We start from the raw sequence: 208556 nt of genomic DNA on the forward strand, positions 1-208556 counted from the left end.
CTGAAATCTAATAAAACAAAATTTATACTGTATATTACACATGCGATAGATTGATGCATACCTATCTAAAGATATTATCACTTCTGACCTTTGTAATAAGTGATAGGAAACTATAGGAGGGTAGGTAATTTGGGTTCCTCTGTAACTTGAAGTGTTTTAAACACTGAAAACAATAATAATTCTTGTTAAGTAATATGTAATGTATACTTATTATTTTAAAGTTTTAAGATAGATTTGATAATTATTGTAACTAACTTGGTTTTCTAATTTTACTAGAATTATTTTAGTCTATTTATAGCAATAGCAGTATATTATATCAAGTAATAACTAGGTAATTATTAAAAATTATACTTATTATTACGCACTTATGCATAGGTACCTATGATAAATTATTATTTAATACATTTAAATGGGGGTAGATAGGTAATTTTTAGTTCTTTTCTTTGTGTTAATTAAATATAGATATTAGCTAATAGCTATAACTAATAACTATACGTAAATACCTAAAGATACAGGAAAAAATTACTGCCTAAATTTTAATTTTAATAATTATTATAGTAAAATCGCAAATAAAAAAATAAGTGATAGGTTTATGATTTAATGCTTGTTTACTCGTATCGTAGATTATATGAAATGGATTTAATCCAATGGCACAACAAGCGAGGGTATTCAAAATTCAATCATTGGATGGTACTTACACTAGGGCACCAAAGTACCTGGCATTATGAAGGGGGCACCATTTGATACGTTTGTGTTACCGGTAGGTATTTATTTTATTATAACATAAATTGACTACATTAAATATCGTTCTAAATTTGCTATTAAAAATTTGATGAAGTTGACGGTAGTAGGAACTTTAAAGTTAGGTACAGAAGAGAACAAGTTTTTACCAGTAATTAGTACTGTTATTTTTCAACTTTCTTATAAATTTCATACCTTATCAAAAATTACTTAAAAAAGTCAATGAGTCAAGTTCAAAAATAACATTACCATTTTAAACTGTATGATTTACATTACTTTTATTTTATTATTATTTATTATTTGCTATGTATGGCTGTGGGACGCTATTTTAGTATTTGGTAATCGTCGCGGGCTTATTGCACCGACGACCGAGCGATCCCACATCCACTTTTATATATATATCTTGTATGTACGGCGTGTGTGCGTAAGGTGATCCGACGTATTATTATACTATAAATATTTTATTTGTCAATAATTATTATATATCTTTACTGTCGTGGTTAGTTAGTTATTTCTCCGCCGCACTGCGAACATGTTGTCTTTTAGTGTTAAAATAAAATAAAGAGACGCATATTAATATGTTATTATATTTTGTATCAACCTTTTTTTTTACTCCGTCGGCCATTCAAGAGTTTTGACTCCTACAAAATATTGAAAAAAATAAAACTGAAAAATTAAGTATCTATAAATAAAATAATAGACATTTTTCCTACTTAAAGATTAGAAAAGTAAAGTTTTATTAACATGTAGGTAGGTACATATTAATTATGTATGAATTAAAGAATCTATCAGGCTACATATAGCAGTGTTTTCTCAACCCGAGAGTCGCGACCCCCTTAGGGATTGCCAACTTATTATTTATTCACTAACGTATGATTTAAAATTTAAATCAATACAAAAATTAAAAAGCTCAAATAATAAAATAAAATCAATAAATATTACAAATTTGAAATTATATTATAGATCAGTGTTTCAGTGTTTATATAATACGAGTAGGTGTATATTATTATATATTAAAACGGAAAACACTTTATTATTAATAATAATCTATGCGAGTATATACATAAAAAAAAAATACCTATATGTAAGGGGTCGCTAAAAACTTGAAATTGAAAAGGGGGGGGGGGGTCGCCACTCGCCACAGTAATAAAAAGGCTGAGAAACACTGATCTATAATATAATTTCAAATTTGTATTATTTATTGTTTTTAATAAGTGGCAGATAGCAATAATTATTCTGTAAATTGTTATAATTATTTATAAACTACTCTATTCATGTTATCTATTGGCTTTTATACTTATATTTAATTACACATTATATAAATAGTTGAAGTATTTTAATATAGGTATATATTATATTATTATAATATGCATTATGCATAAAATCTGTACCACAAATGCATAATGAAAATAATATATTATGGGGCACCATAAGTCGTAGTTGCACCACTTATTTAATCTATGTTGTGGTTGTATATGCTTATTTACTTATACACATAAATTAAACTATGCACTAGATAAAAAAAATGTATCATTTATAGGTAATAAAAATTATAAATAGGTAATTGCTAGATATTTTATGAATTTATATTAAAATACTTTAATGTACCTACATAATTGTATTAACATCATTAGGTAATAATATAATATACCTATTACCTAATCATATAATCTTATTATAGTACGGTTTTAAATTAATTTTATGTACGATGTAGTATAATGTTGATATTAAATGTTTGAATGGACATATACTCGTATGAACATATATCTTCTTAATAAAGAATTATGTTGAGATAACTTATAGGTAAGAGTCAAGAGGTAAGAGGTACCTAACTAGATAATAGTATCTCCTTTTATTGGGTTGCAGAGCTGCTAGTAATATTATTAATATTCTTGTATAGCTCGTATATCTTATTCAGTATTCTAAGACGTAATATATAGGTTTACCCTCTACCGTTTTACTTGGTAATTTATAAGTACTTACCTAAAAAATTGGAGGTGTGAACGCTTCAGATTAAATAAGAATAAAAGACATAAGTTTATCACACTTTCACTAAAACCACCTAATTACATAACTAGTTAAATAAGCAAATAATTAGTTAATCTAATACTATAACAGTATAACGTAATTTCGTAGAGAAAAAATTCTAATGGGTGATAATATAGTAGGTATTAGGTAATAATAATAGAAAGAAAATTTATCAATACATATTATAAAACGGTTAATTTTAGATTCTAAGTAAAGCGATGAATGTTTTACGTTGATGTGTTTTTTTGTATTTAAAGACAATACTGTTGAAAAATTCTCCACCAGAAAGAAATTTTTAATAGCAAATTAGATCTATTTTGGATTTTTATTTGGGGAATCTATATAATAGGTAATGAAACATTTTACATTGGAAGATTTACTCAAAACTAGTCTTCTATAAAATCAATTTTGTGTTTTCGTTGTACCCAATTCAAAAATGAATAATAATACCGTATAGATAAGACTAAAATTGTTTACCAAATATTTTCATTTACATTTTATAGACATGACAAAATGTCAAATATTTTTAGGCTTTATTCTTCGAACTATGTAATATTTTTGTTTGTGAGTAAGAATATTTAACAATGTAATAAAAGATTTTCATTATCATAAGTTTTTATTACAGAAATTAAAAACTATCGAAAATTCAAAAATAAAAATACATTAGATATTACAATTTTGTTTGCATACGTTTGAATATTAAATTTCAAAATTACGAATTATTTTGTAGACATCTATAGGATGACTTATCGTATCCATCAGAATCCATTTTAAGAGCTGCTGCAAAGACTTCTCCGGTTTTTAAGCATATCATGTAGGAGTTTGCTACAACCCCTTCAGTCACCCTCCTCTAAATACGCCTTCGTTTTATTATACACACAAGGTTGTCAATAAGTGCCAAGTTTAGTAAAAGTTGGCCAGTTGGTAAACACAAAATAATTCTATTAATATTATGTAACAGAAAGAATACGTATTTAAAAGTGTACATCAGTTTAATATATTATATAGATTTTTTATTTAATTTAAAATTTAAAACCTTTGAAATGATTTGAAAAGCTTAAAATATCTGTGCAAATATATATTCATTATTCATTAATCATTTATGAAACATCTAATTATTAGATGAACCTACCGAATAGAGGCTATACGGCTACATTTATTTCGCCGTTATTTTTATATAATATACTAATGTGTATACCTACTGTATAAATAATATTAATATATAAAATATATGTACCTACTATAAAAATTGCTCAGAAATGAAATATAAAAGTTATGCGTTTTATAATAAAAAAAATAACTATGTTTTATCATTTTCGTTGTCTTTATCGTTGAACTTTAATGAACTGATCAAGTAACGGGCGGGTATATTAAATTTTAAGCTACAATCAGCAATCAAAAATGAAATAAATTATAACGTTTACCTCGCCGGGTGCACCATAACAATAACACCATCTATACGGCTTTACGGCTGGGCTCAACGGCTGATGCCATACAGTATTAATTCAAGTTCCAACGCAGTTTTCATATAATGTTCTAGTAACTAGCATTTTTGTTGATACATCGGTAATAAATAATGTTTATTAAATTTGCGTTAATGTTGTTGTTATTAAAATCGGTCAAATTTAAGCAATTCATTTTTAAAAACATCAAATTAAAAGTAAGTGATTATTTTTTTTCTGCGCTGGATTTAGCATTTTGGTGTTGATAGTAAATAATAATAAATAAATAATACGAGTATTTATTTAATTATTTTAATTATATATATTATATAAATTCTTGGCCCTTGAGGGTTCACTAAAAATTCAAAAACGTATGCAGAATATATATAACCATTACAATAATCGTGCAAATTTATGTGCATTGGTATGGATAGGTATCACTATTTTATATTATAATTTATAGAGAAAATGTATAAAAGGTCACATATGAAAATTGCACAAATGCCCCATATACCATTCATAGCTGCTTCCTATTATTCATTTGAGACCTGCTGTTCTACTATTTCTACTGTCTACACAATTATTTCACTTATACATTCTTTCTCAGACACCCCAGAAAGAAAAGTATAATTTATTATGGTGTAAAAATAATAGATATTTAAACAATATAAAATAATTTAATTTACCTGCAAGTAAAGTAATGGACAGTATTTTTTAAAACTTACATATAATTTTTTTAAATAAAATTTGTAAAAAAATAAATAATAATGCGTAGTTGGGTTTTGGGACTATCAATAGTTAGTGCCCATATTGGTCATTGGGATAAGTGATAACCCCAGATATTTATATTCATTCCCAAACACATAGAATATAGATATTAGATGGTATAAAATGGAATTATGGTACATAATTGCAATATAACCTAAAATCCAATAAATTTATTTACAACTCAAAAACAAACGTTAATCTATATAGGTACTAAGGTACTTATTAGCAGGGCTCGGGACTTATATAACATTTACAATTTTTAAAGTAAACGCTTAAAAAAGCACTTAAAAACATTATTATAAGCACTCAAAAAAGCCTTAAAAAAATTTGAGCAAAAATATTTAATAAAAAAAAAAACTTTCTTTATACATGATAAAGTAGGTACTAACTATTAGACCTTATTTGTAACTGTGCTAAAAATAATATAATTAAAGACTACAAAATATATTGAAACAAAAGTATTAGGAAAAGTTTCTAACTAAAAAATCAAAAAAAAAATCTTTATATTATAAAGAAATCAAACTTCACTTTCGAGACATTTTGCCTTATTGTTTATAGAATTTCGAAGGATTTTCTGAAAAAACCATAAAAACTAGAAAAACTAGTCAAAAAAGCAAAAATAATCAGAAAAACTGAAAATAAACATACTTTTTAAAAGTCTGAAGTATTTAATGTTTGCAACTTAATATATATAATATATATCTAGGTAAAATATTGAAAATAATATTTTGGTTTTTGAATAATTTTTATAAAAGTAAATTCGATTTTAACACTTGTTAAATTAAAAATCAAAAAACATTTTTCTGTTTTTATTTATTAAATTAATTGTTTCAACGAATTTGTTTTTTCTTACAATCATTTTAACAATCACAAAATATTTTTTTTTTTTTTTATTGAATGATAAAAATAAGTTAAAATAAAGAGCAACAGAGAAAATTAAGTTTTATAAAAGGATTGAATTACATATTTAAGTTTTTTTGGGAATATATGATATTTATGTTTTAACGATGAGTCATGAGTGATTACAAAAAATAATATTCAAATGATGGTTGTAGTGATAAAAGGACATTTTGTGAGTTGTATAGAAGACGTGATTTCAGTCTGCAGTTTCTATAGTTTTTTTTCCGATTTTACCATAAGCGAAAATTTGGTGAAATTACTGGGGGCTAAGTAATATATGCTCATTACACCTATATAATACTAAAGCTTGTACTTTAAACTTATGGGGGGGCTTAATTCCCTCAATTCTCAAGCCTCCCTATTTCCGCACGCCTATGGATTTTACTCCTATAAATTATAATGAAGGGCTCTTCAATTGAGCCGAGTCTTCTTTGGAATCTTTATTTTAATTAGTTTTTAAAAATTTTTGATTTAAAAATCCACACAATCCATGTGGCTAGATAATAGATATGGTATTTCGGTACTGACGGTACTATTTATCGTTATAAAGTGTTGCTTTTTGTTTATATACGATGTATGAGGATAGTATATGCTATACTCGTATGCGTTGTTTCCATTTTCCAGTTATGATTTTTTCCAACCATTTTACGTACATATAAATTTAAAAAATTCAAAATATATACAAAATATTTTTTAAAATCGCTCAAATATGCACTTTTCCAAAAATATGACGAAATATGCAAACATATGCAAATTTAAACTTGGTATATAGTTTCACTATTTCATAAAACAAATTTATAACTCACTTAGAATAATCTACGACCACTAAAAAAAAAACAAGAGAATGCAAGAAGTAGTCCTGAACTCTAGTTATTATTAAAGTTAACTACATACAAATATAAAATTGATTCCGCTGAACAAAAATTTGGTAAGTTGAAAAAAAGGTAAAAAATACTCGCTGAAATTTCATTCAACAGCAAATATATTGCGATAAAAACATCCATTAATCATTTTATCATTAATTCTTATAGATAATTCTGTCTTCTAATAATTATAATAAAAATGTAAAAAATAGGATAGGTATTGGTTTTACTTTAAAATTTTTAATTTTATTTGATATCATTGATTATAGATTAGAATGATTGGATATATTATCAATGATATTATTATATTATATAATAATAAAATATTATTTATTTTATATTACATTCTTAGTATTTACTATAGATACAATTGTTATATTATTATTTATTATAGTCCATAAAAAAATGTCTATAGATAAATTATAGCTATTTTTAGTGCAATATATAACAATCAAAGATTATATATAATTTTTAGATCTTATTTCTTATTGACTTTTTGTTATGATATTTGAGCTCTAGTCTAGGAATTATTATAATAATATTTCCTCAAATATAAATGTATCATTTACGTTTGAAATGGCACTCATTAATTAACCTATTGGACATCAGACACCAGTTATTGTATAGGTATTGATTATTGTTATTAGTAATATTAATCATTAAGATTTATTAGAATATTATATTAATTAGAACGTGTATGGGTGTATGTATGCTCTGATTAATTTGTCATTTTAATTGAAGTGTATTAGGTAATAAAAGTAATAATAAAATATTATTTATGTTTCAAAGCATATATTTATTAAACAATGTTAAGATTGTACTATCGTGCCTATAATATACGTATAACAAATTGGAACAACAATTACACTTAAAACGTAAAAAAAACAAATAGGTAGGTTTTAGATAATCAAGATACCTTTAATAATTCATTAAGATGACTAATGAATTAGGTATTGGCGTATTGAGTCATTTAAACTTTTAAACTGGAATTTTAGGTTCCTAAAATTTCCTGAACAATTATAGGGTGCACCTACTAGGTATCGATACTAATCACTATAAAGCATTAATTTTATTTTGAAAAACAATATACATATCCACTAATAAAACATACATTTTGATAAAGTATTTATTTAGGTACATCGTACATACATAATATGTTACTTTCCACAGTCTTGTACAGAACAAATACAATATTTTTTATACTAATAGTAATAAAAAATATACCTATCTCTATAATTTTATTACCCTTGAAGTATAATTACGTCAAAAACTAAAATCAGGGACGACTTCAAACCATTTTTTTTTTTGAGAGAACGGGGGCGGGGCGATAGCCCCGATCGCCCCCCTGGATCCGCCACTGGAAAATACGATAAATTGTCAATAGATTTTAGTCAATTTTAAAGTATCATCAAAGAATTAAGAAATATGATATTGTATAATAACAATCAATAGAAGGTATACCTATAGGTACTCGAAAAACATATGTGAAAAAATATTGTTAATTATCTGTGACATAATATTTAGTATTTTTGATTTTATTGATCTATTGTTATAATAATTGTGATCATTTTTTTTTTCGAAATACAAAAATTTACTATCTGTATAATATACAATAAAATGCGTAAAATAACTAATAAGTAAATTTGAGGGAAGTAGGAAAGTTGCCAGTGGCAGCACCTAAGAGTATAAGTATAACACCTATATAGTATCTATTATACAAACAATTTATAAACAAATGGATAATTACCTATATCACAATACTTAAATTTATTTAACCATTTAAATTATTTTTTTATTTTAGAAAAAGGTTCAATCTAAACATAAATAAGTACTTACACATTGTACATAGGTATAATATTTAATTTTTGATTCATATCAATTCGTTATATTATATATGTTTAGGTATAGTTATGTACGCAATATAATTATATAAAAATATAAAATATAAATAAATAAATATTGTTCATTTTTTTTTTTTTTTTAGAAGATTTTGGTGGTTTGGAAGTTTCCGCACGAGGGACCAAAACTAGGTGCAACGTTGGTTTATTATAAATGGTATCCGTTGGCGGTTCAGATATTTATTAAGACTTCTCAGATATCAATTAAAAGCAAAATTACCATGATCCAGTTAAGTATTTTGTTATAAGTAATAACTCGCCTATTATTGATAAGAAAGTTCCTATCTACAGAAGTTGCGAAGTGCAAAGTGCAGAACTGCATGGATATACCTATAATACCTGGTACACTTACTATTATACCTGTATCTATACTTATACCTGTTATATATATAATACATGATGTCATGATATATCTATCTACATAATTTAACAATCTATGTTTAAGTCATAATAGCTATATTGTATAAGATTAACATTTAACTGTTTGTTTGAACGAATAACATACCTAGGTATCACAGTGAAACTTCTATATAGTGGGCAGTCATGGGAAATGTCCTTTTTAAGGAGTTGAAAACTATTGAGGAAATATTTATATAGTGGACATTTGTGAGGAATGACCAAATGTCCACTATAGGGAGGTGCAATTAAGGAAAATTATTAAGTACAACAAAATATTGGTATTACATAGGTACCTACACATATTAAAATCGGTATTATTTATTATATTTAATTTATGAAAAAGTTAATTATTAGATATGTATTAATGTATTATAGACTATATAGTATGTTGAGTCTTGAGTGTACTTTAGTATATTATATTTTATTATTTATTATAAATATATGTACATTTATATACTAAAATTGGGTGTTTATATATTATATACCTACTTAATATGTGTAAATCATTTTTTTTTTGTCTTATATAATTAGGTACTTAGTACTTACTAGTTACTACTACGTTATTCTTTGCTACTACTACAGAATAGTAAAGTAAATAACCGTGCCAAGTACCTACTACTTACCTAGTATTTATAATTGTTCTGTGATAATAGTGTATAATATACGAAATGCAATAGGTTAATAGGTACCTATAATATTATGTACATAGGTAGGCATAATAATTAATTTGTCAATAATTCGATTACCTACATATTATAAAATTGATTGTACAAATTACATTTATATTTTTATTACAAATTTATAAGACGTATAATAAAATCAAGTAAAAAAAAAATTATAAATGTTAATTATTTGTTTTAAATCATGGTAATTTACAAATGTGTGATAATATGAATTTGGCGGTTTTCTTTTTCATATCAATATTTAAGCTGATAAAATTAAACTAGTAAACTACCTATATTATACTTATTTAGATAGCCGCGGACCTAACTCATAGAAATCTATAATAGGTTATTATTGTTATAATTTATAACTTGACAGTTAATTAATTAAAAAATTAAAATTAAAATGTATTAAATTCACATACCTACCTTAACGGCTTAATACAACTTTTTGTATTATTATTTTTGTCAGTTCAAGTGCGTATTATTTTTGAATGTGAAGTTAATAGTGTTATAATAAATATTTCATACCTATCTAATATTTAAAATTGTTTGCAATTGTTCGTCATTGAGAGAGTTAGAAACGTAGTAATATTTACAACTTTGAACAACGAAATCTGATTTGCTGAAGATATTGGTTAAAATGTCTACCGATAACACTAATTTAGAAGAGATGGTCGAGAAAACACTGGAATCCACTGGTGTCTTGCCTAAAATGAGAGTTAGTAGATAATAATGATTAGTTAATACTGCATTATAACTTACTTTATCGTTTTATTTTTTTTTTGTTAATTTATTAGGCCGAACTTCGAGCAAACGTTTTTCATGTTCTTGAAAAAGGTTCTTCATTTCAGGTATAAATTTAACACTTAAGTTAAATTATAATATATATATAGTTAAAAAAGGAACAAAAAAAAAACATGACTGAATATTTGAATAATTTACATTTCATATTTAGTGTTGTAGCATAGAGTAATATAGAGAACCGCCATATTATAGTTCTTATTTCAATACTTACTAGTCTGAGCTATAAACTTACTACTCAGTACTTAATATTATATATAAAAACTGGTGTCTTTATCATTTGCCTTAATATTAAAATAGTATAAAACCACTGGTTAGTTATGTTGTAGAGACTACAATATAATATTTATTAGAAATGTAAGTAAATCATTACCACCATAGGCGTAGGGTAGTTAAATTTTTTGGAGGGGCTGTTGTCCTCCTAGGGATAGACATATACCAACTTGTGGGGGGCTTTGTCCTCTTCTACCCCAACTAGTATAAATCTGCAAATATACATCATAAAATACAAAAAACTTTATTATTTTTTATTTTTAGTTCTCCAAACTAAATAGCACTCATACTTTAAATAATAGCAATATTATAGTGTATCTAACTAGGTATTTAATTAAAAATAGGTATCAAGTTATATAATAACTTTGTATCAAAGAGTTGCTTACAATATTTCCTAAAGTGCTGGTTAATTGGATAACAATATTTTGGAAGGCAAGACAATGAGTTTTTTCCATTATTCCTAATATAATGTTCATTATATCGTTTAGAAATAGAGAATATTTCAACATTTTTTATAACCTTATATTATATTAAAATTTTATTGATAGACGAATATAACACACTATTATATAATATTATAAAAAATTTAATGAATAGTGGCATAAAACATAAACAATTATTTTTATCAATATAATTTTGTTGATCAACGACAATAATTATTTATTTTAAATATTGTAAAAATTATTGAAAAAATTAGATGGCTCAACATTTTTGAGGGGGCTATTTTTTAAACTGGGGGGGATAAGCCCCCTATACGTCTATGATTACAACTATGTTACTAAGGTATTTAATTAGCTTAGGATTTCTTAATAATAAGTATGTTTAAGAATTTATTACAATTTATCTTATTGTTTTTAGCCTGTAGTTTATGTTCAGTTAATTATTAATTATTGTTTATTTTCTTCCAGAATAAACTGTATACAGACAAAATTAAAGACTTTGTTTCTAGTAATAATGGATCATTATTGTTATCTTTAGTTAAAGATTTGTTTGAGTATTTAGATTTAACGTTTACAACATCAGTATTTGATTCTGAAACTGGGGCTGCGCATCATTATCAATACAAAGATAAAGATGACATTTTTGAAGAACTTTCTCTTTCAAAGGGTAATAATTATTATATTAGCTAAGTAACATTTATATATTATATAATTTAAGGATAGCCAGCTGTTAAAACGTGCTATACTAAATTAAGTATGTATTATTTAAAAAAAAAAAATGAGCTCAAAATTGTTAATTTGTTTGAATAATCACACAAATTATCAAAATAGATGGCAAATACTGTTTTTGAATTAATTTTAGTATGATTTAGATTTGAAGTTTATTCTGCTATAGTTGTATGTACTAAAATAAAATATGTTTAGTATGCTAATTTCAAATTCTATTTTTATAAGTATTTAATATTATGTTTATAGTCACTTTTGGTAACTTCACAGTTAATTTTAATTTTTTTTGTCAAAATATTCAGGTTTTTTTATAATTGTTTTGATTATATTTCATTATACTATCTTAAATAACTTAAAATTTAATATGTATAATGTATATTGTATTAGGTATTTAATTATTTAAAATCAAAAATAAGTTTTGGTCTTGCTGTAAGCATTTAAAAATAGGAATATTATTGATTTATTACAAATGTATATTTTATAATTTATTTTAGACGATCAAAAGCCATTATTGTTACAAATTCTTGAAAATTATCAGTCACAATATAAATCAACCAATGAAGTCATTAAGGTTTATTATAAAATATAATGGAATTTTCTTTATTTTAATTCAAATAATTTTTCTAGCATAACGAAACACAACATAATAATATAACACACGAGGTATCTTCATTAGCTCAAATATTAAAAAATAATACAGAAATAATAAAATCAAAACTTGAAAATAATAAATCATTAAGCTTATCACCTGTTAAAACAAAATTGTTCGAAGAAAATACACATGACAGTCAAACAGGATTGTTGTCACCATCAAATCATAATTTATCAGATAGTATACAGTTAAAAGATATTGAAAGCTCTGGTAAGTGTATTTTTTTATTAAAAAATTGAAATTATTTTCTATTATTTATTAAACCTATTTGAATTAATTTATTGTTCATTTTCTCTTATGCACATTAATTGAAATACTAACGATGTAGATTGCATATTTTAAAGTTCAATTTTTACAGTTATTATATAAACATTCAGATATATCTATTATATAAACTTTTAAGTAATAGTTAATAATCTTGAAAACAAATTGTTTGTTTTTATAGAGAGTTTAAATAGTTTAAATATAGAACAGTTATCACCAATCAAAAGACCACCTGCTATTGATCAAAATGAAAACACGGATGAAGATATTAAGTCTGATTTGAAAAGTAATAAAAATGAATCTAGCTTGGAAGATATTGAAACTGATGAAAATCTTTCATGTGGTAATGATAGCCTACCGAGCACTGATTTATCTGTAAGTTAAATATATTATAGTCTTATAGCAATATTATAAGTAAAAACAGTAAAAATTTCAATTGGAATGTATAAAAAGTAAATTAAATATTTTTTTCAAAGTAGATTATATGAGCTGTATAAAAATAATTTTTTAATAAATATTTTACAATTATTTTTTTTTATTTCAGACCCAGAATGGCAGTCCTGAAATGATAAGAACACATAACATACATCTTTGAATATTTCTTTGCAAAATAACAAGATTTTATACTTCTGATGTTTATTTTTTACTTTTATACATTCAAAATTTTTGAGGTATTTAAAAATTAATTACAAATGTAAATATACAATTAACCGTATATATGACAGAAAACTATAGTAACTATATAATAACACTCATTTAATGCATTGCTTCAGTTTAATGCATATTTTGGGATTCAGCCATAAGTCGTTCACCAAAGGACTTGGAAACTAAACTAACTGTTTCCATATAACGGTCCATACACATTGAAACACATTTCTAAAAAAAAAAAGTTATTAAAATTGCACTTAATTAAAATGTAATATATTATTATATTGTAAAATATTTACTTGTTCTGTACTATCTAGTGAAGGCCCTGGTTTTATGATGCATTTGTTGAAACATAACCGACTCATTTTCTGGAATCATAAGATTCAATTGTTAAAACATAACATTGTTATTACATATTTATATATTATAATAGGTCTCATCCATGTATTCTAAAAGGCAGTGCAACAATAATTTTATTAACTCAATTGATTTTAGGTAAGTTAGGTTATATTCTATGCTTTTAAATTAAATATCACATGTATTAAAAAATTATATTCATAATGTGCAGGGTTCTATACTATGTAAGACTATTAAATAGGTATTTATTAAATAAAAATTACATTATGGTTTCACGTTACACAAACAACATTATAGTAACAATTATTATTATTATTTTTTTGTCTTAATAAAACCTATAAAAGGTGTCACTTATAGTTCATCAAAATTATCAATGATACAATGATGAGGATAATACATGGTTTATTTTATATGTAACCTTTTTTCAAAATATACCAAAAAATGTCATAGCCACATGAGTAATAACAAAGGCTTTGAACATCATAAGTAATAACTAAAGATATTAGATAATTAATATAAATATACATTTACAAGTTGAAAATAATATACATACCTAGGTTTTTTTTTTATATAAAATATTGTATCTATCAACTATCTTAATAAATTGTACAAAGAGGACTATTTAAATTTATAATTAAAAGACTTCTTTAGATTAAATGTTGGTTTTTAAATGATTTTTGGGTAATTTTGTTTAATAATCAAAATATATAAATAATATTAAAATGGTATGCTCAAAGTAAATTGTTTTCCTAAATTATTCGTTGATTGTTAAATCGTTTTCACTTATAAATCTTAGAACACTATTTACCATTAATAACAATTCTATATTTTCCAATGCCACTTGATGTTTTAATTTTTCCACGAGTTCATCTTGTGACATCTTGGAGCCATCCATGATGATATATTATGTTAGTTAGCTGAAAATAACTAAGATATGATTTGATTTTAGTGGATTTAAAATAATCACGTTTAAAAAAATATTTGAATTTTAGTAATGTTATACTATATAGTATGGTACCTGATTTAAAGAGTTAAGAAACGTATGAAACCTTTATATATTGAAATAAACGAGATATACAATATCAGTAAGTTCAATCAGTGAAGACAAATTTGATAAAATAACATAACCTCAATTGTTAATGTCAAAGACGTTCTATGTACCGCTGAGATTCTAAACTCAGCCGCTGTTTTAACTGTTTTCCAAATTTCCAATTTTCTTTTCATAATGATGAAAATATCCAATACAGTTGAACATCGGTTATAAGACTTTATAGGAAATAAAAAATAAAAACAAATAATAACCATCACAAGTTCAGACAGTGTTTGCACTATTTTACTACTTTCTACAATTATACATATAACAAATTCAATAATCACAGTGAGTATTTTCGTTAGTCAATTTTCTTGATTTTAATAAAAAAAAATAATATAAATATGAGAAACATATTGGACAAAACGCTGTTCACCACAATTTTTAAATATGTTATTGAATTGATGTTCTTTAGTATAATCATTTCTACAGAGAGTAAAAATTAACAGCCAGCAAGGTTTATATTTTCAAAATAATATTATATAGCCTAGCTGTTAGTACAGGACAAAATATTGACAAATGACAATCTTTTATGCACCCGTATTGATTTCTAAGTGAAATAAAAATAGTTCACAATTTGATATCTTATTGAATACCTACATAAATATTTGAATAGTAAACATTATTTGGAACAATTGCAGTTTAGCTACCACGGGATTTTTCGATTTCTTTTTTGGAAACATTTATTTCAACGAGTTAAGAACGATGGGACAGAAATTTATTTGCGCAAATCATTTTTTTGGAAGTTTGCGATTTACGTTTTTATGCATGCACAACGCTGTAGGTATTTTATACTGCCGCCCGCTGCGTCTATAACGAATTTTCAATATTTTTTTTTTAAGATCAGTTATATCAACGTTTTAAAATTTATACTAATAATATAAATCTGAATAAACTATTAGTGTTGAAATTAAATTTAAAATACATATAATTCTTATCGTTTTTTGAAATTTAATTGAACCGATAGGTACTTACCGAAAATATCGGGTACACAAATATAAATTAAATCGTAATTATCGTAATTCTCAACATTCTATGATTTTGTAGGTATATCTCCAGTACTCTCGCCTTCAAATGATTTTATCTAGGTTTTAAAGTAAAAACCTGCGTACAGTTAAATATCAAGTAGGTATCCATGGCGGCTTCCTTCGCCTACCAGCTCCGGTCGTCAGACTTGGTCCTCTAGACTTCAAATTTGATGGGGGCTCGGCCTCCAGTTTACCCTCCCGGGGGCTAAGATAGCCAATCTAGAGGGAGGCGGTAGGCGACCCTTTCGGGGTCTTAGGTGGGAGCATATCTGTAATTATTCCCATTATTATTATTATGCTATTAAATATTGTAATTACCTAACATTAATTTATTTCCTAGAATATGTATCTAATATTTATTTATTATATTATATTATGTAATGATATTATTCTTTATTTTGTTTCATTATATTTTAACTGTTGTTATGATTATACGTTAACATTTGTAATTATTGCGTTTAATGCAATACTGTTAAAGACAAAATAAAGTATAAATCTAATGATATTTTATTACCAACATAATTAATAATCTTAACCTAATTAAAAAAATACCTATATAGTATGCAGATAAATCGATACAATTTTGTTAGATTTTAAAAGCAGTACCTATTTTACAAGTTATAATAATAATATATAAACAATATAGTACCATCTACAATTCAGACCAATCTACCTTCTAGGTACATAATATTGATATCATATTCATACATAAGCAAGTTATAATAGTATATTTATTTTTATAATTTTATTTATGATATCCATTATACTTATATAATTATTGTTGTACAATTATTAAATTAAACCTCCTAAAATGCTACATAAAACAAATTAAGAGGATGCCATCGCCATGTGTTGTTCGTCTTTGCAAGCATAGAACAGAAAATTGTACGTTCACGATTATCAATTTTACATTGTTATATGATCCAAGTTATCTACAGGCTTTTATTGATACTTTGATTACGAAACAAGTTATGATCATTTTAAAACTATAATTTTCAACATTTTTTTTAAATGATTATATAACTTGTTTTAAACTAAAATATCATTTAAAACTTCTATGATATTCTTGATCTTATATTTAAATTTCATAATAAGTTAATTCATTCTAAAAATGGTTATTATGAACGTAACATGTGTTTTGTAAATAATGCGTAGGACATGCAAGATAGAGCAACATGAGCGGATGTGGCGTTCTCTACCATTTAAGAACCAGTCAGTCGATATAATATTATAGATATCTATATTTTAATAAAAGAACTTAATTTTTTCTTTGTATTTTGATAAAAATAGCTTTTTATTAAATACATTTTTGAATTGAATTAAAATATTAAAAAAATTAAATTATAATTTTTAAACTTATACAGAAATGGAAAGTGATTTAAATACGGCATTGGCTGTTACATTAATACGTAACAAACCTGTTGGAATGGATATAGTGGATTATGTTACAAGTGTTCAGTCAAACATCATGAAAGAGGAGACTGATTTGTTTTTTCAGGTACGTAAGTTTGGTGGATATTTGTTATAAAATGTCTATTACTTAGTATAATTAATCTATTTACAACAGTTTTAAATGCTGGGTGGACTAAAACATGTTTTAGTTTTATATTGATGTGTTTCTTTTTTATAAAATCTCTTAAATTGTTTTTTGTCGTCACTTTTTGTAGCAGCAAAAATGATTTAATCTTTAAAGTTTAGGGTAATTTTTTGTAAAAATTCGATCTTGTTGAATATTGATACTAAAGTGTTACTAAGTTGGCAGTAAGAAATTTAAAATTACTTTTTTTAATCACTGTACAGTGTACACGCTGTACCTAATTATAGACAAAATAAATTCGGTTTTTTTATTTCAATTAATGTAGGGAGAATTATAGACTTGATATTTTCATTGAATATTTGTTACATAGGTAACATTTTATAGATATAGTATGGTTTTCATTATTTTAGCTGTTTTTAAGCAATTCAAATGTTCGATTTTTTTTTATTTATGTTGATAACAATAATTATCGGTTCTTATACGAAAATAGTTATAGTTAAATTTGAATTCAATGATAGTTTTTAGTCAATTTAAATGGGTGTGCAGTTCTTTAATTTGGCACAGTGGTTATAATACACGTAAACATGCCAATGTATGTCATACAGCTATAATAATAATACAATATGTGGTGTATTTTGAGTAAATAATAGTTCAATCTACCATATTAATATTAGGAAAATAAATGACTTAAAGATTTTTGAATACTTTATAATACACTAATTATAATTAAAATATATTTTTTTAAAGTTAATGGTTATTGGTTATGATATAGAACGTTTTTAGCCATGTAGTTATTTTACGTTTGTTTATAGTTGATAATGTTTGTACTTATTTTCAAAGGAATTTTTAAATGATTCTGAACCAAATAGACTGTTTAATCAACAAGATATTAAAGAAAATGAGTCTCTGTCTCTGTCATTTATGGATCATAAAAATCTTGAAAAATCATGTATGTATAAAATATAATATAAGAACATATAATAAATATTTTGATAAAGCTAAGTGTAAATTAATCCATTTAAACCTATAAACTATTATGACTGTCAAAAAAGTTGGTATTGTATTATATATTATACTTTGTAATAATGATTAACAGATTTTACAAAATCTAATCTGTTAATATTGTTATGTAAGTAATAAATAAATAATAATTAATCGATTAAAATAATTATGTATTATATTTATATATAGTATGCGAGGGCAACTGGTACATTTTTTAAATGCCGAAAACAGCCTTTGAGGGTAATTGGTCAACACTCAACTGTAATAGTATATTGTAATAAATTATTGTTTTCAATTGCGTAAAAAATAATAATAAAAACAACAGGCGTAAACTATTTTGCTGGTTTTGTATCGATTCTGCCAGCTAGCGCGGTTTATACTAACTACTTAGTACTTACCTATAGCAATTGCTATTGAAATTGATGAATCTCCTAAACCATATTATTTTTCACAAAGAGATATCCACCAACTTTAACAATGCATCTAGTGGGATCGATGAAATCCTGAGCTAAGTTGAGAAAAATGAGACTAGTTTGTAATACCCATTTAATAAATATTGTAGGTTCTAGGGCTTCTTGCGCTCGAATTAATCCATAATTAACGTTATTAACGTAACACCCATAAACTTTCATAATAATGTAAATAATCGAGACCTATATACTTAACTCAAACAATTTATTTTCCAAAATACATGTATTCATCGAAATATGAATTTGTGTTATGCTATTATCCTGTAATCCTCATCATTTTAGAACCTAATCGGGACAAGGAATGTATTAGTTGTACCATTTGTGTTTTTATTTTAAATTCTAAGCGTTCCTTCTCAATATTTTGGGCCTATTAGGTATTTAAATGAAAAATAATGATTTTTATTGCAATTTTACGTTATAAAATAAATTATTACATCCTGTAGTCTACAGTGTAGACAATTAAATTTTTAAAAATGTTTGACTTATAAGCAATCCATATCATGTATATTTATCTACACTGACTACACTCGGTGTAGGTACTATACGTATGATACGTTGGTAATGAACTAATGACATACCTAGTTTAAATAATATTATATGATATAATATTTTAATAATTATTATACAATTAATTCGACTTACTGAATCAATAAAATACTTCTAATAATATAAATATAATATAGTTTACAAGTAAAAAATATACTTAAACTATCTTAAAACAAAGATGCTACTAATATATTACTGATATTACTGATATACACACAAATTACTGTGACCAGCGTAACCCATATATCCACGATGATGAAATACACTTGAAACCAATCCTTTGAGAAGTCAATCCTTTGATTATTTTTTTTATGTGATGAGTTATTTTTATTTGTACATGTTCGTTGTTGTATTTAATTCAAGTATATGGTTTGTTTTTTAATATGTTAATATCCCGCCTACATATAATTCATACGTTGTGCCTGTCCAGCATACTTTTTACATTGCATGGTATAATATGTCTATTCACAGAAAAATGTGATAAATAAAAACAGATTTTTTTTTTAGATAAATATGAATTGAATAACTAAACAAAATATTATAGCCCAGATATTTTTGGTAACATTAAACAATTTATAAGATATGTGATCCATGTCATAGGCGTTGAACGTGTTAAATAACAATAATTATTGACAGACATAGAATATTGTATACTTTTTATGTGAAATATACTACTTTTGGTTTAGAAAATTATTTAAATGGATATTTTGTAATAATATTAATACGTTTTATGAGATTAACTTTATCATGGTGGTTTATTTGACATTTATATTAACTCGAATAATAACGGTTTTAAGCACCTACCTCGTAAATTAATTTTTAAATTTTTTATTCTGGTGTTTGAATATTTAAATAACTAATAAATAAATAATTTGAGTACAAAGCCTAATATTCTGTTCAGTTTGTTTTATTTAAATAATTATAATTGCATAATAAGATATTAATAAGATATTTCAAGAATATAATTTAACAAATAAATGTTTTTTTAAACATTTTACTTGTTCATTATTTTTATATTTATTTTTATTTTTTATACGTGTAATTTAGATTTAAATTAAATTATTAAATGTACTATACTATTTGTACTAATTTTAATACTTTAAGTATAATCTTAGTTTAATTGGTATTAATTTTTAATATATTTATATTTTTATTTATTTAATTGTTAATAACATAAAGGACAAAGTTGAGATAATGACCAATGATCAGTCAATATGGGACAAAACTAGTTTATTACGTCATAATGATCATTTTATTAATTTGATTGCACTATAGTTATTTTTGTTACTAAAAAAGTAAAAACATATGTATTATTTTAGATACTATGCCACAAGACAAGAAAAAAATCAAAACTGACAATGGGATTTCTTCAGTTAGTAACTGTCCATCTAATTCAATTCAAAAATCAAATACATGTTTAATTCAACCTGTTATCACAATGAAAACTTTAAACGAGATGTCAAGAATTACAATTGATTCTGGTTATAACACAAATGATTTAAAAATGAGTTTTCTGGATATCAATCTTAAACCTACTGAAAAAATGTCACAGTCAATACAACAAGCTTTAGATCTTCTCATTTATACATTATTTGATACTTCAAAATTATTAGAAGCAGTTTGTAGTTGGGACGATTATAATAACCTTGTAAGATATTTTGTTGACTTAGTAGCGAGTATTGCAAAAAATGATGAATATTTGTTCACTTGCCGAGATGATGTGATGACATTTGTTCAAAATACGGCATTTACAATTTTAAACAATCATCACTTATATAACGTAAGTCATACTACAAAATATATAAAAGCTTGAATTACTTAAATAACTTAAATAGAAACTAAATATAATATTAGGTTATCACCTTTAATGATCTATCAAATTAAGTGACCAATTTGATTACTCTTATTAGATATACATTAATTTTTAACTGTATGAAATATTATTGCAAAAACAATATATAGGCTTATTAAATTTCGAATTTAGGATACCGGACGAAGTCATGGACTTTGGTGTTTTGGTTTTTTCAGAATTACTAAATAAATATTTTTTTATTTTTGCTGCTTTATTATGATTTATTTTTTTTCCTATTAGAAGTTCATTACCAGAAATATGTCTACTTACTCAATCATATTTTTGTACTTAACAAACATTTTTCAATTTACCTAAATATATTTTTCATTTGTTTTTCGTTAATTTTTAAACTAATAATCAATATAACTTTTCAATATTTTCATTTGTTTAATAACATATTTTTAATCAATTGTCATATGATTAAATATTTACGATCATGGGTGGTTACTCGTTTTATATACACGGTTAAAAATTAAAATAATGTACCTATTGCCTACCAGTAACTGATTAAAGTATCCAATTATATCAATTAGTATTTTTGTTCTTAGTACGTTATTATAATTAATATCTATTATATCGGTTTGCTGTGTATAATTCAGTTTTATAATGGGGTTATTAAATTGTATGAGTTATTTTTGAGATTTTATTGACTCTAAAAATCACGAATTTTCATAATTAAATTTTTTTTTCTTATATTTATTTAGTCTATTCATGTCGAGTACCAATGTAATCTACTCGCTAAGTTTTGCTACGACAAATATATTCGATGGAATATTATAAATTTACTTATAAATCGTCTTAAGATTGATGTTCAGATCGTGCCCAGTTCCTGTTCACTTCGAAGCATATTTTACACTTTTCACTTGATAGATAAGTTGTTACATAAAATTGATTTTCATGTTACTAACGAGACGGCCAATAATAATAATAATTTAATTGATTTGTGGAAAATAAACCATACAAAGCAAAACGGAAACGAAACCGAAACGATTGAACAAATGTTAAAAGAATGGAAAAATTTGTTGGAACATATTTCAATGGAAGCTTTAAAGAAAAATGTATTTTTATTAAGTATAAGAGCGAATCAATGTTTAGAGGCTTTAAGGTTAATACAACCTAAGTAACATAGTTATTTTTGTTTTGATACATTTAAATTTGATTTAATGAAATTGTAGGTATACGATATACACATAATTTTTCATATGTTTTTGTGAATATCTTATAGCTATAACATATAAATACATCAACATAAACATAGAACAATTTTTATTATAATATAATATAGTTATTTATTTGCAATAAAGAAATCGATTGTTTGTTTCACATAAATATATAAAATAAAATGTATGGAATAACAATTTATGTACAATTTTTATTTAGATCTAGTAACTATTCGTTTATGGTATGGTTCAAAAACGTAGATCTGATTTATAGGCAGTTTATTTTGTCTCTTAATAGATTTTGAGATTCAATGGAATCGAAATTGGACATTTTTGAATGGACTCCGACTCGCTGGATGTAACGATGGCGAATCGGAAGGTAAATGTTATTTGTCTTCATGGTCTATGCTGATCGAAGGCCTCGTTAGTTCAACCATAGGAACATTGTCCTAAAACAGATGCAAGATTTAATAGGTACAAAAATAAAAAAAATGTAAATTATATATTTTATTTATATATACTACTATATATATATAACTATTAACTACAATATAGTATGCATTAAATTAATTGTTTAGTGAGAAATCATAAAACGTAGTTATTAACGTAGGGAATTTGTAATTTTAAATTCATTTTAATGTGTGTTGTTATTTTTTTCATTAGTTGTTTTTGGAGGTTTATTTTGTATATATTCACAATTTACGTATTTCGGTGTACAAGTAATAAAAATCATGGATATTCTATTATATTGGTTTTCATGACTTACAATTTGATTGGTAACATGATTTATATGCAGTGGAGCTGGTACGTATGTAGTGATAGGTGAGCAGCCATTACACGTTCGTTTTAACGTTGCTTTGTGTTTGGTACCATCACACCTTATTGCATATCTAAGTTCTTCTGCCATTTCCGTACAAACAGGTAGTTGCTACAATTTATATTTAACAAAATATTACTCATGGAATTAAATAAGGCTATTACGTCAAATGAAGTTTATATTAAATACTTGATCTGTTGACTTTTTCTTGGAATACCAGCAGAATTCTAATATTGCTATGATAACAGCTACAGTTAGCCCACACAAGACAAATACAAACACTCCACCTAATATTAAAAGTTTAATATTATTGATACGAGTAGATAATATGTAAAATTTTTTATTGGAAATTTAATTTTAACTAAATTCTTAAGTTTAAAACAAACAAATATTTTTAATACGAATTTAGCATTAAGATCTTTCCATAATTTTTTCAATTAAACAATATGAGTAAAATTGAATTAAATTTTTATTACTAGGTAGCTAATATATTTATATGAATTAAATTGTATATTGTTTAATTTCTTTATTTAAATATTAATCTAATCATTCTTTATTATGTTATTGTTGTTGTAGGTATTAAAAAAAATGTAAAATGTGTGCAATTTCGAACATATTTTGGTTAAAAATCAATCGTGTAGGAAAAAAATTAAAGTTGTTAGTAGGTTAATTTTTTTATCAATATAATTTATAACCAATAAATTTAATTTATTAAGATAATAAATTGATTTTTATGTGTTTCTATACTTACCTAAATCATTAAGATCTAAAGGCTTTGGTTTGAATTCTTTTACTTTCTCATCTTTGATACATATATCGGCTGCATTTTTCCACCATTTATCATATAACATTTGAATGACTCCTTTTTCTTGGAGTTCTAGAACAGCTAATGATAGTTTGTCTCTCCAGACTGAACCTTTCGGTGTTGCTATTCCGTAACCTTTAGAATCTAGAAGGCCGCTGATTTGCGTTAAATTGCAGTCTCTTTGTACGGCATAATCTATCATAGTTGATTCCATTAAAAATGCATAGTTCCCCCCTAGTACTTTTTTTGTGCCTTCGTCGTAAGTAGATACAAATACCGATTGATGTTTCTCCATAAACTTCCACATTTTTTGATATATTGGTATTTTAGAGTCCTGTAAATATAATTGTATTATGAAAAATGTTTTAAAATTAAAAAGGTATTCGTTATTTTGTTATTCAGAATTTGACAGTAGTGTAAAAAATAGTTCATAACATTAAACTTTAGTAGTAAGCATAGTATTAATTGAAAGTCTATGAAGTAAATGAACAAGCAATTTTATAGAAATTCTGGACTGAGTAATTAATAGTGCCGCGTACTTACATGGGTGAACACATACTTGTACGACAAAGTGGCGTTAAGTATGTTACTAGTAAGAAGTTATTACGAGTGTTACTAGTGTATAAGCTTATGTCATGGTTGTTGGTTAGTCAAATACAATATAGTTGTGTATGCTGCCAAGTTAATGCGTTATGCGTATTTGCATAACAATTTAATGTAGGATAATTAAACAGTTTAACTATTAAAATTATGCAGTTATGCTGAATTATTTTATAAAATATAATATTTTTTGTATATTTACTCTAAAAAATGACATGGTCGATCCTCCTTCTAGTGTTCCGTATGTTATTTTTTCTTGCGACGATAATTCCGCAACATTTTGTATGGGTTTTTGTAGCCGCTCAACTGTTCTTAATGCTGTTAAGTTAGCAGTGTAAGATGGTATTATTATAATTGTGAAAAACCACCAAATGCCTCCTAAAATTCTAGCGGATGTAGCCTATAGTCAGATAAACAAAAATGTAATAAATCCATTGTTGAAAAACAATATAATTTTAATTTACCTTTGGAGTGATGCCTGCATCCTGTTTCAATGATACGCCAGCGACGAACCAAAAACAATTCGAAATAGTAAAGCGGCTCTCGCGGTAATTTTCTTCAGTATGTGGCCGCCATTCGTACGGGGAGAATCTGGCCAGAAAAAACAGCGAAAAACTTACTGCCATATAGGCGAGAAACATAAAGCTCCAAACACTGGTCGCTAAGGGATTTAAGAAAGCGAACAATTTGGATGGTTCATTACTTGGAACCTGCAATAAGAATAAAAAACAAACTGTTGTTTAAAGTTGTGGTTTTGTTGATTCTATTTTTATTTACAGGTCTTTGTTGTATTATTTTTTACCACTCATGTTCGTGTAATAGGAAAAGTAAATTAAGCGTAGTAATAAAACGCTCTAGAGAATCGCAAACTTTTTAGATTTTAAGTGATGATTGTAAAAGTTTGCTGTAGTTTGTTATTATTATTATTTTTTTTTTTACCAAACTTTATGATGTATTCTTTACAAAATAAATTAAATTAATTAAAACAGTCCTTAACGATGTATTAATTAGATTCTGTACATTTTAATTGATTTATCAGTTATTTTTTTCAGAAGTCATATATTTTGTATTTACTTATACTATATTGCTCACCTACCTTGAATAATATGCCTATCCCCATGTTCATAAATGGCTTAGTGAAGTCAACAACACTCTCACGAGCATAGTTAATAGTCATCGAACCCATAGCTAAGTCTGCTTTCTGAAATATAAACAAATTTTTTTATAGTGAATATTGTATAATTTGTTACTTAGTGATGATTAGATACCTTGTCCATTAGTTCTCTAACAATACCATTCCATTGTTTAGTAATGGGATCGTAAGCTCCATATTTATTGTCAGGTACTAATGTAATTGCATAATGAAATCCAACTTGTGATGCTATTCTATGTAGTAAATCAATACAAAATCCTTCGTATTTTGAATTTCCCGTTAGGTTTTTGTCCTCTTTGATCATTACGTAAGGTTTTTCCTATATACGTAAATTGTTTCAACAATTATTAGTTATTAGTTATTAATCAATTGATTCTGAGAATTTGAACTCAGCCCAATTACTAATTAATATAATACCTAATCAGTAAGTCATATTATTGGATTTATTAAATCTTAATAAATTACGTGTAACCCACAGTGAAAGTATTGAAACTTGAAACTTATTTATTTTACGAATGTTTATTTTTACCTCAGTTTAAGCTGTCAATTTGTGTGCGTATTAAAAATTAATTGAAAAACTTTATAAGTATACCAATTAGGGAAAATTATTGATATCTGTAAACAATAACTATTGTACAATTGTATAGTACTTAATAACTAATAATTATAGTATTAATTAATCCAACAAAGCCCAACTAAAAAGTAATGAAAAACCATTCATATTAAACTTTTATATATATTTTTTAGTCTGTCTAATGTATTATTTATAATTTGACAAACTAATCCAATAAATTAAAATGATTTGATAAATTGTTAGTATTGTATCTATACATTCATTAATGAAAATTGTAAGTTTGTCAAAATTTATTTTTTAATTTTATTTCACAATATTACTTAATGATTGAATAAATAGAACCTAAAATTTAGTAAATCTTAAATTTACGAAGAATAGATAAATACTTTTTACCAGCTCATTTGGACTCAGTAATTATTTGCAAAAATAAGAGTTAGAAATAAATTATCAACTGTTGATATACTGTAGATTGAGAATGGAAATATTTCAAAATAATCAGCATAGAAAATGTTGTCACATTAGCTGCACACAAAATATAATATTATGTGGGTACTAAATAAATAAAATACTATGAGTGCAGTCTAAGAATTATTATTTAGGTTGATAGTAATTTACAATTATTGCATTGTTAGTTAAGTACGTATATTACTATAAACAGCAGTACTATTACTACTTATATAGATTAAAATCGATGAAAAAAAAAACGACACGCGTATTTTTAAAATTGTTTTCACGTTGGTGGTATAGTTAGACACCTACTGTGTGTACTACTGTACCCACCTATTGTTTTTATGAGTATAAATATATGATTTAGTAGCATGTAGTATTTTTATTCGAGTTTGATCCAGAATTTTCTGGAATATGGCAATATGGGTTGTATGTTAAAAGTGGCCAATGGCCATGTTTTAATATATATTTATCATTAAAAACTTAAAACTTAAACAATATAATATAACAAAATATTAAACACACTTTTATCAATATGCCATTAAATCATGTGGTTTGTCTCTGATTATTAGATTATTAAATGTGAAAATAGTTTATCGTTAGTTGGAATTTTACTATTATCAAACAAATCAAACGCTGTTTGTAATTTAAATGTATTTTTTATATGTACAGTGTGTTCTTGTTTTTATCAAAGAACACTGTCAAAAAATATCGATCAACATTTACATATTTTGTATAACATTAAAAGAAAAAGGAATATATTTTTTAAGGTTTAAGTTGTTTTAATGACAACTTATATTTGTATACAACTTCATTCATATTTAATAGCAGAATACTATTGGGTGTATTTCGAATGACGTATTAAAAAATCGAATTTCGAATAATTAATTAATAGGTACTTTATAAGTATTTGAAGTTAGGTTACTGGACTAGAGCAGTAGAGTATTCTTAGTAACAAAATGGGGAGTACTCCGCATGATGTTTGTCCACTACTTCGCTTATTTAAACTTTAAACAAGTACTTGCAATGCAATTAATTAACTACTCATTCGAAATTTTATCAATCTTTTAATTTAATTTTGTTTCTCATTATTTTATGTAATGAAATACTTTAAAAAATAATTTATATTTGTATGTTTATAATTATGAGTATGCATATTGTCATGAAAATATTAGCTAGGTTCAATTTATTTAGGTATAATACTCGTAATATGTTCTATTAGGTACATACAATTATTTAATATGTTATAAAATTATAATAATAATAATAATAATAATATATATATATATATATATATATATGTATTATAATTATACGTCGATATAGTAGATAACACTAATTTTTATTTGCTATTTTTAGTGTTTACTACCTCCCACTCTCATTGATTGAAAAGTTGCGGGTAGCCTTTGTAGTTTGTATGCATATCGTCATGTACGTGAACGTTCACGAAATCGTACTGACACGATTGCGTTTTCTTTTTATCCCCATCATTTATGGTTATGAAATGTTTGAGATATTTCAAACCGACTTGAATTTTAAAACGAATTAAAAATATTATATCTTTCTTTGTAATTATTGTTGCAAACCAATATTAGATTATTCGTGTTAAATAAAAAAGTACGCGAAGTACGAACGCATACACTGCAGATTTGTGTGTATTGAATAATAATAATTAAATAAATCAACTAGGTTTTGCATTTGATGGTGTAACATTATACTTAGGTTTTTCTAAAAAAAAAATATGTAATATCTTATTAACGTAATTGCGTATGTGATCAGACAGTGTTTGCAAAAGGTGACTGAAAAATTTTTTCTACGTACGATTACTTATTCAGTTTCAGCGTCTTAAAATCGTTTGTTTGGAAGCCAGATTAAAAATGTCTAAATAATATTTATTTTAAAATTTTTAAATGTTGATGCATTCTAAGTGATATAGACATTGTACTGGAATAAAATAAATAATAACACGATGAATGAAGCTACGTGTAGTTGTATTAATCCGAGGATTAAAACTAGATGTTGGTAATTTTAAACACAAAAATAAACTATTATTTTTCATTAAATAATTTTATTCATTTAAATGTGTTTCAAAAAATATTAACTGTAAAGCTTGAAAAATTGTATTGTTACTTAAATTATTGTTTTCTATATAGTAATTCAATTTTCAAAATATTTAGACACTTTAATTTTTTTTTTTTTCAGTTTTTTTTCTATAAAAAAATTTAAAAATGGTTAGCGAGTGGTTATCACTCTGCTGTACAGTAGCTATTGAGTGTGTTACTGTTTTAAATTTGAATTTAATGATATATCATTGTATACAAAAAATACTTCTATGCGGAAATGATTTGATAGAGCGTCATTCTATATCACTGAGTACCTATATTTCATGATATTTTTTTTGATAAAGTTATTATTAAGTCATTTATTTTTATTTGAGTATTACGAAAGGTTGATAATTGTATTCCGTAATAATTGTATTTATTATGTTATTAGTATTATTATTATAACTAACGTATTTATATCATATTATATCAACTCCAAATTTAATAGATCTCTCTGTAAATGTCATAAGAAACAGTAAAATAGATTCATAGTATAAATAGATAATATCATAAAATAAATTAAAAACGTCATTGCTCATAGTAAAATTCATAATAATATAATAAACGTAAAGTTTTAAGTCCCTACGAATGTTTTTGATTTATAAAAAAATAATTAGCATAGTGTTATTCATTGTTAAAATACGATATCTTATAAAAATTTGAAGTTCTTCAAATGTCTGTAAACAATTATTTTGTTTGTATATTATTTTTATATTTCTTAGTTTCAGTATTAAATATTTATGAGAAACATTTTCAAAACTAAGCTACAAAAATTAAATATTTTTTAAATTCTTTACTTTAAAAATACTCGTAGTTTGTAATTTTCGTGGTTTTGACAAATTTTATAAAAATTTGAAAAATGTATATAAAAAATTGTGCGTAAAGATTTTTAATAATTATATACAGATACAAAAATAACATGTGGTATTTTGTATAAAAATTTAATTTTAAGAATTTTGACTCATCGAAAATTTTTTTATCGCCATTAATAGAAAAAAATCGAAAATTGCTCATGCTTTTAAACAGTTTAAAAAGAGAAAATATTTTAAAGAATTTTAAACTTTCGGAAAATGAACTACTTATTAGAAATCTTGTATTCAATTTTCAACTATTCATACATTTATTGTCTTCGTTTATATATATATAAAAGAAAATTTCAATCGTCTATAAATAGATTTACTCTCTCTCTCACACACACACATACACACACACACACACACACATACAAATCACATATCATTGTAATATTAATATATTTATCGCTTTGCTCAAAATCTAAAATGTAATTTAAGGTTCTTCATAAATTGTTACTAATCAATTAAATAATAGTTTAAACTTCAAAGTTCATACAATTTTAAATAATTAAGTCATAAGTTACTTGTAGAGTAATTTTAAAGTATATATTATTTAGAGTTGTGTGATAAATTCATATTATGTTGACGTAATTTGTTATTTAAATGAAAAAACAAATACACATTTTTCTTCTAATAATATTAGTTATTTAGTTGTTATTTAAAAAATATTAATTACATAGACTTAATATTTACATAAAATATTTATACTATTTACTAAACATGAAATTATTTTCAAAATCTTTTTGGCTATTTATTAGAATGGCATCAGAAAAAATTAAATTTTTTTTATTTATATTGACATAATTTTTGTTTATCGTTTAAAAAGCTTTATTATTTAATACAAAGTTCCTCACAAGTGTTTCTTTCTCGAATTAATAATACCGAAAGCACACAGATTGAATAATTTTTTATAAACGTTTAAAGTTAAAATGTTGAACAAATCGAGCATTTATACGAAAAAACAACAATTTTCATCAAACACTTATTGTTATTATAAAAAATATAGAGATTATATAGAGATATCAGAGATTTGTAATTTTTGATCATCGAGTATTTGATTATTTTTTCTATACATAATCAAATTTTCAAAATATTCAGCTTCATTTTAAGTTTTTTATATACTATATGCACTAATTTACTCCGTTTTACAGCACGTCAATAATGACTTGTAAGCCCATGACAATATTATATGATATAATATTATAATAATTATTATAAAACTAGTTAAATCTATCGTATTATTAGGGGAATAAATTACCTATAGTAGGCACATAAATATATTATAAAATATCATTAGAAACAGAGGCTGCTTGTATCCGTTCAGAACGGTTTTCGTGTGCTGCAATAGTCTGTATCATTCAATTCAAATTTAACACTGCCGTAATGCAATATTGACCTCCTTAAAGCCGAGGTACAATTGAAACTTACAATACAATGTTGAGCTGAACGACCTTCTTGGTTTTTAAATGTTTTAATTATTTTTTTTTTTTTTTTTAGAATTAGGTTTCAGCTGACTTTATCGTGTACGGCCGAGGGTTAATACGTACTTATCGATTATAATGTGCGTGGGTGTGTTTGTGTTAGGTTTTACTACGACGGCTGACTTTGATTTTGAAAGCGCTTTGATTTGTTGCGGCTTCTTTAACCGAATTCCATCGTCCGGTTTGTATATTATGTAACTGCGTCCGTATATACGAGTAATATTACATAAATAGATGTACGGCACATCACACGCGTTGCCCACACGAATACAACACGCACGTTTAAGTACGTTTTGATATCAGCTCGGTAAATTATTATTTTTCTTGTTCATTCGCGGGCTTCTAAAATACCTACATATATTATGATTGTACCACGCAACAACAGCTATATACTCCGCATTATTTATGATTTCTTCGGTTATTTTATTTTTTTTTTTGTTTATAACATATAATGTATATACGTATAATTTACTGAGCGCGTGAGACACGCATTCGACCGCATCCGCGAACGCATTAAATTATTGGCGTTATTATTTTGGAGATATCTAACACGGTTATATTTCTATTTATATATAACATATATATATATATATATATATTATGTGCAATATATAGGTGATGTATATTCCTAACTCGTGTATTGTAAGACCTTTTGAAGGCGTCGGTACTATTTCTTCGGGCAAACTTAGGATTATCTTTGATGTCATATCCCACCTTATTGTTTAAAATAATTATATTTCCATTACGCAGCCGTTATTAAAGAGTTATTTGTCGAAAATAATAATATTCTTCTTCGTTTCGTGCCATGTCAAAACGGGCTAAATTGAAAAGCGTCTAATAATATCCCACGGCCATGGCGAAACGGTTTCTATGAAATTGTTTATAATAAAAACTGTTTTTCAAATAGGAACTCTAATTATTTTTGATAATTTATTTGATCACTGTTAAATCATTTAATGGTGTTAAGTTATCGAATTTTCGTGTGACTTCGAAAATTAAAATCTATGGAACGAGCGATCAAGTTAAACAAACACTCGATTCGTTTACTTTGCAGTAGTATACACTTAACACTGATTTGGTAATAGGTATCATAATTGTGTGTCGATTATTACACTAATGCCGCGTCGCATAAATAAATAACAATCATTAAACATTTAATGATTCAATATTGTAAGTTAATGGTCCATTCAATTTAAATGAATCATTAAATTAATTAATGTAATGTTTATACAGTCTGATATAATAATTATGTTATTTTTTAAATAAAAAATTTTGATTCAAGTCGTAGACTATTTCGCAAAATTATATTATTTAATATCTAATGCCAATAATTTACATCTGATTCAGGACATAATTTATATGATATAAGTACTTGAGTTTAGGCGCACAAATATTAATTATAATTTATATTATATATTATTTATGTTAAAACTATATGTGTCTAGGTCAGGCAAGGTTGCAGAGTGATGTGGGCATATATATATATAAATATTATATAATAATGGTTACTGATTAGTTGTTTGGATACAAATACTTATCAGAAAAATTGGTAAATTAAAGGTGCAATTCTTCCTTGGAGAATCGGATACAGTGTTTAAGTATGTTTGTTTTTTTAGTATTTTTTTTAAAAATTAGATTAATAATGGATTATAACTTTTTAGTTATAATATACGTTTTAAGGACGATTTTCTCAATCAATGCTAGTAGAAATGCTGACACGAAAAGAGGCACGTTGAACGCGCGTCCCTATAGTATATTTAATATAATTTTTAAATTGTTTGTAGTAGAATTACATACGATTATATTTTTTATTCTATAAAAATAAACATATATATCAACGGACGAAGGAAAATTGTATATATATATAAATATTATATACATTACTAAAAACCTCTTAGAGGAGGCTAAAGTCTTCATAGAATTTATTTAAATAGGCATCTATACAATCTATTAGTATAACGTTACACTGTTACACGGTGACAACGTTATCATATTATAATATTATACTTTTGGATGTTTTTTCTATAAATTACAGGTGAGTTGAATGTTTTTGCTTTGATTTTTTTTTTTAATGGGTTTGTAATAATTTTGAGCGTACTAAGTAAAGGGCTATGTATCCTTATTTTTTTTTTTATGATTCAGGTGTTAATGGTTCGTAAACGGAGGAGGTTTATCAGGATAAGTGCAATCATGTAGGTATTTCAAATGCGAACGATATTTTTTTGAAAATATTTGATATATGGCAAATATAAAAACACCTGTTATTTATAAAAGAATATTTTATGCGTACCTACAATTTTCGATTACATGACATGAAAGAACTGCGAAGCAATAATAAAAAAAAGAGAAAACAAAATATACTCGTATTACAATTGTTTAAAATCAACTTTTTCAGTATATACAAATAGAGCTTTTAGTCGTCACATAAAATAATTTATTTTATTGTTAAAAAAAAAAAATCCTTCAAGTGGATAAATCGAAAATTGACAATGCGCGTTTACATTAAATAATATCATATTTGTATTTTTTTATGTGGAATTCAACAACCGTTATTTCACTAAAACCTAATGTAGTACTGTTTTGTCTCATTTACCCGCCGAGCATTATAATACGAGTATTATACACGTCCAAAGAACGAAAATGTGTTTTATCACGTAATTCGAATACGTCACTTTATAGTTTCGATTGTTATTGTGTGGAAAGTAGCGAACTGTAGAAGTCACAGTAATTTAAAGACGGAGTCATCTGCAGCAGTTGTTCCGCGAAGGATGATTTCTCCATAAAACGTATTGGCGACAGCGTAATTGTTGTCAGGCACAAACGGGATTTAATACGCATAGGAATTGTTATTTGTTCCGTGGCGCCAATACTTTTTTCTTTCAAGAACACGCAATTTGGGCAGACGTTTTATCAAGATAATTGATTTTTTGTTACAATCACTAACTATAGATTCCAATAATATAAATTCTACTGTAATAACGCTCATCGATTTTCACGAAGAATATTAAACAATTCCGATGATGGTATTTAATATTCGTTAAAGTATATAATAATTTATCTAATATTACTGTTTTTATGATGTAAACTTACGACTCTTGTGACCACGATCAACGTCACGTTTGAACTCTGATGTCCGTAAAATACGGAATGTTTTGTGATGTTGATGCCATTCGATGGTGTCCAAAAGCCGACTTTTTTTACTTTCTCTTGGTGTAATTTTAGTAAGTCCAGCTTGATATCCGACCGTCTTCCCTCGTCAAAGTGAATTTTGCCGGTCAGGCCTTCGATGCTCACCTGTGTTGTGGTAAAATTAAAAAAAAAAGAGATGAATAATGCAAATAAATGAACAAATGATAAAAAAAAAAACCCACTATGCCGTTATACCGTTTGGTATATCTATGTCACAATTGAATACTAACCGCATTAAGTCGATTGTACAGAAATGTACCGTTCGCCCAACGATCTGACGACTTACACGAAACGTTCGACGACTGCATAGAATTCGACGACCCGTCCAGCGATCCGATACTGTGAGCAAACACATTGACCGCGTCGTACATCAACGCGGGTTCGGCCTGTGGTACAACACAAAACGACCGATTGATTGCATTATTTGCATTTATGAATGGCGTTGAAAACGGATAAAAATACGATATCTGCTGGGTCGTTACAATAATATAACGATTCTCGGGCCAGGGGTGTCGTATTTTAAGTACAAGATTGAATTTCTCGTTAAAAATATATATTAACGACTATATAAAAATAAAAATAATTTAGGATGAACCCATGGTACGTTATATTAAAAAAAAATAAAATAAAATAAAATAAACCTATAGGAACTTAAAATTAAATTAACTGATGTTACTTATACGAGTTTACGAATAACGTTAAAATTATAAAGTGGTATTGAAATTCATAGGACGTATACACAGCTATTGAATTATCCTCGATGAATAGATTATAATTTATGTTTTATAGATAGTTGTTTTGTTTTTAACACGAAAAGCAAAATAAACTTGTACAAAACGGTTTTTAACAAAATCAGTCTATACATATAATTGAAACGAAGTGATATCGTCTAAATTTCAAATCGCGATTTTAAATTAATGTACATTTTTTCATAATCTTCTGCGAGTCTTTCATACTATATAAATACAATTTTTGTATAAAACATAACAACTGACTAAATATAACAAGTGTTCACTGGTAAAAAAAAATATCCATTAAATACATCATTATAAAAAATGTTATCTCGAGTAACAATAATAAAAAAAAAAAAAAAATCGGATGGTAAGTTTCATCGATGATAGTGTAGTAAACGATAATAGTAATTATTAATTACCCTGATGATTCCACTCTTGTGCAACATGTTTTGCCCGACCCTCTGAAATCTTTCCATCTCGCGCAGGACGTTGACCACGCGGTGGTTTTCGTCATCGACTATTCTGAACGATGTTATGTTCACGGAGTTGTATTTAAAATCTTCCAGATCAAATGTCTCGAGGTCCTGAAATAAGACATACATTGGGACATCAGATCGAGCCCATTGTGACGGCAATTTCGGCCGCGTTATTATTGATAATATTTTTTGTTTTATACACTTACGAATGTAGTGAAGAGAAAATGATAGCGGAAGTCGTTCATCTGCAGTTGAAGTATCTGAAAATGAGAAAAAGGACAGTGACTTTAGTACTTTGTTCAGTAAACAGTGCACAATAACACACGAAACATGGATTATTTTCTTATCGTTCGAATCGATTTGCAGGCAACGAGATGATTTCGCGTGTTTTATATATTTTTGGCGTGCGCCATGTCGCGGTCGTAGGAGATTTGTGTCATCACTGTCATCGATAGTGAACTTTTATTACGAATAGTGGTCGTGGGCACTGCAATTTGTTTTATAGATTTTATTATTACGACTGAAATCTGATGACGAAAACTGTATAAAACTTAATTCCGATAAACTATACATATTAGGCTTTTAGTGAAAATAAAACTTTTTTTCGTCAAATATTTTGGTTTATATTTGTAAACAGTTTCGAGACTAGGTTCTTGGCTATTCAATTACTTACATGATTACTTATAAATAAAAAGTTTTGTGAATAACGATTATAAATTATTTTGTTCTATCTTATCTCGTATACATTAATTTATAAAATGTATAATAATTTATTTTATACCTTTTCAATAAATCGTAAATAGTGTGCCTTTTTAAGTTGACCGTAATGTTTATAGAATAATATAAAGGGTTCATTAAAATAATGATTTATTTGTTCATATTTTTAAAGTATATTATATGTTGAATAAAGTAATGAATATTATAAAATATATTAGTACATTAAAATTTATATTTAGAGTTATTTATAGCTCAATAATTGTTGTAAGTTGTACTTGAATATAATTTTTTTTTAATCTTTATTATTAGTGTATGATGTTAATGATGTTACATTTTACAGATCGTGTGTCTATAAATATGTTAAAATATAAATGCATAAATTAATGTATGACAAAAATCTAAAAACGAAAGTAAGTGGGTACCGCTTTGCTGTATATAGTTAGAATGTGTTAAGTTTGAATTCAATGAATTATTGTATACGAAAAAATAAACTGTGCGGCATCGGTCTATCAGTCAATATCATCAAATGATATGTTTATTTGATATTGCTATTAAAATTGTTTATTTTACTTTTAGTATTTTAGTAGAATGATATAATTTTTTCCAAAAGTATTGTATTTATTATAGTATTTCTACTATTTAATTATTATAATTAGGGCTCGGAAGTTGATGCATTTTGCCTTTTTTTTTGGAACTTTTTAGACAATGCTCTCCTAACCACAAATATGTTTCACTAGCATGTGAATCTAAACAACTAATATTTATTTTGTGTTTTTTGGAGTTTATTACTTTTTAAGTCATTTTTTGGTCATTTCCCCACATTTTTAGCCATTTTTACTGATTTCACATTAGTTCACTTCTTATTGTTTCTTGTCGGCCATTATGCCGATAACTTACTTAAGACTTTGAAATTACTACGGACTAAGATTAGTACCTATCCGATTTTATCTCACCGATTATACCGATTATAGTCGTCTTTGTCGTGTTGTAATGAATATTATTGACATTTGTTGTACCTAAATGTTATTATTTTTTCGTAATATTTTCGAAATGAAGAAAATTAAAACGTCGGTTAGTGCTCGTCTACGTTTACTGTATTTATAATTATTTTTATTTAATTTTTAAGTACATTTTTTGTCATTTCGTTTAAATTCTAACTTGCTTATGTATTTTCAATATTTTTTTTTGTGTTTTTAACCCGTTTTCGTATAATGAAAACGATAATATAAACATTTGGTGAAAAATTTCCCAACTATAAAAGTAAGTACTGGGAATTTGTTAGTTTGACCTCTTTAAAGTACAAAACTAAATCCAATTTGATGTTCAAAACCAGCCTTATTTTTGGAAATTAAAGCATTTTATCAATAACTTATTGTGGAATTATACACACAGAATACATACATTCTGATAAAATAAATACATTTATCGTTACGCTTATAATCTAAAATTTCATATTACACCTACACGAATTGGTAAATTAACGCTGTTTAAATTGATAATTATGGATATTTATAGAGGTATTTACAAAGTTAAATATAAATATAATATGTGTATTATAAACTTTGACTTAAATTATTTCTCACCAGTGTCATAGCAATCTGATATTCCCAAACGGATAAAATTATTGGATAGAGAGGGTAAAACCATGCTATGCTAATTGTACCTCTTTTATACGTATAATTGTACCCAGAGGTATAATTTTCTTATTTTAATACTGCTAACATATTACAGGCGTTTTAATATGTGACTTGCCATATACTATATACACGTCATATAATAAATGTTTTAAAAACGATTTATATTTAATAAACATTTTACCAAGCCTTGAAAGCAATTTTAAAATTACAATGTTACATATTATGTATATTGCATTTAACGTTGCCCTAATGAAATGACTTTCAATTTAAAACATTTTTGAGTACTTATAAATATATTATACAACGATCGGTAAAAACGAGTAAACGAAATACGTAGTTCTATTTTATATAGGTATTCCGATAGAGTTGTACAATCAAATATATTATGTATTTATTGTATGGATATCGAATTATAGATTAAAAGACTTAATTTTGATCTAAGTATTTATTTATAATATTTAAGTTTTTCACTCAATTTTCATTTAAAATAATTCTTGTACTATTTAAAAATTATGATTTGAATTGAGATATACGTAATTATTATGCAGATACATTAATGGTAAAATCGATGGATTCCATTTCAATAATACTCTGATTATTTATTAAATTAATATAAAATAATAAATAACTAAACATTAAACAATTAAGGTTTGTACTAAATCATAATTAATTAATCTATTTATGTTTTATAATATAATTATTAATAATTACATTTAAATATTATAAAATTTATAGAATAAATCGTTTTCATTTTATTTATTTAATATTTCAAACAATTTAAAGTAGGTATCTATATCATATACTCATATGAATATTTTGTTAGTGATCCTAGTGTTGTAATAACAATGAAAAATCAACGAAAAATGTTTGTGACTTTTTTTATATTTTCATCATTCCTCTCACAATCCAAAAAAATACTTAAAAAGTGTTTATTAGTACCTAGTTGAATAATATATGTTATACCTATGGGTAATATTATTTCTCAAAATTAGGTACTCTTTTTTAATGCTTAAAATATTAACTGTATTTCATGATGAATAACTATACTTCACTAAAGTGGGATTTTATAATATATTTTGAAATTTTTAAAATATATAAAATAATATATTTATACCCAAGTTTATAAATAATACATAAATCATAAGATGCGTGACTGTCTATTATAACCAAAACAAAACTGATTGAACACTTTTGATAGTTTACGGCATTCCCAGGAATTTATGTTCCTGATATTCTTGGTAATTCCCGGGAAGGAATATTATTGTTTTCTAGAATTTTTGGGGGGTGTCAACTCTATTCGGGAAATTTGAAATGATCCGTGAATATGACAAAACAGTATAGTGGTATATTATTACATTAATCACGTATCACGCCGTGCTTATCCAATTAGAATTTTTTTTTTTTATAATTAATATTCTTGAAACACGATTTATGTACAATTTTAAAAGTTTAATGGTTTGTTTTGATTTAGTTTCATTTTGATAAATAGTTATTATATTTTTTACTTATTATTACTTTAATGTAAGATTTAATGTTAAGCAGAAGGTATATAAAAATTGCAAAGGAATAAAAATGTCGTAAATCAATTGAAAAAGTCTTTGTATTTAAGAATCTAGGTATATAGTGAAGGTAGCTAGTTTGGATTTATTTTTTTTTGGTAAATATTTGATTTTAGATAAGCCTGAAAATCAATTGAATGAAGGTAAAAAAAATTTCTTACGGGATTCTACATCTCAAAGGGCTTAGTTTTTTTTTTCGTCAAAAAACGTGAATTTTCCAAATTACAATCTACATAATCATGATCATTTTATTTAATACTTGACTACTATCCTTATTGTATAATAAAATGTTTTGCAGGTAATTTTACTGTACGCTATTTTTTCTCTTAAATTTTGTTATTTTGTATGTTATATTAATTATTAAGTTTACTAAAGTATTAAATCTAAGCAGTCATCGAGAATATTCATATTAAATAATTAGTAGAAAATATGAATAAATTATTTGCTTTATACTCTCAAATAAATATTAATGTGATGGACTGAAATATTCAAAATGTCGAAAGGGAGTATGAAAAACGATAATTTTAATCATAGCAATCATCAGGTCTTAATTCACTGCAAATCTTTACTAATAAATTCTAAGTCAGTTAAAAGAGAAGAAAAATACTGTATTTGATGACTAAATATTACGGATATTTCGTGGTAATATTAGAGTTATATGATTAAATTATGTAGTTGTTGGAGGAGTGATGGGTATACGGAGACGAACACGGCGAGACATTGAATGTTCGCCGCAATGTATTGCGTCAGTAATATGTCGATGTAGTTTATAATAGACATACTTCTTTTCAAAGTTGCTTTTCAAAAGTATGTTTTCAAACATGGAGCCATCTAATTATTGTATGAAAAAAAAAATAAAGTTCATGTATATATTTTATTTTATCTTTGAAAACGACATATAAGATACGATTATAATGACCAGGTATTTGTTAGATTTTATGTTTCTCTGAAATGTATAATTGAATGATATTTTTTGTCCTATAATTATTAATACGTTTTGCACTAATGGGATTTCGACCGGACGTATTCACCATGCTCTTTCTAATGAATAAATTATTATACATCCATACCAGCTTAAAACCCAACAGGAAGTATTATCACCTGTAATATCGAGAATTATTATTGCATTAGATTATGTTCGAGTTTAATGTTATTATTTCGATAGGAACTGTTCGAAAAATAATGAAATTCTACCGCGGGTGTTTCAACGTTTCATATACCTACGAATAAAACCTTTCTCTCTTTTGTTTTACTGTATCTTTAAGGTTTTCGGTTAATCGACATCACAATTTTCAATTCATCAAACAATAACGGTAGGTTACATTCGGATAGCGAGCGGACTGTCGTGGTTGTCCAATGGAAGAGATTCATGAAACGGACTTGGAGCACGCGTCTGAAAGGTTTGTTGTAACCGGTATGTATATCTATGCATAAAAGTTTTAATCGGTAGTCGTAGAAAAAATAAAAATAAAACGTTTGCGAAACGATGGACAGTGCTGGTCAGCGAGTTGTGCTCTTTTGAAATCAGTCGTGGCCGGAATTAGAACGCAATATTTTCCTGCAATTCAGATCCGGTGGAATAAAAAAACGGACAGTTATCACGCGAACTGATAGTTTGCAACTATTACGCTAGTATACGTGTCACGTGCCTCTACTTCAAATCTATACATAATATAATTTAGCGAATTTGGATTTATTGTGCACTCATAACAAACGATTTTATCAGTAAGTTAAGTGAACGAAAGTTTGTTTACTTTATAGATACTTGCCAGTTTTGTAAACAAACTGTGTTTTTGAGAAGGTAAATATTTTAACAACAATTTGCACAGCATACACACCCACACACACATATACACACGCACACACATATTCGATTTGTATTTTGTGTAAATATATATTGTATATTATGTATAGAATAATAGTTTATAATTGTATTATAATGCTTATAAAACCACTTTTTATGGACCAATTTAAACGCACGCAATAAAGGTCATACTCCTGCCGCAGTAAAGAACCAATAATTAAGTAGCGTTGGAAATTCGTGTGGCTGCTGTGGACGGGAAAAAAAAAACGTCCATTAACAATGTAAATGACGCGAATAATATAACGATACGATCCGTTGAAATTGAACCATAAGGAAGAGTGACGGATATGTCTGTTGTATTTTAATGATAATGCGTGTACTTTATATGCCGCCGAGGAGAGCTAGTGGAATAAACGGAAAAACAAATATAATAATAAACGTCGGTGGTGGGAAAAAAATAACTACTAATAATAAAATAATAATTCATGTGCTTTGTATTCTCTCACGCTCGTTGTATAAGTACGGTTTTTTTGTTTTCCAACACTCGTTATATTTATAATGTATTTTTTGTTGTTGCATCACATGCGGCCATTATGTGTGCGTTCTCGTTTGCACATCGAAAGTGCTCGCTGTTTTCACGGTTGAAACATTAAACATAATACGAGTATGTCGGGGCTGGTTACGTGTCACTTATTCTCGAACGCGGTTCATCACTACACGGGCCGCGGTCTTCGTCTTTCCGAAATGTGTCATACTAATATCGATACGTAATAATCGTGAACATTTATTAAAGTGTCCGTATACTGTATTTTGACCATTGTAAATAGCCGGAGATGGTTACCCAACACCATCATAATATTCATCTTGAAAACACACAACATAATATAATTACCTTGCCTAACCTAACCCGTTGCGTGGGTGTGACGTCGTCGTGTCACGATTGATTCATTTGGTAGTATATATTACATATATATCACGGTTCGTGATGACATGGCTACTTACTGTAATACGTACCCCATATTTTTAGGCAATATAAATAATTACTTAAACATTTTTTAAAACGTAATTTTAATAATAACCTACAAATTATCGATGTTATGTAAACTTTTAAAATAATATTATGGGTAGTATGGATATTTATTTAAATACACAATGGCGATGAGTTTTGATAAAATTTAAAAACTTCTTAAACTACAGTTTAATGTGATAAACTTCTTATTCTAATTAATTACTTATCATAATATGTAATCTATAGTGATATGTGATATATTGTGGTAGTTATGTAAAAATGTCTTGGCAGTTATTCATGTTGCAATAAATAATAATAAAATTTAAAATCATTCTTTTTTTAAATTTGTTGTTTAATATTATTACATTACTTATAAAATTGGTTTTTTCTTTAGTTTGTAGTTGTCTTTGAATAAAACTCTATGTATAAATTTATAAAATTATAACTGTACTAAAACCAAAAATTAAAAATATAATTACTAACTAAGCTCGGTGATAAAAACAAAATTATGTAAAAATCACAGTCATAACAAGATTAAAGGAGTTGAAGGGTTATGCAAATTTATTTGGTCTAATTATTTTTTTATGTATGATATTGTTAAAACTAAAACAGAAGAAATATATAATATTTAAACTAAAATAAATATAATATGTATATATATATATATATATTTAAATTACATAAATAATAACTGTATTAATTAGAAATAATTATTTTTGTTTTATTTGATTATTTGTTTGTATTAAATTGAAAACTGTTATTTAATATTTTTTTTTTAACTATTATGAATGTAAATGTTTTTATTTGTAAATATTTAAAAACAGTAAGTATATAAAAAAAATATATATTTTGGTAATATTATCGAATAAAAACTGCGTAAAAATCAAAATCAAAATCAAATAAAATCATTAGTAACGCTGAAGATAAAAATAAATATTTTTTTACACTCAATTTCCCCAGAAATCGAATTTTATAATTTGCATACCTCATTCAAGGGGTCCTAAATACCGTGCAATCAATCAAATGACGAAAATCTATAATATATTCATGTACCGACTGCCAATTAGTGTTTATTTTTTGAAAAGGAAAAAAAACCGAATAATTTTGTCGTTGATATTCAGTTTTTACATTTATTCATCATTTTATTAATATATATGTTAGCATCGACAACTTAGTTTACATAATAAGAAATTTCAAATCAAATTTTGTTTAATCTTTATCTTCAGATATCCAGACACCTCATAAAGACACGATAAAACAATACCTTCTCTTTAATAAAGAAATTAATTTGTATAATTTTGTTGTGAATACAAAAAATGCAACTGAAATAAAATAATTGTAACACTCAAAGAGCGCTTAGTTGGACTAGTGCCCCAACTTCGAGGCATAGTTTCGATAAAACTAAAAATAAAACATCAATAATAATTTTTTTTTTATTAAATATGCTTCTACTATGAAAGTAGCAAGTAAGAATTTTTTTCAAATAATAAGGGTCTGTTAATCAAAAAGGTTGAAAGTTTTTAAGGTTTTCATAATTATAAACACGTCAGTTGAGTATAAACATACTTTCGTTGTTTCCGTCAATTTTAAATCATTTGGATATTTTTTATGTATAAACGAGAATGAAATATATTCTGTCATCTATTGTCTATTATATATATATATAAATAATTCAGTCGTTAAAGGTTTAATGTATGCACATATGATATTGATGTTGTAAAGTCGACACACGGGACACACGTCCGATAAATTCGATTGCTATTTTGTTTATTTAATGATTTTAATAATACATTTACAAAATACATTATAATACATTGTTTTTTGAAAATCTCGAAACTAGAGCGTAATAATATAAACAAATGTGATGTACTATCATACATGTATATAGCAATGCACGCGAAATGTATGGTTGTTTTAATTAATGTTTGCCTCGAAGACTGAACATACCGCATCGCAAAACTATACAAGTATTTCAAACATTATAATGTAGTTAACGCGAGGAAAGTAAATAAGCATACGCAAAGATCAACACGCATAATCGTACGCACGCGGGCGTGGCATAGATCCCGCCGAGTGGGTAGAACATTTTATAGAGCAGTAACACGGCGTAAAATATAGGCAATATAGTAGCACAAATGCGTTGCGTTTATGTCATGTTATTATTAGGACGTTCGTGGGGAATTCGAATTAGGAGTTAGGTTCATTGCTATTCAGCATTACCACTCATCATACAAACACGCACGCACCCACGTCTAAATGCGCGGCAAGTATTGAATTAATCGGGAAGTACACAATTATTCGGCACCAAACCCACGCCGAACACATAATACTACGGTGGCGTAGTTGTCGTAGAAATGTCTGTACGTCGCTCCCGTCAAATTGGTCGGTCGGCTTCGTTAAAATTGATACACGGACACTATCGACGACCGCGCTATATTGGCACCAACTCATCATCGGCTGTTCGAAAATAGTCCTAAAATCCCGCGTCCCGCGCCCTACGGTAGCCGCGTGCAGAACCGGAAACAAACGAATCGTGCGATTCGGCGGAAGCGTGGTAAAAATACGAACCGCCGGCAGCCAATCGTATTACGAAATAATGTATTTATTACAATCGAATTTTATAAAACGTCGCCGTCAATCGCCCCGAGACTCGGTAAACGAATTGTGGAAAAATTTCGTCACAGCGGGAGTGGGTAGTCCGTTTAATTCGTACCACGGTTGTTTCTTTCTCTTCGGTACGGACGTTCGCCGAATGAAATGCAATCAAACACTGCGTGCGAAAAAAAAAAAATCTTGTACCTTTTTGCTCATATTATTGCGTTACATGGCATCTAGTCGAAAATCATAAAACGATGTTAGACGTAGACTAATATGTTTATCAACCAAGATGGACGACAACAATTCAGACCGGGAAAACTATTTTATCGTCCCTTTAATTTTTTTTTTTTTTTTTGGATGTTTAGTGATTTTTTTATGGCGTAAACGTATGTTCATTTTGAAACTATATCCACTAAGTTTTGTCCTTAAATTAGATATTAATAAGTATTTAACAAAATGACAAAAGTTGTTCACTTAATGAAAACAGAATACAAAATTAAATTTGAAAAAAAAATAATTACATTGTTTTTATTCAATAAATTACTTTATGAATATTCAATATCAACATTATTCATTATTTTCACGACCATAAACAAGAATGTCTTTAATTATTACTTGTATGAACAGTTCGTTCCCCCAATACCAGCCGTACAAAACTAAGAAAATCCCAAATATCTCGTATCGGACAACTATAGTCTGCCACTAAGATGGACTGCGTGTCGGTGTATTAAAATACGTGTTTATTGAACAAGTAAAATGTTATTTTTATCAGATAAAAGTTCATTATAAAAAAATGATTTTAGTATACAGTTTATATTTTTACGAATGTTCGAGTGGATATTGGAATTGAATATGAAAGGCCGTATTAATTGTTTTGTATAAAGTACGAGCCATTTTTATATTTTTATCGAAACAAATACGCGTCTTAGCTTTATATGAATGTGGACGGTTCACAATCGACAGACATAGCGCGATCATTGGTGGTAATGATTTTTCACGCGATGACAACTACGCATGCGAAATCTTTCGGATTTATGGCAGTCACTCGCTCTCTTAGCCAAGTGCAATACAATATACGGATAATGATATCGGCACGACGCCTTTTCGTTTTCTACTCCGCCCGTGTAAAATGGTCGGTTAAGAGGTACATAGTTTAATAGGTTATACGTAAGTTTGTTAGGTTTTGTATACGAAGAGTTGTTTTGATGGGATTTAGGAAGTTGGAGATTAAAGTATGAGCGTTCAGAAAGGTTGTAAATTGTTTTTTAATCCAGTGGCTGAATCTCAATTACAACTTATCCATAGAGCGTATTGCTTTTCAATACATTTTTCGTCCTTATTTCATACATAGGTTAATATTTTTTTTAAAGCCATTTTAGCTTATAAAAATATAATGATATTTTCAAAATATTTTTGTAAAGGACAATTTTTAGCTATTACTACTTTATTAGAAGTAGATAATTTATAAAAAAATTTTAACACATAAATTTATCGAAATTATTATTTATTCGAAAATCTCTGATAACAAGTACAAAAAAAACCACCATTATAACTTATAAGTATTTTTAACTTTTATAGATATAAATTTAAGTACACAAGAATCAGAGTTATTTGATAAAAGAATCACTGTAGGTATACATAGTTGCCCAATTCCGTCAAGGATCACATCATCTCAGGTATATTTTTGATTATAACGATCTTGTATTATTTTTCTTGCTGAACGTCCAGAAACGTTTTGTATCGAAAAATATGTTTTTTTTTTATTGCGATGAGGATATTTAGGATAACTGAACGATGTAAAATTTTCTATAGGTTAGTTTGAGTCATGACCTATTGAAGATGGAAAATAGCTCTATAAGTAGGTCAGGTGTTTATATAATATACGAATAAAGAATTCGGAAAACGTCTTCCAAGACTAGCTCTCTCGTGAGTATTGCCGATTAGAATATCGTTTTCAAATATACACACCACCCACCCACACACACACACACACACACACACACACACACACACACACACACACACACACACACACACACACACACACACACACACACACACACACACACACAAACATACACAACATACACACATGTAGTAGTTTCAAGTTACCTAACTTTAACTCAACGGCTTGGCTGTCACATAACACCCAGACGAAGATAAGTGTTCGTTTTTAATTTTAACGTTTTTGTGGTAGGTACTGCTTGAGTGAGGCGATGGATCGTTATTTCGGGATGACCTAACCGTGTGTGTATTGTTTGAGCGAATAAAAGTACATTTCATCTTATTTTATTTTTCACCAGTAACCTTTCTCGGGACCACAGTGGAAATATTAAAACATATTATGCACGATAAACTGTATAGACTGTAAAACTGTAAAACTGTAGGGAGGACAAAATTGTATGTCGTATATCATGCACGCTGCTGTTCACAGGAAATTGTTTCATTTTCATAGGAATAATAAATTAGAGATTTACGTGAATATTTATTTTTATAATTTTTTTTTTTTTTGTAGGACACTAGAATTGTATACGCCAATATACTAGACAAATAATTTCCTGTAAATTATGCATTTTTAAGTAACAAAGAAAACTCCATAAAATAGATTTTAGCTAATTTTTTTAAAATTTTAATTAAATAATTGATAACCATAGCCTATATAACTGTAATAAATAATTTTAATCAAACTTTTACTACCTAAAAAAATGATTGTAAATTTAAAAAGTAAAAGAATATTATATTATAATAAAATGTGATTTTTTAGTACCTTTTTATGGCCAATTCTGTCAATTGATTTTAAATTTCTAGCTTTGATTAAAATCTATAATTAGTTGGTTCTGTAAATGTATACATGCTTCTTATTCATATACTTTTTTTATTTTAATTATATAATTCACGGTTAATCATGTTTACTTATTGTGGTGCTAAATTACAAATTGTAAGTTTTCTAAAAATAAAACATTTTTATTTTTAATGTACTGAAATTTTTTATTTTTTAAAGTTTTTATTTTAAATTTTTACATAAGTTATTGTTCGGTATTGTAGACTGCCCAGTGTTTTTGCGTAATATTGGTTTTTATGCAGTGTCAGTCAGTACTAGTAACAATTTCTTTTAATATTATACTACGTCTAATCGTAATTTTTTTATACATAGTCCCGTTAAAATTATTCTGTGATATAGTGATGCATTTTTATTTTTATTATTTTTTTTTTTTATAGTAGTTTTAAGTTTAAAAGATTGTTACACGATGTTTACTATTTTTTATTAATACTATTGTTTGTTACATTGATTTATATTATACTGTACTCTCTGCTCTCCCATACATTCTATAAATAAATAAATTTTCATACGAACATATCGATTTTTGGAGGTTTAAGTCCTCCAGCACCCTTGTGAGGTGGCCCCGATTAGTGTAACATAATATAACAATACTTATATATAATATTACAACCGAGTTAGAACAGTCGGTACAATATAATTTAAAATTTTCAAACGACACCACGATATTAGCAATTCATTTGACGTTATGCAGATTATACGTGTTTGTGTTTCAAAAAACACACGCACACAACTGCGACGATATCTTTTTATTTTATAATTCGTCTTGACTACGTGTGCGGTTTTCAAATCGCGTTCTTGTTATCGCTTCGAGACCGAGCAAAGCGCCATAAAGACCCTGCAACCGTCGAAGCGCCAGATCAATATAAATAAATAACGGGAACACATTTATAATACACATCGTTACCGCCCGTTATTCGCTTTATTTTATTGTTAGGCATGCGATAATAAATGTATATGATTTTAATAACATCGGTCCGTTTAAGATTCAAGTGTCGTGCGCGTTTCGTATTAGAAAATATTTCGCACAACGATTACACTCCGCCACCTCGTATTTACACTCCGTACGGTTTTTATTTTTGACCAAGTTAAACGAGGGCAGGGAAGATTATTTATCATATTATATGTTTTTTTTTTATCGTTTCGCGGGATCATATCACTAATAAAATGTTATTTTTGTCTAAAGCTTTTTTTTTTATCGTTTTAATAATAGAAGAATTGACGATAATAATATATCGGATGGATTAAATACTCGTAGGTGCCGTTTGGTATTATTTATTTGATTATATTTTACACGACGTTGAAATAAAAATGTCCGTCTAAAATATAATATTATTGCTTACGCATGAAATATCACGGTATAAAACGTAACGTTATTTTCGTACGGTTAAACAGCGCCCCCGAGTCGTGTGTAAAGCGAATTAAAAAAAAGGGAAACCGTTAAAATCAATTTATTTCTTTTCGAAATGCAAAATAATAGCCATCCATCGTTAATATGACCGATGTCGTTATCGTTCATTATTAGATTTTTTTTTATTTTTAAATTAATTGGTAAACTGTACGCGATTAATGGTGACACGCCAATTACTATGATAATTCTAAATCACACACTATGTGTGTACATTTTTTTTCCAAATGTCCGATACGAAATAAAAAAAATAAATGTATTTCGACCAAAATGTAGTTGAAAGGGATACGTAGAATAACATTACCCCTTAAATTCATGCAAATTATACTCTTTGCGGGTTTGCCATCTAGAGGTTAAATAATGCTATACTATTTAATTCATTATTATATAATTATTACATACAATGGACATAATATATACCCAGATAATACATTCGGAATTGTGTTTCGATTGGTATATCGTATAATCCTAATATACGCGTCGTGCCGTGTATGGTCTATCGGTTTCGTTCTGGGAAACGCATATATAATTCAAATTATAGAAAATAATATTAGGTGAACAAACTATATAAATAATAAATACACAATACACATAGCCAGTAAAGTTATGGGTAGGGCTCGGATTTAAATGCATTTAAAACCATACAAATATGCTCTAAAAAATAGCAAAAATGCCCGTAAAAAATGCATTTTACCACAAAAATGACCTTAAAAATGACCTTAAATTGCCGTATATTTTTTTTATTCAACTTGTAATTTATAAATAAGCTATAATTATTATTTATATATTAAATTTGCAAAATAAATATTTTGTAGAATAGACTATTCTATAATCAATGCTGTAGCATACATATTATAATGACGTTATACAACCGTGGTTGATGTGTAATGAAAAAAAAACCATTTATATAATTATTCGAAATTATTTTTTTCTTTAAATTTTTAGATATTGCATCATCATTTCATCGTGTTTTAGCAGCAACGAAAATAATATCGAAAATAACGAAAATCGAGGAAATGGCACTTACTGTTTATTTGTATTTCAATTAATTGATTAAAAAAACATTGTACTCGTAAAATGAGATAATCAACCATTTCAGATATTTTATTTTTGTTTGATGCTTTTTATCGTATGCAAGAAAAATAAATGTTAATTATTTCTGAGTAAAATACAAATTAAAATATATTAAGTGAACCGTAAAAAATAAATAAATGAAATATCTACCTCCTTTTTTATTAAAATACTTACTCATAATCTAATATAAAACAATAATTCAATGTTACGTTTATCGAGGTACTTAAATACAAAATATTATATTTTAATTAAAAGGAATCGCTAGTTAACATGAAGGGTAATGATTAAGTTATTTTACGAATGATTTTAAATGTATAGCTTTTAATTTAACGTCGCAAAATAATAGATTCGTCAGTTTCATAAGATTTGTTTATACTTTTTTTAGAAGTAATTTAAATTTTTTTTCTAGACAAATCCCAAAGATACTTTTAGTACAAATCTGTATATTATTATACCATTTGTATTAATTTGCATGTTTTATGACAACCAGTGGTCTTAAACATATAGTTTTATTATACATAATAGAAATGCGAACAACCGGTAAGAAATGTTACGGTATTATTTAAAATATAAAACAGACACCAGACCACATCGGCATACGTGATGTCGGATAGAACCTGTTTGGTGAATTAAAAAAAATATGATTTATTTGGTATTTGATTTTAAGATTTTTGACTAAATAATATTGAGTGTTATTGTAATTTAACTCATAAGTTAATAAACTATAATACTTTAAATAATAAGTATATTATAGAAAAAATTACACAGTTAAATTAATAAAAATTTGGTTTAAATTTACAAAATTATGATTGACATAGGGTCAAAATGTAGTCTGTATTTATGAAAATTAAAATGTTGTGATATATAATCGTTCTTGATGATTATGGACTTATAGTGTTTATCGCACACAAGCAAATAATGTATTAAATATAAATATATTTTTCTTTAGCTAACTTTCCGTATGAGTTAGTGAAACCGATTTCCAATCTCCCAAAGAACAATATCGTCAACCGATCGGCAATAATTCGATTTAAAAGTTTTGACGAAGAGAGCCAGGTATTCTATTTAGTTCAACGAGTTTTCACCGTTAATATCTAACATATAATAAATTGTAAACATCACGTGGTCTCGCCGGACGTGAGTGACTACCACAGTGAAGACGTTCACATATTGCAATATAACCATATAATATCATTAATTCATATTTTACGAATACTGTTTCGACAACACAGGTAGGCACTGTATAATTTAATAATAATAATATATCGGTGCTAAAATGGCATGATATACAGGCGCTGCTTATACAACTATGGGCGATAATAGTATACTGGAGCGTATGCGCGACTAGAAGTTTGGGGGATCGAATACGTCGAACTCGAGGAATTATGGAGTAGCGGCGCCGTGTAATCGCCGATAAACACACACGCACACACACACATATACATATATAAGGTCAGGAAAGGACGGACAAAGTACAATAACAATAAAACGTGATATACCGCTTGTACTTTTGTCTCTCTCTCTCACGCACACACACACACACACGCACATACTCTCTCTCTGTGTATATAATATGTATATCTCGTCTCTCACTCTCTCTCACTCTCTCTCTCTTTATCTCTCTCTCTCTCGGGGGTATATCTCTCGACAATCGCTGCGACCGAGACGACGGCGACTAAGAAGACTGTACGCGAAGACCATCGCGGTAGTAACCACTGTATATCGGAGGTGCCGTGTAAAAGGACGACCCCACGCGTGCTCTTCGAAGCAGCGGGAGTTGTACGTTCGCGCGTGCGCGCACACACACGCCGCCCTAACCGGCAGTAATGGTTATTATTATTATTATCAACCAAAGGGCGGGAAGGCCGTGTATTCAGCCAGCGGCGCGGCAGAAAGGTCGTGCGGGGGCATCGCTGTATATATAATATATTGTATAAGCTCACTATATATACGTATATATTAAGTGTATACACCGAGTGTGGAGCTTTTGCTTATCGTTGTCTTTCTGCGCTGGCACTACGCTGTGTATATGTATATGTATGTCATATATATATATGTATATTTCGCGTTGTCGTATAATATGCGCGCACACACGTGTTTACCTACACGGCGAGGACCTTTTGTTTGGACGACATCGCGGCGCTTGCGCGAGCAAAAAAAAAAAATTATCGAAACGTTTGGCACGCGGCGAAACGAAAACCGAAAATAAATCTTTTTTTTTCGCGGCGGCCCGTCGATAAAACACGCGGAACCGACATGACATCGGCGATTTACGGGGCTGTCACGTCGTCCCTTTGATCCTCGGAGATTTCGCGGGCACGCGTGCTCGGTTGCAATCGACGACGACTGTCGCGTATTTTCTTCGCAGCAATAGAGCAACAACAACGGAGCCACGAACCGCATTTAACGGAAACGCGTTTATTGCGATAATTTGCGCCCGAAGGCCGAGGCTGGTCGTCTCGCGACCGAAAAACACCACACGAACTAAAGCAATATTATTACGGTATTGTATATGTACCCGGGCACCGTAGTTGTACACACGCAGTGATACGTATTTTATGCGGTTATGACAATAATAACAATTATTTTTACGTCGTTACTGTTATAGCTCCGGAATTCGTTTTCACACGCCTTTCTATTACAGTGGTTGTATGGTTGACGTGGCTTGGTGATCTGGAATGATGTTGTTGTTTCGCGAAATGAGTACTCAATTTTATGATTCACGGTGCCGTAAATGTAAAATAACATCGAATGCGCACGGATAACTACATATTATTATTACGTATAATGTCTAAACGGTATGTCAGAAATGATCTCATATTCTCATACGTACGAATAAACAAATATTGTTTGTTTTGTATTGATTTTAGAACGAACTAATTGTACACAAAAATACACGTTTTAGCATGCACCCTATTTAAATCGAACATCACATTGTGCCATGTTTTTACGGTTAGATTGAATTCGTAAAAAAAATTTCAGATAAATATTTTTTTCTCCGAAAATTATATAATCATATTTTTAAAGGTATTTTATAAATTATTCGAGACTGTCGAATAAGAAATGTTTTTGTACAGGGTATCGGTAGTGGAGGTTCATAATCAGTTACACTATTCGTGTAGATATTACAAAATGTACCCGACATATGGTTTTCTTAAGAATTGGCACCGTTGTTTATAACTATTAAATTTGGTGTTTCTCGATTATTTGATGTTCAATTGGTAAAAAAGTTGTTTTGTATTTGTTTCGTTTACAATTTTATTTTTTACACACTTTAATATAATGTAGATTAAAAGATAGTATCGGAACTATTTTTTAAAAACGTGTCGAAAAGCGTCCCGTTTCTCACAGTATAATATTTGTCACCTTAGGACGCTTAGGTTAAACTTCTGCCATTTATTGATTAGCTAATTTCACGCCCATATACAAACATTGCATGTAGGTACTCTATAATATTCCAATATTACGGTATATCGTTGATTTATTACACACACTGTAGCATAACATAAATAGGCTTTATCGAGTACGATAAAAACTTCTAATCTGCAGTCGATCATACGTATTAGAACAACAGAGTAATCAGAGCACAGACTGATTTTAATTTACAGGTAATGTCGTTGTGTTGATATCATATTGATCATAGCCTAAGAGCACAAATTGTTCTTGTCTAGACGTTTTTATTACAACCGTTTGTTCATATATAGTTGTTGTACCAAAAACGCTGTACGTATAATTTATATGTATGTACTCGATTAATGGTTAAACATGGTATAACCGATCTACACGAATTATGTGTGGAAACACGGATGTCAATAACATAATTAATTATTTTGAGTCATGTATACTAATGTAGATTGTACATTTTGACAAACAATGTTAAATATTTTTTAAGGATAGATATCGCATTCTGAATAGGTCTAAGGGCGGTGTTATAAATCCTTTCACTTGTGCACATTTAAAACCTAATTTATAATACGTATATTAACAGAAAATATTAATTTTTATTGTTTTGTTTTAATTATGACAGTCTTTTTTTATATGTGGACACAGTTTACCACTTTCGTTTTAGTTTAGAACTTAATTTTCTGCGTTTAGGAATTTGCTTATGAGCAATGGTGAATTTAAGGGAGGGCGATAGGAGACCGGAAATGAATTTTTCCATTTAACGCACATCAAATATAAATCGTTATAGAAGTACCATTAACCAGTTATAATATTTACAAGTGTGAGATATTTTTTCATTAAAAAAAAAAAATTAAATCGTATTTGAGAACAAATATGGAAGAAATCGTTTAATGTAATCGAATTTATTAAATAATAATTGTGAGATTAATGCGTAAAATGCAATTAAACGTAATAAATAATGTAATAAGTTTGTTTGATGAATAATATTCTATAGGTTTACAATTCTGTTAATAATTTATTAATACTCCGTAGTACATTTTTTGTATACAAATACTTATTAAGTACATTAATATTAATAAGTACGTACACTTATTGGAAATTGTAATTAATAATATATACATTTATTGCAATAGAAGTTTTTTTTTTATAAATATTATATAATATTATTAATCCTTTTTTGAAGAATTGTGACTATTTCTCAAAACTTGTAAGTTATAGTTATATTTACTTTTTGTGTTGATACTGATTTTGGATACAAATAAAACAAGTCAAACACGCATTAACAAAAAAATTGTTTCTGTATTATTCATTATTAATTTAATTTACTTAATTAATATTAAAGTACAATCACATAGTCTAAAAACTAATACGAGTAAATATTTTTTGTAGATTTAACATTTTATCACTGTATCTTAAAATTGTAAATACTTAATTAAATTCAAAAAGTTCATCGAATAAGGGTGAATAGAAAATTAATACCATTCCACATCGACATTTAGCGTTCAATGACAGACTAACAAACAGCAAAATGCCGTTCCTATCAAGAACTTCTTTTAGAACTAGAAATTTTTCCAACGTTATAACAGTATTCAATTGTCACAGTTTAAGACATTTTTCATTGACAAAGTTATAAATTCATGAGCTAAATATTTTTTTTTCTTTTACATTGAACTTTGTTTGAACGTGTTTCAAGTAAATGGTTAACGTTATTACATTATTGTATTTGCTCAAATATTTTAATTTATAAAGTATAAAAATTACTTATGGTGTTTTTGTTTGTTTTATTTTACACATATAATTTAAAATAGGTAGTAGAATTTTAGTAAAATCTACATTATAGTTACATCATGAATCTATGTTTTCATTCTATTAAACTGGAAAAAAAATTATATTGTTTAAGTTCTATTAAGGTTAGAGTGTATAGTGCTTTTGATAATTGAACGTGCAACTTTGTTTATTTCTACGTCACTGCAGTAGTGCGCACCATAATACGGAACTATATATCTACTGGAGTCGTCTGACCAATTAATTATTATTTTCTTTAGAGAGAAGTGGTCGGAGTTATGTCTGTTGTTTTGCAGTAGTCGCGTAAAATGTGTCATGGAATAAATCACAAATACTGTGTGTTGACAACCACTGCTCGCTAGAATTCCACCCACATTTAAGTCGTTTGAAATTTATTTGGCAATTACAGAAGATAATTATTTAACTGGGTTAACGAAAATAATGTATGGATATTTAGATCATATGCATGTGATATCAACCCACGTTTGAGCTTCTGATGATTTGTTATACGTAATTGTTTTTGTTAAACTTTTTTATACAGATTATTTTTAATTGTTTACTATTTTAATGATAATTAATATTGTTATACAATTCATTCCCATCAATGCATTGTACGTAATGAAATTTCGATTATTATTTCAAATAAATCAAGTACACTTGTGAGTCGTGGACCTTTTAAAATTAGTATTTTAGTGAATGTACTAACATTTACAATCAATTTATGAGACAAACATTGAAATTTGAGAGTATAAAAAATACGTTTTAAAGGTGGTAGTTCATTATTATTTATTTACATACCTTTATTACGGGTTAAGTATTGTAAAAAATTAAAACGATGAGTGATCGATTAACAACATAACAGCTTATTATTTTTTTTTTTTTTTAGATTTCAGACGAAACTGGTTACACATTACAATTTACATATTATTTATTGTACACGAGTAAATGTTATGAAACGTTTTGAATAAATCTTCCCCGATTAAATACGGAAATAGAATAATATTTAAAGTAAAGTCTTATCTCTGAAATTTTACTGATTATCCTCTTCTTAGTCATGTAATTATGACGTTTTGCGATAATATTTATATAATGTTTCTTATATTGAGATTATTTTAATTGGATCCCTCAAAATACAAAATAAAAGTTTTTCTTTAATATTTTTCTTAATAATATTATCTTAGGTATAATAGTTAGTCGTTATTTTATTACAGAGAATGGACAATCTAAAACTTAGCGTTTTAACATGGTAGTGTGGGTTGTGTCCAAATAATAAAATAACTCAATTTTTGCACACATAATTAATAATTTACGAAAGTTTGTGTTAATACGTAAAAGACGGATAACATGATTTATTTTCCGCCGACTAAAAGCTTGTGGATTAATTAAATCGTTAATTTTGTATTACTTTCAGATTTTATTATTTTTAACACCTGAGACCCAGAGCAAGCATATTTAATAGTGTTGAAAGTAAAATTAATTTGTTTGTTAATAATTAATTTTTACTGTTATATTTATTTCAGGGTATGAAAATATTTTTAATTGGCAGTTCTCGGTAGTTGGTACGACGTTACATTGTAGATACACTGTACTTTACGCTGTCCCTTTGAACAAAATAGTAAATCATGACCATGTTCGACTTGACACTGAATTAGTTAGTCACATATTAATAATTGATTGAACAGAATAAGTAAGTACACGTTCTATTCTAAGTTTTAAAGTATATTTATAAATGTATAATATGGCATTGTACTACAATTTATCGATACAACGATATATCGAATAATTGGATTTTAAACAGTTAATGCGATAAACTGCTCGATTAATGTATTATTATAGAAATGTTTCACGCCGCAACTTAATAATCAGTTTGTTCGCTGTCGGCAACTTTGAGTTTTTAATTAAAAGCCGTCAGTGTATTTAGCAGCGGGGTTACGGTAATTTTTTAGACGTACACCAATTTGGGTGTATTAGAGTTCGGCGATGGGAAAGCGGTTAATATCAAAAGTTAAAAAGGAAACGCAGAAAAACGCCAAAACAAGATTTCGGACAAAGAAAGTTTTATTTTTATTTTTTGTTATAAGCGTACAACATAGATATTATGCCAGAACAAGTTTTCACTCGGCTGATGTGCTTTGTTGGTAAAAAATGTTGGAAAAATATATTTATTTATCAATAACGGATATTATTTCATAAAAGTTTATTCTCGAGTCAATAAGTCGACGTTATAAGTTTCCATAAGCATATTGTTAATAATAAAAAAGCGTAATAAATATTTTCGAACGAGCAGCTAGTTGAAGCGTTTAATGTTAAAAATGGTAGTCAACGTAAGAAATTTACATATGAATTTACTTAATTTTCAAGAGGTTCTTTAACGACCCAAGACCATCCGCATACAACTCGTGAAAATTGCCGTCAACTCATGTATATTATTCAAATGTGAGCAAAAATTATACTTATAGATTTTAGTGTTTTTTAATTCATTCATTTTTCATATCGTGTTTGGTTTTGATAAAAAACACAAACATTTCTAGACCATTAAAATGTTTAGTCAAATTTGTTATTCTCGGTGTATTATATAAACACTATTATAATAGATAACACGTAGAGTATTTTAATGTAAAATATACAAAAACAAGAAAAATGGACAAAACCCTACCGGAATTATTAAGTCATGATGGTAAATTGACAATATATATTGTGATCCCCTAAAAAAATATGCTTTCTGTCAATTCTAATTGGTTTAGTTGGTGATAATTTATTTTAATGAACGAGGTAAACTTATCTCCAAAATATAGAATCGGTTATTAAAATTTTTTTTATATTTTATTGCCATAAGTGTATCTTAATTGCATCTATTCGCAGTTATGTAGATCCACAGAGAGAGAGAGATCCGTTATGACCTATCACAGAGAATAAATAAATGTTCTATTGTCTTTTATGTTTCACAGTGAATATTTTTCATTTTACAACATTTACGTATACGATTTAGGGACACTATTAAAGTGAACATATGGCTTATTCTTTACATTTAGTATATTCAGCTAAAATCCGTCTTCAGATTTAGGATTAATACAAACGCAGTATCTTTATAAATTGTCAAGAACAAAAGGAAATAAACGATGTAAAAATGTTATTCCTACTAGCTAGTTCACGAGGCAGTAAGGCACTTAAGAATTTGTCAAGTACTAATATTCATGTTGTTTAAATTCCATCAAGTGCCTATATATTATTATAAATTTATTCTACAAAGGAAGATTTTTTTTTTTTATGAATGTGAATTGTATTGACGTATTATGCCTTATATTTATTTGACGAATTGTATAGAAACATCATTTTTCACGGTTCGCAGATACCAATAATTATTATAATAAAATCATGAAAACATAATGTGAAAAGAGATCAGATAACCTATCTATTTCGATGGTAGTTAAGTTGTAAAAAATTACTTTTGAATTATTGCCAAAACATTGAGTTAGGTACTATAGGTACTGACTGTAACACAAAAGCGTCAGTACACAGTACGTACGCATAAATTATTTTTGAAACGGATGTAAAATAGCATACAATTATAAGAATGTGTACAGTGTGTACATACAATGTACATGTATATAATTTTATATTTCGGAGAATTAATTCTCTCTGAAGTATTTATATTTTGAACGGGCGATAAGCCTGTAGCTGTTTGCATTATACAGAAGTTGTTTTAAAGAGTATAACGCCTTCAAAATAGTAGATGGACTGTAATATGAGTAATAAAAAACTGATGAAATGACAAGTTCAATTCTCAATTCATTTGTTATAAGCGGTATATAACTTATTCAAGTAAATATGCTATTTACTATAGTAAATTTATTGAAAAAAACGTAAAACTACAATGATATTTGAAATTCTTGATAAAAAAAACAAATTCTTCTTCAACGATTTTTATTCGTTTCACATACATGATTTGTATGTATACTTGGTATATATGAGAACCATTGATATACATCCCGAATAATCGTTAAACAATTTAATTTAAATAAAGGACAACATTTTGCGCTTATTCTGAAATAATATACTCTTTAATTGCTTAATATCAAGATTCAATCTTCTCGTTGGGTCTTGAGCATTTATAATATTTATTTTTTAATATTCAAACTACTTTTAACTATAACAAAATTAAAAATTAAATACACTTATAATATAGTAAATATACTAACGAGTATTTTTAATTTACTTACAATGCATTTTTAGTATGGTAAGTAGATATAAACTAAAGTATAATAAATAATAAATTAATAAAAAAATAATCTCAATAGGCATTTATTCAAAACATTCTGTTTTGAATTAAAGCGGTAGGTAGTGAAAATGTTTGTTATTCATTTCGTCGGATAATAATGGAACAGGAAATATTTCGAATCGTTTTTATTTCATAAACTGTTTTGAATAGTTTTAATCGTATTTCGAAATACACAGACGTAAAGTATTTGTGTTCTACTGTAAGGACCAAACAATGATTACAGTGTCTGAACAATTGATAGATTTATTATAGTTCTTTGTTTCGCATCAGATAAACATGTCTTCTTTTAAACAAAACAGTTTCTGCAAATAACAGACCACTGAATCGTTTTTAAAAATGGTTAAATAAGAAGTATTATTTTGCTGTTATCATGCAACAAGAATAAATCGAGAATGATTAACTAAGCGTTTTTGTATTTTATCATAAAAAGTATACATAAAAATATATTTATAAGTATATATTTTGATTTTTAAATTTATATTTGTGATCTTACGTTTAACCATAAGATATATGGAGGGTAAATAAATTTTCTTAATTTTTATATTATTATTAACATTTTTTTTTTATCTATTATACTGTGTGCATAATAAAAAAATGGCGATTGTAAACTTTCCTGATGCTAAACTCTCCCCGTGGTAAACTCTCACGGGTCTACTTCTGTACTACCTGACGGAAACATATACACTTTCCCGGGTCTTTATTAATTTAATAAAAATCAAAAAATAAATCTAATATAAATTTAAGTTCCATTTAAAAATAGTCAATCATATAATAATAATAATAATAAAATGAATTTCAAGAACTATGGAACCCCATTGAGTTATTTATTTCATTCATGCGAATGCTACGTACAATAATTACTTTTAAAAATAATAATTTGTTGAGTACGTAATGTTTTATGTATATGTAAAAAATATGTATATTGTATTGGTCGATTTTTTGATTTACAGAAAAAATAGTTAACTCGGGATGTTTACTTTTAGCGAGCATTTCAAATATCTACAGTTATTCGTTATTGAAAACACCAACAAACCAAAATTGATTTTGTCAAATATTGGATTTGCGTATAACTTCTTGTTTTCTTATTTTTTTTTTTGTTTTTTTCCGATTATAAAAAAGTAATGTGAATTTTTTACCTCAACCCTCTTTAAAGTATAAAATACATACAATTTTTTATCTAAAATATTTTTCAAAGTTAAAATATAATAATTTTAACGACTACTTATACTACTCATATACATACAAAAAAAACACATTTACACATCATTGTAAAATTAAAACATTTATCACTCCAATCAGAATCTAAAATAGAGTTACATTCGTTTATAAAAATAAAAATATAAGTTAAATTTTGAGTAAAATAGCCGTAGAAACTCGCAATGAACAGTCTTAAATAATATCGTAATGTTATAAATATATTATTTGTACTCACGGATCTGAAAAATCCGTTTATGTTGCGTGGGTGAACGTCGACGATAATGTTGAAAATATGTTTATCTTTAATTTCTCTCATCACTTGCCTATGCGTGTGCTGATCCACTTGTCGAACATAAAAGTCAATTTTTGACATTTTCATTAGATTCTGTACCAGCAGTAAACCTATAAGTAAAACGTATTATTCGACAGCTTAGATTTTAGTTTCGAAAAATAAAACCCCGAAGCGTATCGAACACGGTATAAAAGCGAACCTTTTTGCCAGGTCGTTAATCAAACTGTGTTTTTAATAAAGAACAACAATCGAAACGTAACACCCCTTGCCCACATTGTTTTGACGTGAAATCGCAATAACATCCGTGTAGTCAATTCGCGATCGACGTCCATCACACCCACTCGTTCTGTGTCTACTACTACAGTTTTCATTTTCCTTACCTTCTTCGTCGTCGTACACGATCGCGATTTTCGTCCAGTTCAGGAAATTGATAAGGTCCCTGAAAGCTTGTCCGAGGTGCTCACGTGCAGGAAACATGTCCGTGACGAAGTGCCGTCTGTTCAAGTCCGTGACGCGGTCCGCAATGGTCAGCAGTAGTGGCATGCTGACAGACTCGCAGATGGACACTATGTGACTGGCCAAGTGACTGTCGGATGGCCCGAATATCGCGTGTATGCCACTCTCCAATAGACGGCAAACTGTATCAAAAAAAAAAAAAAAAAATTCACGAAAACGGACATTATATCAATAGGTTACATTATTATCATCGTCGATATAACAATATGTACATGTATTATTTGCAGAGGTTAGTGGGTAGGCACGCGTTTGATTACATAACCCGATAGTTGCAGAATCGTGAACTGAGGGTCTTTCAATTCCCATGGCTATATCTGAGTATTTACCTTTATTACGATACCCACCACAATGATGGATGTAGAAGTGTATACGCACGAGTACGTTATATCGCGTTCGCGGAATATACGCGTGCTTAGGTGTGTCATTTTCAAAAATATGATCATGTCGAGCGCGCGTTTAAAGGATTAATTATATATTAACCCGTACGTGCGGTTTGTAGAGCGCTGATGACTTAATTTCGCATATTTTACGATCCACTAAGGCTGTCAGAGCCGTGGATAAAACAACGAATACCTAAGTTCTTTTTCGATTTGGAGCAGGACCATGGTTTAGAAACTTACTGCCACATTGTATTGCAAGTTTGCGTATAAATGTGAGCTACGTTTTTTTGGCCAAAAGAAAACTTTTAAAAAAAAAAATACACTACCGTTTAAAAAACGGACATTAAAAGTTGGTGAATGACGTTTACGTCTGAGACAGATAAAAGTAAGTAGACGTATCCATGAATGATAATATGTTTTTTATTTAAACGTTAGGATATTGGATTCAACCGAGAGTTTTTAAGTTGAAATGAAACCATGAAATAAATTAAACTAAACTTGATTTAATTTATTTTCTCAAATTTCTAGTATATCTTACGTTACAATTGTTTGGCTATTATCCTAAACGCATTCAATTAAAATAACACGAGTCGTAAATGAGTAAATAAAAAAAAATCGTAAAAATAAAGAATGAGATGACTTTACTAGGTTATGCTGTATAATAGTTATTTCCATGAATTTATTGTGCGATTTTTTTTCAGCTTTTATCTTTTATAGTATTTTAACCTCGAGTTTATTTTAAAACATCAATATAATAAATTTACATACCAACAAGGAATGTTTTTCTGTACTGAATTTTGTCAAAGTGAATTGATTTGAAATTTACTTTTTTTTAAGCTTTAAATACAACATAATATCGACCGTACATAACACGCATACGCGCCGGTTCATCATATTACGTAAATATAGACACCACACTGGCATTTTGAATTTGTAAACCTTTTTTGGGATTTGTCCGGGTCGAAGTTTTAAATCAGTGAAAAACGTGGAGAGCATTGTAATCGCCCAATCGGCCAATTCTTTTTTGCCGACATTATGAAGGTTCAAACTACTGCTGAATTTTTTGAAGAAATTTATGGCAAAGTTCTCTAGACTTATTTGTCCTTTCGACGTGCGTTGTTCTGAAAACTAGATTGCTTTATTTTATTCTTTTAGGGATACAATTCAATTTGTATTTCCTAACTGGATGACATATACAAAAACAAGGGGTACACAATTTATTGATTTTAACTTAAGTATACGTTCTAAATATCCTCATCAGATATCTGTTATTTCTAAACAGTTAAGAATCGCAAATATAAAACAAAAATTTAGTAGGATATTATATTATTATCATTTTGGTATTATTCAATAAATTAATAAAAGTGATTTTATTTAGATTTTACAGTCTTGTATATTTAGTTAATTAAACGTTTACCTATGATGTAAATAAATATTTACATTATACGTGATGTATATTTCTACAAATACTAAAAATCACTTTTATTTATTCAAATAAAAAAAAATGTATATGTAGTACTACTGTTATAGACATTAAAATGAGCTTATTTGAAATACAAATAATAGCTAACACTTAAAATACGAAATATGTTAACTTTTTGTTGTTGTTTATTTTGAAAGTATATTACTATTTTCAACTTATAATTTTTGTTTCAAATGGGAAGTATAAATTTAGATGTCAAATTTGAAATTATTAAGTTATAACTTAATTTTTGGTGTTTTTTGAAAGAAAAAAATGAGTAATGTATGATAATTACGGAAATACCAATTGAAAGTAAAAAAGTAGTTATGAAGTCTTGCACTATCAAAGTTATATTCTCATGTTCTCCACAGCTGAAGTTACTTAATAATTTATTACATGTTTGTACAGTTTTCAACAATACATTTTAAATAAAAAAAGTCATATTTTTTATCTTCTTTATTTTATCACTAGATTTATTGACTTTTCTCTCTTAAATTTGTATGTTTATTTTTATTAACTAAAGAAATGCGTTTTTATATCAGAAAATACTAAGATATATTTAAAGTATAATTTGGCTTTTTTATTCAAAAGATACATTTCGTTGTAAATGATATCATAATTTATTATTAATGAGGTAGATAATATAGATAATTTATTATATATATATATATATTAATAATGTAGCCATGTTATAGGTTCGGGAATAATTTTTTTCGGGATTTATAAACAGTATTAAACACAATAATTTTGTTTCCATCATAATATAATTTTAGTATAGTGAATACCATTTTAACGATTCGTGATAATAATTTAGTAAAAAAATAAAATTAGACGACTTAACAGGTTAAATAAGTGTTTTACTATGCAAAAATAATATTCTATATTCACACTCAACTGCGCAAGATAAAAGTGTTGGAACCGTTTAATGCTGATTTTAATCAGAACTTTTAACCTTAACCTCCACTCTTAATTTATATTTTTAAAAACGGGAACAGAAACCAGAACATTTAATGAAATAATTTATTACTATTACCAGATCCATAAAAACAAATAAAAGATAATACATATTACTTATATTTTTCGTATAGAGTTTCAACAGTTGCAAATGTTGAGTCTTACATATTACAAATTACCTATACTAATAATTTTGTACAAATTGTTCGTGTTTTTTGAGTTGATCGCACACATGCGTTGTTATCACACTCTTGCCGTATTTGATATGCATAACACTAAATCACAAGGACGAAAATATCACAATTCGTTATCTGATTTGATTCGTTGAACTGATATAGACATCATTGAAATCAGTATAGTGATGCCGTAAACAGCACTAGCGACCGAACAAGTAGACAAGTGGTAATAGATTTTCGCAAATAAAAATCGAAAAAAAAAATTAACAAGTAAATAATAATTATTATGTGGGTCCTTGCAGTTGACTATTAGATGTGTGTATATGTGACCGTGTCCAGCGCACTGATACAGAGAGAAATTGGACGGTTTCCAACGACGGGATTATTACTGGCAACAGTCGGGACATTAAACATGGCTTTTAACGGTCGTCCCCGTTCACGGCTTGCGAAAATCGGCCGGAACCATTTTCGCCCGACTTAACAGTTTTTCGCCGTCGTTTTCTCCTTCGAAGTATTAGATTCTATAAGCTGTAATTTTTTTGCGTCAGGCCACTGCCGGTCGCACATAAAACCCGATTGTTTCCGCACGACGGGAGTACGCGCGGGACTATATTAAATGTATATGTCTCACGCACTTTTTCATGAACGTTGTAGTTTTTATAATAATCAGATCGGCTGTAGCATGTTGCAGTATACTCGATATTATGGTCAAAGGAGAAGAAGTCGAAGAAGAAGAAGAAGAAGAAGAAGATGAAGGAGAGAACTTAAGGAAGAGTACGTTATAGCATTTCGGTGTATATATATATATATATAATTATAATAGGTTGACGCGCAATTGAATCTGAGTCGTCTAAATTGATGACGATAGTCGACGTTTTCGGACGTGATCGACGGAATAGATTAATTATTGTTGGAGAATTCACCTGACATACAATATAAATTTTTTTTAAAAATAAAATGGAAATGGAATTTTTCTTCCAATTTCAGGGATTTTGACATCCGTATATAATCCTATACCTTGAGCTTGTAGCATTGTCTAATCAACTTTTTGTGCACGCAGTTGGGTATTATTAATTCCATTTAGTTCAAATAAATAACATATTATTCACCAATTCACCAGTGAAATGTCACTTAGTTTGTAATTATGACCGAATAATATGGGAAATTAGTGCGTTTGAAAAAATTCAAAAAATAAATAAAAAACGGTTTGTGATAAAATTGCACCCGTGAATAAAATCTTAATGACGGCTGACGGACACGCAAATCCAGGTGTCTGAAATTGTTCTTATTTAGTTTTCTGTAAACTGACAAAAAAAACATCTATAAAATAAAATATTTACATAGAACTTTGAGTGTAAAAAGATTTACGGGCATAAAATAAGTGTGTGTGCTTGGAAGAAAGAACTTTCGCTCACAACATTTGTATTGACGACGACGTTGTTGATTGACAGTAACGAGATTTAAAAAAAAGTAAATCATTAAAACAGTTATCAAAGATGTTGCAGTTGTTTTTCATCTTGAAAAATGTTTATTTTGATTACTGTTACGTTTAGTACGGTTATTATTTTTTTCTTTTTGTTCGTTGATATAATAAAATATTAAGTATATTAATGATATTTATACTAATTTATTTTAATTGCACGTAAACAGTATTACGTTTATGAAAAATAAAATAAAAACATTTAAAATCTGTTTAATTAATTAACTTGACGAATAAACAGTTAATAACATTTGTATTTATATTTAACATCATGTCATGGGAGTATTTTAATTCCAAGCGCATGCTTGAGCATTTTTTTTTTTATAAATAAATAGAGAAAAACAAAAATTCATAAACAATAAGTTTCATAATATTGTTTGTGGTTAGTTGAGTTTCAAGGTTTTTATTTCAACAATTTTTAAACACAATACTAATAATAATATTCTGACGATTAGATATACATAAAATAGATATACAATATAATATTAATACTCATAATAAACATATAATAGAAAATTGAAAAATGTTCTTAGAAAAATGTATTGACATATTAATTAGAAAGTTTTTCACGGGCTAAATTATAAATTATTAATAAATATTCCTAGTATTTTGGTAAATGTAACACTTTGATGATGACTAATGAGTAAATTCAAAGTAAATACCCATACCATTTTATTTGTATTTAAAAAAATATAATAAGTTGACAATCGTTTTAAGCTTAGACACGATGATGACTTAAACTCGTTTAAAATGTATTAGTTTATAGAATGTAATTATTAATTATTTTCAAATTAAAAATCTAAAACTATAAATTTTTTAATTTTTAATTTTAGTTAATAATAACATTTTTAAGAACCCACAATAATTTGAATGAGAGTATTGTTTAAAAACAATATTAAAAGTATGATCAAATTCATCTTAAACTTCGAAATGTGTTTTATTTCATAGAGTATTTGTTACCCATAGTCTTGGTCATAGAATTATGACGACGATTTATTATAAACCTTCAAAGTATAAGGTACACTACGGTGACCTATACTAATAGCTCGCACATGGAAATTGTGTATAATGTATGAGACAAGTTGGGTGATTCGAAAATTACCTACCTATTAGACTATGCCACTAAATTTTATAAAGAAATGTATGTGGGTGGGGGGTGTAATGTCAACGGGGTAACTTGTTAATGGGTCTCTACTGTTTGTTTGAATAGTTATTGTCGATCTGCTGCGAATATGTATAAGTTTTTAATAAATATAAGAAATGAACGTTAAGCCCCTGCAGCGGGTGTGATGCTCAAAATCCGCCAAGTAATCAAATTACGGTGCCAAAGTGACAGAGGGATTTTTTCCCTCGACATGCCAACATTTATTATTATTGCCGTCACCCTGGATCATTGTTTTTGTTGGTCCTGAGAGATTTGAGGTTTGAAAGCCAATGTTTGAGTTAACACGTGAAAAAGGGGAAAGGTTAAATAGCAACCGACTCGGAGAGGAAATACATACACGACACACACACACACACACACATATTTATATATATATATATATAAATAGGAACACTGCATACGTTCTTAAGGGAACCACAGCAGTATAAATTAATTTTTCGGTAAAAGTTTTCGAACGACGTGGGTTAGATGAAGTCAAAAATAAGGGCGCAAGAAGACAAAGGCTTATATATGTTTTATATTTGGTACAAAAACGAAAGAAAATACTTATCTCGGTAGAGCGTTTTTATTGTAGTCATTATATTGTTGTACGTTCCTTGAATCCTTAACTATAGTCTAGTTTTTACACGCGTGAAAATAATAATATGTGTTTTTTTCCTTCCGTTTGAATTCCGTAAAATTTATTCTCCGGCCGAATGTGAACTCGTATACCGTTGTATGGGTACAAAATGTGACACTGAGATCGTTATTACAAAATATCGTAAATAACAAAAACACGTATTAATTTCAATATAAAAGTTTAGTTAGTTTTTACGTCTACGCCGAGTGAGTTTTCGTGAATCTGAGACCTTTAATATATATATCAATATCATAAATATAAATTTTAAATTCGTTTCTTTGATATAGTGTTTCGGATAGAAAGATCCGTAGTTCACATTTCGTGAATATTAAGTGACGTTACAAGAACTGGGAGTTTACCGAGTAAAAAATATTGGATCGTCGGATGACTATTATAAGTGTCGATTGGCGGCCTGAAAAACATAATTTAATTGTTATAATTGAAATTTCTGTGTTCATCATAATATTATGTTTAGGGGTAGAACTGCACCTTATATAGATGGTAGATTATTATGCATACGTTGATGATAGTTACAACGCGGCGTATTGAAATTAATTCTAAACCTTAACGGGTACGTGTAAATTTCTTAAAAAGCATTATCGTTTTTATTACGTAAAATAGCGTAGTTTATATCCGAAGACGTTTCATCTTTTCATTATATCTGTTCATCACTCATTGATGATTAGACATACAGTCTGCTAAAGCGCTATGCTTAAAAAAATGGGTTGATGTACCTAAGCCATTGACGCGTTTGATCTGATATAATCGTTATTGCGATAAAGGGTCGTTTGTGTTAATGTCCCAAGCGGCGTTGTTATAATAATGTGAACTAATATTCGTATTTCTATACAGATGATAACCTGTGTAAGCGTTTAGTCACTGATTTCAGCTAGTTATAGCAGTTTAGTAAACCGACCGGGTTCACGAGTTTTTTTTTTTTAACATTTAAACGCAATCGATTTCTCAGTAAAAAATTAAAATAACTTTAACCCATTGTTTGGAACGAATATCGATGTCACTTTGCTATTTTTTCTTAGGTCCGTATCATATTCACCCGTGAAAAGTCGTCTATCTCAAACTCGTATAATGTTTTCTCACCATCCAATTATATTTCGGCGGTTAGGTTGTTGATATAGAGAAATGCCAGTGTAATATCCTGTTAAACATATATTATAAATATTTTTTTTAAATTTGGACCATATATATATTATATGCTTTTGTAACTAAACAGGTAAATGTAGTCAATACCATTGCAGATATTTATTATTTTGATTTTTTGATTCCACGTATCAAAATGATCAGCTATTCATTATTTGTGATCGTTTTAAAATACACTATGGCTGGTTAACGGATGAACAGATTGTTATTTTTATGATGAACATTATGCATGGTTATGAAATACAAACAATACTTTTAAATATAATACATAGAAAAGACTTATTATCATTGTTTTTCATATCAACATACGATTTTTCTATAATTATTTGACGATAGGAAGGGATAAATGATTGAACAAAGTCAATCATTTTCTAAATAATGAATATATATTACTTCAATTGAATTGTAACGTACACGCATATCGGGTTCAATTGTGTTTCGTTATGCATAAATATAAAATTGTTATTTTGTTGACATTTTAACATTCATTATTATTTTTTAATATATGTATGTGTACAATGTACATATGCCAACTGTGAGTATAATTACTACTGCATATTATATATTATTCGTGTTCTAATTCTTTTTCATTAATAATATACATTTTGTCTAGCAAAAAGTTTTTATTGTGTATAAAATTTATATAATTTTCACAATAGTTAATTTGACAGTAGTTATTTTTTATAAATTTGACAGTACATTCATACGATTTACGAAGATTCCATCGGCGTCTCCAGAGGGAGGGGATAAGACAGGGCACTTGTCTCCCTGGAATTTTAAATTTGTTTTCTCAAGTATTATTTATTACGCGTCAATTTAGTAGACACAGAATACTTTAATTGTTGATAAATAGTATACAACTCTCTTTACTAATAATTGGATTATTGCATCTTATCGTAGTTTGAGTACTCTGTTTAATAATAATACCTAATTTTAATAATGCAATGTAATAATGACGAAACATAATAATGTACTAGAAATAAAATGTATAAAAAATATTCATTTATTTTTTAAACAAATATTGCCCCTCCTCACCATAGAAAAATTTCTAAGGACGCCCATGAAGGTTTTTAAGACTTCAAGTGTCACATATCATATACTATCGTTAAAATTATTAAGATGTAAAAATTTAATTATTATAATTATTATTGAAAAGGAAGAATATACTAGTTATTACTTGTGTTCAATAAATAGTTACCTAATTATAATTATTTCTCAATGAAGTAGTAATGGTAAAAATGAAAAGGGTAGAGAGAAGACTGTTAAGGATGTTTTAAAAACCACGAGGGATTTAATACCGTAATTATATTCGTAAATAATGTGTGTTGTAATTAATTTGATGTTAACTAATTTTAGATGAATTTAAAATATACGTAAAATTCATATTGAACAGTTCATAGACTTCTGATTCTAAAGTTTGATTTTCAGATCATGTTACCTTAAGTAATGTATATAGCGTACTTTTAATAATACTGTGAGTTGTGCTTATGTGAAATATATGACACTACTGACCGTAAAAAACGATCCTTGTCTAAATATAGGTACCATGCCAACTACCCACATGGTTAAAATTGAATTCGATACGTTTAATATCGGACAACATTACTCATCCAATAACAGTTTAAAATTGTTTTATAATTACTGTTATTAAAATTTCAAACAGTCATTAATATATTTTATTGCACAACGTTTATACTTATGTTATAAGACTCACGTCCGTATATTGAATAAATACATTTGTATAAACGAAACAATAAAATATTATTTCAAGACATTTTAAATTAAGTTTGAATACACGTTATAATATATTTATATAATGTGTGTATAATACGAATAGTATAGTAACAGTATAGTGAATAAAGTTTTATAAAATTAGTATACATAATAATATTATAAAAGTTTAAATATAATTAACTGTCAAATATTTTTTGGTTTTTTTTTTGATAAGTCCAAAATGTAATATTCACCAATGTATTTCGTTTGACCCGAAGTAAATTTGTTATATTCGACCCCCGTGAAGTAATTCCTTTTCAACAGGGTTACAACGTATTTTCCACAGTGATTTTGTTTTAATTTTCCAACCCTTTTTTTATTGTGTAATAAGAACGAACCATTGAGGTTTTATTGGATAAATTGAAATTATATGTTGTGGACAAAAAGTATTTTGGCCAGGACTCGTGTTTATTAATCAGGGTAGTGATGAAAAACCATTAAAACTTTAATGTTAGACGGGTGTGTGGTAAATGAAAACAATGTAGAATATGTCATTATTAATGACTACCAGACTCAAACACGAGGTTCAGCAGACCCGCTGTGCGTTTGCTAATTGAGGTAGTCGAGCCCCTCTCTGTGCCACCAATAAGAGACGTGAGGTGAAACGCCTTTTTAGATGGCTGACAAAAAAAAAAAATAATTAATCAAATCGGAATAAACATTTACGAATATTAAATATATATTACTATAAACGTACCAAACGTTACGTTTGACGGATAAATTAATAAAATAAATATTGAATTTTAATAATGAGTGTCTGTCATGATATCATAATTAATCTTGTTCTCAAAACAGTTAAATACTAGCAAAAAAAATAAAATAAATAAATAATACAATGTGTATAAATAAAAATCAAATTAGTATAGCAATGACTCTATTAGATGATTCAAAATAGTTCCGAAAGAAAAACATAAAATATCAAATTTTTGACATCAACTCTTTCAAACAGCATAGATCTTTGTAAAAATACGAGAATTTCAATGGTTTCTTGATAAATATGAATAATAATTAAGTAAATAAACGTTTAATGGATGAAGTGTTAATTTTATGAAGTATACAATATCTGTATTCTTTGAGAGTTAAAGATTTTTAACACTAATTTAAAACAGGTTAATTGCATATGTACCATTTTTGGAACATTGATAATTTACCATTAAATGTAACACAAACAAATCAAATATGACCATCACACTAAGTACCTAAAACTTTATAAAAAATTATGATATTTTTATTTTAGTTTAATACGTGATTATAATTTATAATTTTCTAACGAAATTATAAAATAATGGCTACGAAATATTTTCCTGTGTTCAAATCGTATTAACGTGTATTATTTTTGGTAAATATGACATTATTTGACAAAGACTTCAGTGTACCAATTATAGTGCACAAAAACTTATAGGGAAAACAGCAATGTATTAAAAATGGTACACTTATAGCTCACAAGATAATGTACCGAAAAATAATGCAGCGAATAATCTGTTAAGTACCTAAGTATGTAATCTATTCTAATTAAAGGTGTAAAAAACATATGAACCAAAAATCACGTTAAGTGAAAAGTTTCATAAATTTAATTGCTCATGTTGAAAGTATCAAATGACAATAAAAGCAAAATCTATAACACAGACAACCAACAATAAAGTCAATTGTTGCATTATTGTGTATAAATAAATTTTTTTAATAGTAATACCATTATTTTTGAATAACGTTGAATTTCTTAAAATAATAAAATATACTTTCTTCCTAAAAACAAAAAAATTAATATTCAGATTTATATACCTATATATATATATATATATATATATATATATATATATATACATGAGCGAATATAATGAACGTTGAACTACCAGTTGGATTTTTAAAAATGTTTTTAATATTATATGGTCAGTATTGGTCACTGCTAACCTATACTAGTTTAATGCGGGAGCGTTACCATGTTTGTGTTGATTATATGAATATCTAAGTTATAGTTAAACGGGTACACAGTTTTAAATTAAATTTACACATTAATAAAATAAAATGTTCAAAACTGTGTTCAGTAGGTACGTATCGTTTTTAAAGTAATGATATGGTTTACGTGTGTTGTAGGTATCCATAACTCGGCGGCGTGTCTAGTATCTTACATCTCCAAAGAGACCTGTTGTTCATTTAATCGAGTGCACTGCCGGTCGAACGAAAGAAAAAAACAAAATAAATGAAAAAAAAAACATATCTTTATTAACTGATTTGATGTAGGTACCGACTGTTGTATTATAATTATTTCTTTATTTTTACGAAATTTATTTTTATTCGTATGCCCCAAGGAATGTGCGCACTTGTCACACATTATGCAGTGTTTCTTACTCTATTGCGTACAAAAATGCCTGAACACAATATAGTGGCCGCGCGGTACGATGTGATTAACGCACATAATATTAATTTGGTTTTACTGATTTTTACTCAATAGTGTTTTTTATGTTAATTTTAAGTACATTAATGGTGCAATCAAACTATTTATGTTTGAAAAAATTATATATTTAATATTTTTATATCAATTAAATACAAATATGCCAGGGTATTTCCGATAAAAACAAATGAACATGTTTATTTACAAGTTGATTAAAACCATGGGGTGCATAATATATTGCGTATTTATGTGTCATGAAAATAAAATTATTTATAAGAATATTCAAACGAACTCAATAATAGGGTTTTAATTAAGCTTTCGACACAAAGAGATAAGAAGAGATAATAAGGTACCTTTTATGCTTTTAAATTAAATATATTTTCATTTGATCATCTTAGTATCTACAGAAGTAAGTAACATACATTTTATTTTTAATCACACGTGTCAACTACAACTATATCAAACTATTTCATACTAATTCACATCTGTATTATACCATAGTATAAAACACTATTTACCTATAACCTACAGTTTTTCATTATCAATCCTTAGAATAAATATTTCTGATTTTAAATGACATTTTATACAATTCTCAATAGAAATCCTTTATAATATTCTCTTTGTGAATCTGTGTCTTCTTAGAACTATGGTATAGGTAGTAGCAAATACTTGGCGTGTAAATATTTTAGTTTTGTATGTTATCAATTGATCATCAATCATACAAGATTCTCACGAAACTAATATAGTAGTTGTATCAAAACTTTTTTCATGATTATATTAAGGTTTTTATAATAATTACTATTTATATAGAATTATTATTTAAACGTATTAATAAATATTCAACATAAAAAGTACAATGTAAGTAAATATAAAATAATATTGATATAGATACAATTGATATGGCACAATGAATGTTTTCAATTAATAAAACTTTAAAAAATTCAAATTTAATTAATACAAAATTAGTAGTTTTTTGGAACAATTTATAATAATAGTAAATATTCATATGATAAAAACTCTGTCAAGATAATGTTGATTTGAATACTTTTATTTCTTGTGTTTGTCTAGAAAATTCGCATAATGTGATTGCTTTATTTATTCAATACATTTTTTATGCTAGAAAAACAACCTAAAAAACGATAAGCAAGTACATGGTATAAATACAAATTTTAATATTGCTTCAAAATTTAATGATTTATAAAGTATAATGACTATTGATGAATAAAATTATAAAATATTGGTTTAAAATTTAAAAACAGTTCTTGAAATTTGTTTAACAATATAATGTTGTTAATATAATTGTTTAGTTTTAAAATAAAATACTAAAATATTAAAACTTTTTTGTAAAGTTGTAAATCTATTGAAATGTGAAAAAATAATTAATATGTTTAAATAATTGTTAACGTCAAGGCACAAGATCTAGAACACATCATTCATCTTGACTGTTTTCGTCTAAATATTATTGTCATATAATTATAGAACGTATTGTACTATTATTCTAAAGGGTTCTTACCCGTTTATAAATGATTAAATAAATAACTAATTTATATAGTATATTACTACAGCGTGTGATCTACACCTATAGCAAATGATACTGTTATATTTGTAGGTGTTTAAGACTTGATTACATTTATATTACCATTAGACAATAAATAGATATATATATAAATAATATTCATCAGAAATCCTTACGGTTATTTGAACAAAAATAATCTAGCTTTAAAATATAAGACCGATTGCGATCGAAGCGTTGGTCGATTGTAGATTTCTGCACGAGTGCTTTAAGAAGGTCGTAATTTTCAAATTTCTGAATAGATGTGCTTTTGGAATTTATACTAATAATGATTGTCCCAAGATGCAGTTAGTCCGTTGAATACTAACACTTAATATTAGGGTAGCTAAAAAGTGAATTTTGACTTAAAGAAAAACTTTCATTCGCGTACCTTTTTTTTGTTTGTAATTCATGGACTTCATGTATTGATTAACAGTGGGATGCGGAGATAAATGTGGTTGAATATTAGGCGCTCAATAATTCATTGAAGTTGATTATTGTTAGTATTAATGGGCGTACAGTATACCGCTGTCCGTGTAATCATATTGTGTAGTTGTGACTATTTACAATTTTAATTAAAAAAAAAAAGAAAACCCAAAATGTTCAAGTTATTATTATTTTACTTATGATTCATTGAATTATGATGATGAATATGTATTATTTTTTTCTTATAAAATTGATCACTAACCAGTAACAAGTTTGAGTTTCATTAAGTCACGTGACATTTTTTTTTCAAGCTATACGATTGTTTTCTTTATATTATAATTGACGAGTATGACTTTATCACAAATGCAATTGTTTTGCTTATACATTTTTTTTTAGATGATGTGCATATATTTTATTTTGAACGTTTGCCATAAAGGTCATTATTGCCATTATTCGTGTGTTCTCCCTTAGAATAGTATAATCGAACAACATCCGTCTGCTATACATGTGACAATAACCATATTAGTGGTATTTACTGAGGGGCGTAGTACAACTTAGTCACCATTAATTATCCGGAAACTGTTCAGTTCGCGTTTCTCATGATATATAATTAATTTAAAAATAGGTAGGTAATAACCATTCTTAAGATTTTGAGAAAAATTTTATGATGTTTTAAATTATTATTAGGTAATGTGATATTATGTTAATAATAAAATAATAAACCTATACATTATATATTAAATTTGTACTAACATAACACCGTAAAATAATTACATTGAAATTATAATAAGATATACTAATTTAAAATTGCAATGCATTTGGTGTAGCAATGACTAAAAAAAAAATAGTGTTTTTGTAATTGATTAAAAATTATTTTGTTTGATAAAAGAACGTTATTAGCCGTTTAGTGAATCATAAAGTACATTGCTATATTATTATAACATAATAATTATACAGTAGCTTTGACAGTGTGTGGAAATGTCGAGAATCAAGTGACAACTGTAGTGAATTTAATTATAATACATTAATATGTGTATGAACTAAGAGGGTTATTATTTATTACATTACAATAATAGTTAAATGATTACGGTTTAATGGACATCATGACGTGTAAAGTTCCAGCGAAACGTTAATATTATTACATTTTGCTCAAATAATAGAGAATACATAAGTGAACGCATTTTTTTATTTATATAATTACCCAATTTAATATGGTTTATTATTTGTATTGTTCTATACAATAGAAATTAAAAATTATGTCTGGTTTATTTGACCGGTTTAAAATACAATTTTTTGGTTGTTTTTAAATTTATATTTTTTAAGTACCACAATCACATTTAATTTTCGTTATTTAATATATTTTTTATATATATATATATATTATTTTATACAATATATTTATGGCATACATGTTTATATTGTGTATACGATATTTTATAGCTACTAAATATTGAAAAACATTTTTACTGAAAATACATTACTTATAGTGTAAGACGTTTTACGTATTTTTCGATGTATTAAATATTATTTAATCAAAATAATTACAAACACAAGTATACAATGGGTTAAATTAAATTATAATTTAATATTAAATTTGGACCTCTGACAAATATTTTAATCTATAATAATATCTTGCAAAACATGCATATAATTTTATCCTAGTTATGCTATAATATACTTAAATTAAAAAAAAATTATTTTATTATTTATGTTTTTTATTTTAACTCATTAGAAAACATTTTCATGGATAATTAATTTTAAGTTAAATATCATTAAATCTGGAATTCAATTTCATTGGGATTTCTATGTATTTTTATTTATTTTAATTGAGTATACCATGATTACTATGTTATAACATAAAATATATACTATAGGTAATATTGAATAGGTCGATAAGTATAATTTTCAAATCTACGTAGATTATATGTGCATATAGATGGTATATACGATTAAAAGGGTAGAATATATTATTATACTACAGTTGATCATTAAAATTCTTCAAAGGTGAAAGTTTGGCAAAATTCTATTTCAATAACTTAACTTTAACGAAACTTAAATCTATTTAGCGTTAACTTTGAATACGTAAATTGATAGATTTATTCATTGAACAATATTCAAATTAAATTAGTAGACATTTTGTTTGTTTAAAATATAAAAGTGATAAAAAAAATGAATAATTTCTCGTGTATTTATATGTACTTATTTTAAATTGTTTTGTTATTAGCTGGACTACTACAACTAATCATGTAGTTATTTGTTTTACTTGAAAATGTTATTATTTTACAATAAAAAAATAATACGCTGATTTTTACAGGACTTTGAATATTTTAAATTTTTGTTGAAAAAAATAATTTGTTTTTAATAGTTTTATAGATTGGTTGAATATTAATAAAGTAAAGTTGAATGTGTATTCGATTTACTTAAGTTATAGCTTATAATTATGTTGTCTTCGTTTGACGCTGCGGCCAATAACTTAATCAACTATCTATGCATTTCAAGTACTATAGATATTAAGTATTAGATTAAAGTATGAGCGAAGTGATTGAAATTGTTGGTCTTATGATCTTGTTTTTTCCCAGAATATCCATTAGCATTTATTGCGGTAAAAAAGTTATTCAAAAAGATTCTTATAGAGCCTTTTTGTCAGTATTACATTTAATACAGATATTTTAGGTATTTTTTTCAGAAATCATGTAGAAAACTCGGGTTTAATTCCAAGATTCGAGAAAAACTTTGTACATGTATTACGTCTTGTTAAAAATCCGAAGACTTTAATTTTTCTGATTATTTATTTATTTTTTTTTTTTTTTTTTATAAACTACCCTAAGGCATCTTTATTTAAATAACCAGAGGTCTTTATAAATACAATACATAAAGGATGTATAGTATACACGGTATACATAATAGTCAATAAATAATAAATAGTATGATATAACAGTTATACTAAGTAGGTATACAAATTTGTATGTATACATGAACATGTTTGGGTTATACCTCCAATGAGGTAAACCCTATACCTATTATTTATTTTTGTAATATTTAATTATATCGTGTAATCAAAAAACTTATTTCACCATTTTTATGGTCTATACCTAGTTCATTTTAATAATTTGTTTTTTATCGCTAATATTTTTAAATTTTAAATGTTTAAATTTATACAATCTAATTACCTGAAGGCATTATATTTTTAAAACAATTTGTTATAATAATTTAATTTCATAAGTTGTTTTATGTTTATGGAAGAGTTTAATGTTTGAATTATGGCTAAATTTTGTTTTAGAAACTATGATTTTATTATTAATTAATAATAAAAATAAAAATTGTAAATTTGGATTTATGATTATTGAATTAAAAATTGGTATTTACGCAAAAAAAATTATATATTAAACATATTTTTTAAAACGTCATTATAATAGTTTTTAATAGATTATAGGACGAATTTATTTTTTGTTTTAGTTTTGTATTGCGATGTGCGATGTATTTTTAGTTAGATTATTTGTGGATTTATATTAAGAATATTTCAACTATTAAGTTTTGGGAAATTAAAAATAATATTACGATATAATTATTCATAACCATTTTATTTTTAATTTAATTTTTAATTTTTAATTTATTTTAACTGTATTGTATACAAATTTTGAGTTAAAAATGATTGAAAAAAAACATATAAATGTCCATTAATATTAACAATGATGTAACATACACCTATTATTGCTGATAACCACGTAAATCCGTTTACAATAATTGTCATCGCTTGAAAACTGTTTGTAACGCTGCCTTGTGTAGATTTATACGTACTACGTACACAACACCCAGTCACTGTAGTATAATATTGCCTGTATTTAAAAAAAACCTGAGAGGGAAAACCTCTGTTGTACAGTAAGTGTCAACCTCGACATCGATCAGTAAGTCACTGTAGTGTTAGTATTAATTAAAATTCAATGATGTATAATTGGATATGAATAACGATAACGAAGACATTCAGTCTATATTACTTAACATATTTTATAATATATTAATATTACAGTTATAAAGTAATTTATTTTAATGTAAGGTAGGTATAAATGTAGGTCGAATTAATTCCGAAAACATTGCATTTAATAATGTTATTGAGTGTATATTATATAATAATATACAATACAAGTTTCAAGTACCCACGAATAATAATATATTTAAATCATAAAAAATTAACTAGAATCGTTATTTTTGATTTAAATATATAATTATGACCAAATTTAAACTTAAAATGTTTATAAAAAACTGCGAGAAACCTGGAGTTAAATTTTCAATCCTTAGTTATAAAAATTGAACATTTAATGGATTTTTAATAAAAAATATTCGTGATTTTTGCGATTTTAACGAACTTTATCAAAATTTAAATTGTAAATGCTTATAAATAAAAATCACGTTTATGTATTATTAATATTTTTAAATATCTACAGTAAAAAATAAAAACTTATGAGGAACTACCTTATATTGAAATTTCAAGTTTTATGTCTCGGTGAAATATTTTTTATCAAAATGTATAGAAAAAAACTAAAACAATATTGAAAATGCATATAAATGTTCAGAAAGTGTAAAAATATTTAAAAAAGTATACCATATTCAAAAAATACTAATTAAAACATTTTTTTTAAATTTTTAAGTATCTACGGTTTATTAGTTTTTGAGTTAGGTAAAAATAAAACCAATTTTGTTAAATACTAATTTTATAGATATTTGAAGATCAAATATATACAGAATTCTCCAATGTTATAAAAATGTATACACTACGAGTATTTTGCAGTAGAAAGTTTATAAAATATACAATTTCTATAGCTAAGATTTGACAATTTGATAAAATGTTCCATTTAAGTACCTAGTTCATATTTGAACAAAAACAATCTAAACAATTTACAATCACAATTATTTTTTATAAATAGTTCAAGTTTAATTTGAATAAAATTTCACTTTGTTGATAAATAAAGAAGTTAGTTATTTTGTTGTAATTCAAAAACATTACATAAACATGGGTAGTTTAATTCAAAAGTTAATATTTAACAAAATTTAATACGGTATAAATAAATAGTATTATAATAATTAAATATACTTATAATATCATAAATAATAAAAAACGGGCGTAGTGTAGTGTATTGTTTGGCAGCTATCACTAAAAAGTGCCCACTCGACACCTAATGTATAGCTAATCGATACCCTTATGCCTCTCCTTTTTTTATTTTACTTTTAAGTACAAACTAAATCTAATTTGCTATCAGAGACCACCATCGACGTTGAAATCAAAGCACTTTATTGCTCCAAAAAAGTTTTGTGATAATAGACAAAAAAATAAAAAACACATATCATTGTAAAATCAATAAAGTCATCACTCCACTCAGAAACTAAAATATACAAGCATTCAAATAAAAATATTTTTAGTAAGTTAAGCAAATACAATTAAATTATAATTTTAAGTTGTCATTTTATTTTTACCATTTGTTTATATAGTTAATGAAAATAAACTGGAAAGTTAATAAAACACAACAAATTAATTTTCGATGACGTTTTCTGTTTGTGTTATATTAAAATGTAAAACTTTTCATTTTATGATATAAAATATTATAGCATTTTTATTTTGGTTGGCAATGAAGAATAATAATTCTTAAAAGTGCGAAATTTTGGTTTGCCTTAATGTGTTCGGCTAAGTTAATTTTATGGAAAATTTATTAATGTTTTAACTTTAAAACGAAGTTTATGCTATTATTTTTATATTTTTTTTGTCATAAATATTATGACAATCGTAGTTGACCAGAAAAATTATTGGATAATAATAATTATTATTTGCATATGACTAATATTTTTTTAGTCTCCATTCAATAATGTAATTTTATTAAGATCATCAGTTGAATTTATAATTAATTCAGTGTTAGTAGTATTATGCTTTATTAAAGTAATGCGCAGGTCATTCATATTATATAAGAATGGTTCATTTAAACATGCCGGATTGTGTTGGATGAGTAGTAAAAATTATTCTCTTTTAGTATTTTAAATTATTCTTTTATAATTTAAATCAGTTAAAAGGATGATATTTACCAACGTTTATTTAAAAGCGAAACTGTTCTAAAAAGAATATGACAAACAATTCAAATGCAAATTTATAGTATTTTTTTTTTGTTTTTTTTTTTTTAGTAAAACATATTTTGTATTTTATATTAATGAATATTGTATATATATATATATATAAAAAAAAGAAAATAACAAATATCTGCAAAGGCTGTATTTAATATTGAGGCTTGTGTATTTTCTATATTTTAAATCATTTTTCTATACATTTTACACATAATATCTTGCGTTTTAATTTTTGATAGACACTTTATAAATTGATTTTGATTTTTTTTTAATCTGAATGTACAAAAATCAAATTTTTAACGAGCAGCTAATTAGTTACAAATAGCGATGTAGCACGTATTAGGGTATACATTGATATACAGCGTACCTATAATTATTTTTCCAATTTTATAATGTGAACTAAATATATTGTGTATAATTTGCATGTGTATATGGCAGTATGGTTAGGTACATAAATATATACATATATTTTGATTCAAGTAATAGTAGTAATAAATATTAATACGAAACCTTGTGTTAAATTTTTAATGACGTTTTACAATTTCAATTATAACTTATCACAATTTCTGTGTCAAAATATTAAATATTTAGTATCTTCATCGTAGTTTTATGATTAACCTTATTATGTTGTTAAAATATATGGTTTTAAAAAAGATAATTTAGATTTTATTTTTGTGTTTTTTTTTTTTTTGAAAGATAAAATTTCATTGCATAAAAACAATGAGGTACTAAAAAAAATGTTTGTCAGTTTTAAAGTAATATTATTAATTTGTGTACCATTTAGTTATAATTATTTTTTATAAATAAATGTACTATATTGTACCATGCAATTTAGTTATGTATTAATAATTGAATATGATTGCCAAATTATTAGTGAATTAAGGTTATATTTTTTAATTTGTTATTTAATACGAGTTTATTATAATATGTAGGTATAATTTTATACTTTGATAATCAACTCTAATGAATTCAACTATAAGTTATTATAATAATTATAGTCTATATTTTACTCAAATTTAAGGGTTGATTATATTGAGCATGCTATATATTTTATACACTTATATACGTTTTACACTACAGTGTTGCTTGTTAATTGAGTCGAAGTCAATTACAGTTTTATGAAATGCAATTGATAATAATTTAATTGACTATCGTTTTAAAAGTATTTTGGGTTTTTCGAAACTATTTAATCGACTAATATTTAAATTTAGCATCACTTAAGTCTGGGATAGGTATGCATAAAGCGATGACGCATACTGCATTTACTATTACACATACATGGTATAAAATCTACATACCATTACAAGTAAGTAGGTATTCACAATGACTTGTTATAATTTAGTTGGCTTAAATGTAATATAAATATCAATGTTGAAGAAATTAATTATAAACTCGTAATATGGAAAAATATGATTGCAGTTTCTGTCATTACATAATTTTTAAACATTTAACTAGACTATATTATTATATTTCAATCTTTATTGCGATGTTGATTGATTGATATATACGCGGTGGAACCTATTTGGTATCATTGATACATTTTGTCGTAAAATGTATCGCACTAATTAATAATCGAAATTAATTTTCATTTTAACTTGATAACTAAGAAGAAAATTTCACACTGTGATAATAAATATATTAATTAATTTCATTAATATTGTCACTTTTATTTTGCATAAAGATTTCAAATATCGTTATTCGTTGCTCAAATAAAACAAGTACCAATTACTTCCCTTTTCATTTCAACAATAGGGTATAATGCAGTTTGTTTTTGTAATGAATTCATAAGTAAAATTGTTCATTCTTTTTATATGATACCATCTTTAATGGTCTTTTTTTGAATTTTGTTAGCATACTCACTAGTTACTATATGAAACATACAATAATTTAAAAAGTTATAATATGAATACAAAGGATTTTTTTTTCTTATTTAGTTTTTGGATTGTTTTACCATACTATATGTTACCTGTCAAAGCGGTTTGATAGTCATTTTTATTTGAAGAAATCAAAAATATAATATTTACGATATCGAAAAAAAATATTTTTGGGATGGAATATTAATGTTTTTCAAGTGTTTGCACTTCGTATCTAAAATTGAGTGATAGAAATCGATGTTTGAAAATTTTAGTATGACTTGAAAAATAGTGACAACTAAAAATGACTTACGCAGAAAAGTAAGCACTTTTTCAGTCAGTGGAATAGTACTTTAAAGGTCCATATACTTATATTTTGTATTAATATAATATTTGTATTAGCATAATATTAAATCTATACCTATGAATATTATGTTACATAATAGTAGACAAACGAAAATGCCTATAATATTATTGAGATACGCATGTAAATATAAATTGTAAAGGTCGAATCATGGATAACGACTAATCGATCAGAGAGTGTGTGTGTGTATTCTAGGGTTTCTAAGCATGACCACAAGGTCGACGTACTTAAAGAATAAAATATATATGAAAAAAAAAATGAAAGACACAGTTCTTACTACTCAAAACGATCTACATTATATAATTTAATTTATAAAAATTCTGCGTCTTGTGCTGTTTCTACTATCCCATTTTTTTTTAAAACGTATTAGTTATGATTAAATAACAAAAATGTGACCAAATAAATTTACCACAATGTGTGCAGCTCAAAATACCGAAATAATGTATTTGGATAACAGTTTATGTACCGGACATTATTCATATTTAATAAAGGTACATTAAGTTATTAAGAAAAAAAAAGTTTTAAAAAATATAAAACTAAATACAATTTGACATTGATTGAAAAATCAAATATTTAGTTCTTTCGTAAAAGAGATGATATAACTTATTCGTATTACACAATAATGTGTGTGCCTATTTATTTTATTAATATTTTATTGGTTTATCGATAGAGGCTTAGTGCAACGTCCAAAAACCACCTGCACGCCGAAATTGCCTATGGACTGCGCCAATGCAAGTAATTCATTAAATTCTCAATCATTTTTACTTTTTCGCTGGTAAATATATCTTAGATTATAATTGATTGGGGTAAAAATGCACTAGGATATATTAAATACAATAGATCTAAAAAATATAAAATTACAATAATATCGAAAAAAAGGTGAACAAAAATATTGTATTATATGCGAAACACTTTACAACACAGTTTGTTTTAGTACATGTTAGACATATTACTTATATTAGGTTTGAATAGTTATTTTTTATACTATTTGTATGCATCAAAAAATAATGACACAATTGTATAATGATCCAAGAATACCATCTTTCGAGTACACGTTTAAAAGGCGTTTTCACATTTTAGAAATTTAATAAAAGCATATTTTATAAATTATGTAATTTTATATTATTGTATTATTATGGGTTTTTGACGTTTTTTTGTAATGAGTTCAAATTCATTTTAAAATATTTTATCACTCCTATGGTGTTCGTTACATATTTTTAACAGATATCCTACTCTTATGGTTATATCCAGAAGTAGGTGTAATTATATGCAACGTTATGAAAATAAGATTATGCAAAGTGGTTCGCATATTATACATAGGACTTTTATCGTATCATGTTAGGGTTTATAGGGTACAAAGTTGACGAGAGTTTGTGTTTTAAGGAATTTAGTAGTTTAATTTCTAACTAAATTTTACTTATCATTGATCATTAATCAATTTATTTAATTGGTACTTATTGTACGAGTATATTTAGACTAATTTAATTGACATAATATTGTACGTAAATATTCTTTCTGAAATGTATGTTATATTTTAATTCATGAATTAAATTTATACTTATACTCGTATATTACTAAATTCATCTTTTAATTAAAAAAAAAAAATGTAATAAATATATATATATATATGTAAAGTTGAATTCCTAATATTATAACCGTTAGAATAATTAAGCATATAAAAATTTAAAAGTGGAAGAAGAAAAAAAATAATTAAAATACAAGATTGAATTATAAGCATTCAAATAATTAATCACACGCCAATTCGATTACGAAGAATGCTCATAACAACTTACAGTAAATGCTTTGAAAAATGGTTAGAATACACATACAAACTGGTACCATGTAAAAATTAACTTAAATGCTATTTAAAAAAAAAGAAACAAAAAGTTTTTTATGGTATTATTTTTATTAGTAATATGGAGTTTTGATTCATATAATAATACAATGTGTATAGAATATCTGATATTCGTATATGAATAATATTTGATCGTACAAATAAAACTGTATATGAGCGCGTATACTGTCAACTGTGTATGCATATTTTACGATACGATATAAACAAATCCAATAGTTGGTCATAAAAAGTAATCACAAGGAAATATATTTCTTATTTCTTATTATAATATACATATATATTTTATATTTGTTTAATTCTAAAACTTGTGTATTATGTCAAATAAAAATCGCAGTAAAACTTAATTCATTTTAGTACACTTTTTTCATATTCGTCATTTCAATATCTTATTGATTTTGATTGACTTTTTTTTTTTTTTTTGGAAGAATTTTGGTTTTATACTCAATCTAAGTATAACATACATCGAATTATGACTAAAGAAATTAAATAACATCGATAAGGAATTCATTCCTACATACAAATAGAACAATTCAATATTGATTTTGGGTAATATTTTGTACAATTAATTAATTAATTAATTTAAATATCTCCTCAATATATGCCGTACAACTGGCTCGTGGAGAAAACATTTGAGCGGTAATGAATTTTTTTAGAAATGCAATTACATCACATCAAATAAAAATTATGCAGTGAACGAGAACAAAGAAGTTTTATGAAATTAAATTTTCCTAAGCGAAAAACAGCATTAAAATGAGACGTTGGGATTCCACGAATAATGGTTTGTGTAATAATAATGTGTAAACTGTACATTTTATAAATATGAGCGTTATTATTGGTTATCTGTTAGTTGTTATTATTAGATATTGCACGTATAATTCTTCTACTTCACGATATTTATAACAGTTGTAACATAATATATTATTATCCAGATTTATTACGATAAAACTTATTATATCGCTGTACAAAAGCTGGCAGGTACTTGCTGCATACAAATGTCAACAATTCATACGTAACACTCGTAATATCTAATAACACATTTTCGTAAAATATTGGTTATCCGATTTCAGTATCAGTTTGTCGAGATGAATTTCGGTGTAGGTACATTATTTCATTCTCATAATACAGAGACTTTTATTTAAGGAAGTTTGGCCCCTTACAATACTGTTTTCAGTGACCTACACTTATTAACCTATCAAATATATTACAAACGAGATAAGTACGGTCGAGTGATTATGAAGGCAATTTTACAGTACCTACACACGTAAAACTTTTTTTTGTTAGAATTGGGGTTTCGTGTTATTCCTAATAATACGAGCAAGTGGTTCCTACAAGTGATATAAGATATAGGATGTGCTTATACGAATTGAGAAAAAAACAATTTTCCGATCAAAATTTGTGCCACTTATAGGGACTCGTACTTCAAACTTCAACAATACATTACGGCAACAAATATTATTCAAAATCATCTTACTAAATCTGTTACACGGTTATTAAATTTAGCGGGACAGAATGATAAATTATGGTTAATCAAACTAAAAGTATAGACCTTAGGATTGTAAAGGTAGGTAAGTAAGCGAATGGTCACTAAATTTCCAAGGCTATTTATTGTCAGCGGAAAATTTACATTAAACAACTGGCTGAACGGTGGAGTAAATCTCGTATCCGGAAGCCACACCACGTCCGCAGGAAATCTTTTGTATAAGACCACAACCATTCAACATTTTGTATAAATAAATGGAAACTTGTTTATAATATATATTTATATATATTATATATTATAAAAAAGACCATATATACATTAACTATAATAACGTGGGTATTTCGGGAGATTCGAATGATTTATGTGAAGTTCCACCTACTCACCTCCTACCTTTATCGTTTCACATTCATACGGCTTTATTTGTGATCTATTACTACACACACATAAACATTTTCATATCTCAGCTCACTGTCCAGAATACTCGTCTCCGACCAATGCGACCATTCATATCGTGTACTCTGCGTGTTAGTGACTGATAAAAAATAATATTAAGACATACACACGATCTTTCGCTCCAGAAATAAATTGTCTCAACTATGGCCGTGATCACATCGGATTCATTTAGCTAGTTTTTTTTAAATTCCGTTCAATCATAATGTCAGTGACCAATGTAAAATTGTTATCGAATTATAGCTGTCACGAATACAATTTAGTGTATTACGTAGTTATTGAAGTAATTATTCGCAAATAATTATGCTCATTGATATAATATTGTTCTAGGTTTACATCAAAATGTAATTTGAGCTATAAATAAACATTCTTTATAATATATTTCACATCATATTCAAAGTTTCAGACTCGTTTAATGCGTTTCACGTATACATATTTAATTATTTTAATTGATATCAGTATTATTGTGATACAAATTATACCATAATATATTAAATTGTGATGAAATCAAAAGATAACAACTTTCAAATTTCAAAGATATTTACTATGGGTTTTAATTTGTTTTAATAGTTTTAGGATAAGTATAATTGAGTGGAAGACGTATGCAGCTTTGATACTAGCTATAGTATTATAAGTTATAATTTATAACGCATAAAAATACCTTTATTTACTGTATAATACGCAATTTATATGAAACTCAATAATCTAGCACAGCTAGTGTTTCTCAACCAGTGAGTCGCGACACACTGGTGTGTCGCCGGGTAAGTCCAAACGTGTCGCGGGAAGTACTAATATTAAATGCACGAACCTTGTGGACACTATATATACAAAAATTAATATGCATTATTCTTATGTTGTTCTTATTATGTTTAATAGTGTGTCGCCATAATACAAAGGTTGAGAAACACTGAATTCTAGCAAGAAGACATAATTGCGTTCATTCTATCTGAAAACTATCCATAGCAGAATTTCACGATTAACTGTGTAAACTGTTTAATTAGTGTGTCATACAAAATCGAGTGAAATATTTAATTAGTACAACAATCTCTACCTTGATTATTTTATTAAGACTTATTATTAATAATAAATTGTTATGTTTTTTTTTCAGTTTATAAAGTGAATTACGATTTATATTAAAAGTACCTTCGTTATAAACTATAAAACATAGATAATTACAATATTATTTTTTCATTTACAGTCAAAATTAAAACATTATGAATCCAGCCGTACCTTTTTTAGAAGCTTTGAAGCTGTCGTGTGGAGAAACATATTCAATATCGTATACAAGTGTTGTATTTGGCAAGATTGCTTTATCTTTGTTTATCCTGTATACAGCGTATTTGAATGCTACCTCTGTAGTACTGTCTTTGTCTTCTTGAGTGAAAATAGCCCCTGAAAAACAATTATGTCAATAGGGTTATAAAGCGTATGATAATACAATACTATATATAAATATTTATATTTTTTAAACAAGTTAAAGGACTTATGAAACGCATTCCATTGTAACGAGAAATAATCGTAATGTGTAAATAATAATAAGGTTAGGTATTTTCCATGATTGGGTATTTGAATATTTGAATTTTCCGTAAAGTAGCCATTTGACTAGTTATAGGAGATAAAGTGAGGATGTAAATTATTTAAACAGCCGAGAAATCAAATGTAAACCGAATAATTGAAGAGTATTTTCAATTTCAATAGTTATGTTCGGTTTAAGTAAGATTAAAAAAGTTCACAGAAAATAGGGTAATAAATAATTACTTGTGAATTTTTTTTGAATTTTAGTTTTTGCTGCTTGATCTTTATAAATATGATCTATGGTTTTAATGTCCACTATACCCTTAAAGTAGATTCATAGTATACCCTTATAATAACATTGAACCACATAATGAGACTATAATTCAACTGTTGAACGTACAATAAACGTTCAAAAGTCGTAAAATTACCATAATGTGTATTTTTATCTTTTGCCTACACTATTATAGTATTACAAGCTTGATTCAACAAGTTTTTATTCTTTATTTTTTACACGATAATTTTTTTTTTCTTCTTATTATGTATAGGTGATTATTTGAATGATATATTGAATAATTATATATCCTTGTATTTTATTGTTAGTTATTGGATAATTCGACTATAGACGCCTGTAAAGACAAGATAATAATTTATTCATGTTACTTTAAAATGAAAAAAGAATATTCAAATATGAGAATTAATAAATTTGAAAAAAAAATTAAATATTAATACTACTGAAAACTTTAAGATCAGTTATTAATAACAATTAGTAAAATGTTTTTATTTAATTAAAAACGGCCGAGTTAAGTTGCGTGTTTAAAGATGATAATAATCTATAGAGGCTAAAATACTTGTTTTTCAGTGTCAGTTTTGATAAGTTGAATGCATTACAAAGTCAACATGGATGTTTGTTTTGAATTTTCACAGACAGAAATCTGAAAGTTAAGTTAATGCTACAAAACTACATCGATTCATAAATCATAAAGCAGACGCCCAAAATCATAAGACCCTTTTTAGTTCGTGTACATAACGCTTAAAACCATTATTCAACCGTTTACATGGTTGGTAACAAAAGAGACTTTTTTTTTTATATTTTTGAAGAATAATTTAAGTAAGGCTACTACATACGTAGCGTTGTATAATATGTGTATTATAGAGTCGGTCTGATTTAAATATTCTATGAGTGGTTTCATTGGGTTCGATGGTGCACAAGATATTATCGTTAGAACGAAAACAATTAAATTTTTACTAATGTTAACAACATATCATTGATAATGATGATGATAATATATTTTAAATTTAATTAAGAGTTGCACATGTATGTTATAGAACCAATAAATGGCATAAATTATACGTTTATATAGATAACGTGTATTTTAAAAGATTTCTGTGTTGTATTTATTGACTGAAATATTAATTTATTAATATTTTAAAGATGATTTTTGAAGTTAGTATAAATTTATTAATATGTGAAAAAATAGGTAAAGTAATTATAATTACTGATATCATCCAAATTAATTTTGGTTATTTTATTTTTAGAAAAAATATCATTTTCAAAAAAAAAATGGATTCTTGGCTAATTACTAATATAATTTTTATAACTATACTTGCTTCTCTTTATTTCATACATTTTTAACTATGTTATGTTCACAGTAAGAAGTATAAAATAATTTGTCAGTTTCATGAAAAATTGAGATTTTTTCTGTAGTTACTAATATAATATGTTCTAACATGCCTAGTGATTTATTTTTAACAATGTCAGTATGATTGATTGTAACAAATGGTATGTATTTTATTACATTTTCTATGTTTTAAAACGTCATCATTTTTAAACCAATAAATAAAAGTATTATATTACATTGATGTTTACATACACCGTTAGTTAAATTACAGAAACAGAATAGATGAAATGTATCATTTCATATATTTTGTGGCTAAATTATATATTTACACCGCCCACGTATGATCACAACTTATTTTAAAATTCATTATTTTATTATTATATTAGTAATTTATACTAAATTTATTTGTTTATGTTTAGAATTAAAATTTAAGTAAATCTGGATAATTTTTGTTTTTGTATGCCATTTGTGGATTATCCTATACCAATTCAAACTTTTTTTTTTCAATGAGAACTGGTCTATTTTACCATAAACTGTTAACCATATTATGTTTTTTTCTTCTTATATTGATGTATACAAATTTTTATTTTAATGATTAGTTTCTTAGTTACCAATGTATTCAATATTAAGTCTCTGTTAGTCTATTATTTCCCTATAATCTCTATGAAGTTTATACATTTTTAATGAATAAAATCTCAATATTATTCATTGGATTTTTGTATCCGTTTGATTTTGTTCTCTATATATATATACAACTTATCTTCAATGGTATTATTTTTTATAGGACTAAGTTATATAAATTTTCTAAGAAGAAGTACTTAATAAATGCTCAAACATCGCAAATTCACAAAATATACATCTGTATTATATATTTTTAATAACGTTCATTCTTTTTTATATACTATACTAGCTAATAGGGTTTTGTAATCGTATCCACATCTTTGGAAATATTTTTAGTATATATTTTTATAAAATATAAAATATTCATTAAATTTGAAGTACTTTTGCTGTTGATTTATTTACTAAACAGTTATTGTGTATTCGTGTATACACGATAAAGATAATAAATAAAACACAATTTAATTATACGTTTTAGTAACAAATTATTAATTACAGTTTTTATAGGTAATATGTATACAATAACAATTACTGTGTGCATTTAATGAGATAAGTATAGAACCTAACGCTTTACATTATCTAGAGAAACAATCGAGGTCATTTTATCAAGTTAAGTAATCTCAAGTTTAATTAATTTTCATAAATAACTTCCACTAGTCTGCTAAAAAAAAAAAATAAGTAACCAATTTCAATTTAAGGATTGATGTACATATCACTATACTACTGATCATAAAAGCAAACATAAGTGGTGATAAATGATAGTCATAATTAATACGTTTGATTTGACAACAAAAACAATAATCTTATTGTAGCTATCCATTTATCCATATATTAGGTACAGGACTAGGATAGTAAATCCTTAATTTTCTAGTACATTGAGTAAAATCTATTTTTTTTTCTCGAAAATATCAATTATTGTAGATATATGTATTTGAAAATATTAAATTACAAAAATGGACCATGCAATACTCTTTCTGATGAAATACTTATAACAAATTAAATATTTATTTGTTAAAGTTTCAGTAAAAAACATATTTTAATAGTTAAAACCCGAATACAATTAATATAATATAGTAAACATTTTAATATATCGTGAAAAAAATTGAGAAAAAGAATTGACAGAAGAGTTAGTAAACTAAGTTAAAAAACTATAGATATAATAAATAATCCAAATCTACTGAAAAAGCAGAAAGTGGAATTTATCAAATAAAAAGTATTAAATTTGAGTTGGCCGTGACTGCAGTGTAGATGAAAGATTACGTTACTTTTTCAAGACTTGTATATATACTACCAGCGTTGTAAAGCTATATGCTTAATTGTAATTTTGGAGTGATTGAACTTATTTCTATATAAATAATGTACTTGGTGACTAATCAAATTGTCTTTCTGAATACTTTGCCAGCGCTTATAGTTTTTTGTGTGATTTTAATAAGTATGCATTTAGCAAAGTCCTTGTCACATTTTTAGCTGTTGTATAGTTGTTTGTTCAATACGCTACTTAATTAAACTAAAATATAAATAAGGACATCGACCTAACCTAATACAAATTAATAATTATATATTATAATTTATATTTTTCAAAATTAGTCGATGTATTTAATAAATATTAATTATTAGATGTAAAGTATACTAATTTTAATACATTTTTATTTTAAGACAGTGATAAAGGTTGAATTTAATTTATAGATACTTTAAATACTTTAAATAACAGGAAGCTTCAATGTTAAATATTAAATTTTTCATTTGTTATTTAATTAGTTGTATACTATTATATACTCTTACTTGCATCACAGGAATGGTACATTTCGAAGGAAGTAAATTCGACCAGTAACTTAGTTACGTTTTTGAGGGGAAATCCAGGCTTGAATGAGATGAAATTTTCATTCGATTAAAGTGGGATTTTTGAATAATAGATTTAAAAGTAGGCAAAAATCTAGCATTAGGACGTCTATAATCACACTAAATAAATTTATCAGAAAGTATAAATTATATTTTATAAGCAATTTAAAATACGCCTAAATCCATTATACATACACACTACATAAGTTGTATTTTTAGAGGTTTCTCTGGCTCATCTAATATTAAATTGATGAACGCATTACAAATCACATAATTATGATCATCAATCTATGATTAAAATAGTCGATTAATCTGTCATGATTAAAATAGTTAAATGCAGTATCATAAAAAGCTTCCAACGTTCTAACGTAAATGCACGAAGTCTTGTTGTTCGTGATGCAGCATTTAAATGACGCGATGCTATTCTAATGTACCTTTAAATATTGAGGACGTTTTGCATCTAAGGTCTGGTAGATTTGAGATTTCTTCAGGGCTTCTTGGATTAGAGTATCTTTTGTAGTTTGAGCTCTCTTAGAGCTGCATACAAAATTAGAATTACGTTTGTGGGGCATATTGTAAAATGAATAGGTACTATTAATAATACTCGAACGGTTAATACAACTACCCAACTTCAAAAAAAGATGAAAAGGTTGTTATAGAACAAGGAAACAGCTATATTCCAAACAACTACTCAATTTAACAGGAATTTTGTTTAAATATCTTAAGGGTGGAAATTCTAAAAAAAAACCCTTCATAATCGATACCTACAATATAAAACCAATATCCTCTCCATATTTCAAATGTATATCCATGAAGTTAACTTCACATCACATTAGAGTGGTTATTTAGTTTCACCCTTTTATGGATTGATTTTTTTTAAGTACCTTATGTCTTTTTTTAGGGCTCAATCTATGGAGATTTGGTATGTACCAAATTTCATCAAAATCGGTTCAGCGGCTTAGCCATGAAAACGTAAAAGACAGGCAGAATTGCTTTCATAGTTATGATATTAAGTCATTTTAATATATTTTATAATACAACATTTTGTCAATTTTGAGCTATTTTTTAATTTATTATTTTGATTTTGAAGTCATGTTTCATACACTGCAACAATTTTAATTGGAAGGAAATGTTTATAAAATTAGGGAAACAAATAAACAAGTTAGCAATAATTTCACACATGTTATTTTTTTTTTATTTAATTTGAGTTAAAAAGAATTTTTTAGTGTAATTTTATAGCAACATTGCAAAAAATGTTAGTGCCATGATATTCAAATACATATAAATTATACTGATTAATATTTTTTTAAGATGTTTATTGATTTATCTCTGTGAATCATATTTGCTTGTTAATATATTCAAAATATTAATATTCTTTTCCACTTAAAGTCTATTTATTTTACTTATAATTTTCAAAAATATTGATTTATCTATTCTCCTTTTTATAGAGTAATAACATTTTGTCTATTAATTGTTTAAATACCTTCCTAATTTGCCTCATCCTTATTTTTTGTTTTTAAAACACATGATGTTCATTAATAATATACAATTTCATATTGTAATTTTTTTTAGTGTAACTCCGAGACATTTCACACGATGACGGTGCTGTCTAAATTTAAGATTATTTTATAAAAATAAAATATCTTATTTCATCAAGCATTAAACGCAGAATTTAAAAATTTGTGTGAATATGACTACGTCTTGTCATAAATTAATATAACGCCGACTGCGACTAGGATAAGCGCTAATCGATAAGAAAAATATAAAAATACAGACGACAATTTGGGCGATAATTTAAGGTCTATTTTTATTGTGAATACGATTCGGTGTTATTGTAACCAAGACTCTGACACAACGCAAGAAATCATATTGACAAGAAGTAATTCTACGAATCGGTTTCAATATTTCGGACCTACTACGGCTTACATCACTCTATGAACAATCTCAACTATAATACACCATACGATACAAACATGACATTTATAACAATGACCATCATTGTGGTAGTATACGTGTTGTTTGATATATTCGCGCAACTCGGTCAACGAGAAATCCCCATTGTCAGCTGAATATGTGGCGTTCCGAAAACCTGAACGGCAGATTTATATTTTGTTGTGCTTAAAAAAAAAAAAAGAAAAAGTTCCAAAATCAGAAAATTAGTGTTGACGAATTCTGTTCGATTTTTAAAACAAAACTGCAAGTACCTAATAAGTGAATGCTTTATATTGATCGGGTAAAATGAGATAGATTCAACATAAATGTTAACGGGATCCACTACAATCGAGATGCATTTGGTCGATCGGCAGTGTCTAAAGCACGGCACGCATTCAATCATTGTCGATGTAAGTATATCGGTTGTAAATCCATTTTTTGCTAATGTTTAGTGGTGGGTTTCATGTTTTGTATAAGTCGATGAATTCAGGCGTATAATTCAATCTGTCACCGATGAATCGGCACTTGAATTAGTCGTGGTAAGAATCCAACATCACTTTATGTAGTTTTTGTAGAACATTAGGCAATAATAATATACTTAAATCAAGACAAGTGAAAAACGACTAAATATGTGTATAGTTGTATATGTTTATTAAAAATATTGTATTTTATTGGTACTCAGTTCTTAAATATAATTCTATTAATCACAGGGCATGTTTTTATTTAATTTACTCTGTTATAATATAATATCATGATAATAACAAATTGTTTATTCAAACTATTATGGAAGCGGAAGTTCTAGAGTGATTTGTTCTTGAGTTAAGGATACCTACCAATATATTTCAGTATAAAAAAACAGGATTGTTCAAGAACACTGTAATAGGTTTATGTACTTATTAGTTAGTTATTTTTAATCAAATACTGTGGATTATAAGGTTTTAATTTTTTAATTGCATATCTATGTTGTAGAAAGCATAATTACAATGCCTACAGTAAAATCGTTAATTTTTAGTTTCGCGATACTTTAAAAAAAATATATAAATTTCTTTTGGACACCAATGATAACGTTGTCAAGATGTAATAATAATAAAAAAAATATATATATTTGAAAAACAAATAATAACGTACCTAGGTACTTTCAAAACCATTTAATTAAAAACTTATCCCTCTAACGTTTGTCACGTTTTTATTATATTTAAAGATTTCATATGATACTAAAATGTGAGATAAAGCCCAGCTTATTATTAAAGAAAATTAATAAATACATTTTGGTGTTATAACTAAACACTGCATTTTCCATCACAATTTAAAAAAAAATACCTAAGCTAGCTCTGCTTTTCATCATACTTTATCTGTATTTATAAAATATATAATTAATTTTACAATTATCAATATAAATATAAAGAAACAGATTAACTCATCTTAGTCACTAATAAGAACTCAATGTTACATAAACATTAAAAACAACTAATCTCTATTTACAATATGTATGGTTCACTATATACATTATGTATATGCTATAATTAATGTGAGCTATATATAATATATATATATGCATTTTTTTATCATATCAAAGAGATTTTCATCCCGCATTCTATGGACTACAAAAGAATAAATGTGGATGGTCTACCATCATAACCAAACACTCAAAAAATACCGAAAAGCCAAAAATGCCATTCAGCTTTTTAAACACTCTCCGGAATAATTAATGTGTTATAATATTTTATTTATTTTTCATCTCAGACAGATTAAATCTTAGAAATGAAAATTGAAACAAATATTCAGAAATCAAATTGTAAGGAATTGTAAATAATGTAAGAAAAAAAAATTATACTCTTTAACCAACCTTGTTAGTGACTTAAGCTATTCAATTTGTTTTAAAAAAATGTTGTTGTTTGAATTATTTAAAATACACATATTATACTTACAATAAAATCAACTATTTACCTATATTTATACTTATCATCTTAGATATACTTTACCCATAGAACTTTGAGATTAGGTTGAACTCGATTCTAAAATACTACAAGAATTCTAGAATTCCAATAAAGAATTAATCATGTGATCCTATGCTATAAGTTTTATTCATTCAATGCGTGCATACGCAAACAGTATTTTATTATTATTTATAAAAAGTGTCCTACGATAGTCAACAAATATGTAATTTTGATATTTATTATATTATTAATATTTTATTGATTTTTATAAATTTATATAAATTTTTATAAAATAACGGTATACGGTAGTCTATGGCAGAATTTGAATATTAAAATTAAACGAGGCTCACTAATTTGAAATATTTTATTAATATTAGTAGTTTGTAAACTACGTATCAATACGTTAGGGTTCCTTTAACTCACTAAATTACTAAAACAAGTTATCTCAATATCTTGACCTACAGTTTAGGTATTGTATGCATCTCAAAACCGTTGACATAGGTTTGACCTAAAAGACCTATCATTGAAATAAACACCGATAACAAAGCAGTAATCCTTTAAGTTGGAAATAATTAATTATGAAAAAAATAAAAGAATTAAATAAAATATTCATTAAGACTTTGATAAATAGTATATGCATATACTTTTATTGTTTATACCAATAAATATATAAATACATAAACATTCACATTCGTCTATGCTATCTAATAATAAATTGGTCTAGACCTTAATTTTTCGTTTTCTTTTTCCTCTAAAAAAATGGTACTTTTTCATTTTCATTAAGCGTTTTTTCGACTAAAATTGTGTGTATTTTCCTCCAAATATTAAAATGCCTAATATATTTAAACATATGATATTATATGATTATTACATAATATAGTATATGATATTATGTCTATACTGGAACCGACATTATTTACTGTTGTGTATTGTATTCAGCGTGGCACTAACAGTCAATAATCTCGTAACTTTGATTTAAGCTTAATTGAGATGTACACACGTTTATACTATTAATAATATTTGCGTCATAATTTCACATAACAAATAATGATAATACAAAAAGAAAACTGAATACTAATAAAATCATTAATGTCGAAATGTCAAAATATTACCCGACTATAATTTCATTAAAAAAAAATGCATTCCAATAATAATATTCTATTTCTGTGTTATTATAATGATAACAAATAAATACATGTTTAAGGAAAATAAATATTATCTAGCTGTTAATGTTATATACAAATACATCATTACATTGATGTAATACGAAAATCTGACAGATATGGATTGTGTGTTTTTAATTATTTGATTTTCATTATCATATAACTATAAATATATACTTATATGATACAAGTATAAATTTATAATATTCAAAATATTTTATTATTAATACCCACCTATGAATTAAAAAAAATTTGAAAATAATCTGAATTTTGTACATTAATTTGAAGTTGCATAGCTTTAAATTATCATTTATTTTATAATATTAAGATGTTAGTGTATATAAAACAATATTTTTAGTTTAATAATTCTGGATAATTGGTCTGGATATGTTTCTTTCTTTCTTTTTTTTTTTAAAAATAATTGTGGGTGAAAACGATATATTATTTTTGTAGATAATTTACTAAGGCAATTAAATTAAATTAGAAATAATTGTAGAATAAAATAATGTTACCTTGGTTTTCCACTATATAATTGCGCTGTGTAGAAAACCACCACCAGACTCAACGTTGTTTAACAGACTTGGTTGTCAACGTTCGATCTTTCTGTAAGAACTACAGAATACCTCGTCATTCATATCAAAATAATAATTGTAAAATATATTTCAGGTATCAACTATTTTGATAACCATGTTTTCGCTTTATATCATATTTTTATTCTATTTCATGTTGTGTTAATGGTACTACTTTACCACAGTTTATTTCCATATGTCCCATTAACTCAAAAACAATATTTCAGTTTTGGATTCTGAGCGTTAACAAGATCAACTCGTGAGGAATATATTTCCTATTGGCAAATTAAATTTAGATTCTACTTTAAATAGATAAATCTTTAGGCTTTCTTCATTTCTCACTTTTCAGGAAATCCCATACAAAATAATCACTCAAATTTACGATACACATAATTTTCAAAAAGGTAAAATTTAAAATCGTTTACAATTTAAAAAGTACCAATGCTAGTGTTTCTTTAAATTTTTAATTATTATATTCACAATAACAATATACTCATAATATTATAAAATGTTAAGTATTTTTTTGAGGTTCTATTATTTGAATTATTCAGAATATTAAATCTTTTTTCGTGTTATTAATTAAATTTGTAATCAGAATTCAATTAGAAACATTCTTTTTTTTGGTATGTTAATTATAAAAAACTGTGACTGACTGTTAAATTCATGAAATATAATAGTCACGTGTATTCAACACTAATTAAATTCAGTGTTATCAATTCGAAATAAATATATTTCTAGTATAGTAAAATAAAATAGTACTCTAAGCTAAAATGGTTATGCCGAATTATAGTAAAGCTCTCCAAAAATATTGTATCAAACATATTAGTAAAAAAACGTTTGAAAATACTGTTTGACATATTTTGTTTAAGTTGATAAAATAACTAGTACCATTAATAAAACGATTAATACTTCTTTAGAGAGCTTATTTATAATTACATAGTTTGCTGTTCGTTCGGAATTATTTTTAATACCCAGTAATAGTAAATATAACTATAAATATTAACTAGTGAATTTTCATTATTTTTTTAAATGCCTAGGTAGTCTTTAATATATTTCAAAATATAAAAACTAGATTATTAGTAATGCCGGTAACATTTAATAACATATAACATACTAATATATATATATAATATAATCTGTGAATACGTATTAATACGTTTGTTTCATTATTGTTATTAAGATTGAGAGTAAAAGAGAGTGAGTTTATATTGGTTTCAATTATAATTAGTTTGTGTCTAGAAAATATTTTTTGTTGGTTCAATCACTATTCATGTATGTTTTGCAGTATGAATTTACATTTCATCAATAACAAAAAAAGAACACATTGTTATCGATTGGTAAACATTGAAAATTACCGATAGTAAAATTATGAAACAAATATTGTAAAATATAATACATTTCACAGTGATAAGTTTGATTTATCATATTTTAAATATGTCTTAGCAACTATAATTGTTTTATTGAAAAATTTTAAGATTGATTACAGTTGCTTTAGGGTAACTTACAGGCAACGAAAATGCTGTCGAAAAAATTGAAGGTTTATACTCTATAAAAATAAATATTTTTGGCGATACATTTGTAATTATTTTAAGTATTCAGATCTCAAAACTTATTCCATTTTTTTAAGCGTTAAAGTTTGAAAAATTACTTAAATACTGTAGTATCATGAGCTTATTCAATAAACACCCACTTCACCTATTTACAGCATAACATAAACTCCTTTTTTTAGTGTACCTTTAAAATGTTTAATTTATAGTTAAAATTTTCAGTGACTATTTTTCAAAGATACCTGATGTTAAGGTAAACAATTTCAATAATTTATTGACTCTATATACATGATTTGATTACTAAAATCATTGTAACTAAAAAAAAAAAGTTTTGGTCAATCATTTCTAAAATAAAATATAATGAAGTATACTTGAAACATTAACAGAAATTACATTTTTTCTAATTTTTAAAAATATTTTACTTTCTTTTGATTTTTATACTATGCAAGTTTTAAAAGTCAAGTAAAAAAAATTTGATTAATAATGGTTACTTTTTACTTTATATTAAATGACATCATTTTTTTTCATTGTTTTATTTCGTTAATTATAATAATTAAACTATAAATAAATACACATTTTTAAAATCTATTTCCCAAGAATTTATTTATTTAATATTAAATACAGATTTGAACAAGTACTTACTTAAAGTAATTTTATTGAGTTAGTGAATTATTTAAAAATCTCACTAACTTTGAATCTAAAATAAATGTCGTAAAATAAGACATTTAACAAAAACTATGAAATTCGTTTAAAATAAAGGTAAATGCTTATTAAATTTAATAACAATTAGTACTAAATGGCACCAATGTTTAGATTTTAATTTTAAACTTAATGATAAATTTTACATTATAATCATAATCATCATACAAGTGCTAACAACCATACATTTAATATAAAAGATTATGTAGAATTAATTATTAAATGTACTTACAATTATAAATTATTAGTATTATTAGGTTTAGGTAACATTTTAAAACCATTTTAATTGCTAAAAAAATTTTAAAATAGTCAAATAAGTTTAACAAATATTTCTACAAACAAATAGTTTAAGATTTATTTTTTTCGTCTTATATACCTAACATACAATCACTACATATACTAATAAGTATCTATCATAATTTTGATATATAAAACACTTTCATGTCAGTAAGTAAATAAATATAAATAAACAGAACGTTTTAAAGTGGCATCAATAGTATATTTATTATTTACCTGTACAATTGATTAGAAACTAAACATTAATGTAGTAATGAATGCCTACAAATTAAGAAACTAAAATAGAATATCGCTTTCATGATAAAATAAAAATGGTCATATTTTAAAACGACTGGTAAAAACTTATTGAAAAGCGCACCAATACGCAAAGCATTTTTAATTTTATGATGTATTGATAAAAATATCGAATTTCTACAATAGTTACCGTAATCAAATTATCCCGTCGAAGCCCCATAGTGTCGTATACAAACTACAAACACAATGTCGCAGTTTTTAAATGTAGTGTTTGCTGTATTGTTCCACTTTCTATATAATAATATTTTTATAACACTAATATTTTAAATTGTCTTCTTTTTCTTTATAGATATATATAAAAAAAATTACCCTTTGCAAATTAATATATTATTATTACGTATGAGTTATTTTGTTTTTCAATAATCGTATTATTAATATCCAATTTATTTATTTATATTTATTTTACAGTATAAATAATTAGAATTTATTAATACACATAATTTGCCTAAATTTAAATTAATTAAATTTTATTCAAGAATATTCACAATAGATTATATTGTCCAAAATATAATCAAAGTATGTATGAAAAAATTTACGAATATTAACCATATTAAAAATAACATTTCGAGTAAATATATACATTTATAATCATAAAATACATCTAGAACATAAGCCTATAAAATTATAAAATATTTACCTCCAACATATCGCTTGGGTATAATAATATAAAAACAACCGTATACCATTTATTTATTTGACTGCTGGCTTATAATATATTACAATTTAAGAGCAATCTATACTTGTAATCAAAAAGTATTTTGAATTTAATTTATTTATATTATCCTTTTGTCGTTTATTTAAAGACCCCTGGGAAAAATTAACCATTAGAAAATTTCGATTTTTGATCATTTTATAGGTTTACAGTATGAATAATTTTGTCTCTGTGAATATATTGTTAGGTTAACTATTATCTAAACTAATGTAGAATAAATCGTACTTTAGGTATTGTTTTTTTTACAAATTATCAGTGTTTAAAATATTAGATAAATAATGATTAAGTATAAAAAAACTATACAACTTATAAAATGTTAAAAAAAAAAAATGTTTAATAAAAAAATTATGAAATAGTTATCGAATATTTATTTAGAAGTTTCAAAAAATGTCTGAAACTCATCTGATAACTGTATGGTGTTGTTTATAAAAAAAATATGAATATAGAACGATATACAAAATACAATTTATTTACTTTAATACGTTTGAAAATGTCGACATAATGTGGTTGATGTTAAAGTGAAAATAGTGATGAATAAATCATGATGCCATGAAATATAGATTATCTACAGCAAAGCTGTAAGTTGCTTATGGCTCATAAGTTATGAGGTACTTTTTATTGTTTATTTAAACAATATATGGGTACTAGAATGTTAATATATAGGTAAGTAGTGAAGTAGTGTATGTTTAATTCATTTACACGTCATGAGCATATTCATGTATGTAAGCATGTAGCTCAACATGCAATGGTGTGGCAAGAACGTTGTGGAACACTTAGGTAAATTTTTAAAATATTCAGCCACTCTGCACTAAACTGTAAAGGTGTGATTGGATAGTTCTTTTTTAGGAGACCAACTTTACCACTTAACTTTAAAATAATGAAAGAAACAAAAAATGGTCACACGATGTTATTACTACATTTTACTACCACCTAAGGCTGAAGCATTTCCTCACATCAAATTTTCGTTAAAGGTACCGCTATGTGTATCTAAATAATATTATATAATGACGTATAAAATAATGTGAATACTTTTTTGAATTCCTAATTTCGGATAAGGTAAATAAAGTTTATTTTTAATGATATATACGTATATAAACAACAATTTTGAAATTTCGTGAACACAATTTTCAAAATAGTTTATAATATACTTCAGTAGTTAGCCTATCGGTAAGTTATAAAAGCCTGTATTAATTTAAAAATATTATTACCTTATAAGTTAATCTTAATTTTATTTATATAAGTGTCACGTTAATAATTTAATGAACATATATCACAAGCTTATAACGTCAATATGTTTCAGTATTGATCACCGTTATGTATCTAGTTAAGAACCAAGTTGATGTTACATAGAAGATTCATTGGCATTGAGCACGCACTTCGGGTAAGGCGTAGGTAGTTCTATTCACATGTAATATAAGATTTGGATATGGTTAAAAATTAGAGTACTACTGATCATCAATAAATATTACTGTGTATGTGTATATATGTACTGTATATAATAATAAACGAATAAAGAATTATTATTTTGGGAATCATAATTTTGTATATTATTAGTACACTGGTATAATTTTATATATTTGTTTTAATATTTAAAATAACGAAATTTAACTTTGATAATTATTTCTGGCATAAACTGTGTACATATACGGTTATAGTATGTATAACTAAATAAGGGTCATATAAATTCGAAAAATAGTCGTACGTTAATTGTAAGTTCATTATTTACATAGTTTTTGTTTTTAAATATTTAAATGTGGGGTAAGTGATAAGGGAGAGTTGTGCATTGTAACATATGTTTGTTATTAAGTAGATCAGTGTAGTATTCCATAGGAAGTTAAATTTTCGACAATTCTTATCGAAAATGGTATTATATTGGTATGACAGCCAATGTGTCTAAGGATATTTCATAATTTATTTATAATACTAATAGTAATTTGTTTTTATTTTAGTAGTACAAAATGTTCATTTTGTATTACGTAAATAAATCATATACGTATATAATAATAATTATTATCATGTTGTTAATTTATATAGTCTTATATAACTTATATGAAGAGGTTATTAGTAATTTAAAATGTGTTCGTTATATTAGTGTGAATAATGTTAAAATCTAAACTTCAAAAACTAATTAAAAATTAATGTGGCTCTACTCTAAAATTTCTTTTTTTTTTCATTTAAATCATAATAACTAAAGCGGAATCTTGTATTAAATATTCAAGCTTTAGGTATCAAAGTTAAACATTTTATGCATTTTTAACTACAAAATAGTTTCTACAAGTAAATGTTCGTGATTTTGACGACGTTTGTAAAAAATAAAACCACAAATGTTTATAAAAAAATGTGACTAGATATTTTTAATTGCTATAAAGACAACTAATGAGGTACTTTTTATTAGAATTTCAAGCTTTTTGACTAGTAAACAAAAATTGTATAAGTATCATAAACTAACGAAAAAACCCGAAGAAAAGTCGACATTTTTATCCATATTTTGTATGTAAATAGTACATAAAGAAATATGAATATTTTGAAAATTATATTATGTATGGAAATATTATAATATATTTTTTTTGAAAATTTCAATTCGTAATTTAAGTAACAAATAAAACAAAATCGATTTGGTAAAAAACTGGTGTTGCGTATTTATTTTACTTTTTCCGTAATTTTTTTTTTGTTTTCCTCATTACTTTGAAAAGTGTTTGAAATATTTTGATTGTGTTGAGTAGAGACCAGATAAAATTTTCTATCAGACACCAGCAAGTTCTACTGCTATAAAAAGTTTTTTCTGATGCGAAAAATACATATAATAAAATAAAAATATGTTACTTTAAGAGTATAAATCCAATACATTATTAATCGCTTCACTCAGAATCTAAAAAATAATTTTTTGCTTTGACTTTCCATAATCAAGGGCGTACAAGTGTGAAGGGGCCGTACTATGACCTTACACTGTATGTAGCCGCCCACATTTGAATAGTAATTTGATATTAAAATAAAATACAAAATAATCATAAAAAAATTAAATAAATTATTTTTTATATTATTTAGTAATTGTTTTCTATTTAAAATGGTATGCTATGCATGAAAATAAAATAAAGTGTTCAGAGAGTTAGTAAATTGGAACGGGTGGGTGCATTATTAAAGTAATTTTAACTGCAAATTTATACTTTGTCCAGTTCCACAAAGCATAAAATGAAAGTCAATCTATCTAAAAAGATAAATATTTAAATAATAGAAAATAATATTATTAGATCGATGTTTAGATTTTATCTAAGAGTTTGGAAATAAACTAGTAGAAATAAACTATAAAAAAACACATAGTGGAACTAAAAGGCTTATAAAAGGGTATGCATTTTTTTTATTATTGACTAAGTGTATATATTGATTATAAATTAAGGCTTCAACATTGAGGGTTATTAGCCTACTTTTAGCTTAAGCATATAGGTTGTAAGTAAAACAAATATTACATTATATACAATTTTTTTTTTTATTAAGTTTACCTTAAAGTGCCTTATCCCAGTGATTAATGCATATATCCCAAACAATCAATTCATTTTCTGTACCAATCATCAAGTCCACCTTTTAGTCGACAAAATATTATATTTACTGGAAAAAAAATAAACATGCATTGATGCATTTCTAAATATGGCCTAGACGTTTGATAAAGTGTGGCATCGAGGTTTAGGTATAAATAATAGATAAACAAGATTAATAAATTAAAATTCATTCATTGTCATTCACACTTAAATAAAAATAACCTACCTTCTTTTCCATACAAAATATTAAGATATCAACCTAAACAATAAAATACTCCTTTATAAACTTCTCTTGAAACTAATATAGTCATATGGAATATAATTCTAGGGTTCAACCAAGTTGTCAAGTATAATAAAATCTAAAAATTTGCCTCTCACAAATAAGTAAAATTCCCTTGAACGCGTTTAATATTATAATACACTCTATAATGTCTTCTCAACTCTAACAATACAACACATAGCCAAAACTCCCCGTATACGCCTCTGATCAAATATGTCTAACCATCATAATCCTCCTAATCTCAAATTTATCTATTCTTATTATTTCCAGGTGACCCCATAAGATACTTAAAAAGTACATGGTGTCGGAATATTTCAAATGATTAAAAACCATTGTTCGTTGTCGTAAAGTCACATCACTGAATCACCGAATCACTGGATGGATCCTTCCTTCAAGACTACTGCATTATTTTTAATCAATATGAAAAAATATATTTACAGATTCTATAATCAATATTTAAAAAAAAAAGTTTTTATTATTGAAAAATGATAAATTGCCTCGGCGTTTTCTTTATTCAGTACTTGTTGGAATGGGGACTGTGATATTGAAAATTCTTCGTGTTTAGGATATTTTGTCACAATATGATTGATAATCATATTTTTCTTGCACATATCGCATATTGAAGCTGGTTATTTGCTAATGAAGAAAGAGTGAACCAAGTGAGTACATCTTATTTTGGCTCTGATGATTGAAAATGTATTATGAACGTTTTATTTCATAGAATAATTATTACAATAGCATAAAACGAGCAAATAAATAAAAGTATTACACGTGAACACATAAAAGTGTAACTATAAAAAAAATTGATATGTAATTCAATTCAAAAAGGTTTCTAGAGTTTGTACATCTACTCATAACAGCGTGTTTCGATACTAACAATTCATGTTCAATGAACAACATCGCGAACCAATGTGTATATTTTATAGGAAAAAAATTGTACACAATGAAATAAGTTTTGTATTACACTATTTATGACATTCGAAATCAAACGGTAATGTTACAGACATATCGTTAATATCGTCATAGAGATACTTCACTGCAATAATCTTATGGCACGAACGAGCTTGCGGACAATTGGATCACACGGGTCAAAGACATTTCTAGTATTGCTCGACTACCGTGCACGGAGGAACGAATAAAATCGGTAAACATCGTGGATTAACGCACCCGAGCCCAGAACCAGATGTGTGTATTCTATTCTACGGCCTTTAAACTGCGGACCCACATTGGCTCGTCTGTGTTCACTGCGTAAGACGTGTTAAATCGTATTTTGACTGCCCCGCGTGATGGGCACAGGAGAAAACCGCCGTGGTCCGTGCGTAAGGCATGAAGGGCGCAAGCTAGCACTGTTTTGGGAATTTATATTCTCAATTCTTGTGTCTCGATTTGATATTAAAAACTGATACGATACTGTTTAACTTGTACGATCGTTGTTGCGTGGCACCCGGGGGACCTTTTTTTGGTTTTTTTTTTTCTATTTTTTATCATTTGTTTCCGATCACGGAAAGCACACACAGCAATATTGTCGCGGTCGTCCTAAATATTACGCCATTGAACCAAACATACTCGCAAAAAAGGGTCACTTACACACGTATATTCGTATAGAATACAAATAAATACATCAAGGGGGTGACCAATTGATCAACCGTAGATGGTTCTAAAGTAGACGATCCCCAGTAATGTCTTTAAACCGTTGTGCATTTATCTACGAATGTTTAAGAACACAGCTCTTAATACCGAATTAAATTCACAGATTTTACTTTCAGAACATTTTAAGAATAACAGTGCCAAACGTACTACAACACTTATATACGTCATTCATTAGGTATACACTTTGATTGAATTACACGTACGATGTCAGCATATTGACTATTATGTAATATTCGTTAGCCGTTACTTTATTGGTATACATTATGCTATACAATTCGATATCCGAAGAATACATGATATTATATTCTCAGAATAGATCATTATTAAAATGAGTTTGGCCATCTCTAGCATATATTATCTCACGAGGGTTAATGCCACGTATATTCAGTCACCCTAGCTCAACCCGTATTCAGTCGTGTACTATGCGTGTGCATTATTATTCCTACATGAGCAATTCAAACGTCCGAACATTAAATCATCCCGGACGAGACGTTCGAATAATTCTAGCCGGAAATCTTATTATTGTGCGTCCTCGTAAAACATATAGTGTAAATGTATAATATAATAATGTTATGTAGTGTGTGAAATAAATTACGGCGATATTTTTTCCATGTTTAAGATATACACATTCTTAAATTGTGAAATCAACTAATATTCTACTAATTCTCATAATAATATTATACCCATAAACGTGTAAAACATTTTTACTTGCTAATTTTTTATTACTAACGGCATAGGAATAAAATGTATTACAGCTTTCATATCGTAATAGTTCATATTAAATTCATAGTTAATGAAAAAAAAAAAATGATTTTTTTTTTGGGGTAATAGACTGATTTATGACTTGACTGATTTGTCAAATTATGATTGAAAGTTAGTTTTTAAAACGTTAAAAAAACGTTTAGTATCTTTCTGATAACAATAAAGTATATTTTATTATACTATTTTTTTTGTAGTGTTATTTTAGATAATTATTACATAATAGGTACTCATGAAAATATCATCATTTTTTTTCGATTTACAAAAATAGTTTGTTTATTGAATTTAAAAAAAAAATGTGGTAAAAAATTCATTTTTGATCGTATTATTGAATAATTTTTTATTGTATTTATGTTTACAGTACCTATCTACTAAATAAGTTTAAATCAAATAAATTTTTTTTGGTTTTTTTTTTTTGCTTACCATAAATACTTTTAAACGGCTTATTTAGCTCCAAAATGTAAATGCTAGTAATAATAATAATATAGTTTTATATATTTATATTTTTATATAAATATAACTACATTATAGGTAATATAAAATTATCCATAAAAGGACAAATTGGGTTATCATGTATTGATTTAGTGTTATATATAAAAATAACTAAAAATAAAATATAAAGACTTCATTATGTGTATTGGATAAATATTTTTAAATTTTCTTTTTGTACAGCACAAATAGTTTAACATATTTAGTAGTAAATAATTTTTTTATAATTAAATAATTAAAACAATTATTACAGGTTAATCATACATTATATAGTAGACTAAAACATGTTCGAAGACTTTTTTAAATGTTGCCAGATCGGTAGGAATAAGCCTATTATTATACCTAACAAAAATAATAATATTATTTTGTAAAATATTTATTATAATTAATATTTATTTTTTTTTACCAAAAATAGTTTTAAATAAAATTTATTCATTCAATATTTGGAAATTTGAAAAAAATGTTTGATTTAAAATGTGTAATTACATTTACGAAACTATACAAAAAATGAAACTAATAAATCGAAAAGATAAAATATATGAAAACATTAAATAACTCAAGTGAATAGCTATTTAAAACTGTATAGAAACATTATTTCACTGAATCTATTGTCCATTGGTCACTCTGGAGTATTGAAAAAATCTCCTTATTTTTAAAAAACAGTGTATACAATAATAAAAACTGCGACATTGAGGAAATTGCTTTTGAATTGAAACGACAAACTACTTCAAATTTATTATGTCAACACCAGTACATAAATACTAACTTACACTGAAAATGTGTACAGTTGGAAATACAGAATAGATAACAATTATTATTCTATTTTGATTCGTGAACATAAATATATGTACTTTATTACTACGTATAACCATTTTTTTTTTAACGTATTGTTGTTTTAGTTTTAGTATATTCATAATATTTGCATTAATAGACAATAGTATAAATAATATTTATTCAAGAATAATTTGTATTTTTTTTTCAAAAAGTGATCAAATTATTATTTTTACGATTTCCACGTAAATATTACAAACATTTTTGATCGCTCATTAGGTATATTTTGTGTAATGTATAACGTAATTACACTTGTAGTTAGAAGTCAACCTACTTAATTTAATCAACATAACTTTAGATAGTTATGTATGGTCTGAATCGTATGAAAATTATCGGCAGAAATATCTTTATATTTGTTAACAATGAAACTAAATAGACAGGTGCATCAAAAAATAATTAACAAAAATAATAAGATAAAAACGAAAAAATGTAAATACTATTGAACAAAATATATAATTATACATACGTAATAGTATATTTTTTTAAATAAACTAACTCTCAAGTTTATGTTCAATTTCATTGGTTTTTACAATTTTGTAATTATTTTTTGCGTTAAACTTAAAAGGAAAAAATTAAAATAATGTTAAACGGAAAAATCAAATAACGATTGAAAGTATAATAATGTTAAGCATTTGAATTTTATAACTTTTAAATACCCGAAAACGTACAAACGCGATATTAATAATTTAACAACTGAAATAAATACTTCTAACATAATCAAACGTTTAAAGTAGAGAAGTAGATTAATTTTTAATTTTTAATTTAAACTCTTCAGGTCTAAGTAAAATTTTGTGAAAGAAATGAAAAAACAATATTATTATTTTAAATTAAATAAAAACCTCACATCAAGCATGTTGCGATTCCTTTCGATGTCTATGATACTGCAATAATTTGATATTTCCTTCCACAGCATAAACTTGATGAGATTATAAATTCTAAATTCAGTGAACGGCCGTAATGTACGAATATAATAATCAGTTGATTATAATCGAACCATTTTAGCATAAAATAACTAAAATAATAGCTGTATAATATAAATCTAAAACAGTTATTCTAATACTTAACTCAATAATAATACCAATAGTCACGGAATGTCTAATAATTTATTACGTCTTATTCAGATAATCGATTTATTTGATGTCTGCCTCTACAACTGGGGAACTATTGTTTGTTGTTTGTGGAAATTGCTAAAACCAGGGTTAAATATTTCCAATGGTTTATATTTCCTACAAGCCATCGATACAAGTAATAAAATGTAATAATAAACAGTTAATTCTGTAATTTTTTATTTTATTTTATTTTATTTTTTTTGTGGGGAGGCTTCTAAAACTATATTTAGAGATGCTAAATTGTTTAGCCTTCCCGGTTGGCCTAATATTCATACCATATAGTTCTGTCACACTTAAATATATTTATCTATGTCATCTAATACAGATATCTGTAGCTAAAAGATACCAGTGATGTAATTATAATCAACCACAACTCAACATGAAAGCCATTTCAAATGTAAATGTTCTCGATCCATACTGTAATTAGTTAAAACATTTTTAACCTTTGCACACATGGATTAAAATTAAATTATGTCATGTTTATGAGACGAGGAAAACGGTTCGTTTGAATTACAAGTGTGTTAAAATTACAATTACAGATCATGAGGCGGATAGGTAGTTTTAATACTTTGTCAAATTTCAAAACACCTATTAGTATTAGGTTAAATGCATTTTAAGAGACAATATACGTGCTAGAATAAACGAGGCAAGATTGAATTATATGATATTGTACCTTGAAGTTCCGGATGGGAAAACTAAATTTTATAATAATTATGAATTAAATACGTTTTTATGGAAACCGTTTTTATAGTCGTTGGACCTTTGGAATCACGCAGTGTGATATATTTTTCCCCTTTTTATTGACACACATGAAAACCTTTATATGCCGACTAATTGTCATAGTTTTCTATTTAAAACGAATAAGTTTGTACCAATAAAGTTCATAGTGTAAGACTGCAATTTACAGTAAGTTTAACTCTTAAAGCATTGTAATTAATTGAGTTTATAATTTAATTTGCGAAGTGTGTTTTGAGCTGTCTCCGTTTTTGATAGTATTTCGTCGTTTATTAGCACACTGATTTTAATTAAAACTAAAACTACAATATAATAAGTAATAGAGTAATAGAATAACACGATCTCGAAACAATATGCGTGATATTTAAAAAGATTTATAGCATAGACAATATATATATACTACGTCATTTGTGACATTTTGATCACACAACGCATATATTTTCGTATTTAAAATCCAATATTATAGTGAACATTACTTCTTAAATTGGTTGCTTTGAAAAATAAATACAATTTTAGATAGGGTTTGTGTGGGTCGCATAAAAAATATACGTGTTAAAAAATAATAATAAAATAACACCACTATACTACGTATTACGTATATATGTATTTGAATTTCGTGTTCATTAAAATACTAATGTTTGTAAACCATTAAAGCGTTTAAAAGTCTTACCATAAACACGTCATTAGTTTTAAACCGAATCATTTTCTTTGAAAATCTTAAGGACCGATGAGAAACAAACATAAGATGAGTTTGATGTAACCAAATTGAAAATATGAAAACTTCGTGTCGTGTTGCAAAAATATGAATAAAACTAAAATATAAATTATATTCTTTGTTGAAACTTTTTCCAGCACTACAAAATATAATGACTATGCATAATCACACGCTCAGTGACATATTTGAGTTTTGTGGATTAAGGTACACCCGATTGTCATTTAAATGAGAAGAGTTTACTTAAATTCGTTACTGTTATTTCATATAGCATCCTTCCGAAGTTGTAATATATGGACGTGTTTGAAAAAGTATGACCGACGTGCATTAACCTGCATGAACCATTTAAACTTTCAACACTCGTATAATTATAAATACATTCATGGACATACATTTCATACGTAATTTTCGTATAAAATATAATATAATATTGTACTGCGTGAAGAATGATTGATGGAGTGTGGTTTATAATTTAAAACTATTGGGCAAGTACGAGTGAATTGGACACTAGAGATACCTAACTCATTCATTTTTATTTTGATTTTTTTATTCAATGTTTTATATATTTTTACGATATATTTAATAGGTAGCTAATTAATTTATAAACATTAATTCATCCACCAGTTCAGTTGTAATTTCTTGTGTACAATTAAAAATGTATTTGGTACATGCCGCGTCACTATTCAAAACCTAATTAACTCAATGTATAAAGTATTATAGGGCTGTGTGTCACATGATATAGGCAACGCCTATTTTGATATACTTATTGAAAATTGTATTTAAGTTTAAATTATATTTTAGATTAATTTCAAAATTAAATTAAAATTTAAAGAGTATGTTCGAAATTAATATGTAATTATAATACATTAAACATTGTTTATTAATTATTTATTAAACGTACATTAATAATAATTTGTTGTATTAAATTACATTTTAATAACATTTTAGTGAGTATTTTGAAAATTTTAATTAAGCAGCTATATAGTTAAATTATTTCCGATCTTGGAAATCTGTGTAATAAAACTATTAGGTAAGTATAATCATTTTTTACAATGCATTTGGTAGTCTAGATAAATCATTGTATGACCATAGATATTAAATACCAAAGAACTCAAATAAATGCAAGGTATATTGGCTTATAGTTGTATGGCGTTTATACTATGTAATAAGCATTAGAATGATGGACAGTTGTTCAAATAATTACAATTGTTGCTAAAGAGAATACTAAATGGAAAATGTTTCCGGAATTGAAAGCTAGAAAAGAAATGTAGATAGAAGGGCAATGAAAATTGGCCATTAATTAGTTTAAAGCGAAACTTTGATTTACCTTATGCTATATCTTCTATTATGTATGGTGGATATTGCAAACGCAGGTGTTATGGTGTTATAAAATAAAATTAAGGAACACTCCGTGAATCACCGTAATTAATATTTATAACTGTTAGTTGATCAATAAACTTTTTTTGTTGGGTATATACAGTATACACATATATTTATTACGTTCTAAACCATCGATATTCAGATTAATCAAACTAATTACAAATACGAAGTCCGGATGTTTTGGAAAAAAATATAATACAACGATATGATTTAGTCAGTATATAATATAGAGCGCAGTTTAAATCTCATATGCAACTACCCTGTTCGGCTTCATACATTGTACTTATATAATCGCACGGAATGGGAATTTAATAGTGTAAATAATGATAAAAATACAAGTGGGTTACCTAAGCTTGCGGCGGTCGGGGCAATATAAAAGTCATCATGACCCCCTCACTCCTCTTCTTTCCACATTCATAATCACTCTCTCGTACACTCTCTCTAACTCTCTCGTGGCTGCAATAGTAGGGTGTCGACCGACACGGTGGTTGATTTACCCATCGCCACAGATATTTGCATAACAATTGCAGACCAGCCCCCGCACACCTATTTTCCACCATTGTTCTAAGGCTGGCGCTGATGTGCTTTATTTAATACCATATACTTTCTATCTCGCCTCTGTATTGTGTCACAACCGCCGGTGTTATTATTATTACTAACAATAATTATTTTTATTAAAAAATTCCTTGAGTTATGGTGTTATGTTTATATATTATATAAAAAAACAAAATAATACAATTTAGTATAAAATTAAAAATAATATTATTAAAAGCAAGAAACAGCGTTTTCCAATAAAACCAGTACACATCCATTATGTGCAGGACGCAGGAACACTAGAAACCTTACTTTTACATCAGATTTATCAATTTATTGCAATACAAGGAATACAAACCATCCATTTAGACATGTTACTACAATCATATTTAATATTATGATACATTGATAAATTATGATGATAGGCGTGGTATCAAATAGAATAAAAGCTAAATAATGTTTTCAAGAGTTTCTTTTTAACAAACTTTTAGGTCTGACTTCATAAAATGTATTATCATATTACTTATTTTACGAGCACAATACATTCATATGTATGATGATAGTTGTAAACTTAAATATTGACGTGAATCATACAAGAGCAACATAATTTATATATGTACATGTCTAATAACGTTTGGCCGAGTGAATTGATTGTGCGATGATATTATATAGATTACAAAAACTAAATCAATATTGTAACATAAATATTATAATATTTAGATTACTTATTTACAATAAAGCGAACAAAAATGCAAATTATTATTAAATATAATAATATGTTTAATTTTTGGAGGATCTGTTAAATTCATTGTTTATTTATGCAGTATATGAATATACAATTAAATTATAAATTATAATTGTATAAATAAAACGAGAATCGTTTAGGTAAGTACTGTAATAAAATAAAGCAAATTGTAAATAATCAAATACAATTAAATAATATATCTTGTTCAAATAACTGTTCATTGAATATTTAATAATACATAAATATTGATATAAAATGCATAATTTTTATATAATTTCCAATACAATCGTGCCATAGATAAATTGCAGTTTCTAAATGAGTATTGTCATTGATAAATTGATAAATTAATTTTTAATTTTAAATTAAAAAAATTAAAAAAAATTTGAGTAAAATAGGTTTTTACTTAAATTTTTAAATATTTTTTTTTTTTAATTAATTCAATAAACAATATTATCTTTTTAAACATAATTTTATTTTTCACAAAATCTCATCATAATTATGATATTGAAATCAAAATTAAATTATTATTAATTAATTGTTTTTAATTGAGCATATTATTGCAATAATTATTAAATAATTAGAAATATAAAATGTTCTATTACATACATATATATTTTACTAAAATTACTTTTAAAATTTTATTTAACTTTTAAACTCAAATTTAAAATAGCTAATCTCTGATATTATCGTTCAACATTCAACATTTATAAAACTTTATCAAATATGAAATAATATATACATTTATGTACCAGTCATATATAATATTATAACCACTTTGATTTATGGTATAATAATATTAATTTTTTATTTTACACTTATATATATATATATATATATATATATATATATACAAATAGATACAAATCAGCCCATACATTGCTAAGCATACTTCCATGGGTAATATTAGAAAGGTCTACAAGCATGAGTATGTGGTAATGGTTATGGAAATATTTGATTTGGCAACTTGATTAAGTGCCTGAAAAAATATCGGTTTTAAACAGTTAGGCCTTAAGTCAGTCTTTATTCATGATGTTAATGGGAAATTCAAAATATTGTTATAGTTACTGGTTGACCATCATGTTGTAGATAGATATCACTGTTGTACGTTCTGTCAAACACTATTATTTTGGTTCTGCAAGTATACTGGGCATGATCTGTCAAAATCGAGTCAAGAAAAGGTAAGTCACCTTTCCTTTGATCGGTTAGAGCCAGTCACGATATTGTCTTACTCTGATGTTGTTAATGTTACGACATATGGTTAGATCTATTATAGAGATTGACCAATCAATAATTATAATTATTTCTTATAATTTTATCTATAACTACGATTTTTGTGTGCTTCATCCGACTGAAAACGAGTGTTCGGAGTGATAAAAATGTCAGGAAATTATACTAATCACGAATCTATATCTATATAGTTAATAAATAAAATTAAAAATCACATTATCCAATCAAAATATTATTGTTTGGAAAATGTTGATATATACATATCTGTAATAAAACAGCGATTTATTTATTTTTAAGGTATTAAGGTATTTTATAATTATATATAAATTAAAAAGTGTTATTCTATACAACATAATGGTGTTTGTATAAAAGATTAAGTTCCTATTACATTTTTAATGGGGTTCAAGTTTTAATACATTACTAAAATAAACTATTTATTTACTAAAATAAACTATGCGAGAACATAAAACTACCTAAGTTTGACAATGAGTCGATTTGGCGCTTGAAAGTCTTTTGAGTGGTGATTTATCAGTTTTCATTTTTTCTGTGTTACACTGTTAATCGAAGTTAATTATATTCTTAAGTTCTAATAAATATTAAATTATAATTAAAAAAAAAAAAAATTCTAATAGGTACTATAATAAATATTAATGTATATAATATTTTTTTTATACTATTCGAAGAGGTTCATTTAATAGATACTATGAACGGTTTAAATAAAATATTTGGTTTATATTGAAAAAAAAATTATTAATAGTTTCTATTGTTATAAGAAAAAAAAAAGATCTAAGATAAAAACACGAACATTTATTGTTAACAATCAAAAGCTATCGCGTTTTTTTTAACACACTTTAATTTATGTAGGATAAAAACCATTGAAAAACAATTTTTTAATTTTTTTCTTTTTAATCTCATACACAGTCATACTTTACAAAGTCAGCTGTTAAAACAAGTTTAGTAAACCTATTATTTTTATGTTAATATAAAAAATAATTATTAAGATTACTATCATGTTTGTCAAAAAATTAACTTCATGTAGTCGGGTGAAAACTACCTGTATAGAATCTATTACATTCAAACAATTATTTTTAATAGGTATTCTTAAACATTTCTCCAATTTAGTAAATACAAGGAATATAAGAAGAGTCAAACGAAAGTTGAAACAATTGACTATTAAATATTAATAATATATATAATTTTTAACCATTAAATAGTATATAGGTAGATTCATTGATAATAATAAACAATTTTACAAATAATTCATATCGAGAATAATATTTTTTTTTTTTATTTTGTGATTATAACTTAAACAGTTACAAACACACACACACACACACACACACACACACACACACACACACACACACACACACACACACATATTGATAATAATAATCTTGTTTGTTATTAATGAAAATATATAGGTAGGGTATTTAGCGTACCGATAAATTCCCAGACATATTTTCTAAACAAATTAATACTTGTAATGCAGCGTATCAAATTTTGGAATTAAATATTTTTATATCATTTTATTTGTTTAATTGTGGCTTGCAATATCCAGTAGTTGGGTACTTAATTAATTTAATTAATTTTCATTTAGTGAAATCATTGATTCTATTCAATATAAAACGTGTTTCATTTTTATTAATTTGTTGGGTAAAAGTAAAATTCTTTTTGATATTAGAAGCATTTGACATAAATTGGGTTAAATTATTTATAAAACATATAATATATATTATAATGAATTATTGCTTGTACATAAATTACATTACTTATATATTATGTTGTCTTAAATATAATAATTTTCAATGGTTTTATTTTTATATTCTTATAACCCAAAAACCTTAAAATCTGTACCAATAAATTATATTGAAATCGATTATATCATAAAGCAAAAACACTACATCCTAGATGGAGTTGACTGATATAATGCGAAAAATATCCATTATTTAATATTTGGTATCTGAATCAAATTTATACGGTATGGAATAATTTTGAATCGAAATACTCGGATATACATAACCTTTAATAATGATATATATACCATATGTATACATATACTCGAAACAGTATTTACATATGATATGTTATGTAAATAATTAAAATATTAGGCATACGTTATAAACTTTAATATACATATAAATATATACGCATATTAATATATGTTAAGTATATGACTTAACACTTAAAACTAATAAATTGTAACTAATTATACCACCAATAGTTATAAAAACAAATTTGTATTTAAAATGTATAATATGTTCGAGTCTTATTTACGGACAAATGTATCTGTTTTTAAAGCTATAACTCGATCGAATTTATGAACCCCAATAATATGTTGATGACTGGCTAAATTTTGTGTATGGGTTAATGTCGGTGTATAATACATTTAAAGTGTAGCTAAATATTTAATCAAATATTCTTAGTTTATATGATGTATTGCATTGTAATAATTATAATATTCCTTAAATAATATTATTTTTATTATAAATAATAAATAAATAAAATATTATTAAATCATTATGCGTAAAAAAATATAACAAGTTACAACTTACAATATGGTGTTAAAATTATGTTTCATATTATACATGAAACACTATTGTTATGGTCATAAATCGTGTAACAAAGTTTTTTTTTTTTTAAACACGTTGAAACTGTCAATAAATTCTTTTAAAAAAAAAACTCTTTTTTATTTGTGATTAAAAATAAGTTATATTAAACTCAATATTTATTTTAAAATTCTATTTAGTTATAATTTTTAACTTTATATTCGTTCTTTGCTTATAAATTCAACCGTTATTTTTACATATGTATTATAATATAATATAAACATATTATATGTAACAGGTACTCGTTTATTATATCAAGATCAAAGTAAACTTCTTTTTATTAAATAAATTATCAAATTTAATTACATAAATATAAATGTTTATAATAATATTACACGTATGTTTATACCTAAATATTAAATTAAATACTAATTTAGAATAACATTGTAAACTATCAAATATTACCTATATTATTACAATGCTTTGAATTTAATTTCGTAATATTGATTAAATAGTGTACACAATATAAAAATAGTTTATACAGTATATACATAATTCATTATGTATATATTAATTTAATGTACAGTTATGCATATCACATTCAATTAACTTCATAGGAGATAATAATTGATAATTCAATATGTTTAGTTAATAATCTAATTATTATTATAATGTAATAAATTAAGGACAATAATGTGTGTTTTTATTTATTTTTTTATATACATATTTTATTTGTTATATATTATTGTATGGAGTATTATATTATAGTACATTTTTATTTTTCACATTACATCACCATTTAGAGCTGTAAAAGTGTTTTAATTATTCACTTTGATATGTTTTTACTATTTCTGGTAAAAAATTTAATCTTGTTGAATCTACTTTGGTGATTAAAAGTAAAAAACACCAGTAGCTATCAAAATAATTGAAAACAAAATATAATTGGAAATAAATTTGAATTTTTCCATATTAAGTACTTGTTTTTGAAAAAAAATTAATTTTATTTTAAAAACTCTGTAAAGCCACCCACAAACAAAATGAGTAAAAGAAAAAAAACAGTAAAAATAAAATACATAAAACTTATTAAAATATTGACTAAACTTATTTGGATATGACATATTATGAAGGAATGACTTAAACATCTTAATCCTAAAATTAGTTTTTACTGTATAACTTCAGGTCAATGATACACAATAAATTAATACTGTATGTTAATAATATTAATATACTGTATGATGAGTTTAAACTGAAATTTAATAGTTTACTGTATGATAAGTCCACATTATTGGTTGAGTTTATATTATTATATGATAATTTCCTTTTCAGATCCTTGTCTAATTTAATATCAAAATCTTCTCATTTCCTCATGTTTGGTATTAATCTGTCATTGATTAGGTAACTATATTAGATTCATATAGAGATGTTTTTTAGTTAATACCATGTGACATGTAACATAAATAGTAGAGGCAAAATAGGTACGAAAAAAAGTCCAATAATTCGTTTTAATTTTTCATTTAAATAAAAAATAAAAATTAATGAATTCATTGATCTTAAACTTTAGTAAATATTTTTTAGTTTTTGATAAAAATAAATAGTTTGCAAAAATATGTACATTATAACATACATTTTTGTACTATATTTATATTTAAACAAAATATTGAAATAGAAGGTAACTATTCTGCTAACAGTAAGTGTCGTTTGTTTTATAATTATTTTAATAATAATATATCAATATTAACGAATGTTTTTTTTAATTCTTGATTATTTTAAAAATTACTTCAGATTCCCGTCAAAATACAAACCAGGTCTAATTTTTTACTAGAAACCTCCATTAAAGTTGTTGATAAGAGCATTTTTTTAATAGAAAAAAAGACAAATAAAATAAATTATTGTAAAATGAATATAAATATGTATATATATATATAATCTAAACTTTGCTCAGAATATAAAATGAATAAATTAATTGATGGTAATTTGAAATTCTTAAATTATAGTTATCCAAGATTTGTCCTTAATCTTTGTGATTTTAGTAGTTATTTTAGTTTAATTTCGATCTCGTTAGATAACAATATTGAAACGTAATTATGAATAATATTACGATGGTTAACTAAGTTCTTATACGTTTTCATTTTATTAATCGAACATAAATTATCAATATTAGTTTTTAGCTCTGTACGCGTTTTTCAGTAGTTAAAAAACAATTTTTAAACTAAAAATAAAAGGAATGAAATAAAATGTTTCTTTGAACTGATTGAACTCACTATTGATCTTTGTCAAAAACACATTTATAATGTACTTTATAAATAATTTATGAAATAATGTAAACTTGAATTTTAATTTATTTATTAAAATATAATTCATCAATAAGAGTGAAATTATTTTTTCCTTACATTATACTGGTTCTCATCGGGCGTGTTGGTCAACCGGATGGAAATTGTTTATGGCTATCTAGAGTAATTTATAGCCACTTTTTAAAATCGAATACCCTTAAGTCACATTTTTATTCTTATTCTATTTGTAATTTACTCTATGGATACATGGTTGTATAAACATTTTTGTTTAAAGGTAGAAATAAAACATTTTCATTGATTGATATATTTGTATGTATTTTATAAAACTATAATTTAGTACCTAACCGATACCCCCACAGTATTACAATATTATATAGATATGTAATTAATATATTTTGTTATCAATACCAAAACATTTAAAATTTGTGTTACCTATAAGTATTAGTTACTACTCGTATATATTTCATACTATTTCAATTTAAAAATTAAGTTTTGTAAATAGTATTGACATAATATCTTACAATGTAACTATAGTATATAAAATATATAAATATATACACACAACATATTTTAAGTATATCTATTAATAAAATATCTATATAATGTGTAACTTATTGTTTCGAAAATTATCATAAGTAATATATTATGAAATTATTCCTATTTAAATATGGAAAAAATATAAGGTACTTATAAATGTATTGTGACGGCTTACATGAGTTATATTATGATCATATTATATACTTCATGTCCTAAATTTTTATTTAAAAACGATAAATGATAATTAATTACCGTCCTTGTAGTTTCTGTCTTACTTGCATACAACATAACAAATTTTCGTTCAGCAGAATCCATTTTATGTTGTTAGCTTTAATATTGCATTAAATTGACCTATTATTAAACTTTAACTACTTATAGGTAAGAATATTATCTATAAACCATTCTCATGGGCTTTTATTGATATTATCAACTTGAAATTGATTATAAATATGTAAAATATTACAACTTTAAAATGCTCATAGCTCACTTTAAAGTTATAACATTAATAAAATCTTAGGTGATGGCCTAGATAATATTGTTATCTTTAAGTTTGTTAATAGGTAAATTTACTCTAATATAAAAGCTAACAATATAAAATTGATTTTGCTGAACTCAAATTTTCTTTGTTGTATGTGTATAAAATGGAGACATCACATGCGAGTGCGGTGTCCTCTTAATCGACTTAATCATTGATTTAAAATATAATATGTTTTCACCGGTATACAAATAATAACGTAACGTTATTATTATTATCATAAATTATCTGTTAATCTTAAGTTTCATACATTTCAATACATATTTTCTTATTCTTTCCAATATTATTTAATATAATTTTAAGATTTAGTTACATTTATAATATATATTCCTACTTTTACAACAAACAAATTTGATTTAGAATAGACAATAGTTGATTTCTCTGGAAATTTGACTGTTATAATTAATAATACTAGATAAAATAAGTGTAGTGTGGTTTTCCATTGATTTTTTCACTAGAAAATGGGTTTATCTCACTCAACCACACCGTCCATCGATCCATATTCATAAATATATATAAATATCCAAATTAAAAACAATGTTATGGATTTCAACACATAGATATTAATTAAGACCATAATACACTGTTTGTGTTTACTGAGAAGAAGGTTTTTAATTATATAAATAAAAGAGGTGTGTATATGACGGTATATGTATACGACGATAATACGGGTAAGTTACTAATCCGGTTAGGTTACAAAATGATGTGCTACTAGTGCGACATATAATGGTTAAGTTGTTGAATGGTATTAAATTTGTAATTATCGTTTGTGAAAAACGATTTTATTTTCAGCATCATATAGGACGAAAAAGTTAAACCCAAACATGGAATATTTGAAACCTAATAAGTTTTTTTAATTTTACAACTTTTTGGTTTTTAATAGTCTCTAAATACTTATTTTTTCAAGAAAAACTTACATTTTTTAAATTCAATGTTTAGAATTAAGTTTAGTTTTTTTTTTTAGTTATTTAATTTAGTTTTTAAACGCATTTCATATTAACATATTTAGTAATAAACTTTGTTTTTTCAAAAAAAAATCTATGTAGACATTTAATTAAGTAATTGTATTTATTTATTACATATTATAATTTATTATTACATAGGTACATGAAAAAAAGGAAAGTAAATCAAAAATGGAAATTTAAAAGTTACATTTTTTATGACTTTGTTAGTGGATGAAATTTTAAATCCGTGTAAAATCATATTGATTTTATCAGTACATTTAAAGCAGTTTAACTTAAATAATTTACTTTTTATCGATAAATAGATTTTTAATAAACATTTGCTACCTAATTAAATATTTAATCTATTTACTATAGCAAAAAAAAGCTTAGTCATACAAGAATTATTATAAATCGTTTTTATAAAAAAATGTGCTCCACTTTAAAACCAATAGCTTTTATCCATTCACTTTGAACTTTAAAATGTATTTGTACACTTTAGAGCGATCGAAATATACTTATGTCGTTTATTCAAATGGCGTGTTAACAATTTAAAAAATTCTTTGATTTTTGTATATTCTGTTTTCTAATTTTTAGTTTCACTAGTTTCACTGTATAAATAAACTAGATGCCTGTTTCCTTTCGAATCGTTTTTGTGTGTAAAAAGGTCATTGTCAAAGGAGGGTAAACCATTTTGAAAAAGAAAAAACAAGCAGAAAACAAGCGAAAAAAAATTCGTGTATAATAATACACAGAAAACATAAAAAGGAGGACGCGGAGGGAATGTCGCTACATAGACTCCGGGAAAGAGGACTTGGCGCCACATCTAGCGTTGCCGACGACTTATCAAATAAATGTTATACCGAATCACCCGGCGTTATTAGCGGATTCCGCCCTCTAGTCGAACGACGACGTTTTTACGATGCCTGACTATCTTTCATTCATTGGGAACTGTCGCAGAATAATGTTTTTGTGGCTTTCCGTCTGCCCGGACAATAAACACGAGAGAAATATTTCTGAAAAAGCCCATTATTATTATTATTATTAACCTTGGGTAAAAACTACAAAATTACAGTGTTACGTTCTGATCGTTTTAAAAATGAATAGTAATGTAACCGGTGGAATAATATATCCATTTAAATCAAAAATAATAAACGATATTGTTTTTTGTATATCATGATCGCCAGTCTATATCAATATCTTTAAATATACGATTGGACGATATAATAATAATTTAAAAATAACTTAATTTTATTCGCCCGTATCAAACTTGTGTTTAGATAGATAAAAGATAAATTACTATACTCTGCCTTTATTACATAACGTGTAACCTACGAAAGGGTCATCGTGTTTGTGTTAAATGGATAAAGTTCGTTTTTAAATACAATTTTAACATACATTAGCACACGAATCACATAATGACATAGTGTACATTTTAACATCGAACGATAACATTATATTATGTTTTAATACTGCTAAAACAAATTGTGACATGTATTTGGTTTACGTGTTCAATAATTGGATTATAGACTACAGTATAAAATAAAAATTCAATACATAAGATGTAATTTAATTGAATATAAATTATATAATGTTTTTAATGTTAAAAACCGCAATACGTCTTTAAACTTTTAACTGTGTTAAAATCATTTAGTATAGAATTTTTAGTTGTATTTGACGGAAAACTTTACTTTTTAAATTATTAGCAACATATTTATTATTTATTTTTCAATCTGACCATATGGCATACAGTGTTGTTCAAAATTTTAGCCCGTTAATAATAATAACATTATTTAAGTTTTAGGAAGGCATACTTTAATACGTATAGTCTTAGTCTTATAATTGGAACGTGTCAGTACTTTAATATGATTGTTTATAGTGTATATTAATTAATTGAAACTGAAAATATTAATAATCTATCTAATAGATGATGATATCTATGATGCTATGGACCTAATACTATATTCTAAAGTATCTAACGTTTGAAACGTTACGTTTCCATAAATAAAAATAATTAAAAATATATCCATTTTTTGACGAGTGACAAATTGTATTACGAAACCTTAAAACCCGTTTAATAATATAATTTGTATGCAACAATTTTTAAGTAAACATAATATTATTTAACATTTATAACTTGCATTTGTTAAAAAAAAAAGTTTCGTGTTTAGTTTAATTAAACTAAAAGCTTTTTACATTGACAAATATGTGAACTGAAAAATAGAACGGCATATCATTCAATTAATTTATGGTATTATAAATATTTTTTTGGATACCACTTCATAATAACGACTAAGCATATTTAAAATAGATAAACATGATACTTTTACTAAATAAGTATTATACCATTATAATCGTAATTAAAAATTGGGTGAATACATTTATTAAATATGAAATTTCAAAATGATAATGTAGCAAAAAAATTAAAAATATTTTATATGCATTCAGATGGCTAAAGTTTTTATTTTCGAAAAAAATAAGTTGTTACCTACTTTAAATTCAAGTGTAAAAATTATTAAAAACGAGGAAGTTAATAGTTATGAAATGATGAGTTCTTAATTTTTTCATAAATACTTTTTTAATAGTAATATTTCCATAACAACACTTCAAAGTTCAAATAAGTATCAATTCCAGTTTTCCTGAAAAAAACTTCCAAATGGTAAAACTGCTTCAATATACTTTAAAAAAAATGTAGATATTAATGTGTAGTAATGTAGTATTAAATGCTAAATAAAATTACAAAATGTTTATTATAGATAAAAAAAAATACAATAAAAGAATAAATTATTATAGCTGTAAATAATACACCAAGAACTTTTTAATAGAGGTTATTTTTTGGTTATTTCAAATGTATTTAGAAACTGTACATTATTCTAATGATTGGGAAATGAAACCGATTCAAAACTTAAAAACCTACCAGAAATACAAAATAAACAAACTATTATATTCTAAGTTTGAATATGATCATATAAACTGACCTATTATCGTAAACCAAAATAAAAATCAAACATGTATTATTTTTAATCATGTAAATGTAATCCACGATGGTAATGCATTCTTTAACTTTTGAATCGTCCCATAGGTATCCACAGAACTGTTTTAATATGGCATGTTTTAATAGCTTATATTATAATAAGAAAAGGTAATATCTTAATATAGTTAGATAAGTACCTAATATAATGAAAAATTATTCAAAATTTTAAAAATTTGGAATGGTGCAACCATCTCCCATCTTATCATCTTATTTTATCTTTCCATGTCAGGATCCTGTAATATGGTCATCACCAACTATGGCTATGAGCTATTGATTTTTATTTTTTTAATTTTAAATTAGTTTAGTGGAACACGTGTTGTTGCATGTAGGGCATGGCTTCGTCACTATAAGAACCCGGGTAGTCACTGGTCATCCATCCGGGAGCTAGTAACGCCGAACGGTGCTTAACCGCAGCACTAATTAGTGACTGCGGCCAGACAATACGCCACACTATGACCCAGTAATATATTATGTTATATTTGGTCGCATATTAGGTTATCCGCCACCATTACGTATTAGCATCGGTGTGCTCATCGTGTGATAGCGAAAGCTGATATGTTAATAAATATAGTTACCTACTTAAGAAAATAATGGCGAATGTTCATATCAGTACTATACAGTTGTCCCCGGAATTGGTGATAATTATCTAAATTAGATTATGACTGGACATATTAAGATAACAATTATAATACCCCAGTAATTAAAGAAATGTGTTCAATATTCCTTATAATAATAATTATCTTATATTGAAAATGTACTATATTAAATACATTAAAGGTTTAATAATACTGATAAACATCAATTAATACATGTCAAATGTAATTGATAATAAATTATTAATAAAGTACTAGCTATATATTATTGTAATACATACAATTATTTAAATGCAGAATACTTGATAAAATAATATACTCAACATTTGAACTATTTTGATGGTTTTTGTTTTACAAAACAAATGTATTTTATTTTGCCAACAAAACTTAATATTATTCATCTTTGTTTAATATTTAGTTTAGATGAGTTGTAAACTTTGTTATTGGTCTAGGACATCAATCTATATATTGTTTAAAATGTGTGAGTTAAAAATATCTGAAGTATTGCATTTTGTTTTCTGCTGTATAAATCTAAGTTCCTTCCAGTTAAAATATAATGATAGTCTTATTATTAAAAATGCAAACCATACGTCACTGATTTATATATCTCAGTTAACGCAAAATCAGGTTGCAAAAAAACAATAAATATTCAGCTAATTAGTAGCTAAATTGTCACTTAAGATCATACGAATTCATACGATTTATATCCATTTATAATACGTATAACAAGTTTATACCAAAATCATTTGAATTCTAATTTTTTAGGCAAGAAATTAACAATATTTTAATGTATTTTTTTTTATTTTAGTAAGAAACTACTTAAAATAATACAAAATATATTACAAGTTTAAAAGAATAAATTATTATTTATTTATTTTTATTTTAAAAGAATTAAAAATATATTACTAATTAAAGTTTGACTTTTTTATCTACAAAATACAAAACTAGATCTTAATTCAAAATCAAAAAACTATTTTTAAATAACATATTCGAACATTATAGTCATTAATCTTTATCAAACAAATTAAAAATGAACACTGTACAAAAACATTTTTAAAGGTATAAATATTTTTGAATAAAGTGTGGTTAAAATATATATTATAACTATACAACTTGTAATTAACTGTATAGAAAATTCAATGGACTATAATTAATAAAAACATTATTATCTTTTCCTTTTCTATACAGAAATTTGTATATTAACGTATGTACTTAGTGTTTAGGAACAAAATAACGAAAATATGAATGTTTTGAAATAATATGATATAATTCTGTTATACATACATTACTCAAAAGTACATTATTGTATTTGTTATAATTGGTATTATAAAAATCATATAAGTTAATATTTAATTTTAAAAAGTAATTGAAGTACTTTTAGGAAAAATATTCTACACTTATCATTCATCAGAATCTATGAAAATTAACGCAATTTTAAGTAAAAATAAATAAATAATAATAATTGATACTTTTAAACTTGTAATATATTTTGTATTATTTTGAGTAATTTCTTACTAAAATAAAAAATAAACATACTCGTATTTCTAATAATTTTAATTGTATACTAATAGTTCTTAGTGAATTACATTTTTTTATCTCAATAATTAAACGAAAGTATTTGTATAATTTAAATAATTATTACTCCAACTATTTAGAAAAATAATTATTCTATGACGAGATAAAGATTCCAATTTATAATAATGTTTGTTTGCTACAGTAAAATTAAGTTAGGTACCTACATTATTTTAATCATTTTTGATTCATGAATGAATTGGACAAATTGTTTTTAAATTGTTTTTTTTTCACATAAAACAGTTGATAAAAAACTCAACAGCGAGGAAAATTTGTTTTCATAATATTATGATGATTATAACAACTTATAAAAAAAAAAAACTTTTATAATACATTTTTTTTTATCTTAAATTATTATATTATTTTATGTTTGACTATTTTATTACTGAAGTGTTCATTTAATTGCATAATGATCTTGATTGAGTATTTCAATGGACTAGTGAACCATATTAGCTTTTTTCTCCTGATTTAGTACTATAAATACATTTTCAAATTTATATACGATGATTTTTGAATTATTTTACAATTGTTTTGATTTGATATAAATTTCCCTACCCTTCAGTAGGCAATAATAAAGACGTGTTATAGTAATACTAAATTATGTAGCACAGACACGTCAGAGTATGGTGATTATTTAAAATATGATATTGGAGGGTTTTTTTTTTTTTTTACTACGATTCGTGAAAATTATTGTTGAATGAATTACGACGGTTCATCTGTTTAGCTATTGTTCTCTACACGCCTCGCCCAACCCCTTGAATAACTATGCAGCATAACGACCAAAGAATGTTCAGTTACTGGGGGGTGCATACGGTGTTGAGTCGGTGTTGCGGGGGGAAGAAGAGGTGGAAAAAGGTTTTCGCTACTTTGCGAAATAACAGAAATGACACTGTAAATGTATTTGGTTCGGTGTAGTCGTATTATAAATGGTAAAACGATTTGCCGTGGAAGAAATGTGAACAAAAGTTTATACCAAATAACTACCAAACTTGTGCAAATTCTGTGTGTAGTAGTTTTATTCGTCAATTTTGATGGGTATTTCAATATTTTCAAAAACTCCTTATTAGAATAATGAACTTTGATTTTCGTTGCTTTTATTTGATAAACGTGTTTATACCCACTTTACTGGGTGACAATTGATTGTAATACCAACAAATAATGGTATTATATTGTACTTACTATTATTATAATACATTTTGTAGGTATTCAGTATTTTTGTATTTTATTTTGATTTTCATAAATACCATGAACGTGACGGCGTTTTGATAACTTAATACTATGCTATAGATATAATTATATATTTAAATAAACTTAATAATATATACTCAATACAATATAAATAATGAATAATGCTTACGGCTTATACTAAATAGAGTAAATTGAAATCAAAAAGATTTAAGTTGTTGCCGTAATACCCAACACAATACATTTAGATACAAATCAATAATATGTACAATATGATGTATGTATACATGTATAATATGGATCAATTAAATTATAAATTGTGTGTATAAAATTATATTTATATATAGATCGGTAAGAAAATAAGGGGGTATAATAATAAAGGTCTTTCAAATTGTTGTTAAAAATTCATTGTTACACTTGAATATCATCATATCTGAACAAAAATTAATTTAATTTTTAAATTTTGTTAATTTAATTTAGTTGTAAACCACGAAGCAAAGTCCATAAAGTGTACAAACGTTATATAAATTATAATAAACGTGAAAAAAGAAGAAGAAGAAAGTAGAATTGACAGGACACAATATGACTAAAGGATATCCACGATTGCAAATAATAATAAATAGGTAATAACAGTTAATGAATAAAAAATATATGCATATTAACATGTAATTTTAATATACATGATAATATTCGCCGTTGATTCCATACACAAAATAAAAATATCTATATTATTACGCGAAAATATCGTAATTTTCTGGCGTAACCACTCATACGTAATTAATTATTATTTCCCCTTTTTAATTTCATCATATTCGTATTATGCATGCATGTGCGTCTACAGAGTAATAGGTAACACGTATATAGACGATTCCTTTCAAAATGGCTAACAGAATTTTAGCTTTTGGAAGGGTTTTTCTCTTTCTTACTGTTCGAGAATAACGCACTCCCCGCGCTCGATTTCCGTTGCCAGCGCCGGTGAATAAAATAAGGCCGTATTATAATATATAGTATGGACGGACTACTCTGATACGACGATTTTAATCAAGAGGTGGGAAGGAAAAAACATTTTTTTCGTACCAAAAAGCATTATTAGCATTATCTTCGCATAATTTACTTTTATAATTTTCATTTTATAATAAAACATTAAATAATCTAATTAAATATTAACCAGAACGGTAAGTTCTATATTTCTAAATATCTACCTAAAATATAAGATGTATTTACATGAAGAAAACCATTTCACAGCACATTTAATCGATAGTGCCTAGAAACACCCATCTCCGCGACACGTAAATAAAAATCTATCTTAGAAACCCCTAGACCGATTTGACTCCTTTCAGTCCTTTACAGCCGGTACACAGCTATGTATTGGACTGTTATCCTTCATTATGAACTAATATTTAATTGTTTTATCGGTATTATAAAATGTAATATGTCCGATCGACGAAAACCGAGGACGTCATTCAGATTTTTTACGTGTCTAGCTGACGTGTTACTATTGTGTACTATATTCAAAATGATTTGACGACAAGCGTGTATCTTCATTTTTCAGACTTCCGAGTAACAACCTATACATTGTAATATGTTGTATAATATATGAGACTTTTGAATAAAAATATATGCCTATCCTGAGTTCGTAGAATAAGCCACTGTGGATAACTACATATCGTATTAACTATATATATATATTATATAGGTATAATTTTTTACATTAGTGATACTCAGAATCGTATTGAAATGCAGATATCTCATGACTGTCTTTTCTTAATTTTAATTAAATAAATTATTCAACAAGAAACAAAAATAAAAATAATGTAAATAATAATTATGAATTATGAATAAAAAAAACAATAAGTAGGTACAATTGTATTATAATATTAAAATAATTACTTATAGTTATTTTAATTCATGTATTGCAATAAGCATTTTGTTTAATGCTTGCAACACAAACAATAAATATATTATTATCACATACACCAATTACTACTCAAACGCGTATCTGTTTATTTTTTTTCTCATAATGTTTGATATTATCATCTAGTAATGCTAATGTTATAGCTTTTATCGACTAATATATTATGATTTGTAAAATTTTCAAATGATTTATTTCGAGAATTAAAAAAAATAGACAGTTTATTCGTTTATCAACATAAAGAGTGGCTTTCAAAATGTTAATTACAGAAAAAAAACAAAGAAGCGAGAGAAAATAATTTAATAAATGTGAATATTTTGTAACTGTTTTTTTTTTTAATTAGTTAACTTATTAACTGTATAAATAATTATTAATTTAAATTATGAGTTGTTTAAGAAAATAATTGTTTCATTTAGTAGTGCTTTATTAGTTTTTTATTTTTATTTTGACAACACTTTATTGATAAATTATAAGAAATTATAAAGCTTAATTAACATTTAATAAACCACCATATAAGAAAAATCTCATATTTTTATCTTATAACTTGTAATTATTGTTATTTTAATTTTCACAGAGAAAAGAAATAATGTACTGTAATTGATACATTAAAATATATGTTTCTACTTAGTATACCTTATATTTTAAATGTTCATAATATCCGGCATCATTTGTATTTGTCAGTTATGATACACAGCGTTTTTTTCTTTTCTTTTTTTTAAATATGTACGACACTAGTTATTCCGATAAATTGTAGTAATTAAAAAATAATGTCATTCTTTTCAAAATTTAATATAGATACATGAATTAAGTTCTTTTAAACTTTTTATTATTTTTAGTGGCGTTTATTATTATTATTACAATCATTAGATAAACTACACTGATTATACTATACATTAATAAGATTAATCAATGGTTGTTATTAGATTTACAAGTTTTAACTGGACTTCATAATAGTTGTGAAGCTACTGAAATAAGAATAAAATAGAACATTATATTAGGTTTTGGGTCGATATCGCGCATGTGATATGTTGAAGTATTTTTGGCAAAGTATTAACATAAAGTCTACGGTTTTTGAAACCAGTAGGTTATCTCTGTGGTAAACTGCTAAATATACCACTGTTTGGTGCTATTTAAATAGTTAGATTTATTGCTACTTCCTTATAATACTAATAATTCATGAATTTAAGATATTTTGTATCTTATGTTAACACGATAAGACTTTCTTGGATAATTCAAATTTTATGGTTTTGGGTACCTAATTATTAAGAATATCTGAAAAGTAAAATGTTAAATATGTATTTTTAACTTATAACTATAACGTTAAAAGTAAAAAAGTATAGTTTAAACATTTATTTCCTTTATGTATATGTGTATTTCATATCAAACACTTTGAATAACATATTCAGAAATAATTGTTGATTTTTTGAATACAACACCATTTTATGAGAAATATAAATATGTTTACCTACACATTATACTTTCATATTCATAGCCCTTTATATTTTAAAATCATCTGCAGATATTTAAAACTTTAAACGTTTTATACTTTTTACTGATTTTTAAAAATATATTCAGAACATTCTATGTTGTATTTAAATGTAAGGAATTTGTAACGATATTATTTATTAGTTAATACTATTCATAAAATACCTACGAAATATATAGTATATACATAAAGCGAATAATGGATTTAATGTTAAAACAAAATGTTTAAACAGCGTATTATATTAAATTATAGCTTATAATTTAATTTAAATGTTAAAAAAACACACTTCGTTTGATTGTCGGATTTAGAAGAGTCAATCTTTTAAATATTTAAATAAACTATAAAGTTCAGATATGATTAGTAGTAAGTGTTTGTCAAACACAAATAAGTACTAATTATTAAATTTTAAAAACGTGTTAATTATTAAATAATTTATTTTAGTAATGAGATATTGTTTAGTTTCCCCAACTACTAAATTATTTCTATTGGTGTACATTTTAATGATCTGTATTACTTTTTGAAATTCACTCAAAAACTACAGATAAATTACAAAAATAACATCTTTTTAGGACCATCAATATTTATTTTTCGTTGATATAGAGCTATATGAATCATATAATCACTTTCAATATCTCAAAAGAAAGTTTTTCCGAGAAAAAACCTATTATTATTAAATCCACAACTTCCTTTTTTTTTACTTAGAATCGAAAATGTTTTTTTTTTTCAAATTTATATTATATTTATAAAACATACCTATACTATATAAAATTATAAAATATTATAGATATTATATTTATTTTAATGAAATATACAGTCAAATTTTCTAATATTAATAATGCAATTTATTTTTTTGTAAATGGAGTTCTTATAATATTTTTTTTAAATATATATTTTATATAATATTATAATAGATCCAGAAATTGTATGTTTCAAAAATATGTGATAGGTTTCTTTAAAATTACTATTAAATTTAGAAACATGAAGTTTTAATAAACATCATGTATTTATTGTAAATTAAATTTCATTATTATGAGACATTAAAGAAATTGAGTTTATTGATTTTTCTCTAATCAATTATTAATTTAATACGTTGTTTGATTTTGTATTACATTAATTTTTGATATCAGTAACTACAAGTAAATGTGTTGAAGTAATATATTTTATAAATTTTTGAATCGGTACTTTATTATATATATATATATATAATATTATATGAATGTAATTTAAATTCAAATTTTAAGACCACTACTATTATAATAGTAAATAAAATAATAATATATTAATAATAATATGTAATGCTGTTTTCTAATTATTTTTATAATTTTCTTTAGTAATATTTTAATCATTGGTTCTATGCAAAAAAGAATAGGATTATGTATAATTCTAAAATTGTGCATCACGTGATATTATCAGTTAAATATTTTGAAATTTTTGAAGTTAACATTCCATTAAGTAAAACTGAATAAACATAATTTAGTACTATAAGTACTATAAGCTCAATTTTTGTTTTACTTATGAAAAAAAAAATTGAGAAAAACTCGAAAATTGGGTATAACTTTTTATATAATATAATCAATATTTATTTATTTTTAATAACTCTTATAGTTAATTCAACAGAAATAAAATTATTCTCAATAGCAGTTAACGTTTGTGATTCCTCGAATGTATGCTATTTATGTATTATATATATATATATATATATATTGGAAGATTATTTTGATGTACTATATATAATATATAAATGTTGCCTAATAAATGTATGTTATCATGTACATACTGTGTATAGTTATAAATTGTTTTCATAAAACAAAAAATAGAACTGGATATTATCATTAGACCATATAACATTTTGAAGTTATTTCGTTAATGAAAATGACCAAAGAGAGGTCAATATTGATGTGCTTCTTTGAGTACCAGTATTAAATTGACTGAGGCCATTATCGATGGTGGTAATAATTTATATTAAAACGTCAGGAAATTCCAAATAGAAAGAAATTCAATTTTTGGGTAAAAATCACGATTCTCAACGTAAAATATACGTCGATATTGTATACAAAAATATCAAAAAGAAAAAGATATTTGACGAAAATGTAACTTTAAAAAAAAAAAAAAAATAATAATTAGATATATTAACCTACCTGGCATATCTAATAAATAATGTATGCACTTTGGAAAGTTACGCTCGAAAATTAATTAAATAATCATACTTAGGTAGTTAAGCATCTACTGTACATACATATAGTCTATAATAAGCTACTCGTCGCTAAATTATCCACATAAAAACGCTGCGTATAATGCATGGCTGTTAAAATAGATTAGGTACGCTTAAATTGTATTATATCATCGTTATTTGAATCGGTGGATAATTTATAAATTGAATGGCAGCGCTTTTCGAGGATGACATATAACCAGGAGGGAACATTTAGTGCTAGGGACCTACGATAAATATTTGTTAAAAGGATACCATGGCGGTTACATTGAAGAAAGAAGGAATTTAAGGCCCCCCAGAGCAGACCAGATTTATGACGATTTTACCGGCGTAATAAAAACTACAGTTTTTGTTTTTATTCCTTTTCTTGGTAGTTTAACATTTGAGGTTGGTATTATTATTATTATTTTTTTTTTTGTTTTACTTCCGTATCTTTTTTTTTTTGTAATACTAGAAGCAATCATTTTGTTTTCCTTTCACTTTTGGGACTTGATAATAACTAATGTGATTTTGTAGAAGAGCTTATCCTTTTACACTATTTATCAATTAGGCTTTTCCAATAATGTATACCTATTCATACAAATTTGAGTGATTAAAAATACAACTTTAATAGTATTAAATCGAACACACGTTGCATGACCTTTTTTCCGTAACTTAGCATTTCGCAGTTTATAATTAAAAAAAAAAAAAATGTTTTAATATTAAGTAATTTACAACTGAAATAAAAAAAAAATAGTTGTTTTTAAATAATTATGTTTTAACATTAGAATAAATTTAATTTTATCTAATAAAGTAATAACTATAATTATAACACAGAATATTATATAGAGGTTTTACTTTTACGAATAGAGTTGGTTGATATTTAAAAATGTTAACGTGTATTCCACAAAAAAATCTCAAGACTGTTAATCAACATCGTGTAACGGAATAATATTGTGGTTACAAAATAATGAAAATGTTTGCGTACTACGACGAGTTCCGTGAAATATGTAAAAACAAAAACCAAGCGTACCACAATACCAGCTGATTTTAAGTCTAAAAGTTCTGCATTTGAGAAAACTGCAGACTTATTCATAATATATTCTTAATTTATTGCTTATTTTTAAAAATATATTATTATATTTATTTATAACAAGTAATAGCCAGCTTAATATCTTTACATATTCTATATTATAATATATAGGTATATCAACAGTGAAAAAAATATTGTTATTACAAAATTTCGTGTAGAAAAATGGACAATTCGAATTTTATTTTACTTTGACTAAAAAAAAAATGCTAGATATAAACCTCTAAAAAAATCATTTAATACGCACGAGTATAAATTATTATGGTATTTAAGTTTATATTTATTTAAATTGTACGGGATTTGTATATTACGAGTAGTAACGCACATCTTTAAAAATTGTTTTCAGAAAACTTGCAATTCTTAACATTGTATATTCTTTGCACCACAACTGATAATCTAAATCAAATTGTTTACAATTCTTTAATCTTTTTTTATTTATTTTTCATTATTATATTTTAAGTTCTTCCATGTATAGTTAATTATGTAAATATTTTATGTTATTCTGGGTAGTGATGATCATAATATGATACGTTTGAATAAAAAAATTGTGCTTAAAAATATACAATAGGTATTTATATTTTTACTTTTTTTAATAGATGAGTGAAAACACTAGTTTTAGAATATTTATGTTATCTATGGGGCTTTAAAACATCTATAAAATATGTTATTTTACACATATTTGACTTCGTTTGCCAAAAACTATTTTAAAACATTTTTTTTAAGATTTATTATTGTACTAGTAAATTATTATTAAAAATACAAAATTCGTAATAATATACATTACAATTTGATTTTTATTTTAAACGGAAGTATTAAAAAACTGTAAAAAGTGGGTTCATTATAGGAATAAAGATGTAAATGGTAATGTAGAATATTATAATATTATGTAACGATGTAACGTACTTTGTTATCTGTATTTATGCGTTTGTATTCTGTATTTACACATAACACGAGTCACGTTCGTGTATTATAGAGGGATTACAGTTCCATTTAGTAAAACAACCAATCGAACTTTATGAGTTAATCGAAATTACAGAAATATCATCTCTTCATATCATACCACTTAAAATGCGTAATCCCATGAATCCCAAAACACAACAAAAATTATCGTTAGTTTGATGTAGCTAAAAAATATAAGTAGGTATATAATGGGTGATTTTCGTTATTTGTAAAACAGACAAAATCTTATCATGGAATTATATGGTATTTTTAAAATTTTAAGAATATAGTTTTATATTTTCATGGTTAAAATATGTATGACATTAAATATTATAAAGTAATAGCATCATATCTGTCTGAATAACGTATTAGTTTGTTGCGAATAACAATCGTTTTATAATTCATAAATCGTAAAAATAACAATGTAACAAATGAAATAGGCACTCTTACTACATCTAATTAATCACACAATGAGTTTTTTCAAAATCTTTTAATATTTGTATTGCCATGTTATTATTTTTTCTAAGCGAGGTATTTATATTCTATATGTACTTATTGTGTATCGATATTTAGATCAGCACATTAAGAATGAAGTTCAATAAATAATATTTTAAATCTAAACCATACCTAATAATTACTTTAAATGGTAAGTTTAAAACATATAATACTTTTAAAGAAATCATTTAATTTTGACTATAGTTCTGTATTAAACGAAAAGTATTTTTTTTGTTCATATAATTCTGTTTCTAAGTTGTTTTATTGAATTCTGAGTTTAACATAATAATCATATTTTGAAGGAAATAAATACTATAATGTAATTAATATAGTAAACACGAGAATATAACCAATAATCACTTACTTTAAGTTATCCAAGACCTAATTAGGTACTTTACTATACATATTGTTGATAACCGTATAGTATAATTTATTATGTTATAATAAAGTTAGTATAATTTAAAATTCGATAGCCATAAATTCCGAGGATTATTTAAAAGAAACATTGGATAATTATGATACCATGGATCAGTGGCGTGCGTAGCGGTGATGATGGGGGTAATATATTCCCATGGGCTTTTTTTTGTGTTTGGATCACCATAATTCATTTAAATGTATTATTACTTAAAAATGAATAACATATATCTACCCCATTGAAAATTCCTGGAAACGCCACTGTAGATACATATAACTAGGTACAATAACAATATTGAATGAAGATATACCTGCAACCTGGTTACTATTCTTCTGAATGAATTAATGTATAATACACATTTTAATACTTAATGATATAATATACGTATACTCAATAGCAAGCATATTTCAACGACATATGAAACAAATAAGTATAGTTAAAGAGTTATGTATAAATTGGTTGTTGATATCAATGATATCTAATTTTAAGCTACTTTTACATGGTTCACTTTTAGTGATAATTTTAGATGAAGTATTTACAGTGAATAAAAGTTGGATAGTGTTTAACTTTAGTTCATTTCATTCATCGTTCAAAGTAGTTGATAGCTTTTGACGATTTAATGTTTACACTGTTCATTTTTCATTCACAAGTTTATCTTAAATGATCAATAAAAGTGAACTGTGTAAATGTGGCCTAAACTTAAAAGATTGTTACGTGCCGATCGATCAACAAACGAATATGATATTAATTTAATTTCTTTTGAGGTAAATAAAGTTCAGTTTAAATCATTAGTAACTACTCAACTACTTCAGACTTTAGGTTAAACAGTTTTTGTATTAGAATTGTGATTTTAATCGTAATTGTTATTTTGAAATAAATATATTTTTTGTGAAATCTTGGCGAGTTAAGTTACCTTAAATAGTTATTTAACACTGATATTGTATTTGCTCAGACTCAACGAAAGCGATAATATAATGATACTATTTAGAACCTAACCGATTATCATGACGAAAAGCGAATGGTTTTATTGAATTATACTCCATGACACTGCGAAAATACTAGGGAACTGAAAAGTTTACCGCATCGATTTTGCTTTTGCTATTATCATTATTTTCGTGCAATCGTATTTGCAACTTCTACTGTTGACTTTGAAGGCTGAATATGTGTCAGCATATTACCATAGACTGCAAAATCTGTCCAAAAGTCTAACATAATACTAAGGAATCAGTTTTAGAAACAGATTTCTCTGTGTCGATCAATATGGATTATTATGAGTTTATGACTTATGAGTATCGTTAGACCTAACATATAATTTTAAGTTTAAAATTCATCGTATCACGGTTTTTTCCGGTTTCTAACTTTCTTCCGCTGCTCCATTATAATTATTCACACTCATTTAATCGGTACACATATAGTAATATATATATTATATAGTGTGTATATAGTGTGTATAGTATATTATGTGTATATTTATTTTTTATTTTTTTGTTTTACAGTTAAACAAAATGTTTTCAAAAATGGCAAAAAGTGTTATTTAGTTTTTATCATTGCTATAAAATAAACCGAAAAAAAACGTCATTATTTCAAAATGTTTTGAAAATAATAAATAATATCAATTGTTTATCAGACTTTATCCAATTTATCTGTGTAATATTGATGAGATAAATAACGTTTCATCCGAAAGTTCCACATGATTCATAAAAGAAACCGTATACTCCGAACAATTTAAAACGCCGAGTTGCTAACTTTAAAAGTCTAGAATTAAATTCTATGATTGTATGAAATGAAAAAAAGATACTTTAGCCATAACATTGTCATATTATATTTTATGTTGAATATTCTTGAAATATTATCTTACCTATACTATAATAATTAATGCAAAGATGTTTGAACGATAAATCCTCTTCCAATAATTATTATTGACAATAGTTATTGATATGGATTCCATTTACCGGTTAATTTAAAAATAAAATAGTTTTTGAGGGTAATGCGACAATCATACTTATTATACTCACTATGTTTTTTCGTTTTTTTGTGTATTTATACAAATTCTAATTTCAGGAATTTTTAAATTTGCTTTAAAACCATTGTTTAAAATCCTTAGAAGTTCAATTTTCTTATGTCATTTAAAGATTCTTTTTTATCGGTACGTATTTTATTTTTTTAAATGATGACCACTCATTTTAATGGTAAAATGATATTATAATACAAATAATGCATTTATTTTTTTTATTTTAATACCTATAAATCGAAATTTAAATAAATAGTTTTTAGATTATTTAAAATGATGTAAGTAAGTACTGAGGATAATTATTTTGGATTAATATTCCTTGATAATAGGTTCAAAGATTAAAATATGGGATGATTTAAAAATATATTAGCATATTACGATTAGGTATTAAAATGTTCAGAGTATAACGAGTATACTAGAATGAACATAACATGTAATTTATATTTGATGTAAAACAATAAGGATTATTATATTTAGAATATTAAGTTTTATAATTCAGAAACTACTAATTATAATTTCGATTTTAGTAAAAAAAAAAAAAATGATAATTTTAACAAAAGCAATAAAAAAAAAAATATTACTGTATATATCCTGCATACCTATCGCATTTAAGTTAAGAGTATCTAAATAATATAGTTATTACATTTTATAAGAAATTTAATTTTGAGATTATATTTTTATTTTATTTTGAATAAATTTTAGTATTGTTAATTAAAAATCTAATTCACAATTCCGTTTTTTTTTGTCTTTACTTACAGGCAATATTATTACACAAAAAAATAATGTTTTCATTCATTGTCTCTAAATTATTAATACATTATTGATTTATTATGCATTATTAATACAAGTGACTTGCGTAAAATAAAAAAATATATCTAAAACTATGTAATCAAAAATTAGGTAAAAAATTAATTTTTATGTAACATGAAACGTATACTATCCTTTATGTTAAAATCTTCTAACCCTATGTGCATTTTTTCACATGACAATTTCATCAGAAAACGGAAAACAGTTGCATTATAAAATCTCTTTCTTAAATCATAAAATTCTTATTTCTATTCAAGAATAAACATTTTTCAAATAAGAAAACAAACAAATAGTTAAAGAACTTGTCATAATATAAAACTTGACTGTCACTCATTCGTTTATTACTGTGATACTAAAAGCTAATTTTTTATATAAAAAAAATACAAGACGTTCAAAACAAGTTTCTTGCAAAAATGTTTGGGTTGAGTCCAATAAGATTCTCAAATACTAATGTAGATTAATAGTAGATAACTAACTACTGACTACTGTTCTACTGATACAACTTCTAAAAGATTTATTCTATATCAATTTTATTTAAAATTAAAAGAAAATTACATTTCAAAATTATAGACAATATACGTTAATTACAAGTTAAAAAAGTTCATAATGTCGTTCAAGAAAATTATAAATCTACATAAATTGAATAAAACGAAATCAACTTACCTCGGAATTGTGTAATATAAAACAATTTAAAACATAACAGTCTGTGTGTTGTGTCACGTATCACGATAGTTCGTCAAAAAAATGCTTCGATTTTTAAAAATGAAGAGGTTTTTTGAATATTAAGTTGGATCTAGTTTGTACTATAGGGAGGTTAAACTTAGAAATTCCTATACTTATTATTATAATCGGGAAATATAAACAAAAAATTAAGGAAAACGGAAAATTGCATTATATGATAATATTTTTAAATTTTTTTAACTCATTTTAAGTAGTTTAAACTTTAAATGCTAACAAATATCAATTTTTATCAGTTTTTTTTTTTTCTATAAATGTCGATAAAAAATACTTGAAAATTGAATACAAGATCTTTCAAAAGTTATTCTTATATCTATCTTATAAAAATAATAAAAATACACAGACACTATTTTTTTATATGCATTTGAAATTTGAATCTTAACGAAAGTCGTCATAATTGCAAAAAATTAAAAACTATTTTGTAGTTACGAGTTCATATAATTTTTTCTGTTTGTATCAAAGTATTAAAAATTGAAAACAAGATTCTTCTTAAGTAGTTGGTCTATAGATATAAAATTAAATTTAGGTTTGCACAATATTGAGGTCTATATAATCTAACTAGTTAATACCAAACTCTATAGAGTTAAAATATGTTGGTCTATTTAATATTTTACCGATTTCCACGAGGATTGATGAATGTTTGAATAGTAAACGTTTTTCGAATAATTAATAACAAAAAAATGGAATTGTAAAAAAAATACAATCGGTTTTACTAAATTGCTTTTTTAATATTTAATTTTTTTTTAATTTTACAATTTGGATTTTCTATTAAATCAGTGTTTTTTTTTTGTTATTTAATACATGTTTTAACGTTCATTAGTTAGATATGTTTTTTTATAAAATTCTATAATTCTTATGCTAGGTTATACAGACATCCAGTAAACATTTAATAAATGAATAGTGAGTTAATGGTTCCTTAAATATGGTTTAGTGGCTCACGATTGGCAAATTATAGTTTAGTGAACCATACAGTTTTGACACAACTCGTCATTATTATTCGTAATAAAATATTAAATATATTGAATACTTCAGAAGTATTCTACTACGATATGCCATTTTGGTGATTTAAAAAATGTTTTTATTACGTTGAAATCGATGCTTGGTATTGTTACAATTTGCGTAACGTTATTCGATTTGTATATTGGTTTAATGCATGCATTTTTAATATGCTGACGTACCATACCCCAGAAAGTTAATAGAATATTAAAATATATTCTATATCACTCTACCGAGTGTTATGATTGAACTTAGGTAAATTAACACAGCAAATAAGTTTACTAATTCCGATATATTCTATTGTAAACGAATATTGATCTAATCTTAATTGTTTTGTAAAGTTGACTTAATCATTATTATTGGAGAATAGGACTTAACTTTAAATTTTATATATTTCAATACTAAGGTTTTTTGAATCGTCCACGTAGCTCATTACAGACCGATTAAAATTTAAGACCATTTAGGTATTACGAATATTTTTTAAATATCAATACTTTTGACACTTTCGATTAGCAAACTATGGATATATTGAAATTCAAAAGTAACATAATAATTACACCCTAATTATATTATTTAAAAGTGGATCTAAATTGATGATAGTAAATATAAATGGTTCTTTTAATTAATAGAAGAGTACTAAACTAATACTCTAGAATTTAACCTAATTAATTAGCGCTATGGTAAATATATTATTTATGTAATTCAAATTGGTTTAATTAACAAAATTAATACATATAATAAATACAATAATATTATATCTAGTTTATATAATGTGTTAATGAATACTATTATATGGATAGGATAGGTTTAACTGTGAAATAAGACAATAATTATTAATATTATTATGTTTTGTAAGGATTCAAAATAATTGATCTTTTAACCATTTTCGATGTACGAAAAACTCAATTAATTGCGATTTGGACGATTTCTACTAATCGTTCAAATTAAAAAAATAAAATATTGATCAGCACCAGCGTGCAAGATGTGTTGGTTTTAATAAAAATTGACTGACGACTATTATCGTGTATCATCAGTTCTTTTATATAATTGTATAAACAATATCCTCTATACTTTTGGGTTTTGATATATATATATATATATCGATATAACGGAATGTGAATGTTTAGTTTATACGACATGTCCGTATATTAGCGCGTGCATATTAAAAGAGGTTTGGAAGTACAGAATGTTATAGTTATGTAAAGTTTCGTAAAACCTTGTTGCGTCATAATAGAACATACGATCATAAATGCGTATTCGTGCGGAATGTATAATGCGTTATCCAGTATCTCGTATTGTTAGGTCGGAATTAACTAATTCGTCTAATAACTGAAACTTATCAAAATATCTTATATTATTCACGTTTATTAAATTCTGTTTTAATATTATACATAGACTTTAAAGAATTAAGGTATATGTCATATATGACATGTCTGAAATGAGACGTATATTTATTATTTTTTGAATTCACTAGGCTAAAATTGAATGGTCTGAACAGTTAGTGAGCTGAGACCTCCGAATAGCCGAGACTTTGAGAAGCAACTTGTAATAGAATCTCGCATTAGTGTTTAAAACTCTAAACTGTGAATTCTGTTTCATTTTACATTATAAAGCCTTTAATGGTTTCCATTTTATATTATGGTAAATAGTAGACGTGTGAAAATTTGTATCTGTTACACTTAACAACTAATTAACTACGAGAATCATGTCATAAGTTCATGAGTAGTTATTTTCTTCATTTATCGTTGATTAAATATCACGTTTTCACTGCTTATACGTTTTGAAAGTATGGATATTTTCGGTTTCATCTATAATAATAATGTGTATCCTATTCTAATTAAGTTAACCACTAAAATAAATTATAATCTGCAATGTATACAATGTATGCATTAAGAATGTACACAATACATATTATGCATTAAATTTTAAGTGGAGCTATAGAAAATGTACTCATTTTACAATATGATTTATTTTGTATGTATCTAATTTCATATCAAGAAACAATAAAAATTCGTTTGCATTCTTCTACATTAAGGGTGGTTTTAAGTGAAAAATTAATTCCGATGGGTAATTTGGTGGTCAAAAAAATCAGTAAACATCAACAATTAAGTTTTATGAAAAAGGGAAATTTACTCAACATTAGTTACTGTCGCCGACCAACTCAGTTCTGCGATAAACTCGAAACCTACCATTATGCAGTTTGATTTTTATTTATCGTATTTTTTTATCAAATGTATTTCACATAAAATATTTAACAAAAACAAAAAATAAAAATATTAGGTATCGATGATTTTTATAACGTTAATAATTCTACAGTTAGCTCTGAATATAATTTTAACCCTTAAGAATTCAACTAATTTTAGTTTAGCGTGTCTAATATATATATAAGAAAAATATTTTATGTAGGTACACAGAGTTATTCAAAATAATTTGTCTGATTTAAAATCATTATATATTTTTAGTTTTTAGGACAATATCTAATTCCCTGCTTATCCATTGTAATAATTTATTCTGCTGATTTTATTACTCCTCTATGGTTGTTAAATATGTTTGTCTATATCAGTGGTTCTCAACCTTTTTTATTTATGTCATTTTAAACCACTAAAGTCAAATACTGCGTCAACTTAACATCAAAATAACAAACAATTAGAATAAATTATTCTTTTATTAAAAAAAAAAAATATTACAGTAAGTACACAGAAAAATAATAAGTATACACTTTGTTTGAGTTGTTGGGTTTAATTAATAAACGTTGACACTTTAAACTTTAAATTAACAAATATAAAAAATAAAAACCTAAAAAGCCAAATGTGAAGTATCAAATATTTTTTTTTCAATAATCCTGTACGTATTCTATCATATTATTTTATTATTTTTTTCTCGTGGTAGGAATTCCAAACTATCAAATAGACTATTAAAATAATCCAACTATTATACTTATATTATAATTACAAATAGTTGTAGTAAAATTGAGACTTATAATAAATACAATATTCGTGTACAGCTATACTGCACATATCTTATGGAAATAAATCTTGATTTCTGCATATAATATTTGTACGAACAATAACTTTGTGTGAGCCAAACAGTATTTTAACAGAATTTACAAAGCCAAATGGAATTTATAAAATATTGTTCTGATAATCGACCTGTCATATGTCAACATTTATACGTACAACTTTTTTATGTTTTAAAACAAAGTTGACTGATTTTATTTATAGTTATATTTGTATTTTCATAGCAATAATATGACTATTGAATATTTATATTGTTTATAGTTTGTACGCAATGCTAAATTTTAGCATAACACGTAATCAAGTAAACAATAAAATATATTTAAAAGGTTAAATTTAAATAGGTAATAAATAAAAAATTAAAAACTCAATTAAAATAGAATATAAATCAAAAGATGTATTTTCTTAAAAAAAAAAAAACACACGGCAGTTATAATTATCTATTTAAAATACATATTTTTTCCATTACTTTTGTGTCGTATAAACGTTAAATAAATATTTGATTTTTAGACTATAAATACAATATAATATATAATATATATTGCAAAAATATTGTTACAGCTACTTTGTTTACAATTAATTTATTTAGTACTAACATTATATACCAAACTATCTGTTATCCGTTCTTAGTAATGAAAACAAGAGGAATTGAAATTGCATTAATATTAATTTCCATATAAATTATTCATTTATAAGTTCTAATCTTAATAAGTAATAACTAATATAAAATTAATAATTAATTTAATTAATTTTGATAGTATTATTGCATATCATTAAAAATATAATATAATTAGTAGTGCAGTACAATTTTAATAATCGTATAGAGTAAAAATTAAATAGATATTATGTTGAATTAGGTTTCACAATAACAAATTTATCTACATTTAAAATGAGTATTTTTTTAAAATTATATTTGTTTTTATAATTTATAACTATTAAATTTATTATTATAATAAAATGGTAAAACAAGTATGTACTTACACGATGTTAGAGTAGGTATTGACCAAAATTACATATGTTTATACAAATATATAGTAATATATATAAAACAATTTAATATTATTATAAGAATATGCTAATCATTTTTAAAAGTAGCTACATATAATTCAATATATTCTTAAAGTTTAATTGGAGCAGTTATTATGATCTTTAGTCTCAAAACTGAAAACTGTAGTACATTTTTTCTTTGAATAACTCATTTTTAATGAGTAAAAGTAAAGTGATCTATTCGATTTAAGAAGCAACACTATCTACGATTGTATTTTGAATTATTGTATTTATATTAATGAAATTCAAACACATAAATAAAATTTTAATTATATAACTTTTTGATTTACCTGTTCAAATAAAACCCACACTCCTGAGCTACACAAAAACGTTTAAAAGTTATAACGTCAAACTTATTTTTAATACACTCAGTTATCGTTAGTTCTATATTGTGTTGTATTGAATAAAAAAAAAAATAATAAGCTAGTCAAGATATTACAAAATTCCATTGCTAATTTATTTTAGTATGCTTTAGATGTAAAATAGCATTATGAAAACATTGTTAATATTCGGTTAGGACCTATAAAATAATATTTCAAAAATGTTAAAATACAATTTTATATCAAACTGTATTTAATTAAAATATATATACTGAATTTAGAAAATAAAGGGAGGTATAGTTAGATTGGTGAAATTCTAATAAGCCAGGTACGCATCTGTGACGCTGTGATATCGTCACAAAATATGGTTAGAAAAGGTTTAGTTAGATAAAAAAAACTATTATCTTAATTTGTAATATTACACTTAAACAAGGTCCATTGAAAATCATTTTTTAAGTTGATTTTTTTCATGTTTAAATTTAAAACTATAAGCTATGATAAATCACACTATTTATCACTATTTACAACTAAATTAAGCGAGTATAGTTACCCAAAATAATTACTAATAACTTGCCAGTTTAACGATTTATTATTTTTAGATTTTTTTTTTTAATAAAAATATTAAAAAATTTAATATTATAATTTTATAAAATAGAAAAATAGTTCCAATGAAAATATTTTGTTTTTTTATACATGTATACAAATACTAAAAGGTTTTTCATTAGTGTATATAATATTTAGATGAAACTGTATAAATCGAATTTTGACGTAATATATAACTAACATTAATTCAACACACGTGTCATATCTTTGTTTAGGTAATATTATTATAGCTCACATTAATTAACGCTCATACGCATCATATCATAATAATCAAGTGTGGAACCATAATTTTTATTACGATTTATTTTGTAAATTTTGTGTTTTGTGAATTATGTATTTATTATGTAAAACGTTGTTTTAAAAGGAATATGATGGGATATTAATAAAGTGAAGTATGTACATATCATATGTTATGGCTTATATTTTAATAAAGTACTGACATGTCACTATGCGTTTTTATTACTAACAAATAATGAATAGATATTTACAATATTGTACTGCACCAAATAAACGGAGAAAAATAAGTCTTGAGTTATTATACTATAGGTAACAAATTAAATTTGTAAAGTTACTTAAATTAAACTATTATTACGTATAATAAGAATAATAGAAAACATTGGAACAGGTTCAACAAGCACTGGATGGGGGAAAACTATAAATATTAGCAATTTTTCTACAAACATAGGCTTAGCAAAATTATTATAAAATTATAATAATAATAATATATTTCATTAATTCTCTTAACTTTTCAACATAATGTAGGTACTCCCATAATTTTAATACCAATATGTAACTATTACTGGTTAATGAACTCAGATTTTGAAGCCTTTTAACCCAATAAAAAAAAAAAAATAATTTTTATATAACCCAATAAACCTATGTTAACTGAACATACAATTTGTAATTTTTATTTAACTGAAAATCATAATAGTTTTAATTTACAAATTGCAAGTCATACTTTTTTTGTATACACTAATCTATCATCTACATCATCTACAAGAATTAAGAGCATTTAAAATATAACATCGTGATTAATGATTGAAATATGAAAATTGAAAAGATACTTTGGGCTTAATATTTTATCAAAATCAAATAATATGATATTATACCGTTCTACTGTGGTGTAAATAATAATGATGTATGTGTATATGTAGTATAGAGATATATAGGACATAATGAACTTTATCAGATAGTAGAAAGAGTAAAACTTTCTTTCGTAGTCCCTTGCGGTGCGTCTCTAGAATGTGTGTTGCGTTATAGTAGTAATTAGTTTCATTTTGACGAGACACGAGTACAACTTCTGTTTTGGAGGTAATTGATACGAATAGTGATAGCGTTTTTCAAAGCTCGAAGAAAAACTTTAGAATTGAATAAAACCGGATTTACGTTTTGATACAATTATTATTATTATGCTTCACAAAGAGTGTATTTTATATGTCGTACTATCAACGGTGAACGGAACAACAATGAGTGACATAAACTTTACACCGGTGTTATAGTAGGCGCAAGCCTGTTAGATAAAACTTTCTCTAAAGACAAAGATAATTTCACGTGTTATTTTTCCATATTTCATTTATGATCTAAAATAAATCAGAGGTTTTTCGTTTATTTTATTTCAAAGGTGAACAATTCCCCGGCTATTAGAAATATAAACTAATTAAATAAATCACAAAAATATAAATTCAACTAAACCACATAATTATTGAATTACTGAAACGAGATAAAACTTGTTGTAGTCAAACTATTATGAGAAATATATATTTAGGCCTTTAACATAAAAATATATATACATGTACCTACAGGGTGATTCATCGAGTATACTTAAACCCTCCCTTTTTTACTATATTTTAAGATTCTTAAGATTGTATGCACTTCTTAAGGAGTACCGTGTGAAGATACAAAGTTATGTTTTGAATGTAATGAAACCCATAAAAAAAACTATTTAGTGAATAATTTTTCTGAAAATGTTATCGTAACAGAATTAAAATTCAAACAGGTAATTTTTTAAGTCATTAAATGTTGTTTCTTAGGAATATGATTATTTTAAGTATTCATTAAAACTTTTATTTCGGAATTAATTTTTTATATTATATTAGGAGTGGTGATCGTAACACCTTTTTCTCAATAAATTCTCAATAAATCTTTTTTATTATGATTTGTTTGATAACGTGGTTTGTTGAAAATATTGATACATCAAGATCGAAATTCATCAAATTGTTTATCGAAGCCTTACGTATTAAGAGTAATAACACCGATAACGGTTTAGACATTTGGAGGACGAATCTTCGATATTGATATTTAGACATTTTAATAATTAATTTACTATGATTTAATAATTTGTAAAAAATGTCTGAGTATAACTTATTATACTTTAGTCTAGTTTTCATACAATATTAAATATTACGTAGATTTACATTATACTTTATCTGAAGATTATTTAACATTATTTCTATTAAACACAGTTTAATAAATCAAAAATTACTTATCCGAATTTTTATTTAAATATAACAACATTAAAAAAAAAACATATGCTTAACAATGTACTATAAAAATGGTATTTTTTTAGGAGTGAGTATAATTAATGTATCATACTATATATTTGTGTAACGAATGAGATTGTATGAGTGTGTAATAAGTGAATATCTCGATAAATAAATTGAAAATACTTAATCATAAAAATTATCAACAAAAGAATGACTAAAAGAAAAACAGTGAATTAATAAATTTAAATTATTTTTCAAGTATGACTGATTTTACTATCTCTGGAAAATTAAATTGTATTGAATATTTAAATAAGTAAAAATAAAAATAACTATTATAATTTATAACTACCAGAACTTAAGCCATAAAAAATTTTTAAAATAAAATAATTCTTTACTTATATACTCCTCTGTGTAAAAAATAACTTTCGTATTTTTAAATAAAACAAAATAATTCAATGAATTCAAAACATTATTAGAAATGTATAAACTTTTTAAATTACAACAATAAAAACAAATACACGCAATTGAAAAGTTGCATAATTTTAAAATATAATTATTCGAATAATATATTCTACAACGACAATTTCATGTGCTAATCTTAAAATCCAAAACTATTATATAACACGTAAATTTAATCAAAGTATTGTTAATTATTTTGTTTTAGGTAAATAAGTGTAAAAATTATGCAATTATTACTAATTTTTATAATATTTTACCATGGTAAATAACATTTAGAAACATAAAATATTTTAAAAAGTTAATTTTAAGCAAAACCAGACATCATTCTATACAAATAAAAACTCTAAAGATATTATTACATTATATAACATTTTAGTCTAAAAATCTCAATGTGAACTGATAGGTCTAAAAAAATATGTAAATTATCTTGGATTGTGCTTTTTTTTAAAGAAACAATATTACACTTTCGACTTAATACTTATAAAGGCCAAAAAAATATTATTACTTATTTTCTAGACATCTAAAATTATGAAAACAAGAACTGTTATGATTAAAAAGAATAAATACAAGACAAAATGAAAATTAACATAAAAACAGCATTATTCTGTTATATTACGAGTGTGTTTTTTATACATCATTGACCTCTTTATAAGTTAAAACTTATAAATTAAAATTAAAAAAAATGTTTGTATTTTACATTCACATGTTGATTTTTTAATAGAAAACCATATTGGTCATTCAGTATTTAATATTAATATCATGATTTACAATGATAATTGTATTACCAAATCATTATACATAAATTTAACTAAAGCGGTTAATATTAGTTTATTTAAACTTATCATTTATGAAGATTATTAAAATGTTATATACTGTAAAATACAATATTGACCTTATTGTAAAATATACTTATTATAACAAAGAGAAACTTTTTCCATTCGAATCTAATAAATTATCATGTTGTGGCTAAAGGTCATACAAACTTATCTTTTTGTTTACATGTTCATGATTTTTTTTTTTTAGCTTATCGATATTTTAGGTTTTGGCTTAATTCCAAAATGGATGCTCCACAAAAAAAATGTGTACTTTAAAAATGATAAATAAATTAATATTCAATCAACGCCGATAAAAACATTTATTTATTTTATTTAAAATATTTTTAAATATAAGTTTTGATTAAAACCGCAGATAAAAATAAATACTTAACGGTTATTCATTAAAAGTTTTTAAATAAAAACGTTTCTATTTATTTGTTTTTATAAAAACTTTGAAATTTTATACTAATGTAACAAATACCTTATGATGTTACTATAAAGAATATAAATATCTACTAATCTCCTTGAAAATCATTTCTATGTAATTGTTTAATAAAGAATAAAGTTAATACGAAATGAATATTTTCAGTTTAAGTTTTGTATTGTAAATATTATTTTACTATCTTTTGTTTTAATATTATACTTCTCTGCGGTTTGTACATTTATCGTTCAACATTTATTAGCTTGAATGGTTCTTTTAGATTTCTAGATAGTTTTGTAGTTATATTATCTTGTGGTTCTGATTAATAAAATTATTTTAAACATGCTTTCATACTCATAAATTGTATCTACTTTCTTTGCAAGACATTTAAGTTTGCACGTTATTTTATTCGTTTCTTTTATATAACTCACTTATCCTTTACAAGATAAGGAAGTGCTGGTATTCTTCGATTATACGTACTATGTTCTTGTAGGAATGTGTCGAAATCCTACGTTAATAGTCCTATTTCCTAATAATTCTAACAATCGAAATGTATTTTTTAAATATTTAGTTAACAGATCAAATTTAGTTTGTTTGTACTATTTGTTAAAATCCTGGTAAATAATTATTTCTAATTAGTTCTAAATCATTGAAATTCCAACAATATACTATTATCCTTGTTTGTCTATTTAAGAATGAAAAAAAAGAGACTAGGTACAAAATATTTTGTGTATATTTTTAATACACCATCGGAATTGGTATAAATATTAACTTCACATGTTTTGCAGTCTTAAAAGTAATAAACTTTAAATATTGTATTATTTGTAGGTACTGTAAGAGGCTAAAATATTATACGAAAATATAAATTAAATAATAGAATCTAGAAAACTATGTTTAAAACAGCAGCCCCCATATTCTTTATATGCCTACTCTGTTGCTTGTCATGTTCTGATGTCTTTGGTACCTACAAAAAACAGCTGATTAGGTAAATGAAGTAATCATCGGCTGTATTTAATTATTTTCAGTTGATACTTTCACATGCTTTTTAACTGAAAATCGTATATATTTATGTCCTATATATAAACCTACCTACATAAAATTCTACTTTTATTAAATAACGATATATCATACATGTTTATTATGAAAAGTGTTCATTACTAACATTTGTTTGGTATGGAATATTTTTAATAATAATTTTGAAATTTACACATTCCCTGTGGCAGATTCTGTATAAGTATAATTCATATCACAAAACTAATTTTAAATTATTATTATTTTCTTTAAAATAGTGTAGAACACAATTAACACGTTTTAATAAACTTTTAAAATATTTTAATTTTTGATTAAAATTGTTATTTTAATTTTGAATATTAAATTAAATTGTTAATTATTTTATTTCTATGGTACATTAGTTATTATTACACAAAATACATATTCATGAACACACTTAATCTTTGTTAACATGGATAAATTCAAAGTTCTAATCAGCTTATCAAATAAATTAAACAATTGTATTTCATATATGATGTTCGAGAATAAATTTGAAAATATAAATGTAAATAAAAAAATATTTCATTTAAAAATGAATAATTGGTTTAATTAATAATTGTATTGTAGAGTTTCTGATGTCAATATAACTAAACTCTATAGGTTCAGTGTTTCTCGAGCATAGTGCAGAATTTAACCAAATTATTAACGTATTTAATTTATTATGCTCTATCATTAATTAAAAATGTTATGCATCTACTTATGTGCTGGTATATGTATATTGGTAGATATTTTTTACATAATAATATTAAATTTGTCTTCATTTGATTATTTCATATGAATATTACGAGCACGTTTAGGAGTACATCGTATAGTCTATAATATATGTAAAAGAATTAAAAACTTCAATATATGTATTGGTATTTTGAATAAAATATTAAGAAATAGGTATTGGCACTTTCTGTACTTATCAAACATACATTTGATGAATGAATTTATGTATTTATATATTTAATAAATAAAATGTATTAAATATATCTCACGTGGCATCTGTAGACATGTTAACATTTTATAAGTAAACCAATATTATCGTGTATATTGACTATTGTTCTTGCTTCACTTATTATGAACTAGGAATTATAATCACTAATCATACAAATAACAGTAAATTATGTGCTATGAAATATAAAATGTATATTGAATCTAAAGCATGAAATATAACTATTAATTATAATATAATTTAAATGACTATTAATGTTTTTATATCGAATATATTTTATGTTTAATCCATCAATTTTACAAATTAAGAAATATTTATTCAAACTATTTTTAGTAAATTTAAGATTTTTTTAAATTTACCAATCAATAATCAATATAATCAAAGAATTGTATTAGTATATATTTTTAACTCGATGTTGCAAGTATTTAAAAATTAAAATTATATTACAGATTAAAAGTAACTTTTATAATAAAATTAATAGGCAGATAATGTTAAACCACTCATTTAATTCTTTAAAATTTAAGTTGTCTTGCAATTTTTCCAATTGTCATTTCGTATAAAAAAGTCACAACTTTACAATTTTATATTCTTTCAAAAGTTAACTGTAATAAATTCTCTTATTATATTCTCTACATTGATCAATGTGATCATTATTCGTACATAGTAATCATATTTTTGATATACTCGAGTCTGTTCTAAATTTAAATATAAAATTATTCTCCATCAGTCTCCGTCGCTTTCCTCCATAATGTGACCATATGCTTAAATCGTTATAAATAATAATTTACCTAAATTCCTAAAAATCCCTGTTATAAATCATGTAAACTCTTTACGACAAATGGCATTATAAAAAAAAGGTTTCATAATAATATCCTTATCGTCTGTTTCATATGTTATAAATATATTATTGATATTTTTATAAATTAATATGACGTGAACTAATTATAAAATATTGTCTTATGCGAATATAATATTAAAACAAATTAAATATTAAAATGTTTATTGTAAATATTTGTTATTATCAATTGTATTAAAGGCGTGTGTTAATTTTTTATCTATTCATTATAATATTAATTTTTAAAAATTACGTTAAATTGTTATAAGTTAAAACAAATCTCAAACTTCTACTGCGTTTTAGAAAAGTGTTCTAATTTTAAATATTTTCTTACAAAATGTAACTATTCAGTAACGTCAATTCTTATAAAAAGCACTATTTCTGATATTATTATACGGAGAAATTCTTTGAACAATACACACGCATTGTTTTGAAAATAATAATTTAGTTTTTATTGAAACTTTCTTTTAGGAAAAAATGTAATGATACACACATTTTATAATTCTCTCATTGTTTCATTCATGTTTATTTGTGAAACTACTATCCACTTTTACTTTTAAAATCTTGCCTATATTTTTTATTTCATAACCCAAAGAAGACTATTTTTCTGAAAATGTTTATGTGTATAATTTATAGATAAAATGAGTAGAGTGTTATACAATTTTGTGGGTCATCCCTTCATTATTCCATTTTTCATATCAAAACTTTAAATGTTCTTAAAAAAAAAAAAGCTATTACTTCATTATTCGTAATTTATAGTATTTCATGTATATTAATATTTTTTATAAATGTATTCTTCTTCTGATTTTTTTTAAAATTAAAAACAAAGAGGTTTTTTAAATGTTGATGTATAGTACAATGTTAGAATTTCAGACATAGGTAGGTATTAAATTTAAATAAAAAGCAATTTCAAAAAGCTATAATTTTTCAAAATAATCAGGATTTAGGTTGTTATAATCATATTTTTAGTAATATTTATTATATGACAACGAAATCAAACGCAAATTTACAATGATATTTATTGAATAGAGTAAAATGAATATTATTGTAACGATTAATACGACAAAACTGAGTTGACACATACAAAATCAAAAGCAACTCAAAAATATAAATTAATATTATGAATATATTGAAACTCTTATAGGATGTAAAAAATTGTTTAATGGAGTAACAAACTAAAACATGTATGGCCTACATAAATATTGTAAGCATAATTAACTAAAATAAGAGTAATAAGTAATAAAATACTTACAATAATAATGTTTTATTGTAATCTTAATTTGTTTTATACATTTAACCGACGTTTACTATACTTCACTAATATTTTTATAACTAATTAAGTATTCGTTTGAAATTTGATTTTATACATAAAAATTCTGAAAAAAAAATATTTTGTTACAAAATATGAAATTAAAAATGTATGATGTTATTCAAAAAATGATAATAATAAAAAATATTTTAAAAAATAATAATTTTTGAGATGATAAATAGTTATTATTAAAAAATAATCACTATGCATGGTATAGCTATATATTTTATATCATTTCTCACCTTTTTATTTAATAAAGTTGTTGAAAACTCAAAATATATTGTAAATAATACTTACAAAAATACTCTATACCAGCATTTACTAAATAAAATAAATACAACTAAATAACATCAATAAATAAAAACTTATAAAACATTAGTGCCACGAATGGCCACAACTTAGTTATAAATTTACGTTTGCTATTTTTGTGTTTTTTTTTTTTAACTGATTTTCTCAATTTACTGCGTAAAGCAGCTGATGAAATCACGTAACACATGATCTCTCTTCCTCTAACCCACGGTCATTATTCCAAGGGACATCACTGGTACAATAAACGTATAGTGGGGTGCCAGGGTAATGGAAATTGATCATGCGACCTACGTAGTCCGGGGAATGAGTTAATTCGCCATGTGACCATAAACAACATTTTCTACGCGCACCTATGGATAACGTATTGGAGACACGTATAACTAGATACGCAACATCCCCTCTGGGCCATTTCCAAATACCTTATTGGTAAACAATGATGGAAACCGACGGATTTTCACTATTATTTTACCTTATAACGTGCTCAACCGCGCAAAGACACATGTGAGAAAATAATATGACAACAATAGCGACTGGCGCGATATTGATTATTCAATAACGATATTTTAGACCCGCCAGCGTAAACAAAAGGTAAAGCGGTAGTCGTAGTGAATTTAGTAATATATAATGCGCAGTGTTATTTACACGCATTAGCATTGAGATCCTTAATTATTCGATATGGGTTTAATATTGCAATTGAATATTCATATTAATCACATTGATATAATAATGCCTGCTGGTTTCTTATTCTATTTCAGGAGACATTCCTACTTACATTTCCTTCTCCGAAAAATCATATAATCATTTATCATCACATAATATAGGTTATTCATAAAAAATATATATATTTGATTGGCGGTTATTTTAAAACTTTTAAATGGTAATTATTTAACAATATTAACATGAAGGTTTATATCCTTATTTCTTTGTTACGTTTTTGATACGAAATTGAATGTTATTGTTAATAAATTATATACATACAAAACAAAGAATAAGATGATATTACCACTTATTATTTTAAGACTTCACGATGCTGACCTGACTACATTTTTATGATTTTATTTTGGAAATGTATCGACTTCGTCCATCATAGTCTGATGAACGCACGTTTCACTAAATATTAAAAAACGTGGATTTATACATAGTAATAGAACATTTTATTGAAAGTATTAAATAACGCTGGATAACAAATAATAGGTAATAATATTTAATAAAATTGCAAAATACATAACTTATATCTATGATGTGTGTAACGTTTGATGATCGGTTTATTTTTACACTATGCTATACAGTAAAATACACGTATCAAAACACTATCTACCATAATTAACTACCCTAATAGGTAATTGAAAGGAAAATCTTCAGGTTAGAAAAGGCTGTCGTTTAGATCACGTTCGTCACCATAAACAATTACAATATATATTATTTTAATGATGACATTTCCCGTAGCATTTGATATGGTCACTCAGCTACCTCCGCCGAGTACGGGGTAAAATGCTCTACAATTAATTGCGCTCCCTTCACATAATGCTGACGTACAACGCGGGTCGCAAACAATAGCCGCCTGACTTCCGGTTTACCATTCGCACGTACTAACGTAAAAACGATCTGTTACCATTGCACTTGTCGTATATAAATATATATGTAACTCGTATTTATATTTTTGTTGAATAAAAAACTGAGCCTTTTGTTAAAATTAGCTATCTAAAAATTATTGGAATTTGTTTAATGCAGGTGCCTGATTATTACGATTATTTCATAGTTACCGGTAACTTACCGGCAGTAAGCTGTTGACGGTTGTCAAAACATACAATTAGAAATTAGAAACAATCACATAATATAATAAATTATTAATATTTATTCATAATTATTAGATGCTTAAAATGTATGACGAAAAGTATTTTTATGCTTCGAAATTGAAAATTTTACAATCTGTGTTGTTTGGAATCATTACAAATCTGTGGTCAAATAATTTAAAAATAGTATAATCAAAATTATTTACTAAATTAATAATTTATTCATTTTTAAACCAAAAAAAACCCTTACATGTTAATCACTGTATTTAAAAATTTAAGTGCACTTAAGAAACATAATATTTTGTAACGAATATATTTTTTTTTATCATTTAAGGAGTATCCTGAGGTGATATAAACTTCATATTTTCAAATGAGAACCAAACTTTTTTAGTGTCAATAAATTGTTAAGCAGACAATTTTTTCGGGCATATTAATACATCCATATTAAAATGAGTAGTTACTGAGTTAGGTATTAAAATATATACACTAAGAATATAATAAGCCCTTAAAAATAGTTTTATAAAAAAATAATATAGATGTGATAATGGCCCTGGTATTTCTTTAATATTAATTTCGATTTAAATACATTAATATTTTCAAAAAAGTTATATACTCAGTAATTTACAAGAAAAAAAAAGGGGGGGAGGTCATCTTTTTAATATAAAGATATTGATATCGCTAAAACAATACACTCTTTAAGTGGTATAACAAATCTAAACATTTGAAAATAGTATCCTAAAGTACACAAAACCAATCAGAATTTAACAAATACATTATATCAAAGAAAAAAATAGAGGTGACCCTATACTTATCAAATCATCATGTATATTATAATACCAGGTTAATACAGACTTAATATATACAAGTTTTCTTACTATTTATATATACCTATGTATGTATTTCGTCAATATAATATATTATACTTAAATAGTCTTATATATTTCTTGATTCTTGAATAAATACAACAAATATATTATTACTGCCTGAAATTCTCATATTACCGGTGATTCGAAGCAGCTTGAAAGAGATCAGCGAAAGTTTTTGTGTTTTACCAGTTATGTACTTAAAATTCCCTGCGTGTTTCGTGATTATACCCCAGTTGCTAATATTCTTAGCCTACCTTCTTTGGCTGAGTGTAGACGAGTATTAGGTTCCTTGGTGAATTTTTAAGTAATAAAACTGAGTAATATCCCCTTGTATCACTAATTTGTTTTAAGGTATCTCAGCGTCCATCACGGTTCACTGTTCCTTTTTAATTTTTATGTATTAACCTATAACTTTATGTTCCACATTCCACTACTAGTTAAATAGCTCAATGTGTGACTTTAATTTAATTTTAATTTATATAATTTTCCTTGATTAAAAACAAAAAATTGGTTGTCTACAAGTAAAATTTTACACGACATCCAATTCGGACAGTTGTCTGTAAGAAATATAATTTAATTCGGGTGTAGGCAATATCACACACTTAGTTTGCTGGCTGCATACGAATGCTTGTCACTTTTTACATTGGTCTGTCCGATGTTAGAGTCATCTATCAGATGCGTCTGTCAAAATTGTATGACGGAAGTAACTGTACATATACATCATATGCATGGCATACTTTTTTTTTTTAAATTAAGAATATAAAGAATATTAAAATTAAAATTAAAAATAATTTAAAATAAGATCTTCTCTTTGTCTTTTGCAAATTTAGGACTGACAGTAACAACTTATTCGTCGTACTAGTGTGGTTAAACATACTATATTTTTAAACTTCTTGTTTGATTTATAAATATTTTGATTTTTAAAACTATATAAATTATAATATTTTACTTTTTTGGTTATAGGTATATCATCTATATCGTCTACATATCCAATGTTATATTAATTATGTGATTATTGACAACACATTGTCAATGTATTGTTTTATTTTTTCTAATATCGGAAACGCCATGTATGTTATTTTATTCCAAAAATGTCAGTATTTTTAAATTACGTCATCGCTGTCTTTAAACATTTTATTCTGATATGATTTTATTATTTTAAAATTTAAAACATTAATAGATTGAATAGGAAATTTAAAAACATTTTTAACCATAACCGTAGGTACAACAAAAATTGTAAAATTGTACAAGGCATTATGTAATTTGTAAAAACCACAGTAAAAGGTGGCATGCAATTCGGATATACCGACTATTTCAAATGCCAATGTTGACCTTATTTTTAATTTAGTATGTATTTTAATGAATTCAAGTGCTTAAGTAATGTAATATTTATATTGTAAATATGAATTGAACATCATACTCATGTATTAAGATTATAGCCCATATACCAGGGGACACCAATTGGTGGACCGTGAACATTTTTTTACGGACCCTTATCCGCGGAGTAGATTTTAAAATTTTTATATTATAAATAAATAAAAATTATAAGTGTATCATAAAAAATGTATATTACGACAAAAAAATTAAATTAATCTATATTTAACAAATGTATAAATAAATCAGTATAAATACTAATTTAAAAAAAATGTATTTATTAACGTGTGTAAATTATTAAAACCGTTAGGAACCGCTGTCAGTATGGTAAGTTTCAAAACGGACCTCCATAGAAATTAGTTGGTGACCCCTGCCATATACTATATTAATTAAATAACTATATGGAATAACCACGATTTAAGTATACTCGTAATATTGTTATAGGTAACTCATAACAATATATTATTATATCATATTTATTTATATGTATTATTACTATTATTTAACATTTGTTATTTTAAAAGTTTAATGAACATAGTAGTAACAATTAATTATTGACGACGTACATTTTTTAATTTTTACAATATCTATAGTAAAATAAATATAAATCTACTTGTAATAATTAATAAATGATGCTTTAGATCATTTTTATTTAAATAAACATTCATGTTTTGATTTGAATACCATCGTTGACTGTTTTAAAAAATAAATATTTATTCAAACACGAAATACAACATGATAGGCAGAAATCGACATAATAGTAAAACAAATAAAAACATTTTTTCTAAGTAATGCAATTTTTTTTAAATATTTTAATTTAAATAAAGTATTACAAAAAGTTTTCAATTTTGAAATTCAAAATGTAAATATTGAATTGTTTGAATAGAATTATTAAAAACCTAAAATTAACATTAAATACAAGTTTTTCTCACTCATGTTTATAAGAAATATATTTCTATAACATTCGAGGGCAATATTCTATTTAATTTGCATGTACATATTTTAGTAGAATTTGGTTACTCCCTCTTATGAAGTTATGAAACATTTTTCTTATTTATAAATAAATTATAAGTTGTATTTATAACTTTTACTTGCTTGTCACTATGATTCTTTCATATTCCAGAATGGTATAAATTATTATTACTTATTACTATAATTAAATTTTAGATTTTTTTTTTTTTTGTGAAAAATTTTTTGGGAAATAAGAAAAAGTACCAAAACTACATTAAACTTTCTATTAGTCAGATACAGATTATATTTTACACAGGTGGTTTTTAAATTTTTTATTAGCTTTTAAGTAAGTTTAAAAACCATCAACATAACTATAAGATAATGTAAACAACGAGCTTTAATTTTTAACAATATCTTTGTTATTTTTTAAGTATTTAGCTAAACTAGAAATAGAGTTTTCATACAATAATTAGGAATTGTATTAAAATTTAATGCAAGTATAAATCAATAATTTACATCCAACAACTATGTTCTTATGCAGATACTTAGCCATAGCAATCGTCTCGTCAATCGTACTAATTGCATTAGTCATTATGCTCCACCAACTGAAATTTAAAACTATGTATATCATAGGCAATCGTTATTATTTTGTAATTTCAGGTTGACCTGAACCAAACCTATTTGTAAAGGTTATGAATGTTATGATTATTAATTACATTATTGTGATTGTTATTGTTATTATGTACACACAACCACTTGTTCCGTGTTCTAAATGATCTTTATTACATTACTTAATATATTTTCTCTATATTTATTAAGCTGTTGAGTGTTTAGTAAAATGCTATGCCTACTCAAGATTTCTTAATAAAAATTATTAAATTTAGTTCACTTAATTATTCATTATTATTATTTCTTTTAAGTTTACTATATTATATTTTTTCTTATTAATAGCCAACATATTAAGGTACACAAATCCATGTTTATCAACTTTAAAAAAGTCTAAGAATAATTATTCACTTAATGATATAGCTATAACTCTATAAGACATTTTTACAATTTACACTTTGGGAATCTATATTTTATAGTTTTATACTATTTCAATATATTCAGCTTTGTTTTTTTTTAAAACAGAGTTATGTTAAGCACATATTTGGCTCATCCAGACATAAATTAAATAGTTTTCTATTCAAAAATATCTTGCAATATTTTATCTAATTATTTGCTTGGATTTTAAAACAAGTAAACAGCTACAATGATTTGTATTATCAAAATTAATCTTCAATTATTCATTATTAAATAATAAAAAAAAAATTATTTTATTTATATTTCGTACACATTTTAAGCGTTAATTTAAAATTAAAATTATAAATTATAACAACAATATATATATATATGTATGTATGTATGTATGTATAAAGAGTATAATATGGTCACAGTCCAACTATATCACTAAATAATTAATTAGTTAATTAAACTGAATAATAAATATATATAAAAAAAAATAACTTACTAATTTAAAACTAATGAATTACAGAGTGTGTTAGTCACTATTTGTTTACACGTATTAAAGATACATTTTTACTTATCTCATTGTACACTGTTTATGTTAAGTGTAGAATTGATTTTATTGTAACTTTGTACCTATTACAAATAGGTAATTTTTAAATTTTAATGGATATTTACAACGATTTTTCGTTTCTTAAACCCTTTGATCTTAGTATTATAGTTGTAAAGAAGTATACCTACCTTGTTTAATAAAATAGCTGGGCAGTTAAAAAGTTAAATTTTTATTTAAAAGTATTTGTGATGATGTATAGAATAAAACATTAATAGTAATCTTTCTTCTATTTCTAAAGGTACCTATCACGTGTTGAAGTCCATTAGCATTTTTGATAACTGGTGAGAAATAGTTCGCATAATATGGATGCATTTCACAGTTTAAAGTGAAATAAGATAATGAAAAGTCGTAATCTCTAGTAAAGGACGATAACTTTGATGGAAGGAACGGTAGTAATAAAATGTAGTACCAGATGAGCCAACAGAAGAACTGTGAAAAATAGTTTTCCTACCTCATTCATGAAAATGCAGAAATTGAAAAGAATAATGGAATTCATGCCGATATCTGAACCCAAAACGAATTCCTGAAAGGTCGTTCGTTCATTTGTAAAGAATTTAAACGACATTATATGGTAATGGCTGACTATACAATTTAATTTAAGATCAAGAACTTCACTTTAGGTGTATAAATATTAAGTGATTGGAAGATTGATTAATTACTTATTATCAAAAAGGAGTCAAAAATATACTGATTGTAAATCGAAAAATACAATGGTCAATAGTATAACATTCTCTAAGAAAAATCATGGCCATTAAAATAAGATACACGGAAACGTTTATTATGTATTATTATTATTATTATCTATGTTTCATATTAGATTTAACTAACATTCCCTTTGTTATACATTATATTATAAATTGAATTTCATGAACTATCACGAATATAATACATTTATTAAGTAAAATTATTTGAACACATATACATTAATAAGTCGTCCCTAACTTAAAGATTTTATATTTCTTCAGTCTCATTCCTTAAATTTGTGTAGGTACCAACAAAAATTAAAGAAAAAATGAAGTGCTGACTTGAAGTTGAAATTTGATTTAGTTGATTCAATAATTATTTATCAATACATTGAACATTTTTGTAAATACTTACTTCGTAAATGAATAGAAAAATTTATATTTATTAGAAGCATATTCTAGTTTTAAATTTTTTGGACGAATTTGTATAAATTGGTTGAACTGATTGTAATAAAAATAAATTAACTACAAAACATTACTATGTGTTTTTAGTTTTACCAAAATATTATATTTTTATATACCTGTTAGACAAACAATCAAGAAAGTTAAATCAGTACTGAAGGTATTAAGGCAATTAGGTTTTAAAAATAATTAACAAAAATAAAATTAGTTAAGTATATTAAATACAAAAATAAATATTTACTTATTTACAATAAAATGAGTAAAGTATAGTGTTGAATACATTTTCTGAAAATAAAAATGTTATTTATATAATTATAATTATATACGAGTAAATAACATAATTAAATGTAATATATTTTATCTACATGTATTTATATATTCTACACTTAAATTTCATCAACTTCTAAGTATAATCTTTAATTATAACTTTATTGCTGGTAGTTATTAATAATATTAATTTATATAAATATATTACTACCAACTGTCTAAAATTAATTATAATGCATATTATTAATCTTCAAAAATTTAATGTAAAAATTGTATTCTTTAATGTTATTTTAAAATATATGTCTTTACTCTTTAGTTAAATGTCAAAAATATGTTTGATTTATACAAAGTAAATATATATGCAAATAAATTATTCCATAATTCAATATAATTTGATAACCTAGGTACAACTAGCCATATCCGTACGATTATATATGCTTATACATTTATAAGTAATTGATTAATAAATTAAATTATTGACTTAATGAAATAATAATGATTATTTAATTATCACCAAAATGAATGTACTTATTACTAACGTAAAATGTTCACGAAAAACAATTATTTGATTAACAAACATAATTAAAACATATTATTAGATACTTTAGTCAATAACTCCTGAATTATTTATATTTAATATTTCAATTAACTAATCATTTTTATTTAGTGTATTATTTATTTATTTATTTGTATACTTACTAGTGATAATTACAAGACGTCACAATTATTTATACCAATTTTAATTATTTTAAATAATTTAATTAAACGTATACAAATGAACGCCATAGAAATTTGCTTTAAAAAACATTGTCAATACTATAATATAATATTATAAACTATAATTCAACTATACGTTAAATCTTAAAAAAATTAAAAAAAAATCAAAATGCCTAGTCTATAAAATATACATAATTACTTAATCGCATAAATTAATAATAATTTAAACATTTAAAAATTATTATGTCTTCCATATAAGAACATCAGGAAGAATATTATAATTTTTTTTTATAAATATAATTTGAAAAAATAATGTTCAACTTTGAAGATGTTTTGCTTTAAGTTTCATAATAAGTTAATGAAAACTTTGTACTTACCTACTAAAAAGTAACAGTTTGGACTTTAGAATACGGTAACTTTTAAATACTATAAGTTGACGGACAAAAACTTTTTATTTATAATTCATAAAAGAATAAAACAACAATATTAGCAATCCGTTTAAATAATTAATTATGAAAGTGAAGTATTTTTTTTTATACCATAGTAAAAAAAAACCCTATTATAAATAGTGTATTTATTATTTTAGATCTAATTTTTTTTTTTTTACGGTGTGATTCTGTGATAAAATAATGATATTTTAGTTTATTCTCAGTTCATATTTTATATATTAACTAAAAGTATAGGTATATCAGTTAATATATTATGTTATATTATGTTATAATAAATAATAATATTATCTGCGGTATAATTGTTTGGAAGTATTATAATGACAATAATTATAAATAACAGTTACAAATGTGTATAATAAAAATAATGATTAACATTAATGTCATTTTTTTATTTTATTGTTTATTTAACTTTTTTTACTTGTTTGTTTTTATACTAGGGTGGCTTTACCCTTGACCACTTCATTAACCCTCCTAGGGACTTCATCACGATCAAAGGGTCATTTGCACCTTGAAATTTAATATCTGTAATTTAAAATGTATAAAAAAAAATCATAGGAAAATCAAATATGAATATATATTTTTTTTTTAATAATAATAATAATAATATAGAGTTTTAAGTATTTAATCAATAATAATTATTGCTATTATTTTTTCCCCGTACTCATTATAATGTTATGGGAAAGATACAAAAAATACTATTTTTTTTATATTATAGAAAAGTAATATGTATAAAGATATATTTTTTTTTTTTTATGAGTACATCATAACTTGAGCTTCGTTCACGTTTAAATATAAACTAACGAACAGTAAGTTTGTTATTTAAATGATATTATACTGCACTACTGGAATGTTTTATTTGGTCAAAGCAGTTGATTGAAAGTTATTAATGTAAAGTTTAATTGGAGGTAGTTTGAAGTTAGTGTGAAGTACTTCGTTCTGTATGAGTTATAAAGAGAGCATTTTTTTAACTATTTTTAATATTTTTGATGGAACACTTGGATCTTATTTAAATTATATATTATCGTTGCACAGTTACCGGCAAAAAAACCTAGTGCCACGTAGATTTATAAAGAACGGAAAAATTGTTTGTATTAGAATAAACAGCATTGCCAGTAGTTTAGAGAAGTTTTCTGACTTAATACGGGACAAAACATTTTAAGTTATTGATAACTTTAATGTAATTATGAAAAATGTGCATGATTCAAGTTGATTTTTGAACAAGAATATTTAATAATAAAATATCTCATGCTTTTCGACTAGTAAATAATTAATCTATTTAACTAAAAATAATAATAACAGGTTTGTTCTTTTTATATTAATATTTCTTATTTGAAGACTAGAACCACGGTGAGCCTGTATTAAAAACAAATTTATAGCCATAAAATTTTACTCTAATAAGTACAGTGATATATAAATATATATATATATATATATATAGTAGTAAAACATACTGAAGTATTCCTTGAAGAAACAGAAATTAAGCTGTTTTTTTAATCAAAATGCCTAGTTAATTAACACAAAATCACTAAAATTATCTATAGTTGTAGTAACTAATGCTAAATACCATGAAATGCAATGATTCTAATAAAGCTAATATATATTAGTAATACAAACAAAAAACAAGATAATACAAAACCAAAAACGGAATAAATTAAAATACATTTATATGTAACTACTTGAAATTAAAAAATTATAAGAAGTCAAGTGTCTACTTAACTTCCTCGTTCACTGATTCAACTTCTTGGTTGGTCCAAATGATCAAACATCTTTAATTCAACTAACAAATAGTTTGTATAGGATTCAATATATGATAACCATTATCGCCCTTTCCCTTAATGCATGTACTTAAAACTTAATAATACATTAATACCTAAATATTCTATGCAAGAAACGAGCATAAACGATATCTACTTGTAATAAATATATTTGATATCTTAAATTACTTTGGTAGATAGGTACTTATAACAGCAACTACGTAGCTTCGACAAAGTGTATTTATGCTATGAAAAAAATATGTATTACTGTATTAGGTTGTATTATTAATATTTGTTTTTACTTAAAACTTTTAATCCAGCTTAAAACTATTATTTTTTTTTTCTATGATAAATCGTCAATTTATGGGGTCATTATCGTTTGGCATCTGTAAATTGTATTTTACTATACATTTGTGTATACAATATTTAAATGTGTAATACATCAAATAGTTATACTATTGTCATGAATTACCTTACTTTTACTATTCTATAATAGGTACTCATATTGTTTAAGCTTTAAATTATTATGATTTATAACCATTGTTCATTGTTTTATTTAAATTAAATACTCATAAACATCATATTTCTCAAGAATTTAATTTAAACGTTGTTTTCTGCAATTCGGATACCATTATAGTCGATTTAATTTTATGTTTAAACAATTTTAATGATGCACGAAAAAACACACGATTATGCGTTCTAAAATTACTGATTTATTCTTAATTGATGGTTTGTAAATAATTATACAAATATTCAATTACTTAACGTTATTGCAATTTAAAGAGTAAGATTGCTATAAAAAGTTGTCAATATGGGCCTATAGTACTTAGCATAGCCCCAGGGGAGTGCTAAATTCAGTATGTTTCCATTAAATTAATCAAATGTAGAACTTTCTTGAACAATAGTGTCTAACGGTTCCCAGTTATTATTTACATGTTCGTGAAACAAATGACCCTTGTTAAAATTCTAAAATAATGTAAATAAAATTAACAATGAACTAAAATAATGGTATTTATTTTAACTAACATTATAATAATTAATATTTGCGAATATGTTATAACTTATAATCTAACTACTTCTGAAAATGTAGATAGACTAAATTTGAAAAAAAACGTAAACACAAAATATTTATTTAGAAGAATTGATATGTGGTTATTGAAATGTCAAGTTAAATATATTTAATGTTTATACCATATTAGGTATACCAATCTCATAATAGGAGATAAGGTAAAAACGTGTGTTACTTATTAGTTATTATTATTGCTTTAAGTATTTATGCGGATTTAATCTTTGTTTAATGTTACGTCGTAAAATTTGATTACCTCGTTTTGTAGTGTTAATAAAACTACTTAAATAAGTATAATCTCAGTAAAGTAGTTATTATATAGTATATAAGAATCCAAATTGGTTATTTTATTAGGATTTAATTGGTTTGGATTAAAATTTGCTGGAATAGATTATTAAAGCAACAAGTCAAATAGAAAAAAAGTGCCTTAACTGAAGTTAAAATTAAATTGCATTTTTTAAAACCAAATATTTACAATTAATTTCAAAGCACAATAGTTAATGAAAATAAGTTTGATAAAAATATATTCACAAAAAACAAAAATGTATAGTAAAAATAATATTTATTAGAATAATTAATATAAAAAAATAATAGAAATAGAATCCAAGAGTACTGCCACAAATAAATCGTAGTAGAGTATCTAATAAATGTAGTATTTGTTGACTGTATGTCGTTTAACGATAACCTATAATGATTAGGATCAATAATGAAGATTACTATTGCTACAGTTTTATAAAATCTTAAGTTATTTTTCTAATTTGCATGATCAGCATTTATTAATATTGTTTCCAAACAAAAATAAAAAATAATTATTTTCAAGTGGTAACTTTAAATGACATATCTACCAATCAAAAATTAACTACAACCATATTGAAATGCTACAATCACAATAAAAATAAACAATGTAATACACGCCCTTTACCTTCTACACTCAATTTTAAAACTCAAACTTTGTCCTAAAAATAAAACGCTTCTTATGAAGCTACTATAGCTCTCATTTAGTTGTATAGAATCCAAATTTGGGGACAAGTTAGACTCATGACACACAAATGTCGCTCTACATTTTCTATCCAAAATTTCACTCCAAAATGCAAGGTTACTCAAACCAACTCATATCTCAACTGCACTCAAAATCACTTACAAGTAACCCAATCAGACGTCTTAACCGAAACTGGTCAAGAAATTTTGTAAATATTTTGTAATTTAAAATTACCTGTGTATGTAGCTGCTTCCTCTTTACTACCCCATCACTGTCAATCCACCCTCGAATTTACTCATTGTACATATATAGTATAGATTGTAAATACTTTAATAAACGTTATTTTAAAAAAAAAAACTATTTTTGATTCTAAGCAAAGGTAGGATTTTTAAACCTCTTACGAAATAATTCAATAAAAGTGCATAAATAAAAATGAATGAAGTGTTAATGAATCGCCATCATTATATTATATTATTATCTTCTATATTATGTTATCTAAATCACTAAATCTAATCGGCATAGTTTTAGGTTTATGTGTCTCCATAAGGTTTTGTATATAAAATTATAGTCAGTGTCTTGTTTGTGATTGCAAATATACGTACGTGTTTTTGCTGCTATATTATTTTCGTTGAAATTTATAAACAAAAATGCTTAAAAAATTATATACTTTTAATGATAAATATAAATTATAAATTTAAAAATAGTGCTAAACTATTACTAATCAATAATAGTGTATACAAGTGTTACACAAAAAAAAAAAAAAGGTCAACCAATATCATGTCCTGGTCTGGGGATTTCAAAATCTGGTAACCCTATATCTAACCATAGTTATATAGTATGACAATATTTACTTTATATTTTTCGAAAGCTTATTTACGAAGACTGGAAATTGAGCTAAAATATACTGACATTTTTAGTCACCATGTTATCAATTTAAATCAATGTAATTTTATTTTTAGTATCCCATGAAATTTTCCGAGGAAATGCACTAAATTGCATTAATTATTAAGTAGATTAAGTAGCTTATTAGTGAATCCGAATTGTGTTTCAAATATTGTCTGAACCAAAGAATGAAGAACGTTTTAAATAAAGTTTGTTTTAAAAATACTAGCAATAAATTGTAATTATGAACACCATATATGTCAGAATAGATTTTATTTTTAAACCTTAGACTTTGAACGAAAAAAAAGTAATGTCATAACTTGTCAAATGTAAAATTCTAACTTAAAACCATGTACCGCACTTTTTTATACTATGAAGCATCATATTAAAAGGGAATTGTCGATGTTAAAAATGTCAAAAGCTATGAGTTACATAACAATAGGTTATAATTATTTGCCCGTTAACCATGATACAGTGTGACTTTCGATTTATCCTATACGAAATAAGAAAATATGAAAACATACTACATTTTTAAAAACATTTAAGTAATTATTTTTTTTTTTCAACAGTAAAATTTAATGGCTAATCAAAATGTTGCATGGGATGATTTTTTCACAAGATTACTAAATAATAAATTTAATATAGTACTTAAATTATTTTTTTAATAATCTCTTATAAAGTTATAAGTTATTTATTTCATGATTATATGTGGCTATATTTCTATATACATAAATGTATTTTTAAATTGGTAATATCGTGTTATAAATATTCCATAAAAACTTTCTTAATCAAATCAATTGATTTTATTTAAAATCTTTAAAATATTAAAAAATATAAAACAATCTTGTATGAATAATATTATTAATTATTTTTTAAATATGCTGCTGGAATTTACAAATTTAAGATAAAAACCTCAATTTTTTAAAATATATTTTATACAGTAAATAACACATAGTTCAATTTTATTACTATAATATTTATAATATGTTTGGCGAATATAATATACAATTTATACATAATATTAAAAAACCGAAAAAAAAATAATATGATTTATAAAATTAATTAATTGATTAATATTATTAGTTATTATTTAAAACATTATTATAAAGTAAAAAAAAAAAAACATAAGACTACTCTTTATGAAATTCTTTATATTATTTTTAATTAAATCATAAAAATCGATCAAAATCGTGGCTTTATTTTCTGATTAGATAATTTTTAGATATAGGTATTTTATCTATAATATATATAATATACATTACACATGTATTCAGTTAGTTGTAAATTAAAAAATATATAACCAGACCTTGGAACTTAATACACTTAAAAATAGTTATATATACATTATGAATACCAGAGTACTAAAATATTATGCTGTATTATATCATACATGCAGAAATACCAATTTAAAAATTACTGTTATTCGCTAATTATTAGACACCTAAAGTGGATGAAACTTGTAATTTTTCAGTTTGTTCATCTGATACAAACAAAAACTAATATTAGTGTAATATTATCTTTACCGCTTGAATTCATCTTGCATGCTTTTATACACATATCGTGTACAATAAAACGGTCAGATTAAGTAATACTTAATATCATACAACACGTGTGGATCCAAATAATTTTAATATTTAATATTGTCGCTTACGGGCCACAGTTATGTGAATGTAATAGGTACCGCAGTTAAACACAATAATGAACCATCATGACCGTAAGCTGTTTAATATTACCGATCGTGTCGAGTGGAAACTATATATTATTTGATCAAACCTGCGACAACTACAACCGATATATTATTATAACAATAATTTACAAATATGTAACAAAGGATATATTTTGATCGTCCAGCTCTTACAAAGATACAACAAGAACAAAACGTATTACGTACACGCGCACAGACACACACACACACACACACGCGCGCGCGCATAATGTCAACCTGAAATTTAGATATATCATCTCGAGTGTAAGATTATGCATGTAACCCCGTTATTCATTATTGTTATTGTCATTGCACACGGCATTTTCCCCGTTGCGCCACCACGTTCTACTACAATTATCATAGTTTTGAGCGAAACTGCGCCTAAATAAATATTATGCAAATATAAAAATGCTTTTTTTTTTTATATGAAACTGTCTTGGTAGTTCAGACGATAACCGGACGGTGCAAATGCCGATTGCACGTGTTCGCGTAGATTTGGTCACCGACGAGACTATATGATGTTTTATCACCCGGAATCGGACTGTCCAAAGATATATTTCTATTCACCCGTCTGCCGGCGCATATTATGACGGCACGGTCGACTGCCCACAACCGCGTTTGTATGGGTTTCAAGCGGACGGACGAAAGCTATATATTATTATAGTAGGTACACCGCATACTCTAATATTATTAATGATCGAACGCTGCTGTGATTTTCAATACCAACATATTATATTATGTGTGTATAAATAATGTATGATTCGTTTAACGCACAAAATTCGAAAATAAAAATGTTTCATACAGTTTTAACAGCCTTTAGATAATATTTCTTTTTTCTTAATGATTATCAAACTTTTTACTGTTTTTGCATAACGATTTTTTTTTTTTTTTTTTTGTTATTATTTTTAAAGCAAACTTGTATCTACTCCTATTTAATTTTTGATATATAAATAACATTTTTCGGACATTTTTTATGAATAAATATCAAATATTTCTCATTTGCATTCTATTGACGTTAAAGCATTTAACATTTAATTGAGATAAGTTAAATAGCAGGCGATATCCTAAGAAAATTGAGGTTTAGGTATTACGTACCGATACCTATTTAAATTACAAATATTTATGGTAATTAACTTTGGCAATATGGCTATATAACCGATAAAATAACCTAACTTAGTATGCTAACTATACGTAACACTTCCTTTAGCGTGGTATACGATGGAAATTTAAACGTATCAATGTGGTATAAACAGATATGCGTTTACAATACTACTTGCAAGGTAATATATATAACATATATTTTGTATGAATAACACTTACAAGATAAATGGCAAATATATCAAAAATTACTCTATTAGTATTGTTAAATCTTAAATGCATAAGAAGTAAAATGATTTTCAAAAACGTATTTAAACGCTATATTATAGAATTGTATTATAATTTATTTGGTACAGTTCTGAAATAGCCATTATCCTATACACAAGCACTTTGTATACGCTACGCCCCGCGTTTTCTATTCACTTGTAAAATAAATTATATTGAACAAAGTACATGGACTTTCCTAGATGTTTCACAAGCATTTCAATAGGGTAAAGAATTATGGCTTACTTTTGAAATTTAAAACAAATTTGGAGCTTGTATATTTTTAATCATTACATTTTATGTGATAACTCGTCATTTTAAAATTAGTTTCGGTTAATAATATTTTAGCTGGTATTAACCAAGACACAATAATCTACTCTAGTGGTTCCAATATTTTTAGGACCACGACCCAAATTTTCCCATAAAAATCTATAGCAACCTACATCTTTTCACTTTTACATAATCAATAAGTAGTTCTAAAATATATTAATGTATACACAACACTATATAATTAAAAAAAAATTTCATGACTCACCAAAAATTGACTCGCGACCCACTGTTTGAGAAACGCTGACTTAACTAAAGTCTACCCGGCTCTTAATAACATATATGCTACTGATCAACCTTCCACTCTAAACATCCGGGTTGCCGACTATACAGATGAAAAGACTATAATTTTCCTAATTTCTAATCGGATTATATCTTCATTTATTATTTAGAAATATATAAATAAAAAAAAGTTTTGAATTTGTTTTTACCACCAAAGCATTTTTAAATGGCATCCAAACTATTAAAATAATAAAATTTATAGGTATTATATAATTTTATAAAACGAAATAACTAAACAAGTTTATTAAATGTGTATTTATAAATTGTACATAAATATAAATATATAGATACTTATTATTTTGAGTAAATTTAATAGTTTATAATATTATCTGTTATTTAATGACAATCGTGCTAAGTTATTTATATAAATACAATGAATACAAATGATTTTCAAAAACTTGTTATTTTATAAACGTTGTCAATGTTAACGTTTTGATTTTAATATACCTATATACTCGTATAAGTACAATCTAGATAATTATTATTAAGCACCCACCTATCACTTTTATCCAGTAACATAAGAAGTAGATAATAAAAGGGGTAACTTCTGAAATGTTTATCCATTACTATAACGACTTGGTTAAAGTTAAGACAATATTTATTATTAGTTTTCTAGTTTATACAATGTATAGTGAAACTATGGCACGACGCACGATAAGGTAACTATAAAATAAGTGGACCTTGCTTATTTGTTCGTCGGTACCGTGTTAGATCACGTAAAAAATGTAAACGAATAAGTACACCCATTCCATTTATTTATCAAATATAGTATTATTATTTTTATCAATATGGGTATCATACTTTTTTATTTTATGTTTTAGTATTATGATTTTTTATGGTTTCCAGTTTTCGGAGCAACAATGCAAACGACGAAATAACCAAAGCATAATTGCGCTTTAAAACTAATGACAGAATAATCTAAATACCCTAATCTTTTTTTGTAAGTCGACAATCATCAACGAATGATACTTAGTAAATATAGCATGTCCATAGTACGCGGTATTGAAAATACAAAAATAATTTAAATACTTAAGGTAAGTAGATAGCTAATTATCATTGGTATATTAATTAATTTAATATTATTCATTTTCTTTATCCACATTCCACATCGCAGCGCAAAACATTCTGTCTTCTGTCTTGTATATATATTTATTTAATACACATCTTTTTGTAACTTAACTTAAAATATTTCTGTCTGAAATTATTAACATTGTTCCGTACTTGTTCTTTGTATAACTATAATACATATAATACATATATCCCACACGAATTTAAACTTTCGTTTTATATTGATTAAATATTCAACGGCGAATCATTTAGAATATTATAATAATATGATTTTATAGTAGGTATATCGTATATATATAGAAAGTCTGAAACCTTAAGAATATGAGAGTTAGTATAACAATTCAATAACGGAACATCTAACAATAATCTATAATGATTATAAACCCATTGTAATTATCAGTAAAAAAAAATATATTCAACACATTTATATTTGTTTAATAACAATCATAATTGTATTTTATCCCAATCATACATATTACATAATGTTATATAATTCAAGCAAGCTATAGACAACGGTCTCGTTGAGATTTTGTAAAATTTCTGAATACATGCTATATTGCTATCTTCTTAAATTATTGTCCTGTTTATTTTTTTTTTTCACACCAATTCTATTTTATTTTAGATATAATACTTCATGATCACAAATTATTAAAACTAAACATGAATAAATTGGTTGTTATCCTATTTCTTTGAATACATTATACGAAAAAGACACAGGCAGCGTATACCTCAAAATATTAAAGTCATAAAATCTTTCTGGAAACACAATATTTTCAGTCAAAAGATTAAATTAATTGAATAATAACATTCAAATATAAGTGCATACTTGTATAATTGACAATGGTTATGAGAATAATAAAATAAATATCAATTTATGAATGAAAACAATTTAATCAATGAACATTTTGAAAACGGTTTAAATTATAAATAACTAACAGGGCTACCTAAGGGCTCCACTGTGCTATGATAATAATTTACTTGTGAGTTATAACTTATCTACATTTTATACATATTATGTTAAATGTCAATTTAATAACGTATAAATATCTAATATTTATAACGTTTAAATACATAAAAAAATTCTTTACGGTTAAGCTCCCTAAGTCCTTGCTTGAAAGTTACGCGCTATTGGTATTTTATTAAAATGCACATGTATTTTGTTTTCGTTTGAGCTCAAGTTTGAAATGTATATTTGATAAGCCAACAAACAATTTTTAAAATTAACAAAAAAAAACTTTTTTTTAAAAAACAATAACAATAACGTAATATTTTAAATCAAAACGAAATTCGAATTATCGTCAGCCATTGCGTTTTATTTTGAAAATAATTCAACGCCAAAAATCTGGCTGACGTAAGTGCGATACTAACCTAACCGCGGTTCCATTAAAAATAATAAAAATAATAACAATAAAACGGTCATCGTTCGAAAACTCACCGATTCGTATAACAGGTGGTAACGCGGCGACCGCCGTCGACGAGTCATCCAACACGTGCACCGACCACACGACGGCAATCAGTTGTAGCCAACACGGTCCGGCGCCACCGCCCATCGTCGTCAACATCGTGTCGACGGCCGACATCACCACCGACGACCACACCACCGGCGCGACAGTGGACGCGGCCACATCTCGTAGCGTTCGCGCAGTAATCGTCGTCACCGGGACGCGGTCACGCACCGCGCGAGGTCCGTACGCACGGCCGCATCGGCGTCACCGGCCGTGCGTCTGTCAGCGACACGCCGTGCCACGACACGAAATCGTACACGTATGTCGTGGTTAGATGTACGCGTAACGATAATAATATTAATAATAATAATAATAGCGATAACGATATTATGACGATGTACGGATCGACGACTATATCGATCGACAACGATATTTGAAACAATCGTTTTTCGGGAGGGTATGGCGGCTCAGCGATCTCGATTTGCGTCCGGTTTCGTGGTTCGGCGCTGAGAGGATACGACCGGACGCTATCGCGCGACACTGATTTGGAGAGTACGCGAAGACGCGAAAACCGCCGTTGTTCGCCACCGACGACGAAGACGACGACGACGGCGATAACACTCGTAAAATGAAAAATAAAAATACGCCGAGTCGGTCGGAACACTCGTGTGTAGAGCGGCAGCGTCGGACGACGGACAGCGTGGCGTGCACACCGGACGCCGACTGGCTGATATCGCGCGGGGTTGAGCGCGCGCGATGTCGTGACGCCGCCACCGACGACACGACGACGCCGGCGGAGGGTGACGGACTGGAAACCGCCTACGCTTTTGCGCGCGGACCAGAGTCCGCCGTTTTTCCGTCTCTCGACTCTTTCGGTTTTTATTCCTCGTTATTGTTATTATTTTGTTCGAGATAAAACTATCGCAATAAACAACTATATAACATCATAACTACTATCGTATTACTATTATAACAATATTATCGTTTACATTTTTCACGGGCGACCGGTTGTCGTGAATAGATTATATTGGTTATAAGTCATAAACCGTAAAGTGCACTATTATACCGTTTCGTCTGTTGAAAAAATACCAACACCGAATTGACGACGCTGCTCACAAAATTGAGTAATCGGCATCCAACAGTTGAATTGATTTTACGCATTTCTAAGATTTTAATATCAATATTATTATTATTTATTCGTATAATTAACAGCGATATTATGACACGATGTATCACACACGTGTCGTATTCATGACTAAAGCTACTATAGTTTATTATGTGGTATTGTACTCGTTTATTGTATTAAACCGTATCCCGATAAATCGACAATTAATTATATTATTTTTTCAATAGCAGTGCAGTAGATAATTGAGTTCTGGGTAAATGCAGATATTCAAATAGCATAGCATTATTTTTAATAATAATTTGTACATATAGTGCAAAAACAGCTTTAAATAAAAAAAGAACCAATTTAAATGAACCAAATTAACGTATTAATATTATGTAAAAATTAAACGAAAAAATAAAAACGCAATACAAAAATACAATATACCTATTCTAAATCGTTGTATAACGATACATATTCGTATTATGTCTTAGTTATTACTATAGTGTTACTGGTTATTAGACATTTTAAAATTGCTTTAAAATGAAAACCACGAACGGTATGTCAATATTTTCTGATAATTAAAAATTCGTATTTACAATTAGAATTTTACGATTATTTATTTTATTTAATTATCAATTATTAGAAAAACCTCTGAAATACTGCAACTTTCATTGTTCAATTTCGATACTACAGGTACCTACTGCATAGTTAAAACATTTGTATACAGTATAATATAATAAATGCTTAATAATAAATTATTAAATTATACATACAATACACAGTTTAATACTCGAAAACGATAAAATAAAAAAATAAATGATATATATATATTAACAACTACTCTAATTAGATGTAATAAAATAAAGCATCGTATTAGTGTATAACACCCCCTCCGCCGTTGCACAATATTTCCGACTGACATTTTTCCACTGGTGCGTTTTGGTTTTATTTTTTTGAAACCTTTTATCTGTGTGTATATCTCTTTCTCTCTCACTCTCTCTCTCTTCCCCTATCTATCTTCTGTATACTCTCCGCTTGTAAAAACTTCCATGGAGTAAAACACAGTATGGAAATATACACATTGCATACATATAATATATATCATGTATATCTACTGCTGTTACCACACTGATCCACCTTATGCAAAAACGTTAAAATTACAATGCGTTTTAAATATTCAAAAACTAAGACACACAGACGTAAACGTTAATGCTTTTAAACTAAAACATTTTACTTGAACATTTTAGATTCAAATACTATCATTATTATTATTTTATTATTTGGACTCTAAAAAAATATGTTCATTTATATCTTTGCAATTCTGATAATGATAATAATATTTTACCTTTTATTTTATTTTTTGTTTTTGTATAAGATAAACTTTTACTATTTACCTATATACAGTAAATATTTTTTCAAAACTTAGCAGACATCAAACGATATCTGATGAACAGAAAATGTTTAAAACTGACGTTAAACCTTAAGTACATCTCGTGATTAATCTATCTATAATACTCGTATATAGAAAACTTCATAATAATTAAGAACTTGTAAAAATATTTTTCTAATAACTTAAAACATATTTTTATGAACTTATATAGTCTTTAATCTTAAGTTGTAATAATTAATATTAAAGGCCCTTTCAATTTCCATTATCGAATTATCATACTGTAGTTGTTGTATTTACTGATTAATAGTACTAACTTTAATTTTCAATTTCAATGAAAAAATCATGACAGATCTTTCAACATTTAACATTGGACCTCTATCTAAATGTACAGCTTCACCATGACTTTTATTTGTATTTATAATGATCGTATAATAATTATATGAATTATAAACTAAATATGAATACTAATTAAAAAGTATTATTCTTTCTCATTGTAACTTAACAGATTAATAATATTTATAAATGTATGACTTTATCGTGTGATCATCTTAAATTGTTTATTACGTACTCTATTATTAGAGTAATACTATACAGTAGTAAACAAGTGATCATGCATTAGTGGGCTTAAATCCTCACTAATCGTATTTCATATCATCTAATTTCTGTTACATCTACGGACTACCACCGATCACAGTAGCCTCTGAAGGTGTCAACTAAGTACACTAGTAATATAATCCTATGCTATTATTTTTGATTTATAAAAAGCAGGTATTTGTTGACAGATCTCTGAAATAATTAATTCTTTCTTAAATAAAATATGTTATATTTGTCATTGATTTGATACCCAAATTTGTAAAGATGTGATAAAATTTATATATCATAAAAAAAACAATAAGTTCCAATCTTATTCTATTCACAATGTAAAAATCGAATTAAAAAGCGATTGACGTAATTAAAACCAGCAATGTATAGAACTAAATATGGGATGCATATATAATATATATATATATGACTGAAATTATACGTTATTAATATTTTTTATTTCTATATATATCTCCTCGAATGATTTCACATTGTTGTCTTTAAGACAACAGCTGCAGTTGTTGTAGGTACTAAGTATATATAAAGCATGATTTACGTTTTGGAAAATTCATAGAGTCAAATACCGTTTATTTACTCAACCTGGAATAATACCGTTGAGTGTATACGTATTAATCGAGAGAATTGTTTTCGTTTTTGTCTAAGGAATTGCGGTTATAGGTACATATTTAATACAAAAAACGATTTACGAATCACCGATGCTGCCGTTAAATTATCGAAATTAATATTCTGTATGTGTATAGCAAAATATAATTTTTTTCTAATTATAATTTCAATTTGGCTTTAAGTGTGCACGAAATTATATGTACTCTAAATAATTTATTTTTTATAATCATGATATATACCTAACAAAACATTTTTAAATATTAATCTAATATTAACTAATTATTTGATTGAAAAAATTAAACACAAATAAAGATATAAAATAAAAAAATAATTTAAATAACGAACTAAATATAATACATATAGTGGTATAAATAAAATACAATCGTTAAAAACACATTAATCTTTAATAAGTAGTTATATCTATACCTAAAATATACATCGAGGTAAAGATATACACGGACTTAAGATGAGCAGTTGTATCTCACTATCTCAGTATTGGAGTTTGGAAAATAAATGTTTTATTAGTCATTACTCATGAGTTATATCTCATTATCTATTTATTGATGCAGTTATAATTTACCGGTATGAAGGTGATGTGTTGACCTGTTTTTTGAATCAGATAATTAAAATTATAAATAATATATTTTGAAATATGACAATATGGGCAGAGGATCACATGACTGAATATATTCCGGCAAATGTATTTTGGAAAATGTATGTTATTACATTTAAATTAAGCCTGATAAAAACTGTAAACAATCAAATAAAAATATGTTATAAAAATATAGAATTTATATATTTTTTATAATATGTATATATAGTTTTATTAAATACAATGCAATCTATAAATCAGTTTTTACATCAAATATTTGAAGGCTTATTTATAACTTTATCATTATATAAAATGAAAAAAATCAACTATTGATGATAATTTATGTCTTGAGGAATAACTATTTATTTTATGAATTAAATTTAGTGAAATAAGTAATAACCATAATTATTTAAATAAGAAAATCCGTCATTGGCCGGCCATAACGCGTATAAAAAACTTTTGAAAAAACTTTTTTTAAGTTGCATATAAATTATTTAAAATATATTTGATTACAATAAATACTTCCAATTAATAGATTCTAGAAAGCAGTAATCAATAATTAATATTGGTAAAACTTTAACGGTAATTATTTCCTTTTTTATTAATTTTAAACGTTTTATTTATAATGTATTCGGGATTTACTCGAACTCCTGTTTTATTCTAAAAAATTTATGTTTATATATTATGCCATATCATAAGTACATTTAAAATCCAATTTAAATCATATCTTGAACTACTGTATTTTATGATACATCAGAATTTTAAAAATGCATAAATATTATCTTTTAAAAAATTCTTTTGTTGTAGACTTTCTTTGACATTTATAATTTTTTTGAAAAAAAACTAGAGCTATCAAAGGTACCTTTGGTAAAAAATAAATAATATATAAAAAAAGAATCATTCCTCCAGACTTTGAACTTAGAGTGTAGGTACTCCAAAACTTTGGATAGGTTGTTGGCTACTTGAATGGCTCATCTACATTGCAATAAAAGCACACTGTCACTAAAAGTGACTGTGTTTTAAAATGATTACCGTTACGCATAACTTAAAAAAATATATTTTGAATATAGATAGGTAAACTGAACGTTTAGAATTATCCGTGCTACGTAATAAAAATAAATATTATATGAGTTAAATAGTTAAAGTTAAGTTAATTTATAACTTTTATAAACTTACTTTTCATTAACTTAACTTTTAACTAAATTGTATTTTTATTAATATTAAATTAATAAATATGAATTATCAATCAAATCCAAGTTACACATAAATAATTAAATAATAAATTTAATCCAATTGTTAAACTGGCCCATATCATGTGTATAATATAAAATTTAATTAAATATAAATTACATTTTTATCTTTTTGTTGCCAAACCTAACCCGACCTAACCTTTTTTATCGTAAACTTTTAAGAAGACGATTGCTTTGAAAATGTTATGTTTATACACTGTAATTCAAATAGGTAGTTTTTGAGTAATTTTACTAACACTAATATTAATAGTCTATTCTTTGAAAATTATAGTTATTAATATTAATTTATAAAATGTATCCATGTATAATAAAAACTAGATTAAACATTACATTTATTTAATATTTTATGTTAAATCAATATTAAAATCTTTAATAAAATCTTTTATAAATAGTGTTTAATAACTCAAAATTTATACACTCATTTAAATTTAAATTTAGATGCATCAACATTTTCAAAAAAAAAATCAATTTAACAATTTACAGTTAAAAAGGATGGTTTTTAAAAATATTGCATTACTACAGATAAAAAAAAAATCCAAGAATTTAAAAATGATACGGAGTCTGAGCCACACATTGTATAAAATTAAAAACGTAATAAAATAAATTAATTTAGACCTCCACTCAAATTTATCTCAGTGAAGTCCAGTAATCTCAAAAATGATTTTAATAAAATAAAGTAAAATAAATAAATACATTTTATAAAATTATTATTAATATGGTAATTTTAATCAATTATACCAACCTTATTTGTTTCATAAAATTAATTTGATCAATATTTTTCATTCATTCTACTCATTTTCAAATTCAAAATAAACCGACGAAATTATTAATTTTACAAAGGTGTGTTATTATCTTGCATCACCGTTGGGGATAAACTCCAAGACAATAAACTTTTTTCTAAGTGTATAATAGCTAGATGAACCATGATAAAATTAAAAATATATACAAACAGCGATAAAATAATTCCAGTAATGAATCTCACTATTTGATACAAGAATCATCCAATATCACATATTACATCAATTTGTTGAATCTTACAAAATATTCAAATTGATATATTGTTGCGTGCATACTTCCGTCTCTTCAAATTGTAGACTGAAATAATTGTTTTAGTCAATTGTAATTTGAAAATGGTTTGTTTATTTAAATAACACAGGTTAGTTTTATAAAGTGTACATAAGTGTGAGGCATGAAGGCATGGATTCCACCACGGCTCTCTGGTGCATCTGCTCATGCTGTGCTGAGTGCTTCCTTTAATATGGCTGCCCTGACTCTCTTCTCCTATACCCTATACCCGAGGTCCATAAATCAGCCACGGTCTCGCTGTAGCGTCTTTCGAAAGTTGTTATTGCCGACCAGCGGGAATAGTCATAGTTCGCACACGCGCCATTATAGTTGAGGCTGCGGTTATAAACGAGGTCTCTTCAAAAAGTACCAGAACGAATATTATTACGGTTAATCTACACAAGATAATATTTTAAATTATAAATAGATGTATTCCCAACATATTAGTTAATATTTTAAACAAAACTCGAAGTCGTTATCCTCATCTCAGTTGAATATTACTCGTGATAAATCAAGGAAAATTTATTTCATTCACCATTTTTGATATGCCTGAAATTAATGAAAAACACGCATTTAGTTTAGCTCGAAACTTGATAAAAATGTAAAAAAAATTATTAAAACTGTTTTTGAAGATAATTTGTTAAGTCATAATGTAACTGAAGATTACCACATTCTGAAAGACCGTCGATATCCAAAAACAGTGTTGTGGCAATAATTTGCAAAAAAGTTCAAAATTACCCCAGATTAACCGTTCGTTAGTTAGCAAATGAGGCTGGAATCTCAATTGAATCTTGTCATGAAATGTTAATGGAACATTTACAAATGAGAAAGATTGCTGCCAAATTTGTTCCACGATTATTAACATTGGAACCAAAGGAAAATTGTTTAACAACTTGTTAGTATTTTAAAAATCGTTCCGCTGTGTTAATTTCATAAAAAATACATTATCACAGGTGACAAGATACATTGGTTTATGGATACAATCCGGAATCCAAGTTCCAATTATCTCAGTGGAAATCAAAATTATTCCCTCGGAAGAAAAAAAAATCGCCAAATGAGGTCGAATGTCAAGATAATATTGATTGTTTTTTTTTTATATTGAAGGTACAGTCCATTATTAATTTATACCCTCGCGGACAATCAGTCGATTAGGGTAAACTGTTTTAGTTACATTTGCATGACTTGAAAGATTTTAATACCTTTTATAGGTACCTACCTTATTTATTGATGAAGTTTAACACTACATATATTATGTTAGTAAAATATAATACTATTGAAGTTTAAATATTGTGTGTTACAAATTTTACTACTCTTTCAGGTTGTATCGCAGCTTATTTCATATACATTTATATTTTCATCACAGCTTGCATGATGTATATTTATAATTTTAATAGTATAAATTTACAGTTTAAATACTAACAATTCAGAGGAGTAAAAATATATCAATTTACAATACTTGGAAAGGTGATTTCTGATAGAAAAGATACTATTTCACTAGTTTATACTTTAGGGTATCAAAAGTAGATAATTTCATACATTTAAAATAATGTTGGTCCTATAGGTAATTTTTTTAAAATTTATATTAAATGTTGAAAAATAAATATAAAGTTATTCATGCGTAATTTTCTTTCAGTATTTATTTAAAAAATAAATAATACATATAAACGTATTTTTTTTTATAAGTATTTGGAGTTATTATTTTGAAAAATCCAATCAAACGTAAAATATGAATTTTTATTCAAACGATTTTTGTCATTTAAAAATAATTTTAGATATTTGACACATTTCACTATTATTACAATTATTATTTATTTGCCGATATAATTATATGGATTAATCTACGATGTATCTTGTTAATTCAGTATATAAACCTGCAATATCATATTTATTTTGTAATCATTCTACTGAGTAAAAATTTAAAGCTGACTGGAACACCGTATTTTTTTTTAAGATTCACTTATCAGATTAATATGAAGTCCGTGTAGACGGTAGTTTATTCATATCCGGATAAATAAAAATAACTTTTCTGACAAAAACGTATAAATAAATAAAAATAAGACACAATCAAAACAAAAAAATAACTGACTTACAATATAGTATATTATCAAGACATAGGAACATATAAATTTGCATATACCTATTTCATACTAGTCGATTAGTTGTCTAACCAAATCCGGACATGCAGTCGACGTAGAACTGTACTTGCCTTTACATTATTGCCACGATCGGCGGCAACGGCCGCAGCATTGGTCTTCACCTTTTCACTTCCGGTGATGACGACTACATCGACAACGTCTATAGTATCACGGACGTCCGACGTTTTTGTTGCAGAAGCGGCCACATTGTCATGAAGACTATAACGACGGCTGCAGTGATTCGTCGGACACGTTTCTGATGATGCATACTCAACACCGTTTCGATCGTAAAACCTAACCACAGGAAAGGATTCTTGAGAAAAATTATTATGGTGAATACGACGATCGTGGTCGCCACTCCCGCGATGTTCCGACGGTTTATCAGTGTTATAGACCGAAACAGTGCGCTTGTCCTTGTCGTCCCGTGGTTGTAGTCTCGGGACCAGTACTCCGTTTCCTCCACCTACCCTTCCTTTTCTCGTTGTCTTGCCATGTGAAGGACGTTCAGCAATGGCCAACGACTCGAACTTTTTCACCAGCTTAGCCACTGTAGATTCAGCTGCACCGTGGTTCCGTACACGGAAGCTGGTCGACATGGTATAACTGGATAAGTATTATAGAATATATTCTGTGAGAAGAATTCGTTAGCAAATTGTTCGATGTTCGTAAGATAAATAACAATGAAATAACAAATTCAAATGGTTCACTTGGATACAATACATTAATATTATTGATGTATTACGATTATTTCAACCAGCTATGTAATAATAAATAATAGTATACAATGATACTATAAATCAATTAATATGTTTATTAATATGTATAAGAATTTCGAAAACCATTTAAGAAGAATACAAACAAAAATAAAATTACTCAATAAAATGTGTATACATAGGTAGGTAGTTACAATTCATTTACTATTGGCTGTTGCATTGCCGAACACAGGAAAAATCACTAAATCACGATAACCTATATAGATACAATTACATCGGTATTGTAAAACCAACTAAAATGTACAAAATATTTAAAAATGTTATAATAACAATTTTGTCATACTGCACTGATTTCATTATCCTGTAATTTTACTTGCTATAATAAATTCAAAGAACGGTGATAGAAAATATTCTATATTTTGATTAGGATATTTGGTTTGATATTTTATTGATTTTGCAAGTACGTTAAAACAATTTTTTAAATTCTGAGCGAATTAATTAATTTTACAATGTTGTGATGTCTTATTTTATTTTTTATGTGTAGGTACACGAAAGCTTCGATTTTCAACTTTGTAAATATTTTTGGATAGAAAATTGAATCTAATTTATACTTTAAAGAAGCCAAAATAAAAGATTCGCAATCCTTTTTTTATAATCGTGAAAAACAAAAAAAAATTAAAGAAAAACATGCATTTTTACACAAATCCTATTTTTAACAATATCGGTTTCATTTGTTTAATGTTTCCTTGAGTAAAAATAACCATAGATAATTGAAATTTATACCAAATTTTCATATTATCATTTATATTTACGATCAAATTTTCAAAGTATTTTAACTCTTTTTAGCTATTTATAAGCATATAAAAAATTGTCTAGTTTTTTTCCATAAATGTCATAAAAATGCTCGAAAATGTAATATTCATAATACCTTTCATTTAATATGCTCCTCATAAGTTATTAATTTATCAATTAAAAATTATCAAAAATCTATATTTACAATATATTTTTATAAGTATTTAAAGTTAGAATTTTGAAAAAAATCTCAAATATATACAAATTACTTATTGTAGCCAAAATTTAATTTTATAGGGAAGATTTGAAAATGTAAATAATACAAAGCTGTTTATAAGTTTTTCAACCTAAATAAACAAAAAAAAATCTACCGAAAAGCCAAATAAATTTTTCATGAGCATTTGAAGTTCAAATTTTTATGACATTGAATATTCTGTAAAATAATTATTTCTTTTCAAACAATATTTGATATTTTGTTGTATTTCCAAAAAATAACAGTAGATGCTTGAAATTTTCAGCAAATTTTTATATTATAATTTTCATTTTATGAAAAACCTTTTACTTTTTTTTAACCTATTTGTATATAATAACAATGATTTTGATTTGTTTCGAAATATTCTATGAATTTATTTTTACTGTTTTGCGGTACTTACAGAAAGATATCATTATATTTTGAGTTCTATAAGTTAATATAATATGGTATAAATACATATTATTTTTATAATTGAATAATAATATGATAAATGTGATATTTTCGAAAAAAATATATCAACTTACAAAGGTAAAATAATTAATAAATTACTTAAATAGCTATCGTAAAAAACATTAAGTGATTATTTTAGTAAACCGTTTCTGTTCATGATCACTTTTCGTATTGAATTCAAGTTTAACACACCCATAAGATCATAGTAATTCACCTGATATCTTAATGTACAGTAGAGCGGTATCCATTTGCCTACCTTTTTTTGTAAATAGATGTAAAAGAATTAGATTCTTTATTAAGAACTAAAATAAATATTAATTTTAAAAAAACGTACTTGGTTAATACGCTTACTTGATAAATTGAGTCCAACTATTAAATTATGGACAGACAATGGTTATTTAAAAATGAAATTATGAGTTAATGTATCTTTAAATCTTTTTTATAATAATTATTATTATTTATTCGTGTTTGAGACACGTATCTATTTTAAATCCTTTAACTATCCTATCATGGTGAACTGCACAATATAAGTCACACACTAATATTCTGTACTGTCATTCAAATACACATACGTCACTATGTCAGGATGGTGTATGCGCGTCTATTAATTTAGGTACAACCTTATTCAAACTATACATCGGTTACCATTAATTTAATTTTGTTTTTTTTCATTATCATTCATTATTAAATTATAACAATGGACACAACAATACAACTAAACTTAAATTATATACATAATACACATTGTATGAGACAAAACAAAATAAATATGAATAAAAACATTTTTGAAACTCGCATGTGTAATTTTATTTTAGATTCTCAGTGAAATGAAGAAGTTATTGGTTTTTCAATTACGTTGTTTATGTAAATAATTGTTCGGTTATTATAAATTCTTTATGATTCAAACATTTTCATATAGTTTACTATCGATTGGACATTGAACACAGATGGTACTTTAAACATGAAATTTTTAGTTTCTCAATAGTGTTTAGGATAATATAAAAAAGTTGAAAGAACAAATAAATTATATTTATATTGGTTCTATTTTGAGTAACGTAAACTTGTGAAATTGAAAGAATACTACACGTCATATTAAATTAAATAACCAAAATATATGGTTAATAATAATGTATTTATTTTAATTAAGCAGCTTATCAATAGTTATAACAATTTTAAGAAATATGTGTATAATATCGTATAATATTGTTGTTTACGAATTACTACGATACCATTGACAGTCATATTTTTGAAGTAATATATTTATTACACTTGGTTGACTACGAAAATGTCAAACAAAATTCATTAATTTAGTACATTAATTACACTTAACTGATCAGTTATTTTTAAGTATTTTTAATTAAATTATACGTGTTATACTGACATTTAGTTAATTCATTCCAACAAGATAATAATGTTATATGTAAACTGTACAGTTTATTTTTATCAAAGGTAATCTGACCTAACGTACTGCCCGAGAACAGACATATTATTTCAAAAAAACAAAATGACTTCAATTATTTTAAATAAACATAATGTGTGTAATTACATCGTTATCAATGTACAGCTAATATTAAAATATAGCTCCACTATACTAAAACATTTTTTATATTATTATTACAATATCTATTCATAACAAACTGGTTTTTTAATTAATCAAAGTTATTGTTGGACACATACTAATATTTAAGTAAGTTGCGTGATTAATTTAGAACGAATAAAACAAATCTTATTTTTCCTCATTTCTTAAATTTTTATTTTTTTATGTAAAATTATATGATTTCCAACCACAAATATTTTATTTAAATGGGTTTTTCCCTCAGTGGTATAAATAATTTTTGTCCTTTTTACTTCAAAATTATTAAATTCAAACCATTTTATAGTAAATCTTTCGTCAATTTTTAAACGAGAGCAATCTTTGATCGTTGTACGACCAGAATGAAACACTCTAAAAATTAAATATAAATGTCATCGTCCTTCTAAATGTAAGTTCAAGCCGTTGAGGTGAGGCGTACGTGTTATTAAATTAAGTACGGCGATACACATTGTATGAAAAATAATGGATATTCGAGTACAAAATTAACCATGAATGAAAACGTAAGAAGTTGTATGCGAGACAATGTATAGAGCGGCATGAACATCACGCAGGTCCCAATAGTCCTATCGTATAGGAATTGTAGTCTTATCCCAGTGACGAAGGTTGACGCACTTTTATGTATATGCGTATACCTGTATAGTTTAAGAATTGTTTGTCCCCAGTGATACACGTCTCTACACCTGAACGTGCATTTCCATTCTTATCCGGGAGGTTGTTTCTAGTTATTTCCCTCGAATGAGTATTACGTGTTATTACCCAATAAAACAAAAGGTGAATACGCATGTGAATCTAAAGCCGTTTTAAACGGTCCATTGTCTTTCGACTTTTTGTGTCTTCATACAATATTTTAGATTCAAATCTGATGACATTATTATAAGGTCTACCTACCGAGTTAATTTACATCACAATACTTTTTATAACCATTTTGTTGTGATTAATTTTAGTATATCCTGTTTAATTTATTAGATGATTGATGACATTCTATTTTAAACTTACACGTTTATTATAACAGTAATATTCTATAAAGATTAAATAACAATAAAAAAAAAAATATTATATTATATAAATATTTTATAAAAATTATTAATATACGCATTTAAAAATTAGTCTATAGCAATATAATATTAATAGGTATACAAATTGATGTTCTATTGATATACCTACTTATAATACAGAACATTGTTTTTACCGATAAGTTTCTATTGAAGTAGTCTGAATTAACATAAAAATGTAAATAATTGATTAAAAAGCTATATCACTATAATATTATTGAATGCTTACTTTCTATTTTTTTTATAAATTTCTGACTCATACTGGGTACAAGATTTTATCATAATTTTATCGTCGCTTTATAATATTTTGCTATGTATTACTACGCTGCTCGGTGTGAACAAAGCGATATGTGTTCTAAATATTAAAAATATTTATGCTCCATAATGCGTCTTATAAATATGTTTTATTAAATTGAAAAAAACGACTTTAATTTTTTAATATTATGAAATGAAGTTAAGTAAACATACTAAAACATTCCGATTTTGCCAATGCTATTTTAAAAACAAAATGAAAACCTTTAGTTAACTGAAAACTTCTACAGAAAAATAGATCTATCTTAAGTAGTTTTATGATGGAGAAAAACAAACATAAATATTTAGTTGATTTAGTTCTGGGTAAATAATCCTAACAGGAGTGCATTATCACTTGCGAAGAAATAAAAGTTCAAACTTTTTTGTTAACCGTTAAAATCAAGGATTCATTGTCATCATAACTATTTCATAACATTATACCACTAAATCTCTACCAGTTTACATAAAAGTTTTTCATGACTAAAAATATTTTATTCTAGTTTATAACTTGTAATCGGTACGTTACTGTTTACTCCATTAAACGGAATAAAATCACTGATCATAATCACATAACAAGCTCGTACTTGTGATAAATAAGTATAGTTTGATTGAAAAATGTACCAAACGAAAAATATATGTATATAATTTATTTTAATGTATTTATAATTAATTGAATCTTATGATAAATAAACAATAAACTATAGTTACTATAATATTTTTACACAGTACTTGTTTTCATTATACTAATATGGATATTCAAATAATTATTTATAAATTATATTGATATAAACATCCTATATTAGGATTATGACGAGGTGCACTTTACACCTAATATATATTATGGATGAAATTTATATATTTTCAAATAATTTTAGGTAGTATACACATTTACTCGTATATTTCTACAGATAATTAAATACTATTTAAAGAACGGATACAGGGTTAAAAAGGAAGAGAGAGCGCTCGCTTCTTAAATTGTACTTTTTTATATTGATATATTTTCGATTACAATATAATTATAAAATTAATATATAATAACTCTTAATATAATCTAAATTAAATTTATAAACATATGAAATTAATTTTTACCAAAAACCTATTGATCATTTAATTAATTTTGTACTTTAAATGTTATATTTTAATTTCTATCACTCATTGGTATTGAGTTATTAATAGAAAACTACAGTTAATATTACTTTTTTGAATTTGTTTTTTTTTCTATTTACATCATACATACAATTCATTTTTACGATCGAAGTTACTATCGTTACTGCTTGAAAGTATGTCTTTTATTTTTAAAATAAGTACACTGCAAGGATCCAATATAACTTTTATTGTAAAGATATATATATATATATATATATATATATATATATATAGAGTGAATTTTTAAAGCACACTCACAACTTTTTGCTTTAATCATACATTTATTTGGAAAAGATACTAGATATGATCAAGAAAAATATCTCAAATGTCAGCAGATAAATGAAAATAGAATCTGAAATTAAATTACCAACCTCCATTAATAATACGCTCTAATGGATGAAATCGCAAAAATGATTTGATCCTAAAAAAACGATCGAGTCGAAAACTCGATGGATATGAAGTAAATCCAGCGATGACCAGGTTTTTCTAAGATTTTCACACTGCATAACACTTTACGCACTTGCGAATGGTGCACAAATGCGGTTTAATCAAAATTCATTAAAAATTTGACTTTCCTTTGTTTCAGTAAAAAAAACATCATTGAAATAAAAATAAAAATAAATTATCATTTTAATTATAAATCATTATTAATTAGGTAATTAATAATGATATTAATTTATTATAATTATTTTTTTTTTTTTAATATACGATCTATATTCTATACATTTTTTTTAGTAAAATAAGCATAATTTTTTGTTTTTAATTTTAACGTATAAGCTTGAGAATAAGCCACTCTACACATTATCGATACTTAAATGATAATGAAATATTACAAGCGGATTTTGGTGGTTTATGACTGATAAGCAGTAACAATGCTACGAGTCTTCTATCATTTGCATATGAAAATCGAAAAGGATAGCAATATTTGTGACAACTAATAAATTTTGACACGTTTGTACCATACTGATTGAATGAGAAAGTCTGTGAAATGAATTTTTGAAATCTGAATCATATGAATCTTTTTCATTCTTGTATAATGGATTAGAATTTTCAGATGAAAAGTTCTCGAACTCACAATATGTGAAGTTTTAAATTCATAAATATAAAATGGACATACTTGTATATTGAATTCATCGCACTCATTCCACGCCCACTATAATATTATATAGTGTCTGACAATAATAAATACAAATAAAAAAATTGGGTTTTTGTGAAAACTGTTTTCTGTGAGCATTGCCGAGTTCATAAAAATGCATGAACTTTTCTTTCAAAAGATTATACATACGCATGTGTGCCTAAGGGAATCTCCAATATCCCAATAATGCGGGGATGATTCGAAACGGGGAGCAAGAAAAAAGAAGACCGAGAGAAGAAAAAAACGTACTTGATCGATTTCGCGCGACGTGTAGAAAAACTCCCAATGTGTATTATAGTTCATTTCACCTCCCGTCCATTACATCGTTGACATACCCGAAATTCCCAAAAGGTATGCTATGAGTATTAAGATATATAACCGCAACTCTCATAGTCACATGTTTACAATAAATGTCCTCATTTATTTTTTAAACATTTCTTGTGAATAATAAGAATAGTAAGAACGCAATACGCTAGTCAGTCGGACATCATAATAATAGTAATGACGCAATTATGACTACTCCTGAGAAAGGTTCCAAGTTCATTTTTTACCTTATTCACATTGACAAATGTATTCAAAGATATTATCTTTATGTGTATATATATAACCCTTATTATATATACAAATAAACATATATATATTTTTTGTTCTTTTCAAAGAATATGGATAAAAAATGTTCTGGGCGTTTATAACGTATATCCAATTGTATACCACTATAAAGGATTTCACATAACTTTCAAAATGAAATGGCGTATTTTACATTTTCTGATCATTTTATTCAAATGTGCAAGTAGACCAAATTTATAGATCGAACAACACTGTTTACAGAGATGTAATAGAACAAAATAATATATTTGCTTCACTCACTTTTTTTATTTAAACATTTTTTTATTAACGAATATAGTATACAATTTGTAATACCATAATACACATAATATATCTTTTTAATTTAACTAAGATTTTATTTTAAAAATTTAAAAAATAAACCTTGCTGTTATATTTCTTTATTATAGAAATGTGTTTATATATGTTTGCATATTAATGGTAATACACTAATACATGTTTATTTTAAAGTTTAGAATCTGTAATTATTATTAAAATAAATATGCATAAATATATTATAAGGCTTGACATAGGTACATGATAAAAGTAGTCACCCAATACTTTATAACTTGTTTAAGTTAAATTTAAAATTTACCTATATATAATATATATATGTGTGTGTTTTAATTGAGTTTTAAATCTCTACACCACTTCTTCTTAAAACGACGAGGAGGATTACCAAGGATGGTGTCGGACCCTAGAGCAGAAATGATTGGTTTGGAATGGTTTGTCAATCGGGAGCGGAATCCTTTATATAGGATTTTGGCTTTCTTCTATCGTAAAAAAAAATCGATTCTAATTTTATTTTATATGATATAAAACGAACAACCATAGTACTTAATATTTTTGAAAAATATTATTATTGCCATTTTCTATACATTTCATAATTTCTTAAGATGTCAAGTGTATCTAACCTTGTATTCTAACCTCGTTATAGAATAACTATTACAGTAATTTTATAGCGTTAAATTTGAATTTAATAATTAATCATTGCATACAAAAATGATTCGAGCAAAGACAGTATTATGTCAACGTATTCTTTCAAATAAATTGTATTATATTTTATATATTTATGATTTATATTTATATAAGTAATTTATTGTTTTATATAATAAGTTTAAATATTATGAGAGAACCCTTTATTAAATGTTCAAACTCTACTTTATACTTATTAAAACAAATTTATTCATAAAAAAAAACAAATGTCATGTCTTTGTAAAATACATAATTCTAAAATGATGTCATGGTATGAATATTTTTAATAACAAAATTTACAAAAAAAAAAAATCTCTATCATAGTTGCAACAAAATAATAAAATCGTTTTTGTAAAAACTAGTTTTGTTTCAAAATTCATGTTTTTCCCTATATTAATTATTATGGTTTTTAAATAATATGAATATATGAGTAAAATAATTATAATATTATAATACCACTCAATTGTATATGAAATATGAATATTAGGTTTATAAATACACTTTTAAAAACATGTATTATATCTAATTTCAATTAGTATTTTAAAAATATTTCATATGATTTATAGATTCTGTTAAAAATAATCATTGATGTTTGTAAATATTATGACTTATGAATAATTTCCATTTAATATTCTTCAAAACTACGTTCATAATAAGAATTTAAATTATGTTTGATTCGTGTAGTTGCTTTCATATATTTTTTCTTTTAGTTACTGCTATTTCAGTTAATTTTAATTTTTTTTAAATATTATCTATTAATCGCTATATAATGATAATCGCCAAAGTAGTTTATAAACAGAAATATCAGTAAAAATGTGGTGATTATATATATGTACGGATATGTGGCTAAAAAATAAATTATTATACCCCATGTATACATTTAGTTCTTCAGTCATTTTTACTTAAGTTTTAAGTATAATAAAAAATTAATAATCATAAAACAATTAATATAACAGAAAATAATCATTTTCAATTTAATAATTATATTGTATTATTAGTTTAGGTCATCTATACCACTCTATTAGTAAATTTTAAAATTCAAATATCATTATATCCTTATTATTTTTACTTAAACAATCAGATCATACAATTAAATAGAAAAAACGATTAAATGGCCAAAAATAAACATGCGATATCCATTTTAAAAAAAAACTTGTATACACCTATGCTAAGATGAAAAATTGTGAATTATCTATAGCTTTTAGTCATTTTCAAATTAAATCATCCCTCTTTTAATAATCTTAAATAATCAAGTCTCTCCTAACCTATGCCTGCATATTTATAAAAGCACAGACGTTAATGAGGAATCTTCTGATCAACTACGACACGTGAATACCTTTCAAAAATATATTGATAATAGTCCAATTTAAAAACGTACACGCCATGCTTAAAGACTCGGATGAAGCAAATAGTTACGACCTAATAAGCAAAACCCACAACAGACGTTTAAAGCCTGGATTACCCCAAGATATTCTCCTAACGGACACCGAAGAGTATTCATTATTAGCATATACAGATCAATATTATTACTATTACCTATTAAGATATATCATCAATATACTTTAGTTAGCTATTATTATTTATTACCATATGTAAAATATTGTAATATAATTATATAAATATAACTTAAATAGCACTCGATGTGAATAGACAAATTAACGTAGCCGTTTGGACATGGAGACAGTTTGATGTAAAAAAAAAATAATATTATTATATATGTATAGATCATCATCAAAATATATTAACCTAACCTAATAATTGTTCACTACAAACACTAGAACTAAAATATCATTTTTACGTGGAATCGCTCAAAATATTTCTCTATTAGAATACAATTTTGATCATTTTTTAATATTAAACATAATATAGTTAATATAATCAATATAAATAACTATGTTTGACATTCAAAAACTTTTTGGATATTTTAAACAATAAATAATTTTTTTATATATTTTATATACATTTTTACGTACTATAATAAATATAATTAGTATAAATAACTTTTTTTTAAATTGTATTTTAATTGTGGTTGTACCTATTATAATAAATTAATAAAACATTTGTTTTAGATATATTTTTAATTTTAATATTTTATATTATAAATAATTTGTATATTTAAATATTTTATATTCATTTTTGATTTATTATAATAAATATAAATAGCTTATTAATTTTATTTACTGATTTATTTATATATAAATATATTTTTTTTACGTTCAATTGTTCCCACGTTCAAATGACCACGTCTTAACGGCTACGTCTATTTGTCATAAATAGAGGTCGGAATAATATTCTTTTGCATATTTTTTTTGAGTCTATGCAGTTAAATTTCGGTTTGAAATCTATAAAAATTATGAATCATATAATTCAATGGCAAAAGTTTTTTTTGCATATTTGAGAATATTTTAAGATGAAAGAATATTTCGTATAATAAAGAATATTAGAGAATATTTCGATTAATCTTTTGGGATTTGGATATTTTTTGTTGTAAGGACGAAAATTATATATAATATTAAATAAGTGTTTAGTCTGTTGTTATTGAGATGACTATAAATGGAATAATGATTACGACGCTCAATAAGTCACGTAGGCTAAAAATGAATTGGAAAAAACACTTCAAAAATAGCTCCAAACGTTCGTTTATGACATTAAGTAACGAGTTCATAGAATAGATATACAAAGTTCATATTGTATAACATAATATTATACGCGAGTGTAGTTCATTTAGTTGATATCCCATCAGTCTATGGTTTAATGCCGCGCGTCGTCTATACGTAATATTGTCATACTGGGTGTAATTTATTTGTCCTGTTAAATTATTTTCAATATGCCGAAAATCCCATCAAGTAAATTAAAAAATTTAATTGCACAGTGGATACTACCATTAAATAAAAACAATGTCATTTTTACAACTGATGGTGCTACTCTTTTTTGTCAACTGTGTAACAAACACATACCATGCATTAAAAAGTCTCAGATTACACAACACGTACACACATCTTTACACCAAGAAGCTCTAAACCGTAAGTTAAATACTTCAAAACAATTATTTTTATCGGAATCTACTTCTAAAAAAAATGTAAATGAATTCTATGAAGACTTATGTTTGAGTTTTATTTCTGCTAATATACCGTGGTATAAACTACAAAATCCACAATTCCGTGCATTTTTAGAAAAATATATTGGCAAACATATACCCGATGAAAGTTTGTTACGTAAAAATTATCTTCCACATTGTTATGATAAGACTTTATCCAATATAAAAAATGAAATTGGGGAAAATAACATTTGGATTGCGGTTGATGAGACGACAGATATAAATGGTCGTTATGTGGCAAATTTATTGGTTGGTATATTAAAGTCAAATCATCCGACTCGTTCTTTTCTTTTAACATGTAAAGTTCTAGAAAAAACTAACCATTCTACAGTGGCTCGATTTGTGAATGATGGGTTAAAATTACTATGGCCCTTGGGCGGAAATGATGAAAAAGTGTTGTTGATGCTCTCAGATGCTGCACCATATATGGTGAAAACTGGACAGTCATTAAAAGTATTTTATCCCAATTTAATTCACGTGACATGCGCAGCTCATATGCTTAATAGGGTAGCAGAAAAGGTTAGAGAAATGTATCCAGACGTAAATTCATTAATTAATAACATAAAAAAAGTATTTTTAAAAGCTCCGTACCATGTTCAAGTGTATAAAGAACTGTTACCTGATATTCCGTTACCCCCCGAACCGGTATTAACAAGATGGGGAACATGGTTGGAAGCTGCTGTTTTTAACTGTGATCATTTCCAAGGTTTAAAAAAAGTTATTGAAGAATTAAGTAAACAAAAATCTCCTAGTCAGTCTATACTTAAATGTAAATCAGTTCTTGAATTAAAAACTGTAGAAAATGAATTAATATTTATTAAGACCCATTTTCTTATGCTTATAACAGCCATAAAAAATTTAGAAAAGTCAAATGTGACTCTTGTTGATTCGATAAATCTTATTGAAAGTACAATTGTTAAACTTCAACAAATACCTGGAGAAAATGGAGAAAAAATAAAAATAAAAATTGAACAACTTCAACAAAAAAATCAGGGACTCACAATTTTAAAGAACGTAGCAAAAATGTTGAAAGGAAATAATGAAATACAATTTGTAGATAATTTTTCACCTACTATGGTAACTGATTTGCAGTATGCTCCTGTGACTTCAGTTGATGTTGAACGTTCGTTCAGTACATATAAAAACATTTTAACAGATCGTCGTACGAAAATGACGCCAGAACACATGGAACAGAATATAGTTGTTAACTGTTTCCAAAAAGGAGAATTGTCTTAAATAAAATATATCATTTATATAACTTTATCATGTTAATAAAATGTTAAGTTAAAGTATTTTTTAAAGCTAAATTATAATGTATTGTTTATTTAATTAAAAATATATTATACATTTATATATATATATTTCATTTAATATATATAATTATACCAAGAATTACCTTTTTTTAAAATATAAAAGCATATTTTGAATTTAGGAGAATATATTACTTTAAAAACATATTTTTTGTATATTTAACTACAATTATTAAAGAATATTAGAAGAATATTATCAAATTTTTAGGAGAATATTAGCATCTTATTTTGGCTATTTTAAGAGAATATTATTCCGACCTCTAGTCATAAATCACACTCAATGTGTTAAAATATTTTGTAATTACTTTTGTAAAAAAATCTTTAAAAAACTATTTGATAAAAAATCTGTATGAACATGAATAGATCAGAGAACGAAAATTTAGTCTTGTATATGTACATCTCATTATAACGTAATTATAAAATGTTTTTATTTTATTTTTTAGACAAGAAAATTTTAAATTATATTTAATTTATGTCATTTAAATGCCTACAGTATATTTTTAAGACTTAAGACAAATAATAAATAAACTATGACATTGATACATCTACAGTAGAGTCTGAAAGAAAGTGTACCGTCGAATAATATATATGTAACATAATATATAGCCAATACATTAGTCATAATATATCATAATATAATGTACAATGTACATATTATATCTATATAAACTGATTTTGTATGGATCCGTTGTCTTAAGCCTTAGCAATCACGAATATAATGTTTACTAAAGGATAGAAGATGTGACAGAGGGACACAATAGTAGCAAATAATATGTAATATCGTTACCAAATTCATCAATGTAAGCAAAAATACTGATACAATAAATTGATTAGTTATGAACTTATAATATTAGCAAAACAATTTTAAACAAAAAAAAATATGACAAGTTGTATATATTCAAATTAGTAATAATATATGCAAATTAAATTAAATTTACATAAACATAATGTAATTTTAAATATAAATATAAAATTAATAGGTTACCTACCTAATAATATTTTTAAATTAATAAGATAAAAATTGTTTTGAAATGCAACTTATAAATTATATTAATAGTTATTATGATACAGAAGAATATAACATGAAATCAATTTGATAATATAAAAGTTTAATATTATTTAAAAAAATTATAATTTTATATAGATTTTAATTTCAAGAAAAAATTTAATTTAAAAACCAAAAATATTTGTTAAAAGTATCTTGTTTCATTTTTAAGACCAAAGTTTATCGTAAATTAGTAATTTAACTTTATATTCAGTTTATGATAATAGTATGGTTATCAGTGGTGGCGGATACAAGTGGTGATGGGGCGATCTCCCTCGCCCCCTTGGGCCGAATTTTTTACATTATTTTCATATTATAAAATTGAGTTGAAAGCTGATATTTTTATTTTATTTTTCTGATACTACTAACACATAGAGCATTAGTTAGTAAAATAATGCAAATAATTAACCTCCAATAAATTACAGATTATATAAAAATAGGTAATTTAATTTTTTTTTAATTTTTGAGTGACCTCTGGATCCGCAACTGATCGTTATATGACTAAACTATACGCTATGTTATAGTACGTATTAGAATATATTTTCGAAGGACATACTTAAATTATATACGTATTAAGTAATACGTGTGTATTCCATAGCAAAAAACATATTTTTACCGTTCTCAAAAACATCGTTTCTTTGACATAAATCCTATTTATATTTATATTTCAACAAATCAAAAAGTAAATATTAAAATTATTATTCGATTTAATGTGTCCAGAATTTTTAACATTTTGATTAAATCTTTATGCACTGCTAAATTGCACTATCTTGCCTATGGTATTGCAATGTTATTATTAAATACAATTTTTAATTACTATCTCAATTTGTTTCATTATTTGTTTAATTGTTTCTAATATTTAAACTATACTATCATAATGAATTAATACGGAATTCAACTGTGGGTTGTGCCAGTAAGACTAACATCGAAGTAATACAATACTGTCAAAATATCGCACTTGATTGGAAGTGACTCAATCAACGTGTAAAGTATATATAATTGTTAAACATATTTGTGAAGATCTTTAAGTCGTTTAAATAATAAAGCCTCGGGGCAATTAAAAAATAAATTAATAATGAATTAACTATGAAAATAAATAATAAAATAAAATAGTAAAATATTATATTATTGAAACACAAAAGTGTGAGATGAAATTTTAGATTTTAAAACCAAATGATAAAATTAAATATTTAATTTGGTAAACTAGAAAGTTTTGATATAGCTGAAATTTTTCAAGTTGAAACGTGAGTATATTTTTTGTGAACAAAGGGTGAAATTCTTAATATTGTAACGAATGATTTATTGATGATCAAAATCACAAGAAAAGGAAATATTGGTGAAATCTAAATAATTATTGTTTCCATGCATAATTCTTAGTGTATCACTCAATATGTCTAAATGTATATACATAAACTGAAAATATGTGTTGAATTTCAAAAAAACAAGCGCAAAAAACCACAACTCAGATACGTCATACGTATGAATATGTCTTTCACTTTTAATATATTATATCTATTATAAACCGTGTAATAAATACGCGTATACCTATATATACCTATATATTATTATTTTTTAAATACACTTGATGGGAAATATGGCAAATTGTACCATAATATGACAGGGCGTGTATTTTCAATCATATACTATCAAAATAAAAATAATACAACATACTTTTTGTCGATTTATTGTTGTTTGCAAATTAATCAGTTGATTATTAATGTGCATAAACTTTTACTTATATGTACATATATAAGCTATTCAAATGTTAGTTAAATCAATTCGATTAATTTATTATCTATTGTCTTATGTCTTATTATATTAGTTATTCTTGAATAGTGTGTTATCATTTAAAATAGTTTTGTACACAGACAGATAATTTATGCAGTACACATTTCATCAAAATTGTTGACTAAAATCATTTGAGGCGTAGATGATGTCGGTTATAATATTGTTAATACCTACGTATATTATATTGATTTATTTTTAAACATTAATAATAGCATATATAGGTACTTAAACTTAATACCATTTCATTCAGCTATATAACTATAATTTATTCTTATGATTTTTTTTTGTGCTAAACAGATCTATTAATATAGCTCTAGTTTATAATAATGGTGTTCATGCACAATTAATACAACTATAATAATAAAACTACAACTTGGTTAAAAAATAATTGAAGTATTACTACCTTCATATACTTCTAGTATAATTTTTGTTTTGATTTTCAATACTCGAATACCGCATTCTAGTATTTACAAAAAAAAAAAACATTTAAATCGTATTTAAAAAAAAAAAAAAAAATAACCGCAATAGAAAAAACAAAAATAACACAAATGTAAAAAATATATATATATATATACGTATAGCTTAAAGGTATGTATTGAAAACTTTTAATTTAAATGGATATGTGCAATGACAAACATGGTTTTTAAAAGCAGTGGACTGCAGAATCCGCTCTATGCCCTAAGTGATCTCTCATTAGCATTTTGAGTTCAAATAAAATGTTTAGTAGTAGTACATCACACTCAACTATAACGACGTAATGAAATAAACACAATTTTATGTTAAGCAACACTTATAATTAACGTAAATGGTTTACACTTTTTTCTCTCTTTTACATAATCAAAAAATTATCGATTAATACTGAGTTCGTTTAAAATACCCCATGTATATGAAACATCTTCTTATTTCTTATAGTACAGTAAGGGATGTCCATAAGTTCTAAAATATTATAACATAATACAGTTTTTGAACTACATTCCATTAGATATATTATCGTTTAATAACTCAAACATTGTTTTTATACTATTTCTTAGGTAGTTAATCACTTTGTTTCACGTCCGATCTAAAGTTTTCTATTCTATCTTATTCAACTAACACTCCTTCATTAGTCTCCCATGACATCCCACTAATCTTTTCCATTTTCTAATAATATATTTCAAATTGTATTTAAAAAATGTTTTGTTTCCACATTTATTAATATTTCTCATACAAGATTGCATTCCGTGTAAAAAATATAATAAATCCATAATATCAATACTACAATGAACCTCGTACTTCAATCATTTTTTTTTTCGTAATTTAAAATAATATTTTATTATCGAATCGATTTTAACTAAATTTTTATATCTTTGTATATTATTTCAATTTATACCGTGATTAGTTATATATTATGTTTATTCTCATACAATATTTTATATTAAGTACGATTAAAACAATTTTTCTACAGTTGTGCAATTCTAATTATGCTGAAAGTTATTTATTTTTATGTTTCTGATATTATTATTTTTTATCAGAATATATTTTTATTATTTTTAAGGTAATTGTAAATCTCAAATTATTTTGAAATAATATATCAAATACATATTTATGCTTTTCCAAGTACATTTTATACAAAATACTAGGTCTAATAGACCTCGGTGTTATTGAACCTCGTTATTTCAAGAACATCCTTTGGTCGTAATTACACTAAAATGACTACCTCATTGTAAGTGTCTAGTATCTTGAAAGTGCAAATCAGTTGCATAACTGGTGTTGATTATATGTTGACAAATGTACTTATTACATAACATTATAAAATCAATTTAAAATAATTTAAAATAATCATTAATTTACTATTTTTTTATATCTTTGTCTTAAACAAAAATAGGAAATATATAAGATAATATTCTCAGATAGTAAGTATTTAAACACAATTATTAATTTATCAATACATCAAAAAATTATTCTAGCTATAAATTTAGTATATAGGTATATGACATCGAATTAAATTTAAACTCATATTAAAATATTTATGGAAATATAGAATATATTAAATAAAAATCTTTAATACAATTTTTTATAAATAGCAAACATATAAATAAATTATTATTCAAAATATTTTTAAAAATGAATGTAAGTACAACTCTCGACTAAGCTGCAATAATTATTACTCTTTAATAAGTATTTGTAGGTATTTAAATGTGTAGATTATTATGTCTGTGTATAATAGTTGTATATTTTATTATGTTGAATTGCTTTTGGAAACGAATAGTGATTTTAAAGTAAGTGAAACAATTTTACCTTAGTTATAAATCATACAAATAGATTTGTACGCAACTTTAAAAAAATAATGTATTTTTTTAATCATTAAATAAATTTAAAAAAAATGTATTTGACAGTTTTATGTGGGAACTTAAATTCACTATTTTATTAAAATATTCTCTCTTTCCATTATATTTGCCATTTGAAGCTATTACAAACCGAAAAGCGATGATGTGGCATATTGCACGTTTACGGCTTCTATGACCCCAACTCGCTATCGGGTCGTCTTTTGACAGTGCTCATTGCATGTACATAAAATTCATAAATATCTTACTACGTCATATTATTTGAATATTGACATATATTCATACATACACTATGTGATGTATACATAAATATCTTTGTAGGCATATAATATTATATATATATATTTATAAATTTTATAATTTATTGAAAAATCTCGGTTATATTTCATATCTTGATGTTGCCAATATAAAATGGTATATTTTCGATTTTCGGTTACTAAACGACATTCATCGTTTTGCTCAAATGAAAAATCCTTCTTCCGCTTTAAATATGATTTATACCTTTATGACGAAACCCGTTGTTATTTATTTGAGATAATATGGTATTTTAGTCAGTGGTCGACGCACGTGTTTAGGTTTTTTACAGCTTATTTTGGATACAACATATAAACAATGAAAGGGAAGAGAGGTGATATGGCCATTTGCGCTTCCGATATTTACGACCTTTTGGGCTACCACTCGTTGGCTGCGCAAAAATTATAGCTGACAATTGCAGTAACCCTGTCGAGTATTTTTTCGGTTATAATAATGATAATAATATTCGTATATTAATAATATTATATGTCTTTAATCTTATCGTATATGTATATATAATACATTTAAACATCAAATACTATTATAATATTTTTCTATCGTGATTTTTGATAAATAAATCACAAAACAGTAACTATTAGTAATTATATATAATTATAAAAAACAAAATTATTAAAAGCCGAAAAGACAGAAAATAAAGTTTTATATGTATTAAACTGATTTTATCTATATATAAATAACGCATTTTATCATTAATCTTTTAAAACAATGTTATTGAATTTACAGTAATGACCTATTTTTGGAGAAACTATTTGAGTCAAAATGGAGTATGTAGTACTAATACATAAATAATCTATTACTCGTAAAAGTTAAAGGTTGTGATAATTATTATTGACAAAATTCATTGTAAATACTTAGCAACATTTTATTTCAAAATCAGATGTCTACTAAAATTGTATTTTTATCCTAAGCCACTGTTAAATGACTTTAGATCTTTTTTTCTATTAAATCAATAAATGAAACGTCTTATTGAAAAATAGCATGCTCAGTTAAATTTCCTTTAATCATTATAACAGTAACTCATAGATCCATTAATAATTATTATGTAATTTATAGAATAATCTGTAGATATTTAATTCATGAATAAGTACATCGTGTCTTAAATTTTACATTTGTATTCACTGCTTCACTAGTTTATGCTTAAATTATATACTAATAATTAATATATTATAGTCTTAGATTTATATGTATAAAACTAACCACTAGCATGTTAGAAACATAATTTACTTGTACCTTTATTTATATTTTTGTTGGTTAAAAAGAGATTTTGATAGTTTTTGGGTACTCAATTTTTTAGGTACAGTATTTAAGAATTTTATATCTATTCACATAAAATAATTTATGGAAATAAACATAATCACATAATTATAATTTCAAATTATTTAATATTCAGATTTTAATATTAATACACATAAGTCCATTCATAATAAATTACTTTACTTTCAAGATTCAATCCGTGATCTCAAAATCAATAATTTAAAATATAAATGGATTGGAGGTGAAAAGTTGGTTATATTTATAAAAAGTTTCTTTAGGCTGTCGTTTTTACTTCCTTTAAGAATCGAAAAAGTATTTACTTAATTTCATTGAATCGAAACTCAATTTCCTACACAACATATCATGATTATGGATTATTCTACAATAATCCATGAAAAATAACAAACCTACTCACAACGCATAACGCGATTAATACATATTTTCCAAACACCAAAATACGTTTGAAATATTTTTAAATTATTCATGATTTCTATGACGCATTCAGTACAAATTTAATAATGGACCGATAGCATTTTGGATTAAATTAAAACAACAATAATACTCGTAATAGATTATAAGAGAACATTTGTTGTTATTTTTAAAACATATTTTTAATGAAAATTACATCTTATATCTATACATTTTGTATTATTTCTATTTTCTAAAATGCAAACAAGAAAACAAATTTATTAGATATGTATAATAATATAATATATACACTCAATTAATTATTAGTTAATTATTAATTAATTTTTAAGACAAATATAAAGCTATTGTCAAACCAAAATATCATAATTATCGCTGTAAAATAGAAATATGAAATTTTCTCCTCTATGTATTAATGTTTATCTAAAGCACTGATTTCCAAACTGGGGGTGTGTACACATTGTTGATGAGGCGCAAGCAGTTATTACGAAACTGTCCAAAGAAAAGTGTTGCATCATTAACATTAATTATTAATTTCATTGTGTATTTTTTTATTTACTATCATTTATATTTTATAATTATTATTATCATCAATAAAAAAGTAGTCATTCCGAATATTATATAGTTTATTTTTAAAGTACAAAAAAAGGCGATCAATTTTTTTTAATTTATAGGTGGGGCGAGAAATTTTTGAAAATCTACAAAGAGAGCGTAGAATAGAAGAGGTCGGGAACCACTGATCTAAAGTTTTGAAAAATAAGTAAAAAAATGATTAAAACCCGATTGAATGAAATCAGGGTTATACTATTTAACTTTGTTTTAAATACTACTATTTTAGCAGGAAATCGGAGATGGATATGTAACTTACATTTCAATATTTATAAATAAAATACAATTTTAATTTAATCTATCTAATTAATTCAATCCAACTCAGCGGATATTTGAAGAATAATATTAATGTTATACTGAGTTAATTTAATTTCACTGTTTTAGATCTCTGACGTATAATAAATATTAAAAACATAGTGAACTTATAAGCATAGAACTACATTATAAGGTATGGTAAAGATAGACGATTCAGAATAAAATTATATTAGTTTCTAGTAATTATTCTTTTAAGCATTTATTATATTATTTATTTTGATTTATTTTATTTTGAATTTATTTACAATAATATTGATAAAATAAAATAAAAATTTAATACTCTTATTGTTTTTTTTGCTTTTCCATCTTTCTCTCTCTCATTCTCTTCGCCATTACTTTAATTAGTACATAATTGTTTCTGAAATCTTTTTTTACTCACAATAAATAATGTATTTTTATTTATAAATGATAAATAACATGACTAAGAGTATTAATGTAGCGGTAAATAACAATTTTTATATGTGTATGATAATAATTGACGAATTTTTGTTTAATTTATATTTTATAATGATACAAGATTATTAAAGTAAGGGTATAATCATAGTTTCATAGCTAAATAACTTACAAAATTAGAAAATATTTAAATTATATAAAAACATCGATACACTAGTGGTGACTAAAATATTAATCAGACTATATTTTTAGAATACTTTCATGATATAAATTGTTATCCTTTCTAGTTTTTTAATTAAATAACTACACTATACTATTTTCTAATCATATTACGATAATGCTATAGTATTATAGGTATACAAAAAATCTTATTAATTGGACTTTCAACGTTACGTCTTATAAATAATACATTATTCTAACAATTTACATTTTTTATTCTGAGAAGGAAATGAATGTATTGGTTTTACAATAATGCATTTTTATAGACATTTCAGGTTCAAATTTAGAAGGAATTGAATATTTAAATGACTTTAGTCATTTTATTTTACAAAATACCGCTTCTATCAAAGGTCTTTTCACTATTTTATTTTTATGTCATTGTTTATTATTAATTCATCAATTAAATGCATCTACATTACTTCAACTCTGTAACAGATGGTTTAGTAATGAATCTTGTTAAAAAAAAAGTTATTTAATTTAAATTTTGGAAATTCAAAAAATATTATTTTTAGGAACTTGAAGCTTTTCGTTATTGTATATATTATTCTTTACAAAATACAATGTAATTTTTAAAATACTTAGATTAATTTTAAGTTATTCATATCACAATCCTGTTTGCATCGTTTTACGGTACGCCGGCATTGACTTTTGAGTTAATATCAGCTAGTAATATTGTATAAAACAATATTATAATATGATATGAAATGAGTTTTTAGTAAACACTAGTCAACCTACAGTAATACTAATTCAAAAATAAATTACCGATATCAATGAGTTTAAGCCACTATAAAAATATGTCATACAAGATTGTTTTACTTGAAAAATATGAGTGAAAAAGCTATTTAGTTATAGCACTATCTTTTTTTCGTATTTTTGACTATAAAATATTAAAATACTGTGTTAATTTAGAGAAAAGGTTTTACTTTTCAAATTAAATAACACAAGTTTACAAAATATACATTAGAAATACACTATAAAAATAAAATGTATTATATTATGTGTAAACATTAGAATTATATAACTGATATTTGACATACACAATAGATTGAAAAGTTATACAGATAGGATAGATAGATAGTGTTTATATAATATTTAATTTTTAAAAATAAAATTCCCTGCAAAGTTTTTAATTAAAATAAAAGAATATCGTATTATGTTTTGTTTCCAATTTAAGTTAAGCCTATTTTATGAATCCTTTCAACGGAATAATACAAAATACAAACGACCTATTTACTATTGACAGTATAATTACGTGAAGTAATACGTGTAATGTCTTGTACCACTATTACTTTATAACAACTATTTAAATAGAAAAAAAAACTATTGCAATTGTCATTCATTAAGTTGCGTTAAGAGTGTATTGTATATATTGTGTTTTTTTAAACAATTGGTCTAATATGCCTTTAAAGTCAAAATAATATTTAACACATTATTAGTTAATTATCAAAATGAATTCTGGAGAAAAGGGAAAAATATTT

The 208556-nt window shown here is 25.4% G+C and overlaps 4 protein-coding genes across 4 annotated transcripts; 2 read left to right on the forward strand and 2 right to left on the reverse strand.

Moving 5' to 3' along the window:
- The first annotated feature begins 10002 nt into the window (after positions 1–10002).
- Positions 10003–13802, forward strand: LOC132917213 (centrosomal protein 43-like). The gene is made up of 7 exons (XM_060977830.1): positions 10003–10422; positions 10502–10555; positions 11687–11885; positions 12439–12515; positions 12572–12806; positions 13042–13235; positions 13405–13802. The coding sequence occupies exons 1-7, from the start codon at positions 10345–10347 to the stop codon at positions 13453–13455; spliced, it is 888 nt and encodes a 295-aa protein (XP_060833813.1). The 5' UTR covers positions 10003–10344; the 3' UTR covers positions 13456–13802.
- LOC132917214 (mitochondrial import inner membrane translocase subunit Tim13-like) lies at positions 13480–14985 on the reverse strand. Its single transcript, XM_060977831.1, has 4 exons — positions 14884–14985; positions 14674–14792; positions 13808–13876; positions 13480–13736 (listed from the first exon to the last, which is right to left on the reverse strand). The coding sequence occupies exons 2-4, from the start codon at positions 14758–14760 to the stop codon at positions 13635–13637; spliced, it is 258 nt and encodes an 85-aa protein (XP_060833814.1). The 5' UTR covers positions 14761–14792; positions 14884–14985; the 3' UTR covers positions 13480–13634.
- A 2173-nt stretch (positions 14986–17158) lies between these two features.
- On the forward strand, positions 17159–22629 carry LOC132926352 (uncharacterized). Its single transcript, XM_060990707.1, has 5 exons — positions 17159–17195; positions 17348–17481; positions 18361–18469; positions 20858–21318; positions 22095–22629. The coding sequence occupies exons 1-5, from the start codon at positions 17159–17161 to the stop codon at positions 22512–22514; spliced, it is 1161 nt and encodes a 386-aa protein (XP_060846690.1). The 3' UTR covers positions 22515–22629.
- On the reverse strand, positions 22436–177007 carry LOC132923268 (glutamate receptor ionotropic, kainate 2-like). Its single transcript, XM_060987143.1, has 16 exons — positions 176224–177007; positions 88773–88934; positions 61766–62023; positions 61329–61495; positions 35989–36042; positions 35726–35890; positions 34803–34958; positions 34474–34677; positions 26041–26244; positions 25869–25973; positions 25237–25482; positions 24975–25172; positions 24119–24506; positions 23557–23654; positions 23317–23478; positions 22436–22999 (listed from the first exon to the last, which is right to left on the reverse strand). Exons 1-16 carry the CDS (start codon positions 176366–176368, stop codon positions 22937–22939), a joined length of 2775 nt encoding a protein of 924 aa, XP_060843126.1. The 5' UTR covers positions 176369–177007; the 3' UTR covers positions 22436–22936.
- Between the last annotated feature and the right edge of the window lie 31549 nt (positions 177008–208556).

Source organism: Rhopalosiphum padi, chromosome 1 (genome assembly GCF_020882245.1).
Source record: "Rhopalosiphum padi isolate XX-2018 chromosome 1, ASM2088224v1, whole genome shotgun sequence".
Taxonomy (NCBI): Eukaryota; Metazoa; Arthropoda; class Insecta; order Hemiptera; family Aphididae; genus Rhopalosiphum; species Rhopalosiphum padi.

Coding starts and splice junctions, on each gene's coding strand:
- LOC132917213 (XM_060977830.1), top strand. CDS start 10,345: ATGTCTACCGATAACACTAATTTAGAAGAGATGGTCGAGAAAACACTG. Junction 10,423..10,501: donor GTGTCTTGCCTAAAATGAGA/GTTAGTAGATAA, acceptor TTAATTTATTAG/GCCGAACTTCGAGCAAACGT. Junction 10,556..11,686: donor AAAAAGGTTCTTCATTTCAG/GTATAAATTTAA, acceptor ATTTTCTTCCAG/AATAAACTGTATACAGACAA.
- LOC132917214 (XM_060977831.1), bottom strand. CDS start 14,760: ATGGATGGCTCCAAGATGTCACAAGATGAACTCGTGGAAAAATTAAAA. Junction 13,877..14,673: donor ATATAGAATTGTTATTAATG/GTAAATAGTGTT, acceptor TTATGATTCCAG/AAAATGAGTCGGTTATGTTT. Junction 13,737..13,807: donor CACTAGATAGTACAGAACAA/GTAAATATTTTA, acceptor TTTTTTTTTTAG/AAATGTGTTTCAATGTGTAT.
- LOC132926352 (XM_060990707.1), top strand. CDS start 17,159: ATGAGCGGATGTGGCGTTCTCTACCATTTAAGAACCA. Junction 18,470..20,857: donor TAAAAATCTTGAAAAATCAT/GTATGTATAAAA, acceptor GTATTATTTTAG/ATACTATGCCACAAGACAAG. Junction 21,319..22,094: donor ACAATCATCACTTATATAAC/GTAAGTCATACT, acceptor ATATTTATTTAG/TCTATTCATGTCGAGTACCA.
- LOC132923268 (XM_060987143.1), bottom strand. CDS start 176,368: ATGTCGGCCGTCGACACGATGTTGACGACGATGGGCGGTGGCGCCGGA. Junction 61,496..61,765: donor CGTGTACGACGACGAAGAAG/GTAAGGAAAATG, acceptor TTTTACTTATAG/GTTTACTGCTGGTACAGAAT. Junction 34,959..35,725: donor ACAAGAGTGGAATCATCAGG/GTAATTAATAAT, acceptor GTTGTACCACAG/GCCGAACCCGCGTTGATGTA.